This window comes from Chamaea fasciata, unplaced genomic scaffold, assembly GCF_029207755.1.
Source record: "Chamaea fasciata isolate MVZ Bird 193981 ecotype frontalis unplaced genomic scaffold, bChaFas1.0.hap1 SCAF_22, whole genome shotgun sequence".
NCBI lineage: Eukaryota > Metazoa > Chordata > Aves > Passeriformes > Sylviidae > Chamaea > Chamaea fasciata.
This window is the reverse complement of record NW_027094107.1, coordinates 1,345,031-1,632,615: the sequence shown is the minus strand read 5'-3', so window position 1 is coordinate 1,632,615 and position 287,585 is coordinate 1,345,031. Positions and strand designations below refer to the sequence as shown.

At 43.7% G+C, this 287,585-nt stretch overlaps 6 protein-coding genes, 3 long non-coding RNA genes and 1 other non-coding gene across 16 annotated transcripts in view; 5 read left to right on the top strand and 5 right to left on the bottom strand.

The window, feature by feature from the left end:
- Positions 1-41,330: 41,330 nt before the first annotated feature.
- LOC136300334 (uncharacterized) lies at positions 41,331-73,974 on the bottom strand. Of its 3 annotated transcripts, none has more exons than XR_010723671.1 (4): positions 73,785-73,974; positions 73,045-73,080; positions 68,675-68,904; positions 41,331-43,519 (listed from the first exon to the last, which is right to left on the bottom strand). It is a non-coding gene; the product is annotated as an uncharacterized lncRNA (long non-coding RNA). The 3 variants fall into 3 exon arrangements; XR_010723670.1 differs by lacking the exon at positions 41,331-43,519 and adding an exon at positions 55,722-56,628; XR_010723672.1 differs by lacking the exons at positions 41,331-43,519; positions 73,045-73,080 and adding an exon at positions 55,722-56,628.
- Positions 73,975-74,146: 172 nt separating this feature from the next.
- Positions 74,147-75,298, top strand: LOC136300328 (uncharacterized). Its single transcript, XR_010723666.1, has 2 exons — positions 74,147-74,226; positions 74,817-75,298. It is a non-coding gene; the product is annotated as an uncharacterized lncRNA (long non-coding RNA).
- A 3,481-nt stretch (positions 75,299-78,779) lies between these two features.
- LOC136300332 (uncharacterized) lies at positions 78,780-87,785 on the bottom strand. Of its 2 annotated transcripts, none has more exons than XR_010723669.1 (3): positions 87,246-87,781; positions 86,331-86,476; positions 78,780-79,620 (listed from the first exon to the last, which is right to left on the bottom strand). It is a non-coding gene; the product is annotated as an uncharacterized lncRNA (long non-coding RNA). The 2 variants fall into 2 exon arrangements; XR_010723668.1 differs by lacking the exon at positions 78,780-79,620 and having other exon boundaries at positions 85,480-86,476; positions 87,246-87,544; positions 87,703-87,785.
- Positions 87,786-138,694: 50,909 nt separating this feature from the next.
- On the top strand, positions 138,695-150,213 carry FGF16 (fibroblast growth factor 16). Of its 2 annotated transcripts, none has more exons than XM_066202433.1 (3): positions 138,695-139,049; positions 145,386-145,489; positions 149,194-150,213. In XM_066202433.1, exons 1-3 carry the CDS (start codon positions 138,773-138,775, stop codon positions 149,437-149,439), a joined length of 627 nt encoding a protein of 208 aa, XP_066058530.1. In that variant the 5' UTR covers positions 138,695-138,772; the 3' UTR covers positions 149,440-150,213. The 2 variants fall into 2 exon arrangements, with proteins under 2 accessions (XP_066058530.1, XP_066058531.1); XM_066202434.1 differs by having other exon boundaries at positions 138,792-139,010.
- A 6,153-nt stretch (positions 150,214-156,366) lies between these two features.
- ATRX (ATRX chromatin remodeler) lies at positions 156,367-222,969 on the bottom strand. 3 transcript variants are annotated; one of them, XM_066202297.1, is made up of 35 exons: positions 222,824-222,969; positions 212,552-212,664; positions 209,593-209,648; positions 208,720-208,772; positions 207,018-207,142; positions 205,706-205,825; positions 202,591-202,700; positions 200,480-200,547; positions 194,299-197,225; positions 191,727-191,805; positions 185,672-185,802; positions 184,950-185,162; positions 183,338-183,431; positions 182,727-182,835; positions 181,931-182,110; positions 181,416-181,557; positions 180,917-181,026; positions 179,052-179,198; positions 178,677-178,854; positions 174,903-175,040; positions 174,515-174,690; positions 173,444-173,561; positions 172,720-172,850; positions 172,339-172,427; positions 172,004-172,173; positions 170,971-171,124; positions 170,589-170,692; positions 168,995-169,103; positions 167,779-167,956; positions 165,817-166,011; positions 162,050-162,199; positions 159,832-159,954; positions 159,189-159,284; positions 158,583-158,711; positions 156,367-157,839 (listed from the first exon to the last, which is right to left on the bottom strand). In XM_066202297.1, exons 1-35 carry the CDS (start codon positions 222,841-222,843, stop codon positions 157,561-157,563), a joined length of 7,314 nt encoding a protein of 2,437 aa, XP_066058394.1. In that variant the 5' UTR covers positions 222,844-222,969; the 3' UTR covers positions 156,367-157,560. The 3 variants fall into 3 exon arrangements, with proteins under 3 accessions (XP_066058394.1, XP_066058395.1, XP_066058396.1); XM_066202298.1 differs by lacking the exon at positions 205,706-205,825 and having other exon boundaries at positions 222,824-222,968; XM_066202299.1 differs by lacking the exon at positions 212,552-212,664 and having other exon boundaries at positions 222,824-222,968.
- A 5,070-nt stretch (positions 222,970-228,039) lies between these two features.
- On the bottom strand, positions 228,040-239,795 carry MAGT1 (magnesium transporter 1). Its single transcript, XM_066202539.1, is given in 12 exon segments — positions 228,040-229,508; positions 230,472-230,562; positions 231,260-231,334; positions 232,939-233,002; positions 234,176-234,265; positions 234,598-234,738; positions 236,355-236,495; positions 237,461-237,578; positions 238,250-238,419; positions 239,563-239,680; positions 239,682-239,764; positions 239,766-239,795. Coding segments are annotated over 12 exon segments (1,137 nt in total). The 3' UTR covers positions 228,040-229,492.
- A 1,309-nt stretch (positions 239,796-241,104) lies between these two features.
- On the bottom strand, positions 241,105-241,221 carry TRNAL-CAA (transfer RNA leucine (anticodon CAA)). The gene is made up of 2 exons: positions 241,184-241,221; positions 241,105-241,150 (listed from the first exon to the last, which is right to left on the bottom strand). It is a non-coding gene; the product is annotated as a tRNA-Leu (tRNA).
- A 212-nt stretch (positions 241,222-241,433) lies between these two features.
- Positions 241,434-243,678, top strand: COX7B (cytochrome c oxidase subunit 7B). Its single transcript, XM_066202649.1, has 3 exons — positions 241,434-241,542; positions 242,809-242,933; positions 243,479-243,678. Exons 1-3 carry the CDS (start codon positions 241,506-241,508, stop codon positions 243,551-243,553), a joined length of 237 nt encoding a protein of 78 aa, XP_066058746.1. The 5' UTR covers positions 241,434-241,505; the 3' UTR covers positions 243,554-243,678.
- A 721-nt stretch (positions 243,679-244,399) lies between these two features.
- On the top strand, positions 244,400-271,014 carry ATP7A (ATPase copper transporting alpha). The gene is made up of 23 exons (XM_066202343.1): positions 244,400-244,456; positions 250,003-250,149; positions 252,693-253,182; positions 253,939-254,670; positions 255,419-255,625; positions 256,557-256,720; positions 257,345-257,506; positions 258,150-258,226; positions 258,396-258,621; positions 259,012-259,245; positions 259,522-259,613; positions 260,026-260,153; positions 260,311-260,465; positions 260,764-260,898; positions 262,261-262,455; positions 263,176-263,358; positions 263,655-263,868; positions 264,529-264,675; positions 265,133-265,275; positions 265,551-265,754; positions 266,269-266,386; positions 266,889-266,991; positions 267,653-271,014. The coding sequence occupies exons 2-23, from the start codon at positions 250,042-250,044 to the stop codon at positions 267,927-267,929; spliced, it is 4,494 nt and encodes a 1,497-aa protein (XP_066058440.1). The 5' UTR covers positions 244,400-244,456; positions 250,003-250,041; the 3' UTR covers positions 267,930-271,014.
- A 5,744-nt stretch (positions 271,015-276,758) lies between these two features.
- Positions 276,759-287,585, top strand: part of PGK1 (phosphoglycerate kinase 1) — an 11,752-nt gene continuing 925 nt past the window's right edge. The window contains exons 1-10 of the mRNA XM_066202517.1: positions 276,759-276,895; positions 279,459-279,509; positions 280,371-280,526; positions 280,643-280,787; positions 282,736-282,839; positions 283,512-283,631; positions 284,427-284,541; positions 284,835-285,014; positions 285,547-285,724; positions 285,896-285,994. Of these exons, the coding sequence (XP_066058614.1) occupies positions 276,831-276,895; positions 279,459-279,509; positions 280,371-280,526; positions 280,643-280,787; positions 282,736-282,839; positions 283,512-283,631; positions 284,427-284,541; positions 284,835-285,014; positions 285,547-285,724; positions 285,896-285,994 (1,213 nt within the window). The 5' untranslated portion in view covers positions 276,759-276,830. The remainder of the gene's footprint in view (positions 276,896-279,458; positions 279,510-280,370; positions 280,527-280,642; positions 280,788-282,735; positions 282,840-283,511; positions 283,632-284,426; positions 284,542-284,834; positions 285,015-285,546; positions 285,725-285,895; positions 285,995-287,585) is intronic.

Here is a 287,585-nt window from a genome sequence, read left to right as displayed (position 1 = left end):
TTGGAATTCTTGAAAGACTGTGGAATTTCCAGAGCACTAAAAGAAAGCTGGTGGTGTGCCAGTTATTTTAAAAAGGGTAGGTTGGACAGTCTGGTAAAGACAGCCTGGTCAGCCTCACTTCTCAGACAAGAAAATAAAGGGAGAACAGCAACTGTTCAACCCATGCAGCTCAAAGAGGACTGATAATTAATCCAAATCAATAGAGGTTTACAGAAAACCATTTTGGCTGAACATCAGCAAAAAGCTGTTTATTGAGAAGCGAGAAAGACAAAATCAACATGGTCGATACTAAGAGGATTTCAAACTGGTTAAATGACATCTGTCTGCATTTAAATGGGGAGTCAGAAATGTACCTGCCCACTGAATCCCAAAGAAATTGTGAGACTGCGTTAACACCTTCTGCTGTTAAATGGAACAAACAAACAATAAACATCGACCAAAGATGAGTGCAAAGAGCACGGGAGGAGAAAGTAGGAAGGGATTGGTCACTGATGGTGGTCTGCACCACAGCGGGGAGCTGAGCAACAGCAGCAGCCCCCGTGCTGCCAAATCCCGTGTCAGACACAGCCTCCAGCCCTCCTGCAGGCGCTTCCCTCTGCTCCACAGCCACTCCAGAGCCTCTGCAGGGATCCCACTGGATAACCCAGAAACCAAGAACTCCCAAAGCTGGGATACCCCAAATGGGAAGAGTGTTTACAACATCTCTGGGTATGGTACTGGTGCAGGTACGACCCCAAAATTTGGTATCGACAAAATCTGTCCAAATCTTAATTCAGTTTGATTCAGGATTAAAAACGAAATTTGTTCTGGGTAAAGAAGTCCAGGAGCAACACTGGTTTAACTTATTAAAGAGAGGATCCTGTGCTAACTTCGTAGGTACCTAAAAAAAATAGAAGAAATCCAAGAAGAGGAACATTTCAGTCTAGAGACAAGAATGCTTTCAAGTCCAGTGGGCACAAACACAGAGCAGGAGTTAAGGAGCAAATTTAGACACTCTGGTTACCAACTGCTGGAATAAGTGAAGACAGACTGTGATGAATCAGTGGAAACTGTAAGATCAGGATTCTTCCTGTTCAACGGGGACTAAGCCTTGTGATCCATAACTGCTGTACGTGACCACAGGAGTCCACTTTTGACTGCAATCTTTATGATCTCTAAGTCTCCAGATAAGATCACCTCCCCAAACCTAACAAATGGCAGACAGGCACAGTCCAGCCACGTCCGAGGAGCAGGGTAAACAGGGCAGAGGCATCAAGGCTGGCCTGGTCATACACATTTGTTACCGTGTAACCTGGCCTGCGCCTCCCTGTCCCTACATGGAACTGCTCTGTGCCATCAAAGCAAACCCAGTCAGAGCAGTTTTTATTGTCAACACTTGAGCAAAATAAAATTTGATATTACCTTCAAGAGAAAAAAAAAAACCAACATGACATGATTTAAATATTCATACTTTAGTAATACAGAATGTTTTTTATTACTAACACATGCAAAGAAAATACTGCAATGTTTATGCGAATATCACATGCTTTAATAAACAGTGATGGAAGTTCATATTTGTGTTCATTCCTGTCTCTAGAACAAACCTTCTGTGACCTTTCTGGGATGCAGAGCAATTTAGACCAGTGTTTATAAAGTTCATAGTTACCTAACAGCTTTGAGCTGGTATGAAGGCACATGGTGCAGAACAGGGACTTTATAAATTTTTATGAAAGATCAAAAGAAAAGAGGAAAACAGCCAGCACCAAGCAGGCACACACATAATAGCAAATAACAAGGCTGAAGCTGTTGTGACCAACACTAACCCAAGGGCTTGGATGTTGAACTCTTATTCTGAGTGCCCAGGGAGGATGGAGTGAGGACCCTAACTTGGAATTTCCTGGCTGTCGTCAGTTCTCTTACAACCATAACTTGTTTCAACATGTTTTCAGCTTTTAAATTTTTTCCCTCCTCCTTAATATAGTCTAAACTAGACATAAAATGGAAAAAATGTACTATTTCCACTGAGCACTGATGCCTTTGACATCTGCTTCCAAGTGTTATTCATCACTGCACAGCGCAACAATCTGAGAGCAAGTACAAGGTATCTTCTGGAAAAAGTGAGTCCCTGGGGTTGCTGCTCATGACAAAGCCTCCCTTTCCCCAAGGAACTGCAGCTCCTGGATGTCCACGAAAGAACAGCAGCACAGCCCACCTGCAGCCCCAGCCAGCAGCAGCATTAGCACTGCTGATTTGGGGGTCAGTCCTCCCCTGGCAGATGCCAGAGGGGATGTTCCTTACTCCCTCTGTTCAAGCATCGTTTCCCGTGTTTTTGGTTTTAATCTACTCCCATCTCACAGTGCCATAATCTTCTGCTCATGACAATTTTTACATGCAAAGGAAAACACTGAAGAGAATTCCTGAAAGGATGGAGGTCCTGATGAGCACGAACCAGGTGGCCTGGGGAAATCTGGAAGTCCACTTTGTGTGCTGGCAGCTGGCAGCAGCAAGGCTGCAAATACTACAGAAGACATCTACAATTGTGACTTTGGGTTCCATCCCTACGGAATGGGGTTACCAACCCCTGCAGCATCAAACTCTCTACATGGAAAGTACTGATGAAAATGCAGTGAGAAAAGAATTGGGGCAAATCTCACCAGCAAGTTCCCAGCTAAACCACAGGGATAACTGCCATGCTATTGCTATAACAAAAGGAAGGAAAAAGATGCCGGTTTTACTGGGAACGGAGGAACAATGGCTGAGCAAAATCATAATTACAAGTCATCCTTTTCTGTATCAAAAATTCTATGCAGAGTAAAATAGGATGGGTATTAATGGGTCCCTTTCCAGGTCTCTTCTGTTTTGCTAGATACATTGGGAATAACCAGCAGCTGGGATTGGCTCTGTTGACATTGGTCCATCACAGCTCCATCAAGAAGGAACTGTTTACAGCTAACACTATTCTCCCTTTGAAATCTCCTCTATTTTCATACAAACTGAATTGTCCTTTGTTGAGTGCAGGCAATTAAGGGTGATTCATATAAAAAAAAAAGAAAATCTGACTCTGCACAATTATTTTTTCTCTTGAAGATAATACTTGATTGCGTGCTAATTCTAAGCACCATTTTAAAGGGGTAAATGACAGGAAAATTAAGGTTGCAGTGATGTTTGTCATTGGTTTTACTCTCTGCACAGAGCTGTGATTTCATGAAGTTTCTGGCTTCATACACTGACAGCAAAAGCAGGGAAGTGCAGGAAGAGATGTGGATCTCCTTTGTCACAGGCAGCACGCTGAAACCAAGGACGTTCAGCGGGATTTTTAATTTATCTTTTAGATGCAAAGTATCACAAACAAAGCGATGGCAATTACCGCTGAGAATTTCATGGCTCTTCACTTGCTGATGTGCGCAGCAGCGAAATGAATTTGGACAATTTCTGGGACTAGTCATAAGTCAAGCCCCAGGCCTGCGAACAGCTCTGGTTTCACACTGGTCCTGTGCAGGACACTCACACAAACTGTGCTGCCAAGGGCTACAGAAATCCAACCAGTTATGCTCAATGTCACTCTTTTGAAAGAATCTGGGCTCTGACCTGGGGTGCAAATTAACTTCAGCATGCTCTCTACAAAGTGTTGACATGGAGACATTACTTAATTCTTGTACAGCAAGGGTGACTTGTATGGATCATTTAGGACTGTCAAAACAAACTGTTCTGTGACTAAGGGCTTGCTCCATGTGAGCAGTGCTTGCAAGATTAAGTTCTTGGGGAAGAAACCAGGAGCCTGTTGCTCATATGTCTGGGGAACAGGTCAATTTCAAATCCCCTAGTGCAAAAATAGTGTGTTTTTTTAATGAAGAAAATATTGCATAAACGTTTTAAAAGGAAAAAAGTGAGGGTGTTATAAAAAAATCATTATTGCTGCACTCTGAGGTGAACAGACCGGACAAAAAGAACAACAGCAACCAGCTATGCCAGTGCTCATTGTAGGGATCCATTCTCCTTTGTATTCATCTTGAAATGAAGCAGTTTGTTTATCTGTATTTGCTCTCCACTCAGGAATAACATTTCCCTGTGCTGACAAATCCAAGTGTATTCCCTTAGTCCTGGTGCTGCAGTGACAGTGAATTCAGAATCCACTGAATTCTGAATTCACTGAATTCTGAATTCTGAAATTCTGAATTAGTCCTGGTGCTGTAGTGACAGTGAATTCAGAATTCTGAATTCTGTTCTGAATTCAGAACAAGCTGCAGGGCAGGGACGGGTGCTTAAGGACAAGTACTGGAGTCAACACTGAAAACTGATATTTTTAAGGGAAGAAACAAGAGGATTTAATGTTTTGCAGTGAGCAGCAGCAGGTTTCTCCTCTCCTATTGCAGACACAACCCTTTTGCTGGCAGTTTCCAGGCTTTACCTATGAGTTAAGCTCATTCTGAAGTACTGATAAGATTTTTCTAGATGATTTTACCAGACTTGAATAGAAGAAAGAAGGTGCTTGGCAAGGTGCCTAAGCATAGCAGCACATATGACAGACTGGGAATTGGCATATTTAGTGAACATCAACAAAAAAATTTGGATCTAAACCCCCAAATAACTCGCTTTGGTCCAGGCCACACTTCAAGGAGTAGGGGGGAAATTCAAATAAATAAGCAAATAAGAAATTTGGACCAGACTAGCTGGTTGATGGGATGTATTGGTTTTTCTCCCAGGAGACCCAGGTTGATGATGACCCCTTGACAGTGGAAGCACCTCATCTCAAACACAGCTCTGCATTAAATCCTCCAAACAAGACATTGCAGTGGCTTGAAACGCCCCTTGGCACACGTGTGTGCATCACACCCTGGGCCAGCCTGCAGAGGCCAAAATTCCCCTCTAGCTGTAGACAAAGAGTAGAGAGACATTTGCTAGAAACAACTGTATTTGGCTTATTAAGTCAGGTGTCCTCCTGTTTTTGATACCTTTAAGATATCCACTGCTACTGCACAGTCTAAATTGTCCAGGTCAGTGACTTCCTGATGGATACGGCCCAGATCTAACAACAGTCTTTGGTTCCTGTCCTAAGACAAAGTGGACATCATTCTGGACTACTAAGTTGCCTATAAAGCACAGCTGGACAAAAATGAAAACTTTCTTCGTGTTGCCTTTTCATGGAAATGTGATGTTTCATTTCTGCACAGAATCATTACATATTATATTATAGTCATTATTATATATATATAGTCTACAGAAAATGGAGTTCACCCCCAGATGTGGTGCTAGAACAGCTCTAGACAATGTTAACAGGTGTTTATCCCAACAGGACTTTGAAATCCACAACAACAGACTCTCCTGAAAGAATCTCTCCCAGTGAACACTTATCAGCATTTTAACAAGTTTCAAAAATGTCTAAATCTGGAATTCTCTTACCCGCTGGTTTTTATTCTGTTTCTCTGCTTAGAACAGTGTGTTCACTGCCTTCCTCTTACATACAGCCCACGTTGCCTCCCCTTAGCCAGCACTCTCTAAACCACACATCCCACAGAGCTTCAGCAGCCCCTCAGACCCAGATTTCTGACCTGTGCTCTTCTCAGGTCACTTGCTGCTCCCTAATTTTTTTTTTTTTTTTGGTCACGGATATTTTTCATGTTTATGACAGTTCCTTGCCAGAGACAAATGTCAAACCAGCAGTAAACATTAAATGGCTCTGCTGTTGATAAATCCCCAGTTTAATCTGCTCCTTTCTTGCAATAGTCTAAAGATCATTTAACCTGCACAAATCAGTGTCTCACTATCATCCTTTCTATCTTTGTTTCATGCTCTGCTAGGGACCTGCAAGTTCTCCATCAGTCGCTCTTTTGAATTTGTTGGAAGTCCTTGTCTACCCCAGCAGCCCAGGGCTCAGCGATTCTCCAAACTGCATCCTCTTGTTACTCTGGAGTAAGGTGGCAAAAAGAGCCCCAGGACCAAAACTGCCCCTCACACGGAGCAGCTCTGCAGAGAGCAAGACCAAACCCAGGGTCTATTTTTCACACAGGCAATGGGAACTCTGCTGCTCGTGGCTCCCAAATACTCCCAAGTGCATCAGTACAGACTTGAGGGTGTTTGTGAACTTCAGCGTCAGGGACAGAGTTTCTATGCTTTTGAAAAGACCTGGGAAATTAGGAACAGGAGCACCACCATCTCCTTTAGCCATCTAAACCCTTTCCAAAGTTTTCTGAACAGTTTTGTTCTGTCTTTAAATAGACAAAGAAAAAAAAGAAAGAATTTCTCTGTTCTTTTGCCCAGTACATAGTGTGAGTGTTACTGTGTTTCTGTCCCCTTCCCCTGGAGTGGGCACAGCAACATTCCGGGATGCAAAAAGGGAAAACCAAGTGTGTCATTTCAGCTGTACCTATCCCCTGCTGCTAGGCACCAAAAAAGAGAGGAAAAGTGGAGGTTCTGCTTGGGATGACATTAGAGGGATAAACAAAAGGCAAACCACCCCCAAGTGCAGCTGAACAGCTCTCTTAAATTCATGGTGCAGCCATTTAATCAGAAAACAGCTGGGATGGAAAATCTGATATTTCTTGGCAGCCTGAGTAACATTTTCTTCTCACTGGTGAAAAGTATGACCCTGAGGGTTCATAATTAAGCAGTAATTAATCAGGCATACAAGCACCTCAGCAAATGACACAAAGCTTCAACATCTCTAGACGTTCCTCCACTTCTCTCTGCTTCATCCAAAATACACTGTGGAAATCAGACTCCAGAGTCAGAGATGGAGAGGCTGCCAGGTGAGCCAGGGAAGCGCACAGCACCAGTCAACAATAACACTGCCACATGTGAGCGTTGCTGCCCTCCAGCCCAGCCACGGGGGGAAGGCTCACACACACAAGGCCTTGGTAAGATTTTAAACGGTGAAGGAGGATTTGACAAGGACAATGACAAAGGGAGGTGCCCCAGAAAGCAAATTTGAGCCCAGTTTCAAACGGGACACCTTTGTTCAAACTTGAATTCAGTCTGCAGTGAAGGAAGAGCTGCCTGCACAGTCTGGAGCTGAACCTTCCCAGAACCTTTCCTTTCAAAAGGACCCAATATTCAGTTCTAGCTCTTGGAACAAGATACCAAACAAAAACCAAACCCCTTCAGCTTTTCACCCAGATTAACCATTGCTTTGGATGATAAAATATTCAAACCCTTCAAAATCCCTCCTCCGTTTCTTGGCACAGTATCCCCATCCCACTTAGAGCTGTGACAGTTGGAACTTTTCTGCAGCATTGTCTTTTCTCCCTTTTCCTGTAACATTTCCATGTTACCTTTTACAAGAGAGACCCGCATACAGAGAAGGAGAGTGCAGGTGCAGTTAAAGCCTCCATGGTTCTGTTGTGCAGGGAGTTTCCATTACCTGGAATTTCCATTGTTCTGCACTGAAAACAACCAGGCCCGGTTGGAATGGGCAGCCTGGGAGCTGCAGCCAGTGGCCTGAGATTGGATTGCTTTCAAGTACAAAGTCAGATCTTTTCCTGAAATTGCTGGTTTTAACTGTTAAGTGGCTTTTGCCACCTCTCAGAGGTTTTGGTGATCTCCTCTGGTGACAGGCAGGGGATTTGTTTATGATTTTGGTGCTTGCTTTTAGGAGGTGAGGACACACAGCCTGAAACGAATAGTTTTCATTCTTGAGTCCTGATGAGATTTGAAATCACAGAAAGACTGTGATATATAATCATCCAGATAATTATTTGGGTTTCAGCCTTTGTAAGGAAATTCTATATTGCCATTTGCATCCCAAGGGGAGCAGCTGGGAAACAGAAGTGACAGAGATTGTCCTTGCTCTGATTACCAGATTTTCTGGCTCCAACACAGCATGGGACAGGCTTTTAAAGTATCAGTTGGCATCCACTAAAAATGGTTTAAGAATTCTCTATTTTTCTGGCAGATTATCAGTGAAACACTGACAATCACAGAACTTCATCTTCAGCCTTTTTGTGTGTAAATACAAATTCTTCAGAGTCACCCACAGCAGGGTGGGCACCAACCTCCCTGTTAGATCCCAGGGAAAGCTCTGGCTACAAAAACCACTGCATGGAAAATCTTTTGGCTCATGTTCGCATGATAAATACCACCAGGCAAAGTGCACTGAAAAACATCTCTGGAGGCAGAAACACCTCCTGTAAATCCTGTGTCTGTACAACAGGCACCACACTGACAACTCTGGAACCTCTTGGATGATCATCTTCCAAACCAGACACGGATATCAGCTCTTGGGCTTGCCAGCTAAAGCTAAGGAGTTTGAAAATGAAACTCCGCCTTCACCCACAGGTGATACAGGACAATACAGCCAAAATAAAGGGACTTTGGCAAGATACCCCACCCTTCCAACTCATGTAAATGCTCAAACCACACCATTTCCTCACCAGAACTGCCTCGAGCAAGAAAAGGTGTGAGTAACACACAGAGCTTTCTACAAACTGCAACAGAGACAATTGCTATGGAGTATTTACAGAAAGCCTCCTCATTTTATGCAAGTCTGGTGGCATGAGAATATCTTTGCTAGAACTCAGATTATCCTTGTCAAAACAGCCAGAAAATTCCCAGTTCCATGCAGTCAGGACCAGCTCACGTGTTGCTTCACACCGGTGAAGTGTTGGGCACTACAGAGGCATTTTCTGCCTGCGCTGTGCCCTGAGTGAGCCGGCAATAACCACACTCCAAACGAGGGGGTGACGAATTTGACTTGGTGTCAAATCTTGTTTTTACACCCAGCATTTCATTCCAACACTCACAAATGACTCCAGTGCCACTGAAACAGAGCCACTCTCGTGGCAGACAGTGGCAACTGAAAACACGTCGTACAACGTCTGAGGGAAATGAAACCCTGGCAAAGATAATGTTGTCAAAACTCCATTTCTGCTCTGGGAACTTTCAAATGCATTTCAAGTACACACCAGTATTTTCAATTTATGTCGTTTCAGCTACATAAAGCAGAGACAAGACCTCAAGATTCAAGTTTAGAATTTCCTTCTTCGCTCCTCATCCTAACAAGCCCCACTTTCCTTGGAATAAAAGCAATAATATTCAATTTATACTTTGTCTTCCACAATTCAGTGTTGGGATCAGTTCTACATCAAGCTGGGGAGGAACTAATAGTATTTTCTAAGTATTTGATTAACTGCAGGTAGGATTTATCCCAGAGAAAGGTGGGAATAACCAAATTGTCTCCTGGACACTGATGGGAATGCATAGCAGGAGCACTGAAGATGTGTGCAATCACCCTTTTGGACAAAGCTCTGATATAAGGAACTGCACACACAGGCGCGTACAGGAATAAAAATATAACCTTGCCATCAAAAATTAATCAAAGTATATAATTATGCTACAGGCTGGATCTGGAGAGAGATTTAGGAACAAAAAGCAAATTGGCTGAAAGATGCATCATTAAAGGAAAAGAGGAGGGAGTGTCAGGAGAACAAAACAAAGTGTTTGGAGTTTTTACTGTCATACTTTTGCTTTGAGCTCGACATAAGGAGGATTAGGTCACTTAGGAATAGAACATTTATTGGGAGTTTATTGGAAAACAACTTGAGATGCCCAAGAATTCTTCAATTCTTCTGTTTGATCATCCCACCCACTGCACCCAGTGGAGTCAAATCTGGGTATCAGGGAGCACATCTGTGGTTAATAATTAGCCAATAATTCTCTTTTTAGTGAGGAAAAAACCTGCCGACAAAGCCTTTCGGAGAATATGGAAAAGGGGAATTAATTCTCATTGAGTAAAAATCTTCAGCTCTTTCCTATTGCACATTCTGTTGGAAGACGTAATGTTGAATTATTATCTCTACTTGGTCACAAAAGAGCATAAACAAAAAACCAAACAGACTCCAGGAAACAAGATCCCCCTTGTCCATGTGCTGGATGTGCTGGGATTGCACTGGGGCTGCTGCTCTGCACAGCTGGGAACACTTTGCAGGAGGGCTGAGACTTCTCACCCTCAGCTCGTCTTCCCCACAGCTCCGTGGTGATCAGGGCCAGAAAATGGCCAAAAATGGGTTGTTTTTTTTTTTTTTTGGGGGGGGGGTATCTGCTGAAGATATCAAATATAAACAACATTTGCAGCCATTACAATGAGCCTCTTGCAACTTCAGCCCTATCCAGTTTCCCCAAGTCGCCAAGAAATGCCATTAAAATTTGGCTGAGGCACTGAAGAGGCACTGTAGTGCCATGCCTTGTGTTCATGGCTCCTGGAGAGTGCTCCTCTGCGCTGCTTTGTGATGACAGAAATCCCCTGACAGCAGTGAAATTCCTCCTCGCTTGCAGTGAGTCAAAACAGACCTAAATTTACACCAAAAGCAAATTTCCCCCTTTCCTTGGTGGGATTAGTTAGAAGTTTTGTTGATTACTTGGAAGAAACATTAGAAGCAGAAAACTCAATTCCCTGATGCAAAATGGGGTGCTACCAGCAGTCCTTTTGTCTTTTTCTTCCTAAAATCAAGTATATATAAAAATTTTGGTGGGCCGTGTGCAGGTTTCAGCAGATCTTAGAGGCCTGGCCATTGTAAGCAGCCTGTTCTCATCCATCTGCAGCCTCTGCGATGACAGAGTTGTGGGGAGGGGATTTAAACACGAGCCCACACAGCAGCAATGAAAGTGGCACTTATGGAATAAGAATGAACTGAAATGCGTGACTAAAAACGAGAGGAAATTGTATCTCAGTACCTTTTCTAATCAGTCCAAGACTAGGAATTAAATGCTGCTGGTTGAAACGTGTGTTTTCTGCAGCTAAAATCAAGGAGTTTTCAATACAAATCAAGATATAGCCACTTATCTGTAGCAAGTAACTTCTGTAAAGCAAGATGTACAGATTAGAATGTGGCAAGGTGACACAATAAAATCCCAGAACTACAGAAAGACAGATCTAGGTTAAAATAGTGAAAAAGTAACCATAAACCATACGACATTTAATAGGAGATGGAGCTAGAATGGTTAAAAAGAAAAGATGATGAAGAGTTAATATTGGTGTAAGATGTAAAAGAACTGCAAAAGCGCATTTGAAATTCGGTCATTTGGATGGGCAGTAATATTATTCATGATAGATCACCTACCTGCTGGTTTGTTGAATGATGGGAGCTCAGTTAAAAAATAACCATATTCACGGTAACAATCCACATGTATTTGACTTGATTTAGATAAGGTCATTATTAAACTAGACAGACCTCATTAAAAACGTAGAAGTTAAAATTCTACAAGTAATAGAATCTATTTCTCCTGCTGAATTTCTCCTCTGTCCCTGCCAGGAGTTTGATGTTGTTTGTGACTAATCAAACAGATCTAACATACCCTATAAATATATTTCTTTACATGCAAATGCTAGCCAATTTCTGTGTCTTACAGAAATAAACTTATGGTGCCTTGAAAATGGTTTCATTCCTTACAAAGGAAGAATATGAGATGAGGACAAATCCAGACAAAAGGCTCAGAAAAGGTGAAACAACTCTGTTAAAGGTTGAATAATGGTATGACCTCAGAAAAAACATCTGTGATAGACATCGCTCTAGAAATAATGATTTAGCACCTGGTAATTAAAATGTTCTACTATTTCCCTTCCGACCCCTTTAGCCGGTAGGATTATCAGTCCTCTAATTCCCTCCACCTCCAATTTCCTTCTTCATACTATTTATTTAGTGACTTAAGCAGAACAACACTGAGGCTTTGTGTGCATTTTTATAAACCAGTGGGGCACATAATCAGACGTATCAGCAAAATTAACAGCAACATCTCCACCGGACAGAATCATTCGTAAAAGGTGTGTGAAGACACCGGTGCTCATGGTTCCACCTGTGTATGTCCTCAATGAAAACCAGGGATGTGCAACAAAAGAATGGAGCTCATTGTAATTCCAAATTCTGTCTGAGCTGGTCTTCCCTCAGAGATAACTGGGAACCAGTGGAAGACGTGAGCTGAACGCTCAGCTCCAAGGCCTTGGAGGAAACGTGGCTTTCTGGAAGATCCCCTCAGAAATGTTTTCCTTAAGTTAGTTAAAACAAGTGAGGCCTGCCCACCCCTCGTGCCTTGTTTGATTGGTTCCTCTCCAAGCATGACACCATCCCAGTGCATGTGGTTTGGATTAGGGTGAGGCGCTGCGCAAGGCTGTGACAACAGACAGTAAAGTCATAACAAGGCCAACCGAGTGCAGGAACATGTTCAGCAAGACCACAGTGAGGATTCCTTAATCCTGCAGAGCGGAGCCACGGGAAGTGCAGTCATGGGTCACACGCAGCAAGAGCTCTTCCTCCCCCGTCCCTGCACCATCCAGGAGATTCCTTTGCTTCTGTTGAAGGCATCATCTGCCTCCCCAGCCATTTAAATCTCAATTTGCACTCAAATTCAATGAACATCTTCCATGCCACCTCTTAGTCAAAGAAACTCCAAACGGTCTGGCAAAGCCAGAGGTGTTTGGTCACTTCTGTGATGTGATTAACCTCCAAACCACCTCAGCTTTCCTGGCTCAAGCTCTGAAATCATTCAGTTATGATACCTTTTACAAATGGCTCTAAGGTCACTTAAACTGGGATTAAGCAGGGTTACAACTCAGGCAGCCAGGCCCTGCAGAGCAGCAAAGAAATGACTTAATGAATATATGGAAATAAAGCAAATTAATTGAATGTTGTCGCAAGACAATAGCAAGAGCAGTTGCAGAATCATTTGAAAACTTGGTTAACAAAATAAGAGACACTCCCCCACTCAAGTATCCAAAGTCCCCAGCTCCCCAAATGCAACAGCCACAGGCTGAATTCTCACGGAAGGCCACAACAAACTCGAGCTCTGAGGGAACGGCAACATTCTCCAAAAGCACAACTTCTCCCCGTGTGGCTTTGGGGAAAGGCAGAAATCCCTCAGCTCTATCTACACTGTCATCAGTAAGTACCTGAGATGGACGGGAAGTGGGGACCAGATGGATTTGGGAGCTTTGCTCCTAACAGAGCACAGGCTGCCAGGATTTGTGCCAAGGGGAGCCCTCGGGAAGATGCCTGGTGTCGGGTTTGTACAATCCTCTGGACAATCTGCCAGCTGCCAACTTGCTCCCAGGCAACAAGGCCAGACTAGGCAGGAGCTACAGGCTGATCAGGGGCTGGACTTCTAGCTCAGTCCCTGAGAACACAAACCTAGCAGCTATTTACTGTGCATCCACCCCATTGGGGTAGCAGCTGTCCCTTGGCTGGTTTTCCAAACCTGCCTCCTGTCTCGCTCGCTTTCTGCTCTAAGGGACCAATCAAACTTACACCAGTTTCCCTCCATGTGCTGCTGTATCTGCTGATGGGATTTCCTGGTTTCCTAATCTCTGTGCAGCCACTCACGACACTCCTGGGAAACTGCACTTCAGTGCAAACATCAATATTTTGGTTCCCAGTGAGGATGGCTCCCTTTCCTTGGGTCATGTGCCCCCAGCCTGCCACCAGACATCCCATTTTTCAGTTTCATCCCCAAGCATTTCCAGGAGCCCGCTCTGCAGTAGCAGCATTTGTCGTGCCTCGACTGAGCAGAACAGAGGAACTGAACCCAGCACAGACACCTCACAGCAACTCCTCCATAGGTTCAACCACATCCCAGGCCCACAGCTGGATTTTGCACTGCCAGCAAAACTACGTGTGACTGCTCGGAGAGGCCGGACACCAGCTCTGGAACGGATCTTTACAGCTTGGCATTGCTGCTGCCCTCTGAGGAAGAACAGGATGATGAGGTGGGAGAACAGAGCCACAGCCTCTCTTGGACTAATGGGTAAAAAATGCAGGCAAACTATTTTTAGATGAAAGCATGAAAACATTCTGCTTGAATTAAACTCAGAACCAACTTGAAAAAGCAAGAACAGATGCAAAAATACTTTTAGCGGAAAAATATGTTTAAAATTCTCTAAAAAGAGCTTGGAAGATGCACTTCCTTAGACGAAGTTTAAAAAGGAACCAACAACCTCTACTCTCTAACCTTCAAACACTCTTTAAGGCTGTCTGCACTCCCACAGGAGTTTTGGGAATGCTTTGAGTGGGCACAGCAATGCCATGAAGTAGCATCCATGTAAAAGAAAATAGCAACCAGACATTTGGCAAACCAGAGTAAAAGAGCAAAGAGATTGCCACAGCAAGAACGGACATTTGTCAGCTACAATCCTTTCTTTCAGTGTATTTTCCTAGGCTTTATTCGGGATAAAGGTCTTCCAACCTGAAGCTGGGCAGCAGAGCAGAGAGGGGAGGACTGGCAGGGAGCCAGCCTGTGCTTTCTCACAAATGCTTTTAGCCCAAAACAATTGGCTGTGCAAAGATCCCCCTCCTGCCACCTTGGCTCTGTTCTGGTACCTACAGCTGAGTTTCACACTGACTTAGGAATAAAACTTTAATGTAAAATAAAAAAGGATGGCTACATGACACTCTGCAGAGACAAAGGATGACAAACTGGTGTGAAGTTAAAGCACTGAATAATTTCTAGGACTGAATGACTTCTCTACATGAACTTTGTTTAAATAATGCTACTTTTCAGCTCAGAAAATGTAACAGTGCTGCTGTTTCATCCTGTGCAGGATTCCCCATTAAAAACCCTGTAGACTTGTTTTCAGGAGAGAAAGCAGTGGCCGTCTGAACTTAGCAGGTTCATCTCCAGGTTATTCAAAGTTACACCAGCACCAACACCAGGTCATGCACTACCAGATCACCCCATGGCACAGTTTGATCCGGATCAGCTGTGGGCACGGGATCAGATGTTTCTAAAATTAGCCAGAACCCCCAAAGTGGAGTTTGTGCCAGCTTTCCATGGCTCCCTGCCAGCAGCAGACCAAGCATAAAAGCACAGCAGTACCACAGAGAAACCCTGAACCAGAATAAAGTCAATCAGTATGGATTTAACTTCCCCTGACACCCTGAACACATCTCAGTGATTTAAACTAGGAGAACACCGAATTCTTATCAGATACCAGGGATCTGAAAGCCACATTTGCTATATTTCTAAGCTATGGCCCAAGCGCAGAGCGGAAAGGCCAACCTGATAAACATCTATAAACATCTATAAACATCTATTTTGGTGTTTGGCACCAGCTGGAAACCCAGTCCACAGCAGGGATGGAAACGCAGCCTAGCAGAGAAAGCACTGACCAGAAAGCTACAATAAAGCAGAACTTCTACCACAAAGCACCGCTCCTCATCTCCACAAGATTCCTGGAAAGAGGATGATCCATGAAGCCAGAGGGAATTACACTCCATAGAAGGAGGCCAGTTGTGTTTATTTTACACACTGCTGAGTGGGTTCAGTTTAGTCTGAGTAAAGAAGTGTTAGCAGCATCGTTGGTTGGTTGGCAAATAAAGCTGATGCCAAAAGGTCGCACCTGGGACAGGCGGCTGCACTTGAGTCAGGGGCTGTTCACCTTCCCTTGCCCTGCACCTTTCACTCACAAACTCATTGGCAACGGCATAGGAGCTTCTTCCACTGAGGCAACCAACATCCATTGGGAAAGGGAGAAAAATTATATCCTTGTTTTTTTGAATCAAAAGGATTTTTTTTTTTTAATATAGTTGGAGCTTATTAATGAAAATACTGGGAAGAATGTAAGATGAAGCATCATTTCACTCCAATTTCTTCCCTGGGCATTGTATTTTGAGCCCTGGGCATAGTAAAGTCACTCCTGTTTTCTTCTTATACGTTTATATATTTATACACAGTCTCAGGATAAAAGAGATGTCCCAGAATCTCCACAGGCCGCAATGGACAGGAGTAGGTTATATGCAGGAATACCCTAAAGCTCAGCTCTGGCCGGGGAGCTCATGGAAATAGCCTGCATTTTCTTCTAGTGAGTTTTGAATTAAAGTTTTGCTTTCTTTTTTCTTTCCTTAAATCTGTTTTCAATAAGTGTGGAGCGAAAAAGTATGACGATAATTATAGCTGTCTGTGCAAAACAGAAATGTCAGACCTCACATTTCCCAACTGACCTTTCATCAGATGAAAATTCCCACAGCAATGTTCCCCAAGCACAGAGTTGGGAACTATGAAAATTTGCAAAACAGCTTTCTGTCCAATAACTTGGTTCATGTGGCAGATGCACAGGTGGGTGTTACTGTGATTTACATGGGAGGATTAGCTTTAAGGTAATAAAAAAGTAATCAAACCTTAAAAGCTGCTCTATGAGAAAGCTTGTGCTCAGCGACCAGGGCACAGCCATGCTGAGGGACTGCTGGTGAAATCTGGTGTGCTGCTGCTCTGACAAGAGGGAAAGTGAATGATGAGAAAGTCAGATAAAAATGAAAATGGAATATTTGGACAACAAGCCTTGTCTTGTCTGACTCCTTCCATTCATTCTCAAGTGCTGCACTGAATGTCTCCTACAGGGAGAACATCCCCAGGAAGGATGAGAGGGTTCTCACTCATCTCCAAAGGGATGGGAGAGTTGGCTTCAATCAACAAAAAATGAGAGAAAGTCACACAAAATCTCAGACCGGCTGGAAGCAGCCTAGCGCTGGATATCACAAAAACAATGCTTTTTGTTCCCCAAAGTGCTCCACTGGCGAGATGTGCAAATATCACATGGTCCATGTACTGCAGGAACAGAGCATGGATGAATGTCTGCCAATATTTTCAGTTGGCTTGGGAAGAGTTTCGGAGATTCCCAAGTTGTCTCATGCCTGACTATAACTCAGCCTGCAGCCACAGGGCTACCACCCCATTTTCCCCAGATAGGTGCACAGAACCCCAGAATTGTTTGGGTTGGGATGGACTTTAAAGGTCATCTCATTCCAGCCATGGGCAGGGACACCTTTCACTAGACAAGGTTGTTCCAAGCCTTGGTGAATTTGTCCTTGAACACTTCCAGGAATGGGGAATTCACACCTTCTCTGGGCAATAAGAGATTTCCCTCCATAAAATACTCCAGTCACAACTGCATCCTCTCTCCCTAGAGCACATTCAGCCTTCCAGAGCAGTTTGGGGAGCTGCCAGCTGTGCCCAGGTGTCCCTCACCCCTCTGTGCTGTCCCACAGCGCTGTCCTGGAGCTGACATCCCTCACAGCAGCACATCCCAAGCACCACCCTTGTTGCCTTCAGTTTGAGCTGTCCTGTTTTTCAGGTTCTGTGCTGCCCAGGGGTGCAGCTCTGAGCTCCCACTCAATGTCACTCAGCTCTGCACACAGCAGGGACACAAAACAAATCCTTCTCCTGCTGCACACCAAGGACAACTTTCAGGCCCAAAAGCACAAACAAGGGTGGGCTGAAGGGGGGAACAAGCAGGATGGGACCTCACAGCCTGGAGCTGGAATTGGACAATTAAACCCCAAAATGCAAATGGACCAAAACGTATCAAAGTGTGGGACCTTGTGACCAGTCGTCCATTTTGTGACCATTTTGGGTCCACCTTGGCTGTGACCTGGGCCAGGCTCTCGTCCTGCCCAAGGTGGATCCTAAAGCCCTTTCAATCAATCCCTCCTTTATTCTCCAGCTCTGCCCAGTCTCTGTTCCAGCTCAGCCTTCCAAGGCATCGCCCTCACCCATCCCACACCACAGCCCGAGCAGGAGCACTGGGGAGCACTTCAGACTCAGTTTCAGTCCTTCAGCCATTTCAGTATCTGTTACTCATTGCTTCTTTACGAGAGGACTGGGGCAGTTCCTAAGCCTTTCTCTTGTTGTACCAGATTCTCAGCTGTTGAGGACACAACTCCCCTGAGTGAAGGGCAGTAACTCTTTGCAGCTGAGCGCTGGGCCCACTTTGTAAGGAAAACATTCCCGGTTTCCTCTGGGAGCCAGCCTTCAGATCCAGAAGTCTTTTCCCTCTTCAGTGTGTAAGAAATGAAGTTCTGTTGGGCACTGTGTGACTACAGCGGTGCAGTCGGAAGGGCCACGTGTCCTCCCTCACCCTCAAACCCCACTTGTCCTGCAGTCCCCTGTCACTCCAACACAGCCAGGGCTCCATCACAGTCCTCCTTAGCACAGTTCCAGCAACAAACACAGGCAGGTGTGACCTTTGCACACACATTGACACCTTACTGATGCTCCTAATTGCTGAATTAAAAGCGTAAAGTGAACGTGTTTTCTTCCACCTCTAGAGCTGATCTCCAAAAAATTGCCATCTCTTTTACGGAAGTGTTTGGTTTTCATGGAGTCACTGGTTCTGACAGAAAAGTTATTGGTGAATTTGGCTAAAGTAGTTAGAAGGCAAGATATATTAAAAAAAAAAAAGCACCAGATCTAAGCAGAAGTGGATCAAGTATGAAAAAAATCAGGCAAGAAAATTAATGCCTCTCACTCTCTCTCTAGAGACAAGGACATGGTATAAGTGGGTTTTTTACTCATTTTAGATTCTGCACAAGCTTACCCAATCATTACACTTCTAAGGTAGCAAAACATATTTTAATTAATATTTTAATTATTTATTTTATTATTATTTTGAAATTATTTTACTCTTTATTTATGTTTTCATAGTGTTCAAAAAGTATTTTAATATCATCTATAAAGTCTTTACAACAGAGCAGGAAAATAAAGATAGGTAATGGAGTTTGAAAAAAGAAATACTGAAATATTAATTCATCGTTATCACTTTTGCCCACCACATTTTGTAACCCTCCCCAGGCCATTTTCAGGTGCACCACAAGCCTAGGAAGTTTCTGAAGCCAGAATTTAAAATCCAAGCTTCCAGTGAAACAACTGCAGCTGCACTTTGTATCCATACCTTCCTAATTTATTTTGGTTAATCCTGCTCCTAGAGCTAATCCACTGAAACCAGACGGAGCACTGGCCCAAACCTGCTGCCTGAAAACAACAAAACCAAAACGCAGCACTCACTCTCCACTTAGTAATCAAACTTCCCCCCTCCCCCCTCCCCATTTTCTTACAGAGCAATGTAATCCTCAATGCAAAAATTTTTCATTTTTTCAAACAAAATGTTGAGTTCTGGAAAGGTTTCATCGTTAAAGAAAAAGCCCTGCCAAATTGTTTTGGCTGACAGCTGGGGTTAAGGAAAACCAGGCTGGGGAATTTTTTTGCAGGACTCTGGCAAAATTTTTAAATTCCTGCCATTTTCTGATAATCTCAGTGAAAGCTTCCAGCACTTCCAGCAATCATTTTGCTAAGAGCCTTCTGTAACTCTCATGAGCATTTCCTGGAGAAGCTCCCAGTGGGAGCCAGCGATACTCTGGGTGCTGAGGATCACCCATCGCCACGGGTACAAATGTGCCATGGTGCTGCCACGCCCAGAGCACCCTTTTTCCTGGGTTATACTGGGATAAAGGCATCCCTGTCGGTTTTCCTAGCTCCACAAGCCACTTATGTGGCACTAAACACGGGCTCCATCAGAAATATTCACGGAATGGGGAATAATAATTAAAACCCCCCTGCACTTGCCCACTTGTGTAGTGCTGTTTGCATTAGACAAGGTACAAATCTGCTCAGAAGTATCAAAATAAGAGGTGATAGATGATGGAGATAAAAGCAAATGAGGTCCTTAACCTCTGAAAGGGGTTCCTAATGCTCCCTCATCCTTGCCAAAGTCCAAGTCTTAATAATCACATGGCTGTGATTTATTACCCGTGTATGGCCACATTCTGAAAGAAGTCCCAGGGGGTCTGTAAATTGCAGATGTAACCACAGATTAATGCTCATAATCCCTGGTAAAAACTCTGCAATAACACTGCTATAGCCTAAAGAAATTCTCCCACTAATATTCCTAATCCTTTCCCATTGGACTTTATGATCCTTCTGTGATTTTCAGGCAGTCCAGCAGTGACTAAACAATATTTATGATTTAATTCTGCTGGTTTTCATTTCCAGACTGGAGGACTTTTAAAAATTTTATTTTAAGTTACACCCACACACATAAATGCTCCCTCCCATAAATCCAGGAAATGACCAAAAGAAAAAATGATAAGAAACAAGAAGATGTTCTATGTCCTATACTGCCTCTCCTAATGCAGATACCATTGCACCCCTACTTGGAAATTTGTATTTCTTGTCAGGCAGTGGAAAACACACCTGGGAGCACCAGTGACCTTCCACTGCTGCTGCTGTAGCATCACACCTTCAACTCCAAACTCACAAACAGCAGGACAAGAAGAAGGAGGAGACTTCTATTTTCCCCCCTTTTATTACATCATACTTAGTCCTATTCTTTCTTCTGAGACTGAATAGCTGCCAGTTTTCAAGTGTCCCTCATTAACTTTTAAAACCTAAGCTCTGCTAAAGTCGAGTTATTAGTTTTTTCCTGGCACTGCCTGAAATTGCAGTACCCACATAAGAGCACTAAATCCTAATAGCTACTCAAGGCAAACCAGGAAACACTGCCCAGTGCGAGACGTGATATTAAATATTTGTACACAATAGGTTCTAACGGGCAGGAATTGGTGCTGGAGGTGATTATGGGTGTTTTTGGAAAGACAGTGATCAAGCTGTTTCAAAAGAAAATGACCTTTAAAAGTCAAAGTGTAAGAAAATATCTAGTAAATAAATAACATTTCTGTTCTTTGTGGACATGCGGATATCTTAGACAGATATACAGAATAGGTTTCATGCTAGAGAGAGGCTGAAGTGAGGGAATTCCAGGAATGAGGGTTGAATATGTCTTTAAGGTGAATCCTAAATAACAAAATAAACATAAACAGGATGCCACAAGCCAGATTCTGATCCTCCATAAACTACTAAAGGGCTCTGCAACACCATCAGCTTGACATCTGTACTCTCCTGCTCTATCAGGAACCTGGGATTTAATTAATAATTGTCTGCAGGAATCAGATTGAAAGATGCCAAGTCGAATATACTTAAGTCCCTCTTTGACAGAATGTAAGACCAAAATACTCTGAACAACTTCTACTGATTTTCTCTTCCTTTTACAGTGGAATTACTATAAAAGGAAGCTCAGACTTTTTGATAAGTACAGATCTGCAGTTTCAGTGTAACAAGAAAGAGTATGAAATTTAGTAAGCAGCTTGTTTTGAAAGTGTCTAAATGCAATGACACAGGAAGCAAGCAGCACAAACCAGCAGAAAAAAGCTCTGCTTTCAAATGAAAGGTCTGGTCACCAGCTTTTTAAGGAGCTGGACCTCATTAGAGTCATCCATCTCTACTCCTTGTGCTTGTAAATGCCACTATGCGGACACATCTCTCCAATAACTACTGTGCTAGTCTTGAAAATGATTCTGTGCTTCTCTTCAGTTGAATGTGGCTGTTAAAATGTGCAGCCAAAGAATGGTCACGCTGAAAGGTTCTTACCCACCTTCCACCCAGCCATGTGGAATATCACCAAGACAGACTTGCAAAGGATGTATTAAAAACAAACTATTATAAGTGCAAAATCCAGGAATTTATGATACTGCTGAATGAAGCCACGTTAAAAATTCAGTATTAATAGGACTTTAAACCTTTCTAGATGTACTGAACCTGACATAAAATGAACTTCAGCACCTGACTTCTACTTCCAGAAAAGTAACACATCTTTTTCCTTCCTTTCCTCTTGAAATTGATTCATTTTCCTTCCTTTTACAAAACTGGTGAACGCCCAAAATCCCCAGACTGGAGTCCTAATCAATATTCTACAACCACTTCCCTGGCAGTGAGGATGTCCTTAAGAAGAAGGAAGGATCTATAACTGCTTTCACAGGGCTTTCATTTCAAATATCCTGAAGCCTGCAGCAGACACCTTCTGACTAAGCCAGATCCAAGCACCTTCTCCTGAGATGAAGGCTGGACTTAGGTTCAGGAGAACACTGTGGATGTTTAAGAAAATAAAAGTTAAGCTGAACGTCTCAAAATGCCTCCTTCTACACCTGCAATTCTAACTTCTCCCTGCGACACCTGCTAAGTAAAGGAGGGAAAAAGATCCACGAGCACGCAGACAGAAGCTTGGAGTGGGAAGAAAATACATGACATTCTTGGAAAATTAACTTGGGTTTAGTTCTGTGGCACAGGCAGAACTATTAACTTGGGTTTAGTCCTGTGGCAGCACGAGACTGGATGAGGAGCTGCCCTTTCAAACACCGTCTGATGTACAAAAGGATCCCAAACAACCGCAGAACTTGCTACCCCTTAGAGCTTCACACACCCATGTACACGCACACTTTTTATGAACAGATTTTTATTTCTGGAAAGTTGCTAGAGAAGCCTGACGAGGTGTGCTGGCAGACCAAGACCCACAGGATCATCAGGCTTAGAAGGAATCCCAGATGGGTCGACACAATCCATCATTTTCCTTCAGAGCAGAAGGGAGCTCACCATCCCTAACCTCCCCCGAAAAGTGGGTGTCAATCTCACCTGCTGGAGCCGGTCACCTCCCCTGGAACCTCAGTGCACTGACCCTTCCCACATGATTTCTCCTCAGCCTTCTCTGGCCTTTTTGCCTAACCCAAAATAATTGGTCCCTGTCCTTTCCCTAACAGTCCTTAAACATGTTTGCAGACACTTGGAGTTTTCTTTTGGTCTAGACTGAACACGAGCCTTGAGTTTTCCACAGAGATCCAGAAGGTTGATGATCTCCCTGGGGCCTCGGCAGGGAACAGCTGCTGGGAGGACTCAGCCATGCCTTGGAATCAGCCACCAACATAACCCTGCCACTCACACAAACAGGTTCAAACATTCCTCACGTTAGGGGGAAATTTCAGTTTCTCCAGACCCACAACCATAACTTATTTATTGCTGCTTTGACTCCTGAAGCCGTCTGCTCTTAAGGGAAGTTCATTTGATTCTGCTGGAACATGTGGGTTAGAATGTGCATCCATACTGAAAAGGAGTTTGAACAAAGAGACAAACTTCAGGGAAATAGAGCTACTAAAGGACCTGAAAGATCCTGATCTATTCAGTTCATCAATTTTTAATAAAGTAAAACATTTGAACGCAGTCTTTCAGAATTACTTTATAAGGAAAGAGTAAGTCACCCTGAACTTAGCAAAGGTATAACAAGAGTAAGTGCTCAAGTCCCTGCATTCAAACTAGAAATGAGATGGAAATTTTTCATGGACAGGTTACCAAGGAATGTGTCAAGATCTCAATCACACAGGCTTCTTCAGTCTAGACCAAGGTCCTTCTAAAAGAGGCCACTTCAACCACATGTGCAACGTTAAGGACTGTTTATGCACGAGAGATCACGTTATTAATTTCTGGGAATTAAGTCCCTGTTATACAATTTGCAGGTTTCCTTATGGGAAATCAGCTACAGAATATTTGAAGACAGACTAGATTGCTGAGCCGTGAATTAGCTTAGAAGAAAACACCAAAGTGCAATTCTATAAAATTTTATGAAAGGTACTGCAATCTTTTCTTCTCCCATTGGTAACTGAATATCCTGCAGTTCTGGTAGGCAGACAGAAAAGGGAGGAGAGGAAATGGCTTTCTTAGTAAAATGTAGCCTGAAAGGAAAAAAAAGCCCGTGGCATATTTAGAAACTCTTCCCAGATCTTTTTGCTCTCTTTTTCTCCCATAATTTTTCTGTACTCCTTGAGGAAGGTCTGCTGGAACATCTGTTATTACCCTTTCCCTACCATCATAGGAGTGACGCACTAATTAGAACTTTCAATTGATTAAGTATAAGAGCTCCCACTTCCCTGCTGTTGTTGTGTCTCACTTGATCCTTTCTCTCCTTCCCCCATCCCATCCTCCCTGCAGTTTTCCTCTCTCAAAGTCCATTTCTTGGTTTTACAGGTTATTGGTTGGCAATCAGACATCTCTGTCATTAGAAAGGTTTTCCCAATTCTTGAATGAACACTTCAGGCAATGGAATTCTTTCCTTTACCTTATTAATATCAAATACTACAGTTGCTGTGGTGACCACAAGGCAAATTAAATCAGATTTTTTTGGGGAGCTAAAAGCGGGTTATAATCTAAGTACCTGTTAGCAGTGGATGGCAATAAATTAATAAATAATGCCCCACAGCTGGAGTAATTTACAAAACATAATAGGGAAAAATTGGCCTTGGCTGTTAGAAACCAGAGCATTAAAAGGGTGTCACGCAGCACAAGGTTAAGGCCTATTAAAACATTGTAATTTCGCAGCCTTTAATGCTATCAGTATTTTCCACTTGACGCTGCCAGATAATAACTAAGAGTGGACAACAAACATCGTGCCTTTACTGGAAGAGAATATCCCCAGCCTGAACAAAGAATCCATTCTCTCCATGTAGGTAAGGAGCAAGTGGTGACACCTCCATGCTGAGGTGACTCTTGCCATGCTCAGACAGGTGCTGTGGGTGCCCCCTGCCCACGCAGCCAGACACTGGGCAGACCCCAGAAACCTCCTCAGTTCGTGTCCGGGAGCCTTGCTGAGCAAAGAAACACCAGGATGGGTTTCAAAGTCAAACAACAATCCACAGGGTGACGTTTGGGAGTTGGGATTATTTTTTCTCCTTGATAAGATCTTGCATTTATCCTTATCCTCAACTGAATGCTGGCTTTGGGCTCCTGTTTAGTTCACACACTGCTCCATTGGCTGGGGAATGATTTTGGTGGATGTTTTCCTCCACAAGCTCAGAGAGCAGAGGTGCAGCAGACACCCGCACAGCCCGGGGAGCTGAGCAGCACCCTCTGCAGCAGCCCTCTGACTAAGCAGAAAAGCCAACCAAAGTTCCATGTTTTAAGGGGTTACTCCTTAGTGCTGGACAGTAACTTCAGCAGCCCTTGTGCTCAGAGCTGTAGGACAGCAAGGCACAACGTACAGAGTCATTGTCATGGCACAGCACCATACAAAAGAGACACGAAGCCACCAGGGAGTGTCACCAAAGGAGGCCACCAGGATGGGGAAGGGTCTGGAGGGGCCTTTTCAGGAACAGCTGAAAGCACTTGGTTTGTGCAGCTTAGAAAAGAGGAGACTGAGAGGAGACCTGACTGCGCCATTCAACATCCTCATGAGGGGAAGCAGAGGGGCAGGTACTGATCTCTTCTCTCATGGCCAGTGACAGGACTCAGAGAAGGAACCAGCATGAAGGAGACCTTCAGGCTGGGCATCAGGAAAGGTTCCTCACCCAGAGGGTGCTGGGCAGTGCCCAGGCTCCCCAGGGAATGCTCCCAGCCTGAGGCTGCCAGAGCTCCAGGACTGTTTGGACACCACTGCCAGGGATGTCATGGTGCGAGTGCTGAGGTGCAGGGCCAGGAGCTGGACTGGGTGATCCTGACTGGTCCCCTCCAACTCAGGATATGATTCTAGGATAGAGTCAACACTCTGCACAAGACCCAGCCACACTTGCCCAGCCTTCCCACAGCCTCGCCTGCTGGGGCTGGTATTTGGCTTTGAGATTTCTGGTCTCAGGGATCCCCACACAGCAGCTGGAGCTCCTGCAGGACCTGAGCGCTTTATTCACCCCCACAGCCCTTCCTGCTGGATGGCAGAATTAGTGAAACTTTTCCTGTTTCTGACATCAGTAAATAAGAATAGAGCAGCACTTCCCAAAGGAAGCAGGATACAAAAAGAAATCTATGGAAAGTTCTATGTTTAAACAAAAAATTTTGCCTTTATCTCTTTCCTCACAGTTCTGTGAATCACTTAAACTCTATAACACCATAGAAGACGGAAATATTTGTCATGAGAAAACTGATATAAGTTGTTAAACGGTATCAAGGACTAATAAGGAAAAGAAATATCAATAACGGGCCTGTGCTTTAAGCACCGGGCAAGGTTGCATCTGTATTAGATGGGTGAAGCTGCTGCAGCACTGCACAGGGAGGAGCTGCTCCTTGGCAGGGAAAGGCAGCAGAGGGTGTAATGCTCAGGAACTCCACTATCCCTTGCCCAGCACAACACCATAGTTAAGAAAAAAAAAAGATGGAAAAACAAGGCGAGAAAAGATGATCTTGGCTGAGCACGTAAAGGGTATCTTGAATAAGTGATATTTAAATCATGTTCTTGTTTATTCTTTTAAACATGCTTGTGGTGAGCAATCATTCACCTGCTATAAATTACAAGCAACTGATAAGTCTCCGTTTATGAGTCTCCAGTCAACAGCACTCATACTAAAAAACCCAAAAAAACAAATGCAAAAGCAAAGCCATCCAGAACCAACAGCTTTTTTCCAGAGCTGGACCACATAGAAAAGTTTCCAAAGCAGATATGTAGCAGATTTCTTTACAATTTAGTAGCTCAAAAGAATCCCAAAGGGTCAGGCAAATTTCACTCTCCAACCATTCTGTTGTAGTTCTTTGGTAGATGTAAGTTTAATACAAAAACCCAAAATTAATCTGTATGCTTGAAGCCTGTTCTTTTTAACCTTAATTAGTTATGATTTTAAACAGTGGAGAACCTTATCCAGAATAGCTTTAAAAATTGAAAGGACTAAGATCACAGGGCTGAGAATATGAAGTGGGGTTTTATCCAACATATGACTTGATGTTTCCAACTAGTATTCCGTGCTAAGAAGGGGAAAACGAGCCATTAAAGAAAAAAAAAAAAGTATTTTCGTAGGAGATCTTCACAAATATGTTACCTCTGCTGACCTTTAGATAAAGGTAAAAAGGTTAATGCAATAGTTTGGAAATTATTAGCCTGAAAAAGGACCAATGACCTTCTCAGGGTTGTTCCCAGATTTCTCAGCATAGCTTCTAATTCCTGGGAGATCATTTGAGCTGCGCAGAGATCTTACTTAGTCAGAGTCAAAATATTTTTTTGCCTTTGTAGTGGCTCTCCAAATCTATAAAACGTGGAGTTTCCTTTTGTTCCACCTCCACCCCTAGCTGGGGAGGGTGCCAGTGTAGGCTTTCATTCACGGCGCTGCAGGTTTTCCCACCCGACGCCGAACCGGAAAGAACAACAGAGTTTGGGATTGACTTCTCCCAAACACGTCCTCTCGCTTCTCAGGGCTTGTCCACTGAACCATCAGCTCCCTCAGTGCATCAAACAATGCAAATTCATTTCAGCCATTTACATCACTGCTCAGTTCGGCCAAGAGTTAGGAAACTCCTGATTTAAACCATGGCAGTGTTGATAATGGAGACCTAAACGAGGAGCGCAGAAGAAATGCAGAGTTGTGGGTTCCTTCCCAGCCCCTTCCATAACCTGAAATCCAGCTTGAGCAAACAATTAGAGATTCATTTATGCCACAATTTGCTTTTAAAGTTGATGTTGGAAAGTCAAATATCTCTGGGATGGATGCAAGTCTCAGACACTTTTATAAAAACCCCTTCTGAAGCCGGACTGGGCAGTGCCAACTGTAAAGAAACATGGAATGACACCTGAATGGGGCAAATTTCAAAGCAGGACCTTCAGAAAGGACCACAATACTATTTTGAAGCAGAAATTCCTCGCAATTCCAGCCCCTTAGTTTTTCAGATCTAGATTCCTCTCAACCCAAGTTCTGTCAATTTGTCATTCTGCAAAACACACAAGTATGAAGAGAGATCTCAGTTTTGACGCACCATGAAACGCTGTCATTTAGTCCTTCAGTCTTTCTGCCCAGCCCTAGAAACGGAAATTTCCTTTAAAATAAAAACTACTGCAAAGCAGTATTGCTACATACATCATCTACATCGTGCACCCTGTGCAAAAGAAAATGCTGAGACAACCTGCACGATCTCCTTTCAAGGGAGGGGCTTTTGTGAAGATTTATTTTTCAGTCTCATCACAGCAGAACCAGTACCTGGTCTCTACCACGCCGTGGTGGTGCCAGTAACCCAGCAAAGCCACAGAGTGCCAACAGCCTTTTTTAAAAGCTTTTCTTGCTGATGCTGTTCTTTCCCCAGGAGCGAGAGGAAGGCTGAGGGCAGGATTCAGCCCCAGTGCTCTGTCAAGGGAAATCAGGAGTCCCCACCAGGACAGGGCCAGTCTAGAAATGAGACACACCAATAATGGTGACACATACACACACACCAACTTTGAGGACCTCAGATGATGTCTTTGCTCTCCCCCTCGCCTGTGTGATTCCCAGTATCAACCACAGTTCACCGGTGTAATAGTGCAAACTCTTTTCCATCTGAGCTCTGTTCAAAAGGCAAATGGTATCTCAAGGAGCGAGTTGACCCCATTATCAGAGCCTTCGGGAGTTAAGAGAGCAGCCAGCAGTGGAGCCAGCCAAAATGCCTGAGCTGAGGCCAGCGAAGAAGCCAGCCAGGCAAATCCAGGGCTGCTGGAAAAATACATTCTGGAGCTCCGTGTCTGGGACCCCGAGCTACTACGCACACCCTGCCTTAGTGGATATGGGTGTTGGCTTGAACAGAGCAGCACAGAAGAGAGGGTGAACAGGAGAAGCAAATTAGACTGGAGTTACATAAAAGGCCAATTGACTTTTTAATGACTTTGTTACTTGGAAGTAGCAGGTATATTTACCAGAACATAATCTCCTCTTTTACAGTAAAAAGGTTTTTTACAGGGAAAAGATATGTAAAAAGGGATCTGACAATATATCCTTCCAGGAGTGTAGAGGGATACAATAGGCAGCATAAGAGAAGTGGGATGAACCTGTCCACTTACAGTCTTCCCAAACTTTGGAAAGTGTGTTTTTCAGACACTGTTGAGCCTAATTTGTCTATAAAGCCAACATCGAGAAGACCTTGGCCACCAAAAGCAGTAGAAAGCAAGAAGATTTATTAAGTTCACAAATTATTATTTACTCACTTCCAGATCTTTATTTTAATAATAAGGAAAATTATGTAAGATTTTTAAAATGCAGTGTAGATGGCAAGACAGAAGATAACTCAGAGACACAGGGTCTTGTCCTCCCACTAATTCCAGGAACTGCATTTTGAGGGACTTCTGTTGGTGGGATCCCTGCTTCCAGCTTAGCCAAACACCAGGATGGTGTCATGGCAATGTCCATGTCCGTGAGCACTGTGGAAAAAGTTGATATCCAACTGCAATCAGTGGATCAATCACTTATCTTGCTGTACTGAAATGCTGACCTGTCCTATGAATATAAGGCCACCTAATGCACAGAGCCTGACAAGAAATCATTGATGAAATTTAAAAAGTCACAGTCCTAGATCACAGCAAAGCTATTTCCAAAAACACTGCTCTGTTTTTACCTCTGCTGTCAGGTCTCAGCTCATCACTGGAAAGCTGTATTTCCATGAAATGATTAAAGGCTTGAAAAATGTTTGTTCCAGGGATCTCTGCTCCCTTGTCTGGGGAAGCATTTTGCTGAGGCACTGTGTAAGAGGGAAAAAAAAAAAAAATCCTATGCCCACAGCAGCTACAGAAATGAGAATCCCATAAGAATCTTGGGAAACTGAAAAGTAGATGGAAATATCTGATACAGCTTGGGACTAAACCACAGTGCTAAAAGTCCATGGCCACTTTTTAGAGCATATAGGTTTTCATTCCTGTGCCATCTGAAGCTCAGGCCGAACACCTGTCCAAGAGCTCAGGCTGAGGTTTGGACTCAGCTCCCCGCCTAAGGGAACAGAGGATGGTTAAGACACGTGACAGAGGGCCTCAAACAGAAAGAAAACTGCCTGAGTTAGAAGCCTACAGCAAAAAAAGAGGATAAGGTGCTCAGAAATGTTTCCAAAGATTGTCAGTGCTCGCAGTGCTTCAGGTTGGAGTGAATTAGCACAGATCAGGTGAAGGAGACTGCTACACAAAAATATCCTGTAACACAAAACTTTCCCGCTGTCAGAAATGCTCTTCTTAATCATTAGTACTTTAGCAAGAAAACACATGTGCACATACACACAAGTTTAACGTTTCTCTGAAAGTCTGATCTCTTGTACTTTAGACCAAATAGAAAACACAGAGCAGGCCAAATTCTGACCAGAATCTGCAGCAAAGTTCAGCTGATCTGTGGTGTTGAAAGCCCATTGCTGCTTAAAACAAGTATTTTACAAGGCAGTGAAATAAACTTTAGATAAACACAGGCAACTGTTGCTTTGGCATGGAGGAGACCGACACGCTTCAGAAATATTACTCCTGTTTGCTGCTCCCAAGACCAAGGAGAGAACACCACTGTGCAGAGGACACTGAGACTTCTGGCAGGAGAATCTACACATCCACAAATGTCAGAACACAGTTACAGCAGCCTCGAGTGAGCAGGAAGATGAGAGCCCACTGGAGAAATGGTCTTGTGTCAGCAAAAAGTCATCAAGATCGTTTGTCACGGGAGGCTGAATATTGCTGCTTTCCCCAGGGGATGGAGGATTTCCAGCAGAAAGGAAACGTGGGGATGTTTCATCTGGCACCTGCTGAAGTCCCATATAGGGCTGGAAGCCGTACAAGCCTGGAGGAGTGTCTGGGAATGTGGCAGTGCCATCAGGGAGCTCAGCACTGAATTATGCACACACAACACACATTGCTTGCACATTTTGCTACTAAAAAGGAAGGCTGTTAGCCCTGCCTCCGATTTCCAAGTTCCTCCTTCATGGTAACACTCAGGAGTGGAAGAATCTCCATAAAGATACCAAGTGAGCTGAAACATTGGAGCAATTCAAGGTGCAATCAATAATTTCCTTCTGCTGAAGCGACAACCTCTGCCCAAAAGGCAACCACGAGACCCAGGTACGATGACTTCAAATCCTTTGACAATCATTCCCTGTTACTTCTTTCGCTAAAGCCTTGAAGCTGCCTTTGAAATGGCCCTCAGGGGATTTATGGGAGGTTTCAGTGCTTGAAAGCACCCACTTTTAGCTTCAGTAGGAGAACAGATGTTTGGCATTGAACTTGCTCTTCCCATGTTGCCTGCGCCCCATGATCCATGTCAATGTGCGTGAGAAGCAAGGCAGGGCACTGGGTTTTCACTTAAACATTAATGACAAGGAAAAAATCAACCCGGCAAATGCTTCAAAATATAGGGCACGTTCATTCACAGGAAAAATCTGGTTGATCTTTGCAATGGTTACCTTGATAAAATTACTCATTTAGACTAAAAAGGCACGAAAGAAGGAAGTGAAGCCGTTTTTGTCAAGTGTGGCCATGCAATGCCAGAAGTCACAGATGATCACTACTCGTCTCCCATCTTTTTTATTTGGAGGTTACCATTAACAACAGACAGTTACATCAAGACCTGGACAAGTACTTTTCTAACTTTCAAACCAAACAAAATACACTCAAATGTAGTCACCTCCATATTACTGTGAGGAGCAAAACACAAGAGGTTTGCCAAGCAGAGGGCTGAGGCAACTGGACAGCAAAAAGGCATTTATCAGCACAACTTTCCAGGCTGATAACTTCAGAGCCAATCTAACACCTTTTTGGTAAAAAAATAATCAACTTGCATTTATTGATGTTATTTGTGATGGTGAATAAACAAGGTATGCACTTTTATAACTGTGTAATCTGTGTACTTAACCATGAACTGTCCCTTTTACTCATTTCATTTTTCTCAATGTGGCTGACCAAAAATTTAAAAGCAACATTATCATACATGATTTGATCTAATGGAATGGACACATTTTTGCCTTCCAGATAAATTTTTCAAATTTCTCTCTCTCTCTCTCTCTCTATATATATATATATCTGGAACAAACAAACACTCAACATTTTTCATGGAACCTCAAAGTAATGCATTTTTCTAACCAGCTGTATATTTTAAGTTGGAACTCTCTAGAACTAGAAAGGGCAGACTCAGATCTTTTTAAAAGGCCACATGAAGTTATGCTCAACACACATTTAAGAAAAAAGAGATCAGCCACTGAATCTGGGCCACAGAAAAGTGACCATGAACTTCTTAGGTAAGCATGTTCTAAAAAGAACTCCAAGGCCTCTCTGGACACGCTGGATCTAATTATCAAACATTTTACAGTTGCATGAGACATGAGTCAATATGAAAACACGGGTGTAAAAGCAGAGCAAAGGAGTTATTTATTATCATAGAATCCCAGAATGGTTTGGGTTGGAAGGAACCTTATAGCTCATCTCATTCCACTCTCCCTTCCCTGGGCAGGGACACCTTCCATTATCCCAGGTTGCTCCAAGCCCCGTCCAGCCTGGCCTTGGACACTTCCAGGGATCCAGGGGCAGCCACAGCGGCTCTGGGCACCCTGTGCCAGGGCCTGCCCGCCCTCCCAGGGAAGAATTTCCGTTCAATATCCCATCTAACCCTGCCCTCCGGCAGTTAAAAATGATTTCTCCTTGTTCTGTGACTACAGATCCCCGTGCCAAGGCCCTCTCCAGCTCTCTTGGAGCCCCTTTAGGTACCAAAAGGCTGCAATAAAGTCCCCTGGGGCCTTCTCCAGATGAACACCCCCAGCTCTCTCAGCCTTTGCTCACACGAGAGTTGTTCTAATCCCTCCTTAGAATGTTTCAGCTGGCTTTCCACTGCCCCTACCAATCCCTGAGTTTGGCAGAAAAGGGAACAGATTCTCCCATTTTACCCAGGTAATCAAACCCTACCCATCAGCACTGCTAGGAGCAGGACACCACCAGCTTTACCTTCCTTTCAAGGGGTTTTTGCACATTTCCATGCACATCCACTAACCCTGCTTCAACAACAACAGGCAGAATAAAACTTGGAAGGCTCCACTCCCTCGCAAGGAAGCTGCAGTTGTGTGTGGGGCCATCAGGACAGCCCTGGGTGTTCATCTGGCCCTCACATCCGCCCAGCTGGACAGAGGGGTCATGGAAAAGCAGAGATCCACCCGGACACGTACGCCCGCCCTCAATGGGCCCTGAAGGACTTGATGAATGAAAAATGCTCAGCGTTGTGAAGTTTCATTTGATTTCCACTGCTGAGGGAATAAGGTTGACCTTTTGGTTACCATGCAACCTTGGAAAGCGAGAGCTGGGAGAGCGTGTGTCACCCCAACCAAGGGCTTGAGTCAGCTCTTGCTCAGCATCTTATGGACCAGCTGCTGTCTGGACACATGTCCTCATTTAAAGCTGGTCCTCTGCCAAGGAAATAAAAGGCAGTCAGAGCTATTTCTTCCTGAAAATCAGATTAAGGAAGCTTGGAAGAAAGGAAAGATTGTATCATCTTGTACACTACAAAAGTCAGCTGAAACCCAAGAAATAACACTTAGATAACAAAGACAAATGAGCTGTTAAGTCCAAAGGGCCGCCAGAGAATTAGATTGTCCCACCTGTTTCTCCAGGGGACAAATTCCCATCAAAACTCAAGAATCAGAGCTTGATATAAAATGAAAAGTGTTGATGCTGCTTTATAACCCACTAAGATGAGAAAATCAGGCATTTCATCACCCAGAAGGGACAGCCATTGCATACAACATCAAACAATTTAGGTCTGATAGGAAAAAATAGTAAAAAATCTGATGCAACCTCAAGGTAGCCAATGTCCTCAGCTAGGAAAACATCACTCAGTATTAAAAAGCAGTTTTTAATAAAAAAGCCTCTCATTTTTAGTGTCTACTTCCCCTCAAAAGCCATTTGACATGCAAATGAGCACATAGGCAGTGAAAGACTTCAGGAGAATCTCCGATACTAATTGTCAACTCTTCCGCAATTCAGCTGAATTTCAGCATTTGATATCCTCAAACAGGAGAACAGAATTGCAGCCAGAAGCCTCTAAATAGTACAAACATTTGTGCACTTTTACAAGGCAGGTAAAAACCTAAATTACGTTGCTAATTAATTTTATATTTCCTTTGGGTAGCCAAAGAAACCTGGAGCTGCTCAGCAATCATCGAATGATGGGGTTTTGCCAAGTATTCAGGTATGTTATTAACAGAACAAGCCAGGAGAACTGAGATCATGCTTTTAGCAATACCTACAGGGGAAAAAAAAGTCAAATCCAAAGCAAGCTCGCACAAAGCAAATATCTACATGAGGCAGAAAGGGAGAAAGGAGCACCAAAGCACCCGAGACATTTAAATAGAAGTAAAAAAGCCCTTAAAAACATTTCTCCAAAACTAAGATGACAACGCCAAGACTATAATTCAATGGCAGTGAGTACCAACTATTGCAAAGAAAAATATTTACAAGAAATTGAGAACAAAATGCTAACTTGATCAACTTGCAGAAGGTACATGATTTGCACTATGCACACATTGTCCAAATAGGCTACATCAGACTTAATTGATTTTTGTAATTGAGCATGGCACCATAAGCCAAACTTTCCTACATACCTGCACCGTGTAGGTGTGATGCCCTGGAGAGAAATAGACAGGCAGGACATTAAATAGAACATTTTTACCTTCAAAGCTGCTTCCCTGTCTCCTTTTAACCTGCACAGTCTTTTTTGTTTTCTTTACAAAGATCTTGTAATTCAACTGAGGAACATCTGTGCTCATATCAGCTTTTGAGATACTTAAGCCCTGATTACCATACACAAATATTCACTTCCCTCTGCACCCACCAGTGTAAAGCAGCAGCCTCTCTTCTTCATTCTCAGGGCACAAATTAAAGCCAACTCTCTTTTCTTCTTAACAAGTTCATCTGTTCAGTTGATGTTAAAGGGTATCAACTATTAACCTCAATATGAGAGGTTAATAAATAACATTTTGAAAACAGATTTTAAAGAATATGTCAATAAATAATACTTTTTCTTCCCCGCACAGCCTTCAATCACCAGTCCTCTAGAATCTACTTCTGGACCTATTGCTTATAAAGGTATATCCTTACAAGATTTCCAGATTTCCCATCCTAAATCACTCCCCAGATGAATTCCAGAGTCTACACTCTCCTCATCAGCACAAGTGCTATAGTGGAATGTTTGGCTTTGTTCAGCCATCAAGCAAATCCTTACACAGGCAGATATAGAGATATAACAACTTTGTCTGTAATTCACAACCAGTTCCCCTTCCTCTGCTGGGAAGGGGATTAATATGGCACATCCACCTCACCACTTCATTCTGTTTCAAAAGGGCCAATATTTCAAGCTGCATTCTCTAAGGGAAATTTTAACAATTTATCCCAATTTCTGATGCAGCATATTTTCATAAATCCCTTTGTGATTTCCTTCAAAGGAAAGAAAAACATCCCCAACACCTTGCTCCACCTATTCTCCAACAGTTGAATTTCAAAGGTTTTGGCTCCTTCAACATCAGCAATTCAAGAATTAGCACCAGCCAAACATTTTGAGTCACTGTTTTAAGACTGGACCGATCACGATTGTATATTGACCGAAACTGTTTTTAACTGATATAATTCCATTCCACTGAAAGAACTTAATTCCTATTCCGGCTCCACCACCTTCATCTCCAGGTTTTACAAACTGGGAAATCTCTGTATCTGAGAGACTGCTGCAGGGATAAGGTTCTCTGCATCCTCTGCTCCAGCCTTGCAGCAGTCCCAGACTCTGGAGGAGAGGCCATCGTTAACGAGGTGCAATCCAGCTCCACGTGTTCAGAGACACCAGCTGAGACAAACGGCCTGGAAATGCTTTACGGGAAGAAGTGGAGCTGTGCATTAAACCCCAGCAGCTCCTGCTTTATGGGCCCTGAAGAAATGGATATAAACGTGCAAGTGCACAGAACATTTGCGGCGCTCTCCTGCCCGGGATCTGCCGCCCTGCAACGCACGTCTGGGCTTGAGGCAACTCTGTTCCCATGCCAAAACTGTATGGAATGCACTGAGAGGTCAGAGCTAGGAATTTATGTGTTTTGCAGTTATTTAGAAATTACGGGAAAGAGAACTTGGCTGCTGGTGCCACTGCACAGGTGTAGTTAACTCAGAGTGCTCGGCGGGTCAGGCTTTTTCAATCAAAATTCCACTTGGTCAGAAGCAATGGCTCCGTGCATGTGAAAAGATGGCTCAGTCAGGGGAGACAAACTGAGGGATCACCTTCAAAATTCTTTCCTTGAACCACCTTTCCATCTCACCAAAAGCCAAGTCTAGGCTTTACTTTAGAGGACAATTATCTCCAAGGTAGCATGTCAAAAAACCCCAAAAATATTACTCTAGCTTTTCATTTGGTTATGCTCTTCAGTGGATCAAACCCACTCAAAAATCATCAAAATGACAGGAAATGTCATTTGAGCTCTTAGCTGAATAATGAGTAAAATGTTTCAGAATGGAAGAGCTCACTGCCTGCTCTGTCCATAAGCAAACCCGCACTCCCAAACCTTTATGGTTTTGTGCATATACAAAGCGCCTTACTGATTTACTCTCGTGCTTACTGAAGAGAATAAAGGTAAATGTAGATTTGGGGGTTTTTTTGCAAAAAAGAAAAAAAGGACAGGAAGATAAAAATACAACAAGAAGCAAAATGGATGGAGGGAATGAAGGATATGTGAGAACATGCAGTAAGACAACAGAAAAGGTGCCACAGTAAAAACCAGCCCAGACAATTCTGCCAGGTTTGTGTTTAGGCGGCCCTGATCAGGTGTCACCTAAGTGGAACTGTCAATTTTTTGTGCTCTCAATATTGTTCCTGTGAAAAACTCTACTCCACATTACAGTTTCTCAGGAAATAAGCACAGTAACAAAAGCTATACCACTGAAATTCAGGAATTAATTTTTCCTTCTGAACATAAGAAACCCCTAAGAAAACCCTCTGGGTTGGTGGCAGCTCCTGAGGAGCGTCCCAAGGTGGCTTTCCAAAGCAGCACACAGCTTTGGTTTGTGGGCACAGCAGCAGTGTTTCCACAAGACAGAGTGTGCTACTCCAGTAGGAACCTGTCAGTGCATGGAAAGTTAAGAGTGTCTGGACAGCACAGTGGTGGGTAATGTGATACAGATGATTTCACCTTTAGGTCTCCAGTTCAAAAAAACTCAGCCCAAAAAGTGTCATCACCTGATAGTTTTTACTACTTCTATTTAGAGTACAAAATTTCCCAGAGGGCCAAACTGAGATCAAGACTCTCCTCCCTCCCTCCATGCTCTAGGGATTGTGTCTAAACTAAGGAACAGACCCTTCTCTGCAGATCCCATGGTGTAAACAGACTGCAGATACCAAGGGGAAAAAAGCACAGAAGACTGAAATGTGTTGTCAAAATTCAGTGAGTCAGACATAAAAGCGAGTCTGACTCCAGAGCTGCTGACATTTTTACTCTGCTTTTTGAGTCAGGAGAGTTTGTCTGCCCGGCCCCAAAGGCAAAAATGCACATGTGCAGCAAGATCTCAGCTCCAGGATGCTTCCAACTTCCTAGACAAGGACATATTTTTGTTTTATCCCATGTGGAGTAGGGCTGATACCTCCCAGGAGGGCTGGGCTCACTCCACACAGGCTGCAGAGGTGATCAGTGCGCAGAGGAGCACATCCAGGATTCCCAGACATCCAGCAAAATGGTCTGAGCCACCCCTCTGAGTGCCTGGGAATCCTCAGTAAAGGTTTGGAAAAAAAGCAACAAAAAACCCCACCTCAAAGTTCTTTTTTCCCAAAGTATCCATAACCAGGGTACAATAATCTGAGAAAGCAGTTTATCTTAATTTGAATAAAAGGAGCGGGAATCCCTGATCCTGCTTTGCTCCCTAAAAACAGGACCACCTTATGACCATAATTAAACAGGAGATCAAAAAAGCAACTTTTGCATGAGTTCTCTTCTAGCTCTAAAGATGGACTTTTCAGGTCAGGCTGGCAGAGTGGGCAGGAATCCTGCTGGAGCTTAGATCACAGTATTCATCAAACTCATGCATTTTCCAAAGTTACTCCCATTTCTCAGCAAAATAATTTCTTTAAAGTATTATAAAAAAAATATTAAAGCCTCAAAAATGAGGGAGCCCATTCAAAGTAAAGCACCAACAGCATCAAAGAGTTATCTCTCCAGAAAAATATATAAATATATCTCACCATATTATATCTCTATATAATCAACCAGCTCCTCTCACTATTCTGCAATAACGAGCAGTAATTCTATTTCCAGTGTAAATCATTGCAGTTCTGACATCTTCACTGGGGACTAAATAATATGTGACCTTATCTAACTTAAATCTGGTATTAATTTTAACAAGCAAAAAAATGCTTTATGAAATTCAGGAGCTTAAGGGTAACTGGGGGGATACAGGTCTGCCTCAAAGGGGAGCATATGGATTTCATTTTCCCCACATTTTTCACCAAATTCTAGGAACTACAGTCATGTTTTACTATAGGGTGCCACAAAACTAACCCTCAATCTTGCCCAGAAGAATCAGGCTCTGAATGCTGCACTGGGCAAGAGAAATTTGGAACATTTGAACAACAATTGCTAAAGCTTACATAGACTTGATTTTTTTTAAAGCTTTTTTCATGTAACTTGCAGAACCTTTAAAAAAATAATTGCCTTCTTTGAAAAGTAGGAGTATGACCCTATTATGAAATATAGATAAAGCCTGGTTCTGCTTCCAGTTATGTTGTAAGTGGGGAATGAAATTCAGGAAGTTAAACTGCTGTGATCATAAGTCTGAAAATTGATCCTTCAGGAGACCTTTGATATAATTTGCCAAAAAGCTTCCTGATTCTTCAACATCGACTTCCCGAACTTCAATGGGAAAGATTTCTCCATCCTGAAGACCTTTTCGTCTCTCTGTACATACAGGTTTCTCTCTTGTATTGCTTGTTTTCTCCTAAATACTTCCATGCCACCAAGAGAACCTGCTGTCTATCCATCCCTTCAAAAGCAGGGAAACCTTCACTTGATTTGGCACTGACACGTCTGGTGAGGACAACCTGGAAACCCACATGCTCTGCTACGTATTTCAGAGGTACTTGAATCAGAGATCTCATTATTCCATTGCTTTTACTTGTGTTATTGAAAAAAAAGTCTGCATTGTCTCATTTTAAAGTTTTCAAGTAAGTTGTCTAAAAAGCACTTAGTTTTGTTTTCCTCAACACCTCACCAATTAATTTTCTTGCATGTCCTCCAGCTCTTGTACTGGGAAAACCCCCCAGACAATAACCATGCACTGGGGCTCCTCCTTGCCCCCTCTCCAAACACCTTCCTCAATCCAGACTGAGGCTGCTCCAGCTCTGCTGCATTCTGCACCTCTCTGTATCATTTGCCCGTTTGCTAGGACAGAGGAAACTATTCTGGTAAAGACACGAGTGTACCTGGCACTTCCATAACAGACTGTGCTGCCTCCGTGCTTTGTTCTGATTCCTTCCACCACAATCCTCACCTGCCCTTTGTGGGTTTGATGACCAAAAGTAGGTTGTCCTTTTGTAGCTCGAATGGAAGACACAAAATAACACATTGATATGAGACAGAACTGATTATCATGACAGACAGTCACTGAGAATGCTGTGGGCAAGGGAGGAAGAACCTCAAAATAATAAAGGTTTGGTTTGCAGCCCTTTTCCTACACTTCTTTCTGTTCATCGTGTGCAACACCTGAGAAAGTCTCACTGTAGGACTTCAGAAGTGTTCAAGGTCTGGCTGGGGCTTGGAGCAACCTGGGATAGTTGAAGATGGCCCAGGGTGGGAGGAATGAGATGAGCTTTTAGGGACCTTCCAACTCAAGCCATTCTTTGATTCTGATAAATGTAGTGAGTGTTAAAAAATGATAATATTAATAAGAATAAAATACACAAAATTCATCAAAAACTGCAAGGTGAAACCTCTCAATAAAACAGTACAGAAGGGTTATTAACTTATTTATTAAATCTGGGAAGAAATGAGGTAGAGTTCACATCCTCCCTTCCCACTAGAAGGTCACACTTCACTTTGCAGCCCCATCAGCTGCCGTAGAACGGGCTGTGACAGCTTCCATCAGGAGCTGCACTGTCTCCAAGGTCATGGGTTCCTATAGGTAGGAAAAAGGATGAGACCTGGAGCACCTCACCTCCCACAGCAAACCCTGCAGCATGTCAAAGCCAAGACAAGCACCTTTTCCTACTGCAAGCAGATAGCTCCCCTTCGATTCATGATGCACCAAAAAACTAAGCCGAAAAGAGGACCAAACATAGGACTCTCTACACAGAATCTCTCCCCTGTGCCCACCAAAAAACCCCAAACAAGTTCAGGAAAGGCATCCTGCTGGACTATTAAAGAGCTTGGAGCCAACAGTCAACACATTAGGTAACCTCATTATCCGCTGCCTAGTGCCAAAGGCAAAACAGGTGTGAGGATACCAAAGCAAGAGGAAAGCACAGCCTGTTAAGAGAAATCTGCAATTTTAAGGGCATTAAAATATTTCCAAATGTTCAGAGAAAAGCCTCGCAGTGGAGCAGACATTCACTAATGGAAAATAAAAGAAAAATGTGAACTGCTGGAAAGGTGCATCACCTCTAAGACATAGTTTGGTTTTCCCCTTTTTCGGTTCAAAATAACCCTGAGACTTAAGGGCTTGAGTTCCCTTTTGTTCTCCAGAGCGTGGGACAGCGAAGACCAATCACTATCTTTGTGTCGCAATACTGAGTTTATCATTTCATGGGGATGGAACACTACGGCTTTTTTTGAGACTCAGTGAGTGAGACCGTTGCACAGGAGAGGTTGTATCACACTCACCACCTCGTGCCTTCATCTTCCACTAACCCACCATTCCCAGCTCAGACCTGGAAGTAACTGCTCTCAGAAACAGCTGCCGAGCAGTAGCAAGTTCTGGTGCAGTTAGTGGAACTACACGACTGCAGAGACAAAGTTGAGAATCAAACTTTTTTTCTTCAGCCACCACAAGAATCAGATTAGATCAGATACAGATCCTGGAATCGATATCTACTGTACGGAAATATCTGGGCAAGAAAATCAAGCCTAGCAGAGTTCCAGAGGTCAGAGTTTTACATCACTTTGATTCTCTGATGCATTTCCTGAGGCATTTAATGTCACAATTTAGCTGAATTTAGATTTGTCCATTCCCTCAATCTCCACACTCGAACTGCACAATTCCCTTCCCTTCACTACAAGGTACATAAATGCCTTAACTTGGTTCTGAAGGCCTCAGACCTTGTTATTAAGAGCCACCTTAATGAAAAAGACAGTAAGTTCTAGAATAATAATGTAAAAATACTCTTCTATTGCAGCTCTGTATTCAAAATACAGCTTATTTTCACCAAAATTTACTTCCACACTCCTCCTGTAGATGCTGCAGGATGCACTGATGAAATTTGAATTTCAAGGGATACCTGACGCTCAGAGCTTGCAGGTTGAAGACCACCTGGGGTTCATTTATGAATTTCACTTATTTATTTCAGTGAAGGCATAGGATTTGCAGAGGGGACTTAAGCTGGAGAGGATGATGCCTGGATGTGAGGGGAGCATTGCACCACCTGAGAGTTAAAATCCCATAAGAATTATTTACTAGCACTTCAGACACTTTTCACATTCAAGAGACAATAACAAGGTTTAATTAGTTTTAACAGCCATGATAAATTGGTTGGCAAGAATACGCATAGAGACTGTGAAGGACAGAAGGGAAAAAAAAGAGCTTTGACAGCATATTACTTGCAAGCTGTCTTCAAAGTGTGGTTTAGTGGCTAAAATGGAAAACTCAGCCCAGTTGAGCCTGGTCCCTGACCTCAGCCATGCCACGGTTGGGTTTTCTGGAACTGTTCACCAAAATAATTTAGCAACGCATTTTGTCCATTCTTTCCTTATCCTGTGAAAAACGTGACAAAAAGTTGGAAGTTTGTAAGAAACTCTTCGATGGGCCAGTGGAAGAGGCTGTGTTGGCAGGACATGGGTGTCCCTTGGTGCCACAAAATCCCCCAGGGCCAGGGGTTCTTACACAGCCACTCGGGAAAGAATTCACCTTGCACGGAAACTCCGGGCTTCAGCCTGCAGATCTCCTCGCAGAACTGCTTCCAGCAGGTACATCTGCTCTTTAACAGGCAAGCAACACGATTTCATTTACAATTTAACAAGAACAAAGTTTCCTACACTTTTTCCACCCTTCCACTATCAATCTGCTCCAGCACCAACCTCTGTGTCATTATTTCCACAGAGTCATGCAGACTGTTTTATTGAAAAAATCTTTCCAGAAGTTTTTGTTGAAACGCCGCTTTGAAGACAATCTATGTACAACTCAAATGCCACATTTGGGGTTTTTTTCAGCTGCCACTGTTTTTCTCCTGGTTTTTAAGTACTCATGAACATTCTTTTAATAGAATCTCTGGTCAACCCAAAAATGCGACAACTATAGAGTCTCAAGAAGCACCTGAAGCAAATTCTACGTTTCCAATCATGCTAACCTATACTTGTGTGCTTCAAAACAGCTCCTTCAGAAGCTGTAAAACCAGGAAATAAATAGTGAAAAAAAAATATATAAAAGCAGTACTGGGGAAAGAGGAATAATCTGTTATCGAGCATTCTCATGTGGATTTAATGCAATAATTCAACTCCTCCCTCTTATCCTGCTGGACAAAGGTGAAGGGATGGATTAAATGAGAACTTTGAAAGGGACCATCAGAAGATGGCACAACAACATTGTGGGAACATGACAGTGCCCGTGGCTGTTGACATGCTGGGAACCTGCACGCTAAATAATGCTCCCTAAACCTAAACTGGAGTAATTTCGGAGGAAATTCTCTCAAAGCAGAAAATGCAATGGAAATCACAGATGAACAAAATGACTGCAAGTAAATCCTGGCAGTGAGTCCCCCCTTCACACACACACTTCTCTAATGTTTCTCTTGACTGACTCTTGTGCTGAAATGAGTTCATATGACAAGTCTGATTTTTTCCTCTACAGATCACCACACTTTTCCAGCACAAATAACCCTGAGTATAAATCATATACTTGCTGAAATGCTTAGATTGGCATGTTATCTCATGTAAGAGCAAGGTACCAAGATCTCAGTTGCAGAGACGTGGTATTTTTTTGTTAGGCAAATTGCACTGGTTTTTTCTTTATATAATGCTTCTGTAGGATATTCAACATTTTTCCCTCCCCTGATAAAAGATATAGACTGATAACTCAGTATGTCTGTGCTGTTCTTCACTCATGTATTTCAAAATGCAGATAATTATCACCAATTTAATAATGAAAATCCTGATAAAAAGGTCTTTCTTCTCATTCCAGCAGTAAAACATGGAACAAAAATTGTGAGTCTGAACACTCAGTTCAATATGTTTTCCAAATAATTTACATCCCATTATAAAATAATTAGACTGGCTCAGACTACAAAATGACCTTAAGGAAAGTTCAGGAATTTTGGGTCCTAGGATGTGTACCAGACTCCTACGCCTGCTCAAAACAAGTCTTAACATCAACAGTTCAGCAAACATTGAAACTAAAATTTTCTGTGTTCAGTCCTATTCCCTCCAATCTCAGCATTTATTTTCTCCAAGACTGTCCTTGTTTCAGCATCCCCTTTCTTTCCTTCCTTCTCCCAGGCTCTCCAGCTCCCACCCTTTCCTATCTGTCTGCCATTGGCAGGATGATGCCTCAGAATGGGTAACATTTCAATTCTCGATATATGTCTCTTTGTAAGAGCACCAGTTCCCTCATCTTTCCTTTACTCAACTCCTCTTTTCCACAAAACTTGCAGAAACTTAACTCCTTGGAGATGCCAAGCTGGAAAAGAATTCATGATATCATTCTGTCTGGAGACAGGGGTGGAGGCAGATGGGTAACTGTCTTCAGACACATCCCTGGGCTGCTGCAAAAAGGATGAGTGTTCCATGAGTCGGACGAGAAGAAAGAAGGCTGAATTTCATCACAAAACATTCGGCTTAGGCGTGTAAGGAATTACCCAACAGTTGTAGTTTAATTAACTAAATTGCCGATAGAAGGTTGGAATGGCATCACTGGGGCTTTCAAGAACAGGTGAGTTGAAAGCGCTGGAAGGAAACCAGGTGTAGGTTGGTTGTACTCACTTGGTGGGCAAAACACCTTAAGAAGCCACCCATCCTTATGGGGCTGGGCCTCAGTTCAGAGCAGGAGAACAGGACAGACACAGGCAAGGCACAAATCAGCACCAGACGCAGCCTGAAAAGAGACACGGATCTGCTGGGGCAGGTGCAGAGGAGGCCACAGAAATACTCCATGGGCTGGAGCCAGGCTGGGACACCTGGGGGAATTCAGCCTGAACAGTCTGGGGACAACTTCTTGTGATCTTTCAGTACTTAAAGGTGGCCTACAAGAAACATGGGGACTGTAGCTCTGACACCAAATTAAAAATTTAAGCTCCTGAATCTGTGGGGAAGAAAAGAATCAATTATAATCAGCTTGATTCATGTCTTGCAGTCTTTATTCAGAACTGCCCACCTTATTCATCACTGTCCTCTCTCACTCAAAGTCACTGAATATTTAGCCAGGAGTTTCTTTTCTTACTTTACCAGTACTGGGCTTTTTCCTCCCCACTTGGTGTAAAATTATTAAATGAATCAGTTTCCCTTTAAGAGCTGGATGGCCCTGCCAGCTTAGCCAACATGAAGCATTTCCAAAGAAGTTTCTTGCTCATCGCAGTAAGGAAAAAAAATATTTTAAAACCCCAAACTCCAAAATCCCAGATGGTCTTGAAGCCCTTTTAAAACAAACTGTGTGAGTTTACAGTCAAATCTGCCCAAGAAAATCTTCTAATGGAGACTGAAAACTATAAATGCTCTCAGTTTATTAAAAAATGATTTGACACCAGCACAGACTATTTCAATTTTTTTCCTCACATTGCAGAGCTAGACACACTTCTCAAAATATTTGCTTTCAACAAAGTGACAGCAGCCCCTCAAGAAGTGTTATGTATGAGCCAGTATTCGATTTTTTTGTTATATTTCATATTACATTGTCTGTTGAATAAGATGTTTTAAAAACATTAATGTAATATAGAATTTCAGACTCTTAATCATTTTGACAGGTTTTCTGAAACTCTTCAGAGCAACATTTGAGTAACGACCCCGTGCAATACACGGCACTGAAACAGGCAGGACTGGGGGAAGGGGAGAGGAGCGCTGGAAAGGTCTCTGCTCTAAAACACATGCATTCATTAGAAGAGAAAAATGCCTAGAAATTTGGCACTAGGAAGAGTGTTTAAATGAAGTCTGCCTGAGGGGATAGCCCTGACTTGCACTCTTACCAACGGGATGGATATCATGTGAACGTTAACAAGAATTACGTACCAGGTTAAAAATCTCCCCGTAAGAAACCACAAGGCCGTGCCACGCTCTGCACCGCTGCAGAGACAATGCCTTCTGCAGGGAAATGATTCCAGACCCATGCACAGGCTACACACAGGCACATCCAGACAAAAATGGCAGCAAGTTAAACCAAAATTCACTCGATTCTGTACTTCTGGGATGTTTGCTAAGGGTGAGTTTGGATCCAAGCTTATTAACAAATAGTCAGGGTTTAAGCTCAGCTTATTTGGAATGCTGATTATTTTACATCCTAACTCCGGTTTTCAGTGTGTCTTCACCCCAACCTTTTAACTTTTAGACCAGCATTCAAGTCTTGCATTGTAGCTCTCTGAAAGGACTATTTAAATGCCAGAGTCCATGTGCCAGTCTATGTGCTCCCATCTAAAAAATCAAATCCTCAGCTGAAACACAGCAATGGAGTCAACATGTACTTGGTTTTCCAAACCACAATTATTCAAGAAATACCTGGGGACGAAAAAAAGCAACCTTCATTCACACTACAGAAAAATCCTGTATTGGCCTGCAGCTTTTGGTATTTATTTTCCCCCATAACTAATTTCAAATATCCATAAATAAAACGTATAGTCTCTCATACAGGGAACTATTATAGCTCAAACACCACAACAGGAGACATACATGGAGCTGTCAAATGGAAAGGATTTATAGTTTTTTGCTTTATATGCTTCCCCTTTTGGAGAAAGTTTGAATGAAAAGGATCTCATGCTTTGCTTTTCAAAACATTACAGTTAGCAAAACAAACTAAAAGTTTAACATGCATTTGTAGTGTACGTTGCAATCCAATGTCACATTCAGGGGGAGACAATTCCCTAACAAACTACAAGTCAGCCAGCCAGCCACCTTCACCCATTTTTAACTTATGATGGATATTAACATTCTGTATGAGCTGCTTCCCCAAGCAAACTCAGCTCCAATTCAGCATCTGGAGGCTGATGAAATTTTGCTTTTGCCCATTTTCACAGCTGCAGCAAAGCAGCCAGAGAGAAGGTCGAGTGATTAACCTGAGGTTGCCGAGTGAGTCAGTGCAGCAGGATTACAATCATTAGCACTCCTGCCTGCCAGGCTCAGCCCTGCTGCTTCTCCTACAGCCCTCGCCAGCTTTGGCACACAAAAATGATGCACTAGTCAGTGCCAGGCACTGAGAGAAAGGGCAACTTTCCCTGGACACAGCAGGGTCAGTCCACTCAGCCTTGGTCTGTGAACACCCTTCAGCCCCAGCGCTGCCAACACCTCTCCCTGCTGGCCTGTCAAACCCGGGGTTTGTGCCACGGGCCCCTGTTGGACAGGGACTGCCTGCTGAGCCAGGTGGAGAGGTGGCTGTGGAACCAGACAATTAATTGGAAAATTCAACACCAGCTTGCACCTGCGGCCAACAGTTCACTGACCCTGCAGAAAGCAGAGAGAGTATGAGCAAGCCAAGCCAGAAGTCGATAGTGTATTCACCTCCTGCCCACCGCAACACCTGACCTGTGGTGCAGCTAGAACCACAAACACACCTTCATAGAAGGGTTGCTTCCATGCTGGAGATGACGGCAGCTCCACATCAAGATTTGGGCCACCTTACTTTCTTAAATCAAAGCTTAGGTCACATACACAGCTCTGGCTGTCCCTTGCCCTGCAGCACGGAGCTTGAATGAGGTTGGTGCCATCATCCTGCAAACAGCAGGGCAGAGGCTTTGCTCACTGAGCACTGACAGTGCATCCACCCTGCTCAGGATTCAGGGCTCGTGGTGACCATGACCTGCAGGCTGGAGTTTGCTTAGTTGAGTCTCTGTGGCATCACAGGCAAGGGCTCGCAGTGAATCCAAAAATCTCATGGAAAAAAAAGTTCTCATAACCCAGTTTTGTACATCCAAGAACCTGGAGAGCCTCAGAACTGTCATCTTTTGTCAGATTTATGAGTGCTTTTCTGAAACAAAACTCCAAAGCCTCTGTGGGTCACCTACTGATGGTTTACAATATTAATCAATCACATCTAATACATTTGACTTCCTGCAAAAAAACCCCAGAATTGGTTTCATTGCATCGACTCACTGCCAAAATCCTGCAGCTGGTGTCACGGTGTGGTGGCATTTGTCACGTCACAGCACTGTGCAGGAGACAGATTTAACAGCCAATCTACTCGGCTCTTCAGCCAGTGGCACAGGACATAGGTGGAAGATGTGAGAACCACAAACAGACGGGAAACACATCTAACTCTAGAAAGGACAACATTTATCTTATACCAGGGTTTAACTTATTTCAGGTTTTACTGAGGATGCTACAGGTACAGCTCAGAACCACACAAACCTGCAGAGATGTGAACACAGCAATCCTAAGCACTGTCGGTGTTTTTAACTATCACCCCTGGGAATCCTGGACATCAGCAGCAAAGGGGAAGAGTCTGGTGAGGCCAAGGTAGCCAGAGTCACCTGATGCTATCCCCAAGGCCACTGTCCCTCTTCACCCTCACATTTACTGTCTCTTGAAGATGGGACTTTTCCAGAGTGATCTTCATTCCTGCTGCTGCTCCGAGGAATATTTCCAGAAAGTCCAGAAATCAAATGAGCCCCAAGACAGCCAAGCATGCACAAACCAAGGCAGAATAGCTGCACTTGTTTATCACATTTTATAATGGGATTCTTCAATAAAACTATTGAATAAACCAAATAATGCCTTTTATTTGAATACAAGTCCTTCAATCATTAAAAGAATAATAAAGAAAATGAGCACAGTGCATAGGCCATTATTTACAAGCCATATGTCCCCATTTCAGTCCTGGGTTGATCTTTCGAGCCACATAAATCTGCCACCAGCTGGCAAGTACTTTGAATTCCTTGGTTCCCAAGCATTCAGTAGTCCCTAGAGCTCTTAAAATTCAAACTACACACAGAGGGACATGATCACATCTACAAACTGTGCTCTTCCCTCAGCCATCTCCTTTGGAAGGCTCTGCATGGGCAACAGGACCAAGTACAGTCTATCAAGCAGAAGGATTTCTACAGCCAAGCAGAAACCTCCCACTCTTCACCAGCTCCAAATCGAACTCTCCCAAGAAGGGATCTCACTCCCAGCTAACAGAGCCTCCACAACAAAGCCCTTAGTCCTTAGTGAGTATTTGGATTAGGAAGACTCTGAATCAAGTGCTTAGATGGCAGTGAAAGTCAGGTGTGCATTTTTAATAACAGATTTTTACAGAGGCAGACCCAAAGGTTTTTCTCTAAGTGGCACAAGAGGTGGACGTTTCACCTGCTCCCAGGTGTCAGCAGAGACCCAACCCCAGCACATCCACACTCCCATCTGAGGGTCCTCAGGGACACAGAGCAGGGACCAACACCTTGCAGCCCCTGCTGGGACTGATCTGGACACACGGAAGGAGGCAGGGCTGCCTGGGTTCTTTTTGGCCTAGGAAATACCATCTGCAGCTGTGAAATTACTGAGTGGGTGAAGGAAACAGGTGGCAAACAGGAGAAAATGGTTAAAATGTTCCCTTCACTGCAACACATGTGAAATCCCTTATTCCAATGGGCTGCAATAAACCTACCACTGTCAGTGCACATAAAATGGGTTGAAGAATTTTTCTTCACAAGGAAGTAAATCTGATTTTTATCTAAGCTGGCAGTAAACAGGGTCAAATATTTAACTGTTTCTGTGGCAACTTCCTCACTCTTTTTCCATTTTTGATTTTTTTTTTAAAATAATGCCAACAAGGCCAGAACGCTGCACTGCTACAGATCACAAGGATGTGAACAAAGGTGGAGGGGGTCCATGGCAAACACCAAGTGCCAAATGAAGAAAGTAAATGCTGATTGCAAAGAGCAAACAGTGGTACCAGATAGAGGAACTCAGCTTCACCAACACTGGATTTATTGTGCATGGTTTAGTCAAGTGATTTATATGGATTACACCACATTTTCCCTTTTTGTAGCTTGCCTTGGTAATCAAAAAGTCTTTTTGTAATTTACATTAATAGCTTTGCAACATTGTGGAAAATATTAAAAAAGACCTTTATATTTTTGGCACCTCCTACTTCAGAGGACTGCACACAATCAAAGCTCCTTTGAACCGTTCCAAAGGGTTTGGCAAGAATTTGAGGTACACCCAAAATGTCATGAAAGACCCTGTACAGAATCCTCAGAAAAGCTGGTCAGTGGATGTCCAGGTCAATAGTTTTCTTAGGCCTGAGTCCGCAGCACATCCCTGCCAGCAAGAAAAAACATTACACATCCAAGGCACTTCCATTATCTTAAATTACCAGGTTTGAAGAATAATAATAATAAGACAAGTTATGGAAGTGTTATTTCCACAGTCAGCGCATCCCAAGTTGGGGAATACTTTCAGGCCATAAAAGGAGATCACCACAGAAGATTTCTGAATTAAATCAATTAAGAACTAGCACACGTTGCTGCCTCAACAGCAAAAGAAAACAAAGCACAGCCAAGTGTGGTGAAGTAACCCAAGGATGGAACTCAAAAACCCGAGGTTTTGATTGTATCTACTATTCTGGACAACCATGCTCTTATTTTCTTATCTATATTTTTTTACCCATAAAAAGAATTCTATCTCAGAACAGGGTTGAGAGAGTGAAAGGATAAAATGGAAGTTTTGAAAACACAAAGACATTAATAGTTGCTGAATTTGTGTCGATGCACCGAGCAGCGCTGGTAGTGATCTGTAACACACAGCTCAGCCTAGTGACAGCTGTCATAAAATTGCCATCAAGAATGCGATGCTGGAAGGAAAACAAGAAGAGTTTTGGTGCATCGTGCCTGTCAACTAATAAAATATTACTTAATTACTGCTCCTCCAAAGAAAAGCATAAAGTGCAGGACGAAATACACGGTAAGAAAGAACAGGAAGAATGTGAAGCTGAATTCATGGCCCCAGATTCCAGCTGAAGACAAAGTTTTTCCAAAACTTCCCATCAGGATTATGTGTTTCTATCACTTCTGTAAATGCAATTATCTTGCTTTTCTTCCACCTCTTCCCTGCTGTCTTTGTGAGCTTCAGGAAAATGTGAATCAGAACAGGATCGGTGCCAGTGCTGGGCACGAAGCAGAGACAATAAAAGGCATCTGCCCATACACTGCATATTTGGAACTGTTTAACAAACTGCAAAGATATTAAAAAATGGACTAAAATCTATTAGTCCAAGAGAAGGCAAATGTAACAATTAATGTAAAATGCACCAAGAAATTACCCAGCAAAACTCTGGTTCCCAGAAGACCTGGTGATTTCCCACGTGATTCCCAGACTAGTGAGGAGGCTTTGGAGCACCGCTTCAGTTTCCTAAAGAAGATGAACTGAGAAGAGCCACAAAGAAATCCCTTTCTGCTTTCCAAGCTGTCGATCCCCACACAGGGAGAAGAACAACATCTGACCTCAGAGCTCTTGCTCCTCCAGACTCTGCCAGGGCTGTCCACACCACAGGAGGATGAGGTAGAACTTGCAGCAAATATTTGCTATCACTAAGGTACCAGGCCTACACACAACCAGTGCCTGCATTTTCTGCTTTAAGAACATAATATGTGAGCTTTCATTGTTAAGCTAGAGCCAAATCTTGTTCCAAAGATATGCAAGACCTATAGCAGCTTCTCCCAGGGCCAGGATTCAGTAACTCTAGGAGAAAGCTAGGGACGTCTAGAATTTCCCCATATACATATTTCATTTTACACACAGTGAATCATCCTAGAAAAACGCTTTCCAAACACTTGGAGACAAGCTGGATATGTGGGATTTGGATAAAACAGTATTTGAACATCATGGAATAAGAGAAACAAAATGGTTTTTTTTACAGGCTGACCCAGAAGAACAGCTTTAAAAAAATCAAGCCCTTCATATCTTAAAGAGGGATCTCTTTCCCTTGCATTGCATATTAAGCAGAAATAAGCAGGAAAGAGAATAAACCTACATGTTTAAAAGTCAAGCCACAGACAGCAGTTCCCCTCCAGCAGGGTGACAGCGATCAGATCTGTAATTCCAGGCAGCAGATAAAAGCTGTGCTGAATTAGCACCACAGAACAAGGCACTGAATTTTCCCTGGTTCTCACTGTTCTGCATCACTGGATTCCAGGAGTTAGTTAAAATCTGACTACATATGAACAGGATTGACTTCCAGATTTTTGCAGCTATTAAGATACCAGTTACTGTTAACATCTGGATCAGCCCAGCTTCAGAATCCTGAGCGAATTCCATATTTAATCACGTTGATTCCAGCTTTAGCAGTGACAATATGTAAACCCTGTCCACATGCTGAACAAGAAAGTGAGGCAGGAATTTATCTCCTAAAATAAAATACCAGTGATTAATAAATCACATGTTTATATCTCTTTGGAGGAATACTTCTAAATACAAAGCAACTCCAGCCAGAGCATTCCATGCCAAACCAAATACTCATATGAAGAGACAATTTCTGCCAGTTCCTATGTCCAAAAACGCTTTAAAAATTGGAAAAATGAAAGCATTTGCCCTCTTTCCATGAAAACCCAGAGTGCTGGGCACCAGAAAACAATGTTCCCACCAACCTCCAGTAACTGAGGTGAATAATAATTCTGGAGTTATGAGAAGTAATTTGATGCATTCCACTCTGTGGAAAAAGCAAAAAACAACCAACCCAAAACAGCCAAAAAAAGAGACTACTCCTTTAGATGCCGTAAAAACTTCCATACAAAGATATCTGCAACGTGTAAACATGCAGATTTCTTTCCCCCTGTATTGTCCAGCTAAAGAGAAGATGCTTTCCCCTCCCAGGGGGTTTGGGAAAGTTGTCAGAGCCACAAGAAAAAGAAAGCATAAGCTGTTTGATTATTTATTTGTTTATTAAAACTAAGTATCATTTTCCCTTACTCTATAGGAAGCTTATAAAGACGAGCAACTTACAAAGTTCAGGCAAGAAGAGGAGCAAGCAGTTGCAGAAACCCTTTAGACAAAGCACCAAACAGAGCTAGAGGAAATTGTATCTTTCCTCCCAAGAAAACACACAAGTATTTTCCAGAAATACTAGAAAAACTTTGAGTCAATTTGAAATTTAAACAAAGCAAACCAAACAGCCAACAACCATTTAAAAAGCCCAACTAAACAAACCCACAAAGGCACGCAGAAACAAAAACAAGCAGTGGTGAAAATAAAACGTACCATAATTGACAAGCAGTGTTTTTAGTTCTATCTCCATTTATCACCAACCTTAGAAACTGCCAGCCCATAGAATTTCTCACATAAATACAGATAATACTGATAAGAACAGCCTTAATAAAGAATATGACATGTTTAGAGGGTTTTCAATGAGGAAGTCAGATTCAGCCCCACAGGCCAGTGAAGGAAAGGGCTCTGGAAATACACCCTAAGTTACTTAGAGTATCCCCATCTCAGGTACATAATTTATCTGAAATCTGATTTTTCCATTTAAAGCCCCTGGTTAGGCTCTCATGTCCATGCTTTATTTTACAGCAGCACCTGTATATAACATTTGGGGAGCCATTCCCAAATAACTCTTCTGATTTTGGGGAACTGGAAAGAGATGCTAACTCTTCCTTTTTTTTTTTTTTTTTTTTTTTTTTTTAACCAAAGAATATAATTCTCCTGAAAAAACATCTCCAAATCTGGTTCTCAGACAACTTCCACCAGTCATGGGCAACCTGAGGTATTGCAAAGTTTGCCTCTGCTCTCCAAGGATCTATCTGATAACACGGCCTCAGCTCCAGCCCATTCTTTGCCTGCTGGCTTGTCCCTGATTCTCAGTTTTTTTCTCTACCCATTTTTCCTCCACTATGGCAACTTCAAGGTTATAAACTCCATTTTGATATCAAAAGCAGATATCACGCTCAAAAACTAAATCCCAGACCGAGCACCCAATTAGTGAACATTAAGTTCCTGACAAAATTATCTCATTGAGACAAACTTGGACGTGTTAAGCCAAGCAACTCTGAACAGAGAACCTGGCAAAATATTCAACCGAGAAACATCAGAAGTCTCATCATTAAAAAAAAAAAAAATATTCTGTTGCCTGACTAACTTCAAACCCTCTAAAAAAACCTCCACCATGCCATCAGTTGCACTGTATGAAACACGAGTCATACTGAGTCAGTCCTGGCAAAATCTGCAGGAAATGCCAAGAATAAGTTTTGATGAAGACGTTGTTGAACAGAATTATTGAGAACACTGATGAGAACTCTCTAATGGCACAGAGCAAGGAGGCCAAACAGAGTTAAGAAAATGCTATTGTCTCCTCTCCATGGTAAGGCTTTAGAATCTGCTGCAGGTTGTATTCTCACTCTGTCAGTGTTTGCTTTTTTGGTACTACTACAGTTTATTTTTATTATTCCTAGTAAAGAACTGTTCTTCCTATTCCCAGACCTTTACCTGAAAGCCCTTTCATTTCAAAATTATAATAATTCAGAGGGAGGGGGTTTACATTCTCCATTCCAAGGGAGGCTCCAGCTTTCCCTGGCAGACACCTGTCTTTCCAAAGTGGGACAAGTGTCCGTCTCATGAGAGCCCAGAGACAGAACCAGAGCCTCAGGAACTCCACCTTTACATAACACAGGGAATTGTGAGCTTTTCTGCAAAGTGGTGCAGCTTCAGTAGGTGAGGAACTGTCCTCCTGCTTTTCCCATGTTCCATGTATAAGAGGGAGGAACAGATGCTTCTCGTGTTTTATTCACAAGGAAGACACCAGGGTTACTGCTATTGTTAACTTTTAAATGTTCTCTCAGCACAGATACAGGTCAAAACCAGAATCTCACACCACTTTTTTTCCTCAAGTTGCTAAAAAGGAATTTAGGCTTCTGTTGAAAATATTTGAACGCATCTGAATTTTACACAGCTCCTCAGTTACACAGTACAGAACCTGCAGGGGCTCACAGAGACTGTCTGTGCTGGAAGTTTACAGGGGTTCAAGGGAAGATCAAACAAGGTAATGAAATAAATTCAGAGGGGTTTAAGGCACAATCAGTCTGCAGCAGTTCTTGAGTTCAGAATTCTTGGGAGAAAGTTTGGGAAAATATCCCTAAAATAATACTGTAATATTTTTCCCTAGGCTTATCACTAGGTAAAATGAGGTCCTATTCTATAAGGTCTCACACCTTATCTAGAGTAATTAATCCCTGTCTCAGCAGCAAGGCAGATAAATAACATAGATAGATAAGTAAATAATCCTGTGCCATTTCCATCCCCAGTCACGCGACGCAGCCTGGAAGATAGTTTGGGGTTCAAGTCCTGCAGCTGACTGGTTGGACCGACCTGCCCTCAGGCGGCACAGTTATCTGCTGGTCATTACACAAAGGCCCTGCAAGGTCCAGGTTGTCCTCCCAGCCCATCCAACAGTTCTGTGTCTTACAGGACCAGTCAGTTCATTTGTTCATGCCTCATCTTCCCCACCGGGAATTAGCTTTTGCCTTTAAAGCAGCCATGCATTAAAATAAAAGAAGCTGCAATCTTAACACAGAATCCTTTTCCTGCAGCTATGAAAGGAGATGGATGGCTTTTCTCCCTGGGTTATTCTGGATTCTTCTTTACCAACTCTGAAAACTCAAAGCCATTTGAGCAGCTGTGCCACGATTGCCCACCTATGCTCGAGGTGAAGTGGGGAAAGTTCAGTAGGGATTGGACTGTAGGTGCCAGAACATCCCATTCATTCCAGAAATATCTCACAGATTTAGTATTTCCCCCCCATTTCCCCCTGAAGTGGTCTGTGCTTTACCCAGAACACAGACTAGAAGGACAAAGCAATTTCTGGTGCACACGGAGCCCTCGCTGCTGGGAGCACTGCAAGAGTTTCCATGGATCTCTGTTGATCCTGGAGCTGTGCTTGCAGGGCTCTATTGATTCAGGACAAAAATAGGTCTCTGGCTGGGCACCGTGGCTTTCCATGGATATCTGCTCATCAGCAAGCCAAAGCAAACTGTACTAACGGTGAAAAAACACCATGCTGAGGAATCAGACAACACCAAGCTTGGAAACGACTGCAGCCTCAGGGACAGTAGAGGCAAGTGCATTTAGAGAATACTCTCAGGATAGCAGCTCTGACTCTCTCCTTGTCTACTCATTACTTTAAATTCAATAAAATAAGAAAATTGTGTACGCAGGACACGCAAAGAAGAACCTGCCAACCTGCAGAAGAGCTCAGCACAGGACAAGTCATTAATGATTCTTTTTGTACAGCCCAGCATCACTTGACTGCTGGTGATTGCCTGGCTTTAGTTGCAATTGCAAGGACAGACTTTTCTGTAGTACTCTCCAGAGTTAAGCAGTCTGAAGTGTGGGATCTCCCCCAGACTTTCATCTTATTACACCAGTGCTACTTGCCATAATCTGGCACTGGCTTTAAATCACTGACGTGGTGGTTTGACTTCGATCCCTCCCCCAGGAAGCTCCCACCTTGTTCCCATCTCTTTGTCAAAGCAATGCCCTGCACTTTCTCCTCCAACTCAGTGCTCAGCCAGTGCCTGAGCTTGGTCCTAAGAATGCTGTGCTGTTAAAGACATTATCATTCAAATTAAAGATATCCCCCAAGCTATCTGCAGGTAATTACTTCTGACCCTACAGCATTCCCTGCTCCATCCATCTTTTCATCCCCAGAATCACCAGTAAGGCTCTGGAATCAGCCGCATCCTCTCAAATGGCAACATGCAGAAGCTGAGCAAAAACCCCAGGCATTTTTCTTTTCTTTTTTTAGGAATAGGACTATGAATGCTGAACCTTGCAACATTTCAAGTTAGGTAACTATTTTACCTCTAATAGTATTTTTGATTCTTGTACTTAATCATTGTATAGATTTCATGAGTGTTCCACAGCTGGACAAAGTGCTGTGGGATTTTTCAGTATTAAAACTGTGTGAGATACAATTTCCTTCTACACCCTTGTCTCTTTATTAATCCATCAAAATGAAGCAATGCAGTATCTGATCTAAGTTTAGCTGCTCTCAAAACCCTTCTCTAGAAGACATTAATCACACTTAGATGCCCTCTCTGTAAAATCCATGGGCTCTTCCCTTCTCTCCAGGAGTGGTAATGCATCACTTACAGGAGTGAAATAAAAAGCATTCCCTGATAAGACTTAAATAGGATGGAATTTTCCAGAAGTGGAAAAAAGCTTTCTTCCAAAAACCCCTCAATGTATAAATAAAAGCAATTTTTAATATCTAGAGCAGCTTTCAACAGAAAGTTGTGGAATACAGAATTCATAATTTCCACATTGTGCTTGAAAATCTTTCAGCAAAGCAACAGAATTTAGAAAGAGAGGTTAAGTATTTCTCATAATGAAATTTAAATCAAACAAGAGTCTTGGTTTTGGGCAAAGATGAAGAAAAGTAGAGTCTTCCTTGAGTGACAGAATGCACTGAATGAACTTCCCAGAAAATCAGATGGCACTGCCATTCCCTGTAAAGTGGAATATTCTATTATAGAATCACTCAATGGTTTGGGTTGGAAGGGACTTTAAAGATCATCTAGTTCCAAGCCCCTGCCATGGACAGGGACGCCATTCTCCAGATGACATTACTCAGGGCCCCATCCAACCCAGCCCTGAACACTTCCTGGGATGGGCAGTCTACAACCTCTCTGGGTAATAATTAAAAAATCCCCTCCTCAAATGAAAACTGCAAGGTTATAAATGCGTCTCATTATCTACAGAGGATCTCAGGCCAAACCCCAGTGTTCCACCCCCCTACCAAAGGCAGCTGGTTAAAATCCAAACCCAGACTCACAAGCTGAGCGGGTTTTAATGGCCAGTCTGGCACTTGACATCACCTTGGAACACAAGCATCCTCCAATTAATGCAAGCTCTTCTGCAGAAGGAGTTTAAAGCAGAACTATTTCATATGCATTATCTCATTCTGTCCCAATAATCCTGATGATGCTCCGTCATGTCATCCAAGTAAGGAATCCCGCAGCACTGCTGAGTCTCAGCGGTGACTGGGCTCTGGTAGCACTTTGAGACCGAGTCTAGAATTGCACCCCTGCTGTGCTACTCCTGTAGAATGGAACAAAAGACAGATTTGGGCCAAAGAAATTATCATCCAAGTACTCTAATTCCTATTTTGCATTTGTGGGAAGTGATTCACTTGTAATCACTCAGTAAGTTAACAACACAAAGTGGGATTCGGCCAAGAATGGTGCTTAATTCACCAGGGCTTGCAAGATATTGTGAGATCCTGTAATAAGGAATTTCTAAGGAGGACAAGAGATTAAAGCAGAAGCTTTGAGACTGTCAAAATGCAACAGTTGCCATTTGCTTCCACACAGCTCTACTTGGGAAACAGCTCCTGAGCCAGAGCTGAAATGGCTCACACAGTGCAGTTTTTTCAAAAGCCATTAGAGCCTTAGAAATCCCATCGTGGTTATTTCACATGACTGGAAAACTTCCATGCCAGAAAAACATTCTGCTCACCAGCCTGAGGTAGGGGAGGCTCCTCTGTAATTGGGCTGGTGACCAGTTCTTCTTAAGGAAAGACTTTTACTTTGTTATTTGAAATTGCTTCCTTGAGGGTGAGGAGAATATTTATCATGTGAGCAGCCCGGTCAGAAAGCAAATGCACAGCAATGCAGTAGCAGATCAGAGGGGAGTTTTCCATCCAGCTTTCACAGACCACTGATTGAATAGCTGTGGGGAAAGCAGCTATGGATTTTTTACTATTTTTAAAAGCTCTGTTAAAGAGAGATAAAAAATACATTGAAGAGGTGTCAGGGGTACCTACAGATTTTTCTTCCATTTTAATTTCCTTCCAAAAAGAATACAGTTATCTTCATGGTACAGAAAGAAAGGTTGTGCCCCTATTTATAAAGTTGTTTACAAGATTCTACTTTAAATGTACATTCGCTCCCACTTCCAACATCACCTACAGTCAAGGAAGTTTCAAGAAGTTCTATGTTCATTGAAATCGCTTATCATGGTGATATCACATCCAGATGCAGATCAAAATTGACACCTGTCATGATTCAGCTCTTATATTGTACACTTAAATCACGTTTAGCCATTCGTGCCCCCCTAAAAAAAAAAGGCAGCAAGAGTGTGAATAAAATTAAAGAGCTGCTAAGCTCCCACCAGCCTGCAATGTGCCCTAAGCTTAAAAGAAATAAACTAAATCTGCTCCTTTCCTTATTTTCTCAGTTCAGTAGGGTTCTTGCATGGAGCTCATGAATGAAAGAACCAAAACAGTGAAAAGAAGTTGCAAAACTTGGAAATCCAGATAATACTGAAGCCTCGAGAGATTCCTCTAAGTTTGGATTAGCTCCCAAACTCCTAGGTGCTTATTTTAATTCAAGCATGATGAGCTTATTCTTTTTTCTCACACTGCTCCCTCATCAGTAAATGTCTCTCAATCTCTTCATTTTCAAATGACGTTATGAGGTAAAGAATCAGATCCTTTAAGTTCAACCTGTTGTGATGTCTTGTGTGTGTGTGTGTATCTATATGCATATGTATACATAAATTACATATCCCTCGTGCAGCTCCAGCCCACAGTTTCTCAGCAATTCATTCAGATCATGTAAAGTTCGGGGGGAAATGGGTTCATCGTGCATTTCCAGTCAGCTCATTCATCCCCCGAGCCTGCCCCGGAGCAGAGGTGTGACAGGAGCTGAGGCTGCAGCCATCCCCGGGTCCTGCAGCACTAGATGGCACCCGAGCATTCAGCTCTTCAGAGCCTGTACAGCCTCTGCTCACCCTCTTCTCCAAACACAGGCACCTGAACTTCAGTCGGGTCAAGAACGGGGATTTTTAATTCTTTACGTGGGAGCGTGTCTTAGAAAACACCGTAACACAGTAGTAATATATAGTAATTTATATCACTATATATACTAATACTACTAGTACTAATATAGTAGTGCTACACTGCAAATACAAAAATTAAGATACTCTTCTGTTCTACACGGGCAAAGTATTAGTTATTTTACATTAAAAAAAAAAGAATTAGAAATGAGCAAGTAGTTTCATTCACTGCCAGCAATTTATAAACAGCCTTTAGTTTACAGGGAAAATATTATGCTGACATGTTTCTTTACTTGGTGCCACTAACCAGTCAAGAAAAAGTTGTGATTAATTTCTGAAAATCTGATTGCCTCTGTAAACACTGGACAAGTCAACAGAGTCGATGGCATGCAAAGATTTAGCTGCCCTGAATCAACAAGATCTTTGTGTGTTCTGCCAAACAAATTGGCATGTACCTATTTCCAGAGCTGCTGGGATGCAAGGAGGCTCTGTTATCTCTAGACAGCACACTGATAAGGAAATCCAGCCTTCAAGCAATTAAATGATATGGTCAAAACCACAGAGGAAATCTGTGTCAGAGCTAGGAAATGAAGTTATTCCAGGTCAGTGATTTACCCAGGAATTAAGAACTTGCCCAGAAGTCCTCACATCCAACTGGAAAGAGGCAAATTCCCTTCAGGACTCATACAGAGCATCCAAGGATTTGAATTACAGTAGCTGGTTCTGAACAGGATGCCATGATCCACCTGCAGACCATCCCATCCACCCAGTGCTCTCCTTTCCTGGAGCAATGACTAAACAGGGTGCTCTATCCACTCTCTGATTTATTGCCATGAACTTTATGAAGGTAAAGAAAAGGCAATACCGAGACAACAAACACATTTTAGGTACGTTCCATATCACTGAAAGAAGAAAGGATCACAGCAGACAAACAAAAAGCTCTTCTATGGCGGTATTTTGAAAAGCAAGACCAGTAGAAAAAGGATGGCTTAGGAAACTGAGAAAATTGAAGGAAAAGGTTATACAAGCAAAAAGCAAATGTGCTATGGTTTGATTTAAAATAATAAAGAGGTCTAGGCATAGCTAAAGTTTAAATCAAACAACTGAAACTGATTTTACAAACCCTTGTAAGTTACACCAGGGCACATGAGGTCAGAATTGGACCCAAAGTGCCCAATCTCTCACCATATCAACAAGTTAGCAGGTGGTCAAGACAGTCCAGCTGGAGAATGGGCTCAAATGTTCAGTGAGCTAATACACACTAATCTTTCACTTCTGCAGACCTGGATTCAAAACCTCAGATCATAAACTAAAATTAGTCTGCTGGTTTCATTCTGTTCCCCACTGGTTCCCAGCACAGAACCACCATAAAAAGTGTCATGACTGGCAATCCCTGAGACAGCCCCAGCTCTGGAAGAGCAGGAAATGTTGTAAGTTAGGACTGAAGCACATTGGCACAGCTGTGTTTGGAATTTTATACTCTCTACCCACACTATGCTTGCCAAAGCCAAATGGTTTTTTCTCCTTGATTTCTGCAAGTGTCACATTTATGCTAAAAAAAATAAAGCAAGGAAAGAAAAGAACTGCAGAATGAATCACTGCAATCACTGATTCACACTGTGCATCTGTGGTAAAGGCAGTGGTACTGCATGGGATATAAATCTGCACAGAGTTTGTTTACAATAAGTAGATGTGGTTTGGTTATTTTTGGTTGTTTTGGATTCTTTTGCTTTAGCATAGTAAATACCTTCTTTTTGTCCCATAATAACGGTGCAGACTGCTAGACTGGGTTTGTAACTTTTGAACTCAACTAAGTCAAACCACTGTAAAGACACAAGATGCTCCCCCACAAGTGACTGTCCCAGCTCAACTGACTAATGGCCCCACCTGGAAGCATGCTTCAATTAATTAACATGAAATATTCATAGTTACCCACGACTGTACGAACTCCAGCCTCACAAACCAAACATAATCAGCCACAGGTCAATAAGTCAAAAACACATCTACTCCTAGGTCCAAGATAACATCAGGTATTCACACTGGATCCCAGATTCAATAGTTGGAATCTGAAGGAAGGACTCCTGAACTATGCCCCATCCCTCTCAAACATTTTATTATTGAGAAAGGTTTTTTGTAGGTAAAATTTTCTTTCAAAAAGTTGAATCATGCAACTCCCAGCAAAGCTGGCAGTGAAAAACAAGGTCTTCAGTAACACAGGAGGATTACAGAAATATGAACAGCTTTGGACAGGAACAGTATCTTTGAGATGGCAATAAGGGAACACACTAGACTGAGTTAAACGGAAATAAGGACTCAAAAGATTTAGGATCCTAAGGACAATGAAAATTCTGTTTGACAACTGTGGGCCATAAACCACATGGCTTCACCAAGCACAGCATGAAATGGGACTGACTGGAATTAACCAAAGCAGAACCATCACTTGCCAGCAAAAAGCACCAACACCAGATAACAGAAGGAGCAGGAATTGCTGTTAATCCCAGGAAAGCCTTTTCCCTTTTTGCCAAAGCAGCCCTTCTTTCTCCCCAAGAGCAATTCTCGCTCCGAGGCCAAGGTGGTGCTCAAATATAGTAACAACCACCTCTCCTAGCAACCACCTGCTCCAACTCCACCCCTCCCCGCGTCCTCCAGAGGGGCAAGAACCAAGAAAAACTCCTCTTTACCTCTCCAGAGGAGGACTTTGACTTGGTACAAAGGAGCTCATCCACACAGCTACAAATGTAAAAATGTGCACAGGCAAATCCAGATTGAAAATTCCTCGTTCCATGAATTTATCCACTTACCCAGAGACCACATTTCTTAAACACTCATCAATCACCTTCTTTGTCTGAGCTGCACTTTGAGAATAGCTTCTATTTAAGATTTGTCAGCTTCTGGATTAACATGGCAACCACTCCAACTGCATTTTGGGTCCTCACACACCTGGTTTGGGTCTGTACATCCATCACCAGAGTTGGTTCCAAACACAACAATAAGGAACCTGAAATGTCCCTCCCTTTAGCGTGTGAATACACCGAGCAGTCCTTGCTAAGGGGATGGACTTCACTGGTTTTTCTATCTTGTAGGCTCAATGCCTCTAAAAACTCCTTCCTCAGGAAGGGGAAAGCTCAAGGCGGATAGCAAAACTGCAGAGCAGAAAGACAGTTCTATTTCCACAGCAACAAACCCCAAGGAATAAATAATTAATACAACCTGAAACCGGCCACAGAGTCAAGATGTTTCAGCTGTGCATTTGCAACAGGCTCACTCTGCTCCCATTGCTCATAGAAAACATGGAGATCAAAGTATGCTCTCTGTGGTTTGAGCAGCTTGGGCAGTGGAAGGTGATTCTCAGTGGCCCAATCTAAGTGGGCATGAGAACACTTGGGTTCTCAAATGTTTGCAAGGCAAAAGTCAAGAGATTTTTTTTTTTTTTTTTAATAAAACTTGCAATGACAAAAATGGTCAATCCCCTTCTCCAAAGTTCTGGTTTTTGTTTCACGTTCCCAGTTGCTACTGATGTTGGTACAACACACAAAAAAGCAACAAAGCCTCCAAGGGCAGAGGCCAGGGAGTCGAGCTGATTTCCTAAATAGACAATACAACAAAAACCTCACATAAAGAGCCCTGAATATACACAACACAGCCAAAGTCAAAAGCCAGAGACTCATATTTATAAAAATTATTTTAGTTTATATGGCAGGAAACCCTTCCTGGTAGCAGCTCCCTCCTCAGCCACCTCGGTGCAGAACAGTTTGAGCTGAGCAGTTTTTGGCTAATTCACACCGCTCCACCTCACGTGCTTACACAGGTGGGAGCTGCCAAACCTGGCGCTTTTGCAGGCAGCTGTGGCAGGGGGAAAAAAAAAATATCCTCAGACTACAGCCCAAAAGCAAAGTAAGGAAGAAAGGAAAAAATCAATTGACTTCTGCTACCAAGTAAAAACTTTACAGCTGTTTTAAAAGGTACTGAGCTACCAATTTGCGTTTCTATCACACCAGTTATTAGGCACTCCTGGCTTTCGTGACCATTTTCTGCTCCAACCATTTGTGTAATACAAAAGGAACACAGGGCAAGCACATGTTTAATTAGAAATGCTGTTTGCCCAGCATTCAGAGGAAGTTACAGAATGGTATGTTTCACCATAATGATATTTAATCTAATGAGATTTTAAAATGTCTTTAAAAGAGGCTTTGTCTCCTGTACATGATACAAACATGGTGTTCATGGCAATTACAGGTATTCACACAATAAAGCAGCCACCAAGAAACTAAAACAGAGACACACAAACAAATCAGCGCAGGGTGAATGAACCTGGGTTATGAACATTTAGGGTGCATCACCTGTGCTGTGGGAACATCATGTAAATGTTTTCATCCCATGGTAAATTACAAGTAGCTGACCCTTACTCGAAGAGCTGTTGAAAGAATTTCTGCTCCTTTGCCAGCACGTCCTGTGGCTTTGAGCAGATGTGGTCAGAGAGTGCATGAGACCGAGCCCTGGCAAGAACTACAAATCAAGATACAGCCATTAAATACTAAGCAAATACCAGCCCTGCTTAAAACACTGTAAATGCCATCACAGGCTTCAGTGAAAACACAATTTTGCTTGCTCTTTCTGGGTTTGTTTCTTAGAAACTACCTGTTCAAAACGCTCAAAGAAGCAACCTGGCCCTTGATTTAACATTTTGGTGGTAAGAACAGACATTTTAGCTCTGGTCTGACAGTGCTTCAACTCACATTGCTCCTTTACAAACATCTTTACACGTGGGGACATTATCTGGCAGCTCATGAGGACCTCTGGTCCATAGGATTTGCTTCTTTAACAGCAACAAACACACACATAGCTCAAAAGGGAAAGTCAGGAGCAGGTTGTGTGGACACAGAGGCATGGATGACTTCCCAGGAGGCTTCAGGGAATTTTGACATACAATATAAAGAACTATAACGAGCAAGAGAATTATCTGAATCTTCCCAGATTACCCAATAAAGGGTTTTCCCTCATACATGTAACATTTTGGATAATAGCAGTAGCACTTAAAAGAATGAAGAATTCCTTCTGTAAGCTTGGGATTGTGTCTAATAAACCCAAATACAAAGGATCAGGAACAATCCATCTCATTACTCAACCAGAATATTATTACCTACTACTGACCCAAGAACTGAGCTGAAATTTGGAAATTTGAGTTATTGCAGTTAGAATGGAAAACACTTGAACTTCCACATCTATGATTTCACATTTCAAAGTAAGTGTCAGATATTCCCTTTATCTTCTCAGGAGCAGGTTATGGCGACATTAGGCCTCGTGTCCTTCAAAACACAGCAATTTATCAAGAAATGCAACCCCCAAAAAACAAATCACCTATAAATCACCCCCTGATCTGAGCCACATCATTAAAGCCTTTAATGCCTGAATGTGTCTGGCATTTCTATAAAGATGTTAGCCATAATAGAATGCCAGTTCATTAATTCATTTGCATAGCTACAAAGGCTTTTTTAAAAAAAATTCCAGGAATTCATTTTTAAAAAACAGTTCAGGTTTTGGATGGGCACAAGTCTCCAGTTAGTGCCTGTATCTAATGCCAATCTGACAACTCAGATTTGGAACTTATCTTCTCACGTGTCATAAGCTGGGTAAGGATCAGTTGCTAAAAGACAAAATTGCACAAAAATAGTTTCCAAGTTTCATTCCCCTCGTTAAAGACAATTTCATTTAACTTCTCCAGTAAACGATTAGGAATCACTAATGAATTCAATGGCCTCCTGAGGGCACCTTTGGTCTCCCTTTCCTGATCTTGCTCTGGAAGTCCAAAGGACCTGGTGTGACTCTGTCCAGCCATTCAACTGAGATGTTATAAATCTGAATCAAATAAATGAAGTCACTTTTGCATTATTTGGACATGGTCACTTTGGCCTGTCCCCTTTGGAAATCCCTCCATTACCAAGAAGGTAACGTTACCCTTTGCCATGGCTGAGCTCTCTCTGAGGAGCCACAGGGAGACTGGAAGCTCAGATCACAAGGCACCCCCTGGAACTGAGTGAGCTGGGGCAGCCCCAGCACTGAAACTGTGTTAATTCTCCTGCCCCACACAAGAGTTCAACCACAGGCAGTGTCCTTCAACAACCTCGTGGATGTGTAGGTGACACCAGAAACGAGGGACGAGACACCTTCATCTAGGGAAAAACTGCTTTATCATTCTGTACAGCCCATGTCCTCCCATTCCATAGTAGGTCTTAATCCTCCAGGATTTGGACTTTCTGGGAGCCTTGTTTTAATTTCACAATGTAAAGAATTACAGGGGCAGAGACCATGTCTTATTTATTGCTTTTATGAGTCATTCAGTTCATTTCTGGATGCCTGACAGATAATAATGTGTTTGATTGCATCATGCGGTACACAGGTCTGGAGGACCTGGGGAAAGGCTGCCCTGCCCATCCATGACAGGTTGGGATCTCTGTTCCCAGGACATAACTTGATCAAATTTCCTTGGCTGGGCACATGCTCCAGAAGGAGGGCTGTCCTCAGCTACTGACCACTGCCACGTCCCTCAGGAGAAAAGGGGATCCAGAGCTCCTCCCCGGGCTGCTCAGCCTGAACACCATGTCCCCAGGCCTGGCCAAAAGCATCCCAGCCCTGCAGAACCCTCTGCACCCGACTCAGCTTCACTCCATGGAAAAATCAATAACGGAGAACAAAATTTTAGCAAAAGTATTATTTTTTTTAAGTGCTTGAGAAAGGGAGCATCTCTTTAGCTGTCAGCTCAATTATTCTCTTAAGAATTAATTTGTTGATGTTTCCACAGCTCCAGCTTTCCAAAGCCCACACAAGTGGGGTGGGAGAAAAAAAAAAAGGGGGGGAAAGGTTTTGTTTTGTTTTATTGAGAGATCAATTAGAGTAGGGCTCAACAACTGGGAAATATGGAGTGTATAAGGACTACTGCAAAGTGACAACCATTAACATGTTATTCTACAGAACCCTTAGATACTGGGAATATTTTCCAGCTGAAATCCATCCAAGTTTTCTTCTATCCAATGCTCCATGTTTAGTCCAGGAACATTAACGATGAAAATCTAGACAGCATTACACAGTGTGAACTATTAGATGCACACTGATGATACTTGGTTTTATATTGCCTTTGGCTGAGCCAGTCCATAGAATTTAAATGAGCTGAATTCTGGCCTGCATCTGCTGTTGAATGAGTAAACAGTAAATCAAACCTAAGACTTCATTACAGAGTTGAAAGTCTGTTTTCCTCCAGACCTGTGTACCACATGATGCAATCAAACACATTATTATCTGTCAGGCATCCAAAAATGAACTAAATGACTCATAAAAGTAATAAATAAGACATGGTCTCTGCCCCTGTAATTCTTTACATTGTAAAATTAAAACAAGGCTCCCAGAAAGTCCAAATCCTGGAGGATTAAGACCTACTATGGAATGGGAGGACATGGGCTGTACAGAATGATAAAGCAGTTTTTCCCTAGATGAAGGTGTCTCTCGTGCCTCATTTTTAGCGTCACCTACACATCCACGAGGTTGTTGTAGGACACTCCTGAGTGCAGGTGTGTCTGCTGGATTTGTCAGTCCAGAGGCACTGCCAGCAAATGGTGCTGAATCCCCCCCCGACTGCTGCTCGTTCACAAATGACTCAACACAGTCAAACTTCTAAAGCTTTAAAACACCAAAATCGCAGCTCAGTGCAGCAACAACCAAAAATCCCAGCCTCAGAGTGTACTCAGCAGGCGTCCACCCCTCTGAGTTACAAGCCAGCCTAATAAAATCTTGGCTCAGGAAGAAGGGGGAGAATCCTCCTGTACCCCAGCAAGCCCAGCCCAGGCAGCAGCTGCTCCCGAGAGCTTTTGCAGAGGCAGAGGGGTTTCAATGACACATTTACACATCCAACATGGCTGGACATGTCCAAGACCGTACACAGGATAAAAAAATTGAATAATTACAGAAATCTCCATCATACTTATTCACATTTTGCAATTAGATCCTAATTATATTTCAAATACCTATTATATTTCAAATATACATCAATTATTTCTCTTTATTAGAAACGTAGCGTAGTCATAACAAAAATGCTTCTGCATTTTGTTAATGAAGACTTGCTAAAATTACCTACTTTTAACTGTAATTAAAACTTTTACGTTATTTGGTCAACACCAGGCACAAAGCTCCAAATTTCTGCTTTGGTTATGACAGCCAAGGAGTCCTACAGTGACAGTGGAAACTGAGCCTGCTGGCAGTGACTTTTTTTTAATGAAATTAGACCTTCAGAACCTGACAAGTGTATTGAATGTTGAATGGCTCATGGTACCAATGAAGAGTATTGATAACGCCTTTGAAACAGAATCAGATAAAATTTTGCACTGCATTTTATGAACCCTGGAATTTTCACTGCTGCCAAATCATTTTTATATGGATAGGCATTTTTAAACATTGGTTCTCAGACAGCTTTAAACATTCTTCATCCAGGGCTCAAATGAGGAATGAGAACTGTTTGAATTTCTATCTTCCTTCTATTTTTCAAATGCTGCCACACCCTTCCCCTGCGGTAACCCACCTGAAACCTTTGCTTGGGACAAAAGCTGAGGTCCTGATGCATTTTCCACCATCATGCAGGTGTGCCTATAACAGGTGCTAGTCTTTTGTGATTCCACAGCCAGAGTTACTATAATCTATCCACAGGCATAAATTCTCCAAAATGCTGGGCTTGAATACACTTACCTTAAGAATACACAACATTATAAAAGGACAGTTTTAAAGTAAAAGGTGCCCACCAAGCTTAGAGCAAATAGATGCATTTTTTTAATGTCAAGAAGACTTGATAAAGCTTGAGTGGTTTTGATGGATTTTCTTTATCAAACAGATTTTCCTTAATGGATGTAGAAATTCCCCAAATCACAAAGTACCAAATCAACACTTTCAGACTAGCAAACAGAAATAAGGAATAAACTTTCTCATAAGACACTGGGATCTTGATTGATAGAACATTATTTCAATATATACCTAGTAACAAAAATTTTACTCGGACTGTTGCCAAGGTATTTGTCACTAGAAGTAAAACTCAGAAGGAAAAGTATGCAGCAGTTTTCCTTTCAGATCCAATAACCACAAGGCCAGTCTGCTCTGGGACAAGAGACACCTTATTCCATTAGCAGTCCACAAAACTTCTGCAGAATCAGGCCCTGAGTATTCTCTGTCACCAGGTGTCTTCTTCAAAATTTTTATTTTAAAGTACTATTCCACACTGCTGGGCCCAGTGGTTCAAACTGATGGAATAAAAGTAATCATATAAAATACAGCAAATACAAATATTCACTGTGTTTTCACCTAAGTGATCTACGTTCATTGGCCCATAGTGGGCCAATGCTTTAAGGCCCCCAAAGGTGACTGGATTTGTGCTCCCTCTTGGGTAACTTACACTGAATCCAACCACTCTAACACTGAATGAATCCAGAAGGCAAAGAACACCCAACACTGGCACTGAGCAGGTCCTCAGCCAAGAGACAAACCCACACAATGAAAAGCGTGCAGAGGATTTCAAGCACGTAAAGGCACGTGTAAGTGTGTTTACACATTATTTTAATCAAGCCTCTGAGTGCCCTGTTTAGGAGTGGGCATGGTTTATTACATGAGGTGGTGTAAAAATGCACAGACCTTGGCTGGCGGAGGTTGAGAGCAGCACTAAGTGCCCATAGACTCGGCCTGCCTTGAGAAATCAGTTCTTGCTGTAAAATACCAGACCTTAGCACATTCTGGAGAATGACATCACCCAAAGCAGCCTGCCAAAAATGTTCCTTTCACATTTCTCCAACGAGAAGATTTCCTTTCACCACTCTTTTTAATTTTTTTTTTTTAATTAGTCAATCGTTCTAAAACCTGAACGCTCTAAGTATTTCCAGGCCTATAGATGAGCAGCTTTTAACACAAGCAAGTGACTATGCCTCTTAAAAATGTTGTGTGTAAATGTATCTTTTCTCCTGGTTCTTTTCAGCAGATTTATATTTTCAACCATGCTGAGTTAAAATAATGCAAGTTGCTGCAATTACCATCCTGAAATGACATTTTTTGCTTTAGATTTATCCCTATTCCACTGAAGAATGAAATGACTCCTTATGAAATTATGTCTGCCTGCTTAGTGAGCTGTAGGCAACCCTACTGGAAACACTGAACGTGAACAATAAGATAAATCAGGCAAACCAGAATATTTCTGCATTTTCAAGAAAGCTTTTGAAAGGTGACAAGTGCAAATAATGCATTCCACTCCTCCAAATAGTGTAAAAAAACAACAAAAACCACTAACCTGCAGAAATGATGGTTCTTTACACTGAAATAGCCAAGATAAGCTCTTCCCTTTTGCAGTCCTGATGAAGGTTTTGCATTTTACCTTGGTGATATGCCACAGCTGAAGTACACAGGAGTTTTCATCCAGTGCTCATTAGTCTCAGGTGTTATTCCTTTTCCTGTCAGTGTTATCAAGTTGACATCCAGCTCCTCACTGCAGAAACTGAGTCTTCATTGCTGGGTTTGAACCTAAATAAGATAATTCCATTTTAGCTTGTGCTGTAAACATTGGGATCATTTCCCTTCTGACAAAAGGGGACAAACTGCAGCATGTTCAAGGTCGGTGTATAAATGAAAAGCTCTCTATACAACCCAAGGGCATTTCTTTGGTGCAAAGGAATGTTCTGTATTCATGTTTTGGAGCTCTTGTTATTAAACAAATGAAGAAAAATACTGCTGAAATTCAGATGCTTTTTTTTTTTTTTTTTACAGAAGCTGAACTAGTCCTAAATGTGAAGCACTTTGTCTGGTACAGAAAATAAAGCACATTTGAGACAAGAATCCAGTGTTATCAAGGGGGAAGACAGGAGGATTCAGCACAATTTTCTGATGTAATAAGAATGCTAGAATGTCTTCAAAATTTTGTCACCAAAATTGTCATACTTCACATAAACATTTATATGTTCTACAGGTACATGGTATCTTTTAAAGACACACCTGTGGAGGAAACGCTATTCTTTGGCTCTTTTTTTTTTTTTAGTGCTTCCACAACAATTTTTTAACTATAGATTGATAACTTTAGAAAAAAGTAGGGCAGACAATGAATGCAGGTGGTTTGATTTGCTTGTAAAGTTACTCATAGCTAATGTTCTCCAAGAGCAGGCTGCAGTGCTTATGTAAGAAACATTAAAATAAATTACTTCTTAGATCTTTTTTGTTAGTTAGTCTAGGCCATAGTAAATTAAGAATTTGTGCTGAACTGTCATCCATAACCACATTTTAATGTAAATTTCAAGAAGCTTCCAGAGTTATTTTGGATTATAAGTGAAGGAGAACGAGGTTTTAAGCCTAATTTCATGATTCACAGCTCTTCCTTCTGCACCCAGTTACAGTTCCTCTGGGGATGCTTTTTACTGCCTGGCCTCAGATGACTGAGAAAAGGCTGATACCATCCAAGTCATTCTGCTTCCTTGGGACAAGAAAAGACTGCATGAATTCTCATGTTCAAATACACTGATCTCAGGATGGCTCAGTGATGTGAATGGAGACCTAAACAGTAATAAAATGAACTCTTGTTTGCTCTGTTAGCTCAGCAATTCCGGGCATCAGAGGATCCATTTAGATTAAGTGTGTTTATACAATGAAAGGTATTTTTTAAATGCAGAAGGGGAGGAAAAAAAAACCACCCCGACACATGGCCCTGTTGCACAGAGAATGGGAGATTGATTCAGCTGTGTATGTGATAAAATATTCTTTTGAAGTTAAAGTACTTTTATTTACAGTGGCTTTACCTGCAGATTGTAGTCCCCTTTCTGCAGAGGGCATCACTGCAAAGTGAGATTGAAGACAAACTTTACAAATTCCCCATTTTGTGGCATTAAGAGTAGAAAACAGAAGAACTTTCCCCTTCAGTGCTTGTCAGGGCTGCGCTGGATGCTCGGGTTACACATAATCCCCCAGCTTCGAGGGACAATTAGCACCACAATCTCTAGAAAAGCTTTCAGCTCCAAACAGGTGCCTGGCCATTGTGTTCAGGTTTAAATCTAAATCTGGCAGAGGGAATGTCCCACCTCCTGCCACCCCTCCCCTCCGAAGCAACTCTTATTACAGTCCAGTCAGAGCAGCTCCACTCTCATTTTCTCCAAAAAAGACCAAACATGACTTTCACCCCTTTGTCTGAGTGCTTTTTTCCCTTTATCTTCCTTCATCTCTCTGACTGAGACATCTGAAGGCAGGAAGTGGAATTTATTGGTTGCATTCTCTGAGTCTACTACTTCCCTCCTGACTGGTGAAAATAGGAGCAAATCCTTTGAGAGCTATATAATTATATTGACAAAAATCAGAAAGTCCTTTCCTCTCTCTGGGCGGTTTCAGAAATTAGAGTCCAGAAAAATGCACCAGTACATCAGCCTAACACTAATATTGTACTTGCATTAAGGTGTGAATTATAGATATGAAGGGGGGGTTTTTTGTAATATTGTACATTATAAAATCTTCTTCCCAATCAAAAATCATATTCTTTATTTTTTTTTAATCTTTCAGAACATCTCCACAAGGCAGGAATGGCGAAGTGCCTCTCACAACTCCAACTTGTACAGTAAGTAAAACAACACTGAACGCTTCTCAGAAATATTCTCTTTTTTCCAATGTAGAGGCATGCTCTACCAAGAAGAAATATTTATTAGGAAGAATTCCCTCCTTAGTAGTCAGTCAAGCTTTTCTGATCCAGTAACAAATACTTTCTGGCAAAATAAGCAATCTAGAGCCCCGCATTACTCAAGGGAGGCCGACTGCCTCGTGAATTAATCACTTACAATGAATAAAAAGAAAATCGTTATGGGAGATATCAAAAGATGCGGTAAAACACAATGGCACTTAAAAGAATAAGAAATCTTGACATTTGATCTGACTTGTTTCCATATGGAGACAAGATTGATAATACAAACCAGATATTCCTTTGGCACAATTCAGATTATAAACTCAAGTCTCCACAACACAATGAGAAAACAGTGAGTGGATTAATCATGCACAATTTCCAGTTTGCTTTTTTCTCTGCCCCGTGTGGAGTCCTGTTGCCGTCACCTTTCTGGGCCATGCTCATGACTCTTCTGGTTCTTCTGCTCCTCCTGCGGGCAGACCCCAGGGGCTCACAGCCTGTACCTGGCAATCAGTCCCCAGGGAACTCAGCATCCTAAATGGTGTGTTGGACTTGCTAAGCCTTTAATAGCAGTTTTTATTTTTATTTTCCTCCATCGATCTAAATTTAGTAATGACTAATTCTTAATTATGCATCTCCCTCCTCCCTTGGATCTGAAGCCTCCCCTGGGTCAGAAGTGCTGAAGACCATGAAAAGGAAGGTCACAAATACCAATTTTCACATACAACTGAAGTCACACATCACCTATCCTAGCAGCCACTCTCTCATGGCCAGAACATGGAAACAGCTCCCAGTTATGCTGTAACATCCTTCCATTCTTTTAGGATGGCTACAGAAAGAATTCATCTCCTGAATTGAAGCTGGCAGCTAAAACAATGGCAACCCTGCAAGTCAGGACCTCTGAGTGGGACCTCACCCAAAACCAGAAGAGCAGAGAGGTCTGCTGGGCACAAGGGACAGCTTGAGTACAGCAGATTTGGAAAAGAGGTGCAGATGAGACAAAATGGTCTGAGAAAATTAAATCAAGGCAAGAACAGAGAAAAAAAAAATAATCAATGTTCCTAGCAGTTTGCCATTGGCACAATAAGCTCTGTATTGACATCAGAATATTCCTTTAACTGCAGCAAATCTAGTTTTTACAGCTCTGGCCAGTAGAACTCATAAGCTACAGTTCTGCTAAGTAGCAGAATTAAACTCTTATTAAAAAATTAGTCTCAATTTTAATATATTAAAATTGACTCAGACAGAAATGGCAAAACCACTGCAATGTAAAGAGCTCTTTCCCTTTAATTTCCCTTTAATTGACTCAGTGCAACTACCATGGCTTGCCAGAGGAAAGTCCAGAGTATTTTATTCTATCAATAACATTCTTACCTTTTTTACAAAGCAGCAAATAAGAACTCTCTCCTAAATGTTTCCAACCCACTTTCCCAGAGAGGGGTTTCATGAACAGATGTGGTTGCAGAATGACAAAAAGCTCATCTTGCTCATTCATTTCATTAGGCAGGTGATCAGCAGAACACACACACAGCCAAAACGACAGGATTTGGACTCCCAGCCACGCTGGATTTCATGCCAGTTACAAAGATACGTAGACAACTTGAGGCCATCAGTATGTTTCATGTTTCATTGGAAAATATTCATCATTTTTATGGATTCACAATGACTGTAGAAAATATCTTACACAGAAAGATGAATTTCGCTCTGCTGAATTATTTTATCAGCAGCTTAGGATTCACTGTGAGCCTTAAGGACAAGACAAAATTTAATTGTCCTACTTTACAATAATTGTAATAAAAAGAAAAGACCCTGATTCAATTTATTTACAATCTAAACAAGACTGAAAATAGCCAGGAAACACCAAAGAGGTATTGATAACAATAAAGCCAGAAACCCATTGCAGTTGATTTTTGTTCATGTGAAAACAGAAAGTTCGGTTTATTTTGGGGTGCTTCTAAGGAGCCTCTCCAAAATGTGAAGGAAGCAAAAGCAAGAACATAAGCTTAATTTACCTGGAATATCACTGAACAAATGACAGAGCCATATCTCTAAAAGAGGGACAAAAAAAATAAGGAAGAGACATTAGAAATCAAGACATCAGAAAGAAAAAAAAATAAAATTAGCAAGCACCTGTATGGGGAAAGAAGTGGACAAAGGAGAAAGGGAAGTTTAAGGAGGGAACTGGAAGTGGTGCAAGGATTGCTGGACTTCAGATGGGCAACTGTGCTCACTTCCAGAACTTCAGCTGTTCTGCTGAGGAGAGAGCAGGAGTGATGGATGCATCCCTGTGTGGGATAATTCTGAACTCAGAGAACATATGCTTTGAGTTTAATCCAACTGCAGAGTTCTGGCAAACATGCTGCATTTAGAGAGGCAAATACATCAACTTCAATTTTTTAGCAGCTGTGCTGCCCTTTAATTCCTCACACCCTGAAGTGTACACTTGTACCCCTCTCCCTCACCTCCAAAAAGCAGATCACTTAGAACGGCCCAGCCTTTCTATCTGAAGCCAACTAACAGCTCTTGCCCACTGGAATTTTCTCTGAGATATACTGCGATTTTCCACTTGTTCAGCCCATTTTCTTCTTAATTAAACACACATTGGAGTGTCTTCCTAGGAAGGCTGAGCCATACCAGCAGGAACCAAACCTCCCTAGTTCAGCTGGCAACATCCTCCCTAGAAATCCCAAATTATCCCAGATTCAGAGAGTCTTCTCTCTTTCACAAATTAAGGTTCTCCTCACGGACTCACCAGCTCTCCAAGCTCTGCTCCGTAACTCCAGGCATTTCAGCATTAACTGTACCCAGCGCATCAGATCCAATGAAGTCAGCAGCAGCATGAGACCACCTCAAACTCCACTTCTCCTTCCAGCTCTCAGTAAGGGCTGTACTCACACACCTCAGGTCACGTCCACAACCTCTCTCCAGCAAAGCCGAGCTGCCTTCCAGCACAGGTGAGGAGCAGGAGGCAACATCCAGACCTCTCCTCACAACCAATCAGGCTTTGGCACTCATCAAGCTCATTGCCACCAGGTTTTTTACATTCGCTCCTAATTACAGCAATCCCTCTCTTAAAGCTGCAAACCTTTTCAAGTCAGCAGGGCACCAGGTGCCCGGAGTTAAAGGGGTGATTGCAGTCGGGGCCGGGACAGTCCCCTTGAGGCCAAAGGGCAGAAGGGTGGTGCAAGACAGAGGTAGGAAAGGGAAAAAGTGTTAATTTTGTACCTGTTTTATCCTTCCCCTGGCACCTGGGGACAGGAGGAGCCACACAGAGGGGAGAGGTGCAGAAGGAGGGGGGATGCTTTGGTTTAAGGCCACTGAGGGAATGAGAGGAGCATTTGGCTGAGGCAGCAAATGCACAGGAAGGGTGAACGTGCTCCCCCCGTGGCCCATTGCTCCAGAGCCCCTCTGGGTGCTCACCCCCAGCCCTGCCTGTGCTGTAGGGGGTAGGGAGAAAGATCCCACAGGGAATGGGAAGGGACAATAGCCCAAAGTCTGGGCTCCCCACCACCACACACAACGAGGAGAGAGGCAACCCTGCCTGCTTCCCACTCCTCAGGTTTCCATTTAGCACTTGCCACCAGTTCATACCTTGCTGTGGCAAAGCCCTTCTGTCAGCATGAACTGGCAGTTGGTTATGGAGCGGTTTCCCAGGGCTGGCCTCTTGTATAAAAGCAGTTATTCCCTATATCACACTCAGACTCAGGACAGGAATGAACTGCTGTGCAGGCACCTGTGAATCTCACCTGCAGCCCTGGGGTTTTGTTGGTTTGTTTGTTCTTAGCTGCTGAACTCATCAGAGCCCCCTGGCCACGGCTGGGCGCAGGTCAGCACCGCCGGACTCTGAAGCACAGGTACAACTCATCACCTCCTCATTAGCTCAAAGCGCTCAGCAGTGTCCCACACACCCATCCCTGCCTGAGATGCCTTTGGAGCACAGAAGGATCTCAGCTGAGGCACATCTTGTGAACGCACCACGTTCCTGCACACCCCCAGTGCATGGAGGAAGCTGAGCTGGCACAGGGTGTCGGAAGCGGCCCCGGTGCAGCAGGACAAACAGGCTCCCAGCGCTGCCTCACTGAGACACAAATCCCAATCTTGTTTGTTCAGAAACGACTGCCGCCAAGAAAACCCAGCTCCCTGAAACACAGAAACTCTAATTGTTTATTAAGACCTCGTTTGGCTCCTCTCAAGCTTTGTATTTTGTTTTCATTTGTCAGATCGAGCACTGCTTGGCTGTATACTGAACTACACTATGACCCCTGATTCACTCTTCCACCAATTCTCTTCATATCTCTTAATTGTCTTGAAATAGCCAGACTTCTGCATGGTAATTAGTGTTACTGTGAACTCGGACACTGGAAATCTGAAAGTGATTAGATTTCTGGAGGGCTGAATGAACCAGTGTCTGCCAGTGTAAAGGTAGGTAGTGATCTGAGCACAGAACTGTGAACTGCTGACTCCAAAACCTGCGTCTACCTTGTGATTCCACCTCTGCCCTTCCATCTGCAGAAGGAGAATCTCTCTCTTTATTTACCTGCCTCCCAAGGTTGGGAATAAATTTGGAATATGACATAAATGCTAACACCGTAATTAGCAGGAAAAACTTTCCCTGTTCATCTCAACATATTCAACAACAGATGCCTATCAGAGACTAATCAAAATTTTAAAACATATATTCTGGGCAGAATATTTTTAAAATAGAAAGCATTCAAGATGGAATTGTCTTGACAGTGCCTGCTGTACACAGACTTAGGACAGCTCGTTTTTATTTAAAAAAAAATTAAATTGAAAGCTTCTGGGGCTTGCTTTAGTATTTTCCTGTTATAAATTTAAAAATGTGTTATAAACAAAGAGATAAAAAAGATTTTTTTCTTCGTGCTGGTAGATTAAGACATCATTTGTAATGCCCAGGAGGGGGAAACTTGGGATTTGCTGCTTTTGGATCCAAAGTGTCATGGAGCATTAAGAAGAATCCTGCAAAGCTGCCTGACCTCAGGCTTTGTGGAATTCCCTGTTCCACAGCACAGTGAGGCTACAGACCTGCTCTTCCTTGTAGCAGCATCCTGAAAATGGACCCCACGTGATTTTGGCCCACAGAGGGGGGAAAGGTGGCTGCTGTTTTGATCATCTAATCTTCAGTTATTGGACAGCAAAACACTAATTCACGCCGAGGAAATGAGGATGAACATTTTCTGTAATATACAGACAGGTCACATACAGAGAAGAACAAACCTGAAGCACTCACAAAACTTCCAAGGTGAATTCCAACAAACTTCTGGGGAAACAGAAAATAGCCCTTGATGTTCTCATAGTAAAGGTGAAATTGTCAGATTTAATCAGGATTTCTTTTCTCTGTGCTGTGAGACTGTAGATGCAGGCTGTGAGACAATAAATACTGTACAACAGGGAGAACAAATATTCCATAATGTCCTATTCCAAGAGAATGACATTTCAAGTTTCAGGCTTTTTAAAGTCTTACTTTAAAAATAAAATATCAAGAGAATCTGGGTATTCTATAAATACATATGCTGGAGTCAGGCTAAAAATGTTCTTCAGACTTCCAGTTTCAACCAAACAACCAAACAGCCCTTGCACATGCCCCTGGTGTCAGCCTGTCTCTCAAAGCTTAGCAATAATAGAGCTGGGCCTCACCCATCATTTCCCAGGAGATTATGTTCCTAAATCCCAGTATCACATTTTCTGGAGTTACTGATAGAATATAAACCCAACATTTTCCATCCATGAAGACATCAGCACACAGCTCTGCCAAAACAAGGACCCTCCTCAGCTGGGGAGTGTGAAATGACGCACGAGCACAGTTTTATACTCAGATACACGAAACAAAACTGTAAAACGTTTTAAGGTCATCCTAGGAAAATGATATGACTGGAAAGTCATGAGTGAGAAATTATGAACTAATTTCTAATCTTTTCTTGCACGTTATGGAAAGCTGAATGCAGAGATGTTCAAGATGACTTGGCACTCTGAGAACCTGTGTTGCTGTTTTGTGTTGCTATTCTGTGTTGTTACTGAACAGCAGACAGGCAAATCTGCAGGACCAAAACTTTTAAGACAACTGGTCTGTCAGCCACCCCTCTGATTATGAGGCAGTGACTTTGGAGAACTGAAAATCAGCAACTGCCATGTCAGCTCTCTGAGAAGGAGAAGAAAAAATTGTGATTTAGGTAAATTATTAGTCACACAATGAATATTTTAGATTTCATAACATGACTGCTTACATCAAGAGTAGGTAAGAGTAGAGATAGTGATTTAAATGTTTGATTTTTAGAGAATATTCAACGGTTCTAAGGTTTCACCTTTGCAGAGGTAACATCTCCTGGTTTGCAGAGCGTGGCCAGCGTGCGTGCGATTCCTGACCCACCTCAGATAGAAACACTCACATAAGTGCCAGCTCCGGAGGAAACAAATGAGTTACAGTCCTGGCCATTGGCCAGATCTCCAAGGTTCAAGCTCTGGGTGAAATGGGAACGTGAATATGTTGCAGTATAAATCTTGTGGTGGTGGATGTGAAATCACTTTAGTGTTCACAGAGCAGTTTCTGCGAACAAGCCCCTGCTGTACAACTACACTGCTGGCTCAGACTGTCCTTTTTTCGCTGACAGTCTTGGCAGAGCAAGCGAGGACTCACTGATAAGAAGGGACTCTTATCTCCAGAGGTGGTCCTCGGGTCAGAGTTGAGGAATGTTGGCTGGATAGCACTGGAGCATGTGCTGCTGCCGCTGCCTGCAGTGTGTTTATCTGTTCCTTCTATGAGCACCTAATGCTCCATGACATAATTAGGACCAAGAGTAAAAGCTATGTATGAAAAGAACCAGATATTTCATCAATGACAACAACACCAAGAGCTACGTTACTAAGAAATAAAATGTTTTTGAACCTCAGGAGAGAATTAGAATGGAAATAAACCCAAAGCCATTAATTTTTAATTACCAGATATCAGGAAAGAATGTTTTCTTTGGGGGACTTTTTCTGAAACTAGCAGCTGTCATATTCCTTGTGCCTTTATCCTGGCTTTGGAGGCACAGCACCAGCCTAGATGCACAAAGGCAACTCATGTGCCACTGAAAAACTCACCTGTAACCAGCTTATATCCGGAGATCATTTGGAAGTTTCTTACTGTCAAAGTTATTTGAGCAGCAGTAAAGATATACAGCAGAAAAAAAAAAATGTTTAGCAATTGCAAACACCATTTAATCCAGAAAGATGGAACAGGGAAACCCAAGTTGTTATGAAGCCAAGGCTGAACCATCCAGTGTAATCATGTGAGTGCCATGAAAATGAGAGGAGCTGGAAGGGTCAGAATCAAAACCTACACATGAAGTGTCCCCTACAGCAGGGACCGTGCTCATGGCAAAAAGGGATTGCCCAGGGTATCCTGATGTGAGGTCACTGAGACAAAATATGCTTAACTATAAAAATTTGCATGTCTTTTAAGTCATCTGTAGAAAATCTAAACTGAAATCTTCCCGATTTTTAAGTTCTTGGCAACGTTGCTTCTCCCTTTTTCTCCTTGACTGAGCACAAACTAACACACACTGTGTCAGTTAAGGTCAGGCTTATCTGAGCCGTCTCTGAACTACTAATTCTTCTCTCTCCCAAAAGTGAAATCCAAACCTGTTGAAACTGGCCTCTCTTTTCACAAAACAGGATGTGAAACGAGGGCTGATAGCCCTGAGAATAATGAAAAAAAAAAAATCAAAAGAAGTTTGCTTTTGTAATGGTGTTAACAGTCTCAATATCACAAGCTTTAATAAATCAAATAATCACAGAATATTACCAGATAATATTAATCAGGGACATAAAATTTTAGAAATTTATATTTGTGTCAAATGTTGTACTTATATATATATAATGTATATGTATATATACAGACAAACAAAGTGTGTTTGTGTATCAAGACCACTTCTAGCCACCTGCCCATAAGTGAATCAAGTATTCACTTTGTGCACAAAAATAACCAGACGATAGGTCCTTAGAAGAAATTGTCCCAAAAGGATATTATTTAACAAAATTATTCTTATCATAGAAACTTACAGCCTGTATCGGGTTATATACAAACAGTTATTAGCTTTGTGGTAGAACTTTGATGATTGCTTTTGGACTTGGACTGTAAAATTTAAACATGCTGGAATAGTTTGGTGGACCACACTTAGCATTGTCATTGAAATACAAAATTCAATATATTCTACAGATGTTTATATGAATGAAGAGGCTATTGGTGGCATAGTTATGATTTCCTATCCTTCTCCCCTTGTTTGTTCTTCGGTCCAGTCTTTGCTCTCTGATCTACACAACAAATGCTCTTCAAGGAGTCCATGAGTGCCCTGACAAGTGCAATGTTCAATTTGTAAACCACTTGCATCCAACTTTCTGCAAGTGTTCAGCTCTGGGTATATGGAAACACACCCAGGGATGGTTTCAGACACTCACATCACTCCCAGGACAGTTCATGCACACAGATAAAAAGTTCAGAACTAGCAGGTGCTGTCTGAAGGTGCAGCCTTCTACCCAACCTTGACACAATGCACGTATCTCCTGCGTGTTCCCAGGATGTTCCATGAATCCTATTGCAAATAAACAAACACAAAGAGCCAGAGCGGCCTTTAATATGTGATGAAAATATTTTTACCTATTTAAATATACATTATCCTGTGCTTCAGACAGCTCATATGTTAACGTGGGCATACCCTGGTGGTAGTTTGTGATGAACTTGCATAAAATAACTGTACTGACTTTTGTGTTGTGGATATCTGAGTTATGCAGGCTGTTTGCATCTGCCCAATCCCATTTTTCCTTCAGAGGGACAGTTGAGTGTCCCTGAAAAGGAATGCCTGTTGTCTTACTCAGGCATCACAGATAACAAAGACACAATTGTTTTGGACATGGAACATGAAGTGATGATTAAACCTTTCCCTGTGCATTCTTGTCAAGTGCTTACTTCACTTCCCACTTCAGTCAGTTCTCAAAAACCATCTGGCCTACAGTTCTTTTCTTTTTTGGTTGTTTTCCTTTTGTTTATTTTGTTTTGGTTTTGGAATATGTTGCCTAATTTTTGTTAGTCATGATGAAAAGCTGAAACCAACAGTGATGAGTCTGCACCAGGTGCCTGGTATTACATCATGCTGGACATTATCTTGCAAAACAGTCAAATACTTGTTTTGGTTGAAGGTTCTTTTTCCAGAGCAGGACTGGATATTCTTCCCACCCACAAGTATTATTCTCTATTCTACCACCCAGAGGGCCATGAAAGAGAATGCCACCTCATAAACAAATAGACAGTTGTGTTCTCCTGAAAATGTAAAGTTCATTCTTTCACTTGGACCTTCATGTACCAAAATCAGCTAAAGGATTCCCTAATTCTGTACAGAATACACTGAGCTGCAATTGACATTATCTTGTACAATGACAAGCACAAGCACGGTTCAAGGTGGAGAGGGATAAACCAGTAATGTTATGTTCCAACCTGTCACCCCAAACAAAACAGACAGGCTTGAGGCTCTTATGCACACTGAGCCATCCAGCCACAGCCAAGAAATTCTCCTTTCAGGAAAGGCAACACTTTGCTTTGATATATGAACTTGTCCCACAGCTAAAATGTTATTCATTACACAGATGTTGAGTTAAATCATTACAAATAAATAGGCCCATTTCCCTATGTGGGCATTCTTCTACCAAATAAAAAATGGTTTGCTTTGTTTCAGGTGAAATCCCCTCCAAAGTGACTTGCCCAGATAACGGTGTTTACTTGAATTATTTTACCATGCAATGATGTTTTCTAGCCACAGCTGAGATCCAAGATCCTTCTGTTGCCATTGGATTGTGATGTTGGACCGGCACTTGCAAAGGACATTTAATCCCACCAGGGCATGGTATCTCCAATATCTCAGCCATCTCTCTACAGTGTGATGGATCATCCCTGTCTTTCCTTTTTGGCTGCATAGGGAACCCTGACAAAGAGAAATCTAAATATTTTATCTGGAATTCTGGCTGATTGCCTGATCTCTTTTAAACTGGCTGCTGACACTAGGGAAAGCTGTCCTCCTCTGAAACAAAAAGACAGCTTTTTTTAAACCCGGCCACCAGGAGTTATCTTCAGTGTTAGGGACCTTTTATTTCCAAATAAAAGCTCCTGACTCTCTTTTTTGAGACCTCTGATGTTTGTGTGTTTGTGTTGCACGTTTTCATTAAATTCTTAGTTATTTGTTCTGCTCTGGGACTATATAGGAGTTGAAACATCGTTTTTGTTATTCCTTCTCCTTCCCAATAAACTGAATAAATTAGGCATGAGCCCACACATTTCTGTAAACCAACATTTTTGATCGCAAATTGCCCCAATAGGTACACTGCTGTTATAGCATTATTTTTATGTTTCTCTTGAAATTAAATATATCTTTTTAAAACATGAATGAAACTCTTTGCAGGAACAAACACCTTTACTGAAGGCAACTTTCAAAGGACAGTGCAGTGACAGTATTGAGTTTCACTGTGAAATTTGGGACTGTGGAGCCATGACAGACACAGTAGGTTAGTCCCTAGATGACAATCCCGGACAGATAAAAAGTAATCCTTCCTCTGTCTTTCTGCACCTTCTTTCCCCTCTTTTCCTTTTTTTTCCTATCTTTATAATGACCTGATCATACATAAACCCAGACTATCCCGTTTCCTCACAAACCTTGCTAGGTTTGTACTAAGCCATTATTTAAAAAGTGGCATTGATTTCAGGATTTTCAAACACTGTGTAAAATGAGAAAGTAGTCCAAAGTCAGAGAAACTGGTTCCCAAGCAAAAAATAAATGACTAAAAATAAAACACAGGTAGCAAAAATTACTATTACAAAAATTACAGATTTACAGCCTCAGTTTGCGATCAAAGGTCTCTAAGTTGCCATCACATAAAAGCTCTGCTCTGTCGTGGAGGAACATTACAGCTCCTCTATTGTTCTCAAACACAGCTCAGGTCAAAGAAGTAGCATAGCAAATCAATTAATGTCCTACCTGCCTTCCTCACTAATTAGAGACTCAGCCTCTCTCTCTGCTCTTGATATTTGAAACTTCTCAGAAGGTGAAGATTAAAGTAGCAGCTCTCAGACTTTTCCAGAGGGTTTCCTTTTTAAGCCTTACCTTCCCTGACAAGTATGGATTCAGTTGAGGTGAAAGAGCATTAGGAAATTTTCTGAATTTTACCATCTCTGCTGTTTTTATTTATTTTTGACCACTCCCATAAACACAGCCTGTTAAACACATCCACAAAGGAATATCTTTATTATCTTACCTCCAATTCTGGTTCTAAAAATATTCAGATAATCTAGAATATTGAACCTAACTGCTGTTAAACCTAATTATTCATGTTCCTCCCTGTTCCAGGAAATGTGGCCACAGTTCACCTACAGTGAAGGTCCCACAGCATCCCTGGTTTTGTAATCATCTTTCAGATATAAACCAGCATTGTCCTTTTTTTTTATCCATAAGAGAAATTCTTCAGTCCATGTGTCTGAATTCCCACTGGACCCTTTAGATACAGGTTTGCTACTCTTTCTCCTGGTCATTCTACTCTCAACACTGAGGACATGTACGTTCTGTCAGTGTTGTTTGGCTTTCTATATTTTTCATATCCAAAACTATAGTCTGGCAAAACTTTTAAATGCCTTTCCTTTTCCTCTCCCCTTTTTAGGCACGGGCATCATCCACCAGCACTAGGGATCTAATCCGATGTAATTATCAAATATGTAGGGTTTTGTTTCCAGTACACAACTTGTCTGTGTGTAATAGAAGAAATTGCTCAGCTTCTTGGACAAGCACATGATTTGCATATTCACACACAATTAAATGCAATTAAATAGACAGAACCCTGCACGTGCGTTTAAAACACACGAGTGAGGCTTGTGTGCACATGAAAACTGCTCTGGAGTGATCAGAGTATGCTGACACCAGGTAAATGCCTGGAAGTACAAACCCGAGATGAGAAAGCAGGAGTGTTTTTGCAGGAATTCTGGGTTTGGAAGGGTTAATCCAGGGTTTGAACACCGCATTTATGAACCACAGCACACACCAGACTGTGCACTTGCAGCATTCACCGAAGCCACTGGGAGTCATGGCTTCTTCCAGCAGCGAGCCATACACACATAAACCGAGTTAAAATATATTGTTTACATACTGCAAACGTAATAATTCACAGAACCCCTGGCACGGGACGGCGGGAGTTTCCCGCAGACACAGCCACTTCTCCAGAGCTGGTTTTTTCACGTCTTGCTAGCAGCTGACCCTCGAACCATTTTCAGACATCAGCGAGTGTTTTGTTAACCTGGCCGTGCCCTGCTGTAAGCGGGCCAGGGAGCAGCTGCGCTCCGAGCCGAGCCCCGGGAGGGAGGCGCGGGGATGCGGGCGCTGTCCGTGCACTGCTCCCTGCTGGGCTCCGCGGGCTCTGCCCGGCCCCAAAGAGTGCCCAGCACGGCCCAGCGAGGGGCACAGGTGCCTCTGCTCTATGTGCTCATCGCCTCAGGGTGTTCAGCAAGAAGCTGAGCAGGAATGGCAAGCAGAGCCCAGCAGGGTGAGGATTATTCCTGATAAGTCTCAAATGAGCTGCCTTATTTTCCTTTTTTCTCGGTTTGGATAATTTTTTATGTATTTTATCAATATAGGTTTCTTCATTCCTTCCTGATTTCCAACTGTCTAGAAGGTAAAAAATTTAAAAGTACATTAGATTGTGTCAATCCCCCACCCCCAATTTATATCAGCCTCAAACATCTTAACGGGTTCCAGTTACCATATTGGTTGACTGTTAGTTTTATTTTACCTGGACCCTTACTCATGGCAACCTTTAGGTTAGGAGGGAATTGTTCCCTGGGAGGGTGGGCAGGCCCTGGCACAGGTTCCCAGAGCAGCTGTGGCTGCCCCTGGATTCCTGGCAGTGCCCAAGGCCAGGCTGAACACTGGGGCTTGGAGTGACCTGGGATAGTGGGAGATGTCCCTGCCCATGGATGGAGTGGGACTGGATGGGCTTTGAGGTCCCGCTGTAGGAAGAGGGTAAAACACTGGCCTGTCATTTCTTCCAAAGTGCAGCTAACAAGCAATTTGTAAGTTCCCATATGAAGCTGTTTTGAGAATGAGAAGTTCCTTTAACACAACAATCCATTCTGAGGGTGAAAAACAAATGCACCTGTAACAACAAGGGATCTGTCCCATGAGAATCAGTAAAGAAAACATGTAAACAATCCAAGAATAGATAGATTTGATGGACAGGTAAAATACCTTTTACTAAGCAATAGAATAATTACCAAGAAAGCTATTAATCAATTAGAAGTTGCCCTCAAGATTTGTAGACCGTATAAAAGACAGCATGGGGCCATAATAAAGGAGAGCCTTCTGAAAACTTGATATCCTGTCATTCTGTATGTCATGACCATCTCTACAGCAACACCCCCCAACCCAAACCATTCCATGATTCTATGAAAGTCTCACTTAATGGTCCAAATTTAATTCAAGTCTATCAGCTCCAAGAAGGAATAACAGTTTTAAGAAAGTGGTAGGGGCTTCATCCATTAAACCACAGTTAGGGAACAGTTAGCAAAGGCTTCTATTACCCAATATTTAAGATGAATGATGTAAGTGCATCATAAGCTAATAAATAATTGATATCTAGAGGGAAATTCTGACATCATGCTCAGAAATGCAAGTCTGCCCAGCTATCTTTCTCTATGAGCAGTTTTTGGACAGAAAGGTGAATTTTAGTTCTAACTTTTCCTAAATCTTTCTTAGATGACACCTCGAAGAGTACAAAATGTTTTAATAGAAAACAAGTAACTCTAGCAAGATGATTGTATAATTATAAAATACTCTGATTTTCCAAAAGCAGATGGAAAAAGCTTATGCTGAAAGACATTTCTCAGGAAATGTTAGAAACATCTCTTCTATGGATTTCATGTTGATGGCAACACAAAATTATATAATGAAAAAGGACAGAACCCAATTATACTAATATTTTATTTCTGTCAGAGGCCAATTTTAGGCATTCCAGGGAAAGGCAGAAAACCATTTCTGAACAATACAGAGACTCAATGGAAGAAGTTAAAAACTAGAGCAGGTGTTGGAAAATTGTATCTGCCCTTTTTTTTCTGTTTGTTGTCCAAAAATGCAAATTGGTTTTTAGCAGAAACCTTCCAGCTACATTTTAGCTTGACAAAATTTAGCATCTATTCATGCTAGTGCTGAGAGAGAAAGCCATAGATGTCAGCACACAGCAGTCTGGATTTTGTAATCACATGTCTCTCAACATCCTTCTACAAAATGCCTAGACCAGGTAATTACAGCACAATTTTTAAAAGTCTAATTAAATAAAATTAGGATAGAAAAAACAGAGAAGGAAACTTACATACTGGAGCTGCCAAATACAGATGATTAGCCCCATTTTCTTTGGTAACTGAAGTATGTAAACATCAAAGCTATAAATAATCAGCAATTTACACTCATATGTAAAAGTCTTTAGAATGTATATTATCTCTGCTTTGTTAATGGCATAAATAGTCAGAGCTATGGAGTCTAGGAACCTTACATCAAATTTCTTATTTGCACAGTCCTGAACAGAATCCTTTCCATCTTAGAGACTCTCTCGCACAGTCCCCCAACTTAAACCAACGCAATTTTCTCAATACCTAAGTCCAGAAGAATGAAACTACAGAAGTCACATCCTTCAGTACCTTTCCAAAAATCCCTGTCCCACCCGACTTCCTCACTGGATGTTAACTGGCCTTTGTTTCATGCTGCTTTGGTGCATTTTAGGTACCTCAGGCAGGGCTCTGAAGTGCTCAAAGGAGTATCTGGTGTAGCTTTGTATCTAAATATCCAAGTGGAAGGAAACTGGGACTAGCAGAGTGGAAGGACTGGTATAAATCTAAAAGGACCAGCAAAATTCTTTCTTTTTTATTTCTATACCTATGAAATGAGTGGGACTCCTATAATCTGGCATTCACCTAAAGTTGTTGCACTGCATGCTTTGACAGATATTAATACAGCAGCTGGGCAGCATTCCAGAGTTACTAACTTTTCTACAGATTACCCAAGAATTTCAAAAGAAGGAAGAATATTCATTCTACCTTATATGAAGTTGAGGATTTTTCTTGAAAGAGTGTTAAATATACATTTTCCATTCTAGGGGTTTTATTTTATTTCTAGAGCTGGACAGTCTTGGTTATCCACAATATCTTGCATCCATTTGGGAATTGCTTGCACGAGATTCCCCTGCTGACAGTTCCCATTAGCACACATTCATTTACACATACCTTTTTTTTTTTTTCTTTTTGGCATTTGTGAAATTCCTTTCTTCTAGTGGATATGAAAGGTTATTCCTTTAATAGTCCCTTCCCCACAGGTAGATAAGTCTCATTCAAGGAAGCTGTCGCTCAGCACGACCACGAGATCAAAGGGGCTGCAGCAGAAAGACAGACTCTGAATCTGTGAGGGGGCATTTGTCCCCTAAGCCCTGGCTGATGTTCACATCAAATGATTGGCCAGGTCCCTCCCAACCATTCTGACATGGTGGCTGGAGGAGTGGGATTGCCAGGAATGTTGTCTCAGGTCAGCTTACATTCTAATCAGTCACTTCATAAATTAGTGCAAAATTTATTTGATCAGTGTAACCTCCTTCTCCTGGGCACCAAAACACACAGAAAACCTGGGCTGGTGCCCACAAGTAGGGTGAGATGATTAACTGCACATTCACCCAAAGATTGCTGTGTGACCACCGGCACATCTCAAACCAGAATTAATTCCTGGTTCCTCTGAGGACCAAGAGCTGACAGTGAACTGAAGGCAGATCCTTCTTGTAAAGGCTGAATTGCAGGACTTGTGGAGACCAAAGCTGGGTCTATAGGAGAGAGGAAGTTCTGATTCCTAATTTCTGTGAGAATGGATATCCCACCAAGGCGTTCATTTCAAACCTGTGCAAACCTCATTGAGAAGCAGGAGACCTTTTGTGAATGAGATCTGAACCTACTGACATACATGGAGTTCTGGCTGAGTGAAAACCAGCAGTTTTAGCCTCTTTCTGTATTATTTATATTAAAATGTAAAAACAAGAGGTATTGTAAAGGTGGCTCAGGGACAAAACTGTCTAAAAACTACTAATTCACAGATAACGGTAAAGAATACACTGAATTTATAAAATTTTTCAGTGTTAAAAAAAAAAAAATCCTTACCTGTATTATGGGGCACAGCAGCCTCTGTTCCAAATGAGAGGTGAGGCCCCTCATGAAATGCAAGATCCTGCCTCAGGAAGGAACAGTCTGGAAGCCGCAGTGCCAGGTGAACAGCCCTGGACTCTCTTGTCTTTCCTTAATCACTAGGCAGTGTCCCCCATTGACTTTGGACAGAGAAGATGATACTTGGAAGATCTTAAAAAGTCCTTGTCACGCAGCAGAATCAGGGCCAGTCAGACTCTGTGCCCTCAGTGTTTTGTGTTATCCCAATTTTAGAGGTCTCTCAAGCACCAGGCACCCTGAGGAGACAATTCAATTGCCCAATTTGCCTTCAATTTTCCTCTTTCTGTAGCTGAGCCTGAGCTGGGAGTTCAGCTGCAAGCATTTCAACATTGATGATTCACTGTTGGAAAGACCTCCAGGGAAGCCCTGCAGTACCCCCAGACAAAGTTCTCACCTCTGGCTTTTCTTGGCTTGCAGGTTTATTACCCACCGGGGAGTTGAGAGGTATAATACATCAAAACACAACCTAAATTCCAGGCTCCTACATGTGCTGATGGACCCTGGAGCTCCTAATTATAATTACATCTTCATATCAGCTGAATGAGATGCTAAATCAGCCTTGATCCCACTCTGTGCCTCTGCACAAAGGCACAGCTGATGCAGATTCTCAACAGGAAGAATGGGAGGGGGTACAGGAACATCCAGCTGTTGTGCATTTGACTCAAAAAATCATTTACTTTCTGATGTGCAAAATGATGAGAATAAAATAATGGGAGCGAAATAATATTCCCCACCCTGTGATTTACAAAAAAAAAAATTGCTAATGACCTCAAACCTAAGGCCTCTAACCTTTCTAATGAAAGGACAATAATGGCAATAATAATGGGAAATATCGTTTAAAAGCAAGCTTTTTTCAATTAATGCACATTTTTACACTTTGTTTCCTCCTTCAAAGTTTGGCCAAAACAAATCTTCCTAAAGTTAATTTGTCTCAGGAGTAAAAGGGTCGATGCAGCATTACATGTTCATGCTTTGGATTCCAATAAAAGAGTTGTTACCATAGCAAAAAGTATTGTTGCAAAGACAACACACACAACGTAAGATTAAAGAAAAAAAACCTCCAGAAATATTTATAATGCTCAACAACAACATAGGATATTCTGTCCTAATTACATAAAATGAGATTCTGCTACTGTGGTGATACTGGCTTCCTTAAAATCCATTTTTCAAAAAGCAAATCTCTAAATTATTTGGGTTTTTTCAAAATTATATAAACTGCTTTTAAATTTATGTACATCACAATGGCCTGAGGCTTGTCAAGGATTGGAAAAAAAGACATATTGTGTAAGATCTGTACATAGCTTGTAAAAAAAGGCACGTCATACCTTATACTCAGGGTTAATTTCAGGAAACAGAGGAATGAAGGGGAAAAAAGGCAGAGAAATATGAATGGAAAGACAAGGCAGCAGAAATCTGAACAGAGATGCTCAGGCAGCTTGGCATGCCAGCATTGTTCAGCAAGCATTTTGATAGGAGGCAGCATTGAAAGTTTCAAATAATAAACTGTGAGCTTTGTAGGCTTTCTGAGACACCTCAGATCGCAGGAGAAAGCATGGAAATGATTGCAGGAGCAGAGTCCCATGTGGGAAAAGCTCACACTGCTGGAAAGTGAAGACAGCTGTAAATGATGCAGCACCAGCTGAGACACAGAACAAGTGGAAGAGAGAAGAGCAAGACAGCAGAACGTGTGAACCAGGATGAAGAGCCAGGAAAATGATCTAAGGAGCAGAGTTTGAAGGGATTGTTGCGAGGGTGAGGCTGCCAAGAGCAAGGGCACAGGGGAGGGCTCTGCCTTGGTAAACCTGAGCCAAGAGGAGCCCAGAAACACCTCTGCAAATGGGGGCACCTGGTGATGGGCAGGGCAGAGGCTCTGCAGGGCCTGTTGAGGAGACAGAGGATTTTCTCAGAGCCAGCCTGTGCCAGGCTAGAGAAGAGACGGCCAGGCTGAAAAAGAAACCAAGATCCAGCCTTCAGCAACGGGAGAATGCTCTGTCTGCTCACGGGAGTGAGGGGAAAGGGGAACGCAATAGAAAGTGTAAATGTAGGGACTCTGATTTGAGGGGAATGGTCTGAAAAGGGGAACAAAAGAGTAATGGGAAAAAGCGGGGCTGTGAGGGGAGGAGAGTGGTGAAGGAGTTCACTGAAGAGGGCAGTGATGAGATGGGAATACAGCGTGGGAGGCACCGGGTGAAAGCTGTGGGTCAATGGCAAACGGACGTAAATGAACAGTTACACAGCCCAAGATATAAAAATAACATTTAAGTTCCTAATTAGCCATCATAAGACCTCTGACCTCACATTGTAAGGATTATTTTAATAGTTTGTAGAGAGAAGGGGGGTATTTATGGACTTGAATAAATCCTTTAAAAAGCTTACACTGCAAATCAAATGTCACGAGGCAGAATTCCACCCCTCCAGGTGGTCAGCCTGCCCAGGATACACAACACACTCTGCCTGATTTGCCACTGGAAAGAGATGGAGAAACAAACCTCCTCTCTGGGTTTCAAGTGCAGAGGTGTAATGATTATAAAGCACTTCTGTCCCTGGTTCTCTGCACCGTCTCCAGAGTATCCTTTCCAATTGTTCACTACTGGTTTTCCCACTGTTTTCATACTCTTGCCTTCTGAAATTTCTTTTGTTTCATTTACCACTCTGCTCTTGCCCTGCCATTCCTCCTCTCATCCCCTGCCCTTCAACTCTTGTACCTCAGCAAAGCAGAGCCCTCCTCTTCTCCAGTGCCTTAGCACAAGCCAGGAGGAGCACAGGGAGCTTAGGAGCACCAGCCATTCCTATTTTTCTCTGTTCAGAATTATTACAGCTACAGTGCAGCCAGGGGAGATGCAAATGTTTGCTAAGGCCTCTCCAGCCCATGCTCAGTTTGTCTGCCAAAGGGACCGCATGTGAGTTGATCCCATATCAGAGTGCTCTGGTGCCACCTCCCAAAAATACAGTTGAAAAATGCAAATCACTCCCCCTGAGCATGTCAAAATTGTCAGTTTTCAGATTCAAAAACAAAGTCCTCACCTCCTCACTGCAGGCCATGGAAGTCTAATATTTCTAATGTCTCTCAATATTTCTTGGGTTTCTGACATATACATACACATGGCCATAATTACCTTCATACCTACACACAGCCCTGTAAACATGGGTAAACAGTATCTCTTGTTTGTTTGTTTGTTTGTTTGTCCCGAATTCCAGTTGGAGGAATGGCTGAGGATTTTAGAGTAAACTCTCAAAAATATTTGCCCAAGGCAGACAGCATGGAAAATTTTGGCCAGAAAGATTTAAGTTTGGCAAAGTCATAAGCAATAGAAAGTTCTGGGCAGCCTTATGGCAGACACCACGATTTGTGCTGCTTGTAAGACTTCATTTTCGTTAATAGGAGCTGCATGGCAGGGCTGGAATACCCTGGGGCTTCCTGTCTTTAATTTCCTTTGAATATAATCTTGGTCTTAAGCCTTCCTTCCTAAATAACCTCTGTCTTTAATTTATTTTTTTTAAGCAAATTACAACTTAACGAGCACACATTCTCGTAAGGCAGAGCCTCTAATTATCAAAATGACAGTGCTGCTTAGAATCTGAATTTCACAGTCATTCAGTGACCAATTCTACAGGGCAGTAAATAATTATGCACCATCCCTGCCAAAAAATAATTAAATAGGATGTTATAATGCATCACTGTGTACACCTCCACCGTGCATCACTTGGTCACCTGGATGATTGTTGCAGAGGAGTTTTCATGGAGGGAGCAGCAGGGAGGTGCAGATGTGCAATCCCAAATGGCCACACAATTAATGAACATTTAGAAGGTGCTTAGAAGGGAATTTTCTCAGCCCTTATTGAGGCACAGCTGTCACAAGTGCATGTAAGAAACACCAGGATGTAGCTCACCACTCATGGATACATTTGGCAAAATTATTCTGGTAGAAATGATTTTATGTTACTTATCTTGCTAGGAATAACCTTTAGATCCTTAGAAAGGATGGTGTTCTTTTGCAGGATTGGTTTTGCAGGGTTTCTAGACTTGCAGTATTTACATGTTTCTTCATCCTCTGATGAGACATAGAACAATCACTGGTTATGAAGCCAAGGACTTTTAAATATAAACCAAGTTTGTTGCAGAGTCCTTAGCTCCTGAATCTCCCAGGGCAATACATGTTAAACTGGAATCTGGCATTTGGAACGCCTGCCAGTTGCTTTGGGCCTCCACTGCAGCATTAGCGCTCAGAAATTCCAGCCTAGTTTCTTTGTGCTGCTTAAAGAAATGTGCCCAGTGCTGACCCTAAATGCCCCCCGTTATTAATCCCTGCATTTCCATTATTGCACACATCCCATAGCTGAGGGGCTGAGATCCAAGCAGTGAACCAAGGAAACGTGGGCACTCCCTAAACTGCTGGGGAGTTCTGAGACCACCTCCTCTCCATGACCTACCCCCTCAACCCCCATTTTTCTCTTTGCTACCACATGTGCAAATCCGTATCACATTTAGATCTAAGAGGGAAAGAGCCGTTTTCATGGTGTTCCCCCTTTGCAGAGGCTGTCAAGAAGGTTTTAATTTCTTGTTCTGGTTGCACACTGCCTGGGGTGGCTGCAGGCTGCCTCACTAAACTCTCCTAACACACTTCTTAGTGGCCAGCAGCCTTCAGTAGTTACCAGCTTTGGACCAATGTTGAGTTAGAACAGAATATTTCTTCATTCCTATGCCAATTTCCTTAATTTAACTATACAACTCCTTTACAATGTATTTTTAAGATTATTTTTTGTGTGATTTTAGGAGTTTCTGTATATAAAAAACCCACATTGCTTTTCTTTAGTGACTAACAAAATTATACAGCAATATCCTTTGAAAAACAACTGCCAGTTGTTTCAAGTAGTTGTTCAGAGTGAAAATGAGTCTAAAAATCGTAAATCATTCCTATAATTAATCAGCAAAATTATACAACAAAGCTTTTAATCCCTGCTTTGAATGTGAATGAAAATTCCTGAAATACTTGAGTTGCCTTATTCAAGGTAAAGACCTGACTTGAGGAAAACTGATCCATCTTGAAAGCAAACTAGAAAATAAGGGCTACACACATCTTCATGTGAGTTAAGCTAGTTTAAGTAAAAAGATGACTAACATCACCCTAGATTCAACTTTCCACAGCAATTAGCTAAAGTATCTCAATTTATCTTTTCCTGACAGTTTATGATTTTAAGGAAATTTGAGATGTTTGGGTTGTTGGGTTTTTTTTCCTTTTAATGGACATTTTAGCACCATCTGCTGGTGTTAAAACTTGCTCTGGAAACTAAACACCAGCTTCCTCCTTCATTTTAACTTCCTTAAGGCCTACTTCTGGCTCTTATTAGGAGAGGTTAATTGCTTGCTTTTCTACTAGAGATCCCAGGATTGGATAAGTAATTCAGCTGAAAGAATCATCCAGATGGAGGATACCTTCCGAGGCCATAGATCAGTATGTAGTAGCAACACACTATTAAAGAAATACCTCATCTACAGCTACATGCAAGGGTTAAGTGCAATTGGTTTTCACTGTATAAAAATGACAACCCCCAGCCCTCATTCTTTAAGAAGTAATAGAAAGTTTTTTCCACTGATTTATTCTGGGTTCATACTGATATTTAGGCTACAGAATTATGCTGTGGTATTGGAGATTTAATGTCTGGGAGCACAGTCAAAAACTAACCTGCTAGAATTACCTCTGACTGTATCCAGTTATACAATTATATGGCTTATTCCATCTAATTCATCCAATTGCTTTTTTATGTCCTTAGACTGCTTCTGGCTCAAAGCCAGTTCCTCTTTCAGAACCTCTCATGGCACAGATAGTCTGAAAGCACTTCAGGAAATGGTCCCATTAGGTCTCAGCTGCCTTTGTGCAGCTCCTGTCCTGAATCCATGAAACACCTTCAGTACAAGTTTGATCTCTGCCTTGCTGAAGCCAAGCTCAGAGAATTGCTCTCTACAGGACTTGCCAAATTCCTGGGTCTGAGTGGCAACATCACAAAGCAACAAGAAACCTGCCATGCACTTCACGGTCTCTGCAGAGGAAAAGAGGATCGGCCCATTTGAGTTTAGGCAGGTCCAGCAGGTAAATGTGCCAGGGGAATTCAAGTTGTTCACGTCAAGGACTCCTGTGATGTGAAAAACTGGGAATGGACCTGGGGGTCGTTTCTTCAGTCTTCTCTTTCAAAACTCAAAAAAGCATGACTTTCAATGGCTGTACTTCAATCTCAGCCACCACCATCCCAGCCTGTCTGTTCATCTCTCACACCCCCTGCCCTGAGGAACACCCTCCCTCCCTCACCTCTCCTCTGCAGCCATCGGTTTCTCTTCTCAGTCGACCTTTCTTTGTGCTGGGAACTCCTCCTCACAGGATACCCATGGTTTAAAGCTGAATTTCAGTTGTCTAAACCTTAATAGGACATAGAGAAGCAATCTCTCAAAAAAGTGCATTCCAGATTGCTGTGAAAAACTGATGTGGAAGCAGCTGACAGGGTGAAGTGCCAGTTTACCAGCATGGGGTGTCAGCAACAGGGCTGGGAAATGAGTTCCCTGTCCAGCAGCAGGGCTATGGGCATCCCTTCCCCTACAGATATCAGGAGGCTCCAGTACAACTGGGCCTTGCCATGGTCAGCTTTGGCAGCCGTTGCCCCATGGAATCTAAATGGCCAGGAGACAATTAATTATCTTTTGCTTCCAGTCACACAGATCAAATGAATCAAAACTGGAACCTTGCTTGCCCATAAATTCTCTATCCCACAGAGTGACTGAAGACTTTTCAGATGGATGTTGTTGGGTAAGTTCTCAAAGTTGTGCTTAAAAGGGTGAAGTCAAAAGAGAAATCCAGTTATTTGTTATGCACCTTTGTTACTTGTATTTGTTATTTGTGTTAGCTGTATTTGTTATTTGTGTGTGCACCTCCCACAGCCACTGCTTTGAAATGGACCTCTTGATGTCTGTGGGGGATACCAAACCTACGGTTCTCCTAAGGTGTCAGAAGGAGGAAGAAGGCCGTGACCTTCAACAATTACTCTGCAGAAACGTGACTATTTCTCTTTGCATTATGTTTTACAAAACAACCTTGGGAACAGGTGCAGTGCTGTGAGCTGAAACAATTCCTTAAGAGCTGTAAAGAATCAAGGAGGGCCTTGAATGTATTAAATGTAATGATGGAAAAACTATGATGAAGAGATCCAGGCCAGAGATGGTTCCACTTGCAGCACCCAGCCTCTGTGGATTGCAAAATAAAGAGGCAAATTTGGTATAACTATCCAATTATCTGTGCCAACAGGGATGAATGGCAATTCAAACCCATTCCTGAATTTACTTTTTACACATGACTATCATTTATATCCAATTTCTGGCAATATCAGTGAGATTCAGAGGGAGGTTTATCAAGAAGAGCCTATTTGGGTGGGGAGGGACAAGAAGGCTCTCTGCTGTTCCAGCAAAACAGAAACTGTGGACGCAAATTAATTTGGGCAAATTTCCCATTAAAACAAAGCCAAAACCTTTTGAAACTGTCCTAATGTCCTTTCCAAAATATTTTGAACAAATGAGTTCCTTTGAATTGCAATCTACTTCTGCTTTTCGAATTTCAATGAACATACATTCAAATAAAAGGTCAAAGTTGAGAGGAAAACTTTCCAAATTCCATAGAAGGAATTGCCCTGATCTCCTAGATAGCATTAATGACAGGAAGCCACCACATGCCCTGGAACTCACTGTGCACTGAGACAGCAGAGATCTCCTGAGCTCCACCACACTCACACAAAATTTGCTTTTTGGGTTGTCAGACTACTTGAAGCAGCTCCATGTCACTCCCTGTACCCTCAGTGTCTGGTTTCATGTGTGGTCACTGTTAAAAACAAATGCCATACTTGCACATCTCCTGGATTCTTTCATGCATTGGAAAATAAGATTTTTTTTTTTTTACATGCATAAAATACTTTAATGAAACAACTTCTGGCTTAGTTACGATTTTTTCTACCTGAAGAAGTGCCAAGATGCAAGCCATCAGCCCCTCATCAGAACCTCAAACTGCAGCAAAGAATGTTTCTAAGTGTGACGGGCTCTCCCTCACCCAGGAGTGCTCCAGCCCTGTCCTTTGGGGCTTTGTGCCCTTCAGTCCCTTCATCCTCACATTAGGCTACACGAACAAAAAGGAGTTTAGGGCGATGAAACAGACAGTTTTCAGTCTTGCCAAGAAGAGGTTTCACTGGATGAACAGGGATAGCGCTGGATCAGCTGCCTAATCCAAATATCCCTTTTTGTGCTCATTCCGTGTCCAGGGCTGATAATCAGATAAATCAAGTAATTACCCATCTTCACCTCTAAGCTAACGTGGGCACTCTTCCTCCATGGCTGTGCTTGCTGCTGCTGGGAGAACACAAATAATCTCCTGTTCAAATTTGATATGATAAATTATATGTTTCCTTTCAGAACTAACTCAGCTTCCCAGCCTTTTTATTGTTGGAGGCAACAATTAAAAAAAAAATTAATAAATGATGAGAGCTTTTAACAAGTATTGCTCTGGAATTTTATTAGCTCACTTCCTAAGCAGCACTATTGTTCAGACAACTTCTGTTCCTCCAACCTCTCACAACCAAAGTGAGCCTGTAATTAGTTAGCAAGTTAGTTAGTTAGACAGATATTCTGACTAAGGTAACATCCAAATGTTCCATTCACTACAGCAACCCCCTGCTTCCAAACATGCTCCTTACCACAGAACTGTTTCTTAAGTTGCATTTAAATCAAAATGCAGTTGCAAAACTTAAACCTGTATTTCAAACTTTTTAGGTTTATGAAGAATCCATGCACTTTTCCTTCCAAAAGTCACCTTTTGTGACCAGAAGAGCTTTCCTCTTAAGCAGGGCAAAGCTGAAGTATTAGAAAAAGGAACTACAAGTACTTTGCAGTGAAGCCACGCTTAAGGTGACAATGAATTCAGCAGCCACAAAATATTACCTTCCTGAGGGTTTTTATTACCACAATATAACCTGATAGCAGAAAAAGTGGGCTCCCTCCTCCTACTCATCATTCTGGTGAAAAAAAAATAAAAATTAAAATCTTGAGCAGAAATCCCTTCAAACCATCATGAAAAGGTCTGTGCACAGCCTTGGTATAGTGCAGTGAAATTAAAAAAGATGTCATGTAGCCATGTCAGCCACATCTGTGACCCATATGGCGCATGTAACAAGAGCATATGTCTGCACCTAAAGAGAACATTATATGCTGGATAAGGCTGGGACAAATGTAAAAGTGAAGTAGAACACCTTCACATTACAAACACAGTTTGTTATTTGTGTCACATCAAAGAAAGAGTCTCTAAGAATTATTGGCCTCTGAAGTAATTTAATTATGATTAAGTGAACTAAGAACTAATGTAAATGGTATTTTATACCCCAGTGAATTAAAGTATGAGATCTAGTCAAGGTGAATAAGATTTACAGCCAAAACTCATGCAACCTTACAGTAATTTCAGGACACCTTTACTACTAGCCTAGATATTTTTGTTCTTGAAATAATTAAAAGTACACAAGCAAATTTTATTCTTTGGATGCTTAAAATTAACCAGAGAAAAGGGAATAGGTTGCTTCTCAAGTGACCCATGCACTTCTACTTTTATTATATAAGGAACAAAGATTATGCAGGACAAATACAAATTTCAGATTTTACTAAAAAAAAAAGGAAGGAAAAAGAAAAAGGAGCATAGTAGAATGCTCACGAATCTCTTCCATTTGGACTAAATCTGACACAGATTAAAGTCTCAAGACTCGTCTCTGGCTAATCCCAAGTACCTGCCTGCTAGAGAATACATTTTTTATGTTGAGACTCAATGCATAATAGGAGCAAGTCAAACCAGCCAACTCACTTTAAAGGTACTAATGGTCTTCTCACAGATTTTAAAGGAAAACTGTTCCCAGGTATTTGCCTTCAAATAGAATTAAGAGTGTCCAAGCAGAAATGCATAACATATAAATGAATGAATAGTTATATTTCACAGCTTTTCCAGCTGGAAGTAAACTCATTTTCCAGTGACAACTGTTAATCCACTCTCTTCAAGAGTGGCTGTTTGAAAGGCTCCAGGTAAGGAACAGAAACTTGGCTGACAGAAGAAAGTACCAGATGGCTGCTGTGATGGGAAAAAAAATGACGGGAAGAAAATGGTGAAATGTGAGTTGTAGAAATCAGGACTGAATCACAAACACAATGTAAGTAGAGAACCAGAGCCTCGGGTTTTAACAGGAGCCATGTTTGCAACGAAGCATCTCTCCAAGGCACAAACTGGGTGGCCTCGAGAGGCTCTTAAAATGCAACAGAGCATTAACAAATTGCATAAATTAAACAAATAAAGAGTGTTCTTTGAACAGTCTCTTTTGGCTCATGTGGCCATATGCTTTTGCACAAACTGATCCCCTCACCTTTTCAATCTTTTAACAAAACTTTAAAATTCCCAATAACATATTTAGGAATCAAAGGGATCAAAATCTACATGCTAAAAAAGTATTAATTTAAATGGCCATGCTGAGGTAGTAGACCTTTTCCTTGGTGGAAAATGGTGTGGAAGAAAAGGAACTGTGGGGCCAAAATTTAGCTCTAAAGATGAAGCATTTAACTGACTTAGGAGCACTAAGGAGACAGTCTGGGTTATAAAATAAAATCTTGACTCATTGATCACCTCCTGCTGGCTCTGGACACTAAAGTTAGTAACTTTAAATCTGTCTCATTTTAACTTTCCTTCAGAAATACTGTCCTAGAGGAAGCTACAAATACTCCACTAACATTCATAAGTATCCAGATCTGGATAAATTTTGGATATTTGTTGAGTAGGCACCAGCAGGGCACAAGCACAGTGATTGTGGGACATGATCCCCTTAAAGAACAGGGCCACCACTGTCAGCTGTGCTGGGTCACAATAGCTCAGGTCCCCATTTTATGACCATCCTGACAAGCTCTATTTCAGGGGCGTGTCTTTCAAATAGTTCCTGCTAAAGCTGTTTGGGAAAAAATGAGTTCTGCATTTCCCACAGCAAACTCAGCACAGCGTGGTTGTCCTGAGCTGGCTCAGATACCTGGACTCATCACAGCCATCCTTATGAGGCCTTAGGATTTTGGCTTTTATATTTTTCATGTATTTGTAATCCTGCAGTTCTTTAGTGGATAACTCTAAACTCCATATCCAGGGGTAGCTACTGTCTTCACGTTTTAGTCAGACACAACAATTCCTCTCTGGGCCTGGGAATCAAGGACACCTCACTGTCTCAGGCCCTGAGAAACGGAAACTAAAGTGAGTTGGGAGGGAGTAAACTTGGGGTAAATGACTTCATTACTTGAAGCAGTAATTGGAAGATTAACCCCCAAAATGCAAATGAACCAAATTTACCAAAGTGTGAAAACCTGTGACCTCTCATCCATTTTTGGGTGCAGACCCTGGGGGGCTTTGTCTGCCCTGAATGTACCTGCAGGCCCTTCAATAAATAGAAATGCTTTTTATTCCCTTAATTTTGTCTGGCCTCTGTTTTTAGGTGGCCCCAAAAGGCATCAGTCACACACTTCTCTCACCTCCTCCTAGACACAGCACTGCAAGCCAGCCTTCCAGAACATCCCCATTTTCCCTTGTCTTCCCTCCCATTAGATGATCCTCAGCCTGACTGGTATGAGAGACTTCATTAAAACATTCCAGCTGAACCAAACTAGCCGATTCTTCCTGCCAATGAAATGGCTTTTGAGAAGAAGTCTGTGTAAAAGACCAGCACCTGGAGACAGGAGATTGCTCAGGGGATTGCTAACAGGCCGTGGAATATTTAATCTCTAGGGCACTGGCTCCAATCCAGAGTCAGGACCAAACAAGAAGCATCAGTCTCTTAGGCAGGCTGCCACGCGACACCTTTAAAAATCATAGAGCCTCGCTCAGGAGAGCCCTCACCAGCCCTCTGCTGAGAAACATTCTCCTCTCTCCAGCCTGAACCTCACAGCTGAGACAAGTTGGAAGGCTTTAATTCAGAAATGTGCAAAATGTTATGCCAACACAAAATAAAAGTTTTAGTGGGACTGTCTGAGCAATGCCATGAACTAGATTTAGTGGTTTTTCAGAGGAGGGATGCGTAGGCTCATGATTTTTCTGTTCCAAAATAGTCCCACTGTAACACAAAAGACAAATGACAGCAGTTCTCTATACCCAGAGCAGTTATGCCAATAATCTTTAATTTCCTCCATACTGAATCTTTATGGATCAATAATCCAAGTAAAAATCCTTAATAATGGCTAAGTATAAAAAGGAAAAAATAATTTAATGAAAATTAAAACATAGGGACCATCAAAACTTTAAAAAATCACTTAAAGCCAAATGACACAATGGAAGTTGAGTCTGTTTTAAACAAAAGACATTCCCCTGCACCTTTCCCCATACACAGCAGCAGCAGCAGCTGTCTGCTCCTTCTCTGTGATGGCATTGGAAAGAGAATTCCTGTGCCACTCCCTTCCCTCCTCCTGTGTTTTCACTGTCCACAGTAGATTTCTTCACACCCTTCATTACTCCTGATCCCCTTTCTACTTGAGTAAAGACAAAATTATTTCCACTTGATGTTTGGTATCATTGATCATCTCAATAAAAATCCAGTAACTCCCTCTGTTAGTGACTGAGGAGGTCTGTGACTGTACAGTATCAGTGAAAGCACAGCTGGAGAAATAAAGCCCATGTAAATAGCTGAAAAGATAGGTAAAAGTCTGGGCAGGGATCCAAAAACACTAAACTACAGACTCCCAACATCTGGTTCAGGGTGGATTCCAAGAAAGACAGAAAGAGAGAAAAAGAAAGAAAGAAAAAAAAAAAAAGAAAAAAAGAACTGATTTATCTATAAAATTTTTACATAAGGTTTTCATTTAATTTTTTAATTCATCAAAATTTTTACTCAATTATTGTGGTTTAATTTTTTAACCTTACTGCATCCCATTGCTTCACTCACAAGGAAGTGGGCAGGAGCTGGACAGGAGTTATAAGCAGCCCTCAGTTCATACTTTCATATTTTATTGTAATAAAAGCAAATACGAGTAAAAACTTCTAAACCTTATTGTCCAGAGGTGTAAACCTCTCTCTGTTCAGCTAGGACTGGGTTTATGACACATGCATGAAAATCCTATTCTGATTACATTGCCTTTCAGACAAATCATTACAACACAGCTAAAACCCTGCCAGCTCCTCAGCCTGTCCTGAGCAAAACCCCCTGGCCATGCACCCACCTGGGCTCCACCCTGCTGTGTCAGGAGTATTTTCTGCTTTGAACACTTTTATTAGCCGAGAGCTTCTGCTGAGGACTTCAGAGACAACATAATTTTCAAAAGCTCATAGATGACTTAAAATCATAAAAGCCCCCTGTTTTACAGGGATGTTTCCACTCTTAACGCACCTGACCTCCTTCCAAACTCCTGCCTCCGCAAGATAAAAGAGCAGATCACCCATCTCACACAGGACTGCCTGTTCTGGCCACACAGAACGCCCCAGGCTATCAATGCTGTCACTGTGCCCTGCTGCAGGGAGGACTCTTCCCTCCAGCTCCTGCCAGTGGCATCCAAACCTCAAAAACTGTGCCCACAATAATCATTAAATGCACAAATGAGATAATGAGAAGCTCTGAAAAGTGTCCAAACTATTTCAAATTTGCCTACTTTGTGCTTCAGCACTGCCTCACTCAGAGCTGAGCCATGAGTGTTTGTGTGCTTTCCAAGGGTTATTACATGCATACAAACACAGAGAAATAAATTCACATGGGGTAACTGTGTGATTCTCCTGCCTGAGGACTAATTCTCCACTACGTTTAGCAAGGTGTGCATTTTCCTACTTTCTCCTCTCTCCAAACAGAAAGAAGGTTCAAGACAGAGTTCAGGACTTGGCAGTGAGCAAGTGCACAGCCAGGCTGGACACAACTCTCTTGTCTCTTCACCACTGCTGTGCCCTGGCCACGGGCACCCCAGGATATTTTTCCACCAGAAAACCTTTTATGCAACAAGGTGGTTCCAGGGAGTACGGACTGCAGGGATGATGGCAGTGGCCCTCTGAATCTGCGATGAGCTTTCCACTCAGGAAAGGAGGCAATGACATTACTGAAAGGGGAATCCCCTTAGGGCAGTGACAGGTAAGGAGGAGATGAATTCTGCCCCTCAGAAACAAAGTCCCTGAGAAATAAGAAAACTGCAGTCATTGAACATCAGTGCAATTTATTCTTTAAGTAGGGAGCCTAAGGGCAAAAATTACATATGCATATTCTTCAAACCTGAATTCTTTTCTTGAAACTCTCTTCTAATTGTGCCAGTTTACAGGACCATCTTTTCTACCTGGTCCCAGCTTGCTGTCACAGAAGATCAGCCTTGTCCCCCTACCTGCCCTTCTCCTGCCCACACAATCTCATTTCTCACTTCACCTCAGTCCTGGCTTGAAATGACCCTTAGGAAGCACACTGAGCCCTCCAGACCACCAGAAAACAACTGACTTTCACTCTGGAAATACTTGACTGATGCTCCACTGCCCCAGGCAGAAGAAGGAGAATAAAGCAGCTTGCTGCATAGTTGACAAAGCACGAGTGCTTTGAAAAATGACTGATGGGCCCTCCACCCCATACCTTTGTGCTACCCACATCAGTCTACATGTGAATTTTCACACCCAGGCACCCAGATCACACGCTGAATGAAAGGAACCATCCCAATTGAGAGAGGCAGTTTCAAATCAAACAGCATCTCCCTCCGGGATATACTAACACCACTTCATAATAGAAGTGACAGAGAAGTTGCATGAAATGCCCTGCTTCAATCCAACACCTTTTACCCCATTTCCTGCAGTTATTAGACTCTTCTGCAACCAAGTAATTTGGCAGAAAACTAACTCCAAAGCACGGGACAGGACAGAGAGTTTTCACCTGAAGTTGTTTGCAATGGGTTGGAAAGTTGGTTGGTTTGGAGATTGCAGACACCAGCTGATGCACAGCTTTGGGTTACAAATGGGGTGAAGGAGGAGGGGAAAAATGTCTAAATTCGGCCTTCATGGCTGGCCCTGTCAGGCAGAATTAATTAAAGCATTTCACAAGTAGTTACATTAGACTAGGTAAAAATCTAGCATCATACAGAATGCATTTTTGCAGCCTATGAGGCACTTGAAAAGATTATTCAAGACAGTCAAAAGCAGATTTATATCCTTCCTTTACAAGGTTGCTGCTTTATTGGCAGATCTCTACACAAACAGACCAAAACCCTCCCCGAGACAATCCAGCTTCAGCCCGTGCAATGAAGGCAACACACCAAGTGAGGCAAGTTGAAAGGAAGTCTCTTTTTTCATCTCAGCCCTTTGGCTTTCCACCACCTGGACACCACTTTTAAAACGATGACCTCATCATTTATCATTTTACCTTTCATTGCTTTACTTAATACATGACCTGCTCAGTAAAATATTTGCAGACTTGGTACTCTGGTGCTTTATCCCATTGCAAAGGCACGCATAACATTTCACATCTCTCTCCTGCAGGTGGTCCTCTGTTCTGACTCAAGGCCAAGCAGAATATAAAGTTAGGCCAGTTCAGCAGTGGAGGGGAAGGCATCTGAGCTGAGGGAGGGGAGTACAGTAACTAGAGATGCCAGTTGTGGCTATACATTTCAAAGATAGCGCTAATTTATTTATTTGGCTTACGGTGACCAAATCCATCTGTCCAGTACAGATGATCTACCACAAGATGTCTAAGAATCACTACAAATCAACATTTTTTTTTTATTCAAATCGTTCACATATGTACCAAGGAGCCACAGAAAGGTGTATTAATGGTCCAGTTCTTTCAGGCAATTCCACTCCATTAAATATTATGAGTACACATGTCTGGGAAGGAGAAGAACAGAGGAAAAGAGTTTCCCAGTTTATTTTTAGAGTGTTAAACAGTGCAAAACACTATGCATTTTTAGTCAATTTCTCAATCTTTCTCTTCATTCCAATAAAGTATTTCCTGTGCTAGATGGTGTCTCTCTCCTAATAGTTCTACACCAGATGATCTGTTTGCAAGTATCTTCAGACACAGTGATTTTGATTTACAACCAGCAAACAGAATGTATTGATGGAAGCACAGACGGAGGAGTTTCAGTGCAGGCAGGAGGCCTTTCTTTGCAGCTTATTGACAGAACACATTTGCCCAAGTGGTTTTGATTTCTATTTATATTCCTCACTAAAAACATAGATGTGAAATTTGGTACTTATGGCACCGAGAGGTCCTGGGACTGTTGCCACTCTCAAAGATGACACCGTGAACTGAGGACTCAAGTGGCATACAGGTCCCTCCCAGAGGGATTCTGACCTTTCCAAAAAGGAGCACAGCAAAGAGTCAGGAAGGAGATTCCTTCTGAAGTCCAGCTTTCAGAAACACGTCCCTTCAATTCTGGTACAGAACCTGCCTGAGCAAGGACTGGCACGAGAGCAAAAGGGCAGATGCGGAGACACACAGGTGACAATCGAAGAGTGAAAAGTGCCTTACAGAGCTCTGTATTATGAAAGGCTGCTAAGGGAATTGTTGGGTCCACAGTGACTGACTTCCCATTCTTTCCCTTTTTTCCAAAGCCTCAGCTATTCTGCTCTCAAATTAAGATCTGGCTTCAGCTTTTAGAAAGGCATGAATAATAATAAAACCATATTGCTGCACACATGACTTATGATTAAGCAGCTCTCTGGGTTATATACAGAGGAAATGTCTGAAAAGGCACTGGCTGACACTTATCAGAGAATTTGGAAATGGAAATTACAGCAAAAGAAAGTAAATTAGCCAAGAATTTAAAAGGAAACAGGATATAATGATCAAATAGATGACATCAAATTAAAAACCCAGATCAGGAACCAAAGCACCGACCTCAGGAAGACATGCTCTCAAGCTGGTGACATCATATTTATATATGTCCTATGTCATTCAGACATTTTCTGGTGGTTTCATTAAAGATACAAAGCACATGATTTTGAACTCCTGGGGTTTTTGTCTGCGTTGTATATCATCACCAGTTTCCCAGGGCTTTTTAGGTTACTGAAGTAAGTCCACATTCATAATTCTGTTGCTCAGATTCTAGTTCATGTCAGTCAGAAGGGAGAGCTTTCCAGCAGTTTGCTGATTGTGGAGAAAGAGTACAGCATTTTTCAAGACATGAGTTAATGAGTCACAGTGTTTGTGTTTCCCAAATAAATTAATAACAACAACTAACAATTCATTCCTAAAGTTCCTGCATGCCCACAACTGCAGTGGAAGCCAGAAATGCTCTGCAGCTCTGGAAATGAAAACTGTCCTGTGTCCTTTTCAGCAGAAATTCTTACAGATGAATCCAATGATGGTTAAAAGAGGACACTTAAAATCTTTGGAAACCAAATTTTAAAAATAAAAATCCTAAACCAGTAAAACACAATAAACTTGTTTATAGAACAGAGTCTTCTGAGACTATTACTCCCTTAGCATGTGCAACCTGCCATTGAGCAGGAACTTCTTTATCTATTAAGGGTATTGCCATTGACAACATTATCATTACAATTATTTGTTACCAATTGTTCCCAACAGAATATTGACAGCATTGGTAGAGCAATCCAAGTAGAAAAATGCTCACTTCTGTGGAATCACCATCACCCTGCAAGAAAAGCTGAGACCTGAACTCACATCCTGGATGAATATTTTAGACGTGTGATGGTATTTTTGGTATCTAAAGCATATCTGCATGCAAGGATCTCAGAGGTTTAGGGGGGCTGTTTGTTTGGAGAGTTGCTTTTTGGTTGGTTGTTTTGTTGTTGTTTTGTTCGGTCTTTGTAATAAACTGAGTCAGCATTCCCTTCTCTGTGAGAAGGGAAGAGGTGGCTCAGGACAGTGCCCAGGTTCGCTCAGCATGAGGCATTTCAATGCAAACAGCAGCAGCCCCGTGTGCTGGGCTCAGCCTTCCAGCACCCACACTGCCCCAACCTCCTGCGTGGGCAGCTTTGAGGAGTTCAGTTCAGGAATGTACAGTGACACAAAGCCACTGTGGCTCCTGCAGCTGCCACACAATTGACTTAACTCTGCCCTGACGGAGATGCCCCGAGCCTGGGACTCTGCCTGGCCACAGAACAATGGCCCGGAGCGCTGAGCCCGCAGGGCGGGAGCCGGAGCCCAGCGCAGCCGGCACTTCACCTGTGCGGGGAGAGGAAGGCAGGGCAGCCGGGGTTATGTAAGCAAATTCCCGCCAGGAATGTGCAGAATGTACACACAGGGTGTGCCGGGCAGGCCGGGAGCTGGGGGCCAGGGAAGAGCCTCCCAGCCCATGGGCAAGAGGTTCCCCGGTAAAAGGCGTTCCCAAAGCGCAGCTCGTGCTCTCTGCTCTGGCGGCTCTGTCTGCCCTGGCACTCAGAGACACAGAAGTCATCAGATACAAGCGTGGACGGCGCAGTGAGCTATTTCATGATACTAAGATAATCATGAATAAAACAGTCAGCATTTCTCCAGAGGCCTCATCTCCTTCCTGAAAGGCAAGACTTCTGCAATTGTTGGCAAAAATAGCGCAGGCAAGATATACAATCAAAGGTAAAGAAAAATTTCTCACCGTTTCCGGAGCAGTCTGGGTTTTAGGCTCTTGCTACTTTGGATTTTGTCCCATGACTAATTAACACATCCCTCCTTAAAATCTACTCAAAACCCCAAGCAACCAAGGGGGAAAAAAAAGAATATTTCAATATTCAATGAGTCTGCTCTAACCACTGAAATGCTCCTTTTGTTTTTCTCCTCAGGTGGCACTTGAAGCAATCAAACCCAACTGGTAAAGGTATTGAAAGTAAGTCTGCTTTAAATTTACAGATGTTTGTAAAGCAAGTGCTTATGAAATCATGGAATAAAACCTCATCCAGCTGAGAGAGAGATTTATCTAACTAAAAAAAAACAAGGGATCTGAGTAAATTTGTGTGTTGAATACATTTACTAAATACTTGACCACTGCTTTTGCAAACCTGCTGTGGGCATCTGAAGTGTGCCTGAATATCCTCTGACTTCAGTACAAAGCAAGTTAGGGGCAGAATTCTGCTACAGCACTGCATCCTGTGAGTGTTTTGTGACTGCCAACGAGAAATCCGAGGTAAACGATCTGCAGTGGTACTTGAGCTAGCTCTACTGATCAGAACTAATTATAAGAAAAGTTCACACATTGAATGTCAAAGATGAATCCACAGAGGAAATATAACACGTGAAACACATGTTCCAGACATGCTGTTCAAAACAAATCTGAAAAAAATAAGGTCAAGGGACCTGGGATATTTCTCACAGAGATTCTGCAAGCTAAGTAGTGAAATGGCGTTAAATAAATTACATGGTTTCAGATTACTCACTCTGCAGCTACAGACTACAGAAGAGTCTGGCTTTTTGGGGTACCTGCTAGAGCACAACAAAAGTGTCTGGAGAAACACACAAAGAAGAGCAGAAACTCTCAGTACTGTGTAACTCTTGGCCATGACTTACTTTCTGTTTCATAAACAGCAATTTCTTCTTCAGGAGTGGGATGTTGGGTGGACTCACTAAGCAGCTCTGTACTGAGAAATTGAGAAAAGAAGCGTGAGCAGGAACTGGACACAGACATGGAGGTTCACAGGCTTCTCTGAAGCCCTCTCACACAAGCTCTGGGCAGAACTCAGGGCAGGATTGGGCACTAAGGTAAATTTAATTTAGAACCAGATTCATTTCCCAGAATTTGGTTCTTTTTGCAGGTCCAAAGCTTCACACAATTGTGTGACCACTATTTCCTGAGGTAACAATGGCCTCTTTTCAAAAAGGGATTGTTCACCGTGCATTCAGCTTCTGTCAGAAAAGAGATCCCCAAATCTTCTGGAAATTTCATATTCTCAAGTGTCATTTTTCATAGAAATGGCCTCGTTTTTGAGTTCATAGACAGCGGAAAAAGCAATAAAACCTTTAGATGTGAGGTGATTTGTCATCTTGCTAGAAATACTTAACCACAATTCTAATTCACCACCATCCCAGGAAAGGCTGCCTATAACACACTGAGAGCCAGCTTGGGCTGGGAGCCAGCAAAGCACTCCAGCATGATTTCAGCTTTCACTGTACCACTGCCTGGAGTGAGATGACTTAAAAACCATTACAATTAGAAAGCCTAAATGGGTTGCTAATTTAGAGCCTTGGTGTGAACTTCCTAGAGTGAGTATCACAGCGCACAGCTACACCATTTTGAGTTTTTAAAGCCCTACCACATGGCCCAACCTGAGCAAGGCCCTACAGATGAGATCCAGGTGAAATTAGATGGGAATGGACAATACTTGCAAAAGGCCTTCAGCAGAGGCCTTTGTATTCAAGAGTCTTTTATCCCACTGTAGGTGAGAGTATACTTTATACATCCCAGGAGGAAAATAACTTAGTCAGAAAGCTCTCAAGGAAAGATGAAGAGTACAGACAGAAAAGCTATTGTGCATAGCCAGGTGGAATCATAAGTCTTTCTCAAAATGCTGAAAGAATAAATCCCCCTTCCACAAACTACAGGAAAAGATGTGGTTCCCATACACATCTGAGTGGCAAAGCAACTTCCCACATAGTCACATCTGCCTCTTTTTTCCTCTGTTCCATTGCTTAAAATCTGCCATGAGACTAAACACAAGAGGGGGCAAGGGGCTGCATAGGCACCTGGTCAGGGCAAGGAGAGAAGGAGGGAAGATTTGTACCTTAGGTATTTGCAGATGAATTTGGCTTCAGCCTTCACAGCATTTACATGCCTTTGAACACTTTCTGTTTCTTTCTGCATTCTTCACTGCTCCATTTTATTTATTTTCACTTTCTGCTTCTCAGATCTTCTGCCAGACTGCTTATTTAATTCTACTTGTAGCACTGAAAACACCATTGTTGTCATCCAAATTAATCCCTGAACATAATAAAAACCTCAAAATAGCTCAGACAACCAGTTTTCCATGCTTTGGTCTCACTTCAAGTACAGTATAAAAAGCCAGGACTTGGGAGCTCTGACAGTTTACACAGGGCCAGGCCTAGATACATGGCATTTTAGTAGGCACAGGAGGCTTTTCCTTCTCCACCCATCTTTTCCTTTCACCAGTTGAGACTCCTGGGAGTCCCCCACCATCTCCAGCCCAGTCATCCCCTCTACCCAGGTAATCCATTGCAAGACTTGATGGTTTTCAAATAAACCTGGTACTTTTGAAATATTGCCTTCTGTGACAGGTTTGTTGAGAAGCAAGATAAACTAAGATTACCTTTGCTTTTAGGGATGAGGGAAGGGAAGCATCTCCTAAGAGCCTGTGCTGAAGCTGCAGGACACTCTGGCTACAGATTGCCGGTCAGGTTTTTCTATGGTCCTCTCTGCTCAAACTGCACAGTGGAAAAAACAAAATAGGGAAAATAAGACCAGACGAAAAAAGGCAAGACAAGAAAAAAGAAAAGAAACAGGATAGGACCAGTATTTTCCCCATAGCTGTATTACCATTATCTGCCCTCAACCTTTTTTGCTTGCAGTCTTCCCAGAGATGAGAAGGGCTCTGAAAAGACTGAACACCCTTCTTCTTGCTGACTTTGTCCGGTCTCTCAGTCCTGTGTTTTTTCAAGGATAGCTCACTGATTACCCTTCAGTTTTTTTAGTTTCCTTGATTTGAACTAGATTGCAAATAAATATCATAATTATGTGAGCATAAACAACGCATCAGTGAGAAAAAAAATCACTTGAAATAAAAGCAGAACATTCACACTGAGAATTTAATAATTTTTGAAGCTGTTTCTAACTTCTAAAGGGCTAATTTAGACCTATTCCTACAGTCTCCACGACTCCCATTTGATTTTTTCACATAGAATTCACAATTATTCCTACCATTTATGTCATCCAGTAGCACTTCTAAATTAGAAAACCAGACTGGAACTTCAGCAGCCTGTCTGAGTATTAACCAATCTCAGCTCCTCTGCTCTGACAAAGCCCTGGCTGACAGATAAAAAAGAACCACATACCTTAACTTGCTAAGAGCTATTCATGCCAACTCTTCCTCTTGCTGCTCTGCACTAATCACAAATTAGAAAGCATTTTCATGTTGTCAACACAGAGACCTTAGGCGGATACAGATATGAGAAATAAATCAAAAAAGTAACAAAATCTTTGAACGTATGCTTACGTTAATTTAGCAAATAATTAACTGGCCAGAATTTATGCAGGCTGCTCTCCAGTCTGTGGATATGTAAGATGCTATTTTAGCAAACAGTGCATTTTTGAAAGAGAGTCTTTAACAACAAAAAGTGTGATTAAATTCAAAGCATTTTAAGCATCCACTTTTTACAATCTCTTGATTTTGCCATTCACTGATTTGGAGAAGCCAAACTGTAGTTTTCTGCTTCATTTTCCCTTCATACCAGGTTCCCTTTTTAGCTCTGACACTAAACACAGCAAGACTGCATTTAAATAAAAACATGCGGTTTCCAGGGGTATTGTGGACGTATTTTCCAGCTCACAGATATTCCCACTCATATCAGACTCTGTAAAAAAAAAAAAAAAAAAACAAAACAAAAAGCCAAGTCTAACCCACATTTTAATCCTAAAATATCTGCCAGTAGTCCTTTAATCCTGAAAGATAAAACCAGAATAAGATCATTACATTTATGCAGAACTAAAAGCCCTCCTAAAACAAAACCTTCTAACTGTGGGGAGTTTCCCTGAGTATTTTGCCACACACTGAAATAGCCAATTGCTTCCGGAGGACTGAGGCGTGAGCAAAAGTTCAACACTGACATTTCCAGCCTCAGCAGAAAAATTATTCTGTTGTTTGAAAAAGTATTTACCACCTTGTAGCTGCTCTTTCCCATGGCAGTGTTTCTATCCTCTCAGAACTGCTTAAGAGGGATACTCTTCCTTATTTTAACTTGGCTGCCATCAGTAAGGGCTAACTGATAGAGAAGAAAGTAATGTGCATAGCTGCCTCTCCACAGCTCTGGAATCCTTTGAACTAGGAGCCCCTCAAAGCTTTCACTGAAAGGCAGACTTTTGCACTTGGACTGGGGCTGATATCCTTGAAACCATAATATTTACATTCTTTCCCTTTTATATTGCTTTTCCTAAATGCTTCCACGAGACAGTTAAAAATAGAAGGTGAGACACTGGAGCCGCACGGAAGGCAATCTGTGCTCCCCGTGGTTTCTCTGTGCCTGTTCCTTTTTGATGAGCAGGGGAAATACCTCCTAGGTCAGTCCTGCATCTCCTGCAGCTCCTGCCAGGGAAGGTTCCTACGTGCAGCTCTCCACCCTGGTTCAGGCCCAAGAGGCTGCAGGATCTCCTGCCCAGGTTACGTAACAAAGGATGCTGAGAGCTTCGTGTGCTGACCTGGAAAACTCAACTGGCCCTTCCCTGAAGGATCCATTTGAGATCCTGCCTCAGTTTATCTGACTTCCACATCACCTCGTCTGCCATCCACGCCCCGTGCTGGAGGTTACCTGACATTGCAGCACTTCACCAAAATCTCAGGCATTTGCTCTTTCCTACTGCAGGCCGTCAATATATTTTATTGAGTTGTCTTTCCAATGTCACTTTCATAAGGTCTCCTCGTAGTAACTCATCTCTTGAATAGTGCAGTCTAATACAGAAAGAAGTTTCACCCTATCCTGGGCCCTTCCTTTCAGAAAGCTGTGATTTGCTTACCTTGGGGAATCTCCAAACTCGAACTAGTGTGGGAAGAGCAAGACCTGTCACTCACCTTGATGTGAGATGCAGCTGAAGAATAATACACAGAAGGAATGGTTCTGGAAGTCTCTAGTATCAGTCACCATTTCTTTATAAATAGTATTTTTATGGTTTACAAAGCAGCAATGTTCACATGCATCTGAATATTTTTCATTCCAAATGCATTTCTTTCTTATTAATAATGTTTAAATCTGTATTCAACTGTATTTCAGCTGTGAAAAGACAAATGTGACTAACTGATTTAACTAATTTTACTTCTGCTTTGCTTTATTTTGTGACTGATTTTTTGCTGTTCTTTATGCTTGGTTATTCTTTCATTTGGTCTGCCAAATGACCTCTCACTTTAGATTCCTCCTCAAATCCACTAATTTCTCAACCTCTACACTTTCCTTTAGATGCAACCAACGGCTTGTCTCTTTTAGGCTTTAAATCTTTTCACTAGACCTACACCTTCAGTGTTTATTTGTACAATATCTGATTAATTTGCAATCCTTTGAAGATTCTTACTAATATTTTAGTAGGTTTTTTTCCCCTCACACTTAGAAGATGATACAGTGTTTGTCTTTTCTGAAGCCAGAGAGATGAAACAGTGATCCATAACTCCATGAACAAAGCCGAGTGGAAAAAATAGGTGGTTTCAGCCAGAAAAACTAACAATCAAGAACCTTTTGGCAGGTCTGAATTTTAACTTAAAGCTGCAAAATACATCATTTGAGACAGTTTCAAGTCTTGACCAAATCTTTACTGGAAATTACAGTAGCAAAACAAAGCAGAGTCTCCTGAGACACCCTCACATCTCAGTTAACAGAGTTAATCACCTGGCAGCTAGCAAGCATTTATTTCACGTAAGAGGGAATGTTCCAGATGATTCTGGAATTTGATGGAAAAGATTGTTGAATTCAATAATATTCAAACTCTGGCAGCATTAGCCAGTGTCAAACTTGCTGGGTCCAAAATATGATTTCTCTTCAAATATTATTTCCTTCTCATCGAGTTTAAACTCCATGAGGCTCCAACTTACACTTGTTCTCTGCAAGACCAACTGGCAAGAAATTTTACAGACAAAACCCAAACAATTCACCCTGGGGCCTCACCATAAACAAAGTCATATATGAACGCTATTTTTATTACAAAAGCTGTAAAGATTTCCTGGAAGCTCATGAAGCTGCTGAATGCTGCATACCTAGCTGAGGTTTCCACCATACTGCCTCCAACTCCATGGACTTTCCAGGAGACAGAAAGATTTTGAAAATCCTATTCCAGAAGTGGGGCTTAGGTTGAAGGAGAGTATCATTAGCCGGAGTTCAATGAATTTCTTATTCTGATCAAGCATTAATTTCTTTCTTCTGGAGATGGCAGTAGCATCTGTCCACAGATCACTTAATTGCCTTTCTGCCTTTTCATTTGAGTGCCTGGAGAAAATAATTAATAAGTGGAAGATGTGACAAAGAGAGAGAGACACTTTTGTAACATGTGGGAAACTGGTTTCATTCTCTCTCCTCCCCATTTTACATCCTCAGCACAAGTCATGTCTCCATCTCTTCTCCAGTTTGTTTGGCAATCATGGCTGCTGTCAGACACCTGCACATGCAGCTCATGAGCTCTGAAAAGCAGTAGGTGCTCAGTCATGCACTTCTCATGAAGCTGACCTTTTTAAATAAATTGATTTGATTTTTCCAGATCAAGCTTGTATCAAGAATATCCCACCAGGTAAATATAGCTGAGGAAACAGAGCCCAAACACCATATGGGCAAGCTGCAACAATGCCATTAATCTGCTGCCTGTCCTGCCTCCTCCCACCCCAGCCCCACATCAACCCCAGATCTTTCAGATGTCTTTAATGTTTAGTTAAACAAAGAAGGTCTTTTCCTCTGTTCCAAGTCTTTCAGTTACTTGCCTAAATAAGTTCTAAGTGACATTTTTTTGCATGTAGATCTCTGCCTCCTTTCCAGCATAATGCAGACCACCCAACACTCAGCTCCTTTGCCCTCCCTTCTCCTCCTACAGCTCGTTGCATCTTGGGTTGAAATTTCTCAGAGGATCAACAACACCACACGTGTTCACGTGTAATAAATTCAGCATGTAACAGATGAAGCCCTGATCCTAACTGGTCCTTGGATGCTATCAGAATACAAAGTGACACCATATATTTTTGGTTTTAAAATAAGCTTCTGATTCATGCTCCCCCGGTATTGGCAATGCCACGTGAGTGTGACAGAAATAAACCGTGTGACCTCCATATCAGCGGGGGATCTGCTTCAGGTTGTGCTCACAGAGCAGAAATGGGAGAAGGGGGAGCCAAGCAGGCAGCACTGCAATACCTCTCCTCCCTCTCTCTGCTATGCCCTACCCTTCCAGGGCTATGCTTCCACCCTCCAGCCTTCCTTCTGGCCTAAACTTCTGTTTGCTTCACAGCGTCCTCTCAAAACAGTTCCAAATTCTACAAAATAAGCATCGTTAGTCTATTTTTCCTTAAAATCTGCAGATGAGTGTCAGAGAGCAAGCTACTGTCAAGCAGGCAAGCTCTAAATGTCTTTCCAAACAGAGATTACTTTGTTGAATAAAAAGCATTTCAGAGCCAAGGAGTGATCATGTTTATTTTCTTATCTCCTTGATGAAACAGAACTAATTTCTCTCACGTTCAAAGGGATTGTGTTCAGAGAGAGCTCCGTTTTTAGAAGTGCAACTCCTAAAATTCCCATAAGGTTCTCCTTGCAGTTTAAACTTTTGCCAGCAAAGTAGAGACAGATCTGTTGGGTGTGGTCTGATGCCCGTCCAGGAGGTCTCTCAAACCATATGTTTCTAATGGTTCTAACCTATGATTAAATCAACCTAAAAGAACAAGAGCTGAGCAAAAGGAGAAAAGAACTTTATCTAGGAATGAAGGAAAATTCAATCAAGTGTCATTTTCTGATATTTAAAAGGTGTTACATCTCCCAGCAGGTGCTAAAGCCAGGAAAGCCTCACTCAGTGATCAGTGCTTTCCCTCCTGTGTTCAGAGCAACGGGTTCTGCTCCTCATCCACAAACCACACGACCAGTGAGCAGCTCTTCTAGGAGAAAACACGAAAGAATTTGCCTTAAAAAAACCCCAAAGATAAAAAAAGACAAAATAGACCCTCTCACAAAAACCTCATTGTCCTTTGGAACCCTTTAGAAATCCACTTGTTACTCTTTTCTTCGTGTTCCCAATTGTAGAAATGTTGAGAATTACAGGGCAGGAGGCAGGTTTGAATTGTGTGTGTGACGTGAGGCACTCAGTTGTGCAGAGGTGCAGGTTTACTCACAAAAGAGGTACAGAATCTGTAATAATAGAGTCACAGCATTTTAGGGGAATACAATAACATGCAGCTGCTGTACCTCAAGTCCTTGAGATAAAAACTGTTCAAACCAGCAAATATGCTATTCAGAATAACCATGTTTCTAACCAAAAAATGAAGTACTTGATTGTTCTGTAGTGGCACCAAATTACAGCGTCCTCATATGGGGATCCCACATGAAATATCCTATACCAGGAGCTCATAAGGGAGTAAATTCACAGCTGAGCCATCTCTAATCCTCGCCTGATATCCTCACCCTCCCTTGGCCTGGGCAGCACTTCCATGACACCGCATGGCCTTTGTCTAGCTCTGCACTGGCTCTGCACCACGCCACGTACAGCACCTCTGGGCCCTTCTCTTGTAGCCTGTGGAAGGGTCCTGAGGACACGGCTGTGCCCTGAGCAGCCGGACAGGAGGACAGAGCCCGGACAGTGCACAGAGGCACCACTCGACACTTCAGGAGACGGGCAGCTCTGCCGGTGTCCCTGAGCTCTGAGCCTCGCCCCGCTGATCCCTGAGGAGCCAGGCTCAGCCTAACCAGGGAGGTGGATGAAAAGGATCATTGGCTTATTTTGCTCCATCACAGCACATTCCTCGGACCCCAGCCCTCAGGGGCTTTACTGAACTTGCTGTGTGCTACACACACTTGGCTGTCTCATTAAACACCACGTTTGGCAAATCCTACCTGCCTTAGGCCATGTCTACAGAGTAAAGCTTCGCCAAAGCTTTGCACACCCAAGGTCAGCTTGGGGCATGGAGAATACACATCCTATAGCTGACACTGTTACAGTGCTGGGACTCTGTATTACCTGTGCTAGCAGCAGAGTCCAGGTGAGTGCACCTTCTGCTGTTCAGGAAGGTGAAGTTCCTAAGCCATCAAAGAACCTGCTGTGCCTCCACGAGGTTGTCTGTCCTGCAGCCACAGCATAATAAATAGCTTTTACTGGGTGCACAAGACATACTGATTGCAAGCTCTACCTGTAGACTCCAATCTGGCATCTCTTTGTTCACTTTCTCTTCCTCATACACCATGGAGCGCCTCAGTCTTTACTTTGGAAAAGACTCACAGTTGCCTCAGGATGTAACAGAAATTCTCTGTGAATTTTTCATGTTGTGTTTACAAAATACACAGGTTAAAACATGCTTTTGGAGCTCAGTTTCTTGCAGATGTCAGTTATACGAAGGCTCTTTTTGTTAAAAATACTACCTACGTTTCACTGGGGGAGACACATTCAATACCAAGAATGCAAACTGATGGGAGCCAAGGGAGGGAGTGACAGGCAAAGAGGGCAACACCAGGTCTTTGGGATTGTCACTGACACATCATGACAAACATTCCCAAGCAGGTTCTGTGCAAAATAAACTGTGCCCTTTCTCCTTAAAATAAACATCCTTGATACACTTACTGAAACCAGGAATGCGCCATTATTAATGATAATGTAGTGCAGGAGACAGCTTCTCTTAAGGTTACCCAAAATACTTTTGCTGCTTCATCAGATGTATGGTTAGAGCTCACCAAACCCAGAGCTGTGGTGCACCTGTTTTCTCTCAGACACATCTTATTTTTCTTCCTTGGAAGTCCCAGCTGGCATCCAGGTTTTCTTAAATTGCTACCAGAGCTAATTGCTACCAGAGCAATGCCCCAGAAGGTGGGGAACTGCTTTCTGCAGTGAAAGGTGAACAAATGGCTGCACCAGAATGGCCAAGGTGAGGCAAAGAGCTGGTGCTAAGACCAGCGTGGGAAGGAAGAGGGGATGTGACAGCCAAGCAGGCGGCCACAACAGTTTCAGGGGCTTTGCTTTGGGGGTGCTCAAAGCAGGAACATTTTTGGGAAGCTTGGGGGAGAAAGGAGTAGCTTGGGGCTGGTAAGAAGCTGGCAAACAGGTGGTTCTGTTGGGAGTCGCTCAGCTATGAAGTCACAAACCCAGGGAAGATATTTACTGAAGGCCAGATTTGCTCCACCTGAAGGCACAGAAGGCAGTCTGTTTCCTTCGTTTGTTTTTTATTTCTTTTGCTTGTTTGGACGCTCTGTGATATTATTCCAGTATTATTTTTAGGTGGTTTCTCATTTAAGGAGACACTGTATTCAGCCTAACAGAATGGCTTCCCAGCCTCTGAGTGTTCTTCCCTCACAGAAAAATTAATCTCAAAGTAGTAACTGCAGCAACCCAGCAGTGGAAAGAGCTAATGGCCAAAGCTAAGAGTAGGCAATGGTTTTGAACTTGCATCCAGTTGGGGAAGAGAAACAGAATTCAACTCTGTCAACAAACTCACGACTTGGTAAAGGCTTTGTTGAAAGTCTTGCAGAGAAATTATTGACCACAAAATCGTGTATCATGTTAAAACCAACAATAACAACCACTAATAGCCTGTTCTGAGGGGGCTATAATGCTAAAATAATAGCAATAATTTAAAAATATAAGTAAATCTGGGCAATTGTACACATACACACAATGGAAAAGACTGCTTTCCTGTGATATTCATCTCAAGAGGCAGTATCAACATTTTCACTCTCTGGCTTCAGGAACCACATCAGGAAATCAAACAAATATTATCCTATGTGTGCAGAGAACTTCTTTCTTCTTGTAACAAGCAAACAAAAATTATTTTCTTAATAAACATTCAACAGACAAAAGCACTACTGAGAAAGATCATAAGAGAAAAAAAAAAAAAAAAACAACAAAAAAACCTGTGATATTGATGAAAACAAAAGCTTTCCTCCTCCCAGTCAGGAGTGTCTGGAATTGACACACATGGATTACTTATGGCTGGTGTTGCACAGAGGCAGCTTTGCAAGGTGCTCTGTGGATAGGACCGAGATGAGCGTGTCATGCTGCTGGGGACACCTTGGAAAATACCCACAAGTAATAAAAGCAAAGAAATAGACGATGCAACCAGACATGTGTGAGCTCAAAATGCCCAGTCAAGGCTAGATAAGGATTGTCTTTGGGGATGGGATCTCAAGAAGAAAAGGCTGTACAGGAGAAAACTCCCAGGCTGAGAAATTCCAAGACTTGTCGTTTTTCAGCAAATACACCACTCAAGGGATTGCAGGGAGTACCCCCAGAGAGCCTGGGATGTGCTCCCTGCGTGCAAACCTGCACAGCCTGTTAGGTTGTGATGGGTATTAGAGGGGACAACTGCATGAAAGCCTCAGTCCCATCACACTGGACATAGATTGTTATCTCTAAGAACCTGGGCATGGCCAAGTCAGGTTAAACTTTGTCTGCACCATGTTCCCATTGATTTTACACGTGAAAGAGAGGTTGGGCTTATTGCATTAGCAAGCAAGGAAAATAGCGTTAGAGATGGGCTTAAGGGTAATTCTAGGGTAGGTTCTTAAAAGTCTTCAATCCGAAGACCATTAGTTGCTACCAGAATAAACCACCCTGAAATCAGCACAGGGCAATTGTTGGGATTTTCTAAGCAGATCAGCATCTCTAGATTTGTATTTGCCAGGTTCCCCACCCTCATTATCTCCTTCATGTTAGGGAATGGAGTCCTTACCACGCAGGATTAGTCTCCTGTGAGGGTCATTACATTGCCAAAAATAATAAACAAGCAATAACCACTTTAAACTTAGGAAGATTTAAAACGAGATTCAGGGAAATGCTCGTTGCCTGCTTTCATTTTCAGGAAAAAAAGAGAAAAAAAGTCTTCAGGGGAATTAAGGGGGAGAGGGCAATTCTTCCCTAGAGGTTCAAATATATCTCCCAGGCAGCACAAAAAAAATGTTGGTATTCTGTACCACCCAGTGCCTGCCCACTTCTATGCTTGATTACCCCGATAAATCAGAAAACCTGTTTGTTACAGACTCTCCTTCCATTACAGCTGCTGCTCTGGTTAACATCTTCTGAATCATCCAATTCATCAGGATCACATACATGGGGCTTTAATCCTTTGATTTTTTAAGTTACTTTGTTCTGAATTTTTCGCTTCATCCCCTTACTGACAGAGGAACTGGATAAAGATAAATAAGTCAGAGTAGCATTGTTTTTCTGCCCTGCTTTTTATTCTGCAAGGGGAATGGGAAGGGGGGAGAGGGTAGCTCTGCATTTCACAGTTCTTTAGATATCAGTCAGTGTTGGTGGTGCAGTCTCAAATTTGAAGAGTCTGAAAACCAGCCCAGAACTTCTGAAGTACAGTCAGTTTCTTTGTGTACTCCCAAACATTAAAATGCTATTTAAAAAAAAAAAAAAAAAAAGGTAAATTAAATAGACAAATAATTTGGTGGTTATTCCAAGCCCTACATCCCTGCTATGGCTTTCAGTACTAATTTCTGTAAAGGGAACAAATCCGGGAATTGAGTTACAACTGAAGTGTAATAGCTACATAAATTATAGGGAGTGTCAGAGTGGGAAGGGAAATGGGGAACACAGCAGGTCAAACACTCGCTAATGGGCTCCTGAGTCATTCACCTGCTCAAATCAAAATCAGACATGAGTGCAACACTGGAAGGACACAGGAGACTTTACCCCAGAGCACTGTTTTTCTCAGCATGATTTTAGGATTAAAGCACACAAACACCCCCATGCTCATCCCCATGGCCCTGGCAGTCACTCCCAGCATGTATCTGCTCTAGCACACCTGGGCTGACTCCCTGGGCTTCTGCCAAGTGAAGATGATGCTTGAGAACAGTGACAACACAAACCTGCACCCCTGTAGAGGACTCCAGCAGCAAGGCCACCTCCTCCCCAGGGAGGGCTGAAGCAAGAACAAAGAGGTTCCTGAAGGATCCAGCCTTCTCCTCTGCCTGCCCAGCACTCAACACATGGGAATCCCAGCCCCTCAGCATTGCCACAATAAAAGAAATCATAATAACAGCTGTAACTAGGGGGAACACAAATCTCTAATGGTGTTAGTTCATTTTTACACAGCACATGTATAACATACACAAATGTGAGAAAATGAAAGTGATGACTGAACCTCAGATGGTTCCATGGTTTTACTATTGATCTGACACCCTTTGTTTTGAAAATAGGACTGAGCATTTCTTTGTGGAAGTGACCTCTACAGAGGGTCCTGAGACTGAGTTGTTCCAGTCTTAGCAACCTTCAGGTTAGATTTCAAAATCTAATACAGACTGTTTATGAAAACAAAAAATGAACTTTGATAGAGAAGGAACATCTCTAATATTTTACATATCTCGTGCTTGGAGAAGCCTCACATCAATGTTTACAAATTCTTTAAGAAGAAAACACCACAGGCTTCCTTTTGTATCTTCCTCATCTGCTTTTTTCCATCTATTTTTTCTCTCCTTTCAGTAATGGCAAAACCTTATGTCATTGCATGGAGGTATTTTATTGAGCAGAATAATGGACTCGAGAGCTGAATCCAAGAGTACCAAATGAAAAGTACCTGTCTAACCCATATTATGTCAGAATGAAACAATGAGAAATATGAAAATAAAAGCAATATTTCCACTCTCAAAATCCAAGAGTCTGACTGAGAAGACAATGTCGGTTTCAAGAGCAGAGAGCACAGTCCTTTTATGAGAAAATGCCACCTCTTTGCTAGTGTAGAAAAATTCCCTTTAGAGAACAGAAAGATCCAAACGGAGCAGCACCATGCAACATTCACCTCCGGCTGAGGTGCAAACACAGGCTAGGGCCAAATAACAAGTGTAAGGATAAAGAAACAAGACCCACACCAACAGGGACAGAAGCAGCACACGGAAAGGTGACATAAATAGTCCAGCAGGAACATTCACCAGACTGTGACAAAGCTTGGGCTGCAAACAGAAATGGCATTGTTCAGAAAATGGACTGGGGAAGATGACACCACTTTTTAGAATCATTTGTTGAAAGTAAAATAGAAGAAAAACCACAAACAGTAACATCTCTGAATATCTGAACTTCAAAAACAGAGATTGGACTTGGTAAAGGTCATTATTATTCTCTATAAAGCAGGGAAGACTTTTTACTTTTAAGTCTATAATTAGACTTCAATGGAAAGTTACACTGTAAGCACAAGAAAATTGCCAATATTTCAATATAATGTGAAGAATAGTACGATCTTTATTCAAGGCTGCTCTGGACATGTGTTGTATTTTAACAAGTACTTTGCACTGGAAAAGTTCTCAGTCACAGCAAATTTTTAGTACCATTGGAACCAGACATTTTAAAATATGTAGAGAAACAGATCATTGTAAAAGAGACATCAAAAGGTTTACCTTGAAGCTGTCCAAGGCATCCAAGTGGGGATAAGAATAACAGAGGCCTACTGCCTGCCCCATGACCCCCACCCCATGGGACTACTGATCTTGGAGTTCTCCATGAACGGCCCTGGCTGATGGAGGCCTCAGTGAACCTTGGGTCCTCATCACATCATCATCATCATCACTTTGTACACTTGGCACTCTGTCTTGCAAGGAAGTCAGAACACATTCAGCTCAGATATTGGATTTCCTTTCACCTCTCCAGAGTATGGTCTTTCCAACTCAGGGTTAAGCTTGTTTGCAGTTTCTGGGGAAAAGGATTGCTGCAATTGCTGCTGTCTGTGCTGTGCATGGCTTGTGAACAAAGAACTCTGGTTTCTAGGGCTCTTGCAACTCTTTCAATAGTCACTCCCTCAACGAAAATTTCCTGAAATCCAGCCCTCAAATGTAAACCTCTTGAAAATAGGGGATGAACAGCCTGGATTTAAACCCTCTGAATCAAGTACCATGCTTCTTTGGTTTTAATTTATCCAGACCTCGATTCAGAAGAAACACAGATCTGATTCCAGCATGACCAAACCAGAGCCTTGCCTTAGCAAATCTCATCCCAAGCTGACAGGATCCTCCATGACGGAGAAAGTTACTCCTGCAGGATTTCTGCCAACTTCTACTCAAACCATTCAAGGTCAAAGGCAGGATTTCAGCAGTCAGTAATCCAGATTCAGCCACATCAGTCTGAACAGGCAGACCCAAGCTAAACACCACCTCTTCAGAACCTCTGCAACTCCACAGGACTGGGGTCTGGACATTTCTGCAATCAACAAAGCCATAAGCACTTCATTAAAAATTGCAGTGTCTTTCCCCCCTGCTCAAGTGCAATTGCAGTAACGTTAAGATATTCTCTCATATCATGCACTAGTGCAGACATTCCATAAACACCTAATCCTGCTCAGAAAACCTTTATTAAAGTTTAAATTTAGCTGCCATTCTCTGCTACTTTCAAGCAAGCCAAGGGACTCTCTCCAGAGGCAGGTCTGATTTTCCAGACAGTCGGGGTCTACAGTGGTCAGACAAGAACCTGAACTTTGGGAGCTCTGCAGCATTCCCTCCAGTCATCATAAACCAGCTGTGATGGGTTCAAAAGGAAGTTGTCTCAGATGGGACTCATGGGAAGTTACATCAGACCTTCATTTGCCCAAAGAAGGTCAGCAAGTCAGAGTGTTCAGAGAGAGCATGCAAAACATGGCACACATTGCAGGGTGTGGATAAAGAGGAAGGATCTTTCATAAGAAAGAAAAATAATTGACATGGCATATTTCATCTGACTGCAATTTTTCCCCATTTCCTGGACAAACCAAAGCACAGAGAAAGATAACAGTTTGCACACATTTATGCACAGCAAGTGTATCAGAACACGCATCTCTTCCAGGACACATTATCCTCCCTGTTTCTCCACTGCCTGGAAAGGAGAGAGACTCTGTGCTCCTAAATCTCCTGCTTTATGTGTTACTGTGTTTATGTTTGTTACTCTATTGCCTGAAAACTGAAGTGTTTTTGACCGCTGGTCTTTCTAGTCACAAAACTGTTTGGTTCCAACTAGCTGGGAATTATTTCCACCCCAGAGGTGATTTGATGGTCAGAGATACACAGGAGACTGCAGTGTGAAGCAGCAAGGCCTCCTGGCTGACTTCCCAAAGAAGAGGTGGATCCTCTGTTCTGGCACACCCAACACCTGTTGAGGGACACTGATCTCACAGGGTAGGGGGTGCTGGCCCAGCTTCTCCTGACACTCCATAAGGAGGTGTCCTCATTACAGATTTGTAAGGGCTAGTAACTCCAACTAGATCTACTCCAGGTTCTTTGCAGAAACTCAGTCGTGAAGAGTACAAAGCCCTCCCCTGGATCAAGGCAACCACTGCTATCAGCACAGGCTGGGGTGTGCAGAGACTGGGAGCAGCCCTGCCAAGGACTCTGAGGGTGCTCATGGATGAAAAGCTGGATATTCCCTGGCCATGTGCACTGGGAGCCCAGAGAACAAACTGTGTCCTGGGCTGTACCACAGGCAGTGTGGGCAGCAGGTGAGGGTGGGATTCTGCCCTGTGCCCCGCTCTGGTGAGACCCCACCTGCAGAGCTGTGTCCAGCTCTGGGATCCCCAGAACAGGAAGGACATGGAGCTGTTGGAGAGAGGCCAGAGGAGGCCACAAAGATGTTCTGAGGGCTGGAGCCCCTCTGCTATCAGGTAGGAGAGCTGAGGATGTTCAGCCTGGAGAAAATTCCGAGGAAACCTTTCAGGACCTAAAGGCAGCCTATAAGAGAGATGGGGACACACTTTTAAACAGGGCCTGTGGAATAGGACAAGGTGCAATTGTTTCAAACTCAAAAAGGATGGATCTGGACTAGGAATAAGGAAGACATTTTTAATGACAAGGACAGTGAAACACTGGCACTGGTTGCCCAGAGAGGTGGTGGATATTCAAGTCAGGAATATTCAAATCAGGTTGGATGGGGCTCCATTAGAGTGAAAACACACACTGTTACTTAATAACCTCTCTAGGCTCTGAAAGTCCTCTTCTTTTCCTATCTCAGTATCTTTAAAATCCTCTACAATGTATGTAAGCCTGAATTCTCACAGCACTAGGAAAGCATGGCTGAGGTTTAGGGAGACCTATTTAAAATGAGAGATGAATGCACCAGAAATTCTATTCTGCTGTTGAAAGCACACTGACCTTGAGGCTCCCAATAATGTCCAGAATTAGCTTGTCAGCAGCCTGGAGATCCAATCTCAGTTTTCATGGAACTGTTCCCAGAGCAGGTAGATAATGCCCAGTCTTTAGAGTAGCTATGTCTCAAGTTTATCAAACCAGCAGAAAAAAAACCAAAAATGACACACCAAAGGGCCTATTCACTAAACAGTGGCTTACATGACTCAGCCAAGCATGTGAGGATGTATTTTTCTTGCTTGGGTGACATAAATGTTGCACTACAAAGGGCAAGGATGCAACTTGCCAGTAGATTAGATGGGTTCAGCACAGCCAGAATGAATTATTTCAGCCCAGTCACAGATCTACTTTGAACATCTTAATTTAGAATTTGATTCAAGTATTAAGTTTAGATTTGATTAGCAGAGACCAAGAAAAGGAAAACTACTGGGGAAAAAAAGAAAAAAATAATAATGAAAAATGTCCACTATCTCAGTAGCTCAAGAAAAGCAAATTCCCTTAAGCCAGTGGAACACATGCTGAACATTTGTAACCCATGAAAGAAAAACTAAACTTCAGGGTTTATTTAGACAAAATTTAAACCTCCTCAAAGAAACAAAAGCTACAGCATAGGCTTGGCTCATATGAAACAGGCATAAGGCCCCACCATAAGCGTGGATTGGGTCATGCTATTTCTTCCTGTTCCCACTTGGCATAATTAGAAATACCGTTACTGAGAGAAAAATTAAAACCACACAATTCACACCAGCAAATACCAATGCAAAATAGCAGCAGAAACAGACTGGTTCAAAACTGCAGCCTGAATGCATTTGTTTCTATCTGTAATAATAACTGCTATTATGGCAACACACTGTATTGAGGATATAACACACTGTATTGAGGATATAAAACCAAAATCCTCTCCCAAGAAATGACTCATTGTCTTCACTCCCAGCTATCTGTGAGATTCCTTGGAAAGAATTTGAGATACTCAATGCACAGGTCTCTTTCATCTCAAAAAGCTGTCAGACTCTGGAGAGCTGCAGGAGAGTGTTTCACCACAACCTCACACCTCTCCCTGCACCTTCTGAGAGCCCCTGCAGCTCTGTAGCAGAGAAAACACCTCTGAGCTTCAGGTTAGGCTTCCAGGATTTCTGAGCATCATGACAAAGGTGGAAATTTCTGAACATTAAAAGACAAGTCAAAGGAACTGTGGTTCTGAGCCAACGCCTATTTACTCCAGTGGAAAGCTCTGCATTAACTTTCTTCATGGTTCATCTTTTTGCACTCTTTTCCGGGATTATTACAGACGTACAGGACTAAGAGCTACCTTGTTTCATCACTATCTCTACAACAGTCATTTCTAATGGTGTCAGTGTTCCCAGTGCAGTTCCCAGGATACATCCCTAGAAATACAACGTTTTTTCTTAGGCTTGGCAGGTCTACTGATGTTTTATTTGCACAGACCCAGGGTTCACACCATGGCTCCAATCATGCCCATTTGGCCTCCATCATTCGACATTTCCTTCATTTAGTGCATGGCATCTACTAAACCCCTGGAGAAGTCACACTGAGAACAGTATTCAAAAAAAAAAAAAGTGTTTATCTCTCAATTTGGACATAAAGTGTAATCTTCAAGAGCCAAAGGAATTACCCTGCATGTGCACAAAAAGCAAATTAATATACCATCTGAATTTGCCTCTAGTTACAGCACCCAGAACACCTACTGCTTAAGACTGTCTTACACACTCAATCTTCTCAAGAATATAATTCCTTGAAGGTGGAAAATTATTCACATTTTAGCCTAGATGGACTTCAGTGACTTTCTGCAAGACAGGTATCTATCTTCCCAGGTTTGATATCAGTTCTAAGTAGTGTAAAATTAAGAGTATTCAAGTCTTGCTTAGTCTTGACATTCTCAAAAACAAAACTGAGGAAAAAAAAAAAAAGAAAAAAAGTCAAAGAGAAAACACCAGAATCAGCCATGTTTTTTATCCATTCCCTAATTTTTTTACTTGAATACATGGGCCAAATCCTGCAAACTATCTTTATGGCCATCTCTTCATTTTACAAAACCCCATGTCAGCTGCAGGAATTGAAAATGTGACTGAGGATAGAGCTGGTTTAAGGCCAGCCAAGTTGATATTTCATGTAATCTTTCACAGTGATGAGATCATATTCTACTACCAAGCTAACACTAGAATCAAGATAAGTCCCAGTTTTAGAGGGGCCATGACTGACACATTCCTTCCATCTGCCTTAAAGGAACAATCCTGCTTCTATAGCAATCAAGTGTCCCGTGTTTTTTCTATCATTTGTTGGATTTTACGGGGGAAAACCCCCTTATTTTGCCATTACACACAAAAATAGAAGAACTACCTAATCTAATAAATAGAATATTGTTGAAATCGCAGGTCAGGTTTTAACTTGTGCGAATTTAGCTAACTTCCATGGTGGCCCACAGTTTGCTTAACCCTGAGGATGTGGTTGCCTCAGTATCCAGGAAAGGATTTTTAAGAGCAGCTCCTTTGCTGTCTCCTGCAGGAGGCTCTGCTCAGACAACCCCTGAAGAACTGACACTGCAGACCTTTGTGCCTGGTTTGAGGCTGCTCTACTCTGCTTCACCCAAGCATATTTAGTTGTCAACCTGCAAACAGGCAAATGTGTTTGTAATTAACAGAGTCCTTCATTTACTGTATATAAATCAGGAAAAGGGAAAGATACTGTTAAATGAAGACAGCTATCAAAGGAATTACTTTGCTTCCAATTAGGTTCATAAGGCAAAAGCCTTTTCAATGACCAGTTTCCGTTGGATCTAACAAGATGCTCTCATTTGTTTTGCAGGGGTCCAAAGATTAGCCCTTCATTAGGGCAAAGTTAAGTGAAATGGCTAATTTAAAACTCATTCCCCTACTCCATAGATTTTTGTCTTCCTTTTAACTGAGAGGATTTGCTGGTAGGTCATTTATCTTCGCTGACAGATGCTGCCATTTAGCTCTGATCACTTTGGAAAGTGCACACACACACTCAAAAGCAAAAGATTTCAAGGAAATTCTATGTCATGGAAACAAGAAAAAAAAATGAGTTTCATAATGGTGGGTTTTTTCTAAGACATTATCCTGCCACAGTAATTAGCCAGCTATATTCTGCTTGTTACAAACTCTCCTTCGTTTTCCTTTTTCCCCCTGTCTGCTTTATATTTCAGACATAACACTTATAACTAAGCAATCACTCCAACAGGCACAGTCAGTATTTGACAGAGTAGATAGATTTCCAAAAAGCTCTTATGAAGCACTCTGGAAATTCAGGTAGGTAGACTTGACACACAACAAACTTTCCTTTCAAATACTACTAAATAAAATAATTTCAAGTGAAAAACAGTAACTCTTACCATTTGTGGCCCTTAGCAAAATACTTTTTCAGTTGAGAGGGGGTTTTTGGGGTTTTTTTGTTTGTTTGTTTGGGGGTTTTTGGGGTTTTTGTTGTTGTTTTGTTGGGTTTTTTGGGGTTTTTTGGGTTGGTTTTTTTTTTGGTGCAAACCATGTTTCAGAAGGCTTCAACAAGGAAGAAAACAACTACTTCCAAAATCATATATGAAGGAAAAGCTTCCCTGCCCTAACTGGGCACAAGAACAGCTTCCACCCTCCCAGACTTGTCCTACTTCATCTCCACTCCCTGGTTCCAATGGTTAAAACCTGGGTGCTCTGGGAAACCTCTGCAGAGGCAGCAGCCACACTCAGAGAGGTGAAAAAAAGAACAGACCTTTCTCTAGTTTTTGGGCATCCTTGCAGGTAAGCCCTGCTGTTCCTCACTGCATGAATGAGCACGGCCAGTGCCACTGGGTGACTCTCAGCACACAAAAGGCCCTCAATAGCACACAGTGATCACACATTGCCTCTCTTCTCTGAGCTTTGATACAGAGCATATCTCCCCGAGCCAAAGGAGAGGTGAGCAGGAAGACACTGGTGCTGGTTTCACAGCCATGTACTATGGGATTAAATCCCCATTTGTTGTGTTCCTTTGCCACCCCTTTTCTCAAGGCTGTATCTCTCACACAGCTGTTCCACATTGACTTGGGGAATTCATCTGGAGACTCAGGGAAGCAAGAGCTTGGCAATTCCAGCCCTGCAAAGGCAAAGCTGAAATGCCTTTACACAGCACCTGCTGAGGGGACCTTTTACTGCTTTCATAATATGGAACAGGAATTTGGCCCCAAGGGGAGGATCTCGCTATACACATGCAAAACCCCAGGTTCTGCCTCATTATAGTTATTGGCCTCCCAATTAACTTGCTTCCTGTGAGAGCTGGAAGGAAGGCATTTTTCTCACTGAGATTTCAGGCTCTACAGTTTGTGAAGCCTTTTGCCTTAAGGACTGTGTATATCCCTAATTGGTGTTTGTCACTAGCAATTCAAAATACTTTTCCTCGGCCACTTTCTACACACAGCATCACACCCGCTTTTTACAGCTAGGTAAACTGAGGCACGGGCCAGGACATCTCACCATGGTAGTGCAGCATGTCCATAATCTGGCCAAGATTCAAGGCACTGGGTGCAATCTGCCTCAACACAGCTTCTCTGATTAGTCAGGTATCAGATAACTATTTGTACATGGCTTTAACAGGAGTGTCAGAAACACCCATTCCTGGAAATGTTCTGTTTGAGAAATAACTGGGATGCCCAGCCCTCTGTGAGTTTAATCTAGGTCATCTAAAAATGTCTTTCTGGTACATCATTCAGAGTCATCCATTGGCAATAGCATCTGCAACAATAGGATATTTCACTTGTAATTACATTAACAAACCTAAAAATGCCTGAAATAAAAGTTATCCTCTAAATAAGCTGTGTAATGCTTGCAGACTACTTAATATAAGCAGCATCTGTGATGCAGCACATACCTACAAAGTGTTAAAACAGCGCTACTGTAGTAAAACTGTCAGCCTTGATTATTTAAAAGGTGTCTACCTGCAGGCTTTGCTTTCATTCCCTGTTGTTGTTAGTACATCCCACATGTCTGACCAGACTGGCCAATGCTCTGTTCATATTGCACTTGGCCCCTGTTCCTCATTTATCAGCCATAGAGACAAAAGCTTGGCTTCCCCTTTCTGAACAACAAAGATTTATTCTTGATGGCATACCTCTGCAGTCAAAGAAAATCCTTGTATGCATTTCTCAACAAATCCACACCAATGCCATAAGCTGACATGAGTGTTACAGCCAAGACAATGACTACTTGTTCTGATAAAAGATGGGGATCGAGCAAGTGCCGCAGTTGATTTTAACATATAATAGAGTTGACATTGCATGAGCCATAGTTTCCAAGCTCCCTTGCTCCCTCCTGTCCACCTCCTTCCTTCAAGTTTTTTCAGCTCTGTCTGCAGCCCCCATCTCATTCTGCACATCTGCAACTCCCATTTCACCTCATGTCTAGTCCATATTAATTCCTTGCATCACTGAAAACAGGAATACTACCTAGTCAACCTCTGCAGCAGTTTAACAGTTTATGCAGCCTTCACACCGTGGCAGAAAAAAAATGTTTATGCAATCTTTGTGTTTCTATAAAACATTAACATGCACGAAGTGACATGGGCTTATTATCGCTGGTGGACATGGGGAGCAAAATGCTCTTAAATGTTCCAGAATCTGTCCTTTCACAACCACTAAAATAACGGGAAAGTTTAAAGGGACCTCTGCCTGATTCAGCAGCTTTTAGCAAGAGTTTTTAAAAGCAAAACATTAAAATAAATACAATCTAGATTACATTTGATGTGAACCTATAGGTGAGATTTAAATTGCTTCTCCGTATGAATTAGACTAGCCAAAATTTTTAATACCATTTTGCATGCCTCGGAGAGACAGAAAGATAAAGATTTAATTTGCTCTGAATGGGCCATTACTAGCTGTGAAATTGCTCGCTGTTATCTACAGCAAAGCTCTTTGTGGTCTAGCTGTATTTGTTCTGCATAATGAACAGAATGCCAGTGGTTTCCATCTCCATACAGCTCCTCACTCCGGGCACTCCACAGACACGGCTGACTACCTTTGCTAGTTAAAAATGGAGTTACCAGAGGCAAAGAAGATTTAGCGGTCAAAACCCAAGTCTGCGGCAGAGTCAAGAATAGAATTTCAAGCTCCTAAACTATTCCCAAAGGCCTGTTTTAACCACTACACAGCACTGTGCTGGCAGGGTGCAACCACAGGTCGAGCTGTGCGCCAAAGGGAGAAGCCGCCTCTGGTGCCGCGAGCTCCACGCGAAATGGGCCGAAATGTGCACATTTCCTTCCCATCCCCCAAACCTGCACGGCGCTTTTCGTGTGTGTCACAAGAGAATAAATGCCTGAGACATTATCTGCCCATTCCAGGAGTTCAGAGAATGTGTATGACATCATGGGCATGACTCCCCCACTAATCACATTATATGCTGTTTAACTTAACACTGCTAAGCTTTGTCTGATAACATTGTAAATACCATTTTATTGCAAATTAGATTATACAAACCTCCTCAGCGTTTAGGTCAGTTCTTGCGTGAGGTCCTTGTTCCCCCTCCTCTCTACGACCCCAAATTGAATCATTTGGTGCCTAAACCAAGGCATTTCTACAGAAGGAAGCATGGGAAGGAACAATGGCTAAGTCGGCACTGCAGATTGCGCTAAGTGGACAGAAGACTCCACACATCTGTTCTTTTTCTCTCTCTTCCCTTGGAATAAAATCAATAGGTTTTGTTTTTCCCTTGAAGCTGGCTGGATTTCATTACAATATTCCTGTGAGGTAGCATATATCTGAAATCCATCATTTCCTTCTATCAAGTCTAAGCTGAGTTATACCAGTTGGTAGCCACAGTGCTCTTCTCCTGGCCTTAAGGTTTCACATTTTTTTACAAAGGAAGCTGCAGAAGTATTGTTTTGTTTTAATTTTTACATTTGATTTTGATCTCTCTAAAGACAGAACCAGACTCCAAAATTAAACCATAGCCCCAGCATGATCTTCGAAGTCATTGCGACACTGATGCTCTCAAGTTTTTGAGCAGGATACCTGAATTTTCATATTTTGACTCATTTAATGCTGAAGGAGATATCTGGGAAATTTCTAATCTTTTAGAAAACTTCAGCAACATAATTTCCCAACACTACTGCATGAGAAGATGCCCTTCGTCTTTCTTCCCTAATTTTATCAAAGCCATAAATATCCCATGCTATTAAAGCAGAGGCTTGAGAATCCAGACTTCTGCGTGTTGCTCAGGACCCTACACATCCTCAGGGTAACTTCCTTGCAGGACATGGAATGCTAAGGGAAGTAAACACAATCCAGGTGACTGCTCAGACCAAAGCACAGCTCACACGAGTGCCAGTAAGGCACCGCTTAACTGCACTCAAGACAGATCCTCATGCCCTTGAGCAAACCACCTGGCTTCTGCATTCCTGCATGTTCCCATCTGGAGAAAGGCAACAGCAACGCTGCACAAACACAGCAAAGGATGCTGTGAAATAAACATTTTGAGATCTCACATGAAACTCAACCTACCAGAACTGTGATTACTAAATACTGCATCTATGAAAGGTTAAGGCTATAGAAACTGGGTTCTGTTAACTCCTGATTTCTCAGGACAGATTTTAGGGAAGCTCACGTTATGAAACTCAAGTGGCTCTCCTGAAAACAAACATTTCTGTGGGTTTCAGTCTGATGCAAGCAGGAGTGTTCTGGCTTTACTGTGCCTACCCTATACTTTGGCTGTTTGCAGAACTCATCACAAGCACACCTTTACAGTGTTTTTCTCAGCCTAATCATTCCTCTCTCCATAGAGATCTAGCAATGAAGCATCATGATTTGTGGGGCAGTTGGTTGCTTGATTGTGGAATTATGGTTTCTCTAACCAAGTTTGCAAAGTACCTAGATGCTTTTTTGAAAACAGCAGAATAATGCTGCATTTCAATTACCTGATTCATTAGGGAAAAGAACAAACCTAGTAAGGCATACTGAATTAATATACAGAAAAGAATAACTATCAAATCAGGTTATTTATGTTTTTCAAGTTTTTATGTGTCTATTTATAAGCATGCTATACAAGTTAACCCAGTGCTGTACAAAGGAACGTGAGTAATGTTACTCACATGAACAGCAGTAAAGCTGAAAAGCTTCAGTCACCAAAAATGCATGAACTGGAGCCTTTCAGCATAAGTAGGAGAAAGTTTTTTTGGTTTTACTTTATTTTTCCCTTTTTTGGACCCTCTATTCTTTATTTTAGGATGTTCCATCTAATCATCCACTTCTAGAATAACTCTGAGTTCAGATTCCTAACTCCACCTCACACACCAATATATTTCAGTTTTAGTTTCCAGTGAGAGAACCAGTGTCATCCCTAAAGACAGATACAGAGATACTGGGCCAAAAGTCTCAAAGCAACTTGACCACAGAAAATTACAGACTCTATTCCACTGTGAAAATCCGTGCCTTGGTCTGAATAGTCACAGCACCAAGAGCTGCCTAAGGCATTGAAAAGACAGTCCCAGGTGAAAAGGTGATAGCAAGAAAACTGAATGAATCTTTGTACTGATGTTCAATACAGACACCTACAGCTATTTTGCAAGGAGAATGAGTTTGAGGCAGCAGCACAGATGAAAATAGCACAATGATATGAGGATTAACTGATGATCCCCACAGGTATCACATGGGAAATTGCCAGGCCATTAACTTTGGTATAAAATCCAGGTCCTGAACCAGCCTTACTGCAAGAAGGAGAGAATAAGTGACATAACTGGTGATCAGAACCAAGAGAAATAAATGTTTGACGTCAGGAATGTCGGAGCTCCTTACAGACTCAGAACAGGGTCTGTGATGTGTCTCCTGCTGCTTCGTAATCCGTAAATGATCTGGAAATGCTGTGGGTAGGTGGCTGATGATACAAAGCCAGTGGGTGTTAAAATAGTAAATTTAACTCAAAAGTCTATGGATAAAAAATAATGGATGAGGAAAAAGCCATTCTTGCCATACTTGAAATCCTCTATTACCAGTAATGAAAGAAATCTTGGAGAAGTGGATCATTCTCCAAAAGGACCAGCACAGTGTCAGCTGCAGCGTCTGGAGGAAACTATCCTGTTAAGAATTTTTAGAAGAATGAGAACAAAGCAGGAAATGGTATTATTCCTCTGAATAAACCCACAGTATGCCCATCTCTTCAACACTGAGCACTGTTCTAGTAATTGTGAAAATACAAAGCCACAGAAAGGGCAAGAAGCACGGGTGTAGCAAAGCTGCACACGAGGTGTTAGAAAGGTTTAGCACAAAAAAAACTTCAGCAAGCCAGAGCCTTTCAACCTGGAAAACAAGGATAATAACAATTAAGTTCTAGACAAGCTGTTAGAGCACAGAAAAGGTAAACAGCAATGATTATTTTAAAGTATTCTTAACAGAAAGAATAGGGCACCAACTCAAACTGGCAGGCAGCAAGCGGGTTCAAAAGCAAACAAAAGGAAGTTCATTTTCACACAATGCCTAATGATGTTGTGGAACTCATTGCCACGGGATGTTATGGCAGCCAAAAATACAAGTGGGTTTTTAAAAAAAACTATTAGACAATTTTATGGAAAAAGGTCCATCAAGGAATATCAAAAACAATGATACAGCTGCAGCCTCCAGCTCAGGAAGGTGTCTAAACCAGAAACCACTGGAAGCTGCGAGGGTTTACCAAAGGAAGTATCACTCTATACTCGTCCTGTTTTCCATACACAAGTTATTAGCCAGTATCAAGAGGCAGGATATGGGGCTAGACAGACCTTTGCTGTGACTCTAAACATTTTGTATTTGACTAATACTCACTGATGCAAATATAAACACACACCTCGCCATCGTCACGGATAATTCCATAAGCTGCTACAGTTAAAAGGTGCACAGTTAGGAGAGCAACATTATAAAGGATAGCATTTTTTGTTGCTCTTTTTGAGAAGGACTAGAGCCAGGTTTTGTATTTAATTTGATATGTTCTGTGTTTTCCAGAGAGGAGTTGCAGTGTTAACCTCCTTTTTATTCCCTAATTACAGCAAAAGAGGCAAGCTCCAATAGAGAACCAGCTCCAAATGTCAGCTATTAGGCCTAATTTCTCAGTGGCCCAAATTCCCAGAGGAAAAGTTACAAGTGGAGACAACAGTATTATGCACCACTTTGCCCCAGTAAAAGAGCCTTCCCCGTTCCTCAGTCAGCATCCAGCACTTGGAGATGTATTAACATGAATAATTTGAGTCAGGATTCAAACCTGTCCTTAGCCACACCAAGGAACCTGCAATGTTCAAATGGGACAGAACCATGGCAAAACAACATACCTGAGGGTCAGCAAAGCTCCCATGTCCATTTGCACATGATGTTCATTTGCACATGATGCTCATTTGCACATATTTGTTCCTGATTTGTTCCCTTAAAGACTGCAGAACTCAGTTACCACAGTCCTCTCCAAATGGGAGTTTTCATCAGTCAGAGTCAAGCCAGAACAATTCCGCTTTTTGCTGTTAATCCATACTGGGATAATTAAAACCAGCATACCCATGTTTGACACCAAACTGCCAATAACTGGAAGAGCTGGGTACTTCCTCATTTGAAAGCCACATCATTTATTTAGGCACCTCATTCCAAGACCCAAGTAGGCAAGTTCAGAGCTTTATCCTTTAGATCCTTACCTCCATTCTGCCACCCATTCTAAATATGTCAAAAAACCATACTTTTATACCTAATTCTATATCTTGATGGAGATTCTGTTGCCTTCCTGTAGAAATCCTTCCAGAAGCCAAAGCCATGAGACTCCTTAGGTCAAGCACTCAGGTTTGTTACTCACTTGTTAACGCAGTATCCAGCACAAACAGGGTCTACGGCCTGGAAGTGGCCCTACAAAAGATGATAATAATATTAGTAGTAGCTTAAGTAAAACCAATCAAAGATAAAAACCAATAAACCATCTTCTGCTCCCCTTAAGAAAATTTGTTTATCCACCCCCTCACAAAGGAGGCTGCCCTATTTATCTGCCCGGAGAGCTCAGACATTCCTTGCATGTGCAGCACAGATGGTCACCATACCACAAAAGGCAGAAAGGCTCACAGTGGACGTGTCTGGTTTCTGGATATACAGAAACCTGGTCAGAGCTTCTGCTCCAGCAGGGCTGCTATGCATCCAAAATCCCAAACAAATACAGAAAGGCATCAATATCCTTTGGACAACATCTCTTAGTGGAAAAGGAGACCATCCAGACAAAATGAGCTGCACAGTGACCTTGGTTGTGAGTCCTAATTAACTGGAGTACACAGATTGTCGTAAGATCCCAAGGTGGGAAGTGCTAAGGAAGCAGAAGTGTTATTTATTAAAGCTCAAGGCTCTGTTGTTTCTTTATCCTCAGATATTCTTCACGTCTGGTTTTGCATTCATGGCCATTGCTACTTCAAATTATTTCAGCTGTCTTGATCTTTTCTTTACCAAATGGAACAGCCCCAGGCAGAGGATATGCAGTATCTAGTAGCTCGGATGCTGGGTTGGCTCATTGCAGTTATTTATCTTATTCTTTTCTAATTTATTTACTGTTCTGATCCCAGTCCTGCTCTTCCTTTAATTTTATAGCCAGATACCAAACGTGGCTGCTCTCCATGGATAGAAATTACTCTGACAGTGAATGCCATTAATATTTTTACTACCCCACTAAATACACTTCTACAGCATGTGGAAGGGGTCTGCAAGGTCTGTTTTAACAAACTGGTATAAAAATCATTGCTAATTCTTCTGAAAACTGAAAGATAAAGCAGTTTGGCAATAACCACTTTAGTTCCCAAGGTAGGCAATACAAACTGTAATCAAAGAGTAAATTTGGGGGAACTAAAAATCAACTGAAACAAAGCAGAGCAGAAAGTTAATTTTGTAACACTCTATGTTATAATGTGACACAAACTGTACATAAGCTTTTGTCCTCCTTTAGGAAATTACTGAGTGTAGAACTATGTCATACATGAAAAAAATCGCTAAACTTGTTTCTGCTTTTGGAGGAGTCATTCTAGCTTTCAGTACTTAAAATACATCCCTCTTTTTCTTCAAAAACACAGGGTACAAATCTCTGCTTTTTTCCTCAGCTTAGTAAAAACATAAATAAACCAGGAAATTAAAGAGAAAAAAAAATGAGAAAGCTACCTTTTCCACATCTTGTTGTGCCTAAATAGAACATGTTGTACCAGCATGTACAATTTCTCAATAAAATGTATCAGGACACTTCAAAAGCTGACCATAATCAGGAGAGTTAAGTGAGGAATGTCAGCTTGGATGGGGGATTGTGCTGCTTTTGTTATACATTAGTTAAGCATGCAGGTTTGTGGATTTTTACTTTATCTTGGATTTTACTGTAGTGTAATTGAACTCTGTTACCTTTTTTCAGTTTCCTAAGTGTTCCACTAAGTGCTTGTGTGGATTTGGGTTTAAGGATATTGTAGACAGATCCAGACACAGAGGAGATTGAAGTCTGCAGCAGAGGCCTCTGCAGAGTTTAGCTAGTCCTCCACTGCAGAAACTAAGTCTTCCTCTCGCTTTTTAATCCCCCTGGGATCAGCCCTCAGATATGTGCAGAAATAAGGATTCAAAAACATGAATTTTTTATGGATCAACAGGCAAACTTCATGCTTACATCAGCAAAACCAGGTTTCACAGAAGAGTGTCTTTGATTGTAGAGGGATCATTCACTTTACATTAATTTTATGCATTAAATTCACAGCCTTTACAGGATCACATCCTTTACAGTAATTCCAGGTTTGGGGTGTCCTGTCAGCTGTGTCTGGCCCCTCCCCATCTTGGACCTCTGCAATTTTCACCAAAGCACAATTTCTTTCCTTCAGTTACCTCATCACACCTGAGTCTTCATATAGATACTGCAGCAATAAAACCATCATTTTTGCAGTGGGATGCTTGAACCCTTCAGACAGTGGCATCCCCATGAAACCAAACATGACAAACAAACAGTCAACCAACGCACTTCAGTAGATTTTACTACATCTGAAACAGCCTATGTTTCTATAAAAAACATGAGTTTAGGCTTCATAGGTCAAGTTCTGCATCAACACCCCTTTTATAGCCACAGCTCTGACAGGAAAAACCACCCCAAACCCCATTTAAAAACCAGACTCCTCACCCACTGCAGACACACGGCTGGGTGTTTCACATCACAGTATCACAGTTTCCTTCACGTCTTCACAAGAGAACACTGCCTAGGTGTGGGGGAAATGACCTGCAGGCAGGGACCATTTAAACCCTTTTTAACTGCTCCCTAAGGTGGGGTGCGGCACCTCACTGAGGGGGTGACCTGCTGAGGGGAGACCCACCATGGCGGGAACCCAGCTGAGGGGGAGAGACTTTCTTCACATGGCGGGAGCCCACCGTGAGGGAGACGCTGTCCAAGTTGAGAGACCTGCTGAGGGGGAATCTACTGTGGGAGAGACACACTCTGAGGAGACTCACCATGGGAGAGACTTGATGAGCAGGAGACCTGCTGAGGGCAGAGAGACTCCAAGGGGAGATCCACTGAGAGCATATCCACGGTGTGGGAGACACTCTCTGAGGGGAGAGACCCGCCATGGCGGGAACCCCCTGAGCAGGAATCCACTGCAAGGGAGACACGCTCAGTGTTGAGAGACCCACTGAGGGCAGACCCACCACGGGATAGACTTGCTGAGGGAAGAGATGCGCTGAGGGAGACTCACAATGGGGGGAACACACTGAGGTGGAGACACTTTCTGAGGGGAGAGACCTGCTGAGGGAAGACCCGCCATGGCAGGAACCCTCGGAGGGAGAATCCACAGTAGGGAAGATACTCTTTGAGGGGAGAGACCCACTATGGTGGGAAACCCACTGAGAGCGTATCCACAGTAGGGCAGACACTCTCCGAGAGGAAAGACTGCTGAGGGGTTAGATCTGCCACGTGGTTCTTTCTGAGGAAAGAGGCCTGACAAGGGGATAGACTCACTGAGGGAGTACCCACCAAGGCAGGAACTCACTAAAGGAAAATCCACAGGAAGAGAGAGATCAATTTCTTAGGTGAGAGACCTGCTAAGTTCTCTTCCACCATGTGTTAGACTTGCTGAGGAGAAACCTACTGAGAGAACTTCTGAGAGAAGTCTTGCTGGAGGAAGACACCCTCTAAGAGGAGAGACACACTGCAGAGAGATCTGCTGAAGTAAGAGAGCAGGTAAGGGGACAAACCCGCTGAGGGAATACCCGCCGAGGGGGGACGACCCGCTCAGGGCAGAGACCCTCTGAGAGGAAGAGACCCCACGGCGGGGGAGACCCGCTGGGGTGGACATCACCGATGCCTCAGCTCTGCACTCTGATGCCACCCGCAGGAGCCACTGCAGCAGAGCGGGCTGGTGGCTTGGGGGCAGTTTGGGGTGCTTGCGGCTGTTTGTTCGTGGGGTCTCTGTCCCCTGGCGGGGCACGGGCGACCCCCGCTCCAGGGACACGACAACCCGGCCCCAGGCCCGGGCCCACCCGGGCGCGCTCAGCACCCGCCATGGGCCCGGCGCCCCGGGGCGGCGCGGCGCGAGCGGCAGCGCCGCCTGCCGGGCAGGGCGGGCTCGCTCCCTGCCCTGGGTCGCTGCCGGCCCGGCTGTGCCCGCTCGGCCCCGGTTCCCCCGGTTCCCCCGGTTCCCCCGCTCCGCTCCGCTCCGCCCCGCCCGGCTCCGTCTGTCTGCAGCGCGGCCGCAGCTGCCGCCACAGATACGGTGTCGGCGGGCCGGGAGAGCGCGGAAACACCTGTTTCCAACATGGGGAAGGTGGGGAGGGAGAGCGAGCGGCGCTGCCCGGCCCCGCCGCGGGCTCCCTCCCCTCACGGCGGCTGTAACCCGGCCGTACAGCCCGCGGGATCGCCTTTCAGAAAGATCGCGTTCCGTTTTTACGCGTTCGGCTGAAAAACGCGTCTCGACCCTCTCCTCGCGTGTTGTTTTTTTTCCACCGTGTCCGTTCCGGGGGTGGGGGGCACGCTCGGGGCTGAGGCGGTGGCGGCACCGACGGACCTGGGGCTTCCCACAGCGCCGGGGCCACCGACCCACCCCGGGGCTCCGACGCACCCGGCCCGTGCGGGGTCTGGGGTCGCGGCTGCAGGGCCGGGAGCGGGGCCGGGGCTGCGGCGGTGCGGGAGCGGGTGCGTGCGGGGGCTCCATGATTTCATCGTCGGCTGGCGGGGACCTGCCAAGAGCTGTTATGCCTCACTGCGATGTGTAGCTTTTTCCTGCCATTTTTTTTTTTTTTTTCATAATAAAAGAGGGAGTGAAGCGGGACTTTTTTTTTTTTTTTTAAGGAAAAAAAAAAAGCCAAATGGATCAGAGAAGGGGGGGTGGGGGGGAGGGAAGCAATAGCCAAAGGGGATGCCAGTGAGGTGTGGCTTGCATTTAAATATCCAATATGTCAATGTAAGGGGAGTGTGTACGTATATAAAGTGCAGTTCGCATCCGACGGCCGGACACGGGATCCAGCGATGGGAGGCGCGGGCGGCGCGGGGCCGGGCCGGGGCCGGCAGCGCGGGGCCGGGCGGCCGCAGCCCGCGCTCTGAGCGGCCGCTCTGCCCGCGCCCCCGGGGCCGCTCCGCTCCGCGCCCATGGCCGAGGTGGGCGGCTTCCTGGGCGCGCTGGACCCCGACCTGCACGGCTTCCCCCCCGCGCTGGGCGCCGGGCTGCCCCTCGCCGACTCCCCCGGCTTCCTCAACGAGCGCCTGGGGCAGATCGAGGGGCGGCTGCAGCGGGGGTCCCCCACCGACTTCGCTCACCTCAAGGGCATCCTGCGGCGGCGGCAGCTCTACTGCCGCACCGGCTTCCACCTGGAGATCTTCCCCAACGGTACGGTGCAGGGCACCCGGCAGGACCACAGCCGCTTCGGTAAGGGGCCGGGGGGGTGCCCGGCCGGGCCGGGAGCAGGTGCCCCGCGCGCACAACTAATTACCCCGCTAATATAAATCATCCCGGGATGGATATAATTGGCCTCCTAAACAAATGCGCTCACTCCGCAGCAATGCGGGAGTTTTTATTTCCAATTTCCTACTCTCCCGGCTCTCAGCCTTTCTGCAGGTGCACTAAAACGTGCCTTCGCAAGGGGGGAAAAAAGAAAAAGTAAAAATAAATAAATAAATAAATAAAAGAGGATGGTGACCAGCTTTAGCTGTGCCTCTGAAGTTAGTGGTGAGGGAGGCAAAACAGAGACGTTCCTCGTTGGAATTTCTTGGAAATTCCTAGGTTGGAAAAAGAAAATCCTTGCTTCTTTTCTTTTCTTTTCTTTTCTTTTCTTTTCTTTTCTTTTCTTTTCTTTTCTTTTCTTTTCTTTTCTTTTCTTTTCTTTTCTTTTCTTTTCTTTTCTTTTCTTTTCTTTTCTTTTCTTTTCTTTTCTTTTCCTCCTTCTTTCTGGCATCTGCAGATATTTGTGAGCTGCCTTCTTTTACGTGCGTGATTAGAAGAGCGTCTCCCCAAAGCGGGCAGGGATCTGTTGGCTGGAGGGGTGTCAGGAGCTGGGTTTGGAAAGGTTGTTGGAAAGGAAAGGGAGATGCTGAAGAGAGAAAAGCACTTAGGGGACCCCGGACAGGAAGCAGATGGAACAATAGGCAGAGCACCGTGGATTTACCTTGCTGCCCAGGATACAGCTGCAAGACTGCAGTGCCTGTATCAGTGGCATACAAGAGCAGTGACCTCTAATGAGACTATATGTAATCTTCAAAAAATGCATCCCAAGCCACAGGAGAAAGAGTACAGTCAGTTTGAGCACAGTAAGAGAAATTGCCAGTACTCCAGCATGTAGTGCAGGTGTCTGTATTAGCTATCAACAAGTCCCATGCCAGTGATCTCAGCTATGTTGTCAACAGGTTGCAAGATGTGCTCGCACGACTTTTTATAGTTTTCAAGTGATTTAACTCCTCGGAGAAAGGAATTCTTTTTTTGCCTTTACTTGTTCGCAGTTCTGATACTCTGGGAAGTGCTGCTGCTGCTATTGTTGGAGGTGTAAGGCAGGTTTTTGGAACAATTGGGGAAGCTTATCTTTCCATAAACACCAGGTGTGTGCATGGCATGTCCCTGCCTAAATCAACAAGAAAGTCATAACCCGCGGGTCAGAGTCAGGTACTAATATGCTCATGGGGCAAGCGTTCTTTAATTACCTCCTGAAAACACCCATCTTTTAACCTTTCATGCTGCAATACGCAGTGGGTTTCCACGTTCAAAGAGTTGAAAGCAAACCCATTGCATCTGGTTGGTTTTAGTTCAAGCTGCCACGTAGTGTTTCTAGTCTATCTATTCTTTTTCCTTACCTTTGTAAAACTAAACAGCCAGTTTCAAACGGCAGCATTTGTCTCAGGTCCATTTTTTATAAAGATTGAGTCAAACAAGTATATTTTTAAACTTGGAAAAAACATGTTAGACATGCTAAAACTTTTCATGGATTTTGCACGCTGAAGCTTAAGTCACACAGTGCTTTCAATAAATCGAAACATTGGCATTCCCTAAGTGTTTTAGCAGTCCACATCCAGCTCCGTAAACTAGACCAGACTTCAGATATTATAGTTTTCTGCTTCAGGGTTTTCCCAGAGGCAGTGTAAAATAAATAGTTATTTGTTGTAATTGCAAGACAAAGCCCCAAAGGATTAGACTGGAATCCTTGCATTCAGATCAAGTTGGACTAAGCCTTGCTTCAGCAGAGACTCAAAGCAATAACATATTGGCACACAGTATTCACCATCTGCGTTCAGTAGCCATGAATATTTAAATTCCAATGTTACCGGTATGGTTCGTATTAGAATGTCATGTATCAATGCATTCCTAAATTTTGCATGCAACAGAAAGAAGTAACTTATAACAGGAGTAGGCAGCTTGGGCGATTCTGGGGACTCCAAAGCTATGGTGAGGGATGCAGAGGTAGATGATGGGCTCAGGGAAGCACTTTAAAGCTGCCTTAAATCTTGAGGCACCTGGAGAAATACTTAGAAGTCCAGGATCAAGCCCATGTGGCTGGAAGGTGCTCGATGATACCATGAGCAGATAATTAAGGTGCTCCATGACTGGCTGCAGTGCCAGAGCCCAGGCACGTGTCCAGCTGCAGGTGGGATGTAGGGTAGGACCAGATTTGGCATCCCTGTCTCTTAATTTGGAAGGGATTCAGGAATAGACAGGCAGTATCTGCACCCTCCCATGCACAGCCATCCCAAAAGCTACCAGATGTGCAAGACATCCACATCTACCAGAGAGGAAAATAGCCAAAGCCCTGCTGCTGCAGAACAGAGTCCCGAGGTCCCAACAGTGAGGGTTAAAAGAAGAGATTCTTTTATACCACAGCACTTGGGGGTGTGACTGTAGGACACAGGGGAGGTATTGGCATCATCCACCCACACTGCCTGAGCAATCACAGGAACTACTGCTGCTCATCTGTCAAGGACTGGAGCCTTCCTAAATCACACCTGTCTTCTGGAATGTGACATTTTATACTTGTAAAAACACAGATTCTTGAAAGAACAATGGAGTGCAGCTTATTTTTCCTACAGGAGCTTTAATGCAAAATGTGGAAAAGCCCTCTAAGTTTGCTGGAAGAAATCTCATTCTCATACTACAGAAGTGCCCAAATTCACTCTCTGAACTGGCAGCTCTGGCAAGGTCACCCCCAAAAGAATAAAGTGTTTCTAAAACATCTCTCTCTCTCACTGCATCTGCTCAGAACCTTCCTCTACAAAGAAATTAAGGACAACCAAAATCTGGAGGGGGTCTGGACTGACATTAGCACCTCTAAGGCAATCTTTGTCAGAATGAAACTGAGAGAAATTTGCCAGGAAAATCTCTGCCAGGAGGAACTGCGCCTTTTCTGCCTCACATCTCTTTTACAGCAGCATTAAACAAATGAACCCAATGGTGCCACTCACTGCAGTGGAGGAGAGAAAGAGGCCTTGAGGTTGCACTGCAGAAGAATAAAGGCAGAAAACAAAGCTCTTCTGGGGTACAGACCTGCTCATGGATCTGTTACAGACTCCTGGACAAGCTGCTGAGACCTCCAGAGAAAGTTTGGCTGTAATTTTGACATTCAGCCCATAGTGCACCTGTTGCTGAACAGTTGTCGAGGTTTTTAGCCGAAGCTTTAGGTTTGTAGCCATTAATACAACATCTGATGTTTCTGTACCTCGGCTCCTGAATACAGTCATGTAAGAAGGGACAGGTGCAGGGGGCTGAATTGTTCTTTGAGGGATGGTTTAGAGTAAGGCGAGAGTGTGTGGGTCTGGCCGTGGCAAAGCTCAGGAGATTATCCACTGCTTTGGTGGTAAATGAATCCAGTCAGAGTCTTAGTCAAATCTCTCCAAGTCTTATCTGGAAAGACTCAAGGAACAAAGAGAACAAATAATCAAAGTGAGGGGAAAAAAGAGGCGAGTCCTGGAGGAGAGAAAAAAAGAAAGCAAAAGAAAAAACAAAAGCATGTTCTACCACAAAAACACACCGCTACAATTGGAAAGAGAATTCTTGAGCTGGCCCCAGTGGCCACTCCCTGTGCTGCTGGAGATCAGATGTATGAAGCTGCAATTTTGTCTAGAATTGGAGTGAGTTAAGGACAGGATGGATATCCGCCCACATATTTTCAGCCTTCACTCTGTCTCCTGACTTTTGTGAGCTCAAGTTACGTTCTTAATGCTCTTTCAACGTAGTCATCCTCCATGCATGTCTCCAAGTGCCACTCAGAGATCAGAAAAGAGGAATACTACAAGGGATGTTGTCAGAAGAGATTGTCATGGGCACACCTTGGAAGTAATTTCATTTGCAAAACCCAAATCTACCCAACCTGCACCAGCTGAGGGATGTCTCATTCCTGCTCGGAGAGGGAAGATGTTGATGCTGCTCCTGACTTGGTCCTTCCTAGGTCTTTGGAGACCTGGATTCATGTGCCTCACACAGAGCATGCATGTGGGCATATTCAAGAAAAGATCTGGGTTCCCCTGCCTTAGACATCCCTCAGTTTCTCAACAGAACCAGCAATATTTTCCTGCTTCCCAGAAGTGACAGGAGACAAAAATAGTGCAGAAGCTGAGGACGGTGTCCATACTTCCATGAAGGTCCATCAACCATTCTCCAGTTACCTGATACGTTTCACTTGAATGTTCCCTTGTCTCCAGGCCGGGAAAGACTCCCCCATGCCTGGATGTATCTCTGTACTCCTGCTTTAGTTTTTACACTCCCTGTAGTTGTCCGTCTTCCCTCACCCCTCCTTTTCAAAGAGTGGCTCTGGTAATTTCTGGTCTGTGGATGGGAAAAAACACTCAGCAGTTCAGTTACTCCCTTGTGTCAGAACTGGCGGGTAGTGAAGGGAGGAAACCACCCCTCATCCTGCACCTCTCTCCTCCCTGTTTGGGATTCTTTTCAGCTAAGAAACCACAACAATTACCAAGAAGAGCAGAGCCAGGGTCTGTGTCTGTCTGCCCTGAAAAGGCTGCCTTCCCTGCCTGTGCTGCCTGTTCCTGATGTTTCTGCAGGCAGGATGTGTCCGTGGGCCAGGATGTGTAGCTGGGCATATTTCAGCCTGTAAAATGTCTGCTCTATAGTCTGTCACACTATAAACTGTGTTTTGTGGTGTTTGCTTCCCTGTTTGTCTCCAGACCTTGCCGCTCCCAAGTCCATATTTCACGTCCCCTAGCACTCACTGGTTTCAGGAAGGGCTGGATTAGATGCACAGGCCCCAGAGTAGGCAGGGGAAAAGGAGAACAGAAGGTCTGATGGAAGGCAGGAATTCCTGCAGCCTGCTTAGCTGCCAGCACCCGATGATGAGTGTGCGTTGCACCAAGTGGGTCAGGGGTGTCCGTCCCCATCTGGGCTGTCCTATATTTAGGGGGTGCTGTGGTGTCATCTGAGAGTTGTCACATCCATGCCTCAGGCTGTGGGGTGACCCAGAGCTGTGGCTGCCACTGAAGTCAGCTGGCTCAGGTGGCAGCTTGTCACGCGGTGGCTCTAAACCAAGGCAATACCTTAGGAGGAGCTCTGGGAGGTAACCTGATCAGAGCATCAATTGCCCAGGGCTGGAGCAATATTAGGGAGCTATATCAGGAGAGCTGGTGCCACGCTAAAGGTTAGAGCAACTTTCCCCTCCAGTCAATGGAGGCATGCAGTCATCAGATGAGATGAGGAAAACCCTCTTCCTTCTGCCTCCCAGCTAATTAATCCTTCACTGGACACTGGCAAAACTGCCTGTGACCTCTGCAAAGGTTGTGTGTGAAATCCATAATGGCACAGTCCCACGGCTGCCTTCAGGAAGTGTTCCTGGGAAGTTTGAATATCCCCACCACTTGTGGTGTGGGGTAGGGGCCGTTTGTTTTTAAGTGATTCACCAAAGGTTCTCCTGTTACAAGTCTTTCCCCCATTGAAACAGCTGTGGCTGTGGAGGTGCAGCAGCCAGACCCTGCTGTTTCTTTCCAGAGGAAATGAGGCTGCCCCTCATTTTTAAACTATCTGACACCATCAGAGCAGGCTGCAGCCCATGGGTAAAACATCTGCTCTTGCAGGGCTGGGGATGGCTGGGACAGATGCTGCTGGGCTGGGAAGAGGCTGGCAGGAGGCTGGGACAGACAGCAGGACATAGGGGGCAGGAGGGGTTCTGGCAGTAACAGTGGCAGGGGGTGATGGAGAAAGGACTGGCAGTGCCATGACTCCGAAGGCTGCAGAGGACGATGCATTTTTGCCTGTGTGCTTTGAAGCTGGAATTTTTCCCTATGGCTTGTGTATACATTTTGGGTTGGCAAGTGTGCCACTGGAGTGCCAGGATGAAGATGGTCCTCACAGACATCTCTTCTAGTGCTTTTCACTTCTTTTTACTGAATTTTAAACCTGTGGGACAATCATCTTATTTGAGAAGACAAAATCACACTCCTTTTGGTGAAGAATAAAACCCAGCATGGTAACAGCCTTCTGACATTGCTAGTGGCCAGGCACAAGTTTCTACATCTTCTTGGTGATAATTACGAAAAAAAAATCCAAACTCAAACCAACGAAACCTCGCAAAGCTTTTCTCATTAGCAAAGATAATCCCTCTTGGGTAACTCAGATTCACAATGCTGGGGAGAAGCCCAGACTGGAAATTAGAAGATTGCACGCAGATGGGACTATAGAGTTAAAAACTGTATTGTTACTGGGAATTGCTGGTTTATTTTTGTTGCTGGAGCCTGATTAGTTTTTTTCCTCTGTATGATTTGCAGTTCTTTTCTTTTTTAGGGATTTTGGAGTTTATTAGCCTGGCAGTGGGGCTGGTGAGCATCCGTGGGGTGGACTCCGGACTCTACCTCGGCATGAATGAGAGAGGCGAGCTCTATGGGTCGGTAAGTTCAGGATGGGCTGATTGCACCCTGTCCCACAGCCAGCACTGCAGCCTCAGCTGTGTCACAAGCTGCTGTCACAGGCCCCCCACATCCTTGGGGTGCCACTGATCTCCATCCTACCCTTGATGCCACTGCTGTTTTAACATAAATTATATGTAGGAAATTGGGTTTGAGGGAGGATTCACTCCCACTGTGAGAGCCCACAGTGTGGTGCTCAGTTCCCAGACATCACACTGAGGTTTTGCCTTTCAGAAATGGTCTGGCCAGGTAAAGGTAGGGGAACATTTAGCATGAAGCCAGGAAGTGTTTATGTGTTTTTACAGCCTGAGTAACACATCAGCTGTATTCTCCTTGTGATCAGGTCTGCACCTATCTGCAGGTCCTATCTTTGTATTATGGCTCTTTAACCAACAGAAGCTGAAATTGTGGCCTGACTGTTCTTGTAAAATTCCCTGTAACTCCTTTTAGGAGTTTAGGCCTGCTGCTTGTGATTTCCTAGAAGTGCCCTTTCCAGGCTAAAATTCTCCATGTTTTGACTAAAAACCCCAAGTGTAAACTCGTTAAGTGTTACGACTTACAGTCAAAATGCCAGGTCTTAACAGCTGGGCAGAGGTGCTTCCTCCAGGTTAATTTAACTCAATTCCTAATTATTTAGCTCAATTAAGGGCGGATCACAGTAAAAATAAAATGAAATAAAATAAACCAGTTTTAAGCCAAAGCAGAAGGCAGCACTTCCTCTCACCATCAGATAAGCCTCCGTGTACAAGTTAAAACTCATGTACTTTGCATACACAGAAGCTGTTAGAAAACCTTTGATTGGCAAATAGTTTAGCTCATTTTAGCTCATTTTTCCTTGTCCCACTTCCACCTGAGACTGCCACAGACCCTTCCACCATTTAAGACACAGTTGCTGATGTTTATACGAGATGGTTGCCCAGAGAAGCTGTGGCTGCCCCATCACTGCAAGCGTCAAAAGCCAGGTTGGATGGGGCTTGGAGTAACGTGGGATTGGGGGAGGTTTCTCTGCCAGGACAGGGATGAGCTTCAAGGTCCCTTCCAACCCAAACTACTCCATGATTCTCTGATCATCAAATACTGCATGCACCAATAACTTCTTTTCCCACCTCATTTCTGCAACAGCTTCTACCCTGCACAGCAGTTGAATGCAGAGACAGTGGTTAAATTAAAAATGTGCAAAACAGAAAAAAGAAAAATCAGCCGGATTCCATAAAACACAAAATCTCCTGAGGCACACTTCAGAAAGCAGGGCTGGAGCAGCACCTCTCCTATCAAACTCTTAAGGCTGCTCAGCAGCTCCGGGAGCTGCAGCTTTCACTTGTGCCTGCTGGAGAACATGAGCCCATGTATCCCCCCTCTTTGCCTTCAAACCCTGCAGCTCTGATTGTGAGTCGAGTTTCATGATGGGTTAATTCAATTCTAGAGCCCCTGTTCATGTTACAACACAGAAACAAGAACAGGGTAACATTTTACAGCACTGAATCTGGAAACAGAAGTGACCTGAAGACAGTTGTGGGAGCTGTCCCTGCCCATGGCAGGGGGTTGTAATGAGGTGATCTTCAAGGTTGTTTCCAACCCAAACCATTCTTGTGCACCAGGCAGGACACTGCAGGGACACAATCAAAAGGCTGCTCCAAACTGTGCCGGCGTCACGAGCCAGGTCCCCAAATAACCCTGGAGTTTTAAAATCTGGGACACGTGGGTTGTACAATGATGGCTTTTGGAACTCAAAAGCCACTACAGTATTCTTAATTAAAGGTCCATAAAACAGCGCCTGACAACAGCATTAGCATTACAATGGTATTTTGGGAGATCACAGTACAGCGGTATTTTTAAATTTTCAGCAAGTTTATTGTTTCCCTCTGTGCCAATTTTGCCTGATGCCTGTGTTGATGCAGCCAGAGCCAGCCATCCCCACAGCGACACGTGGAGTCCCCTCGGGACACAGAGCCTTTCCGCCTGTCCCTGTTGACCTCGTGCCAACATTTCTGTAAAGCTTCCCAAGGATTTCAGAAATGCCACTAATACTTACGGCAGCAAAAGTCGTGGGCAGCACCTTGCCTGCTGCCTGTGTGGTGTCAGGTTCAGTGGGGACAGCCCAGGGCTTGGAAGGGAATAAATCACACCCTGCAAAGTCACCCCAGACTCGCCAAACATTTTCCACAAACACTGTACTCCAAACTGCCCAGTGCAGCACGGGGGAATGGGGGCAAAGCAACAGCCAGAGTTCAGCCAGTCATCAGGTTCCAACATATTCCAAGTAGGTGGCATCTGAGAGGAGGGAAAAAACCCAGCCTGTATTTATTGGCAGATCTGGGAAGAGAAGCCCGCGGTTCCCTGGGTCTCAGATGGCCGAGGCTGTGGCCTAGGACTTTTGGAGGGCTCACAACTCACCTCAGGCTTTATTTAATTAGCAGCAAAACATTGAAAACAGGTTCTGAGCACAGGTGAGCTCCTGGATTGTGTTACAAAACACATCTACTGCAGGCAGTAACATTTACTGAGCACTCCGTGTGCCTCAGAGGGGACACATTCCCTGCCCGGATAGTTTACAGTGGAGGGACAGTGGCTGTAATATTAGAGCACTCTGCATTTGCAGGCTGCCCTTCAGCTGCAAGGGCTCCCAGTCACCCTTTGTGGGATGGGATGGGATGGGGTGGGATGGGATGGGATGGGATGGGATGGGATGGGATGGGATGGGATGGGATGGGATGGGATGGGATGGGATGGGATGGGATGGGATGGGATGGCTGGGCCCTCTGTGACAGCACAGCAGGGCTGGCAAAGCTGCCTGTGTCCTCGTGGGGCAGAGGGACAGCCTTGCTCCCCACTGCAGCCAGGCACATCCCTGTAGCTGGCACATGGAGATGGGAGGGAGAGGGAAGGAGCACTGGACATGAATGGAAAGTCCATCACCAAAGAGGCACTGCCAAGAGCCCCCAGCTGTCAGGGCTGGATGGGGAGGCTGGCTGTGGCTGTGGTGACACCAGTGCCATCTGTCCCCCCATGCCAGCATGGGACGCACCAGCTGCAAACCCTCATCACATCACCTATCACCACCCTAAATCTTTCCCGGGGTGTGACATCCCATGTCCCTCTGGGTCTTGTTACAGCCTCCCATGACAGCTCACTGGCACTCCAGGAGGTGAAACCCTGAGCAATGCTTTCATTCCCATCTCAGTGCATCCAACTGTGTGCCCTGAACTTCCAAAGCAGTGCTTGCTCCTGTTTTCCTCTTTACACCCTTCAGATGTGCTGCCTCTTCTCCCAGCCAAAAGAGCGGATTTGGGGTGTGTGGTACCTTGGAGGGGGCTGCTGCAGGGGGACGTGTCCCTGCCTGGTGGCACGACCACCCCAGCAAGCTCAAACGCAAACCTGGACAGGTTTGGAGCTTTGCTGTGTGCCTGTCTGATTTATTCATGCAGCACCTTTGCAAAACCCACACCCACCTTCTCCTGCTTTTGTCTCCTTCCTCCTCCAACTCCAGAGATCCTTGGGTCTTGACATGTGCCCTTTTCCAGCTCTCATCCAGGGAAAGCATGCCTACAATCCTCATCCTCAGGGGAGCCAGGAGAAGGCAGCTGGGAAAAAACACGCTAGAAAAGCAAAGTAAGGAAAGGGTGACAGTGTTTATTGTCTCCTAAGCGTTTGACACGGGTGTCTCTTTGTTCCCCTGCCCCCGGCAGAAGAAGCTGACCCGGGAGTGCGTTTTCCGCGAGCAGTTTGAGGAGAACTGGTACAACACGTACGCCTCGACGCTGTACAAGCACCCCGACTCCGAGCGCCAGTACTACGTGGCCCTCAACAAGGACGGCTCCCCCCGCGAGGGGTACAGGACTAAGAGACACCAGAAATTCACCCACTTCTTACCCCGGCCTGTGGACCCTGCCAAAATCCCTGCCATGTACAGAGACCTCTTCCACTACAGGTGATGGCTCCTGCGGTGTCAGTGTACATACTCGGGCTCCCAAGCTTTTTCCCAGAGCACTCTATTAATAGTCATTCCATCATTCCTGTAAGAGTAGATGACCTAGGGAAGCACTTACGTTGAATTCAGACACTGCTGTTCCTCCTTGTTTCCAGTGTATATCAAGCCTGGGTTATTTATGGGGCGGGGGTAGGGGAAGGGAGGGAACCCTACATTTAATCTTCCGTTTTCGTTCACTTTCCTTACCCGGTTGCTACAAGAGAGGCTGAATATTCAATGTTATGGTTGCCTAAAGGAGCGAGCAGGTGAGCAAACCTGATCACTGGGGAAAAGAAAGCCCCAAAACAACCTAAAAGTGAAGAGAAGAAAAGAAAACAAAGACCACAGAACTGCTGCAGATGCTGCTGCTGAGCTGGGATAGAGCTCCCTGCTAAGGAAAAGCCTTTGAGTGGTGCCCTGCTTAAGCAGCCCGGGAGTTTGCTACGTGGATGATGCTCCATGGACTGGTCCTGATTTGTGGGGTTCTTCCTGCTGTTGGGGTGGGAATGGGGTGAGGAACATTATTCAGATGTAAGCATGGATACTGTGCATAAGGACAAAACTATTTATAAAATGTATATGATATTTATTTTATATATTTATTTATTTCAAAATAATTTTATTTTTAATGAGAGATGCTATGACCGGATTTTCATCAGGAAGAATAAGGTCCTACTGAAACAGGAAAAAAAAATGAGTTTTAAGAGCTTATCGGCAATAAAATTGTCTTTATATTGTAGATTTCTTGCTAGCCCTTTTTTTTTGGCACTCTTCAACAACTAACCCAGTATTTCCCCAGCATTATGAACAATAAATCCACCTCTAAAAGGGCTTTGTGCAGTAAAGAGCAATTGCCTCAGGCCCAAACTCCTGCAGGAAGATGACATCAAATCACAGGTCTGGCAAGCACCGGCTCGGTCTCCCTGGAGCATGTGGCATCCCCGTGGATTTACTGTCCTGCTCAAAACCAAGAGGACAAACATTTGGAGCATCTGCTGTGTTTTGGATGGACCCGTCAGTCCTGCAATGAAACCAGCACATCCTGCACGAGATTTACCTGCAGCACCGTGAAAAATCCGTGGAGAGAGAGAACGCAACAACAGCAGTTCTAACCCCCTCACTTTTAGGCAATTACCGTGGATGAGGATCATCCCTGCAGGCAGTGCTTGGATGTTCGTGGCTGTGTGGCATTTTCCTCTGCAGAAGCTGCCTGGTCGCACAGTCCTGTCACCTTTCCTCTGCCTCCAGCTGGGCTCAGCAAACCTGATGACCTTTGGCAGCCCTGAGCCAGCCCCATATTCCCAGCTGGTGCCCAACAGTGCCAGGAAGCCGCAGCCCTCCTCCAGTCAGGGCAGGGACACTGGTGGGGGAGCCTTGGCGGTGCCAGCACAGGCCCTTCAGTGACACTTGTCCCGCAGCTGTGCCCTTGCTGCCTGCCTGGGATGTCCCAGACCCGCAGGGAGAGCTGCCAGCAATGATGTTTTGTCCCCTGTGAGCAGAGGGGGATTTCAGCACGCGGTGGGAGCAGGAGGGTGTGGTTGCAGAGGCACAGGCACCTTGCAGCTTGAGGAGAGGCCGACAGCAAACAGGGTTCTCTGCAGTGTGCAAAAACCTGAACGACGACAGCTGTGGTGGCTCTGGGTTTTCCTTATCACAACTGCTTTGTCCGCAGTGTGGTTTCTTAACCTCCTCCTTGTAAAACAGTCGTGGTAACACCTCAGCTGCTTCATCTTCAGCCTGTGAATTCCCAGGACGTTTTCACTGACCTACAGATGATCCACACCAGGTTCTTCATGAGCTACATCCCTAATGGAGCAGCGGCCCTAGAGCCCAGCTCTGCTCCCGGCTGTTTCTCGCCCTCTCTGCCACCTCCTCTGTCCCTGCCACGTCCCCTCGCTGTCCCAGCGGGTCCGGCAGCCACCAGACGACAGGCTGGGGTTGGCAGTGAGGAGATTACAGGAGCTTTACCTTCAATGATCCAGACATGAAGGAATTTAATCCCGTGTTCGAAATAAAAAGAGTTTATTTAGCTTCTTCCTCTGAGTCACTGCCGAAACATCTCATCCCCGGCTGCTGTGTCGGGAGCTCCGTCGCTCACGAGACGCGTCCTCAGGTGCACTTTTGACCTTCCCCTGCACGAAGGGGAAATCCCTCAGCCCTGGAGCCTCACTCTGCCCCCTGGGATGATCCTGCTCCTTCCAGCCAGGGCTTTCCGTTGTGCTTGAAGATAAATCTGCTGCTTAAGATCCTGCTCCTTTTCAAAATAAAGGTCAAAACCTGATCTCAGCAATGCCAAGCACGTTTTTTACCAACTCCAAAGGGAGATGATTTGGCCCATGGGGACAACACTGGACTTGTTCTTCTGATACCCAACTCAAAGGGCTGCTGCAGCAGAGCCTCCTGCCAGAGAGCGACACACAGGTACCGGAAATGCTGTGAAACACCTTTTCAGGATCTGGGTTCAAAAAACTCACACTTGCTAAAAGCAGAATCCGCAAAGAATTTGCGGGAAACTCCTTGGTAAAGGCGGGTGTCCTGTGCTGTGTGGGGCATTCATTAAATGGGGAATTCAGCTCTGCTAAATCCCACCCAAATGGTTCTTTCACAGGAATTTACTTTGTTGGGTTCTGCTTCAACAAAGCAGCTGAAGATGTGAGTGACCTGAGCGAGCTGGGAGCTGAACAGCAGCAGAGGGAACCAGCACAGCCATGGGGTGCATTTTGAGTGCCACAGGAGTGGGCTGTGATGCTCCGGGGGTTTGTGTGGACACTCACCTCTCCACCCCATCCCTTCCCCCTCGGTCCAGCTGTTACCCCACCTGAAGATGCCAACTGCACCTTCAGCTGGGAGGTGTTACAGGAAAGCTTGAGAGGAAAATATGTTTGGGTTGCTTCAAGCTAACAGAATCTTCCAAGCGAGCAAAAGGACTGACTTGGGGTCTCAGCTCATGTAGATTCCATGGGATTGAAAGTCAAAACAGCCAACTGGAAAACTTCTCTCAAAGGGGAGGCAAAGGCTGGTGCAGGGGGGGCTGTGATCCCCAGAAAGCCCCTGTGCCCCTGACCCCAGAGCTGTTCCACTCACAAGGCTGGGTCTGGAAACACCACAGCAAGCGGGACAAAAGGCATCTCTTCAAGCCTTCTCCTGCCCGAGAGGGGAGGGCCTGTCCTGTGGGAAACATTATCCTGGGACAGCTGTGCAGAGCAGGAGGGAGGAGGCTCCAGCAGAGAGGTGGGGACGTGCTGCAGTCTCACTATGGAGGGTGCAGAAACGGGAGCTGCCTGGGAGAGGCCAACCTGGAGCCAAGCACGGCAGCAAGTGCCCTTCTCCCTGGCTCTGGCTCATGAGCCAGGGCACAGGGATGGACTGCGTGGATTGTCTGGAGATTGACATACCAGTGGCAACATCCACGCACCCTCGGGGCCATCCCCGTGGAGACCCTGCTGCCTGTGGGGAGCTCTTCTGGGTGGAATGCGTGGCTTGGGGTGCCTTTCCCCAGGGGGAAAAAGGAGAGGAGGCCCCAAAGACTCACCTCCTGTGGAGAGAGCCATGGAGAGCCCAGAGCTGCAGAGGGAATCCAGAAACTCAGAAGAAATCCAGAAAATCCAGAAACTGGTGGAAGGCAATGAAGGTGTCCTGGTGTTGTCCCACCTGGCTGGACATCCAGAGAGATGTGCTGCCACTGCCAGACTGAGATGTTCCTGGAAGGGCACCCAGGGATGGAGCATTCCTGAAGGAGAAGGGCTGAAGCTCATGTCGATGTGGAGACAGAGACATCTGCATCCCTTGGGACGGCACTGATTATTCCTTTTTCCAAACCAACTGCCCCAGAGCTGCTGAATCCTCGTCACAGAGAACACCGAGGGTGTCACCTCCTACCTGCGCTGGGTTTGAGCAGGAGCCCTGGGAAGCGAATTCCAAGGATTCTCTGGCTCTTCCCTCGCTGTGCCAGGAGGTATCTGGCACCGAGATGCCACCGAGCAGGGCAGGTCACCACACCAGACGTGGCCAGGGCACGTGTCCTCCACTGCTGCTGCTCATGGGCGCGGGCAAGAACCCAGGGAAGTGAACAACACTCTGCACCTGAATCCCTAAAGCGGCTCTTGTGGCCGGACCGGGCTTTGCTATCAGTTACCGTCTCAGTTCCTGGGCACGCCAGAGGCCGGGGTGGTGTTTGAGATCAGACCTTGGAGGTGACTGAGCACAGACCCACGGGGTGACCCCACCTTCCCTGAGCCCCTGCCCTTCTCCAGGGCAGTGTCCCCACGCCAGCCACAGCCCCTTCCCACCCCTCTCCTCCAGGGACCCCCAAGCCATCTCCTCCCCGGGGGAAGCAGGGGCGGGAGCTGTGGCTGGATGAGAGTCACAGGACGAACTCATCCCAGCCACACACGGCGGGGCAGGAGCTTCTCCAGACCCTCCACAGCAGCAGCTCTGCCAGAGCCACATGTGGAGTTGTGCTGGTGCTGTGTCCCAGGCCTCATCCCCAGGGTGGGTTCCACAGCCCGGAGGGTGCACGGGGGGTTATTTGACACCTGAGCAGGTCTGGGAAGTTCAGACGCCACGTGATTACTGGTGCTCCTGCTGCAACACCAGCATTTTTCCAGACTCCTCCAGCTGGGAGCGTTTAGGACATTTGGCTTTCCATAAACATTGAAAATCTATCCAACTTCAAAACTCTTTTTTTGCTTGAACTGATGAATTTAGTTTTATTTACTGTGCGCAAAGTGGTTTCTGCTTTTAAGATAAAGGCAAAAGCTGCTCAGGCCGGGCACAGCTGGCACAGCAGCAGGGCTGGTCAGTGTTGGGACACCTCAGCACAACATTGTGGACATGGGACTCATCCCAGGCCACTTCCCAGCCCAACACAGCCACATCCAGCCCGAGCTCCCACTGCCCTCCATCAGTGTTCAGCCAAGTTAAGAGTCACAGGGATGTTTAAAACCACGCTGCCCACAGGGCCCCTTGGAGCACAACTCCAATATTTCCACCTCAGACACCATTTCCACCTCCCTGCGCTTTAGCAGGAACGGCTGTGCCCTGAGCACTGCCAGGGCACGAGCAAAGGGCACCGTTAAACACAACCGTCACACTTTTCTTTGCATAGGAAAGGGGGTGTTTTGCCCAACAGGTGGGATTTCATAACGAAGGAAGGGAGAAGTACAACTACGAGGTTAAAATACGGCAGCACCTTATTCTGATTTCACTAAGAACAACTTCACCTCACTTTTAACCATCTCACTGCTGGACAAGTCACTTCCTTTTTAACAGACAGACTGGCAGAAGCTGCTGTGAATAAAGCAATTGGCAAATCCGGAGCACAGCCGTTTTCCTGAAATGAAACCAATGGCTATTTCCACTGAAGTCACTGTAGAAAGCAGTAAGAGCTTCAGCTCACAGCACAGCTCTCCAAAGACATTCCCAGGCTGAATCCCTGGGGACTGAACGCAGGACTGCGAATGTAGCACAAGGCACGTTGATGTATTTTGGTCACTTTATTAAATGAGATATTAAATAGTTTAAGTTTCAACTACTAAAACAGCACTTTGAATGGTGAAAACACAGATAGTATATCGTCATACTTGAATGCTTCTTCTCTTTTAAAAACACATTTCCAGTCCTTATATATATTACAAAACAGCCTTATAGGAAGAGGGGACACCTTTTCTATAGTACTTAAGATATTTAATACAGAACTGAAAAGCCATCTAATAGAAACAAAGGCAAGTCTTCACAGCTGTATGATTTCAGCAGCCAAAGCTGGTTGATGGACTGAAACATTACTATACAACTGGGACAAAACATATACAATATCACAATACTAAGCAAAAACGCTTTACATCCAAAGGAATAAACAGGTTACAAAATGTGGATAATTTAGCAGGCAAAACTGTATTACAAGCAACATTTTTATTTGTCATCTTAAGCCGTTTTTATCTAGTTAAAACATCTAAAACAAATATAAAAAATGAGCCTTTTATTATCTTACTGATGTATGTTCTGTCTTTAAGTACTGGTTAAAGCCTGATGTTATACTCAAAGCACATTGTTATGCAGCTAAAATGTCGAGTGAGAAACGTAAGCAAAGTGGTCCAGGTTTTACTTCAATGCTTCTCTCAGATTCCTTCTTGTGCATTAGTCTTCTGTTATCCATAGGTTTGTCCAGGATGAAATAAAATGTGCCTTTCAATGTTGCCTAAAACTTCCACATTTAAGTCTTTGAGTTACTGTAAAACTCCACTTAACATTTCCAAGTTTGGTAGAACGTACTTCTCTTATTCACAACACGTAGGAATATCGGTGAGAGTCGCCCAGAGTACATTTGCCTTCAAATGTTTATCTCAACATCTCACTTTTGTCTCTTCTAGTGCCGACACGTCTGTCTTTGCTCCCTCCCCCAGATCAGAGTTAATTGCAGAGCACTAGAACACACTGAGGGTCTTTTGTGGTATCTTGTCATCAGAGAATCCAAGACAGCAACTTGTCAGCTGGGTTTGCAGCAGCCCAACCAACCTCTGTCCTCGTCACAAACCGAGTGTCAGTCACCCACTGAAACGCCATGGAACAGCTGCATGTTTAGGTGCAAAACTTGTCTGTTCAGGGCAAGAACTCGAACTCCTGCAAGAAACTTCCCAGAAACCAAAATGATTTTAGTTCATGCCAGCATCAGAACAGTCCAGCACGCTCTGGAGCCACCGCCTCCATCCGTCTCCAGAGCGCCGTGTTGTCCACACACCGCTGTGTCCATGTTCCTGCCACTTACTTGTGCCCCCAGATTATCAATGGGGTTTTTTGGAGGGGGGGGTAAGAATCAACCAAACTCTATGCAAAGAAAAGCCCTATTTGTACTTAATTAGAACTTCACAAGCACAACAAGTGTGGGCAAAGAGTGATAATGGTATAGAATAAACCCGAAATTCCTCTCTGGCCTACATTAAAAAAAAAAAAAAACAACCCAAAACAGAACAAAAGAAAAAAAAAAAAAAGACCAACCAAAATCAAGCTCTTTGTGTCCTAACCCATGTTTTCACACAACTGAAGGGAGGAGTGCATAACCACATCTCTATCAGTAAAGTCATTTCACGCTTCTGGCAGCTCTAGAAGTTGCTACAGCACTTTCTCTGTGTCGATTTACCATCAGCAATGGTTGTGCCACGTTAAAGGGGTTCTCTGACAGGTGCTTTGATCCCGGCCACCACCACCAATTTCCCCCCAGAGACAGGAATTGAATTGTGTTGGCCCGGCCCCCATTGCCGGCAATGGGAGGAGACAGTAGCACCAGCATGAAGGAGTTACCAGAAATGTGCTTTGTGCTGGACTCCAGAGCGAGGGATCAGCGTGTGAGGGAAAAGCATCTCCCACTCCCCCATCACCAGCGGTTATTCCATCACATACAACTGAAAATAACGAATGGCAGCAGACTGGGCAAGGCCCGGTCACGTTTAAGGCTGGACGCACAGTTCCCTGCGCCTCAGAAGGTTCTCAGAGCAGTAGTAGTTACGAATATTGCACTCAGTTCTGTTTCAGAGAGTCTTTCCAACTCCTGTTCCATTCAGCACAGATGACCCACGAAGGAAACTAGACTATTTCTGTTACAATGTTCCCACTAATAGAAAGAAATGGGTAAGCAGGAAAGTATCCCATAATTTGAGGAATCAACTCTAATCAAGAACTCAGCTGTTTACAATTCACATATGTCAGACTGAACATACAGACCTGCGGTCCTTCCTAAGCTTCCCAAAGCTTTGCAGCCACGAAAAGCAAGTGTAGGAGTTTAGACAGGAAACCTGCGGAGATGCTACTGTAACGGGAGGACTTGTTTTCACTGAAAACAACTTGTTATCTCCTGTACTCAACATATGTAAGAAGATTCTAGGCAACATCACTGACAACAGGGAAAACATCGTGTCCTATTTAAACAAAGCTGAAACACTAATATGGAACATGGTATTTAAGGGGAGCAACCAAACTATTCTTTTTAACTTTTTTCTTTTTTTTACAGTTGAGTTCTGTTAGGCCATTGATTCCTAAAAAAATAAAAGTTCTTTCTCTGATTTTAACAATCCTTTAGGCTTTTAGTGCAAAATCACATTGATTTCCCTTGGGAAGGCCCTGGATTTTTGCCTCTCATTGGGGGTGGTGCTCGTTGTAGGGGCGGTGGCTGCATCCCACCAGACACTGACTGATACATTCCTCTCACATCTATGGCTGGGTAGTTGGAAGGATTCATGATTAAATTTGGAGGCTTTGGCATCATGAGGTGGCCCATGGCTGCTTGCTGGTAGGACATCTGCTGCTGCTGCTGCTGGTTGTACTGGTGCTGGAGCCGCCTGTTCATCAGGATCCTCTGGACACAACCGATTAACTGCGGAGGGAAAGCAGAGCTGCCTGAGTGCACCACCCGGCCCCCTGCTCCCAGGATCAGGTTCAGAGCTGAAATCAATTTGTTAGGGACAGCATGGCTGGGGGAAAAAGGCCCATTGTTATCACCATCCCTAATGTGATGGCATTCAGCAGCCCGCTCCTGGAGAAGCCATTTGGTAACAGCCTTTAGGGCTGGGTTCTCACGAAGACTTGGCTATTGTGTTGCAGGCAGCATTTAGGTGAGTTGCCGTGGCAACACGTACTCTGCTGTGAAATTATTCCCAGGTATAAGTTACATCATCATTTGTCAGGTGCCATTCGTCTTCCCTTTGAAAGTCCCGCCTGTGGACTGTCAGTTTTTGTTTGCCTGAGAGAAAAACTCTTCCCTCTGACATCATCTGGGCAACTTTCAGATTCTGCAAAGTAATTTTAAGCTAAAACAACATTACCAACACTTTCTAAGATGTGTTTCTAAGTGGCTGGCTGAGCCCTGGGAATCAGATTTCTCTTTACGCCTCATGACCTCGCAGCAAAGCGCTTCAGCTCAAAAACCTGGCGAGTGGCTTTTTATGAACTTCTCCCATGCCTCCCTCACTGAGGCCAAGCAGTGAACTCCAGCACACTGCTGACCATTCTGTGAGGGATATTTCTGTGCCTAAACACACACTTGTAGCTCTGGAGTGAACACACAGAGGACCCTCATTCAAACCCTGACAGTGGATAAAGAAATGTAAGACATTTTACCATCTGCTGCTTCCCGAGGACGTCGTTGTAAATGGCTTCTCGGCGCTTCACGTCCAGCTCCTGGCTGGCCTGTCTGTTCAGGGCCAGGGCCTGCACCTGGCTCTCCGTCAGGGTTAAGTTTTCTTTCCACTGAAAAACAAAAAAACCCAAAACCTTCTTGGCACTGGTCGTTTGAACAAAAGCCTGACAGTAACGGAGGTCCCGTGTCACGTTCGCACTTACACCAAGAGTTAAACCAGCCCAACTTCCAGTCACCGCAAAACTGCTTCACCAGAACCAGGAGCTGTTAGTTCTTCTAACTGGCAATTAACAGTCCACAAAATGCAATTACTACTTGCCTGTAATTGCTATTCTGATTTCTAGAAAATCCAGCATTTTCAGAGCACGGCAAATAAGGATGTAAACTGCCACTCCTGAAAGGCTCTGTGCCAGCTAAACACCACCAGGGGTGACTGCAGGGATAAAGGTCACTGCCAAGTGGAAATGATGCTCATTAACAATGCAATTCATTAGCTGGATGACCACTTGCAGCAGCAATATCTTCGTCTGGTAACGTTTAATGCTTTGCACTCCTGATCGAAGCCCAGGGTTACCCATTGCACTCACTATGGCTGAAATGATGTCCTCGAGGGGCTGGATTCTTGCTGCAGCCACGCTGTTGGTCGCCTCCACCACCTTCTCTCTTCCTTGATTAATGAGGTCCTGAGAAAACACCACAACATCAGGTACAAAGCACAGAAACAACAAACGCATTTCTTCCCCCACTTTCTCAGTCTTTCTCTTGTACATACCTAGACTTCCATTTCCTTTCTGCTCTCAATTTGCACAAGTCAATGAGTCTAAGCTGCCACCCATCTGAATTTCAGCACAGAGCAGTGGAACAACATGTTTAAACCTGGCAATTTGTAGACAGCATTTGTAAAAACCTAGTTTTGTATCCACAGGTTTTCAGACCAGCACGAGAATGCTAAAAACCCAGGTAAATTTTCTACCATACAGACTTGAAGATGTTACAGTTTCCAAAGTGGTAATTAAAATCTGCAAAGAATGCAGGTGACGCTCCAGAATCCTGACAAATCTGCCCAGGTACAGGTTTATAGACATGCAAGTTAAACTCCAACAAAGCTACATGCAAAAATGACCCCCAAACCACCAAATCATTAAAAATATAACGATATTTCAGACCGACATTGTCCACAATCTGTATCAGAAAACCCCTGCAGCAACACAGGCACCTTGCGCTCCTTACCTCCAGCTGTTGGTTACTCATTGCTGACAGAGCACCCAAATTGTAAGGAATATATGTCTGAGAGTTGAAATTTGTGGGCATCGTGGCGGTCCCCGTTGGCATGTTGAAACGCATGGTGATGCCCTGAAAAACACAGAGTCGCTAACTGACAGTTCAGTAACAGCCACACAGCCAAAGCAGCCCCGAGAGAGAGCCACAGGCCCCTGAACGCGGATCATGGAGGTTTCCAAAGCTCAGAACCCCATTTCAGTCACACAGGAAGCCAAGCTCTGAATGATCTCCGAGTTTAGCTTGTCAGGATTTGATATATAAATGACCACAGCCTATTAGTACAGCTGAAGTTGGTACTAATACATTTTTTATATTGAAAACCCACTGCTTAATGTTGAGTTCGACCGGCCTGTAATGAAATTCTGAAGAAGTCAAATGCACAATTTATTAGCAGGAATGTAATGCTCATTCCCCATTTGGATTTCTCACAGGGCAACTTCAGATTTTACTCTTTATCTCCCTATTTCTTTTCTCCAAACCTTCTCATCAGTTCACTCAAGGTGGTCAGTGGCAATTTACACACCCACCTTTTGTACTTTTAGTGACAGGCCTTTGAGGGTGCCTGACCCACTGAAAGTCAAAAGGTAATTTGGGGTAACACCAACAAATCTGAAAGAGAATTTCGACCTTGGTGGCATCCCATTAACTCCCCTTATGACCCTGCCAAGGGTAAAGGCGCAGCTTTTGTTTCAGCAACACAAAGAGCTTTGGTGCCCCCCACACACCCACTTAGGGGGGATAAATCACCAGCAACTGCATCTGATGCAACAGAGGCACGGGCCAACAAAACGGGAACAGGGTTCCACCTTACTGCAATGTCACTGATTTCGGCTGTATTATTACGTATTGTTTTATATGTTAATGCGTATTAGCTAGGGAAGGTAACAGTGTCACACAGAGCCCCTCACAGGGACACCCTCAAATGGGAAAAGAGGAATTACACCGGACATCAGTTGAGTTTTTTATCATAAATTAGAAAAAGAAATGCTGGTGTAAAAGTAACTTGTAATTAAAGCAACAAAGCAAATGCACAGAAAGAACCAGCAACAAAGGAGCAAAAAACCCACACTGCAGTAGGATATGGGGTTATAACTGGTGAGGTTATTAAAGCTTCTGTTTACCAGAAAGCCCTGCAGGAGGGCACAGCTGCAGGCTCTGGATGGTTGGAAGCTGCCTGGGGGTGAGAGGCAGCTCTGAGTGTGGACAGTCCATGGAAGGGTGACTGGGACACATGGACAGCTCATGGAAGGGTGACTGGGACACATGGACAGCTCATGGAAGGGTGACTGGGACACATGGACAGCTCATGGAAGGGTGATTGGGACACATGGACAGCTCATGGAAGGGTGACTGGGTGCTGGACACAAGGACAGCTCATGGAAGGGTGACTGGGACACATGGACAGCTCATGGAAGGGTGACTGGGTGCTGGACACAAGGACAGCTCATGGAAGGGTGACTGGGACACAAGGACAGCTCATGGAAGGGCGACTGGGTGCTGGACACATGGACAGCTCATGGAAGGGTGGCTGGGTGCTGGACACAAGGACAGCTCATGGAAGGGCGACTGGGTGCTGGACACAAGGACAGCTCATGGAAGGGCGACTGGGTGCTGGACACATGGACAGCTCATGGAAGGGTGACTGGGTGCTGGACACATGGACAGCTCATGGAAGGGTGACTGGGTGCTGGACACAAGGACAGCTCATGGAAGGGTGACTGGGTGCTGGACACAAGGACAGCTCATGGAAGGGTGACTGGGTGCTGGACACAAGGACAGCTCATGGAAGGGTGACTGGGTGCTGGACACAAGGACAGCTCATGGAAGGAGGGCTCTGACTGGGTGCTGGACACATGGACTGCAGGCTGCAGCTGAGCAGCCAGTGGTGCCCTTCTGTTGAGTTTTGGTTCTGTCTGGTGGAAGTTGAAAGTATAAAAGGGGAATATTTACTACAATAAAGTGATTTCCTTTGCATGCACAAGGGGCTCTGTGTCTCTTTGTTCCCTCATTGCTACACACTATTTTTCCTATGTCAAAATTTGCTCTATATATTCATTTCTTGGTCTATAACAAAATTTAATTACCCTGAGACAAACTGAAAAGGTAATTGGGACTCTGCACCTGGAAAGGTTATTTTCATATGCATAAACCAATTAAATAGCTTTACCTTCTTTTCTGCTTCATATTCTGCCCAGGCTGCCTTCCTCTCCTCTTCAGTGAGTTCCTCTTCCTCCTTATGGTCCAGGAGTGAATCATGTTCGTGGTACCCAACGATGTACTCCTTGTTGATCTGGAGCAGCTCTGCCAGGATCGTGTCCTGTTCAAAGGAGGAGATCAAGGAGGAGTCACTCAGCAGCTCTGCCCTGTTTGCTCCCCTTGTCTCCCCTCCTGCTCCCTCCCCATTCCACACGCAGCAGCTCCCAGCACTCCACAGCACAATGAAACTTGGAAATCATTAAAAAATACAATTTTTCTCTGAGGGAGAGCGATGGTTTAACAATCTGTTGCAGAGATGACAGTCCAGTCACTTAACAAACCACAGGAATGCACTCAGATTCCACAACAATAAATGCACCTAAAAGAAATGGAATGTGCTCAGTGGCTTTTCCTTTGCTTAGGCTGGACAAGACACAGGACCCATCAATCAATCTGCATTTATTCTACACAAACAGCATCTCTACAGCTTTCACACACTCAGCAGTACTTTGGGTCCAACATCTCCGATTTTTTAAAGTCAAATCTTTTTGTCTGGAAGTCAAGGTAATGCTGCAAAAGATGAAGATCCCTAAAGGACTATGAAAAGCTGCTCCTGCTGCACCTCAGGAGCTCCTTTTCTAAGGTCATTATAGAAGAGGTTTTTACATAACTTGTGTGGCTGATGAGCTTCATGAATTAAGGAAGCTCCAACACACCTCAGGCTAAAATTCCTAATACAAAAACCTCATTGAACCACTCCTGAGGGGAATTACAGTGCAGGAGTTCCCTGAGCCCCTCCAAGTCCTGCCCTCATTGTGCCAGGGTTTGCACAAGCAGGAATTCAGCCCGTCCCACCCTGGCATTTTATAATCTCAGCTGAACAATGACTGAAAGAAGTACCCACAAACAAAGAGATTTTTGCAGCCACTCTGGGAACTGAGTGTGGAAGTCCTGACTAGGGGCTCTGTCACAGCAGCTACACAAAGCTGTTTGTTTCTGTGTGTTTGAAAAGTTAATGACATTAACCAATTATCAGTGAGCTGCTCTTTGTCCCACCCTTCTCCTATCTGGTGTGAATCGCTGTCTTCATCACCAGCTCCTCCCAGGATGTCCCGGGTGGGCTCTGCAGCACTGCCGGGCACAGGGAACAGAGGATGGGTTTGGGCGCGGGGAGGGGAGCAGAGACACCCCAGAGACGGGGGTGACACAAAGCCAGAGGCGCTGGCTGAGGAACCCAGGATGTGTCACTGGCTGTGGGGGCTCCTGGAGGGGCAGGAACTGCCCTGGGAACACAGGATCACCAGGTTGGAAGAGACCTTCAGGATCATCGAGTCCAACCCAGCCCCAACACCTCAACTAAACCCCAGCCCCGAGCGCCACATGCAGGCTTTCCTTAAACACACCCAGGGATGGTGACTCCACCACCTCCCCGGGCAGACCATTCCAGTGCTTTATCACTCTTTCTGTAAGGAACTTTATCCTGATATCCAGCCTGTATTTCCCTTGGTGCAGCCTGAGGCTGTGTCCTCTCATTGTGTCAGTGCTGCCTGGAGAAAGAGACCAGCCCCCGCTGAGCACAGCCACCTTTCAGGGAGCTGCAGAGAGATAAGGTCACCTCTCAGTCTCCTGTCCTCCAGGAGAAACAGCCCCAGTGTTCCTCACAGGGTTTGTGTTCCCAGCCCCTCACCAGCAGCACTCAAGGTCCTTCCTAAACTGAGACACCAGAGCTGGACACAGCCCTCAACGTCCTTCCTAACTGAGGGGCCAGAACAGCAGGGCTGCAAACAACCCTGGGAATAACAAACTTGCATTTAGTTCAATCTCAAAATAAAATAATAATAATAAATCCACCCTTCACATAAAAAACCATCAGAATAATTATTTCTTTATACTTGTTTCACTTGTTGATAAAAGAACGATTATCAGTTGGTTTGTAAGCTTTAGGATGAAATCCTGGTGATGAATGAGACTGAAAAAGGGGGTTGAATTCTAAAACAGACATTTGTCTTTTTAAAATCCTGATGAAAATTAAATGCTATGGAGAGATCAGTGTATTAGAAAGGAAATCTTCCATGAAGGAATGCAAGTTATGTTGTAATTCACGGGTTTTTCTCAACCAGCTGAACATTTAATACTAAAGATAAAAAAAAATTAAATAAGAAGCAAATTCTTCTAATCCTGCGATCAAAATTCACCAAGTTGTCCCTGAGAATGGAACCACAGCAAACCACATGTCTCTGTCCTGAGGTAGTATGAAACACTGATATACCATATCCTGCTGAATCTGAACTATGATTTTCATCTGTTTTTCCAATCTGCATTACATGACCTCGACTGAGCCAAGTTTTCATCTCACATAAATAAAAAAGTGACTTCAGCTCTAATTCCCTGAACGAGGAATGGGGAATGAGCCCAGGGCAGGGACACCCAGTGCCCCAACACTGCCTCTGTCCAGCTCGTGGACTGTACTTAACTCTTCTGTAAACTATAATGTCCTTATTCCTATACTTAAAAACAGCAAAGGTGACCAAGTGATCATTCAGCCTTAACACGCCTTTCCTGGACTGAAATTCCAGAGCAGCCCTTTCCAGCTGGGCAGGGACAGGGGATGAATGAAATCAAACAGTGGAAGCTAAGAGTAAATAATTCATGTGAACCACGTGGATATTACAAATATTCTGTTAACCCCAGGTATCTGCAGAGCTGAAGACCAGAAGCTGTTTTTGAGGGGTGAGGGCAGAGCCTGGAGCTCTGGAGTTGGGGCTGCAGCACCACAGGCACTTTTCCCCTGAGAATCTCCACACCTCGAGGTCTTGTTAGACCACAGAGGGCAGAAAACTGCTGCTCCAATTAGAACTGGACATGAAACTTGGAGAAACTTCCAGGAAAACAACAGACTGCACATCTGCACTGTCATTTTTATAGAAAATAAAAGCATTCAACAGCTTCTCCCCCCTTAAAGGCACTTTCGAAGAAAACTGGTCTTGGACTCAAAGCTGGATTGTTGTAAAGCCAAAATTCTCAAGGATCTAATTTAAAACCAAGCAGGACCTGTTTCTTCACTCACTGACTTTTAAAACAATAAAGAATGAATTCTCTTCTCCCATTTAAAACACAAGAATTAAATATTTGGTTTTTTCCTAGGAAGTTAAAAAGGAATTAATTCCAGGAAGTTAAAAAGGAGTTAGAAGAACCCCAACACTCAGCTCTGAATTATGCCTCCTCAACCCACATGAGTCCTGCCTGAAGGATTCTTGAAGACTCTGGGATGTCACTGGAGCCAGGCAGTTTCTGAGAAGAAAACAAATATTCCCCACAGGTTTTTCCACACCCATGCTTAGATGGTTGGAGGAAAGAAGAAACACGTTTCCCCTAATTCCTGTTCCCAATTCTCTCCAGTTCTAAAAGGTGCATTTTCAAACCTCCTTGTCCCCATGTTCTGAGGACTCTGCTCTCCCAAAGCCAAACTTCTATTCATTCAAAATGTGTGAAAAAGTGTCTTTGTCCTGACTTAAATGTTGGGTCTTTTAATGAGTATCTTTCTCTCATAGTGTCAATTACACTGAGGGGAACCTCCTCACCCGGCTCATTATAGCATTTGTTGTATTAATTATGGATTTTATTGTGTTTCCTGCTATCCACCTCCGCTCCAAGTGGCCGGCACTGCTCTCCACTAAAAACCCGCAATATGTTTGAACAGACTCAGGTTGTTTTCACAGCACAAAGCTCCCCACTCACTTTTGGCAGCATGGGGGTGTCCCTCTTCTTCTTCTTCTCGGAGTTGGGGTCGTCCAGCAGGTCTGGCTCGAAGGTGTAGAGCTCGGTGAGCTCGTTCATGGTGAAGTGCCGCTCCACCTGCTGCTGGTCCACCACCCTGAAGGACAGCGACTGCTTCGTCACCTGCCGGTCGTAGATCTTGTCCTCCATGGTTCCCTGAGCACAGACACACCCACTGCTCACCACCAGGAATACTGGCAGGTGTAAAAAAGCCAAAATAACAACCCAGCAGTTCTGTCTGCCTTGCTTCTGTTGATGCCTCAAGTTTTAGCTTTCATATTCTCCAGATTCTGCACTGCGTTAGTAACTCTGAACTTCCTACACAGTGTGAGCAAGTTCTCCTCACAGCTCAGTCAGACAGAACAATCCTTCTCCAGCCCCAGAACCACGGACACCGCTGCAGCTTCGGGCCCAAGGAGTGCAAACAGCAGTGAATTGAGGAGAGCAATCTGGGAGGAGGGACTTTGGTACCTGAAGGTGTAACTGGACAATTAACCCCAACATGGAAACGGACCAAAACTTATAAAAATGTGAAAACCCATCATCCATCTTGGGTGCAGCCACAGCCAAGCTCTTGTCCTGCCCAAGGTGGATGCTTTGCAGGCATTTTTAATAGATCCCTGCTTTATTCCTTTAAATAGCCTCTGTCTAGCCTCTGTTCCAGGTCAGCCTCTCTAGGTTTCACCATGACCAAGCTTCTACCACTTTCAAGCCCTTTGTTTGCTGAGCAATAAAAGAAAAAACCTGCTGGAAGCAGCACAGCAGGAATTGTGCATGGGACAGATGTCATGTAGCTGTTGACTAGAGGAAGAAAATTGGTCTTTTAGTGGTGTTTTTAAGAGATCCAGTTTTGCTTCAATTCCCCAAAGTAGGATTATGACCAAAAAAATGGCAATTTTCACAGCATGTACCTTATTTTGCTGCTTTGAGCAGCCTGTAAAAAGGAAAACAGATACCATATCACTGTGGTGGAGGGGAGAAGGGAAGAGAGGCAGTCAAGTCTAATTCACCACAGCTGTGTACAAAAAAATTAGATCTTTGATGAAAAAAAGGAAAATTACTTATTTTTTGGAAAAAAAAAAAAAAAAAAAAGATGACTGAGAAGGACAAGAACAGCACAGCCTGTTCTGAACAGCATGATTTAAAAAGGATATCAACAGTTCAAAAGTGCACAGGGAAAACTACAAAAACAAACTGAAGCCTGAAGAAAACCCCATTTCTGACAGTAATGTGTCCCAGAGAAGGATCTGCCTCCGCTGGGATGGAAAGAGTGACTGGTTAAGGGCTACAGGGAAAGGTCTCCAGGTTCCTCTGCCACACCTGAGGAAGGAGAAGCTGAAGCAAAGCACTCCCTACCAGAAATATTTGCCTTAAATAAAGCACAGATCAGTGTCCACCCCAGTTATGACCCATCTTTAACATCTGTAGGGTGTGACAGGAGTTTTCAAGCCAGGACTGGATACCTTTTTACAAAAATTAACTTGTCTCCCATGGTTGTGCTGCAGTTGGACCATGAGGGTCTGCAGGAGGAGCTGCCCTGGGCAGGGCCATTCCCTAACAACACCACCAGCATCCTCTGCAGGGACTGCTCCAGTCACAGCTTGCAGAGGTGTGCAAATTAAAAAGGCTGAGACTCCTGTTCTGAATCTGGGTCTGGACATGTGAATCACTGCTGGAATTCCAGAATTTGGGTTACACAAAGTGTCAGACAAGGGGGGACTTTACATTGATTTTACCTCTCTTTCCTTCATGAGCTGCTTCCATGACCAAATTGTGCTCCAGATCGGAGCTGGAATATGTCTGGATCGACCTGGGTCACTGCAGACTCCAACACCAGCCCAAACAGCTCCAGTCCCCAAAGCCCCCAGCTCCCAAATTTAACTGCAGGAGGAAACAGCACAGAAACTGCAGCCAGCATCTTACCTGAGCCAAAAACCTGTACACAAACACAGGCTTGTTCTGCCCAAAGCGATAAACCCTGAAGATGCTCTGGATGTCATAGGAGGGGTTCCAGGAGGCATCAAAGATGATGACTCTGTTAGCAGCCACCAGGTTGATTCCCAGGGAACCTGCTTTAGTGGAGATGATAAACAAGCGGCCTCTGGAACAGAGAAAAGTTGCAAAATTGGAGTATTTTGGAAAATAACTGCTGTTCCCGTGTTGCTGGGTTACTGTGGAGTTGTTCATACACTGAAATAACTCTAAAACTTCATTAAAATAATGTATTAAGCATAAAACAGATGTAGATTTTACAAGAACAACACTTTTAGCAAAACATACGCTCCCAAAACTACACATCAAGGCCTTTTGCAAATTAGCTGTTAGCAAAAACTGGCAGGGAAGAAAAAACTTTGGGGTTGGCATTTTCAAGCTCTAATGAAATTTGGTATATCAAATTAAACCATAATTTTAAACAGGCAGATTCCATGCCATTGAAACTCTTTCCTGGCCTGCAAACTTTCAGGGTAACTCTCCAATGACACTGTCTCTTTGACCTATTTGGGTTTTCTGAGGTTCAAAAAATTCACTCAGGTTTACCTTGGACCCAGTTCTTGACAGACACCTGACAGAATAGACTATTTCAAAGTATTAACACTGGATTAGTTCACTTGTTAACTTAAATATTTTTCCCCTGCATATTATAAATGACTGCACCATGATTACATACTTCAGTTTTTAAACAGACCTAGGAAGGTGAAGCTCCTTAACTTCATCCAAACACAAGTTTGTCCCTCTCTGTCTAAATCAAGACTTGAAAGTCCCATTTTGGAGGAGCAGTGGAGGGCTGGGAGCCAACTGTGGAGGCAGCTAAAAGAGTTCATTTGTTCCTGAGCGGCTCAGAGACTGCAGCCTCCTGGCCACACACTTTCTAGGTCCTTGTATCCTTTGAGTAATTGCAGTAACAACACTGTCTCTGATTTAAATTGGTTACAGTCTAAAGGACAATGAAAAGAGCAAGGAAACACTGCTAAGTACAATGGGATCAATCTGAAGTCAGTACCACATTGCTGCACGTTTTCTGGGGGAGTTCTGATCACCATTTGCCTGATCCCGAGGTCTAATAAAAGCAATAATAAATAGGGAACAAAAGAAAGAAAAAGGAGAAAATAAAGCATATATATCTCAGGAGAGAGCTCACCTCACATTAGTTTCATCATTGAACTCCTCAGCCCATTTCTTTCTGGACTGAGCTGTGGTTGAGCCGTCCAAGCGATAATAATCGATATTTCTGAACCATTTGCCTTCACCTGTAAATGCAACAGCCAAGTTATGAAAATGCTGATGGTGTAAATAACCAGACTGGTAACCAACTGGAACTGAAAGACAGAAATTTATAATCAAAACCATAGTTCTGAGGTTAAATTTATTTGAAAATATCTGAGCTTTTTTTAGCGGGGGGAAGTCCTCTTATTTTTCACACTTTCTAGCTGTATTTATAAATTTGCAGAGCTATGCCTCAACTTGGAGCCAAAGTTAATTTTAGAAGTCCCAAAGAAGTCGTTACATCTCCTCTTCAGGTGCTGTAGCACTAATTGCACTTTTCCAATTGATCCAGGTAGGTTCACGTTACAGCACCAGTGTCAGTCAGTCTCCCACACGACCAGCACTGACAAGTCAATGCTCCAAAGGAGATTTCAAAGGTCAAACTCATTTTGGAACTGAAATCCAGCAAAATCTTTGGGTTTAATTACTCTGTGAGTTACAGCAACTTCTTGTCAGATTGGGGGGAAAAAATAACTACAGGTGATGGAGGGTTTTCTTCTCTGCCCAGTTCACAGGAACCTTCCATTTTCTCTGGCCATCAAGGTGTTTGTACACAAAACTAATATCCCTGAGCCATCAATCATAAAGGAAACAAAGTTTTGGGGAGCAGCACTGCTCAGTTCAATCCACTGTGAGAGGCAGATTGGTGAGTTCTGCTAGGAACGGTGAATCTTACCATGATCTAATTTTGCTGGCCAGAATTACCACACACAAAAAACCCCAACCTCATTAAAATCTCAGAGTAAAGGCACAACTCTTCAAAAAGACACCTTGTAATGGCTGAGATGACAAAATTCAGAATGGGAAGCAACGGGGAGGAGCGATAAATCTGTGAGAGACAGATACTGGAGATCTACCTCCAATCACCATCACTGAGCCATTTTCCCTTATCTCTAAGTGCAAACACGTGGAAGAGTTGGATGAGATTGGAAAGCAAAGGCAGACTTGAAGGAGTGAGGAGGAACAGCAGCTCAGGAGCTCTGGGGACATCCCAGTGAGGAATTCCATGCCATTTCAGCATCACTAGGATAATACTTAACTCAATACTAGCTCCCTTATGAAATCCCATAGCCAACCTGCTGCTGTGGAAACAAGGCCTAAAATCAGATTTTCCATGTTTTAACGCTGGTTTAAAGCAGCCCCGTTTTCTTTCACTCTCTCTCTGCCAGGAGGAAGGATCAGGATTTGCCACACGCCAGAATTTAACATCATTTTTGTGCAGAATTTAACAAAATGCCTTCTCTCAGATATGAACATTTAATCTGCTTAGGCTACAAGGATGGATGAGAGAGTGAAATCAGAGAGTCCATAAAGGGACAGCAGAAACCTCCTGCAGGGGAGCCCTGCAAGCCTCAGGAACAGTCCACAGCATGCAATATCCTAATGAAAACACTGATTTCAAACCTGGGCACTGAATAGAGACTTGTGAGAGAGTTCTGAGCACTGCAGTTGTAGAAGGAGATGCTCACCCTTGTAGATAGGAGGCTTATCTCTCTCAGATTTCTCCCTGTTGGCCAGCTCCAGGAAATCTTCAATCAAATCCAGAGATATTAGGGACTGGCTGAACACTAGGCTGAAAAAAGAAACAGGGAAACCACAGAATTCATCTCTGGAGTTACTTTGATTATTGCACTGCTTCACTTTTGTTCCCTCCTCCCTCTGATACAATCACTGAGACAAACAGAGCAAGACTTCAGTGCAGCACATGGAGGTGTGGGAAGATCCCTGACAAAAATGAGTGTACCATGCTTGTCTGCTTCAGAAAACAGCCCCAGCAGAATGAAGGATAGATGGGGAACACTGTCAGACTAAAATGTCCCTAAAGCCTTTAAAAACAAGTGCAGAACTTACACTTTGTCCCCCAGCTCCTCTGCCATTCGAAGAATTTCGAAGAGCAGCACCATTTTCCCAGAATGTTCCAACACCTCAGCATCTGCATCAGTGACAAAATCTTTGTACCAGTCTGGAGCTGGGCTACCAGGATTGGAAGAGGATGTAGCTTTGCCTATTTAAAAAGAAAAAAAAAAGAAAGAAATTAAAAAAAAAAGATGAGAACATGGCCTTCATTTAAATGCTTTGAATGAATGAACTACAGAATTGTTCCCTCACTATGGGACTTAATTGGTATGGAAGGAGTTAAAGAGGCAAAGAAAAAACAGCCTCTGCATTATCAGCAGTTACAAGAATTAAATATTTAAGGGATGCAGAGACAGAAACTCACCCTGCCTATAAATGTAGTTCCTTTAACACATTTAATCCCTGTGTGTAAATATTTTACACACACACCCTCCGCCCCTTGCACATTTACAAGTGTTGCCATTGGGATGGGGGCAAAAAAAAGGATTCCTCACCTGAACTGTCCCAAAAATTTTAGATTACTTAGGGAAAGAGATTAGACACACATGAAATAGCAGAATCAGAAAATTCTCTGTGATCCCAGATACAAGACAAAAGATAGATTATTACAGAGAAAAGCACAAAAATTAAGTGTGCAGCTGTAAGAAGTTCGAATAACAGTTTTAAAAAGGTCTTGTATTCCTGCTGCACTGGATCTGTTTGCTCAGCATCCAATTCAAATTCCAGATGCAACAAATTATGACAGATCTATTTCCTAATCTTTCCATTAATCTTCCAAGTTATATAATTTTGTACTTCTGAATTAAAAAATTTCACTGTGCAGCTTCCCTGGCTCAAAATCCCCGAGTTCTAAGTTGATGCCTCTTATTTTTCCAGGATAAATATATAATTAGAAGTAGCAGGAGCTGTAACTGTTAAGGAATTTGCCATTGTGCCACAGAGCAGAATTCCTGAATTCCAGCCCTCTCAAATTGCCTTTTGCAAAATGGAGCTGCCTCACGTTTTCATCACCCTGTGTTGTCCTCACCTTCATCTGACTTTGTTGATGTAGGGTTGGTTGTAAGATCTTCTACATTTCCTTCCCCACCTCCACGAGATCTTGAATTCCAGACTTTAATGACTTCAACATCATTATCACTGCCACTTCCACTTGAGCTGCACTCTTTCTTCACCTTTTTCCCCTTGGACTTTTTTTTCCTAAGAAGCAACATTATACACCCCATTATTTTCTTTTTTTAATCCCACTGAAAGAAAACACATATTAACAGACACATAAAATACAAAATAAACATTCACTTTATAGAAATCACTTCAGTTCTGTAAGGGAAACAACACCAACAAACTAAATAAAAAGTCAATTACTTTGTATAATCGTCAGAACTTAAGCTCATAGAAGTTTCATCAGAATCTGAAGCTATGAAGTCATCCATGCTGTCTTCATCAAAATAGCCCTCAAAAGAGAAAAAACAGAAATTATTAACTCTGTTCACCCAGAAGCTTTTATTAAACCTTCAGCCATCTGCTTACCCTTCATTTAAACAATGCTAAGTTCTACAAAGGCCTGGCCTTGCAAAATGTTTGAAGAATGACAACATACCCAGCAAGAAAAATATGACAAAACCAGCAGCAAACTGACCCCACAGCAACAAAGATTTCCATTAATTTGACGAAACTTTACCTAGAGTTTGGCAGAGCTTATTTGGAAACTTCTCAAGTGAGAGTATTTTGATATATCTAATTTACCTTATTTTCTTTGCTAATATAGTCCAGCTGCAAACACCAAGGGTGAGTCCAGATTCTGCTCAACATCTGGAAATCCTGGAATAGTTTAGCTCCAGCTTTGCCTCTTCCACCTTCATTGCCACCACCTACACCTGACAATAAAGTTCAGGTTTTAGAGTGAGCCCTGAAGTGAGTTTGCCACACTCTGCTCCCCTTTGAAGAGCCCGGCAGGGCAGATCGGAGTGTTCTCTCCAGCTGCACATCATACTGCAACATCTCTTGTAAAAGGGCTCAAATTACTCACTCACAGCCATTCTTTCTCCTAGTTAAAGTTGTCAAAATTAGATTTTCTCCTTTTTCTTGATAATGAGACACATGATTTTTTTTTTTTTTTTTTTTTACATAAAAGCACATTGCTCCCCAGTACAGGAATGTACACAAATCCTCTTAAACAGACAGACATGTCTATAAGGTTTTGTAAAAGCAGCCCAAGGTGGAAAACACAAAATAACATTTGCATTTAGGTCTCAATGAATCTAACTAATCTGAGCTACCTTTAATGACCTGTAATGCTGCAGTATTCTACTACAAAAAAAAAAAAAAAACAACCCCTAAAAAACCCCAGCCTATTTGTTTATTGTCCAAGCACTTCAGTGCACAGGACAATGATCAGAAAGTTGATTTTCACCTACCAACTGTGGCAAAATGGCCCTTATTAAATGCCATCAGAGCTGCAGGCACATACCTGTCAAATGATCCAGGTAATACTGGTACAGCTTGCACTGGATCGGGGTCATCCGCACCTCGAGCACGTACTCGTATTTGGGGGGCAGGAACTTGGTTAAGGCTGTGTAATCCTTCCTCTGCAATTTTACAAACAGCGCTTCAGTCACACAAACAGGGCAACCACTCCTGAGAGCTCCAGGGCTTGTGGCAGCTCAAAGGACACAGCACCGTGGATCACTGCGGGTGATTCTGCTGCTTTCCAGCCCCAAAGGACGAAAATCAGCCCAGGAAACACAATTCACTCCAGGCCCTGCAGCAGGAACCCACCTGCCCCACTCAGGGCCTTCTCAGGCCAAAGCCTATGACCTGCTAAGCCCGTGCCCAGTTCCAAGTCCTTGCAAAGTTCACTGCAACTCCAAGAGCTGCTCTGGGAACTACTTTTGGGGTTTTTTTTTAGAATACCAAAAACCAGATTTGACTTCTGGTTTGGTTTTTTTGACTCTGGCACTACTCTGTGTCTCCACTCACCAATAACCACAAGAGAGAGCTGCTTTCTGTGGACAGGATCTGCTCTGCACAGGGCTGGGAGGAAATCCATGTGGGCTCCATCCAAAGCTTTTTTTTGTTTAAGGTCTATAAAGTAATGAGTTCTTCACCCTTTTGAACCTGAATAATTTTCCTTCTATTGTTTTCCGTTGTTCTGATTCTTGTAGATCAGAAAAAACTGACAAGCTATGGACCAGCAAGTTTCTGTGTAGACTTTAAGGCAGCTCTTAAATGTGCCTACGAAATTAAAATGGATTATTTCAGAGCAACTAATGTCCTATTCTACCATAAAATGTTCTTGTCTGTATCCTCTAATACTTGTATTTTAGGATACACTGACATTTGGAGAAAAACTATGAAGTTTTTCTAGTCACAAATAATGCAGGGATCTAACAACCAGTGAAAATATTTACGTGAAAAGATTTATGGAGCTCCCAAACCAGACCTTTACAGGTCTTTGTGTGATTTCATCAGAATGAGACAATAACTGCTCTCCTTCCCTGCAGTTCAATGAAGTGCTGAGTTAGGGACAAGCTGTTCCCACCTGAACACAGCCAGCCAACATCTCATAGAGGATGTGAGCACGTTTCTTCATCACCCTGACATCCACCAGGGTGGAGTCTGCACACTGCCCGTTCTGGATGGGATTGATGAATCGATTCCGGAATTCCTTAATTGAGCCAAGCAAGTTCTCCTTAATGAAGTTAACCATGCAGTGATCTAGGAGAAACGCATCACACTTGAGTGGTTCAAAATGGAAAGCACAGTACTGGGATTAATGCAAACAGAAAATAAATGTGTCACATCTAAATACAGAGAAACCCAGCAGGCAGCTGCACTGTTTCAAATCCTTCTCTTCCAATCAAACTAAATATATCTTCTACGGCTGACAGGCAAAATTGTGCTGAAGGAAATAAAAGACAACTACTCACATTCTATAAGATTATTCTGCAGTGGTGTTCCTGTCAGAATTATTCTTCTCCTAGATCTAATAGAATTCATTGCCTTAGAGACAGCAGATGCTTCATTTTTCAGTATGTGTCCTTCATCACACACCACGAAGTCAGGACCTGGAAAGAAACAACATTAAATCTCTCCAAAATATTTCATTGCCACAGAGAACTCGACAGCCTGAAGGTGTCCAAATTTTGTTCTACCAATGTTACTTAAGGTTTTTTTTCAACCTTTTTTGTGTGTTTTATGGTGAGATTTTTAGCACTGATTGGGGTCTCACTTGTGCCTTTGCACAAGCATTCAGAGTAGCCACTCTGGTAAAATCAAGGCTGTTCCTTGTAAAGCCTTCATGGCAAGGATTAAACCCAGTTTTGCAGCACATTCCTGTTAAAATTGTCTATTCCTGCTGCTGGCTGTGCATGGCTGCACCTCCATCGACCCTGTCAAAACTCAGTGAAACTTCCTTCTCTCCAGCTTTAGGCTGCCATCTACTGACACTTGGGCAATCCCAAAACACCCAAAAACCAGGTAACCTGAACTTTTTCATTAAGGCAAGAATATCCCTAAGGGGACAGAGTACAATCAGAAGTCTTAGATAATAGAAAACACAACCAGATTTGATCTGAATTACAGACAAGTGAATTGCCACCTTGCAGCTGAAAGTCACCTCAGGAATGTCCTCAGCTTTCTTCCAGGAGATAAAATATCAGTCTGGTTTAAGTGAGCTGCACAAGGAATGTCAAAACCACACCACAACACATTCCCACAGCATGCAAAGCAACTCTAATAATAAGATAAATAATACCCAACTTGGCAGAACAGGCTTACTCTTAATTGTTTTCAGACTTAGCACAATTTCTGGAGTTTCTTTCCTTGAAAATGAAGGAAAAGATATTCTAGGATCCAAGTAGTAACTCAGAGTAAATGTTTTACCAGCTCTAAACCTGACCTCAATTCCAGCACTCTCAACTCTGAAAGCATCTCATGACAAGTTGCTGCACCTTGGAGAAAAGCCACCAGTTGGGTTCACCAATTCAGCACTAAAAAGGCCAATATTTGAGGAGCAAAGGAGGATTTGTCAGCAAGGACAGTTTAATCCTTTATAATTTACTGAGAATATTTTGTCTCAGACTAAATTCAAACTGCCTTGTAAATAAAATTAATTCTAGGGCACTGATGAACAACAGAGAATCAGTTACACCTCTGACTACACACACACACACCAGTGCCACTCACCTTAATCATGTCATTTTAAGGTGATTTAAAAGTGATTTAAACCTTACACATGAAGAGAAAGGAATCAAGAAACATATTTCTTTCCAAGCAAAAGACCCAAACAAAACAAACCCCAAACTTTTGAAACAAGTCTAGAAGACAATTATGAAAATCCACATATGAATTCCAAATGCACTTAGGCTTGTCCAAGCCAATGTATTTCTGAATTTTCCCACCTGCCACAGAAACATTTCCCCAGATTATTTCATGACTTTTGCACCTTCCCAGTTTTGACAGAATGAAAAACACTGAGTGACTACACACAAAGACTTCCTTTAATTTTAATTAACCATCTCTAGCAGTGACAGATCCTTTCTCTAGTCCTCACTTCATTAAAGACTGTGATTCATTCACACGAAGTTGAAAGAAATTAAATTAAAAAACCACCTCAAAACCTGCTATTTAGAGTACATGAATGACACTAAAACTATGAAAAAACTCCTATCTCAGTACAATTATTCATGGTTTAGTTTGGCAGAAATGCAGCACTGCTATCTTGAACCAACATCTTGGCCACAGTTCAGCAGCAGGGATTTTCATCAGTTTGTGGGGTTTTTCTCCCTTGTTCTTCCAAAACACAAGTGCAAATCATTATGGACAGAACATTCCTGAAAATATGATAAAGGAACGTAAAGCTTCGAGGGACCTCAGGGGATCATTTAGATCATTTTCTCCATCTGAGATAAGGGTTATGAGAAAGGAGGAGACGTGACAGAAGTGGGAAACTCCACAGCCCCTCTCTTGCTAACACTGTGCAATACTGCCCAGTTTGCTACAAATCTGAATAAATTCTGCCCTTTCCTTTCTCCTCATCGTGTCAAAACCAACTGACAACACTCCTTTTATTAACCAGCTCTTAAATGGTGGAAAATTTGTCAGTTTAGTTGGATTTTTCCTAGGCTAAAAAGTCCTACTCATGCAATCCTTCCTCAAAGTCTTCATCCTCTCACCCTTCTTACTCTACGTGCACATGTTAATATATTGAAATACATAAAAGATAGAGATATTTACACACAGTTCTCTCTGTCTCTGAAGTCTGTAAGAACTCTATACAATTGCCAATTAAAGAGAAATCTATCTCCAAGTTAAACAGTACCAGACATTTTGTTAGTGGCAACAAGTGAAAAAAGAAAATAAAGTTATTGAAGTGCTTCGAGCAGAGCAGAGCAGTGATCAATAACCAACAGCTCTCCAGCAGTGGCACAAGGCAGCCTGGAAACCCTGCATGTGTACAAAATTCTGCCATTCTTCCACATAGCTGAGCTGGTTAATTAATGAAATCACTTCTCCACCCATAAACTTTGGCTAAACCTTCCCCCTCTGCTCCCCTTGACAGTGCAACACAAACTTCTCCTATATAATACCTTACCCCAGCAGTATTCACCAGACACATCTCATTAAATTAGCACTCAAATCCCAAATTTGGAGCTTTTTGAATGGGAAGTGCTCCCAGAGGCAAAGGTTTCCCAATTTCCAGTCTCAGCAGAAGCCAGCACATGATTTTCTCCTGTACTGGAATCTGCAACTGTCCATGCTGACCCACCAAGAAACAAAAGAGAATCTTGCAATGCATGTTGACCCCCAAATGGCTCCAACAATTAACGGGTAACAACATACAGGCACTTCTGTCTTTCTGCAATTAGTTAAAAATAGACAAAGGGATGAGGCAACGTGAAATGCCCTCAAGTTGTGCCAGGAGAGGTTCAGGCTGGATATCAGGAAATATTTCTTCACTGAAAGAGTGGTTGAGCATAGAAGGGGATGCCCAGGGAGGTGGTGGAGTCATCACCCCCGAAGGGTTCAAAAAATGAGCAGACATGAAAGATCCTGGCACAGTTTAATGGGCATGGTGAATCTGCACTCATGGTGAGGTCTTTTCCAAACTTAAAGCTTCCATGGTTGTACGAAAATAATTAAGGAGTTATTTCAAGATTGACTTTCCCAAAGTTGACATAAATTTTTTAAGTTCAGCTCAGCTCAAACCAGGCACCTGTTTCTCAAGACTGGAAAGATAATTAACTGCTTTATCTGCATTCCCTTAATTAGCACTTCATTAACACTTGTTTTTTCACACTTCTAAGGTAGGTTGTTCTATTTTCATGTGTAGTTGCCCCCTTAGTGGTAGACTTCCATCAAGGACCAAACAGCTTGTGGTTGTAACAAATTAACAGATTAAAACAGCCTTGAGTCCCCAACAGACACTTCCAATTACTTGGCAAAGGAAGCAAAGCCAGCAAATAAAAATACTTAATAGGAAAAGTTTCTAGAATATATTCCTTGTATTTGATTTAATAGAAAAGACTGTTACAAAAATCTATTTACAAAAGCAGACGGGGGAGATTCTGAACAAATTTCTGTAACTCGGCAAAAGCCAACAAGGAAAATGTGATGAATCTTACCAACACTATTTATTTTCTTTGCTCATAGACGTAAACCTGGAAGTCCAAACTATACAAGCTGTACAAATTTTCACTTACCTGGGTCGACTAAAGCTTTATTAAATATTTCTTTAAGTTTTCTACTCTTCACATTCCTGCCTTGTGCCAGGTTTCGATACATCTCGTAGCCAATGATCATCACACCTCCCTCATCCTGCCAGTGCTGCAGCATGTAGCTCCTCTCCTGAGGCCTTTTCACAGTTGCCAGCTCATAGACCTTCCAAAGGGGAAAAAAATCCCTTTAATTCCTCTTAAAATATTCAACAGTGCTCTAATTTTTAATGCTTCTGATGTATTAATGCAAGTAGATTTTTCATACAGTTAAAGCACTTTTCCTAGCCTTTAAGCGGTGGAGCTTCCCAATTATGCAAATGATCCAGTTATTTCATGAAGAACTCTTTTTAAGCCTCTCACCTCTAGTTTTTCCTCATCTTCTAAACCTTCTTGCCATTTTTCAAACTCATTCAGCCAGTTCAAGGCAGTGTTTAGTGGACACACGACCAGAGCTGTCCGAAAATCCAGCCTGTCACATAGCAAGACTGTGTGGAGAAAACTTACTACCTGCAAGAGAAAAAAACAGGCAGAACACCAAATAAACACCAGGAAAGAAAGATATTATCTCTTCAATTATTGTAATTAAATTACCAACAGTCTTGTTTAAATATGTTTTTTGGGTAAACAAATAGAATTTTAGGTTAGGTTTTCATACAGGTGTATTTGGAGTTCATACAGACCTTACTCTGAATGTTCCATGGCTGCACACATCCTTCACACACTGAGATACTTGTGAACTGCTGAAGGGTTTCATAGAGAACCCTCCCTTTACATTTCACCAATCATTTCCACAAATTAAACATTTCTATCAGGTCGTTTTTAAGCTTTCTCCCATCATTCGTCCCAAACATAAAATAAATTCACAGTCAAGTTTCTTAAAAGTGAACTTCAGCCTGAAAGCACTCTCTCACATGTTTTTCAAGGTATTTCAAGGCAAATCCTCTCAGCAGGGCTACTGCTGCCTCTTTTGAGCAGCAGCAAACAAAGGCAGGACTAGAGGAGAACCAGTGATCCCATGGCTGCTACAGCTCTCCCTTTGGATGTACAACAGAAGGTTTTTTTCTGCATCAAATCTTGGTGTCTGGCAGCTCCGATTTAACGGAGGAGTTTTAAACTGCATGACTGTGCTTGGAACACCGGGCAGCAAAGTGCTTTTCAAACAAAAGGATTTACTGGTGGTTCTGTGTAAGACAACACTGCCCAGGGAGTCTCATGACCTCTGTCCTGGCCAGCAAGTTCCCAATTCCCCGATATCCCTGATCTCTACTGACATCCCTTCCTGCAGCTGGCAAAGTCTGCTAGAACTTGTGGCTGGTTCAGCTCTTTTGAGAGCTAAACTACAAATGGCATCACAGAGCACAGCACTGACTGGCAAATGGACACAGATGGAAAAAACAACCACCTCAGCTTCAAATATCAGCCTTCAAAATGGTTTATACTGATATATGCTTCTAACTATGGCTTTCTTTGATTATCAAGGACTTACAGCTAAAATTACTGTCATTGACACATCTTGATCACTATAAAAATACCTTCTGCTGTAGGTATGTCATCAAACTACATGGTGTGCGAAGTGTAGGTGGAGGAAGTCCCCTACACAACAGTTCTGCAAAGCATTGCAAATCTCCACTAAAAGGTGTGATTAACTCCCCAAGAAGCACACCACCTAAGCCAGGATCAAGTCTGTAAAAATACACCTTTCAAAGGTGATTTTTGAAGTGTTCTGTAGAACTGCAGACCGTCAAAATACTGTGTCTGTCACCCTCATTTCCTTAAACAAAGCAAAATTTTAGATATGCTGGAGCTGGGGTTAAAATCCTGCTGGGGACCAGCACCAACCACAGCTGCAGCTTGGTTTGCCTGAACTGGTCATACTGTGAGTGACCTCAGTTCCTCTGATCATCCTCACATCCTCTGTGTCACTCAAAAAATCCCCACAAACCCACCAGCATCTGACTTTACACACAAGGTCTGGCATTAAAAAATAAAAACAACCAAATCTGATAAACTTGTACTTTATCAGCAATAAATTAATTTAAAAACAGTCAAGAAAATAAACCATTAAATGGGAAAAAACGAATGAGGAGGACAGAAAAAACATAACCTGCTTAAGATTATTTCAGTCTTAGAAATAGGTTCCTGGAGCCTCTCTCCTGCCAGCTGTATTTATTTTCTTGTTCTGAGTTGCAAGAAGCTATTTATTGGAAATAAATTTTGTTTCTTACCTGTAATGTTTTCCCCAGGCCCATACAGTGAGCAAGAATGCAGCCAGAGCCAGGAGATGTCTTGGTTTTTTTTACAGATTCACAACAGCAATCCCACATGAACTGAACACCTGAAGAAAATTATTGAAAGTTTTCTGATTAAGCATTCATTTTATTAAAGTTCACCCGAAAAGAGCACGCTGTGATCACTGAGATCATGGTAACTCTTAGGAAAGCAGTTGTCAGGATAATTGTTGATTCATTTCTGCCCTGTGGGTTGTATGTGGGATGATATTTGTCTTGAACTTGATGATATTCACAGCTTCATTGAAGATGTGGCAACTGGGTTGGAAAATACTCCTGTGAGGATGCAGATTGCCTGATTTTGGGGACAGGGAGAAGAGAAGACACGTCCTGGTTTTGGCAGTCAGGGAGTTTTTATTATTCTAATTCAGTCTGCATAAGGTGCTGCGCCCCTGGAAAGAAAAAAATTCTTTTTTTCTTTGAACTCTTTCCTTACCATCTACTTGGTGTGGCTTCAGTCTGGTCACTATACTCCTGTGAACCTGCACTAATGGTTCTTTGGTTTCTTCATCTTCATCTAAAACCAGCTTGGTTGTAATGGGACATTTCAGAGGTGAAGCATCTTCGATCTCTATCACCTGCAAACAGAAACATGGAATCAGAGGAATATTCTTATGAGTAACACCCAGTGTTTGAGACACTTCAGATTTACCAGAACTGGAAGTCACAATTTATTTAGTAAAGAGAAACTTTCAATTCCTTACTGCATCACAACTTACTCTGGCACTGAAGCAGCAGAGAACTGAAACAACTTTCTAAAGTCACAACAGTCAAATAAAACTTACCAAGGTCAACCTGCAGGAAACTGCAGACCAAACTTGTGGCTTGTAAGGCTGCATGTAAGGAGTTCTCAAAAATAACTCATCAAATTACACTGAGGTTGAAATTTATCATCTTAAACATCAGCAGGAATTCAAGTTCACAGAATTTTACACAGGAACCAGACCATACCTCTCTCAATTTCTCTCTCTCCCGCTCTCTCTCTGCTATACGTTTTCTTCTTTCTTCCTCTTCTTTTAGTGCATTTTGTGTTTCTGTTCTAAGCTTATCATCTTTAATAATTTTCCTGATTTTCTTCCTGCCTTTTCCAGGGGATTTTGAGTCATCATTGTCCTCATTCTCAGAGTTACTCTATTAGAAATTAAATAAAGTACACGTTAGCAAGAAAATCATGGCACAAACCATCAAACCCTTCTTTCCAAGCTCCCAGAAATTCTTACACACAGAGGTGAAGTTCAGCAAATAAGAAAAAAAATGCTTTTAAAAAATCTGACAAAAGAAGTGCCACCTTAACTGTAATGTATTCTGAGATACCAAAGATAAGCCCAGCTGTGCAAAGGCAGTACTGAAGGCACTGCTATAATTTGACAGTAACTAATGATTATTAATGGAACAATTTCTTCCTGTCATACTGGTGCTAAATCACATCAGCCCTTACCTACACCACACAGGAAAAGAAACTCCAACACTACCAAAAGCCTTAAGCTACAATTTATCTCATCTGCACTTAGATTAAAAATTCCATTTACTTCAACATCACAGATTTTTATCACGATCTAGACAGGAAAAGTTTTAGTTCAACATAATGTTTTACCTCCACAATGGTGGCATTTTACAAATTGTAGCCTGAACTGAGAGAAGTTTTAATTTTTTACTGTCTTTTGTACAGAGCTGTTTGAGATACCCTGAGCAGCTGGCAGAAGAGACAGGAAGTCCCTATTTATCACTTCAAAACATGATACAGCACCTTATTCTCATTTTCACTGGATGAATCCTCTTGAACCTTTATCCTCCTTCGTTTCTTTTTCTGTTTGTAGCTGCGCTGGTTTTCTTCGGCCTCGGCTTTTTTGGCAGATCTATTAAAAAAGCAAAAAGGCAATATTGCTGATTAATCATAAGGATCCTCTGCCTCACTGAAAAACAATGGTAAAGGGGTACTACATCATTAATTAATAACACAGGCACTCCTTTTGTGCAGTTAGGGCTGGCTTCCAAATTCCCTCCTGCGCAGCCCACAGAGCAATGAGAAAACCCAACAGAACTTCAGACCTATAAAAATATAGTTATATACTGCAATCCACCACTTGACAGTGATGTATTTGGCATTAAAATGTCCATTTTTTTGTTGATTTTTTTTTTTACTGGCTTATTAAATTGTTGTGTATCCCCTACTGTGGTACAGAATCAAAATTCCCACATTTGCTGAAAAATTAATGTTCTGTAATTCCTACAAAAATATCATCGAGGGTTTTAAGAACTGCTCCAAAGTGTTTTAACTTTTACCATCTCCCTGCATAAAGTGCACTATTAAAACCCCCAAACAAACACAGGGTAAGCACAGTTCAGGTCTCTCCATACCTTGTTCTTGGCCGTTGGTCATCCTCAGACTCACTGACCTCTTCACTCACTGCAGACTCCTGGAACTCGGAGTCATTCGAGTCATCACTGCTCACTTGGGAAAGAAAGCAGCATTTATTTATCACTGCAGAGCCAGCAGCTCCTCCCTGCACAACAAACTGCTCAAGAGCAGCAAGCACTGCCAAGCTTCATTTCAGACCCAGATTTATAAGAAGCAAGAGGGATAAAAGGGCTACAGAGGTTAAATTTAAGCATTAGCTGAGTCCTGGTGGATGGCTTGTTGTGCCACAAGCCTTGAGGTCCTTATGCATGAATATCTTCATTGACTTTACAAGCAAATGGAAGAGAGCATTAAACGATGGAGGAGAACTGTGGGGAACAGCATGGAGCTTCAGAAAACAAAAGGTGCTTTTCAGTTAAACAGAAGCTGTTGTTTCAAATGCTTTACATGTCATTTTATAACCATACTTGAGAAAAGGGCCCTCATTTACACACAAAATATAAAATTGCATTGCTACATTTATGGCTTGGCATTTCCTCAGGTAATACAAGCTCAAAACTGCCTCTAAAAGCAATTAAAAATACACCTAGAAGAGCAGCATTAGCAATACTCTCCCAAGCACCTTGAGGAGCTCTCACTGGCATTTTTAAGTAATGAAGACACCGACGTGGCATTTAGCACCTTTAATTTCAGCTTGACCCTGAACACAGTGGAAAGTTTAATTGTTTTATGAATGACAAGGCTTTAAACATGAATACATGGGGAAAAGTAACATTAATAACATAGGGCTAAAAAGGGCAAACTGAAATCAAATACACTGTTCTATTTGAGGGCAGTCAACTTCAACGGCTTGCACTAAAGAACCCTGAGCTGCCTCTTGTTTGCACATTAATTCAAAGGTGATTTACAGTTATTCCTCCTGCATGAAATGCTGTAGGTAGAGTTTTAATCCTGTAAGGGAGGAAAAACATGAATATGCAAACAGATACTGAGAGAGCATTTACGGAGGAAAATGCTACAAAAATCACATTGCATCTTTTATTCTGTGGATACACCACAAAAGCTGGCTGGCATTAGTGCAACACAGCCATCAGGGAAGCCCAGTGCACCTTTCCTGGGCAGGAAACACCCAGAGGTTCTTTGTTCCTGCCTGCAACAATGAAGGCCCAGCCCAGGCTCATTTCACAGTGCCATCTGGTGCTCAGCTCCAGCCTGCTGCATTCTGTCCATTCTGCAATTCCAGCATGGACACGTTCCTCAGGCACTGCTGCCAGGCCAAGAGACAAATTACAGAAAGGCCAAGACTGATTTCCCCACATTTAGACATCCTGGCCTTGCCTCTGCTGTTTAGGATGGATATTCTAAGACTCCACAGGATTAACCCAATTCAGAGGATACAGCGAGTGGAGAGAGCTGTACTTGTATTTGACATTTCAACTAAAACTATTCATCAAACTAAGATAAGGGAATGCTAGATCTCATACACAAGGAAGTTTATACAGGGATTTTAAAATCACAGAGGTTGAGATCTCCACTCTGACAAACTTTGGATTTATTTTACAGAAGCAAGCACTTTTGATGACCAAAAAAAGAGAGACGTGGATTATGTACCTTTCCTTCTATTTCTGCGCTTCCCCCCTTCTTTTTTGTCTTTTGGCTTCACCACCTTTTTTTCTTCTCCAGACTCCCCATCACTCACGGTGAGCTTCTGCCTCAGCAGTCTGTGTCTGTATCTGGGCTTCTTGGATGTTTCCTCTTCCTCTGAATCTGACTCAGAATTACCTTCTTCCTTTTCAGACTTCTTGTCTTCCTTTTCCTTCTCTCCTGTCACACAGAAGAGTCAGTACCACATGCATACCAGGCACTTTCTTATCTTACACAAATTGGGGCAAGAATTGAAATCTGAATTGATTTAGGCTAAATCCTGTGCTTTTCCAGGGAATTACAAGCAACAACATACCAGTTTCCTCAAATGTTTAGTATTTCCCACTGCCTGAATGCTTGGAATGCCTGTTCCAGTGAGTGTGTTAGCCAAATCTCTCCTGTGCACTTGCAAAACTTACTGTTTTGTAGAGATTAACCCTCATAAACCCCTAGGGCTTCTCAACTGTTTAAAAAACCAGACTATAACAGCAAAATAAACACACAGATGACTAAAAGAGATGATAATCCTCATGACCACGTACATTGGCCTCTACCATGTGGCAACCACATATCAAAATCAGTAATATTTTTTGCTGAAAGCTTTAACAACCATCCTTTTCCCATGTGACCCTTGAAATCATGACAGGTGCCACAGCACCACTTTTACCCAGATGCTCCTTGGTGCTTACCATTATCTCCTGTGTTCTCAGTTTGCTTTGCAGGTTTCTTCTTCCCTTCCTCCGGCTGCTCATCTGAAGACGTATCCTCATCAGAGGAAAGATTGGCTTTGATTTCTTCTAAAAGCATTTTCTTGGCAATTCTTTGAAGTAAAACAGAAAACACTATTTATTCCATTGTTCAAGTAAATCTATGAACGACAAGTGTAATCCTACACCATTCAGAACTTCAAAAAAAGGGCTGAAAGCTGAACAAAAAAAAAAAGACACGTGATGAAAAGTCATTGTGGCAAGACAGGATCTATCAGCAAAAAAGCTCACATTAAATGTAATGTGGTGACTTGCTTTTAGAAAGCAGGTTTGTGTAAAGCTTCTTTAAAAGAGAAGTTTCCTGCTTCACAGCAAACTTGAAATGGTTATAAAATGTACAGATTAAAAGATTTTATTTTATCCATGGTCTACCTGGATAACTAACCACAAGCACTTGCCTTACAAAAACCCTTACGTGTTTATTACCCAAAAAAAGTCTGACCAACACTACAGGACCTGAATTTCAGATAAAAATCATCATCTTATTTCCTGCTCCACAAACTGTCCACTCAGCTTCCCATGGTCTCACTGCAGAACAAGTTTCCAGCTAATGCACAAGTGACTACGGAGAAATTATTTCTTTACATGCACTTGCAACATAAAAATCTTGTCTGAGTCTATCTAAGGCAGGTATGTCAAAAGCACAGGAAAATAGTGGACTTAAAGTACTTGTACTTCCAGGGGAAAAAATATAAACCAGGTCTTCCTCATATAAATATCAGGAATAGTACAGTTTTCATTCTGAGGTCGTCCATTTTAAATGAAGTATGTGTTTTCTAGGTGAAAGCTCATCTGTCTTGCCTTTTGGGAGAATTAATGCATGATGTGTGTACACAGTTCAGGAGGGGAAAGCTCTCACAGCAGTCAAAACAACGGCTCAAAAGCCATGGAACTGAACCACAACCCAGGTTTCACTTGGGAATGGCAAAGGGATCTCTCGAGCAAAGCTTCCTGTACAACAGCAAACTGAGTTGTTGTTCTATGGAGCACCATAAAATAGGCTTTTAACAATCAGTATTTCATTTTCCAGCCTGCTGTGTGTCCCTAAAACAAAAATTTTCAAAGGGAATCTTCCCAAGCTATCTTTCCTCCACACAGTATTTTCTGTTTTTTGAGCAATAGTGTCGTTTTTAAAAACACTCTCACACTAGTTTATATTCAGTTATTATTAAAAGATGGAAGCAAAATAGTTTAATAAACATTTCGGATTGTTCAGTGAGTCAGACCATCCAGCAGCATCCAAAACACACCCTCCCCCTCTCTCTTGAGAAGAAAAAGCTGATTAAAACTTTACCAAGCAGTACCCTTGGAGAACTTCAGTTCCACATCTATCAAGAAATCACAGCATGAACCCAAAGAAAACTTACTAAAGTCCACAGATAAGTAACATCCTCTTCCAAATTCTTTTTGCATTAGGTCCTCCCAGAGGATATTTGGAAAAGGGATTTAGGGTTTGGTTGGTTGTTGATTTTTTTTTTTTAAACCCAGCATATCATATGTAACAGCAACAGAAATAAAGAGCTCCTCATATAAAATTCAGACTATATTTCTTCCATCTCTTAATGGTCAGAATTTCTTCTTCAAAATGAAACCGCTTGGAATATCACAAGTTGGCTTCCCTTTAACAGCTTTTAACATAAATTATTAACCTTGACTCCTACTCCAGAAAATGCAGAGAGCAGTGGTTACTCTTCTTGTCTAATAGGAAACCAAAGTTTTGGAAGAGAAAAAAACCCTAAACCACCTGAAAAAAAATTGAAATTGAATCCTGAAAGTCCTGCCTTTGACTTACTTTGGCAAGTGCATTAACAAAGCTTGTGGATGGCAATACTTACCTCTACACAAGTCACCTTTAAAAGGCTGACTTTGGTTCTTAGCAAAACAAGACCTTCGTTTTAATTTGTTCTTAAGTGAAGTACTTAATTTTTTTTAAGAGGAATAGGAAACAGCAAATGTATCTAACGCCTAAAAAGACCAAGCACAAAATCTACCATCTATCAAGAGAAGATGCTCTCATTTTCCTATTAATCACCTGCATAACCAACACTTGGGTATACTGATACGCACATTGGGTAAACTGATTAGTTTCTAATTATTTATAATATTGATTAAGAAGTTAAAGCTATGATAGAAAATTAGTCCTGGTTTTTTGTTTTTTTTTTTCATCTAGGATAAAGACTTAACCACTTGCAACCAGATTAAGATGGGACTTTGTCAGTGAGAACAGCTGCATTTTCTTCAATGATTTGCTGGTATGAATTTAGGCAAAAAAAGTGAGACATTATTAAGATGTTCAAGATTTAAAAGATGCCCATTTTTAATTAACCCCATATCTGATAGGAATGATAAGTGTAAACAACATCAGACCCAAAGAGATTAGGCCTTGTAAATGCATGTGACAAATGATTGATGTAACAAATGGCTTCCATGAATTATTATAAATTGAGTACTGGGTTCTGGGTTTAAATTAAACCACAATAGATGTTGACCAGGATAACACAACATGTTTCTATTTTATGACAAAACCCATTTAAAGTCACCAGGTTTCTAAGCTAAGAAACTTCACATGGTAGCTTTAACATTTTGGTATTTGCATTAATAGCAGCAAGAAAAACAAGCTATGAGAGTGTGAAAATTCCCTCACTCGTATTGTTCCAGAGAAAACCATGGAAATCAAAAGGGACTGTCATATTTCTCAGGTCAAGGACATAAAAGATTCTTGGCCATTCAGATGTAACAGTTGAACACCAGCAATGGATTTAATTAGGAGGCACAGAGAGCCATATGACCTCCAGCACAGGGTTTCAGGCAGTAAAAAATAAAGTAAAAAAGAAAATAATATTTATAAATCCCTGCATTTTACTCATTCCTGCACTGATCTGCTGTGACCTTGAGCATGTCACATTGCCCCACTCCATCTGATCTAAACTTACGGTGACATTTCTATGAAGGGCACTTTCCCACACACATTTATCCAGTGCCTCACAGAATGGGGCTGCAACCTCAAGCAGGACACACAAAACCAACTCCAGAATAAAATAACAGCACACATGCACATTTTTGTATCAACTGGGATTTAAAGCTATTTCCCCTTTGTAAGAACAACACCAGCAGAATACATCTCTAAACAATGAACTGATTACTATGGATTTTTAAGTCGTGCTAAAAGAGAAGAGTTTGCACAGGAGACAGACTGGAAATTACCCAGGGGTTGCTTGGTTACACTGCAGGACTACTTTAAAAGCTCCTTCAGACTTTGCAGCAGAGCTGGAACAGGAGGTGCAGCCTCTCATGATGTGGAGTTAAGCCCCCATGGTAATTTGCACCGTTCTCGTTCAAGAATTTTACAGTGCCAACACAATGAGATCGTTCAAAATCTTGGTGAAACTGTAAACATTTTTTTTACTTAAAAAACTTTAAGTTCATGATTGTGATGTTTTCTTACCAATTAGATTACATCAACTCACACTCAGTGTTCATAAATACCTACTAATTATATGTAGAAGTAAGGTTGCCTGAACAAAGCCCTTGGGTGGGGGAGGATGTTAGAGTGTGGCTAATAAAAGCCACCAGAATTCCAGCTATAGCACTACTGCCTTAAATGGGCCTTCAGGGTACTACTAGAAAATTCAGAACCCTTTAAAATAGATTTTAAGAAATTAATATTTGGATGAAATGTCATACATGTCCAAAAAAAATGAGTGAAAACTGCCAAACATCTTGTTCTAAACACTGTGCTGTCTTTGGTGGAAGAGGCTGATTTTCAAGCTGTCAGAGTTGGGTTAAATTAAATGCTTGGACAAGAAAAATGTTTTACAAAAATTTATTGTAACCATCAAATACTTAAAGGCATTCTGCATTAAATACACTATTGACTTCTTAATAAACAGAACTACTGCAAACATATCAAACAGTACCATTTAAAAGATCAGAAGGACCAATCATAGTTACACAACAGAAGATGAAAGCATACAGCACTGTATGGCATAGTATGACCCACTTGGATATTGCATTCTGGCAAAAAGATGATTTCAAGGCTATTAATATTCATATCATGCACATCCCCAGGTATGCAAATAACAGAACATCTAAACTAGAGACTTGCAAACAGGAGTTCCCACACTACAAACACCCAGCAGGTACTAGGTACCCTCTTTGGCCTGGAAGAAAATAGGCAACTTCTCTGAATCAGCAGGTAAACTACTTAAACACTTTGTGTTGAGGAAACAGAAGAACAGGTTTTTAACTTCTCGAAATTTGTTCCATCTTTTTTACAGTTTATAGCTCTGATTTTGGTGCCAAGTACAACATGTGATTAAGGTAAAGTCAGACTGCATTACCAGTTAACATGTCTGAAGGTTGACAACACTGTTTATTGACAAAATACCTCCCCAGCTCACAAATAGATGTTCAAAAGATCCCCTAAATAAAAACCGAACAAAGAGGCAGCTTCAAAACAAAGTACAGAAACTGATTTTTAAAGTCCGAATTTATATTACTGTTTGTTATCAATTAGCTTAATTCATTTCCCAATATAGCTCTTAAACTAAATCATGATTGAGCTCTGTCAGAAATGTTTGTGTGGTAAATACTGAACTTCTGACAAAAGTGTATTGGTTTAGTTATCAACCAGAAACTCGCAACAACAAAAAAACAAAAAAAAAGGGGAAAAAATGAATTAAAACAGGACTGAAATTAAAGCAGAATTTTAAAAAATCTTGATTTCCAAAGTTTACCATGTTCTGCTTATGACCCTGTGCTGTCAAGTCCCTAAAAAGCATCTTTCTTTAAAGAGCTGATTTACTGGGTTAAATTTGATGACTGAAAACACACAAGAACTAATTCAGCAGCAGCATTTTGATGCCCAACTGAGGTCAGTAAAGGATATAAAACAATGTTTTTAAAATTTACTTCAGCCACATATCAAAACATACAACTCTGTGAAACAAGGATTCCATATTCTAAACTAGTAAGGCTCAGAAGCAGAAAAAGACTCCACCAGCAACTGGTCCCACACATGCTATATGGCCAAAACAACAACAAAAAAATCAGTTTCTGAAACACTGTGTCAAAATTCATTGAGCAGCTCTTCAGTCTAACTACAGTAACTTCCAAAAAGAACCTGTGGCTCTGTGATTCATGTTGTGCATTTAGGAAATGAAGCTTTTACATTTCTAGCCAGGCTAATTTGGATGGCTACAATAGTATTGTAAAATATGACATGTCTTAGCTAACTGTATCTTACAGAGATTCTTTTTTATTGAATTCCAAACTGAAGCAATACATATAAGCCACAATTCTGAAAATATCTATGCAAAGACTTAAAATATATCATTAGTCTCGTTGATACCAGTTGAGCCTATGCACAGTGCTTGTAGAATCATGGCCTTAACTCACATTAAGATCACTTCAGATACTTTTTAGTGGATTAAATGTCAGTTGAATTAACAGCTGAAAAGATCTAATATGGTTCTCCCCACATTTGTGCTTTCTCTTTATTGAGAAAAGGCGTTTCAATTTTAAAAAAAAAGCATATTAAGTAACAGTAATAACCAAATTAATTCTGAAAATATTGCAGCACTGCACATTGCACAGATGCAAACTGTCACCTTCTATTCCCCACAACTAACTGAAATTCACATTTAGCAGCAGCAGCTTTTGACCTGCCTGCAAGATCCTTGTCACCAACCTCCCACGAGCACCGGGAGCCCCAGTGGGACAGCGCTGCAGTGCTTTAAGAACACCCCCTAGCCAGGTGTGTCAGCTACCACTTTTAAACACTTGCTTTGCATTCCTGGCTCTGGGGGGCCTCTGTTTTCTGGCCCCGAGTTCACACTTGCGGGCGGCCCGTGAGCGAGTCTTTACGGGGCAGGCAGCCGTGCTTTTTACCACCTGCTTGCTCCTCCGTTGCGCCGGTTTGCGCCCACGCCTAGGGTGTGTTATAATCGTTTTTAAGTCCTTATGGAGGGTATCATACCTATTCTCAGGGTCGTCATCATCATCATCTTCCTCCTCCTCCATTGGGATAGTCCTTGATAGAGCCTCTCCCTCATCTCCTGGAAAAAAAAAAGCCCAAGAGAAAACGCTAAATACACGTAAATCCAACAATAAACGATACATGATGGCACAATAAACAACACAACACATGAACTGCATCTCCATCAACAATGCCCATTTTAACACAGCTTGGTAATGCCACTTTTCTACCAGTTACCTGTCTTGAGAAATAAAAATACATCTAGTTTTTTCAGTTTTGCTCGCTACTACACACAACTTGCAGCTCATTCCCAATTACGTACTGTGAATTTGGGACTTTACACCAAAACGTAAGAGACTAAATACTCTACTCAGGAATCAGAAATAAGTTTCCTAAGAAGTTATTTACTCTGCCAGGAACTCCACTAGTGAGTTGGTGCAAACCGAAAAGAAGGCACAAACAAATACAGGACAGAACTGCTTCCCAAGCCCATGGGTTGCCCTGCTGCCAGGAGGGAAGTACTTGGGAACACAAATCCTTCCTATTTTTGCTTTCACACTAGGAGTGTGTGTAAAGAGTTGTATTTGGAGCATTCCACACGCTATCCTTACTGCAAATATCCAAACTCAGCTGCACTGCATGGCACTGTAGTACCATGTACAAAGGACATCAAGACCAACAGCACGGGACACGTGACTGAGAAGGAAAAGCACAGTGTGAATCCTGCCCTCGAGCTCCGCTGCACGCTCCTGGCTGGGCTGAGCAAATGGATTGCTTTGAGCACATTTCCCAGGCCTCTCCCCTTGCTTTTCTCTCTTCTTGGTCTTGCACGCAAATCAGATAAATCTGCTAGGTAGTGATATAAAGGGAAAGAAACCTCACAATCCTAATGAGCTGAGATTGCTCATTCATAATTTCTGTTTGTTTTCTATCTGTGGGGATTGGACTAAAACTAGGCTGAAAGGGGCACACTCTGAGGTGATGACAGAAAGACCCTCATGGAGATAAATAAAAGTATCCTGTTGGTTCAACCAGATCCTACATCTCACTCAATGATCAATCTACAAACCTTATTCAGACACAGAACAGACTGCTTTATTTTAGTTATTCACCTATTAAACCAAAAGCAAACCGCAGACAAAGGCCACATTCTCCTCCACTGAAAATGCTCTAACACAGGCAGAATTTCACAGAATCAAACAATAACTAAAGCTGAAAGAGACATCTGGACATGCTCTACTCCAAATCCATCCTCAAAGCAAGGCTAGCTCCAAAGTCAGGTCAGTTACTTCAGGGCCTTGGCCAGTCAAGTTTGAACCGTTTCCAAGGACAAAAATTCTGAAGTTCAAGAGGGCAACCAGTTCCAAGTTTGACCACGCTCAGTGTAAGAATACTCCTAGTATCTCTCAGTTTTCCTTGATAAATGCTGTATCCACTGCCTCTCATCCTTCGGGCACACATCCAGCTCAGCCTGCCCTAACACTGCCCATGGGGCAATTTGCAGACAGAAATGCAGACACCCCATTTTTAGCATTCTGTCTCCAGTCTAAACCAAGCCACCTCTCCCTCAGTCTAACTCTGCTGTCAATCATCCCACACCAGAGTCTTGCTCAGTTTGTACCCTGCTATCCATCTCTCCAGTAAAGACCCAATCTTTCCGCTGTGACCTGCCAATGAAACAACAGCTCCCAGTGCCTCAGAAACCTTCTGATACACTAAAACCAACTTTCTTCTCTTGGGCCATTTCAATACCAAGTCCATGAACTGTACATGAGCAATTCCATTTTGAAGGCATTTTTCACTGATGGTCCAGAGGTGCTGAGAACTGTCACTGAGTGCCATCAATTGTCTGTCTATAGGAGAGTTTGAATGGTTGTGGCAGCAACCACAGGGAAAAAACCAACTCATTACTACGCAAACTACAAATTAACTGCAATCTCCCCCAGCAGTGATATCACTGATAAGGTAGCACTCAAGGAAAAGCCCTGCAAGTCCCAGTATTATCTACACAGAGACAAACGTATGAAAACAATAAGCAATGGCAGATTTCTAAGTAGCTGTTCTAAGCCTACAAGGCTCTTGTGAGGCATAAAAATAATTTACTTGGTTTTTAAATGTGTATTACAGTGCCACAGGTCTCCAGAGTCACCTCCAGTGCACACACAGGAGGTGATAAATTCGAGTTCACCACATTATCTACTCCTTCCAAGCAGCTTTTGCTAAATAGAAGGTGGGCAGGTGAGGCAAGGGCCAGGCTTTGAAAGCTGGACTGCAAGGCAGTACCTGTTCTAAATACTGCCACGAGTTTCTAAACATCACTTTTTCCTCAGGGGACAAGCTGCACAAAGTGAAATCACTGACTCTTACAGCCACAGGACAGTTTGGCTGAAAAGGAACTTTACAACGTGTGCTTCCAAATCCGTATCAGAAAACCCAATGGGCTGCAAACACTGAACTGTATAATTGCCAACTGATGAGTGCTTTTTGCTTCCAGATTATTAAAAGTCACCCAAATCTCACAAAATTCCTCCGTTAGTATTTTAATTTGTGTACATGAACATCTTTTGCACACCTGATGACTGACAAAATCCTCCATCAGCAGAGAGCATCAAGCTTTCGGTCACCGGCCTGATCTTCTGCTCGTCGCTGCTTCCATCGCCCGTGGAGTTCTGATCGTCATTTTCTTCCTTATCAGATGAGGAAGAGGAAGTGACAACCACCTTCTTTTTTGCCACTTTCTTCTTTAAGTTGCTCTTTTTATTTTCTTTTACTGATCCTCTTTTAGTCTTTTTCTTAGTGTCTTCATAAGACTCCTCATCAGAAGAGGATGAGTCATTCTGTTCTTTCTTGGAAATTTTCTTTTTGTGGCTTATTTTTTTCTTTTCTTTCGTTTCAGTTTGTTTTTTACGCCTCACGGCGTCATCATCAGAACTCTCCTCTTTTTGGGGGGATTTCTCAGTATCAGAGGATAAATCAATGTGTACTCTTTTAGCTACTCTCTCTCTCAATTTCCTCTTCTCAGTAAACACGGGTTCCTTTTTAACTTTGTCGTTTTCAGAAGAATTGCTACTTCCTTTCTCTGCAGATGACTTCTCAAGATCAGAAGAGGAATCATCTTGCTCTTTCTTGTAACCTTTCTTTTTCAATTTTTCTGATTTCTTTGCTTTGCTTTCTGATCCTTTTTTGTTCTTGAGTCTGTCTTTTGAAGACTCCAACTTGTGCTCTTTCTTTGCCGATTTCTCAGTACTCTCAGAAGAAGAATCATCCTGTGCCTTCTTCTTTTTCAAATCCTTCTTTTTCTTAACTTCAGGGCTCTCCTCTTTCTCCAGTGAAGACTTCTCAGCATCAGAAGACTCATCACGTTTTCCCTTTGCAGATTTTTCTTTTGAGTCTCTTGTCCTGTCCTTAGCAGCTGACCTCTTACCCGTTTTTTTATCTTTAGAAGAGTGATTCGTTTCCTGCTCTGGAGAAGACTTCTCAGCATCATCATCTTCAGAAGATTTACCTCTCTTCTTCTTCAGATTTACCTTTCTCTTACTGCTTACCTTTTTCCTCTGCTCTTCTTCAGAGGAATCATAACTATCATCTTTTTGTGAGTATTTCTTTGATTTTTTTGCAGCCTCAATTTCACTCAACATTTTTATCTCTTTTTCCAACTCAGAATCGTAATTTGAAGAATCAGAGTAGTTTTGTCGTTTCTTTTTGGCAGCAGCAGCATTTTTAGCTGATTTGCCTCTTTTAGCATCTAAATCTGAACCGGAAGTGGAACTTTTCCTCTTTCGTTTCCCATTTTCATCCTTTACTGGTTGACTCTTTGGAAAATCCAAATTCTTCTGATTCTTTGCTGGTGTTTCACTGTTGCTCTCACTGTCTGAGGAGCTGTGACTCATCATCCCTGCTTCTTTAAGGACAGCTGGCAACTCATCAGAGTCTGAGCTGTGATCTAAGTCATATGGCTTTTTGGACTTGGAAAGTTTATTAGGACTGGGACCATCAGCAGCGCTATCAGAATTTCTTTTATCGTTTTTCCTCCTGGGTTGCTTGGATGCTTTCCTCTTCTGTTTTTCATTGCTCGTGTCATTGCTGTCCTCTTCTGAGTTGGATGTCAGGGGGCTGATGTCCGTGGGGCGCCTCAGCGGGGTGGTCTTGACGCGCGGCGACCTGCGGAGATCCGAGTCCTCCACGGGCACGGCGTCGTTCTCCGTGGAGGGCTCGCTGCCAGCACTGTGGTTTTGTTTCACAGAATCACAGCTGGCTGCCCCAGGTTGAGATTCATCAGTGTCCTTAGATGCATTGATGTCTTTAGATGCATCAACATCTTTATTGTCCTTTTCTAGGCTGCTGTCATGGCCTTCAGCTTTAACTGTGGACTCTGAAAGGGAAACCGGAGTCAATTTTACAATCAGTTCTTTTGTTCCTTTAGCCGACGATTTTAACTTGGTACCACCTTTGGTATCTTTCACAGGAGCGTTCACTTTTGTGTTTGAATTTAGAGCCTCATGATCTGCTGCTGTGTTTCCGCTGTCCTGCTCATCTGATGGCATCTGAATCTCCATAGCAGATTCCAGAGTCTCAAAAATATCTTCGGGAACGGAGGAGGGGATGGACACGATATCCATGTCTAACGCCTCTGTACTGTTGGGCTCGTACTGCGGTTCTTCATTCCTGCCAGACTTTTTCTCTTCCCCAGGAGCTGCCTTGTTATCTGTCTGTTCCACTGAGGGAACACTTTGATCCATGGGCTCATTGTCAGGCTGCTCCGACACAACTTTTTTCTGTGGCTGTGTGGCGTCATCCTCTTTTAATGCCACATGTTCCTTTCCTTCATCTTTTTTCACCTCATTTTTTTCTGATCTAACCTCAGTTTTTTTCTCTTTGGTATTTTTATCTTTGATTTTAACATTCAATGCTTGAATCTCTAGGTTCAGGCCTTCTTCTAGTGACAGATGAGCTTTTTTCATGTCACTCAGCACAGATTTAAAAGCTTTCAACTGGCACAGCTGCACAGTTGGGCTTATTTCTACGTTTTCTGCAGCGTTTTTCAAAAAGCTTACAAAGCTAGAATTCAGATTTGTTGTAGTTTCAATCAGTTTTTTTGTTTTCTTAAGCAAGTCTTTTGGCACCATTAGTGCTTTATAAGAATACGTTAGTGAACCTGAATATGAATTATCTAATTTTTTTTCTTCCCCGTTACAATTCGCATTATTTCTCTTTGGAGAAAACTTGACTGTGTGGTCATATATTTTACTTTTTTCATTTTCCACTTTCATCTTTTTTTTGTTCTGTTGAAGTAACTGTTCTAAATTTTCAAAGACACTGTCACACGCAGTGACCAAGTCCAACAAAGGCTCTGGATGGCAAACGTAGCAGTGCCACTGGGTATTTTCATCCAGGATAGTCGAGAGCTCCTTTCGGCCCAGGTTGCGCAAAATGCACTTTTTACAGAAGGCGTTATGGCAAAAGTCACAGCAAATCAAATTTCCACCTTCAGCACACCACCTGCAATGAGAAAGGTACAAGTTTTGTCTCCACGTCGACAAGGTGATATATTATTAAGTTCACATATTAAAAAATTCAGGTGATGAATTGTGATTTAAAAATTCAGGTGATCCATTACTCAAAACCGTTACTGAAAGCATGTCTGAAAACTCAATGGAGAGTTGCTAAGTCAGAAAATTCATGTATTGGATTAACAGCTCCCAAAGCTGAAATGGTCAGTAATTTTCAAGCACAATTTCAGAACTGATTTCTTTAAAGAAGATAAAAAGTTAATTAAATCATATTCTCCCTCTTTCTTCTGAAAATTTGTGATTTATTTTACAGCAAAATTAAAGCTCTGTTCTTTCTAGCCTTAACTCATATTACAACTGCAGTACATAAAGACTGAAAAGTGGTGCTCACAGAAACCACAGACTGCACAATTTTGACTGAATTACACATTTAGATATTTGACATAAGGACAGAGAAGTGCTTTGGTATTTCCAAAGTGGGAGATGCATCTGGAGAACTGAGCTTCTCTGGCTCATAAAGTTTAGAATGTCAGATTCTATCCCCATCTTTAAGATGTTAGGAACATGGCACGTTATTTAGTTAAAAATGTGGTATCTTACAAGTGTTTGTTATTAGATTTCTTTATAAAATCTTCTCCTGTTCATATACTAAAACAACAATCAAACAGTTCTAAAAACCCTGGGCTTGAGTACTTCTTTGTGACAAATAATTGTTGATCTAGCTCTTATGTACTTGTCTTTGACAGTAGTGTCACAACTGCAAGGAAAAAGATCCCCAAACCAGTAGAGCTGTGAGTGTTATTTCAGTCGCTGTACTCTCCCATTTTGCACACACTGCAGTCTTTGTGCACTTTCCCATTTTGCACAAATTACAGTCTTTGTGCACTCTCCCATTTTGCACACACTGCTGTCTGTACACTCTCCCATTTTGCACACACTGCAGTCTTTGTGCACTCTCCCATTTTGCACACACTGCTGTCTGTACACTCTCCCATTTTGCACACACTGCACTCCCTGTGCACTCTCCCATTTTGCACACACTGCACTCCCTGTGCACTCTCCCATTTTGCACACACTGCACTCCCTGTGCACTCTCCCATTTTGCACACACTGCAGTCCCTCTGCACTCTCCCATTTTGCACACACTGCTGTCTGTACACTCGCCCATTTTGCACACACTGCTGTCTGTACACTCTCCCATTTTGTACACACTGCAGTCCCTGTGCACTCTCCCATTTTGCACACACTGCACTCCCTGTGCACTCTCCCATTTTGCACAAACTGCAGTCCCCGTGCACTCTCCCATTTTGCACACACTGCTGTCTGTGCACTCTCCCATTTTGCACACACTGCACTCCCTGTGCACTCTCCCATTTTGCACACACTGCAGTCCCCGTGCACTCTCCCATTTTGCACACACTGCAGTCCCTCTGCACTCTCCCATTTTGCACACACTGCAGTCCCTGTGCACTCTCCCATTTTGCACACACTGCAGTCCCTGTGCACTCTCCCATTTTGCACACACTGCAGTCTTTGTGCACTTTCCCATTTTGCACACACTGCAGTCTTTGTGCACTCTCCCATTTTGCACACACTGCTGTCTGTGCACTCTCCCATTCTGCACACACTGCAGTCTGTACACTCTCCCATTTTGCACACACTGCTGTCTGTACACTCTCCCATTTTGTACACACTGCAGTCCCTGTGCACTCTCCCATTTTGCACACACTGCACTCCCTGTGCACTCTCCCATTTTGCACACACTGCACTCCCTGTGCACTCTCCCATTTTGCACACACTGCACTCCCTGTGCACTCTCCTATTTTGCACACACTGCAGTCCCTGTGCACTCTCCCATTTTGCACACACTGCACTCCCAGTGCACTCTCCCATTTTGCACACACTGCACTCCCTGTGCACTCTCCTATTTTGCACACACTGCAGTCCCTGTGCACTCTCCCATTTTGCACACACTGCACTCCCTGTGCACTCTCCCATTTTGCACACACTGCAGTCCCCGTGCACTCTCCCATTTTGCACACACTGCAGTCCCTGGACACTCTCCCATTTTGCACACAATGCAGTCCCTGGACACTCTCCCATTTTGCACACAATGCAGTCCCTGTGCACTCTCCCATTTTGCACACACTGCAGTCCCTGTGCACTCTCCCATTTTGCACACACTGCAGTCCCTGTGCACTCTCCCATTTTGCACACACTGCAGTCCCTGTGCACTCTCCCATTTTGCACACACTGCAGTCTTTGTGCACTTTCCCATTTTGCACACAATGCAGTCCCTGTGCACTCTCCCATTTTGCACACACTGCAGTCCCTGGACACTCTCCCATTTTGCACACAATGAAGTCCCTGGACACTCTCCCATTTTGCACACACTGCAGTCCCTGTGCACTCTCCCATTTTGCACACACTGCAGTCCCTGTGCACTCTCCCATTTTGCACACACTGCAGTCTTTGTGCACTTTCCCATTTTGCACACACTGCAGTCTTTGTGCACTTTCCCATTTTGCACATACTGCAGTCTTTGTGCACTTTCCCATTTTGCACACACTGCAGTCTTTGTGCACTCTCCCATTTTGCACACACTGCAGTCCCCGTGCACTCTCCCATTTTGCACACACTGCAGTCTTTGTGCACTTTCCCATTTTGCACACAATGCAGTCCCTGTGCACTCTCCCATTTTGCACACACTGCAGTCTTTGTGCACTTTCCCATTTTGCACACACTGCAGTCCCTGTGCACTCTCCCATTTTGCACACACTGCAGTCCCCGTGCACTCTCCCATTTTGCACACACTGCAGTCTTTGTGCACTTTCCCATTTTGCACACAATGCAGTCCCTGTGCACTCTCCCATTTTGCACACACTGCAGTCTTTGTGCACTTTCCCATTTTGCACACACTGCAGTCTTTGTGCACTCTCCCATTTTGCACACACTGCAGTCCCCGTGCACTCTCCCATTTTGCACACACTGCAGTCCCTGTGCACTCTCCCATTTTGCACACACTGCAGTCCCTGTGCACTCTCCCATTTTGCACACACTGCAGTCCCTGGACACTCTCCCATTTTGCACACACTGCAGTCCCTGGACACTCTCCCATTTTGCACACACTGCAATCCCTAGACACTCTCCCATTTTGCACACACTGCTGTCTGTGCACTCTCCCATTTTGCACACACTGCAGTCTTTGTACATTTTCGCACACTGCAGTCTTTGTACACTTACCTACACTGTTCATCCATCCCATCTGAATCACGACTGATATCATCACTCATGTAATACTTGTAGCAAGTCTGTAAAGAAAGAGAGAGGACAAGGAATTCTTTATTAAATCTCAACTGAGCCTCAGCAATTCATTAGATTTCAGCAAGCATTAGAAGCAAGCCAGTAAAAGCAGCAGCTGCAAGGTCTTCAGCATTCTAAGGCTTTTACATTTGTTTTAATCTAAAAAAACATCTTCCATGGTCCCAAACCATGACTTATTTAGATGGCTCAAGGTTTGTTTGAAATTTAAACAGGCTTTTGTTTTATGGCTGCATATTTGTGTATTTTAGGACATTGGCTAAATACTTCTCTCCAGTCTGAATGCTTCTTCCATCTATATCCTAGGTAAATCAACACCACATCCTCCTTGACACAATTAATCCCACATAAATTATGATTTTCAGCTGGATGCTCCTTATGCTAGCATGTGATGCCATAAGGCTTTAGATAAAACAACTTCAGCATTTATCATGATGTTAAGATCCAAGAATTCCATTTCCAGGTGCAAACAAAGCATCTTCATTTGAAAACTTGGGAACGGTAAGAAAAAAATACAAATGACTCAGCTAGAAGTACTGATGGCTTCAGGTGCTGAATTGTTGACACAAAATTTTGAAGGTTTGGTGTCATTTTTTTTCTCAGCTGTTACAGAAGAATGTTCTCCTAGACTTGAAGCTCTACTTTGAACAGGCAGTTATACAATTCAGAAAGCAGAAGTGGCTTCATCACCTGAGTTGACAATGAAGATGCCCCCTTAGGTGGAACAGACTTGCACATCTGTTCAACTAAACTATCCAAACAACCAAAATCAATATAAAAGCCCAGTAAAATCTGATGTTTAGACATTTGATGGAACATTCACAGTCAAAGGAGAACAGCTGCTCAGGTCTGGGACTTTAACCCAAGTAGGAGAAAAATAAGGGCAGAACTAGGCACAGAAATAATGGAAGAGATAGAGATGAGGGGCTTCCATTCCTCCCTCTCACATCCACATAAGGCCCTGTTCAATTAAGTAAAACCAGAGAAAATCAAGAGAAACAACCCTTGATGTAATTCATGTAGCAGAGCTCCCAGTCAAGAGTTGCTGTTGATCCCAACACCCTGAGCAGGTTACAAAAATGACCCAGGTCACTGGTGAGACTGCAGGAACACGGGTGTGGCAAGGACAGGAACGCGAGCTGGGACTCCAGTGGAGGTGGGAAAAGGTCACCTGGTGAACTGACTCTTGTAAAAGAAAACAAGCCAGAATGCAGAGAAGAGCCAGCACACCAGCCTAGACGGGCATGGCTGACTGTCAGCTGAGTATCTAACAATAAAGAGGAACTGGGAAGGAGGAGGAGGAAGAGCAGGGAAATGCTCCATGAACAGGATAACACAGAACTGTAGCTCTATCTTTAGCACTATCTTTATAAATACAAAATCTCCACCACTATAGAAATATGCAAGAGAGATCTCTGCAGCTCTTTGAAAATGAACACAGGTCTCCACAGCAGGAGCAGAGACATTTCCTTCCTGCCCTGTCCCACCTCTTCCCTCTGCAGCTGACTCAGGGCCTGTGTGGAGCCACCAGGAAGCCACACAGCTGAAAACTCAGATTTATGGACTAGACCAGCATTGCAAATCTGCCATAAATTAAAACAGTCCAGGAGCCGGCAGAAACTCCAGAGATGGCTTTGAAGCTGCTTTTCTGCTCCTTATTTCAGTGCTGTTTTACATGGAATGCTTTACCAGGAGATGCAGACTTGAATCTGTTCTTAAAATACATTATGAGTAGGCAGAAATTTCAGACAGATCATTTAACATTAAAAATTCACTAAGATTATACCCATAAAGCTGCAGAAGTAAATAACAAAGAAACCACCACCAGTTCAACTGGGATAGAAGAAAAAAAGAAATATAAATTCATAAGTATATTTGCCTTTTTCCCCCTCCTTTTAGTTTCCCTAACTGTAACAGTTAATGACTGAAAACTTTCTTGACTAATGAAATAGAATTACTCCCACAAAAATCCCACCCAAACCAACTAATATGACATTTTGAACCAAAACCAAACAGAAGTGTTTCCCACATACCTTACAAATGAGCACTTTCAGTGTAGGGTGTCTATAGATTGAATCCTTTTGGAAATGGTTCACCTGCTGCCCACAAGCTGTACAGCTCACAATTCCATGGAGTCCTTCTTCTATGGAGAGGATTACAAACCACACATTAATTGTTTGCATCCTTTTTTAAGAAACCTGTGTGTACTATTGCATTTTGTTACAATATTCTGGCCTGTCAGGGTTTTCACAGGCCTTTGTTTCTGCACCACTCAGCACCAGAGAAATCCTTCTGTAACCATTTGCCATTTTAAGACTGATTTTTCTCCTGATTTCTGTGCTTCACTTAGGGTCAAGATACAATTCGTTCCCTTTGAGAGGTTTAAGTTGGGTTAATTGGTCATCCCATGAAAACACACCTAAATTAGAGTCATCACTGAAATTCTTTCAGAGCAGCTCTGATATTCTGGACAATGCTCCCCATTTAATCTTTGCTCAACAAATACCACTGCAATTCATGTTTGGATTATGGCATTTCTTTCACACATAGTTTTAGTTTCTCAAAGAAAAACAGAAAACTCTTACAGAAAATGCAAGCAATCCTGGTAACAGTGACTGGAAAACCTTTTCTCACATTTTGTTCCCTTCTCAATGGTGGTTTTTGGGTTTTTCTGAAACTACAGTTCTGCTATAATCCACATGTTCTCCCCATGTTGCTGATTGCTCCCATGGTGTGTGCACCACTCTGCTGCTGCACCTACATTTGGTCAAAAAAGTTTCTTTTTTTATGCCAAGCCCCCAACTCACTTCAGAAGGGGAGGACTTGGGCCTGGCAGGCTCACTCCATGTCAGGCCCTTAATACTCTGAGACCTTTATGTTTTCAACAGCAGAAAAAAGGGAAATCATTTGTGAAAGTTCTGCACTTCCAAAAGCCCAGTTTGGCATCAAGCAGACCCAGGTTTGGTAAGAGATTACTGAACTGCTCCTTGCTGTCATGCTCAGTGATTAGACCAGTAAGGAAATCAACTCAAACAGATGAATTTAATGATTACAATCTGAGTACAGACTCTGTATTTTTTCTATTTTTAATTAAACAATCAGTACCCCAGAATCAGAACCAAGCTCCAACAGCAGCATGTTAAGGAACTGAATGAACATTGTGAAGACACAGCACAAGCTGCCAGCAATCTGCTGCTGAAGCACAGCCTCAGATGGCTCAGGGGGCAGTGAAACAGCTGATCCACACTCCCAATTCAGTGAAATTCTGAACAGAGGATGTGTTTGCCCCCTCCAGCCATTCCTTCCTGCATGTCCTGCAGAGCCTGTGGACCTGCAAGCCCCTCCCAGGAGCTCCAAACCAGCTCAAAGGCCGGCTCAAACGCTGCTGTGAGTGTGGATGGACACACCCATCCCACCACACTGCTCAGGAAAGAATCCCACACGCTGCAGCACACAATCCAAGCCTGGCACAGCCTTTAAACTGCTGCAGCAACCACTGAGGGGCCCAGCCAACCCAGGGAGAACATGATCTTCCCTGCCAAACCCTGAGCCACTTCCCTCTTTTCCACAACCAAGGGAAAGCACTACAGCCTCCTTCCTCAGACCTGCTAGCTGGCACCAGGAAAAGAGAGAATTTATGAGGCAAACCTTTGCAAACTATGTTACTACAACAAATGATGATGATCCAAAGAAATTAAACTACTACTAATTTGTTAATACTGAGAAACTACTTGGTTAAAAACATTCCTAACTGAATTTATTAGCAAAAATACAAGCACAACCATGCTGCAGACACAAAACTTGAAAATAATGACACAATGCCTCTTAGATCTTAGATAAGAGCATTTGGTTGCTAGAAAGGCAACAGTTCTCCTACCACTATTCCTAATACACACAGGACACATAATCCCTACTAGAAATGCAAATATTTAAAATACACATATATTTCTCAGGCATAGTACATGAGCAACCAGTCCAGATACACAAAGAAGAGCTGCAAATTCCCTAGGGAGGGAGATTAAAAAAGCTGGAAGGGCAGGTGATACAAACTGTCCTGGGGATGCCAGGACAGAGGCCACAAAGCCCAAGCACAAGTGTCCTATCTTCTTAACGCTGTACCCCTGAAGAGTTCTCTTGGACCATATATAGAATTGATATAAGCACAAGTGGAGAAAGCATTCTTATATGAACAGGACATCTTGCACGAATAAAACAGAACCAACTTGTGAAGTTCATCATTTAGAGAAAACGTCAACGCCCAAAATGTCACTGACACCACACGAGCCCAGGTCGTGCACAAGCACATTTCCACACAGTCACATTCACTCCCCTTCACCCACAGAAAGAGCACTCAATAAATTACTGGAAAAGAGAGCAAGGCTCTCAAATGATACAATGGATAAAGGATAAAGAGTGTGTGCACAAGCTGTTTGTATGAATTCCCTGGCTGCTGCTGGAGGTGTGTGAGCTAAGATACTGCCAGTAGGGTTAACACAAATATCCACCTCCTTATTGGCTACCTTATACATAATCCTCCCTCCTCTCCTTTGCTTTTGGGGAAAAAAGAGAGAGAAATTACTTTCCGTTAGTATTATAATCTACCTGACTTCTCAGTTTTAGCAGCAGCTATGGAAAAGCAGCTGACACAGTATCTTTTCAAAGGTAATCCTTACAAGAGCCCACTGGTAGGGAATTCCCCACAATTTCAAAGCAAAACAAAAAAGTCTTGATATTGTTTGAGGGTTTAGGAATTTTTCTTAGCTCTCTGGTGGATAATCTGCCCATACACGTCCCTGCTCAAACATGGCTGCTTTCCTGCTGAGTCAGTGAATGTTCCTGTATTGATGGTGTTCCAATTCCTTTAAAAAAGGAATACCTGCAACACCTGATTGCACCTAATGAAACATCCTTTACCGACCGAAAATAAGGAGTTTAATGGGAACTAATCTTAGCTTTCACTGCTGCATTGCAGGGGCAGCAGTGGAGGCTAATCTCTATCAGCTAAAATCCTTAATGAATAAAAAGCCAGAAGAGTGGAGGTATTTTTAGCATAATTTATCAGAAATATGAACAATTTTTAGATGTACCAAATGTGGTTGTAAGCAACAATTTAAACCCATTTCAACACATGTTTTAAATTGTATTTACCTCCACGCTTTTTGGGAGCTTCAGGTTTCATTTTAACGGTATTTCTGCTTCTAAATTCGGGCCCTTTAAAATCATCTTTGTCTTCATTCAGCACTGGCTCAGGCTGTACAACCACTGTACCTAGAATAATTTTATTTAGAAATTGGAAACCATTACACATCCAAGTGAAGTGCAAAAGTTCTGATTAATAAAGCCAACAAAAAAAAGAAAGTGCAATCTGTTGACTAAAACTCAACAAAGTTTTGAATGCACAGATGTTCACAGAAAAAAAAGAAAAAAAAACCCAAAACACCCAAAACCAACACCACACATTTCAAACTACATCTGTGTTGCAGCTGTAGGACAGAAGCCAAGGACTGAATGGGCTGAGGAGCAAAACCTGCTCTTCCTGCTGTGGCACGTGCAGGACAGGACTGTCATACTACTGCTGGGGGTGTAGGACAGGAACTTGTTACCAATAAAGGACATCACTTAAATCCCTCAAAACCCTGTGCTCTTCTCTCTTTGCCCCCTTCTATTCAGTTTCCTTCGTCTTCATTTATTTCAGTACGAAATAAACAAAAAAGCGATAGAATAAAACCTGCTTTATCTTTAACGAGATTCAAAATCTGACATTTTCATTTAGGCAAAGTGCTAATCAAAATTACATGAAGGAAAAAACCACATCTTTCCTCCTTAAGAGCCCAGTTTTGTTGTGAGGACACTGAAAATAATCTGATATTCAAAAAAAATCATTTTAGAGTTGCTGCTCTCGATACTGCTACTCATGCAGTGAACAGCAGCAATTTTTCCTGTAACTTTCATAGGTAGGAAATGGAGGAGATTAATCCAACTCACTGCAGCTAAGAGCAGAGGGATGTAGCCCTACAGTATTAACTGTTTCTAAAAGGTGTTTAAAAATAGATCCAAAAAAAGGCTTCCCCCCCCCCCGAGTTAGTTTTGCATTTGTTGATCTAATTGCTAATAACCTCAAAGGCAGTAAACAGTAAAATAAGATCTCCAAGTGACAGAGCTTGAGACTCCTGAAAAAACAGCAGAATAAATGATTTCCCCTGTTTTGTGATGGTTTTACACAGATGTCAGCAGGCATTTGAAATTAAGCCACCAGCACAACCCTGTGCACCCACAGATTAAAATCTGCTGGTTCCAAACTGAAAGTGCTCAGGCTCCTCCTTTTTGTGGACAGAAAACCAACAGCACCTTCAAGAGGCATTTTACTGACACCTGTGCATTCTAGTGAATCATTTATGCTGCATCATAATCTCGCCTAATTTGCTGAATTCAGAAACAAACAAACAAAGACACGACCTACCTTTAGGCAAGCTTTGCATATCTACATCATTCTCTGAGTTCTCATTTGAAATATCTTCATTTACAGTTTCATCTACAATTTGTTCATCGTCTGACCCAACATATTTTGTTACAACTGTAGGTTTCCTGCATAGACAGAAAAAAAACATGCTCTAACAAACAGTACAAACTGCAATTCAGGTAAGCTTTGCAGGCAAAACACCATATGAACTGTGAAAAACTATGCTCTTTTAAAATTAATTAAAGACATGATGAGCTGGGATGCTCCAAGTTATTACTATACAATTGTAGGGTAATTTTCTGGTTTGGAACAGGATTTCTCCCCTCCTACATGAATTAGAATTATATACTTATAAAATCTTTTTGTTGTAAAATGGAGGTTTGATGTATTTTTAAGAAAGTCACAATTCCAGGAAAGAAATCTCAGTGAAACTCAGGTGAAGGTCTGCTCATGAATTTTATCCATCATTCCAGGTTTACCAGGCAGCACAGAGAGAACACACGGATATTAGCAAATTACAAAAAGCATCTTGGCAGAAGAGATGCTTGCAAGAACATGAAGGAAATGCAGAAAGAAATGAAAAAGCCAACTAATGAACAAAAGAATCAGCTGACAGAATTCCACACAAACAATTTAAAACGGAAGCCATGAAAATGAATGAATTTACTATGTCAGGATGGGAAGAAAATAATACAGAATGTGGAGCAAATTTTTCAGTAGTCTGAAGGCAATGCAGGAACTACTGCAGGACACTGGTTTTTGTCAATACAAGGTACAGTATGATAAATAGATGAGTGAAAAACCCTTTAGTGATAAGACAGGAAGCAAAAAACAGGACTAAAAAAAGTATGTAAATTAAAAGAGTTCAGCAGGACTGGATCCAAAAGATGAGGGAGAAACTAAAGCCAAATATAAAACCACACTTGCAAATACAGCATCAAGACAAACATGAAAAGGAGACTGAAGAATATTAACTCCAGCAGGCATGATAAAATAAAGCAACCTGGATAGAAAGGGAAGTGAAAGGAGATCCAGACTTCTAAAGAGCAGCACTGAGGCATCTTCTGAAAGCTCAACTCCCTGCACAGTTCACTGGGATTTAATAGAAATCACAGAGGACAGAACTTGAGTGAGCATCAGCTGAGAGCAGATGAGGAGCACTTTGACTGGATTCAGTCTGCTCTTACTTGGGACACAAATCATTTGTCTCCTGTAGGTTCAGGAAGCTGGTAAACAATTCACTCCATACTTTTTAGATCAAAGAGGTTAAAAGGATTAAGCAGGGATACAGAAAATGGCAGTTTCTGCACAGGACAACTCAACAGCACAGTCTGATGCTGCACTCTCCCAACAGTCAGTCACATCAAACCTTTTTTTCTGCATGACCCAAATTACATCTTTGGAAGAATCCTACATGTACGAATAGAAGGACTGAAGGAACTTTTGTACAAACTCCTCTGTCCTGAAGATAGGGGATAATCTTGTCTTTGTAAATAATAATCAAGCTTTAGCATCTTAACCTTTCAATCCTGAGAAATGGTTTGAATTTTAAGTGTACCATGAGACATTTGTTTTACCAGCACTTCATAACTTCATGGATTTATACTGGTGTGGACCAGAAATATTAGACACAGTGCACCCACTTTTCTATAGCTTCCCACACCCAAAAAGTGATTCATTTGTTTTTATTTTCCAAACCAACCTTTTGGAACGGGATGATCCTAAGGATTTGTTTCTTTCTGAAGAACTACTTCCCTAGAAACAAGAAAAAAAATGTCAAAGTCAACACATTTATATCCAAGGGAACTGTTAAAAACCAGTTTCTTGCATTAACTAGAAACAACTCAGAAATCACCAGTGCCCTTATAAAAAGATAATTTTAAAAGAGCAGCAGGAAAAGCAGACATCACAACTGGCAATTTTAAGTTTATTTAAACTGAATCTCTGGAATTTCAGGTCAGAAGTCAGCGGCTCACAGAGGTCTGGGAATGCTCTTCTTGCTCCATGAAGAAAGCATCCCCTTTTCCAGGACACCCTTGCAGAGGCTCTGGCATCAGGAGTAGCAGCAGCCACAAACTGCAGCACAACAGACTCCTGGCATGTGGCTCCTGTGCCAGAAAGCACTGCCTGCCTTCAGAACTAAACTGATTTTTCAATGATTTTTGCACTCAGATCATAGCGAGGTCTGAGCAGTTGAAAATACCTGAATTTACAGCAGTAAAGGCAGGGCAGTGGCACTTGTGTTTTCACTACAATGTTAAGATCTTGTCCACTAGAATATTTCCAATAGGAGAATGGACAGAAGTAACAAACACCACACACACACACACACACAAAAAAATCTGCTCAGTTTAACATAGATCCAGTACATCCATTTTTACATTTTTTTAAAGGAAGCATATCTGCCTAAAGAGCAACTAAGTACCTACTGCAATCTGAGTAACAGGGTGAAAGGGGATGGCATTAATGGGTGCTTCTGACAGTACTATTGAAACATTTCTTGTAAAAGCAAGAGTGAACTCAGCCACTGTGCACTAGACTTGCAACCAGAATTCAAAAGCATCTTTATTCCTACCTCATCCCTGTTGTTCTCCATTGAAGCTGGGCTTCCTTTAGGTTCTCTACTTTTACCTGTGGAGAGAAATTAAAGGAGTCCATTGAGATGCAAGGAACATCAGAAGTTCTTCACATCACAGCACTGTTTGTGTTTTACCAGCCTGGATAGAGATAACTGTGACTTCCAGAGACAAATGGCTGCACAACAGAAAAGACATTTCACTGTGGGCATAAATTTTACAGAAATAATTCAGAAATCCCTTTCAGTTCAGTCCCTGGGACCCTTGCTGTTGGTGAAGAAATACTGAAGCACTGCAAGTGCAACTGCATGCAGAAATAATATCATTAGTGCATTGTTGCTGATCTCTAAGAATTCACTGTAAGTATTTTCTTTCACACATCTTGACATAAGAAACAAAGTATTAAATCTGGGATCACGGAACCACAGACAAAAATCCCATTTGATCCGAGTTCTAATGAGAATTCCTGTTTCTCAAGCTTGGGAACTGTGGAATATAAAGAGCTGCAACCTATTGGCACCTGCTCCAATCCAGCAGTCCTGGAAATGGAAGGGAAACTTTGGAGTTCAGTGACTGAATGATTCTTGTATGAAGTTGCTCCAAAAGTTTAGGAACAGCAGGATTTTAACAGATGCTACTGAGTAGGAAGCATAATTACAGGATACTTATCAAGATTATTTGTGATTTGAACAGAAGACTACTAGCACTGCAACTTCTTTATCCTTAACCTTCAGTTTTGGGGGAAACCAAACAATTTACTTCTATACTTCAGGAAAACCGAATCACTTAAAGAATTCATTGCTGGATATTTGACCTCTGCAGAGCTGAGTGAATTGCAGGGAAAATCATCCAGCCATTTCCACATCCGAAGGAGGAAACACAAAATGGAAGCAGACAATGTTTTTGGCCTTTTTAAGTTTCTTCTGTAAAATATTAAAGGCATTCCCTGTTGTGAGGGAGGAGCATGGAAGGAGAGTGATATTTCTGCTGGAGCTTGGATACTGCCCACCTTCTACTCTTGACCAACTCTGCCTGAGCGATAAAGCCATGGAAAATAGCAGCTTGGAGAGCCTGGCAGAGCTTCCCCTGCTCTGGCAGCCCCAGTGTGTGCAGGCTCTGCACTCACACTGGCAGCCTGGTGCACATGTGCTGTTCCAAAAGCAGCTGAACGTGCTGCAGTGCCAGTTTCTCCTGGTGCCCACCAAGGGACCCTGGGGGCTGCAGCCATCCCCTCCCCTGGCTGCCCCTGCCCAGCCACTCCAGGGCTATCAGGGAGCAGAGCTTCCCCTGGGATTGCTGCTCCAACCTTGGAACAAGAGCAGGCAGGCTGGTTCTCCTGAGCTCTCTGTGACTCTCCTGCTGGCAGCCATGCACTCAAAAAGAGGGAGACATCCAGTTCCAGTGCAGAGGGGATAAAGAACATTATCAAGGCTCTAAAGCAAGTACTGCTTCCTGTTTTAACTGATCTCTGTGTGTGGCAGAGACAAAAGTTTAGGATATGAAGTAATATCAGCTAATACCCAACTGATTTCTAACATCCAGCCTTCCTGGGCCACACTTAAAAGCACCTTCACCATCATCTCCCTCCTCACAACACTCTGCCCAATAGTTCACACATCCTCCAAATGCTGGAACAAAACAAGATCCATTACTAAATAAATCTGATTTGGCCCCAGTCACATCCATGACTTCTGCTGGTGTAATGAGCACCCTCTCATTAAGAAAAAAAAAAAGCAAGCACAGTTGCTACAGACATTTTCGTTATGAACATTGGGAAGGGAAGGAAATTTGCACAGTAAATTCTGGCATTTCCTAATATTTAAGTGTTTAAGCCTGACTCTTCAACTTTAGTATGTTCTTTTAGATCTCAAAACCAACACTAAAATATGCCTGCTATGAATTTGCAAGTGGATCCATTTCAAAGACAATCTGTGTTTTACAGCAAGGAACCAAATGCTAATTTTGAGCTACAGAGGATAAAGGGAGGCTTCTTTTTCCTCAGCAAAATTTCACTTTGAGATGCATCTACATTCCAGTTTATTTTACTGTTCTGCTGAAGCACCACATGAGTAGTTTCTTTTTCCTGTGCTAACAGCTCAGTTTGATGCTGACACGAGGAGGTGAATGCCACACGCAGCAGATTCTCTCTCTCTAAACAAAACATTAAAAGATAAAAACTACACACCAAAAAACCCATGGCAGATATGACTTCAGACAACAGGAGTTTGGAAATAAACTCTATAATACAGCCAGCACACTCTTCTCCTGCACTCCACCACATCAACACAACTTTTAGCTCATTAAGCAGCAGAGATTGAAAGGTTTCGCACCTGTATCCAAGTTAAACTAAGAAACAAATTTAACCAGTTACATTTGGAAACAGATTTTATTCAGTACTGACATGAAATAATTTCACTTTTCATCACTGTCATCAAAGTGTTTAAACTTCATTACCTGTTTCTAACTTAGAAGTAAAAATTTCCAGTATCAATTCTGACCTAGTGTAGCACTCTAGTTATTTTAGAAGTATTCTTCTCAAATGTTTCGAGATTATATGTAGAAATCTTTTCCAAATTGCTATGAAAGCATAATCTCCAGAACTTCTTCCACACCTACAAGGTCTGTAAAAGCATTACTAGAGCACAAAAACCAAGACACTGCATTTATAAATTCAGGAACACTGAACAGGGAATTCCTGGCATAGAAAATACCTGAGTATTTGGTTTCTTGTGCTTCAGAGAAGGGAAATTACCACAAGATGAAATTTTTTCACCTTTAGAAAGATCCAGAACTGAAATAACTATTGTATCAAAGGCCTGTTGTGTATTTATCAAGCTTAAATCACATTAAGACGTGGTATAATTACCCCAGTGAAGTGTGATACAATGAAATAACATCAACTTATTTGACTTTAGACTCACATATACATTAAAAATGAACATAAAAATGTCTTTTTACCTATACTTTTGTTTTTAGATAATGCTGGAGGAGAGTTTGCGTCCTCAGACTCTTCTGATGAGTGAGCCAAGAAGTCATGGAGTTTCTGTACCAATGTATTCAACTTGCTTTCGCTGTTAAAATACAAGTAACACTCAGAGTTACTTACGCACCTCACTCCAATTTATCAAGCTTGAAAGCTTATGTTTAATCTCAATTAATACACATCCACAAGAGATTTAAACATCTGTTTCTGTGTGAGTATATCGGAGCAAATAAAAAACACGTATTTTTACTAAATACTGAATGAAACAGTAGGTGCAGCCTTAGTGACAAGAAAGCATAAAAAGGCTATTTTAAGTCACTTTCACTGTTTACAATTATTGACAACATTCAAGAATGTCAAAGTGGTAATTCTGCTATGACATAAAGACAGCAAAAAATTAATATTCTACTTGTCAAAAGCCAGATAGGTAAGAATGGTAAAATCTTTATTTTATTACCAAAAATGTCACCTTTTTGAAACCATTAGAACTAACAGAAGAGTTTCACCTGCAAAGTTAGAAACAAACAGGTCCACTGGATATGAAAGTTTGCTGATGCAGAACTTGTATTAAATCTGCCATCTACATACATGTTGTGTGGTGGGGATTTTGTCAAGAAACAACCATGCAGGACCAGATCATTCCTCGATCGGTTTGAGTGCTGACGATTATTAATTCATAAAAAATAACCCCCTGGCAATTTTCACTAGCCACTTTCAGATCCCAGCAACAGCCCTGAGTACATTCACTGATTAAAATTTAAAAAAAAAAAGCAACACCTCGATCCCAGGCTTGCCTTAACAAGCTGCACCATTTCATAACCTCCATGTTACCCCACATTTCATGTGGTTTATTTCTCCCAAAACTCCTGCCGTTCCCCAGGCCAAGGCATTTCCAGCTGCCCTGACCCAGGCCAAGGGTGCTCAGCCCCTGGTCAGAAGGTGTCACTGAGCTGTTGCTGTCTGCTCCCTGCCCTCCTTATCAGCCCTGTGGAACCTGTCCTGACTCATCAGCCCTTATCTGCTGCTGCAGACTTTTCCCACTCCTGACCGACCCCATCCCCAGCAGGAGTGAGCCCAGATGGAGGATAAAGGCTTTCCACCCTCCCCACTGATTGTTTGTTTCCCCATTAATTTCAAAATAGTCTTCTAATAGCAAGAAGAAATTACATTCCCTGTGCCTGTTTTATTGGTCATGAGAACTTTTGACTATTCGACCTGATCATCCACCTTTACCATCACTACTGTTTCTCCGAACACATCAATTTATTAACTTCTGACTTTCAATTTGTTAGTGCTAAAAAAAAAAAAAAAAAAAAAATCTCATTTTATCAGAAGGAGTTGCAGGTGAATGCTCTCTTGAGCAGTGAGGGAATATCCTCACCCCAAAGCCAGTGACTATTCCAACCAGTGAAAATAACCACATAAAACAGCATATACCATCCATTAAAAAATCATCTGTAATTTCTTTAAATCTCAAAATTAAACAGAACAGCACCGTGCAGTGAAAAGGTTTTCTGCATAAGTGAAGGGCACTTTTCCTTTTGAGACTACATTTGTACCATCAATCACTGGAGCAAGTGTGAAAGGGCAGAACAAAGCTCTTGAACTCTCAAGAGTACCTTAAAATTTTTCTCTCAATCTGTCCAAAAGTCTTTCCCTCTAATTACTGGACTCATGCTGCTACACAACTGCCAGTTCCCTAATCTTGGGCTTCCCTTTTCCTCACGGATGGAAGGCACACTTGGAAAACATTACAGAAGATGATAATGGTACACTGCAGTCTTAACAGCTTGCATGCTCTCCTTTAGGAAGGAGATTTAATGACAATTTACTACCATTAAGTGAAAAAAAAAATTAGAGTTGTTCAGAATTATTCGATAATAAAAGCATATAAAGAGATTTTACATTCATTCCAGATGGTCTGAAGAAATAAAGCACATTTAGTAAGGCCACAAGAAAGTACATTTTTGGGAGTAAAAACAACAACAGCAAAAAAGCCACACATGTGGAATTCTGCTCATTTAGTTTATAAATAACTTGTTTTGGTAACAGCATTTTAGAAAGAAAATGGGAGCTCTAGGTGAGTTTAGTATTACTGTTGTCAATTCAGAATGAATTCAGAATAGCATGTGTCTTTGTGACTAATACTTGGAACATTATCTACTACTCTTCATTAACTCTTGTCCTAACTAATGTAAAATTATCATTTTCAGAGGAAAATGTTCTTGCTGACAACCAAAAGATGATCTAGAAACTAATACTAAAAAGCCTTCTCAACTTGCTTTTTCTCCTGATTATTCATCATTTTGTACCATAAGCCTTTGTTAAGGAATACCAGGTCAAGTCTAAGTGAAGGTGTTACACTTACCATACTTCACTAGAGAGAAATGTTAATTTAGGGCAACGCTTTATCCGGTTTCGTACAAAACTGATTTTATGTTGTTCATTTATACTGCAGAATAATAATTTATTATTTTTGTTTAAAGCTTCTACTGCAAAATGCCTATTCTTTGCAGTACAGACACAGTCACTATTAAACTGATCACAATCTACAAAAGTGTGGTTTTTAATAAACACAGGAGCCTGAAAATGTAGAATCACCTCTGAAGCACTACTGAGGCAAACAGGCTCCTCTACACTGACAGTCCCCAAGCTATTTATTAGTGTTTTCACACTGGAGTTTTCTGAGCAAATGGCTTTCCCACCACTGCAGAGCTATTTCAACACTGCTCAGCCTAATTAAGGCAGGACTGAAAGGGAAGGTGCCCTGCTATTACTGGTTTGGCCATGAACCTGATTTGTGACCTTGGGAGCTGCCTTGGAACTCACCATTCCTCACCTACATTCAGAGCAAGCGCTGTTAAAGCAAACAAGAAACGCCCGGCCCTTTACAAGCCATAATATCCATGATAACAAACAATAACCACGATAACAAACCATCCAGAGTAGGCAAATCACCTGTAAATGAGTCCACTAATAACCAGAATAAATAAGAGCCAGACAGATTGTGTCCCAATCTAGACACAACACACTTCATTCCCACTGGCTGCTGAGAGCCGTTCCCTGGGTGTTCTCAGCTGTACCACGTTTGGGTCCTGGGGGGCCACGGGGGTGACAAACTTCTCTGCAGAGATGCCAAAAGCTTCCCCCATGTCCAGCTGGGCCAACAGCAGCCTGCTCCAAGAGGAGCTGCGGGCCAAGGCTGAGCCCCTCAGCAGTGCCCGTAGTGCCTCTGGGTTCGTGTATTTGGGAAGGGAAAAAACCTGCTGCAAAACAGCAGCTGGAAGAGGGGAGCAAATGTGTGACAGCAACAACCCTGCAGACACCCAGGCCAGGGGGGAAGGAGGGGAGGGGGCACATCGGGGTCACAGGAAAGATGCCTCAAGTTTTAGCTTTCATATTCTCCAGATTCTGCACTGCGTTAGTAACTCTGAACTTCCTACACAGTGTGAGCAAGTTCTCCTCACAGCTCAGCCAGACAGAACAATCCTTCTCCAGCCCCAGAACCACGGACACCGCTGCAGCTTCGGGCCCAAAGAGTGCAAACAGCAGTGAATTGAGGAGAGCAATCTGGGAGGAGGGACTTTGGTACCTGAAGGTGTAACTGGACAATTAACCCCAACATGGAAACGGACCAAAACTTATAAAAGTGTGAAAACCCATCATCCATCTTGGGTGCAGCCACAGCCAGGCTCTTGTCCTGCCCAAGGTGGATGCTTTGCAGGCATTTTTAATAGATCCCTGCTTTATTCCTTTAACACTAAGTCAGCCTCTCCAGGCATCGGGAGGACCCAGCCCTGCCAGGGGATGCCCAAAGGAGGCTGTGAGCCCACGGGAACCCTCCCCCGGAGCAGTTCCCTCCTGAAGCCCGTGGGATGGGGAAGGACCACGCTGGAGCAGTTTGGGAAGAGCTGCAGCCCGTGGGAAGGACCCACATGGGAGGAGCCCATGGAGAAGCACGTCCCATGGGAGGGAGCCCACACTGGGGCAGGGAGGAGTGTGGTGAGCTGAACCACAGCCCCCACTCCCACCCCCTGCACCGCTCACCAGGAGGAGACAGAGAATCAAGGAAAGTTGAACCTGGGGAAAAGGAAGGGTTGGGGAGAAGGTATTTTAACCTCGGGGATTTATTTCTCATTACCCTACTCTGGTTTGATTGGCAATAAATGAAGCTGAATTCCCCAGGCAGAGTCTGTTTTGCCCACGGCGGCAAATGCTGGGTGATGTCCCTGTGCTTATCCCAACCTGAACTTGTCACTGTCCTGTCCCTGCCCAGCTGACTGTGCTCCCCCAGAGCAAATCACATCACCCTGGACAAATTCAGTTTTAATGAACACTTTTCATTTGGATCTAACGTGCCACACAATCACATGATGGTATTTCTTCTGAAGGCAGGTGAGGTGATGAAAATTCCTACCCAGGGCAGTGGAAGGAGCAGCACTGAGCACTCCAGCAGCAAACCCAGGACACACCGGACTGTCCTCTGAAACTGCACTGAAAACCTTGGGTTTGCACTCAACTTCTTTTTGTACTTTAAAAGTACAAGTGGGGAATAACCCAGTTATTGCCAACATCTGGAACAATAATTTGAAAGCTGCATTTTCTTTAAACAAACACCTAGCAACTATCACTCTAAACAAGTGTCTCTCATCTGCATTTCATGTGGCTCCTGAAAGTGGCACGGGAGTCCTTTCAGCTTTTATCTATCCCAATGCTGAAAAATATGCTTTTTTAAACCATAAGCCTTCCTTAAGTTCAGCACTTGTCTAAGATATTTTTGTGTTTAAACTTTTAAAATAGTTCAAGGCACAAGTTTTTTAAACGCATGTTTACAGTTGCTTCAAATTAAGTCTCCGTCTTTTTTTCACTTTTGAAACCAAAACACTGCAGAACAGCTATTAGGCAGACAAAATTAAACAATCCCGCGGAAAAATAATTCAAGAAAAATAAAACCAGACGTACTTTTAAACTGCTGGTCTGTAGACAACTGTCCTGTGCTTCAGACTGTGTTAACAGCAGAAATTCAACAACCCACAGCAAAACTCTCAATATTTATTTAGGATGGTGGGAAAAGAGGCTACTCCTAAGCCTTGATGTAATCAGGCCAGTGTTTTGTCACCTGCAAATATCCATTAAAGTTTTTGCTGATGAGAAGGAAAAGGGTTAGAATTAGCCCAGTTCAAAGGTTTCAGTTACGTTGTTGTTTCACATAAAATATGTCAATATGTCAACACATGAATGAAATAGTTTAAAGCTGTGGGAAAGAGTAAGAGGATAAAACCTCCAGTAGGAGTTGTTTTATTTTCTTATCCAATTTAAAAAAATGGAGTGAACACACCACACCTGCCATGTCCTAAGAAACTACTTCTATCAGAAAAAGTACAAAACCAGAAAATACAAGCAGCCTACCATTAGATTACTTGAACAGGTAAAACATGGTTTTAGAATGGTGGGGAAGCAGAGCACTTCATCCCAGTGTTTGTTTTTTAACTCACCAATGGTTTTCTGCAGGCAAAAGCAAGGTGACACTGTAAGTCCTAGAGCAGATTGAACTGACTGGATCAGACACATCAGAAAATAACTGAACACTAAAGCTCTGACTGAAAAGAGATGAAGGCACCCAGCACTTCCTCAGAGGTTCTGCACCTGACACTTTGTTAACACACACTCACTTCTTTACTTTGTTTAGAACTGACTTTTAATCCATGGGGGCTTAATCAAGTGATACCTGGTACAGCTGAAGACACTCAATGATGTGGGTGAAGTAATTTTGGAGCTTAGATACAGCATAACAGGTTCACACAAGTAAACAGAATTATCTTCCTCCAGACACTCAAGGGGAATAAGAAAGCAACAGTTCAAAGTCACTGAGAGACCCTTTATTCTGTTCAAAGAAGATTACACAATTTCTATCTGTTGACATGGTGTGAGTTATCACACTTCATTCACTAAAAAGTGGAAAAAAAACCCCCAACTTTGTTTTTAACCTGTTTCTTTAATGGCATCTTAAAAAAACCCAAACAAGCAACGTCATCACAAACCCACAAGGCAAAAGTAAGACAGACAATCTCATTGTTAGGTTGGTTCAATGCCACACCGAAGTGTAACTTCAATGGTAAAATACCCTGCAAGCTGAAAAAGACTGAAACTGTCACCTGAAAATCTAACCACAGCATTTCCACCTTTATGAGACAAAAACCACGTGAAGTGCACACCTCACCCTGTTGATTCAGGAAAGGAAGCTCCGTGTAGCACACAGAACACACAAAGCAAGCTGTGTTTCAAATGTTTAAACACACTCTGTGAGAAGGGAAGGAAGGGCCCCACGACCAAGGGACCCCTGACTGTAAAAGCGCCTTTTGCTCCATTTGCCTTCTGGAGCTCATTCTCCACAAAACCTCCTTCAGGACCAGCTCTGCTGAGAACCAAAGCCTGGCCCTTCAACTCTCCCACAAATCCCCAACCACAGCTGCCACAGCTTTGAGGGCTGCAGCTCATCCCAAAGCCAGATTTTCATTTTACAAGATAAAAGCCATCTCGGTCTCAAATTTATTGCCTATTTTTCAGTTTTGCTTGACATGACAGAGGCATTTGCCCAACAAAGCCTCTAGGATGAACCATTAAAACCTACAGTTGGACCCACTCAGACAGAAATTTCTACAACTATGCAGCTTTTGGACTTGCAAATAAACTGCTTCAATGGCACTACAGCTGACATTGGTCAGAAACCGGTGTCATCAAGTTCTTGATTTTTTTCAAGGTTTCACTCCTTTTCTAAAAAAAAAAATCCAACCCAAAACAAACCCAACACAAATCAATCCATCACCCATCCTAAGTGACAACTACATTTCAGCACAGGCCATGAAAGCTTTATGCTCCTCCTCTAGTAAATAAATCAGAACACCTCACCTCTTTTCAAATCAACATAAAACCTTCCATGATATTTGCCACTGAACTTCTACAGTTTCTTCTTTCTCCTGCTGCCACACCAAAGGAACAACCTGCCACTGACCCACCCATGAACTCATTTATGTTTCCAAATCACCTGCAGGCAGGAGCTGAGCTCCAGTGACACAAAATGTGATTTCACGAGGTTCAGCACTGTCCTCAGGCCTTCCCTTCATAAAAGACACTTCTGGTAATCCAGTTCAAAATGTACTTGGTCACAGGCTGCAGACATTTGTTTTTATGTTGAACACAGCACATTTTAGCATGATTTGGATATTTTCTTTTGGTGAGGCAGAGGCACATAAAAGGACTCTCTTTTCCACCCTTCAAGCAGAGGGTACAAGGAGTTAGTCTGTAACAGAACTGAGAATTTCAATTCCCACAATGTTCAAGTCACCCTGTTGCAGACTTTGTATTAAACACCCCTGCGACACACCAAATCGTTTCCTGCAAAAGACACCTTCAGCTGAGCCCTATGAAGAGCCTGACACAAAGTTCGCAAAGCCCTAACAGAAAGCATTGTACAAAAGCAGAAATAACAAAGTCTCTGCAGTGAGTTCCTGGCCCAGAGAAGTTCATTTAAGCCCTGCAGACGCTGGTTCTGGGCCACACCTGGCGCTGAGGATGACACAGTTTTGCTCTTCCTCAGGAAGAGCCGAAGGATCTGCCTGTGCCCATTCCAGAACAGTGTGGAAGACAGAGAACTTTCACTGTCCCTTCAGGGAATACAGGAGATTGGTGTTGACTTACTTCCAATTATATCATCGTGGCATCAAGTAACACACCTCAAACAGCCCTGCCATGTCCCTCAGAACAAAGACACTCATCTGACTCAAAAGAGCAGACAATTTCAGAAAAGCTTTAAAACCAAATGGCCAATATCACACTGAGAGGTGAAAAGTCTGGATTAAAAAAAAAAAACAAACTCAGGAATGAAGACTATTTTGCCAATTTTAAAAAAAAACCAAACCAAAACCCCTACATTTATTGACTACCAGATAGTTCAAGTGAGGAAGATTCAAAACTTGTTTTCCTATTGCTGTGCTTATTTTATACAATGCATAAACGGGTAGGAACAGGTTAGGTCACTATGACAAAGGCTCCTCCCTTAAATAGGAAAGGACAAGGAAAAAAAAAAAAAAAAAAGTAGCAGTTTTTTGGGGCAAAAGTTATTGAGGCATTTTTATAAATATTTATAGAGGCAGCACTTTTTAGAAGTTTCTTAGGAGGTTACTCCAGTTTTCATCATTCTAAATTTCTCATCTGGGACATGGGAGGCTCCCACGGATCTTAATATTTAATAAAAATATTCCTGCAACAAAAGTTGAAAACTTCTCCAGGAGCAGACTAGCATCGATTGATGATTTTCCTCTGAAACACTGTAAGTCAATCTTCCAGAAGCGCTGGGAATACATTTTCCATCCAAACTCAGGTTTTTTGCACATCTTCCCAAGAATTGTACCAGCAATCCCCCAGCACAGCTCTGCCATGGACACAAGTGCAGAGAGCAGAGGATGAAGTGGCAGAAGCACAGGCAGCTGACAGCCACCAGCACTTGTGGGAAATGGAAACAAGAAGAAGCCAGGGTGAGTTTTTCTCTTTCATTTCCTTCTCCCCAGCTCCAGAGTTCAGCAGAACTGGAGTGGAGGGCACTAAGGCCAGGCCTAGGCAGTGTCCAGGGCCGTGTGTCACTGCATGGCCATGCCCAGCTCCTGAACAGATCCTGGGAGGTACAAACTGCTCAAAGTGAGCTCTAGTATTGGAACAAACATTTAAACTGAGTGAGAACTGAGCTCAGGAACAGAAGGAAAGTTTGGAGCATCAAAACATTGTTATGTCTACTCAAAAGCAGTTGGTCACAGGGCTGCTTCCTCCTCCACCCAAAGGCTGCACACCATCTCAGACCTGCTCTGTCCCTGCTTTCTGATCCTTGAGGTCACAAATAATGTGAAATAACCCCATCCTCTCTGCACGGAAAATGTTTGAGCTTCTGTATCCTCTTCCTCCAAGGCAGCCCCTTGCTAGCAATGCTAATTGTGGCACTAATAACAACACAAGGAAAGGTACAAACCCTGCATGTTACTGACCACGAACAAGTGGTTCAAAAAAAGACAAACAAGATTAGGGACAACAGGGAACAAAATATGACAATCACAGTAAAACAAAAAGCCAAGTGGTCCAAACGGAAGAGTGTTTTTCAGAATATAAAATACTAATGAAGACTGCAAACCAGGCCATAAATATTAGTAACTCAGATGTTTTTGTTCTACAAAAATCCAACCCTGCACTTGATTTTCAAGGGCTGGAGAAGGAAATGGAGAAAGCTCCTTAATCAGCACTTCAGCAAAATAATCACTGCAACAAAAGAAGTTGTTTAAACTGTCAAAGTATTTCAACAACACAGAGGGAAGAAAGTGGGAGATAGAAGGCCAAAGGATGAGAGATGGACAATCCCTGTCCTGCAAAATAAGTAAGAAAACACACGCAGAAGAAAGTGCTAACTGCTGGGAAGTCATGCACCAAATAATGTGTATTAGCCACACTTATGACCTACATCAGCATGTGATCAGCACCAACAGTAACGATAATCATCAAAAACCTCTTTTTTCTAGATCCCTAACTGGAAACGTTAAGACTTCAAAAACAAGCAATATAAAAGAGGAGAAAAACCACTGTAACTCCTGTCTGAAATGACACAGGAGTTATGAACTACTCAAAATAAGGCGGGAGGTGAAGAGACACAAATACGCCTGCGGAAAAAACTTTACCCAAGGCTCAGCACTGAAGCCAGAGTGATGAGCACTAAAGACACAGTGATGTTCCCCTAGCACGGTCTAAAGATGTGCGAGGATTTGTGGGGGTCAGGACACACCACCTCATGCAGCGCCTCAGGCACGGTGGGTCCCTGCAGGTGATGGGCTGCGGGCGCAGCGCCCCGGGGATCCGCACAAAACCGAAAGCGCACAAAGACAACTATTTATGAACACTTTAACATGGCGCCTCTCTCAGCCCCGCTTCCCGGGCTGCTGTCGGCTGCCGCCGTTCTGCCCAGGGCCGGGCGGAGCGGCCCGAAGGCGGCGGCCACAGCCCGGAGCTCGCCCGCCGCGCCCGCACGTGGGGCGGGGGCCGCCCCCGGGGCCTCCCCGCGGCCCGGCGCGGTCCCTCCCGCCCGGGCCGAGCGCGGCGCTGCCCGCCCGCCGCCATCCCGCCTCCCGCCCGTCCCGCCAGGGCTGCGCCGGGCCCGGCCCCGCCCCGCACACCCCGCGCGGCCGCCGCCGAGCCGCCCGGCCCGGCCCTACCTCACGGGCTCTGCGGTCATGACTCCGCCGCCGCTGCTCGGAGCGGGGCGGCCGCCCGGGCCGGGGCCGCGCTCAGGCGCTGGGCGCAGACAAAGCCGCGGCCGCCGCCATCGCCAGCGCCGCCGCCATCTTATCGGAGGGAGCCTGAGGGGACCTGCCTCCCGCCGCCGTCCTCCTCCGCCGCCTCCCATTGGCTCACGGCCGCCCACAGCTATTTTCTGATTGGCCGGCGCCGCGCCGACTGTTGCTAGGGCAGTTTACGTCACCATCCCAACATCCCCCGCGCTGATTGGCTGGGGCGGGGCTGACGTCACGCTGGCGTCATGGGCCGAGGCCCGTGACATCATTTGGTAACAAAGTGCACTGACGCCTGTGCCCAGCAGGGGGCCCCAGCGCGCGGCCATGGCGGCGGGAGCCCAGCGCTGGCACAGCCCGGGGATGGACAGCGGGGACAGGAGCCGGTGTCACACCGGGGACACACCGTGTCCGTGCAGGAGAGCCGCGGCCTTGGGCGACTCCACAACCCCCATTCAGCCACGGCAGGTTAATCACAGCCTTTAGACACAGCACCCCTGTGAAGAGTAACACGGAGCAGGTGCTCAAACTCATAGTAACAGCACCACAGTGACCCTACTGCTCCACGGGCATCCCCAGAACAACTGATCTCCTCTGCAGGGATCCCCAGAACAACTCTCCTGCTCCACAGGGATCCCCAGAACAACTCTCCTGCTCCACAGGGATCCCCAGAACAACTCTTCTCCTCTGCAAGGATCACCACAACCACCCTCCTCCCTCAACAGGATCACCAGAGAGATCCTCCTGTTTTGTGGGCATCACCAGAATGGCCCTCAGCCTCTCCAAGGATCACCATCCTGACCCTCTCCTGCATGGGGATCACCAGCAGGACCCTCACCCTCTGCAGGAACCAGCCCTGGAACTCCAAGCCCACAAGCACACTTGGGAGCAGAGTTTCCCAAGCAGAGAGACAGCAAGGCAGGGATAACATAAACCACACACAGGTTGAAGGTGAGCAGCCCCAAGTTGCCCTGCCTGGGGCAGCTTCAGCCCGGCTTGCCTTTGTAATCAGACAATTCTCTAGATCAGGAAATGCATCATTGGCAGCTACACCTAAGAACACCAAGACAATTTTCCCTGCTGGTACTAGCAGCTTCTACACTCCTGTCAGATGTTAGAATGTTGTGAAAGGAGGAGGATTGGAAGGCAGCCCAAGGGAAAGTTGTTGCAGGCTTTTGTGAGAAGATGACTGAATTTGGTAGGGATTGTGTGTGAGCTTCCATCACCACACAGGACCAAAACAGAAGACCAAAGCCAAGCCCAATATGACACAAAATCTGAAACAGGTGACAAATATTATCCACGTACTGTAAAGAAAACCAGTTTTGAAAATTCACATCTTTCTCTGCAGAAACTAACGAAAAAACAAAATGTACCTACTCACCTGGTTTCATAAAGCAACATATAAACATGAGAAAATACCCAACCAAATCCCCCCTAACACCCAATTTCATTCTGTGACAATAGAATCAACAGCACTTCTCACACTTCAGCACATCCAAGCTTACACATCTCCCGGGGAAATTCTCCAAACAGATCTAAACACAATTTGCTTCACAATGTAACATTTTACCCAAGAGCTGCACCCTGTATCTGCTGAATTTAGTAATTAATAACAGCAGAGAGCAGATTTAGCAGCAGCTTTTAGAGTTTTACCAAACTCTGTCTCTTGTTGGAGACACCTGCCTTCTCACTCGATTTTAGAAGAAAAGAAATCCATCTTTCTCTCTCGATTTTAGGAGAAAAGAAATCTGAGTGTGACAGATTCCATTAAAAATTGCAAAGAGCCATTCTAGGTGTTCTGCCACCAGTGAGATGAAGGAAACAGGAAGCATTACCCAGTCTTAGCTCTGCATTAGGATCCCAACTGTGTGATTAAAATAAGAACACAAAACATTCATTTTCCTCCTCAAGGGATTTAGTCAGCATTACCAACTAATATCCCACTGATTTACAATAACATAGATTTATTACTATTGCTCTGTAATATTTTATTCTTTCACTGTTTCCTTGGGGAAGGTATTTGAAAGCAGTTTAAAAACCTAAATTTAATTGCCTCCAGTTCATAATTCCTATCTGAAGTCACACATGAAAAAGGAAACCTACTGTGAGAAAAGGTGGAGGTAAAGTAAAAATGGAAATGCTTCCCTCTCCCAGCAATTACTCCAGAAGACAAAATCTGACATCATCATGAGGTTGCCAAAAAAACCCAAAAACAGATTAGAGGAGCACAGAATCTTTTAGTACACTGAAATCTGTGTACAGGCAGATACTGAGTGCAGGGAGACACCTCACATCCACCAGACCTGCACCCAGCTAAGCTTCCCCAGCACACAGGAGCCCTTCCCCTGCTCCAACAGGCTTGGCAGAGCTCAGCTGGCAGGACAAACCACTGCAGAGTCTCATCACACCCACTGTTTCTCTCCATAATGAGAGCAATTAGTTTTCTTAAGTACATATTACCCTACTTTTAAGGAACATGGCTGAAAGACATGTATAGCTATCAATTGACAAGAAGATATTTTAATAACTTGATGTGCTCCTGACCTAGAAATACAAACTACATATACATCTCTTTCGTATTATTATCTGTGATAAAAGTAGCACAATTAATCCAGACCAACAAAAGGCTATGCTTAAAATAATTTTGTAGGAATGATCAAGATCTGAGCTGTTAATTGGAACACGTTATGTGCAATGAAACTCTCTATTCCTCGGGCAAAAAGCATGATGAAACTGAAAACAGATGATGCTCACCTCAAAGGCCTGGGTTTGTTCTTTATGTTGCTGTTGCTCTATTCCCCTTAGGAAAGTCCAAAGGAATGGTGTGGAGTCACTTGAGCAGTGGTTTGTAGTTGAGAATTAAACTTTTTCAGCATGGAAAAATAGCAAACACCAAGGTCCAACACAGAAACCAAGCTCCAGTACTTGCTCAAATCCTTTGTGAGAATTATTTCTCACAGCAGATGAAAGCACTTGGAAATTTTAACTTCTTAAATAATCAGATTTCAATTGAAGTATTTTTCTATTATAGAATGGCTATTTTTTAAAACAAACTACCACAAACACTGCCCATAGACCCTGGAGGAACACTACAGACCATTCTTGTCTCCCAACCAAGTCTGGCTACAAGGTGCCAGGATTTGGCATCATCTGATGTCACGGGCAGCATATTCAAACAAGCAGAAGCCATGACACATCTGATTTTCTTCAGATGTTCCAAATACTTTGAAGGTTAAGCTGACTTTCTTCAGTACTTCTAAAACTCCAACTTCAATTTGCTGGGAATCAAAAAATCCCTGCTATGCTTTCACACATTTTAAGCAGGACTCAGAACGAACTTTGTTGTACCATTTGCTTACCTCCCAGTGGTTGTGACCATAAAAGCATCCACATTTTCCTCATGAAGTCCCTAGCCAGCCATCATCTCATCATATTCCCCCTGCCTGCCAAGAGGCTGAACTTGTTCTTCCCCTCATGGCTGAATTTTACCCTCATGGCCATCACCAGTAGGGGTTTAATTAATTAACTATTTGCATGAGCACAAAGAACAGAGCAGATGCAGAGCTGAACACATCTTCCACTTTGCAGGAGGACTGGGCAGTTGTGGCCCTGAAGAGCAGGTGCTCATGGAGCAGCTGGAAAGGCTTGGCTGCAGGAATGACCACCAGGCACCACTGTCACAGAATTCCAGAATGGTTTGTGTTGGAAGGGACATGAAAACTCATCCCTGCCATGGGCAGGGACACCTTCCACCATCCCAGGCTGCTCCAAGCCCCATCCAGCCTGGCCTTAGACACTGCCAGGGATCCAGGGACAGTCACAGCTGCTCTAGGCACCCTGTGCCAGGGCCTCATGAAAATCACATTCTGTGCTGAACATTAGAATGGTTTGAAGGCAGGAGCATCCAGTAAATTGTACATAATGCAAACCATTACACAGATTAATCCATTTACATTTACTATCTTGCCTTGTGCTCAGTGCAGAAAGCTCCCTAAATTATTTCTAGCTGTTATTCCAAAATATCTCCTAAATATACCACAGCTCCTCCTCAAAAGCAGAAAAAAGCAGCATTCACTGAGGCCAGCCACATTAACAAAACCACCCAGTCCATTTTCAGCTGCAGAATACACCATTTCCTCCCTTTGTGGCAGGTGTTCTCTCAAGGTGAGCTTTTAGGGCACTCCTGAGCTATTTAATGATTCACTTTCCAAAGGAGATGTCCTCAGCAATTCCTGGTTTCCCCACAGCAGGTCTGGAATGCTTTGCCTTGTCCACCTTTGTTCTGCTGGCCCAGCTGTGCTACATTAACCAGTCAGGGAGCTGGCCCAAAGAATCACCCTGGCTCCCAATTAGAGCCAGCCATTACCTCTCAACTGCTGCACAAGCCAAACCTTGCCAGAATTCCTCCTCTCTAAACCTGCCACTGGTCCTTGCAAGCACTCCATCTTCTGCTCCACTACCACACCTGCTCCTCCTCCATGCACTTCAGTTTCAGCCCAGAGAGCAGAAAAACTGTTGGAAAAAAAGGAGCACAATTTTCATCCCAGCATGGGGGGAAAAAAAAAAAAAAAAGAGCAAAATCCCAAACTCTCAACATCGTGGCCACCTCAAGTGGAAGGCAAACATGACTCCAGCATCCACCTCCATGAGGTGTCACTGTTTAAACTCAGTCAATATGGAACTGGATGGTTTTAAGAGGACAGAATAAGTTATAACTGAAAGAGTTTATGGGAAGCATTTTACCAACTGAGCAGGAAAACAAGCCACAAGTACAGCAGTGCTGAGTTGTTCCAGGCAAATCTACAGTGCTAACAAGATTCCACCTCCAGAAACCCTGGGAGCTGATCTGTCTAGAACTCCAGGAATCCAAGATTTTCACTGCACGACAGCTGTCAAAGACAAGCCAAAATCATGTAATCTTTATGCTACCAGTTGGCTACATGAGCAGCTCTCTGGTGCTGACATTCTGGGCTGTAATTCCCCACATAAACACACACAGACTACTAATCCAGTCTACTCACCCATACTCAGGTTACTTACTCTGTACAGACAGGCTAGGATTAACACGTTGAAACAATAGCGGGAGAAAACAGGTTGGCTTGTTTTATGTCAAAGTTCAAAAGACACAGGAGCACGGATTAGACTAAAAGGTTTTATTGAAACTTGTCCAAAATCCAGTCAGGCACACAATTTATCTGTTCCACTAAGGCTTATCATTCTATATGGCATAGAAAAATGCATCTCAAAGAGTGGAAACATCAAACAACAAAATTAGTGAAGTTAAGGCACTTGAGATGTGTATTAATTTAGCAAAACTGCATAACAATAACATTCTCCTTGGAGTGATAGAATCCTTTCAGAGATTCAATTTCAAACATCCAGATTCTGTAACCCTTTGAGAGAGGGGAGAGGCAGAAGCAGGAGACAAAAGTCTCTGACTACCAACCTCTAAGGCCACCAGAGCCTACGGAAGGAAGTGTTACTGGATCAGGCTGCAAAGATTTCCTGTAGTACAACTGCTGAACTGCACAACAGTTTCTGCTGAGGCACAATGTCTTCCACTCACAAATTCTTAAGGCAAAGGATCTTTGTGAGGTGAGAGAACAGAAGGAGAGAGCAAGCAGCACATGCATTCAATTGTAAGGCTATCAAATGTGTCCTGGGGTAACAAGGTTTATCCTGGGAGCAGACATCTCTGCCCCAAGGATAAAAACGTGGAGAAAACAAGTGGAGAACGCAAGAACTTACATAGTGACCACAAATGTGGTATCTGTTGGTTTGCCAGGGCTCTAGGCAGCAACTTGAAAGCCAATTAGCAACTTTTGAATTCATGCAAGCATAGTTACCTTTGTACTTTTGATTTGTATTCTTGACAGTGTGAGTGCTGGACAGTCTAAGAATTTTTTTCCAGCTCTAAGTCAAACTTTACAACTTAAACATTGCAGTTTCAGCATTTGGCAAAGAAAGGTTTAATTAATTAATAACTCCATTCTATGTGTTGAAAACTCCCCCTTCATCTGTGAAACAACCTCTTGCATCATACATCAGTTAAGAATTCTTCTCAAAAATGAGACCCAGCTCTAGGATATGCACATTCCACACTGGAACCTGGAGCATGCTCCAAGGGTTGCACACAGGCTGAAGGAAAAATTTCCAGGTACATGGAGCTGTTTCCTCAACCACAAAAAGGCAAGACAGAGAAGCTGCTGTCACCTGCTATGCATAAACAAGAAACAAGGTGATAATTCAAGGGGAAAAGAAACATGGTAAACAGATTATCCAAGTGAATAGGAAGTACCGTGTCTAGTTAGTCCATGGAAATGCAGTTTTAAGCATTACATTCTGAATTTTGCTAGCAGGAGAGTTGCTTAAGAAGATGTAAAGCTTATGAAAGAAAGATTGCATCTTAACACTCTGTGTCTTTCAGAGCAAATTGCTTGCTGTCTTTAAGGCACTACATTGTCTTTGGTTCAGTGTTTAACTGTCTCAGTGTAAGCAGAGGTAGCACAAACCACACACGTTGAGCTCCTCATTCCACCACATCCAACTTCAGAGCCACCACCTTCCTCATGTTACAGACCCTGGAATTCGTTAGCTCATTAGGAAACTGCAAAGAGCAAAATAACAAACATTCTTATTAATTTTGAAAGAAACAAAGGTATGGAACATTCAACTTAGCTTTTATAAATGCCAAGAAAATCAGAGTGAGAAAATGGGCCCGATGCTGCTACACCAAAGCAGCTGTGAAATCACTAAAAAATGAGTTTCTAAAAACTCAAAACCAAAGACAACCACATCTTCCCAACAATAAAGTCAGCAGGAGTATCTAAGATCATTGCAGAGATCAGAATAAAAGCTGACCAGTTATCAAAAAGGAAGTAATTTCAACTGTCTTTTGCTCCTGAGAAAAGTCTTCATAAAATAACAAGTTTCATTATTTAGATATTTTTAAATAAGAACACATTTCTCATAGAGAGGGCACAGAATCTGTCTATGGGTTTAGCTTTATAGACAAATTCAGCTCACTGCACATGGGACAATCATTAGAAACTGGTCCTTCAACATGTACTTATTGCTTCAAAATGCATAAAAGCTAGCAACCACACCAAAGGTCTCTGTATCAGTCAGACATACACAGAAGTGGTCAGTTCACAGTATTAGACTCGTTACACAAGCAATCCCCAAATGGAGGCAGCTTTAGAGCATCAGGCATCCTCCCTGTCCTCACAAATAGGGATTAATAATGATGTATGAATATGGAAGAGAGAAAAATAGGGGGAAAGATACATTTGTTGGCAGTTTAAACTGGCTGAGATATCATTCTGAAAATAGAAGTATTTTATAACATGCAATGGTGTGAAAAGGAGAGTTCCACAATCTTTGCTTTGGTAAGATTGAAACATCACAATATCCATGAAACACTTCTTATTTCTGCTGACTTTATCACCCCATATTGCTACTCTGAGCAACCAGTGGAGCATTCCTAAAGGAGCATTTCCCAAATGAGCCAGCGGAGCTGCAGCGGGGTATAAGTTACAGCCACAGCCCAGGAGAGCAGGGGCTGCCATACCTGTAGGGGTAGCCGTGGTATTTGGATCTGAAGACAGACAGCAGCCAGCTGAAGAACAGCACCACCAGGCCAATGCCAGCAATGCACATAACTGCAAGAGATGCACAGGGAGAGGCTGTTGTGGCAATGGGACATGAAATAAAGGTGCTTGACTCCAGTCAGGAGGCAGCAGAAATCAGAACCTTCATTTACAATTCATTCAGCCCTTTTACAACATGCTGCACTAAAAACACACATTATTGTTCCACAGGGCTGACACCTCTCCCATTGGCTCAGTAACAGAAATAGCCAACAACACCTGTTGTCATGGGAAAGGAATATTGTTTACACAAGGTGGTTTTGGGAAAAAGAAAACTGTTGAAAAGTTTCCCTTGAGAAGGGCTAGCTCTTCTCAAGCTCAGAAAATATCGAGTCCACAGGCTGTGATGGGACAGCTGCCCCTGCAAACACCTCAGTGACTCAGGGTTTCAAAGCCTCCTGCAGATTTGGTCTATTCATGTCATTGAGAAGTACTTAATTAATATCAGTTTTATACAAATGCTGAGAAAAAGTCCCTTCTTCTCCCTCTTACTAGCAAAACACTGCAAAGCCTCTTTATCTGCCAAAAGGGTTTATCTTGCAGTTTGCTAAGCAACTCCAAAAACTGTCAAAAATCCAAATGATTATCTCAGCTTAGAGGTGGGAGGGGAGTGAATAAAACCCCCCAGTGCAAAAGCACTTCTGTTAACTGGTGTATCAAACACCTCACTGAATATGCCTTTGCTCAGACACAAAGGATCAGTACTTACTTTTTCTTTTCCCCACGTCCATGTCAGAGGTAGCAGCTTCGTGGAGAAGGACCATTCCTAAAGTAACTCCACCATCTACAAATGCTGTTTAAGGCTAAACCAACAAAGTACAACAGACTCAAAACAACATTTCTAGTCCCCTAAATTCAGCTCCCACACCATACCTGGGGCATTAAAACTCACTGGAAAAATCAAAGACTTCCCAGCCAAATCAGCAACTATGGGGGAACAAAAGAACAACTGAAAGACTTCATGTCAGCTTTTAAGAGAAAAATAAATGCAAAGCTTAAAATATAAACTGGAAAGTCTTCAGGCAAAATTAAAAACATGCATTTATTATCTCAGCTTGTAAAGTAGTAGCATTCCTTCCGAGAGAGCTTGGTCCACTCCTACTGCTGCTCTCCACTGGAAAATCCCCAAAGGAATTCAGCTTCTGCATTCACTCAGCCAACAGAACAAATAAAACACACACAGTTTTTAATCCAACAGGCTGTCTTTCAACTGGCAATATTTCTTTTCTAATTCTTCAAATTAAAACAAAAAAAGATCGTAAAAATAAAGAAACACAGACAACACAAAAGGCCTGATGTTTGCCAAGAATGAATCCCAGCAAAGCAAATTAGAGAATCCAGTGGAACAAAAGACAGAATTCCCAAAGATTGAATTCCATTTCACTACAAATGTCCAGTCCCAAGTCTCCTCCTGAAAGGCAAAATATTTATCATTGACTGCATCAGGACCATCAGGAATCTTTCCATTTCAGACACAGCTCACCTTCAGCACAGGAGGAAAGTGACATGAACCCACAGACTTCATCACATTTAATAATTTGAAATGTCTCCAGCAATGGGTGGGCTGGGTCCATTATGTGATGGACAGCAATAACACAGATAAACATCAACAAAAGGTTTCTACTTTGTGTTTGACCAAGTGGATCAAAAGTACAGTAACAGAAAATGATCAGAAGTTCTCCTCCAAGTACCTGTTTAAAGTTTAAAACATTATATACAAGAAAAGGCCCTGAATAAAAAATAAAGGAATGCTGATACAGGTGACAAGACACAGAAGAAAAGTTCCAGCCAGAAATGACTAAAGTTACAAATGATGGATCAAAAACATACACGTGGGAATAGAAAACCAGAACATTGAATTTAAAGGTATTCTTATGACCCCAAAGAAGTATTTTTTGTACAAATTAGAAACGTATAAGCTCTCAATCTGAAAGTTTCCACTTGCCTTTCTTGACAGCACAGCAAAATCCTGCATCATCAGTACAAACAAATGGCAAGATTATAAGAAGGTAAGCCAAGAAATAAAAGATTAGTGATAGAGGAATGACTTCAACACCAAAGCAAGAAATAAGTGACACTGAAAAGAGACATGCACAGAGGAAAGAGAGCATCATGAAGAATCTTCTGATTCCACAAAGTTCCACAATTTTAACGATGTATTCAGCTTGGTACTTACACAAGAAGGTGAAAAAGCAGTAAATATTTTTCTAGTCAATTTAAAGATCATAGGCACAGGAAAAGCACAGTTGTCAGTGCAGAAAGGTTTTACAAGCTTCTGCATCAGCATTAGCTGGCAATTACAGCCATGACAAAGCCCCACGGAAAAGGCAGCAGCATTTGCTGACCAGGAAACTGTCACCAACCACACGCTTCTGCCAGGAAGGATACTGAACAGCAGAACTATGTGTGTTTCTGCCACAAACTGGGCTTGGCTGCTCCCATGGATGTAATTCTGTAAAAGGCAAAGAGTAATTAAATTTAGAAAAGACTGGAGACAACTCTGACATGATTAACAACAGCTACAGAGCCTGGGACTGGGGTTTGCATTGTTTTTTTCAGGAGAGGGCAGAAGTTGGAGCGTGAACGATTTCAGCTGTTGATCACTGATTTTTGGGGGAGCTGATAGAAGATCCTTCTTCTATTATCATGCACAATCAGCCTCATTCAGATTACAGTAAGTCCAAGTGCAGCTACAACCTCTGTGATTCAGATTCTCAGTGCAGCTGAGCAAAATACCACAAGATTAAACCCTCCTGCATCCTAATGTGACCCAAATCTGATCCGTTCCCTGACTGAGATTCTTACCTAGGGGCAACCCCTTCAATCCTTGTGTGAACCAGACTCACTTGGCTCCAGACGCAAGCATAGAAATCTTTTTCATTCCTGGGTTAACAGGATTGAATTTGTGAAAAAAATACCATTTGTCAATCTCTATGGGATGCCCTATAATGGTTATGATGTCATATCTAAGTAGCAAAAAAAAAATTATCCACTTTGTACAGAAGAATACAGAGGGCCTGACCCATCTAAGCAGGCACAAAAGGACATTTCACCAAATGAATCCCCTGAGTAAAACCATGAGAAAAGGCAGTGTGTGATGTGTCAGCACCTGAGCAGATGCAATGATCTCAGAACACCGTAACTACTTCCACAGTGCACCTCATTCTATGTTATGAACAGAGCAGTATATTTCAAATTATTTAAAGATTTTTTTCCCAAGAATGAGACTTGATAAATCTGAGCTCACTGGATATTAATTTACCTCAAGAACTTTGAGGAAAGATGGTTTTATATGGAAGTCATTAGATGAGTGTATGAGTTAACAAGACCAGGTTGAAACATAATTGCCAGGCTCAGCAACAGGAATTTTAGCATGTAAGACTCAACCCATAAAAACCTTTATTGTGCTGTAAGCAATTTACAACTGTCACATCCCTTCACCACTGGAGATACACCATATGTGCAAGACATGCTGATTTGCCTTGCTCACTGCAGGAGAGGTTGGTCTCACTCACAGAGAGAGAAGCCAGAAGCAGAATTTGCACTCTGATTTGTCTCTCAGTATCAGTCTTACTCTCCAGAAACACAACAGAAATGCAGAAAAGGAAGTGAAGGCAACACTCACCACTTGTCCCGTATGGGGATTCTTATGAGCATAGGGGGGGCCTCTGATGTGGTTCCACATCTGGCCTGATGTCATTGCTAACACAAAACACTGAAAAGGAAGGAAAAAATTGCTATTTAATAAGGATTCTCTCTTATTTTTAATTTAACCTGATATCTTTTCACTTCAGACCAAAATGTACTGGTTTGGAACACAGGCTAAGAATTGTCCCACTTTATCTTCGTACAAAGGGCATCTTATCAAAAATTCAGTGAACTGAAGGGACTAAGATCATAACACGTTATCAATCTATGAAAAAGCAAAACTAACTGTACCTCATTTTCCTCTACCAGCTTTAAGCATCTTGAAACGCAGAAACTTTTGAAAACTCGAACTGCTACAAAACTCAGTGTAACAGGGAGACAGAAGAGAGGATTACTCACCAGAGCAGCAAAGGCCCAGCCAGTTTTGTTATAGAGAAAATCCAGATTGCTGCCCCGCAAATACACGAGGCCCCCGATGACAGCCAGCAGCAGCCCCAGCATGAGGGGTCCAGCATAGTTTGGTGGCCTTATCACACGGATCTGAAGAGAGGACAGGGAAATCATTTTCTCTCACTGGGATTAGACATCATACCTGCACTCCTGCTAAAAAAGCCCACAACATATTGAGCGGAAAAAATATCGTACACACGCGCCTTCTATGTAATAAATCTGACTTGGGAAGCAAGCAATGCTTCTTCCACCAATACTACAACTTCAGTTTCATACTACTTTAATCCTGTTCAATAAATTAGAGATTGTTTTTCTTCCACAGGAACAGAGAGCGAGAAGGAAGGAGATGAGTTTTACCATCTTCTCAAATACAGCATTACACAAAACACCAGCACAGAGACCGTAAGGAAATTGAAAGATGCAGTCGTGTGTCTGAACTAGATTTTGTAGAGGAGCTCTTTAGAGCAGCTCAGGAGGCGCAGAACACAACTGATGTTCCCCAGCTGGCTCTGCACAGCCCAGGGGGGCTCAGGAAAGCTGGGCTGGCCCTGCACAGCCCAGGGGGGCTCAGGGAAGCTGTCAGGTGGGCTCAGGGAAGCTGGGCTGGCCCTGCACACAGCCCAGGGGGGCTCAGGGAAGCTGGGCTGGCCCTGCACAGCCCAGGGGGGCTCAGGGAAGCTGGGCTGGCCCTGCACAGCCCAGGGGGGCTCAGGAAAGCTGTCAGGCGGGCTCAGGGAAGCTGGGCTGGCCCTGCACAGCCCAGGGGGGCTCAGGGAAGCTGTCAGGCGGGCTCAGGGAAGCTGGGCTGGCCCTGCACAGCCCAGGGGGGCTCAGGGAAGCTGGGCTGGCCCTGCACACAGCCCAGGGAGGCTCAGGGAAGCTGTCAGGGGGGCTCAGGGAAGCTGGGCTGGCCCTGCACAGCCCAGGGGGGCTCAGGGAAGCTGTCAGGGGTCTCAGGGAAGCTGGGCTGGCCCTGCACAGCCCAGGGGGGCTCAGGGAAGCTGTCAGGCAGGCTCAGGGAAGCTGGGCTGGCCCTGCACACAGCCCAGGGGGGCTCAGGGAAGCTGGGCTGGCCCTGCACAGCCCAGGGGGGCTCAGGGAAGCTGGGCTGGCCCTGCACACAGCCCAGGGGGGCTCAGGGAAGCTGGGCTGGCCCTGCACACAGCCCAGGGGGGCTCAGGGAAGCTGGGCTGGCCCTGCACAGCCCAGGGGGGCTCAGGGAAGCTGGGCTGGCCCTGCACACAGCCCAGGGGGGCTCAGGGAAGCTGGGCTGGCCCTGCACACAGCCCAGGGGGGCTCAGGGAAGCTGGGCTGGCCCTGCACAGCCCAGGGGGGCTCAGGGAAGCTGTCAGGCAGGCTCAGGGAAGCTGGGCTGGCCCTGCACACAGCCCAGGGGGGCTCAGGGAAGCTGGGCTGGCTCTGCACAGCCCAGGGGGGCTCAGGGAAGCTGTCAGGCAGGCTCAGGGAAGCTGGGCTGGCTCTGCACAGCCCAGGGGGGCTCAGGAAAGCCGTCAGGGGGGTTCAGGGAAGCTGGGCTGGCCCTGCACAGCCCAGGGGGGCTCGGGAAGCTGGGCTGGCCCTGCACACAGCCCAGGGGGGCTCAGGAAAGCTGTCAGGGGGGCTCAGTGAAGCTGGGCTGGCCCTGCACAGCCCAGGGGGGCTCAGGGAAGCTGTCAGGGGGGCTCAGGGAAGCTGTCAGCACTCACGTGCACGTCTGTCCTGTCGGCCACCCATCGCGCCAGCTGCTCGGCCGCGAAGCCGCGCACCTGCAGCTCGTAGGTGTCCCCCCGCTTGGGCTTCCCCTTGGCCGGGAAGTTGATGAAGGTGGGCGCAGAATTCATGTTCAGCTGCAGGGAGAGAGTTCACAGAGGATACAGCCTATGAAAGGACTATTTAGTAACACAGTTTTGCACTATTTCTGGCTTGCAATATTGTTGCTAAATCAGAAAAGTTGGCTCATTGATTTAACGGCCATGACTTTTTTAAAAAAAAGCAGTAGGTAGCACACAGCTTGCATTTCTGCATGGCATACACATTTTTTTGAATCTGTTTCCTCTCCAAATACTCCTTTTGATAAAGAAGTCTGCAAAATAGCAGTATTTGATTCTAACATCTAGGAAGGCCATAGCTTGATGAATGCATTTTTATGTAACATTAAGGAAAAAATTAACAAGAGTAATAAAAAGACATCTCTCTTCAACTCTCCAGTTCAAAAGCCTCCAGTTAATAAAGTACCACTGCCTAAACTGTGCAGCTGTTAAATAGAGATTAGTACCTCTTAAAAAAAATTAACATCTGCAAGACTGTAATGAACTATTAATGTGACCTACAATTGCAAGAGCACATGGAATGTTCTCACAGCTGGAGAAAAAGAAATGTGGTCACACAATGTTAATAGAAGAGAAAAATGGCTGGGTACTTGAAAAGGAATTAGTCAACCCATACCAAAAGCCTAATCTATCATTCTCTAGTAATCTAAAAATTGTAATAGCTCTTCCTAATGACATCAGTCCTTTCTATCTTGCCTCTTCACATACCACAGAAGAATTCCATTAAGAATTACACAATAAATTATTAGAGGAGACAATCTCAGGGAAAAAAAAAGTCAAAGAAACCAATTCACTCCTTGTACCTATCCCACACCTGTCAGTTCTGTTAATATTCCTACCAACATGCTCAGGCCATCTTTCTTCCAAGAATGACAGCTTTTAACTTCTCATTCAGTTGTTCACTCTAACACTAAATTATATAACATTACCATCATTCCTAAAACCCAAACTAAAAATAATGTTAGAAGAGCAAAAGACCTTACCATCTGAAACACGTCTGAGCCTTCGTCAAAATCTACCATAGCAAAGAAAATCTTGTTGGTAAATGCACTGGAATACCTCCAGGAGTTTGCCAGAATCTGGTATTCCTCATCAGCTTGCCTGGAAAACACACCAAGAGAGATTCCTTTTTTAAATAGAAGGGCAAGATTTGTTGGGTCCATGAACCCAAGCAGAGGTAATTTCTAACTGCAAGGTGAAATGGAACCCAGGTGCTCATAATTTGCCAGACCACAGAGCACCAAAATGTGGCCAGGTGTGCCCCTTCTTCCAGGTCAGAGGGTGGGAAACCAATAATTTCAACGGACTAGATATAAAAATCACCCTTACACACCTCTGCCACCTCCAGATTAATACAGGAAAGCTGTAATATGGTTAAGGAGCCAGGATACTGGAATTGTGAATAAGTCCCAAGCAACATACTAATTAAGAACAACACTTAAGCTCCATGGCCAGCAATAATTCTACAAACATTTCTTCAGCAGCTCATGCCAGGAAAGCTGAGCTTTCACTGGGTCTTTCTCCAGAGTAAGCACTGTTTCTGCAAAGCAGGAGTATTTTAGGAGAGAGGTAAAATTCAGGCTTATGTTGTTCCCTCACAAAGCCATCACACACATATCCCCACACACTAAACTGCAGAGACAATCCTGCTGTAACCTGCCCATGTATATTCCTCCCACGGGTGTCAAAGTTCAACCCTGCTCTTACATTTAGTTCCCTACAAAGCATCAGATGACTTTTAGGTCCTAATTTAGGACTGAAGGAGCTCATACTTGCATACAACACATTGTCTGTGGGGCTGGAGAGCAGTGAACATCACAACCACCGAGTAGTTCCTGGGAGGTGCCTTCACAAGGCGCCGGAATTTGTCCCCGTTCATTCGGATCACGGATCTCTTACTGGCCCACTCCATCAGCTGGGTCACCTTTTCTGATAACACCATCTGAAAATCAACACAGAGCAACACTGTTGGGGATTTGTTTGGGTTTTTTTTTTTTTTTCAGTCTCACAGTACAGTCTTAGAAGTTTTGAGATTTGATGCAACGAACACCTGCACTGCTTTTCATAACACCACCCAGGTGAGGTGATACTTCAGTGAGATTCTGCTTTTGACAGTCATGTTAACATAATTCATTAACTTCAACCACCCAGTAACACACACAGCTTTAAGCATTCAGCATGACCAGGCTGGTGAAGACCCTCAGCTGCAGGATTTCTTTCAGCTGTACCAACCACCTCCCTCCTCTCCACAGCCTTTATTCCATACTAAGCATCAAACTGTTTCAGCTTTCAAAAAACTGTGGCAGTGGAATCAACACCAGAGACGGAACCAACCTCAACATTTCGTTTTCAGTGCTGCCGGGGAAAAGAGAACCCTAATTCAGAATTTATTTGAAAAACTCAGGAGTGCTCAACACTAAAATAGTCCTTAAAAAGGAGACAACCAATTCTCTAACATTATAAGAAGAAGCATTAGTTTGATGAACTCATAAATGTTGCATTTATCATAAAGCACTTCACTGCTCATTAACACCCTTTTCCAGATAAATATGTTAGGAGGAAATGATCAGAATATATCCTGAATTGGAGGGGAGCCAGTAGGAGCACCAAAGTCCAACTCCTGACCCTGCACAGGGAAGCCCCAAGAACCTCGCCATGACAATAATAATAATAAATTATTCTTCTCTGACTTACAACTGACACAAGTACACGCTTATATACAATGTATATACTTATATATATACGTATATACTTATATAGAAGGATTTTTCCAAACCCTGCAGGTCAAGTGCGTGGAAGGAAGCTGCACCTCAGTGACCACAACCAAAGCCCACCCGTCCTCCCCACGCAAACCCCATGCACTAGGGAGACAACACTCGCACAGTGCTGCTAAGAAGAACTGAAGAACCTGGAAACAAAAACTGAAGAACCTGGAAACAAGGACCTTCCCTCCCTGCGGGCTCCCCTCAGGGCGAAGACCCGGGCTGAGGCCAGGCCAGCCCGCCGGGCCCCAGCCGGCCCTGCCCTCATCCCGCTCAGCGAGAACCCGGCCCAGCGCGGCGCGGGGGCTCCGGGCCAGTCTCACCTCCTTTCGCCTCTGCCCCGCGGCGCCGGGCCCGCCACATCCCGCCAGCAGCAGCAGCGCCAGCGCCAGCAGCGGCCCCGGCAGCGCCGCCATGGCCACCCCGCTTCGCCCGCCCCGCCGGCCCTGAGGCCCCGCCCGCCAGACGCTGATTGGCGGAGGCGCCGGCAGGAGCGCGCCTGCCGGCCTCCGATTGGCTGAGCCGGTGGGAGCGCGGCGAGCTGGAGCCGCGCCATTGGTGGAGCCCCGAAGGGAGGGCGGGGCGAGCCCTGAGGGGAGACGGGCCCTGAGGGGGAAGTGCGGCCGGACCCCAGGACATGGTGGCGGCTGTTGGGGTCTCTCAGCTCCGTCACAGAACCCTCACGGTTCGAAGGGACCTCTGGAGACCATCCGAGACAGGGTCTCCCGGAGCAGGTTGTCCACTAAGGTCGGATTCGTTAGCCGGTGTGCAATAAGCCGATAATTACACAGAGAGAGACTGATTTTTATATTAGAGTTGTGCTAGCCTTGGGTGCTCAGTGGTGTTCTACAAATCAAGCACGCCAACTCTCAAAACTTTTTACTGTTTATACGTTTTAACAAACAAAGGAATTTGTGTTCACTGGATACAAGTAATGTAGGTCTCTTATTAATTAGTATTCTATCTTCTATTGGTCAATGCTTCTCTTTGCTTCTCATACTAATTAGTGCACATGCTCTGACTTTGTCTTCCTTTTGGTCGGTGGCTTGGTGGTCGTGGTCTGCCCCTGCTGGAATTACTTTTCACCAGTTGGAACTGATTTCAGCCCAGTTGCTGAGTTGGCTTCGTTAGTGTCTTCCTTCCCGCGGGAGTTCTGCAAAATGGGCCGTAAATTCTGCACTCTTTGTGTCCGTTATCGGTGGTACATCCTCCTTACCAAGCTTTGTTAACCTCCCCCTAAGCCTGAGGTAATTGAAACATGTCAAGCTGTAAACCTTAACAAGGCAGTTAAAGCAAAAAGTAATGTTTTTTTTCCAGCATGTGGTCATCACTTAGAGCTTGATACCTGCTGTTTTCATGGATTGAATCTCCTTCCCGTTGATTAGGCTAGAAAGTATACAAAGCTCAGACATCAAAGAACATCCTTTCTTAAGAAAATTGTACATAATCCGCATTTTGAAACAACACAAATGCCTGCAGGTGGGTTTTGAGTATCTCCAAGGAGGAGGATTCCACATTTTGCCTAGGCGGCTGTTCCAGGGCTCTGCCACCTTCAGCGTTAACGAAGTTCTTCCTCTTGGTTCAGATACATGCTTCGTGTTCTACACGCACGCTATAAACTGCTGGGTCTTGTGTTACAAATACTGTTAAAATCCAAATGCACGGGGGAATTCCTCAGCAGGTGCGTGGTGGGTTAAGGCTCTGATGCAGAATATCGCCGGGGAGAGATGAGGATTTACGCACGCTTCAGGTTATTTTTTAAAAAATTATTTCTGATTTCTATTTTCACTAAAAACCCAGACTTTTTCAACTCGACGCTTTCGCAAATTGAAGGTTACCCGGACGGGGGGGGAAAAAAAAAGTGGTGTCAGAAGTGGGATTCGAACCCACGCCTCCATACGGAGACCAGAACACCCAAACCCGCCGCGGGAAGGCGCGGAACGCCTTGAGTCTGGCGCCTTAGACCACTCGGCCATCCTGACACTGCGACAGCAGCCGCGGCCGGGACATACTTAGCGCTGACATCACGGCTGTGCCCGCCTCTCCGCGTCCTTTTGCCCCTCACGGAGAGCTCGCCTGTGCCCGGGAGGTGCCGGAGAGCGGCCAGGGAACCGCCGGCTCGGCTCGGCCCGGCCCGGCGCGGCCGCGGAGCTCCGCCGCAGCGAGGAGGAGCCCCGCGTTACCCACAGGCCCCCGCCGCGCCGCCACTTCCGCCGCGACCATTTTGTTCTTCAGCGGCGTCAAGGGTACGCGCTCGGCTCTCATCATGTTCCCGCTGGCCAGGGCCGCGCAGAGCCTCGTCGGTAAGCACAGGGGCGGCCTCGGGGTCTGGGGGGCTCCTCACTGGGTCTCCCTGGGTTTGTGCCCTCCCCTGTGCGGATTGTCCCTCAGCCCGCTGGGCACCCGGGAAGGGTCGTGGGGGCACCTCAGGGGCTGCGCTCGGCTCTGGCGTTCTTCGCTTCCCGCTTTTTATTTCTTTCAGCCGTTTTTATATCCTAGTTGCCTTTTGATATAGGACTCCTTTCCTTGGTGCTTTCTTTCCCTAGTACCTAAAGGCACATTCTGGCCTGGTAACCTGCGGGTGACAAGGGGTAGTCCATGCCCAGCGCTTAAACTCAAGGTTAAAGTTACCCCTTCAGTGATACAAACCCCGCAGTGTCTGCTCCTCTGCTCCTGGGTCACGATGTGCTTATCCCGAGGTGCGGGCAGCTAAAATAAACGTATCTCGGTAGATACTCAGGCTTTTTTATGTTTAAAAGGACGCCTTGTGCAGCCTTACAGAGCGTGCGAGGGTTGTAGTAACATTATGGCTATCGCCATCATCTTCTTTAATCACAGTTGGGTAAAAATGCAAACCATTGACCTGAGACTGAAAGGTTGTATTTTGTAATATCTTAATGCACGCATCAGCCTCTCATCAAATGCTTTGTACACAATTAATGGGCAATCTGTCTTTTGTAGCTGTTGCTTTGATTCTTCACTGTTGCCTTCTCTTTAATAGTGTACATTTATAATGTACATCATCTGAAGATATCACTGTGTGTTTTTTCTCCATTATTTATCTCATGCCCACGGGATATATCAGTTTCCTTCCACCCCTCCCTTCAAAAAATCCTGAGGGAATGAGGCAGGTGTTACCCACACCCACTATCTTCAACCACAGAATTTGATGGTGAGCTTCATCCTGACATTGCTTGGGTACACGTACTGCCAGGATGGATATTTGCATCCAGAAATCTAAAAATGCTAAGCACTAAACAAAACAATTTTTTTGAGAAACAGTAACACTAAAGAAAACATATTAATGAAAAAGACAGAATTTTGTGGGTTTTTTTTTTTTACTGGAATTAGAGTTAAGGAATAAATTTCTCTAGAGAGAAATTGAGAGAGCTGAAACAAATGAAAATATTTGTGTATATCCTGTGTTTTGGATTCATTCCAGTCTTCTAAAAAAAGCATTTTTAATCTTTTTAACACCAACACTTTCCTCTTTGGTGGTGGGAGATGAAGATTGTAAGTGGTTTGAGCATATATTTGAGTTGATTTCTGTGCTTGTTAACACTCCTCAGCTCGTGGCATCCAGCACACTGCGGTCAGACGAGCCCACCGCAAGCACGAGCCGACCTTCCACGACAAATACGGAACCACGGCCCTCCTCGGGGGAGCTGCTCTGTTCTCTGCTGTCTGGGGCTATGTAAGTTGGCTTTGTCACCGCTCTCTTGTGATTCGAGCTGCAAACTTTAAAAAGCGTCAATCTGGCCTGTCTGAAATAAATTCAGTGGTCAGAATCGAGCTTCTTACATAAGCAGATAGTGATGTGATAGAGGTGAAAGGTCTTTTAATTCTCAGCTTGGTTTTGAGTTGTTACTCAAATTTCTGCAGCACTCTGTTGCCTGATTTGAAAATGTATCAGAAACACAAGTGTTCTCTATTTTCTTTGGCATTTCAAACCTCTACAGGGGCAGCTTTCAGCAGCAAAATTTCTAGAGGAAAATACCAATATGGTGATGGGGTTTTACATTTCAGGTTCCTTCTTCTACAGTTTAATATTTTGAAATAGAAGACTGAAACATTTAAATACTATTTGATAGAAATATATTCCACTTGTTTAATTAGAAAATTAATGAGATGTCGTGTTCTAGTGACAAGAAATCTGCACTGAAAACAATAAAAATAACCCTGTGTCAGAAGGTTTCTTTGATTTCAGAGTTAATAATCTTGGGTTTTATCCCTTTACAGGTGCTCACACAGCTTAAAATTGAGTGGGGCTTTTCACCTGTTGGCAGAATCACTCCAAGAGAATGGAGGGAGTAACAGCCTGTGCTTCTAATGAGCTGGTCTAAACTTTCACTGAGAAAATGGTTGTGTAATGGCATTTGTTCTCTGATTACTACTTGGACAGTGGCATTCCTGGTCTAATAAATATACCTAGAAACCTGTCTGGCTCTTCAAGGTTTCCTCTGTGCTCTTCTTCTGCTGAAGTATAAGAAATAGTGTAAAAACTCCAAGTAATTTTACACAGTCCCAGTTGTTGCTGTAAAGATCGCTGGTGGATAAAGGACAAGTCCAGAACTTCTTTGAGTTTTCATTTAGCCAGATGTGTGCGTGAATCAGCCTCACTGCAGAGCACACATCCCTTTACATCTGACTTGCAGTGACAAAGTCGAGATCTCTTTTTTTTTGTTTCCAGAAAAGGATTTTTATGGCTTGATTCCCTCTGCCAGTAAGCTGCTTCTCCCGTGACCCCTGAGAGCTGTGACGAAATTAAATTCGGTTCTGAGTTGGAGAGGCTGCACAGGAGCAGGCAGTATCTCAGGATCATTGGGACTTTCCGAATGATTTCTTAGGGAATCCGAGAATGATTTGGGGTGGAAGGGATCCAGATTTGGGGTGGTTCCAACGCTGTCTGCATTTAACTTCCGTTTACAGTAGAAGTAACCAGAGAAATGAGGTGGGAAGAGCACGGTTATCGGGCCCGCTGGTGTTTGCTATCAGAGCATCCCAGGCTGCTGTGGGTGGGAAGGGCCCTCGCAGTCCGCCCGGTTCCTATCGCCGCGCGGGGGGCGGGCTCCTGTCGCGATAGGGCGACAGCGGCCGCGGCCCCGCCCCTCCCGCCGCCGTCACGTGTCCGCCGCGTCAGCTGCTCACGTGGTACGGCGGGGACGGCAGAGCCCGGCGGTCCCGGGCCGGGAGCGGCCCTCCGAGCCCGCGGCCCCGGTGAGTGCGGACCTCGCCCGCGGCTCCCTTCCCTCCCTCGGCGCGCTCCCGCCCCGCGGCTGCCGCTCCCCCGTCCTGCGGGGCTGTGCCCGGCAGGGCGGACCCTCGGGGGGCTCCCGCTTCCCTCCGTGGCCGCGGGCCGGGGGCGCTCCCGCGGCCTCAGGGCGTGCGGACCCGCCTCGGGGGGCTCCCGCTTTCCCCCGGGCCCTTGTCACCGTGTCCCCGGCGGCGACGGGCTGCGCGGGCGGCTGCGGCGGTGCCGGGCTGCGGGCCCCGGCCGGGAGGGCAGGACCCGCTGCCGCGCCCCGGAGCACGCCCGGCTCGGCCGGGGTCTGTCCGGCCCCTTGGAGGGGCTGTCCGGTGCGTGAGGGTGCCCCGGGGCTTCACCCCCAAAGCGCCTCGGCGGCATCTCCGTGTCCCGGCGCAGCCCCGGGGGCAGAGCGGCTTTTCCTGCCCAGCCGCTGCCCCGCAGCCCCCGGGGCTTCGGAGCCCGGCTCCGCTCCGGGGCTGTGCGGGCCCCGCGGGCTCCGGCCGGCTCTGCTTGTCGGGGAGCATCCGCCTTTCGGCTCCTGGCACGCAGTCAGGCTGCAGACACTTGGAAAAGTCCCTCTTGTGCTCCTGTCAGTGGCCAGAGAAAGTCTCTGAGCGCCTGAGTCACTGAGCTCCTGTTCCAGTTCTGAGCTGCTCAGCTTGGCCCTCTGAAACACCTTACTTAGTGTTTATTCTTATGTCGCCTTACGCCACCTTATGATGGCAGCACCCTGTGCACAAGCACCTTTTTCTAATTAAAAGCATAGTGTGGAAATTCTAGAAAAGGGCTAATAGTTGTTGATGATGCTTTGGGGTGAAATCTCGCAATAATGAGCAAGAGCAACACAACTGTTGCCTCCCTGTGTTCATGTTCTGGAACTTGTATGTAAGTAGTGTAAAGCTAAAATCTTAGTGTCTTTCTTGCAGTCAGCAAAGCTTGAGTTTCTGTATTTAAATACTTGTTGAATTGTGTGGATGTAAATAGGCAAAGATTTGGTAGTGTGGGACTCTGTGTGTGTGACAATGCCCTGTGCGAGCACAAACACAGTTTAATTAGAAATTAATAATTATAATGTATTCTCTTAGTAGAGAAAAGACCTGAAGCTTTTTTTCCTTCCCAGGTGGCAAAGTAGAGAAGCAAAAGCTAACATTATATGTAGTTTGCTGTCTTACTCTTCTTCTTTTTGCTGTATAAAACCTTCCACATTGTTCTGCTGAGTACTTTGAGCCTAAGGCTGAGGAGCCCCCATTGACCTTGGTATGCTCATATAACAAGGGGTTATAAATTACATTCTACTCATAATATTTCCTATGATTCTTCCAAGGAAACGTTAATGTTTTCCAAAAATCTGACTTCAGGAGCTTGTGGAATGCCAAGAACGAGTTAAAGGATTTGCTAAGAATTTGTCTCAAGTACTGTAAAACTCATTAGAAGTGAAGCAGAATATTTTCAGTGTGTGCTTTTTTTTTTCCCTGTGCAGTTGGTATAGAAATAAATTCCCTGAGTGCAATTTCCACCCTCCGCTGACCAAGCAAAGCCTTGTTAAAGTCTTGAGCAACATGAATTACAACCCATTTAAAGCGTCACGTAGCTGTGACATTTATTGCAGATGCACAGTTTCTCTCTCAATGATTAAGCCTCATCTATCCATGGGCCTAGCCTACATATCTCCTGTCTAGTCACACTTTTCAGTGGCTCTGTTTGCACATGAACACTATAAAACCTCCTTCTTCCCTGTTGGACCCATCTCCTGTAGCACTTTCCAAGCCCGAGGGTGAGATGATGCAGCTTTTTCCCTTTCCTGCCCTTTGCTCTTTGCCATAGGTCCCTGCGGACACTGACAGACACCTTTTTTTTCCATTTAATGTAATAAGTAATTTAGCTTTCTGCTGCCATAAATAAAGTGAGCTAAGTAGCACTTGGTCACTTAGAAATTTAATAAAATCCAAAGGCTGTAATTAAACCTGGGAGATTCTGCTGCTGGCATTTGTGTGGTATTTGCCAAGCTGTGACCTCTTTTCATTTCAGCAGCTATACATTCAAGGTAATTATGAACTGGTGAAAACTGGAGCTGTACAGGTAACCAGAAGCATCTGTCTTTTCCAGCTGCATCCCTGCTAATCCCAAAACTGGCACAAAGTGTGTCTGTGGGGCACAGAGCTTTGCTGCTCTGTGGTGCTTGGCTGTGCTCAGATATTTGAAGCACCCAATGCCTTTTTTAGGGTTAAATGGGGCTCTTGAGTTTTTACTGGTGTTGCAACTTCCTCTTTGTATTGCTCTTTTGTTTTTAATTTTCTTTTTTTGATAGTGTGGGTTTATGAATTACTTAACTCTGACCTCATTGAGCCTTATTTCTTCAGATATTTTACTTACAGTGACATGTGTTAGCACATGAAAAAACCCTTTAGAGAGATGAATGAGTGTCTCAGTCACTTTGTGCTTGATTGCTTTTGAATTTTCCTTTCCATGGGGAGAAGTTTCTGTTGGAAGTAGAAATCGCCTCTTTCTATTGCTTCCTTTGCTTCACAGAAATACTGACTTCCTTCAAGAAAATGGAACAGAGCTGGTAACTTGTAAAAGGAACTGCCATTTCTTTGTGTTGTCCGATCCTGAAAGTCTTTATTAACTGATGGTAAAAGTGTTTCACAGATGGAGCAAAGCATTGGTTAAGAATAAAAGCATTTTTTTTTCTCTAAACCTTGTGCAATTCGTAACTTGGCACCTCAGGTCTTTTCAGGAGCTCAGCGTCAAGTCTTTTCTCTATAAGAAAATACACTATAATTAAAAGGATGCGTCCATGCTAACTTGCACAAGCCATTGATGTGGAATATATGGATTGCTGCAGATATTTTGACTTCTAAGTCTGTTTTCATGTAAACTTGGGAAGATGCTAACCCAAATGAGGAGAGCTAGGATTAAATTGTTAATATCTGTGTACCTTTTGTGTGCATCTAGTCCTAATTAATTAGTGTAACAGGTACTTTCAGTCTGCTTAGTCATGGACTTCCTTAATTTAAAGTTGTCAGGAGGAGGAAATACGACAAATATTTCATTCAAGTTTCAGCCACATTCTTTCTACCTTGAATGACTTGTAAGGGAGGCAGAGCATCAGAAATGAATATGACAAGGTAGAATACATCCTCAGATGTTTTTTAATTTTTAATTAAAAATTGATTTTTAATTTTTATTTCTTATGCCTTTATGGTTTTTGTTTGAATTACAGCCTCTTCCAGGAAAGGGTTTTCCCTGCTGTATTTATGAATGAACAGCAGAAGAGCAAGGAAACAGACTGAGAAAATGGAGGAAACACTTTGTCCATACAAGCTGTAATAATAATAGATGTGAAAAGAAGTGTAATGTTATTTTTACATGTTTAAACAGTGGGGGTTTTAATGCACTGGTGGGCAGTTGGTGGCAGTGCTCCTGGTTATGGTGATCAGTGCTAATTCGGTGTACTGCCAGTGTAGCTGCTGTTTGTTTGACTGAGAACCTTTAACATTGTATCCTGGTTTTGTAAAAAGGGATATTATTGCATTTGCAGCTCCTGTCTCTTAAAGCAAAGCGCAGGCAAGGCAGCCAGGAGCTCAGCGGGTTTTCCCAGCTGTACCCCAGCTCTCCTCCATGGCAGCATCTTGCCAATCTTTGATTATTTTAGACAGCAGCTCACAGCCAAAGTGTCCCCTTCCTTTATTTTTGTTTTCAAAGTACAATAACAGGGCACTTCAAGTTGGTCATGCACCTGCAATGCTTTTAAATCCCCATCTCTCCAAACCTCACCAGAGGGCTGATTGATTACAGAATCTGTAATCTGTGATGTCTGATTTCACTCCAGTGTGCCTGGTTGTGCTCGCAGAGCTCCCTGTGTGTCAAGTGCTCTTTGCAACTTGATTTGTATTTGAGGCTTGTGGTAATGTTGGTGTGTCCCAGACTGTGGAGTCGCAATACTGCCCTTGTGTGCTGGGTGTGGACTGAGCATTCCTTAGGGAAGAGCTGGGGGAAGCACACAGGGTCACATTTCAACACCATGACAGCAAAACAAGTGTTGTCTTAGGTGGTTAGTGGCTTTTATAGTGTTTTGTACCTCTGAGTGTGCAGATCAGCCTGAGAAAGGAGCTGCTGTATGAAATTTGCTTAAAATACACTTTCCTGTTGGTTGATAATTCTTGTGACAGTTCTACATTTCTGTAATTGTGGATATTCACACACAAATACTGAGCGTTTCCAATAACTCAGCTCTTATAAGAGCAGGGGAGAAGCGAGGTCTGTAATAACTCCTCAGGCAGAAGTTGTCTTATTTCTGTTCCTAGCAGGGGTGAGATGTATGTCATCTATTGGAAAAGTCAGTATTCCCAGATTTATACTTCTTTCACTGCTTGTTAGTTAAGTTCAGCATTTAGTTTTTGTGCGTCAGGGAGGTAAAGCTGTTTCTGTGATGAAACTTCCTTGTATTCTTACATGGTTTGTGGCACGTCTCAAAGTGAGAGCAGAGCCCTCAGGCCTTCTGGAACAGGGAACAGTCTGGAAATGTCACCATGGAGCAGGAAAAATTTATTTTACTAAGCATCAGTGTAATTGAGTTTTCCAAGATAAGTCCTTGGGGTAAGAAAACAAGTTAAGCTTGTGCTTCACTTCTGCTCATCAGATTTTACTGCTGCTTTCATTGCTGCCAAACATTAACTGTGATCATTTCCCTGGTCACTAACCTCTCTGTCAATGAAACCTTGCATTGCTTTTTTCAAAATATTAACAAAAACCTGGAGTTTTGCTTCTTTTGTCCTCTTTCCCCCTCAGTTACTTAGCAGTTTATGCATTGGGCAAAAGAAGTCCTTTTCATTAGCTGTTATTTCTACAAATTTCATTTATGGTCAGTATCTTTTTTTTTTTTTTTCTTGACTTGATTTTATGACCAAAAATAGTAATTAAACTCCTCAGAGGAGCAGAAATGAAACCTTTCTGAATGAGGTGTGGCAAAAAGCTTGATTTGCTTCCTGGGCTACTTTCAGGATCACTTGTTTTTGCAAACATGGTGCAATATATGAGAGAATTGTGGAAAAACAGAGTTATCAGCTGTGCCACTGTGGCTGACATGCCATCCTCTTGTTTCAGCATTCCAAGAGCTGCTCTCTCTCTCCTCTCCTGCTTCTCCCTATAATTTAATATCTCACACCAGTGAATCACAGCTTGCTGCATGTAATTAAATGATCTCCAGTGTAGCCCAAATCGAATAACAGGTGTCTGAACACTTTCCCTTTGCGAAAATTCATGGGAATAAGTAGGTGAAGTTTTCCATTCTGCTGATACCTGCTCAGATTTTGGGATCTACCAGATCCTTCTACGTGGTGAAGGAGCTCCTCTGTCAAATCCTAGAGTCCCGGAATAGTTTGGATTGGAAGGGACCTGGAAGCTCCTCTCATTCCAACCCCTGCCGTGGGGATTCCTTCCACTCCATCCCTGTTTTCATACCATGTCAACCTCTGTGCAGTTCTTTAGGAGCTGATGTCCTGCTTGTTTTTAGCCACCAGCAATGAGAAGAGCTGAGTAGAAGAAATCCACAATGGAGGCAAAATCCGTGGCCATCGGCGTGGAGGGGATGACCTGCAACTCCTGTGTCCAGAGCATTGAGCAGCACCTTGGCAAGATGGATGGCATCCATAACATCAAAGTAAGGGACTCCAGCACTGCTTCTAGCAAAGAATTTAAGTTAATCTAGAAATTAAAATAAGTCTAAGAAATTAGTTTAATCTAGCAATTTAGTTTGAATGAGAAACCACGATAAGTCGTGCTCTGAGAGAGGAAAATAATGTAGCAGGAGTTTATTCTCTGCATTTCTTGGCAGGCTGATGTTGGAGGTCCACTGGTGTTTTTCTGGTAAATAGGAGAAAAACAGGTGCTTGTTTCACTGCAGTGGGAGTTAAGTCATTGTTGCTCTTAATTAATTTTCTGCTTTACAATTAATTCAGTATTGTGAAGTAATGGGGAAAAAAAAAAGGCAAGAGCAGGGTTTGTCCTAATTCAGGCTTTCTTTGCCTGACTTAGTTTTAACTTTTTTCTTAACTCAAAGGAAATACCAGCATTGTTAATCTTTCTTCTGTCATGGGCAAAATATTGGACTGTACAATATTCCAGGGTGAGCTGATCATCCTTGAAGAATGCAGAATTTTACAGTAGTTTTAATGAGGGAAGTAATTTAAGAGCTGGGAGACTCCTATGAATTTGGTGACCCAGCCTGTGGTAGAAAGAACAGTTCTAACAACAGAAAATTGCAAAGTTTACTTCTTTAGTATCTGTGTCCTGAAAGTATCCTGTTACATTCTGTAATTGCAACATGTAGCTGTTGATTTTACTCCAAAGGAAATAATTTCTTTCTGGTTTTATCAACACTTAACTCCTGTTTTAGTGGGGATATCTTAGGTGAACACTTCCTTTCCCAGAACTGGCCACAATTTTAATTTTGGGATGTGTGTGATCATTGTCTGGAGTTGGTTTTGCAGGACCCGTTGTGGTGCACTTCCCCTGCAGAGCAGGTGCTGCACAGCTCAGAGCAGTTCCCTGTGGCCTGAAATAGGTGTTTGTGTACAGAAACTTCGGTGAAAAGCAGCAGAATTTACAAGACAGATCCATTTTCATCTTCCTTCAGCTGTAAAGGAGCTTTAATGTGAGTCTGTGCTGTGACAGCAGAGCCCTGGAGCTCTGAACAGCCCCTGTGCACGGCCAGATGAATCACTGGGTGTCTGCAAGCATGAACCCAGGTGCAGGCTAAAAGGAGCCTGTAAAATAATACCCCCAAACAACCTGATTTCAGAATCTTCTCTTTGTCCTCGTTCTAGCAAAATACGGCATTTTGTCAGCCTTGTGTTTTCTCAGGTGATTTCTGAGAACACACAGGTGACTTTGGATAGGACAGGGAGATTTTTACAATGTGCAGCCCCAGTGTCTTTCACATAAGGTTTTTAAAAGGACAGACTTTTGTATTTAGGTTTTTAGGTAAAAACTTTTCCCAAAGCTGAATGCTGTTTCAAAAGATACATTGAAATATCTTAGTCTGAGTAGAGCAGGACTCTTAAGAAACTTTTGAAAGTCATATTGAGTAATTATCCTTTTTACAGCATCAGAGCTTCAGTCTAGGCAGATCATTTGATTCAGAAAATTCTCTGGGAATAGTAAAACAGGGTTTTGTGTAGCGATTATGAATTAGGTCAGCAAGGGACATGAATGTTGGATGGCTCATACAGACAAACAGCTGCTTTTAGGTTATTCTGCAATGAAACCAATAAATGTCCATGTTGCCAATTCTGCTAAGGCCCATAATTGGGACAGAAATGAGGAAAGGTGGTTCTTAAAATGATTTAACTGATGTAATTTAATCGTGTTTGTGGTCTTTGGGTTGTACCTTTGCCCAGAGGAAAGATAGAATTGAATTGATAATGAGTTTGGCCTCTGGCAGGCATCGCTTTTTCCTTTTGGAAACTGCAGTTACCGTGTGTGATATATCCTCTGTTGGGAGCAAATTAAATTGAGGCTGTGTGTACCATCAGATGGGAAAGGTTATTACCAAATGAGGATGTCTCTGGATCACCCAAACGTACAGAGAGAGGAAAAACAGCTTCTTTAACGTTTGTCGTGTATCAGGTGTGTAAAGCGAGTTTTGGTGAAGTCTGATGCAGGTTCTTGCTCACAGCACGTTACCAGCCTGTGCCTCCATTGCCTGGAAGCGCTGGGCTCCTTTTGCTGCTGCTTAAAGCTGTGGGTTTTTTCAAAGAGTCTTTTTCTTCCATCCTTGTAGCCCGAGGGCTGTTACTCCTAACTGCATTAGAATTACTGCTAACTGATTGGAATTTCTTCTGTGGGCTGTTCTGCTCCAGGGATTGAATTGGGTTAGTCATCCTCATTTAAGTGACTTTGGCCCTGGAAGTTTCATTTAGTGAGTTGGTGCTGTCTGGATGTTGCAAGTAGAAGTGGCCAGACAGACTCCTGAAGGATTCTGGAGCTGGGAGTGGGCTGGGATCTGTTCTCTCCTGCCCTGTCCTTGCACAGGAGAGCAGGAGTTACTCAGTGGTGGCTTTGCTCTTTGAGGTGAGTAGTGAAAGTTACACTGGGCAAGTGTTGCTAATCTTTGCAAGTAAAAGCAGTTTCTAGTCTGGTGCAGTGTCAGTTGGCAGCTCTTGGTGTTGCAGTTTGCTCAGTTGCTTTGTTTATCCCCTCGAGGTCTCTCTGGAGGACAGGAACGCTGTCATCATCTACGACTCCAAGCTGCAAACCCCAGTGACTCTGCAGGAAGCCATCAGTGACATGGGATTTGATGCCTCCCTGGCTGATTCAAACCCACAACCTGTTCGACCTGACAGAGTTTTCCTCACCCTCCCTGCCCAGTCAGCGCTGACACCGCGGCAGATTTGTGCTGCTCTGCTGAGGAACAAAGGGATCGTGGATGTGAAAGTGTCCTCTGATCAAAGAACTGCAGTGGTGACTTTCATCCCTTCCATCACCAATGGCAAGCACATTACCCAGATGGTCCCAGGAGTAGATCTGAACATCTTTGCGCCAGAGGTAACGCCCGGGACTTGGGGAGACTGCAGCTGGTCCCAGGTGAGCAGCGCCGTGCTGCGCCTCAGAGTCGAGGGGATGACCTGTCACTCCTGCACCAGCACCATCGAGGGGAAGCTTAGCAAGCTGCAGGGAATGCAGAGGATTAAAGGTAAAACCTTAGTGTGTTTTTATGTAAATTGAAGCTGGCAAATTGCAAGGAGTTCAACAGATCCGGAGGTACAACCTTAGTGAGTCCTTATGTAAGTGGAGGTTGGCCATGCTGTTTGTGCTCTGATGGCCTTGCAGGTTTTAGACGACATAGCTGAGTGTGACAGTGACTCTTTGTGGGACTGGGCGTTCAATTATGTTTTTAATGTGGACTAGAAATGAAGAAAGGAGCCCACATTGTGGGAAGGATGTGGCTGTGACATGTGTGATGGTATTGAGTGGTGGTTTTGTATTCGGTAGGGAGCCTGGAGTAGTTGTGTTCCAAAATTTTATTACCAGTTACAGAAATCTCTAACAACAGATCTGTTTTAAAATTGTCATTAATAACAGTTCATCTTTTCTGTCCAATTAAAAGTCTAAAAGGTGAGACCAGCTTACTGATACAGTCAGCTTTGGGATAAGTGTATTGCCATAGACCCCAAAACAAGGATAAATTCAGTAAGAGGTAGTGATGCCATTTGTGAAAATCCTGGGGAAAGATCAAAAATTTGAGGAGGAGCTGAAAATTGTGTAGTACTAGACAAAAACTGATTGAAGAACTAAGTTGTTTGATCTTTAGCAAACCAATGGAATCTCCTTTCTGTTGCAGTTACATTTCTGACCATTTAAAGTGTTGCTGGAAAGCTTTGACAAGATCCTGTGATGTGCTTATTATGCTTAGGGCAGTGACACACTTATTTTATTGATCAATTTCCAGTGTCCCTGGACAATAAGGAAGCTGTTGTTGTCTACCAGCCTCCTCTAATCACAGCAGAAGAAATAAAACAGCAAATTGAAGAGGCAGGTTTCACAGTAGCCTTCAAAAAGCAGCCTAAACCCCTGAAGCTCAGTGGGATTGACCTGGAAAAGCTGAAGAATGCTCAGCCCAGAAGCTCTGAGGCATTACAGAGAGAAAACTCCGGTGAGCCTGTCACAAAGACAGTTGTGTTCAGAGTTGAGGGGATGCACTGCAAGTCCTGTGTCCTCAACATCCAGAACACCGTATCGGCACTCCCGGCTGTGACGGGCGTCGTGGTTTCTTTAGAGAACAAATCTGCTGCTATAAGCTACAACCCAGGCTTAATCAGCATAGAAATCCTGAGGAAAGCTGTGGAGAATGTGTCTCCAGAGAGGTTCAGAGTCAGCCTTCCTGAGGAGCATGAGAACCTGGCGCTTCTCCCCACGCTGGAGTCTCCACTGAAATCTCACCCTGCTCCCAAGGATCCCGGCCAGCCCCTCACTCAAGTTGTTGTGATCAATATTGAGGGCATGACTTGCAGCTCCTGTGTGCAGTCCATTGAAGGAGTGCTGTCCCAAAAGGCAGGTGTGACATCTGTTCAGGTCTCTCTCCCAAATGGGAATGGGACTATAGAATATGACCCACTGCAAACAAGCCCGGAAGACTTGAGGTCCTCAATAGAAGATATGGGATTTGATGCATCTTTTCCAGGTAATAACATCTGAAACAGTTTTAAATCTACAAGGATCGTGCAGTTTTAGGATTTGGTACAACCCAAGATGAAATTTAGCAGCTGACATACACTTTGTGCTTGCCAAGAAGCTTTGTATCTTCACTGCTGATGAGATCAATAAAGATAATGTGCACATCCTTTAATACATCAGATTGACTCAAATGGTTGAGGTGTCTGGCAATATAAATATGTCAGGTAAATGCTGGTTTATGTTATAACTGCAGAAGTGGTTGGGTGCTCACATTTAATCTTTTTCACCCTGTTCCTGCACAAACAAAGCATCCCCTGAACTGCTGTAAGGAGCCTGCAGTTCCAGACCCCCTCTCCAAGGGTAAAAACACCGATTTTGCTTATGAAACGTGCACTTGCTTACAAGTTCAGCTTTGTGCTCCAGGTAAAGGCAATAAAACTGTGTAAAACTAAGGCTGCAATGCAGAGGTTTTGCTTACAGCTAGAGGAGAGGACAAAGGATGTGCAACAGAACAAGGACAATGAGGAAAGGCAAAAGAAAGAATATTAACAAAGCAGTTAGGTTAATCAGTGGCCCACCTTTGTCTTGTTTTCTTTTGCTGGCTCTTAACTGACAGAGGGGTGGTGGATCAGACTGGCAAGGTGTGCACAATCGCCGTTTCTTTTTCAGTCTCAGTGAACAGCAGTGTGTCACAGCAGCTCATCCCTCCCCGCACTGGCTGTTCACAGGCTCACAAACTGCAATCTCCTTTCCAGCAAAGGCAGAGCTCCCTGCGGCCAAAGCTCAGCCCCACCCTGAAGCACAGCTGGACTCTCACAAGCCTGAGCCACCCTCCAAAGTGCCACCAGCCCACCTTGACAGGCAGGAGAGCAAGACCATCTCCAAGTGCTACGTGCAGGTCACAGGAATGACGTGTGCCTCGTGTGTGGCCAACATCGAGAGGAACCTGAGGAGGGAGGATGGTGAGATGTGTGCCACTGTGGGCTCTTACATTTCCAGGGATTTGTTTGGAGGATCCATCTGGCTTTTGCAGTGTTTTTAAGGGTTGGGTTGTCAGGACAGGTGTTTCTCCTCACCTCTGGCCCATAGGGTGGGAACAGGGACATCCTTGCTGCCTTGTGGACGTGCTGTTGCAAAAGCAGCAGCTGAGTGCTCCAAAGAATATTGGGATCGAATAGGGGATTCTTTGGAAGGTAAAACAGCTCCTTCCTACTGGAGGGAGGTTCCCAGGTGTGCGGCTGAAAGGCAGAGGCAGATGTGTGCTTCAGGGAGCTGTGAGAAGGGACAGTGTGAGTGGATTAAAGGGACACAGGTTAATTTTAGCTCTGCGAGTCAGGGCAGTGGTGTCTGATTATATCTGCAGGAACAAACACTGCATGACTGTGATGTAACAGAGTCATTAATGCGGACCGTGTTTAATTATTGGAATGAAGATGGATGGGTTTGGAGTCAGCCTGGATTTTAATTTTTTTCATCCTTGCAAACGGATGAATCGAAATCCTCTCAGTGCTCAGTAGGATTGCCCTGTTAGACCTGCCCTTTCTCATACAGGTTCTCCTGATAAAAGCCTTCCAGAAATGGTAAATGCACGTCAGAGTAATCTGCAGCACTGTGTTTTAGAAGAACTCCTTTAAGGAAAAAGAGATAATTTTTCATATAGCATGGAGAGAATGTTTGTAATTAGACTGTTAAAGGTGTGCTGCTCATGTGGAGTGATGCTTTCATCTGTCACGCCTGCACTGAGGTGCTGCTGTAGCTCCCAAACACGAGGATGTTTATCTTTATCTACCACACGGAAGCTTTCCCAGTTCCAATAAACTGTGCCCTCATGTTACAATAAATGCAGGATGTTTCCTAAGCCTGATCTGCCACTCGCTCGTTTTGTTATTTTAGGAATCCACTCGATCCTGGTTGCCCTGATGGCAGGGAAGGCAGAAGTGAGGTACAACCCTGCTGTCATCCACCCTGCAGCCATTGCAGAGCTCATCCGGGAGCTGGGCTTCGGAGCCACCGTCATGGAGAACTGCGGGGAAGGAGATGGGATTCTGGAACTTGTTGTAAGCTGATGATTAAACCCAGCCACCCTCAGCTTTTCATTCCTTTTATCTGTTGGATGTGCCTGTGTTAGTGTCCACTTCCTAGAGTTTAGTCGTGTAATGGAGGTTAATTTATAAAAAATGGAGTATAAGGGTACATCAGGTATGTATCACATACAAACCTTTATCTCGTCCTGCGAACTGTGCTGGCTCACTACTACTGCACTGAAAATGCGGAGAAATATTCCTGTATTTTTCTGTCTGGTCTTCCTGTTGCCAGAATTTACTTTGTTCTTTCTGAAGCTGAGTGTAGCTCAGTGTCCCCCAGCTCTGAGACTGAACATCCAGCAGAGCTTTAGCAGGGCTTAATAACCTTGTCCCTGTGCTGTGCTTCCTCTAGAAGGATTGGAGAGGGCCCTGAGCAACGTGATTTTGTGGGAGGCATCCCTGCCCATAGCAGGGGTTGGAACTGGATGGTCTTTAAGGTCCCTTCCAGCCCAAACTATTGTTTGATTCTACAGTGCTCACACCGCAAATCAAAGCAATAAATAATGCAGCATAGTCGCAAGCACTTTTCCTACTTGTTAAGATGCATTTACCAGGTAACCTGTGCTTTGCTAACAGGAAAGAACCTTTATTTTGCAGGTGAGAGGGATGACCTGCGCCTCCTGTGTGCACAAGATAGAATCCACCCTCATGAAGACCAACGGTGTTCTGTACTGCTCCGTAGCCCTTGCCACCAACAAAGCCCACATCAAATATGACCCTGAGGCCATTGGTCCTCGAGATGTCATACAAGTGATAAAGGTGAGTTTCGTGTAGGCACCAAGTCTCCTAAAATATCCAGTGGCCTTGGAAGAGTTACACACCCCAGAAGTAGAAGGAAAGGCTGTTAAAGAAAAAAATAGGTCTCTCTCCTTCCATCTTCTTTCTTCTTAGTGCAGGTTTCTGCAGCTAATTTGTGTGTTCTGGCTTAAAAATGCTCCGTTACAACTTTGCCCAAGCTTTTAAAAATAAATACTGTGAAAGCCCGGTCATGGTAGACTTGGAGATAGCAGCTATAGGTTTGTAGAAAAATAAAGCACATTTGTTTGAAAATAAATTAGTGTAGCAGGTGAGAGGTGAAATAAGTTTTTCAGCCTTCTCCTTCATTTTCTCACTTTCTGTGCTTTAGGAACAGCCATTTTGTGGAAAGCCACATTTTAGGATACTATTTTATTCCAGAAGGGTTAATTTCTACATCAGATTGCTTTTCTCTTTTTGAGAAGTAAGTAAACAGTAGTAAGAGATGAGAGTAACTAAATAATAATAGCATTTTATATCAGAAATTTTAATGAAGTTAATCAAAGGTAAGACTGGCACCATCAGTAATTTGGCAATAACTGAGCACAAAGTGCATTTTAGAACTGACTGGGGTTTTTTTGTTATTGTGCTTTTTTTTGCCCCTTAGGATTTAGGCTTTACTACTTCCTTAGTCAAAAAGGATAGATCTGCCAGTCATCTGGATCACAAACAGGAAATCAGGCAGTAAGTATTCCTGAACATACTAAGATTCCGTAAACATCTCTGATTCCTCTTTGTTACTCAACCACCAATTTATGTCTTTTTTTCTGTGACTGTGCAGACTTAAAGTATTCTTCAGCACTTGACTGCTATACAAATTTTTTTCCTTTTTTTTTCTCTTTTTAAATCTGAGGTGGAAAAGGTCTTTTGTGGTGAGCCTGGTCTTCTGTATCCCTGTGATGGGGCTGATGATTTACATGATGGTGATGGACAGCCAGCTCTCGGATGCTCACACACATCACAACATGAGCAGGGAGGAGATGGAGGCCCTCCACTCCTCCATGGTCCTGGAGTACCAGCTCCTACCAGGACTGTCTGTCATGAATCTCCTGTCATTTTTACTCTGTGTCCCTGTGCAGGTGAGTGGGATTATGGCAACTCCTGCTTTGTCAGGCTTAAATGCTCAAACTGGAAGGTGTTGAAGAAATTAAGTTTGAAAAGTGAATGCAATTATGGTGATGCAAAATGCTTTTGAGGTTTTTATGTGCTTCTGCTGTTGCCAAAATAATGGGTGCTGGGGACTCTCGGGGGGAGGGCAGGCTGTGGAGAGCCTGGGCAGCACAGAATCTGAAAAAACATGAGAGCTAAAACTTTAGGCATCAAGGCAGCTCCTGAGTCCCACTGGGAGGGCACTGGGAATACCTGAGAGTGCTGTGGGAAGACCACAGCCCTGGCCAGAGCTGAGATTTTGTTCGGGGAGAGGGGCAAACAGCACAAATGAATTAGAGATGTGTGAAATGCCTTTGCAGGTGTTCGGGGGCTGGCACTTCTACATCCAGGCCTCGCGAGCACTGAGACACAACACGGCCAACATGGACGTGCTCGTGGTGCTGGCAACGTCCATTGCCTTCCTCTACTCCTTCATCATCCTCCTGGTGGCGATGGCTGAGAGGGCCAAAGTGAACCCTGTCACCTTCTTCGACACGCCCCCGATGCTGTTTGTGTTCATCTCGCTGGGCCGCTGGCTGGAGCACGTGGCAAAGGTGAGCAAAGCAGGGACCGAGGCGCTGAGGGTCCCTGCAGAACCCCGGAGCCTTGTGAAAACACCCCCTGCAAAAGCTTTGCTGGGTTCTTTTAACCTTCTGTGTTGTAAAATCACCTTTAATAACGGAACTAATAAAAGTTTGACTTAATATGGGACTGTTTGCAGAAAGTGTTGTCTCGAAAGGGTAAATTGCAACACACGCAGTTGTCATTTACCCAGCTTTTTTTTTTTTTTCAATAGCATAGTCAGAAAAATATGAAAATTATTATTCTAGGGTAAAACCTCAGAAGCACTGGCAAGACTAATTTCATTACAAGCTACTGAAGCTACTATTGTTACCTTGGGCCCTGATAACGTTCTTTTAAGGTATCTTGCTTTATCATTTGCTTTTTCTGTTGTTCCTTTTTTTGTTGTTAATGTGCTTAATTCACGGACAAATTTTGCTGTTCTATAGAACTATGAAGCAAATAACTTCAGATTCGCTGGCAGATAAAAATATTAAAAGTGCAGAATTAACACTGCTCTGCTTTGGTTTATTGGTTTATTGCAGATTTTTTTTTTTTTTTGTCTGTGGTGAGACAATTAGTGGATTTTCTTAACTGGAAAGTAAATAAAATGCTGATAAAATAGGCCATTTCAAAGAGCACTGTGACTTCCATGTGATCATTTTTGTATGCACTAATGCCAGCCAGTGGGGTTGTGCTTTGTGTGTAGTGCCAGCTCCTTTGCTTGGGTCACTCCAGTTCCAGTCTCTTACAAAACGTTTGCACCATTCCAGCGAGGAGCAAGTGGATGTGGAGCTGGTTCAGCGAGGTGACATTGTCAAAGTGGTCCCAGGAGGCAAATTCCCAGTGGATGGCCGTGTTATTGAAGGACATTCCATGGTGGATGAGTCTCTCATCACAGGTCAGCATTTGCTTTCTCCGAGTGTAAAAATCTTTTCCTCTAAACAAATCTGCAGAGGGGAAGTCGAAGCTGATGTTCTGCCCCTCGTTAGGAGCTGGCAGGTGTCCCGAAGGTGCCTTTTTCAGCAGTGTTGTGTCTGTTGTTGCCCTTTTCTCAGGTGAGGCCATGCCTGTGACCAAGAAGCCTGGCAATACCGTTATTGCCGGCTCCATCAATCAGAACGGCTCCCTCCTCATCTCGGCCACCCACGTGGGAGCTGATACCACCCTGTCCCAGATTGTTAAACTCGTGGAGGAGGCCCAGACCTCTAAGGTAGCGCATCATCCAGTTTAACACTTGAGGTTTGCTGTCTCATGCAGGCACCAGCACACCCAATCCCTGCAGGGCTGCCTGCAACTGCTTGGATTTGAATTGCAGCTCCATAATGAAGTATCTTGGTGAATAAGGACTTTGATCCTGTCTACTGAGCCAAGTCTCATCCTGTTATTAAGTAAATCTGTAATTATGAAGTGCGGCAAGCCAAGTGTGCTGCAAGCAGCAGCTGTGATTCTTCTCTTCTGTGCCTTCAGACACAAACATGATGGTGCTGAGTGATGTTTCTCCTTCCCAGGCTCCCATCCAGCAATTTGCAGACAAACTTAGTGGCTACTTCGTTCCTTTTATTGTGGCTGTCTCTGTGGTTACCCTTTTTGCCTGGATTGTAATTGGGTTTGTGGATTTTGAAATAGTGGAAAAATACTTTCTGGTAAGTAAATCTCCTTAAACACCTTCTGAAATATTTAATAAACAACCTTACAATTCTATTAGTTTGCAGTGGTTCCCTTTCTGGATTACCCTTGCAGGCAGTTGCTGACTATTACTGCTCTTGTTATTACATTTTTTACATTATGTATTTTTTTTTTTATTCCTGCATTTATACTTAAAGAGAATCCACAGTAATTAATCAACTCTGGTAAGTTAGGATTAAAAAAAAGAGTTAATTAAAAGAAGTAAATATTAAACATCAAAAATTTCCCACCATAAATCCCTTCTCTGTGGGAAAAAGAAATCCCTCCTGTTACAAGCTCCAGTTATGTAGCTCCGTGTAAATTCATCTTGGCAATCAGTGGAATTCCTCTTCATTATAAATTCCAGAGGGGGGTCAGGATCCCAACTTGGGCTTAAGGGTTGCTTAGATCACGGGGTTTCTTGTTCCAAATCTGTTTCTGATTAGAATTTCTCAGTTTCCAGGAAAGCCATCTTCATAGCTGCTTGGTTTTTTTCTCCCTACTGTAAATCTCTTTGATAGAGTATCTTTTATTACAGTGCATCGTTAAAGAGTTGTAGCATATCATGTCTTTTTAGGAAAATGTCCTATAATTAAAACAGTTGAGGGTAGATGCAGTGTAGAACACAAGTTGGTTAATTAATCATTAATTTAGTCATTCATCTTGTGTTGGAACCCTGGAGGCTGAAAATTTCAGGCTTTCTGTGCTAAAAGGCCTTCAAGCAAGCACTGCATTTGACATGAGGCCGTGGAACAGGCTTCCAAAATTGAGTGACAGCACTGGGATTGTGGGTGTGGAGTTTGAATAGAATCGTGTAATATCACAGGGTGAAAAATTTAGAATTTACGGGTTTAGTAATATGTATGGGGCAGTATGGAGGGTTTAAGGTGTTGTCTAAGTCCTTCTTCACCTTCTTCTTAGTTTCAGGTGTATTTTTCTAATTGGGTGAAAAGGGTCTGTATTGCAGGCCTTGAGTGGTCAATTATTGGGTTAAAAATATAAATAATGTAAGTGTCATCTCATTATTGGATAGTTTATGCTTAAATAACCCTGGGAAGAGTTAAGAGACACCTCCATTTTCTACCTTGTTTGTTAGAGCTCATGACTTGTGAGACTGTGCTATAAACACTGAGTCCGAACACAAAAACTGCGATTCCCGTGCATTAATCCCAGCTCTAACACAAAGAAAAGAAGATAAAGCCCCTCACATCTTAGGTTTTGCATACTTTCCTTGTGGTTTACTTTAGCATTAATACCCAGCGGACGTTTCCAACCTCGTAGCCAAACGTGTTACTCCTACTGTTTGATTCCTTCCCTGACCCACTCCCCTGCGCTCCCAGGGCTACAACAAGAGCATTTCAGCGGCAGAGGTGATCATCCGCTTCGCCTTCCAGGCCTCCATCACGGTGCTGTGCATCGCCTGTCCCTGCTCCCTGGGGCTGGCCACCCCCACCGCCGTCATGGTGGGCACGGGCGTGGGCGCCCAGAACGGCATCCTCATCAAGGGCGGGGAGCCCCTGGAGATGGCACACAAGGTGAGCCCGAGGGCTGCCCAGCCTCAGGGTGCGGCTGTTTGGCTTTTGCCGGCCGTCTGGAGGAGGTGGTGGAATGTCCTGGTGGGTCCCGTCCAGCTCGGGATGTTCCGTGTTGGGTCAGCGCTCCGTGCTTGAGAGTTTGGTTAAAGTGGGTGTGGAAATGTGCTCCACACCCGAGCAGGTGTTTCCAAAGGAAAGGGGGGTTCAGATTTACCCGATTGTTATGGGAAAGCACCAGAACTTTCTGCTCTTGCTCACCGGCATTGGTCCAGCGCCAGCACAGGGGCACTGGTTGGGCTTTGGAGATGTTTCTCAAAACCTGTGGCTGTTTCTATTGGCAGTAAGGCAAAATTGTCCTTCCTCGATCATCCTCTGCTTAAGAACGAGCTCAGAGGTGCTCAGGGCTGTTTGAGGTGTCTTAGCAAGGTGTCAGGGACTTCTCTTGACACCTGTGCTAAGCTTTTGCTTTTTGTTTCTGTATTGTTTGCGATCTTCTTCTTTATTAAAACCTTTGCTTTACAAAACACACTTGAAGAGCCGTCTTGCAAATATTCTTAAGCCACTCTGAGAAGTTGCAGGTCAGCCCTCAGACTTGATACATCCTCAGGGAGCTTTTTACACTCTAGCCACATGTAAGACAGCATCCAAGTGGGTGCTTTTCCAAGGAATCTGCACCTCCCTGCTCGGTTCATCCATTGAAATCTTCCTGCTTCCCTGCAGGTGAAGGTGGTTGTGTTTGACAAGACGGGGACCATCACCCACGGCACTCCCGAGGTGATGCAGGTGAAGTTCCTGGTGGAGGGGAACGTCCTCCCCCGTCACAAGATGCTGGCCATCGTGGGGACGGCAGAGAGCAGCAGCGAGCACCCCCTGGGAGCTGCCATCACCAAGTTCTGCAGAAAGGTGAGGGGCTGCCTCACGCAGCCTGCTCCCCCCACTGGGACAACCTCTCCTGCAGGACTTCATCAGCACCATGAGACTCTCCATGCGGATTTAGTTGCTGTGTTAAACTGGGAGAGCTGAAGCTTGTGGAGCCACAGAAATCATTCTGTGTTAGAGGCACCATTCCAACCTAGATTTGGATGATTATTTCCCTCCTCCTCCTCTTTGTTCAACTGCACTTTATTTTGTGGGCTTTATAATTGCATTGTGCTTTTACATTTTTTAAAATGTCATCGCTTTCCTTCCTCTTTTTCTAGGAGCTGAAGTCAGAAACCCTTGGGACATGTACGGATTTTCAGGTGGTTCCAGGCTGTGGCATTAGTTGCAAAGTCACCAATATTGAAGCATTACTCTACAGAAAAAACAGAATGGTTGAAGAAAACAATGTTAAAAATGTGACACTTGTGAAAATCGAGGAGAATGCAGAGGAATCAGTGCAGCCTGCTTTGATCATTGATGCTGAACTGCCAGGTAAGTTAATTCTGGGTTAGAGAATAAAATGGACAGGTTTTGCTTCTGTGTCTTTAGGATCCTGAGGAATGAGAGCACTTTTTTCTGCCTCGGAGAACTGGGCTGACATCAAGGCACACATTAAATAGTTTTTCATGAATTTATTTCATACTCACACATCACTCAGAGCATTCAAGTTAAATACAATGTCAAGTTGCCTGTTGAATATGGGACTGGGAAATCAGACTGGAGTTGTCTGTCAGCCCCCTCTGGCTTTCCTTTGCTTCATCCCAAGTTGCCATTTGCTAGCCAAAATTATACGTTTGCATAACTGATTAGTTTCACTCAAGAACTGCTCATTGTTAGGTCTTTCAGCTCCACTGGGCTGTTCATAGAAATCAGAAGCACTGAGAAGGTCACTTGGTCTTTACTGTCCTCTGACCTGTGGGTTTTGCCCCTCTGACATGGGGTGGCTCCCCAGGACTGAGGGAATGTTGGTGTCTGTCTTGTGGAGGTCACGTGAAGGGATGGTAGAGCAGAAAGTATGGAGGAATTCTTTCTTTGTGTTTGGATTCCCTGCAGTGCTCTTCCAGTGCACGCTGGGGGAGCCCGGCTGCGGTGAGCTGCAGGGAAGCTCCCTGGTTATCCACATGATGGTAGCATTGTGTTTTCTTCCTTCAGCTGCTGTGACCTCTCAGAAGTACTCAGTTCTCATCGGGAACAGGGAGTGGATGACCAGGAATGGGCTCCTGGTGAGGAATGAGGTGGACAAAGCCATGATGGAACACGAGCGGAGAGGCCGCACGGCTGTTCTGGCGGCTGTGGATGGTGAGTTCAGGGCTGCTGCTCTGTTCAGTTTGGTTGCCACTAAAATGACGTAAAACATCACAGAAATAGAGATTAATAAGTAGTGATGTCATAGCAGCTACACCTGAAGCAGGGTAATGGGATGAAAAGAGATAATCAGTTTTACAGCACTTCCTTATGGGAAAGGCTCTTCCTGCCTTTCTTGGCTGACAGGACAGTTGGGTGTAATAATACAGTGCAAAGACTTCAAAGAAAGCAAAAGGGGAAAAAGGAGAAAGAAGGAATTTCTTTTTCATTATGGTTGTACAGTCCATGCTCTGTGTTGCTTTTAACCTTGCTGCACCAATACCTGTTCTCATCCCACTTCTTACTGTCAGTATGAACTGGTTCTGGAACTGGTCTCAGTCGGGGGAAAAGTTACTTTATTTTCTGAAATTAACAAAGGTCTTTATTACAAACACTTTCTTTCTGTTTTCAGGAGTGCTCTGTGGCTTGATAGCTATTGCAGATACTGTGAAGCCAGAGGCTGAGCTGGCAGTGTACACTTTGAAGAGCATGGGGTTAGAAGTTGTCCTCATGACCGGTGACAACAGCAAAACAGCCCGGTCCATTGCCTCCCAGGTGGGCTGCTGTCCTGTGCCTGGGGCTGGTTTCAGCAGGAAGGGTGGCGTGGCATGTTCATGCTGCTAGTGGCTGGTGGTCTGCTGTGAAAGATGGTAGTTCTAAAAAATTTGGAATAAAGGATGCAAGAAGTTTTTGAGTGGCAGTAACATCAGCTGTGAATTCGGAGCTGTTTTCATACCATCAGCTCTTTAGTGATGGAATGAGTTGCGCTCTTCCTGGCCACATCATTCCAGGCAGCTGCTGGAAAAGCTGTGTCCTCTCTCTCTGCTCAGGTTGGCATCACCAAAGTATTTGCAGAGGTTCTCCCCTCGCACAAGGTGGCCAAAGTGAAGCAGCTGCAGGACGAGGGGAAGCGCGTGGCCATGGTTGGAGACGGCATCAACGACTCCCCAGCCCTGGCCATGGCCAACGTGGGCATCGCCATCGGCACGGGCACCGATGTGGCCATCGAGGCAGCCGATGTGGTTCTCATCAAGGTAAGAAATCGGTTAAAGGGAGCTGCACGAGGGGTCAGGAGGCCCAGGGTGTTTCGGGTGATGCAGGGGTGCACAGTCTCCATCAGCTAGAGAAGTGGAGCAGATTGTCTTCCCTGTGTTTAGTGCCGTGATTATCCCATGGAGGAAACTCCCATGTTTCCTGCGCACTGCACATTTTGGGGTAATCAAAGTTTGAGAGTGGCAGAGGAAGGCAAGGTGACCTGTCCTTTGACAAGCATAAATTACGTTTTGGTAACTCACCATGGCACCTCCAGGCACTTCTTCCTACACGTCAGCAACTCCGTGGCAGACTGAGGTCAGTGTTTGGAGCTGTCCTGGGAGGGGCTGTGGACATCCCTTGGGTTATGATGGATTGGCACTGAGCAGCCTCCCGAGGGCTTACTGTGATTGCCTGATCCATCCAGTGCACTGTAGTGAGCTGTAAAACACGACTGTGGGGACACCACCTGTGTGCTTTCTGTCTGACTGCTCCAATAAACATTTTATCTTGCAGGATGACCTGATGGATGTGGTAGCAAGCATAGATTTATCCAGGAAAACTGTGAAGAGGATCCGGATCAACTTTGTCTTTGCTCTGATTTATAATCTCATTGGAGTTCCCATAGCTGCAGGTGTGTGAGTGCTGCCTGCACTAATTGGATTGGGCTCAGTGAGAAGAAGATTGCAGTGATTTGCTCTTGTTGGGAGAGTTTCCATTGTCTTTATTTCTGGCTGTCAATAAGGGCAGAGTTCTCTGCCTGGGGATGTTGCAGTGGGATATTTGTGAGCTGTCCTCTTCCCCACACTATGGCTACTATGGATGTGCTCAGCACATCAAAATAGCTTCAAGATAAAAGGTTTATTCAAAGAGCCTGATCCTCTGAACAAGCAGTTTTATTGCAGGGTGGGCAGGACATACCACCTCTGAGTTTCAGACTGAGGTTCTAGTTGAGATAAACCACAAATCTTTATGTATCAAATATTGGTCGTTTAAACTAAAGTCCCATTTACTAAAAATTAAAAAAAAAAAAAAAAAAAAACAACTAAAACTACAGAGTCTGTGTGAAATTGTCTATTAATATATGAATAATGCAGTGTTCCTGCTCTGAACTTATTTCTGGTGTAATTTTGTAGGTGTCTTCCTGCCCATTGGTTTGGTTCTGCAGCCCTGGATGGGATCTGCAGCCATGGCTGCCTCCTCAGTCTCTGTTGTGCTTTCTTCTTTGCTCTTAAAGATGTGAGTAGGAACAGTCTTGTGGTTTGTAACTTGGATTCGAAGCTCGGGTCTTTTACTTTGAGTGACAGAAAATAAATGTGGGACTGTGGGAGATTTTGAAGGCTTTTGAAGAACAGTTCAGGCAAGTCTGTGTTAAGCAGACAGTAGTGTTGAAAAATGTAATTTGTAATGTGAAAGAGATCAGAAGTGTTCAGAATGGGAAATCCTTAGTGGCCTTTGTGTGTTTGGGACACTGTTTTACACCACAACGACACAGACTCCGAGCTTCAGAAGGCTGAAATGACTCCTTTATTGTTGGCACGTGTCTCCTTTTAAACTGTTCTACACAGACCAATCTGATGGTGACACAAAGGCAAAACCTCTTCACTCACATAGGTCAGAGCAGAGGGACATCAAGAAGTCCCTCCTAGGAAAAGGAATGAAAACACAGGTGTGGTTTACAAAAACGTCTCTCCTGTTGACAGAAAACTCCCTGGGAAAAGAATTTCAGAAAACCAAAACATCTCAGGCACAAAACCAGGGCTACACGTTTGTGAGAAACCTTGTTGGTCAAATTATAAATCTATAAACGCCTCTGACTTGTGCATGATCAGTTTCTATCCATATGTTGGTGTACTTCAGCTTCAGAGGTGTGGATCCATTTTGGTTTTTCCTTCCTTAGGTACCAGAAACCACGATCAGAGAAGCTGGAGTTCCGTGCCCGTGGTCAGCTGAGGCACAAGAGCCCCTCAGAGATCAGTGTCCACGTGGGGATTGATGAGAGAGGGGCTGGCTCCCCCAAACTGAGCCTGATGGATCGCATCATCACCTACAGCAGAGCCTCCATCAACTCCCTGCTCTCAGACAAGCGCTCCGTGAACAGCGTCGTCCTCAGCGAGCCAGACAAGCACTCCCTGCTGGTGGGGGATTTTGGAGAAGAGGATGACACAGCCTTGTGAAACACTCGCTCCTCCCACCCCCACTGAGGTGAAACAAGAAAACCCCCGAAGCAAAAAAACACAACCAAAACAGCTGTGGTGAGGTCTGTGCATGGCCTGGGCCTTGTGGAGGTCTGCTGGCTGCATTTCGTCTTCAGTGTAGAGGTAGTTCTTGCAGTGACTTTCCAGGGTCTTTTGTGGTTTTTTTTGTTTTTTTTTTTTTTTAATCTAGACTTACCAAAAATATCTGGTGTGGGGCTGTTGATGCTCACAGACAGGGCTCCCATTCCATGGAGCTTGCAGTAGAGCATTTATTTTGGCAAATTGTCAAAATGCAGTTAAGGAAACTAAGGAAGCAGAAGCTGGTTTCCCAGCCTTATACCAGGCTATTTTACGCATAGTGGAGTTCAGTACTGTGTTGAAAAATTGTGAATTTGCTTCTGCAGAATCCTGAAGGTTCTGTTTGCAGAGAGATGTGCCTTACTTCAGAACCCTCTCACTCCCACAGCCTGCCTTCTGACTCCTCTCAAATGCCTTTTCTTGTTGTCAACATCTGGTTCCAGCTCTTCACACTCCAGGCTTCCAATCATCTCCGTGGGATCCGGATTCCTGTGTGGCAGAAAACGGGGAGGTTTGGGGCTGTGCCCACACTGAGCTCTGCACATCCTGCCCCAGGACTCTGCCCTGAGACTGCCTGAAGCTCCTCTGGGTCGGGAGGTTTGCTCATTCCCAGCCTCTCCTAAGCCAAAAACTCCTGCAACACCTGAATGCAATATCAGTGTGAGGTGGTTTTAGCCAAAGTGTTCAGCTTTAGGAAGGAGCAGTGCTCACCACCAGGATCTACTGGCACTCCTTCACTGAACCTGGGGAGTTTGTCACAGACTGCCTTTAAAATCTTTACAGTTCAGACTTTCCCCGTAAAGTGTCTGTGTTGTAAGAATGGCCCAGCATCACTGCAATGGCTGATCCAAACTCCCTCTGCTTGGTCTGTGCAGATCCAGGCATCGCGAATTCAGTTGTCATTTGTTGCTGAACTGCAATATCAACGTGCAGCTTTTGTTCTTGAAATCATTCATGTCAAAAATACCCTCAGTGAGAAAGAGATGCTCATCAGCAGTCGCTGCCACTCACTGAACCTTCCTCTCCCCATCCACTGCTGAGGCAGTTGTTGGCAGCAACTGCTGGGTTCAATAATGTTGAATTTTATAATGAACTGCAGTCCACGATGTAAACGTGTGCCAGTTGTGCTTGTAGAGGAGAAATACTCAGTTTGGTGAAGACAAAAGAGATTCTCTTTAATGTTCTGCTTTTTAACTCAAAGCCTGATGTCAGGCCATAGATTGTGTGTGTAAAAAGTCCTGAGTAAACAGCTCTTGCATTTTCTCTGAGAACCACCAGAAAGATCCCGTTGTGTGAGAGCAGAAGAGCTGTGCTGGGGGATGTGTTGTTAGGAAATCAGGGTACCTGTATGGCAGTGAGGAGAGCAGTATCACGTGCTGCTGGTTCAAGAAGCAAAATATTTCTGTAGCAGGATTTGGGTTCTTAATATCTTTACATGGATGCAGAGTATTTTTATAAATGAGATTACAGCTGTATGGAGTATGTGGTGGTGTTTCATGCTGAGATCCATCACTGCACAGCCATTCCATGGGGTTCGGTTCTCAGTTTGCAGCAGCAGAGCTGTTCTTCCAAAGCAGATCATCACCCAGTGCTGTTCGATGCTGTTAGGATGGGTTTTAGTGCTTCACAATCATGCAGAGAGTTCAGTTGTCTTGTTTATCCGCCCTCCTCAGTGTTCTTGGCACGGTTGTGCAGGTGAAAGGGAGGTATTTACATATTTCTGTCTGTGCTGTGGGTGGTCTCAGCCACTCCTTCAGGTGGGAGTGGATGGCATGGAAATGCCACCTCACCCTCCCACTGCAGGGAACAGGGAGGTAATTCAGCTTTGAATTCCTGGTCAGTGAATACAGCAGCATTATAAACTTGTTAAACAATTTCCAAATATATTTTTAGAGCACTTTGTCTTCAACCTTTCATTGTCCAAATGCTGTGTAGGTTGAATGTTCACGGCTTTACCTCCAACTTTTTCCCAACACGGGTTTTTTCTAGGCTTTATAATTTTCTGTGAAACTCAATGTTTGATCCAGGTACAGCAAAACAAGGCTTTTTCCAAACCAGGACACTTACAGAGTTTCAGGATGATTATCAGGGAATAAGGAACAGCAACTGCTGCCTGGGAGGGGTGTGAGAACAGCTTGGAGGGACAGCCAGAGGATCTCTGGGGAGAGGAAATAACTGAGCCCAAGGGGGGTGGGGGCAAGGTGGTTGTGATAAACTCAGATTTTTGAAAGCAGATTCTCTGTCCAGCACTCCCCAAGGGTGAGGTGATGACTTCTAGGATGTTTGTCTTGTGATTAAAATATTACAAAAGGTGCTTTACACTGAAGAACCAAAATCCCTTTCAGTTTGAATGTACAGTGCAAGTGGAATCATGTGTGGGAGCTCAATGTTTTCCCAAATGTAAATGTTTTAATATGTAAATAGATTGCTTCTGTTGGAGAATTCAGAAATTTAAAGTGTCATTTGGAAACAGTCAGCTACAAACAATATTGTATTACTCCTTTGTCTATTTTATTGTTTTCTGTGTCTAGCTATTTATAAACCTGTCCTCTATTTAATTAAAAAGTACATATGCTCCAGGCTTTAAAAGTTACTCGTTGAATCTTACCAAACTTACTTTTAAAAGAGTTTAAAACACTTGAAATTTTATACAAAAAAAAAAAAAAGAATGTGAATTTGCCAGAACACAGTGGAAGCAAGAAAACACTTTTATTTATTAAAAACTACACTTACTGTTTTTGCTTAGAACTTTCAACATTTTTTGCTTAGCGTTTTCATTTAAAATGTTTTAAACTGGAGAACTTTTGTCATTCAGTTTTAAGGATGAAGAATGGAGAAGTGAATGCTGGTCGCAATGTTAACATAGGGCTGTTACAGTTCTTCGCATCTCAAAACATGTTGTCTCACGTTTCCTATTCTTTTAAGTCTGTGCCTCCATCATTCTAATGGCAATTATAAGCTCTGTAATAAAAATGTAGCATCCAAAGGCTGTTTTAAATCATGTTCTTTCATGTCCTTTAAATATTTCTAGCTGTCTCAGCAAAAGGCCAAGGATTGGGGTTTAGGGGTAGTTCCAGCTCTGTTCAACACAGACACTGGAGCAAACACTGAGCCTGTGGGGCTGGTCAGAGTTGGGAAATTGTGGAATAATCTCGTGTAGGAGCATCCCTGTGTTTGCAGATGGGGGCAGAGCAGAGGCTGCTGGAGGTCACACGGTCCAACCCTGTCCCAGCAGAGGCAGAGCTGCTCCCCCAGACTGAGGTTTGTAACATCTGCACACCCTTTGGGCAGGTGTTCCCAGGGGTCACTCGCCCTCTCAGTAAAAAAGGAGTTTCTTGCGTTAGGATGAAATTTCCCCTATTTTAGTTTGTGCCTGTTGACCCTTGTTGTGTCGCTGGGTGTTTCTGAGCACAGTCAGGTTCAAGTTGTCTCCGAGTGTTTCCAAGATGAAGGATTTTGCTTTTCCTTGAGATACAACCCTGTAATTTCATCCTGTTAGACTGTGTGCCCCATCAGGTGTGGAAACCTGCAGTTTTAGCACTTGTGGTTTGGAAAATGCAGGTTTGTTGCACAAAAATAGTAACCAAAATATTTGGGACTGTTTCATTTAGGCCTTGAGTTATTTTGGGTTAAGGCAGTGCGTGAAGCTTCTCCTTTCAAATAGAACTGTTTTGTTTTAGCTCTGACTGAATTAAATAAATAAAAAACCAAACCAAAACCACATTAAATAGCCAGGAGCCCCCAAATCCCATGGACTAAGCTATGATAGAAAAATCTCTGCATCCCTTCATTGTACTTCAAGAAACACCAACTTTAATATAGAATTAAAAGTTGTTAAGACTCTCCTGGAATTTTAAAATGTCTCTCCTTTCCTGAAACCTGACAAGTCAATGATGTTTCCTGAGTGAAAACATGAGCTGGCCCAGAGTAAATTCTGTTTCAAGCCCTTGATTTCCGTTTTTCTTGAGCTGAGTTTAGCAGAGCAGCCTCGCCTCCCTTGGTGCCAGTGAGCTCGTGTGAGGGGTGAGCAGAGCTCTCAATTTCCATAGCACTCTTCTGTTGGGGAAAAATGGGTAAATTATGTGATCAAATTGAGGGTCATTCTACCTTGTAAAAATCGGTGGAACAAATACCACCCTTAAGGGCTCTGATAGAAAGTGATACTGTAGATATTGGTAGGATTCATGTTAATTGAAAACTTACTGTGTGTGGCACTAGAGAGACAGCAATGCTGTGTTCCTGCAGCTGCCACAGCCAGGGCTAACACTGGAGCCTCAGCAGCTGCTGCCTCAAACATCACCTCAACCATCATCCATTTTCCATTTCACCAGTGTGCAGTTCTTGCATGGATTTTGGAACCACTCCCCAGATGCTTTCAGTTCAGCGTGGCTACATCATCTTTTCAGATGCTCTTTCTCTTTTTTTTTTCCCTTTTAAAGTAACATTTTTAGACCACATCTCTGCAGAGCAGCATGACAAGCCCTAAAGGTCAGACTCTCTTTACAAATTCAGCATCTGCCTTGATAGCAGAGCTGTGCCATGGGCAGTGTGAGGGTTTTTGGTTTTTTTTTCCTTCCAGTTGACTGGACAATTTAAGTAGTAGCTGTGAATTTGTACCATGTCTGCTTGGTCATGAAGGAAAACTGCTGACCTGGTAAGATTGGGTTGTTTGTATCCCATTAAACACATCTCTAACATAAATTTCTAAAGGAGAATTGGAGAGCTGTACACACACACTCAGGTGCAGGAAGAAGAGACACAGAGGATTCTTCAGCATTTTTTAATTAACCCCTCATTCAATTCCATGCAGGGCCAGCCTGACGCCCTTTGTCCCTGCAGGTGTTGGCGATGACCAGGTGAGGGAGCAGCCAGGCCATGTCTGCCTTTATTCTCTCAGCACTGTGCCTTTTTCAGGCAGCTTTTCCCACAGCTCCAGACTGGATTGGATCCTGATCTTTCCCACACGATCCATGCTTGAATATTGGCCGTCTCCCACTGCAAGGAGAACAGAGCACTCAGACCTTGTGCTGCAGCCTGTTTTTAAGGGGAGGCTTAAACTGCAGAGGGTTGGTTCTAAAAGCAGGAAGTTTCTGCAGCCTGGGTCACACGACACAGATGGCGATGCAGATCGTTGGTCTCACAAACACACCCCAGTGCACCAAAGCCTGTGCTCTGCCTACACTTGCCCAGTCCTGTTCCTGTTGGATAAATGAAGCAGGATCATGCAGGAGAGGGCTGTGCCAGTCTAAAGTACAGCTGCTGCTTCATATTCCTAGGAATGACTTCCCAGGCTGGTCACAGGCCTAACCCCAGCTCCTTGGGTTTGTCATTACCAGCCCTTTGCCCTCCTGGCTTTGCTGACCTGGTTAATTTAAAAGTGCAGGGGTTGAACTGTTTGCATGGGCTTTTTTTTTTCTTTAAATATTTGCAGTATATTCTAAATATTTCACAACAGGAGGGAAGGACAGAGAGGTGACTCAAGCGTGGAAGTGAGCTCTGAATGCGTGTCTGTATTCCCCTTTCTTTGTAACTCGATTTATAAGACACAAATTCTCGTGCCTGGGCCATTTCCCATCATTAATTGTGTTCTGCCACCTCAAGCTCTCAGGTGACATCCTTCCTATTCCTCTATCTCATGTTCTTCACACAAAAAAATGCAGGAAAAGCAAACAAGGATAAAACCAGACAACACTGAGCTATGGCTGCACTTCTGCCACAACAATGATCTTTGTAAGTGCACCAAGATTGCTCCAGACTTCTTATCCAACACTCTCCTAACCCGTGGGATATCGTGGAGTTGGTCCTATTGCATGGAGTACTCTTGGCCATTTTTATTTATGGCTGGCTCAGTCCTTTATTGCTGAATGTCCTGTCTACCTGGGGATTCACCAGTGTCCTGCTGTCTCTTTTCCCTCAGCTGTGGCACACAGCTGTCCTGAATAGCTGTGGGTGCTCAGGTTACTGTGTTCGTGCCATCACACACTGTGACTTCCCTGCTCCACACTTCTTTACTCCTAGAAGGTGACAGGCGAGCTTTTGAAATTAAAGCCTTGTCCTAATGAATGAAGCCATCTCCCAGGGAAAGCAGAGGTGCTGCAAGGGCTGGGTTGTGGGCTGCAGCTGGGAAGAGCTTTCCTTTCTGAGTCAGCGTCGAGGAATTTAACCTTTGCCTGCGGAGAAAGCAGCACAGCATGAAGTCGTGCAGGAAGAAGGAAAGGGATTAATGAGAACAGTTAGTTACAGCTCCTGTGGATCCAGAGAGCCCCTTCCTTATCTCCTCACCAGAGTCCCTCGAAGGTTTGTTCACCTGCTGTCACCTGTGTTTCTGGCTTGGCAGGTAGAAGTGGCTCTGGCCAGCTGTGCCTCGAGCAGGCGACCCCAGCTCCTGAGGGGAGGCTGCATTCAGGACCAGCTTAGGATTTGACTCTCAGGCCTCGGTGAAGGCTGGATTCACACTGACACTTCCAGATGTCCCTGCCCCCAGGGGACTCTGCGAGGACTGTCCAGGGGCTCTGGGTTACGAGGACCCACCCGGTGACTGCAAGGTTGGGTCTGATTTGCTACGTGACAGGAGGGACCCCTGGGCACCCTCCTGATTTTGAACATTGAGACCATTGCTGGACTTAATTTAATTCGAACCTTGATTGTAGGATTTACAGCAATACAAGATAAACTACAGTGGCACACACTGACAAATGAAAGGGATGTTTCCTCATCTCCCCCATCCTGATTGGTAACCACCTCACAGGAGACTTCATGTCACCTGTCAGTTTGTTCCCACTTGGGAATTTCAGGGTTTGTTGCTGCTGGGACTGACACCTTTAACACGTCTTGGAGGCCCATCCAGGTTTTCCTGAGCTTTCTGACAAGTCTTGCAGCAGGAAGACCACCCTTCTGTCTCAGGCTGGGTGTTTTCACCCATGTGTGAGCAGTGCATTAGGCTCTCCAGGTAGCTTTGTGTTTCATTTCTTGTCCGTGCATGCTCATTCGAATCAGAGAATCATTTAAGTTGGAAAAGACCACTGAGACCATTGGATCTGATCTTTGACTGATCACCGCCTTATCAATGAGACCAGAGTGCTGAGTGCCACATCCAGTCCTTCCTTGAACACCTCCAGGGATGGTGACTCTACACCTCCCTGGGCAGCCCATTGCAATGTTTAACAACCTTTTCCATGAGAAATTCTTCCTGATGTCCAGCCTGACCCTACCATGGCACAACTGGAGGCCGTTCCCTCTCCTCCTGTCCCTGTTCCCTGGAGCAGAGCCCGACCCCCCCGGCTGTCCCCTCCTGTCAGGGAGCTGTGCAGAGCCACAAGGTCTCTCCTGAGCCTCCTTTTCTCCAGGCTGAGCCCCTTCCCCAGCTCCCTCAGCTGCTCCTCATAGGACTGACTCTCCAGACCCTTCCCCAGCTCTGTTGCCCTTCTCTGGACTCTCTCCAGCACCATTCTGTCAGCAGAGAACTGATTTTGTCCCGACCACTTTCTCAGCGGTGTCTGTACATTTTTGTGAGCGTGGCAAAAAAAAATAACCCCGTCAGCACCAGAAAGGCCTACCCTATGGGCAAACGACAAAAGACCATGAGCTCCTTTTTCACCCAGCACAGTGCATCGCCCTGTGCTATTGTCCCCCCACGCCCTGCGCTGCGTTAGAGGCCGCACGTATGTTGGGGCAGGTGATTTTTGACTGCCAACACCAACCTGTCACAAAGGCATGGAGTGACAGGACAACAGGGAATGGCTTTGAGCTGACGCTGGGCAGGGTTAGGATTGCTCCAGCTCTGGGGTTCCCTGCACAGGGAGGACATGGAGCAAGTCCAGAGGAGAGGCATGAGGGATGGATTATTACTCCTTATGAGGAAAGGCTGAGAGAACTGGGATTGTTCCGCCGGGAAAAGAGAAAGCTTTGTGACCTTCCAGTACCTGAAGGGAACCAGCTAGAAAGAAGGAGAAACACTATTTAACAAGGGCCTGGAGTGACGGGACGAGGGGGAATGGATTCAAACTGAAAGAGAGTAGGTTGAGATTAGGTATTAGGAAAAAAATCTTCCCTGTGTGAGCGGGGAGGCCCTGGCACAGGGTGCCCAGAGCAGCTGTGGCTGCCCCGGGATCCCTGGAGCGTCCAAGGCCAGGCTGGACGCTGGGGCTGGGAGAATCCTGGGATAGCGGAAGGTGTCCCGCCCATGGCAGAGGGTGGAATGAAATTATATTAAAAATCCCTCCCAACCCAAACCACTCCGTGATTCTATTAAACCATGCTGCTGCAAGGTGTATCCCTTCAAACAGTTGTTTTGTCCTCAGTTGTCTTGAGAAGTATTTATGTAGGTCACGTAAAAATATCCGGAGTCTTGTCTCGTCCTTTACGGGCGACGCTTGGCCTGCCCCAGGCCTATGGCTCAGCCGCGAAGGGTCTGCCCTTCATCTGAAGGATTCCCACCAGCCGGCACACGTTTAGACACCATTTCTGGGTGATTTTCCCTCAGATAAGGTGCGGACCCGTTAATTTGGTGCTCAGACACAGAGCCCCGCGCACTCCCGGCGCCCTCAGGGAGCGGCGGCTGCGTGTGGGACGTGACCGGGGCCGGCGCCGCTGGCCCCGCCCCCGGGAGGCGGGCTCTACGCTGACGGACAGGAGACTCGGCCAATAGAAATGCAGCGGGCACAGCGTGGACCAATCGCTGACGAGAGGGGCGGGGCGAGGCGCGCTGGGTGGTGGCGGCGCGGGCGGTGCTGCGGCAGAACGCGGAGGCGGCGAAGCGGAGCGGATTGAGCGGGAGTGGGGTGATTCCGGCCGGTAGCAAACATGTCTCTCTCCAACAAACTCACCCTGGACAAGGTGGACGTGAAGGGCAAGCGCGTCGTCATGAGGTGAGGCGTTGCGGGGGGAATGTGCGTCCCCTGAGGGCCGCCCTGCTCCATCCTCCGCGCTGAGGCCGGGCCGATGCCCCCCGGCGAGCAGCCCCTTGCTCGAGCCCGGCACGTGTCGATGTGTGCGGTTTTAGTTTATCTTCGCTCGCTGGGTGTTGGAGAGGCTCCTGCATCATCGCGGAGCTGGCCCGGCTCCCCTGCCGGGGACGTGGCGGCCGGGCAGGGTGTAAATCCCGGCCCGGCTCTGCCGCCCTGGATCACCCCGCCCGCACGTGTGTCGGTCACAGGCGGCTTGAGGGGAAATCCAGCCAGCCTGCCGTGCGTTTATTCCAGAGAGCTACCCCCCAAAATGCTTATTTCCCGGTTGTTTTTTTCCTTAATGAAAATTCAAAAACCTTTGCAATTAAAAAAAGGTGAAGATATGGCTCTGCCCATCTATCCAAATACCAATAATAATTCAGCATTTCGCAGCAGGAATCAAATCATAGAATCACAGACTGGCCTGGGTTGGGAGGGACCTTAAAGCTCATCTCTTTCCAGCCCCGTGCCAAGGGCACGAACACCTTTTGCTCGACCAGGTTGCTCCAAACCCCTTCTGGCCGGGCCTTGGACACTTCCAGGGATGGAGCAGGTTTTCAGCATATCCTGCTCTGAAACCCTAAAATAGCCATTCATAGCTTATTTATAAAGCATCAGTGCCTGAAAGCCTCATGTTAAGATTGTTGCCAAATGCTGGGAGATAAGGGCAGCAGGTGCATCGTGATGTGTCCTGCTCGAAATCCTTTTATTGTGGGGTGGTTTGTTCAAGGTCACTAGAACGTGACTACTACGTGTGTGTTACCTACTCTGAGTAGGCAGGGACAGCAGAAGTATAGCTCATCTTACTCGCAGTCTGACAGACAACTTGCTCTTTTTACCCCTTGTCTCTTCAACCTTGTTTTGAACTAGTTCCCTAAAAATTTGATTAACAGAAACCAGCCCGTGTAGCAAGTACTGAGGAAGCTTGCTCAGTATTTCCGTGCACTTTCTAAGTCTGGTACAACAAAAGATCTATCTCTGTAGAAGTCTGTACCTGACTATTTTTTTTTGGCCATCTGACTGTTTTTTTTTCCATTTCTGAGTCATGTTACAGAGAGTAGCTGTGCATAGGCAGGCGGTTTGTAACAGGGATGGCTTTCCCTGCTCAAAATCTCCGTTAATTGATGGTAATTAATTAATCTTGCTGTTCTCTGAGGGGCTACCCCAACACAGCAGGTGAGCTGCCAGGCTCCGTGTCTCCTGCCTGCATCTCACCTCCCTGTAACGAGTCGCCACGTGCTCTCAGTAGCACCAAAATCGATTGCTCTTCTTTTTCTCCTCGTGTGCGTGGTAATTTGGGCGTACTCACATCCTGAGTGAGCCCTAATTTCCTTCCGGTCCTATTGCCGAAGCTTCAGGAGAAGTTGAGAATGGGGAGGGGAGAGGGCTCAGGGGAGCTCAGGTTTCAATGGTCTGCAGGGGGGAAGAAGGCTGAGCTGGGCCTTTCTTTTGTAGTTTGGATGGCTCTGTAAAGCAAACTGTTCTTTTATTCTCTCCTTTTAGGATAATGGTGCTTTTCTTTGCCCCTTCTAGAACTCGGCCGCTGTGCTGTGTGGGGCTGCCAGTTCAATTTCTTTCTGCTCAGCTACTCCTGTTTTGCTGGCAGCTTTTGTCCTCCTCCTCGTTTGTTTCACGTGCTGAGTGGGCTGCGGGGGGATTCATTGCCGCAGTTTGCTGAACTGGGATGTTCTTTAATGTACGGAAGGATGAAGGATGCACGCTCTGCTCTCTGTTCTGGCCATGGGTGTTCCCTCCCGGAGCTCAGGGAGCGATTCCTGCCTCCGCGGTTACGCAACGCGGCTTCCTGCACATGGGCACGAGGGGTGCCAGGAAAACGGGCTGGTGAAACTCCTCCCTGCCAGCCCTTCAGCTGGCACGAGTCAGGAAGTCACCTCAAGATCCAAGTCAGGTCTTCCAGGGAGAATGTGATAAGCCACAGCGCTTGCTGCAGGGAGATTAGAGCTGCAGAGGACAGAAATGAAAGCTTCCTTGAACTGCCTGCTGGCCACAGTAGTCCAGCCAAGTATTTCAGAAACCTCATTACAGTAACAACAAGCTCACTAGTCATTGTTCATTCCCTTTCCTTTGGATGTTCCTCGTTGGGGATCTGAAATCATGTTGTTTAAAAATAAAAATTTGTGTCTGGGTTTATTCCTGCTCAGCATTACTGCTGCTCTGGTCCTGAGCATTGGGATGTCTTGGTGGGCCAGCTTTCCTGAGTTATTCTGGCAGTGGTTGCTCTCCGTTTGTGGTGTTATCACAAGCAGAAAAGGCTGATAACACCTTGATTTCAGAATGGAACTTGGTGACAAGGGCAGAGGTGAACATCTCACTCTAATTGTAACACTCGTTTTCTAACCAGCACCTTTACTGGCAGGTTCCCTCACTCACTTGTTGAATATTTAAAATGAAATAAAACAATAAGTAATAAATAAATAAATTTGTTGAATATTTAATTTTACTTCTGGTTTTTCTTTGTTTTTAGGGTTGACTTCAATGTTCCAATGAAGGATCACAAAATAACCAACAATCAGAGGTGAGCTGCAATTTCCATCCCAACTGGAGGCCCCAAAGTTTGCTGTGTCTCTGACTTCACCCCAGTACCTGCAACATTACCATGATTAGGCTGTCTTTGCTCATACCAGAATATTAAAGGTGTCAGGGGAAGTCCAGCAATTCTTAATTAAACCCCCTGCAGCTGTTGGCAAACTACACTTAATTACAAGGCTGATACTCACTGTGGCTGCTATGGGAAGCAAATGGAAAAAATCTCTTATTTTAGAGATCCTAAATTCCCCAAGTTTGCCATGACCATTTCACGGCCACGTCCCTTAGGCTGTGCGTGAAAGTTGTCTCTGTTTGTTACTATCCAGAAGTCTCTGTGGCTCCTGCTTACCCTGGGGCTGTGTCATTTGTTGTCTTTGTTAGAATAATTGTTGCAGTGCAGCACACAAAACCCTGGGGTTTAGAAACAGTGAGGCCAGATGTCTTGCCCTGCCTGTCTGCCACTTTTGGCAGGTGTCACTTTTGTTCACCACAGTGTTCTCAGTGCTCATCATTTCTCTGTTGGATCCCAGAGTAACCAGGAAGCCTGGTAGTGTTCAGGTGTGTCTTGGCATTTCTTAGCTGAGCAATCAGCAGAATTTCGATTGCAAAATGCATTTTAATTCTATATCCTACATTGCTTGGGAGATAACAGTGAAATGTATGAAAACAGGCTGGGATGGAGAATTCTGTTGTTGATTTCCTAAGGAATCATTCTGTCCAGCTCTTGCGCTGTTTCTTTTGTCATTTTTGGGGGACAACTCCCGGGGCTCTCGTGTGAGTGGTACTAATCTGCTTCCCTGGTTAAACTCTAATTGAGTCCTTATTAATTAGCTGTTGTGTGCTATTACAGAATCAAGGCAGCTGTTCCTACCATCAAGCACTGCTTGGACCATGGGGCCAAGTCCGTGGTTCTCATGAGTCACCTGGGTCGCCCCGATGGTGTCCCCATGCCCGACAAGTTCTCCTTGGCCCCAGTAGCTGTGGAGCTGAAGGCACTCCTGGGCAGGTAAAGTGGAAAGGCAGCCTGCTGTGCATCAAGCCCTCCCTGCCAGGGCACCTGGATGGTTTTCTTTCCCCCAGGAAGTCACAGGTGAGGTTACAGTGCGTGTCTGGTGTTTGCAGGGAGGTGTTGTTCCTGAAGGACTGTGTTGGTGCTGAGGTGGAGCAGGCCTGTGCCAACCCTGCTGCTGGCTCAGTCATCCTGCTGGAGAACCTCCGGTTCCACGTTGAAGAGGAAGGGAAAGGCAAGGATGCTTCAGGGAACAAGGTGAGACTTCAGATCTGGCTTTCATGTCTGCCTGCTCTGGTCTTACCTGCTCTTTGCTGCAGATTGACGAGGAGCCTCTCTAAAGGACTGATTGTGAACCTGCTCTTAACAGGATGCTGGAGATCTTTAGTTCAGTGTGTCCCACTCTTGTGCAAAAGTTTTGAGTGGAATACAGTGAATTTTCAAAATGAGACAGCTCAAGTGAAAGACTATAGATGACCCTGTCAGAAAAGGATAAAGAAACAAAAAAGAGCTGTGCAAGAAACTGCTGCTTGTTTGGCTGCAGTTTTGGATGTCTAAAATGAAAACCAGTTTGGATACTGTTGCCACCAGGCCCGTAAGAATGATGCTTTTTGGGTTATATGGCTAATATTTCTGCAGCACAGGGATTATCAAACCCTCCTCTAAGCCTGTCTGCTCTTCAGAGTAGTTCTCTAGAACCAGGCTGCCTTGCACCTCTGACATTTTGTTGAAGGTCAGCAGAGTGCTTGCTCCAGACAGCTGCTTTTCTTAGCGATGGTGACCCCGCTGCCTCTACAGAGGCCTTGGCTCTCTTCACACCCAGTGCTTGGAGGGAATGCTGACATGGAGTGCTGCCCTTTATGGGCTGACACAGGACTCCTGCAGCTTGGGAGCACGGCACAGAGTTGGTGAGCCTGTGCAGATGGCGGGGGGAAATGGAGCAAATCTGGAATTATTCACTGCTAGGATTGTGTGCCACTGCAAGTCTAATGGCAGGGAGAAGAGTGGGGCAAGACTTTCACTTTCTCTGGGAGACAATCCCTTGGTTTTGTGTGTTTCTGTAATTCCCAGGTGATTTAGCTGGGTGTGTGCATCTGGAAGCTCACACTGCACTGGGCACAGCAGGAGAGGTGCCAGTGACAGAGCTGCCTCTCAAGGGAGCAGTGATGCAGTACAGAATTGCAGGTTGCTGGCTGGTGCTTGGATCGTGTTTTTCCAAAGCAGATGCAGTGGTTCCTGCTGTCAGAGCCCCTTGTGTTCTGCTCACGGATGGTCCTGGTTCTAACTGGAGCACTTAGTCTCTGCACAGCCAGGCAGTTTGCTGAGTGAGGGAGCAGTTGGCAGCACTGTTCTACAGTCTGTGTGGTCCTGCTCAGGCTCTGCTGAAAAGGGCCCCCAAAGCTGTGCTGAGCCCTGCTGCCATCTCCTGGAGTGCCCCCCTGCCACTGTCCCTGTGGTGTCACATCTCGGGGCTGGCAGAGCCTGTGGGGGGTTGAGCTGAGCCCCTTGGAGAGGGGCTGGCCTGGCTCCAGTCTGGCTGTCAGCTGCCTCTGGGCAGTCACCTGCTGTCCCCTCGTGGTGGGAAGGAAAGCTGAACTGCAGAAACCATCCTGTGAGGATCTGGTAGGATGCCTGGAGGAGTCTTTTAACAGAAATACACCTGATCTTTACCCAGTACATACACTTACCTCCACATTTCCAGCATTGGCTACTTGCACTGTGGCCTGTTGTAGTGAGCAGGTCTTTTACCAGTTAATCCTCAGTGCTGTGGCTAAATCAGTCCTTCAGCAGCTCAGCCTTTTACCTGTGTCTCTTGGAGACTGTGCTTGCTTTGTTCAGTGAGTGAGCATGAATTTGTTCAGCCTGATTTCAGCATTGCCTTGTCTCTCCACACCCTTCCTGTGCTACCTGCGTTCACCACACAGCACTGGAAATCTGTTGGAGAGAGACTGAAAGGTTTGTGGTGCTGCAGTTCAGAAGTGGGAACAGTCTTCAACAACAGCAGCCTAGGGGAGCTTAAAGTGGAATTTAAACATTTTTGTTGCTCCTGGTGGACTGGGAAGAAGCAAATGAAAAGAGTGACCCACCAGATTAACTGATGAGTTCCTCAGACAGACCTTTGCTTTGGGTTTGTGAGTCAAATAGCTGACTTTGAGTTTAGATTCAAAGTCTCAGGGTACAAACTTGTCCTTCTTTCTCTTTTTAGATCAAGGCTGAGCCTGCAAAAGTGGAGGCTTTCAGAGCCTCTCTTTCGAAACTGGGAGATGTCTATGTCAATGATGCTTTTGGCACCGCACACCGAGCTCACAGGTGGGTACCTGTTCCCTTCCACAGGCAGACCTGCAGAACAATAACTGCAAATATTGCCCCTGAGGAGTTTTAACTTCCTTTTGGGCTTATCCCACTATCACTGTGCTGTGTTTGTTCTCAGTAGTGGATTTACTGGAAGCAGTTGTCATCAGTGTATGCTCTTTCAGGTTTGTTTCTGGGCTCAGGAGAAAGCTGAAACAAGATCTTAAGACTTCCACTGACTTTTATTAGACTTTGAAGATGTAAAAATTACTTGCTTAGGGCTTGTATAAATTGTCCTGCAGTCACAACAGCCCTCTTTTCCAAATGATTAATTGCTCCAGAGTGATTATTTTCATAGAGTATGTTCGGATATGTGTTCTTGCAGACTGCTGTGGTCCTCTTGGAAGAAGAAATCCCTGCTCTTGGCTATTCTTATTTGACCCCCAGTGTCTTGGATCACTAGTTGAGATGATAAATGTCTTGCAAATCAATATTTCTGTGCAAAACCAATGTCAGAAATGAAGCACTATCAAACTAGGAAAACAAAGCCCCTGTGTGTGTTTTCCTGCAGGTGGTAGCTGTTCTCATTGCTGCAGCTGACTAAAGGGCTGGCTTTGTAATGCTGTGAGGCATGGGGGTGTTTCTACATGTAAATTTTTCCTTTCCTCACCTTTTACTTTAATTCTGCAGCTCCATGGTAGGTGTCAATCTGCCTCAGAAGGCTGCTGGCTTCCTGATGAAGAAGGAACTGGATTATTTTGCCAAGGCCCTAGAGAGTCCAGAGAGACCCTTCCTGGCAATTCTTGGAGGGTGAGACTCAAGAGCATTGTGACTGTATTTCTCTAACTCCCCTAACAAATGACATATTGTTCTTGCTTGGTTTAAGCAAGTGCTTTCCTTTCACATGTCCCCGCAGTTCAGATTTGTAGCTGACTCCTGAGATGTGAGATGTGGATTAGAGAGGAGCCAGCTGACACATCTGCTCCTGTGATGGTACAGTCTGGCTGCTCACTGTCTCTCCTGGCCTCTGATGTTCCCCAAATGGAGACAGTCCCCAGCAGTTTTTCACCCAGGAGAGCAGTTAGAGCCACGTGATGGCCCAGACATTGCCAGTGACCTTTCCCCCCAGTTCAGGGTACAGGAGGCTCAGGCTCAGCACTCTGCAAACTGACATGACCTCTCATTATGCAATGGGGCCATGCTGGGGCTGCATGGGCTCTGCCCTGCCCCAGCACCTGCTGTGCAAAGGGACTGCAAGATGCACAACCAAGTGGCTTTAATTGCAGGCAGTTTCCATCACGTGTGTGCCCGGTCCAGCACTGCAGCTCTGCGAGGTGCATTTCATCAGGTGAATTAACTTGGCTGGGCAGATGGGGGAAATCAGGCTCTGAAGGGTCAAATGAGGTTTATATTTAAACAGAAAAAAAGAAATGAAGGGCTGAATAATGCTCTAGTAAGTTGAATTTTAATGCTGGCCTGCTAACTTGCAAAATTCTTTTTGCCCATTCCCAACAATTCTTTTGTTGGATCGTTCTCCAGAACTGCCTTGACATACCATAGTCACAATATTCATCATTTATTCTTTTTCCTTTCCTCTCTCACCAGAGCCAAAGTTCAGGATAAGATCCAGCTGATCAATAACATGCTGGATAAGGTCAATGAGATGATCATTGGTGGTGGAATGGCGTTCACCTTCCTCAAAGTGCTCAACAACATGGAGGTATGAGGAGAACAATTCTGTGTCTGCTCCTAGTGAAGGATGTGGTCTGAGTGCCCCTTACATGTTCTGGGATTGAGCACTGGCTATCTTGGCCCTCTGCAAGAGCAGGGAGCACTGAGAAATTACTTGACAATCCCTTTGCAAAACTCAGATTGCTGCTCAGATGTCTCTCCATGTGCTTTAAGAAAATCTTTCCAGAATTGCTGTCTGAGCAGTTTGGGTGCTGATGTTCTCTTTTGTCACGACCAGCAGCTAAACAAACGCTCCTTACTTTTCCCAAACGTTTCCTTTAGATTGGTAACTCCCTGTTTGATGAAGAGGGATCAAAAATTGTCAAGGACCTGATGGCCAAGGCAGAGAAGAATGGTGTGAAGATCACTCTGCCTGTTGACTTCATCACTGCTGACAAATTTGATGAGAATGCACAGACTGGGGAGGCCACCGTGGCTTCAGGCATTCCTGCTGGCTGGATGGTAGGTTTGAATGGGAAAGGAACTGTCAGGAGGAGCAGTAAGGAACAGAGTGGGTAGGACAACTCTTAAAGGAGTAAAAAGATTAACTGTGAGCCTTGGCAAATGTTTCTGAGGGCAGTCAAGCTGTGTAGAGGTTGTTGGTTTAATGAAATTGAAGCCCTGTTGTTCGTTCTGAATTTTTAAGTCTAAAGTAGCTTTTGAGAGATTTGGATTAAAACAGCAAAATTCCTTTCCCAGCTTGCAGATCTGAATGCAGTGGAAATTGCTTTTATTTGACTGGAATTTAAGTAAGGTTGGCAAAGTTTTCTAACTAAGGCTTCAAGAATCTGATATTGATTTAAAATTGACTTACTGGTGTTAGGAAGATAAATACTACTCCAGACTCCACCCTCCTGCAGCAGCTGCTGGCAAATCTATCTGTGAATACAGAGAGAGTTTTGTTTCATGTCTGGGGTGAAGGGGAAGCTTCAGGCTGGGCATCAGTGATTTGAGCTGGGGGTCAGCAGTGAGTGACTTCTCTCCTTTCCCTTAGGGCCTGGACTGTGGCCCTGAGAGTGTGAAGAAGTTTGTTGAAGTTGTGGGAAGGGCCAAGCAAATCGTGTGGAACGGTCCAGTTGGGGTCTTTGAGTGGGACAAGTTTGCCAAAGGAACCAAAGCCCTGATGGACAAAGTGGTAGAAGTAACTGGAAAAGGCTGCATCACCATTATTGGTAAGCAGTTGTGTTTGTTCACCATTTTCTAAATGCATAAAGGAAATTTCTGCTGGTCAGCACTGTGTTAAAAATACTGGTCAAATTGTTTTCCTTTCCCCACATTCTCTTCCTCTGTTCTGTAATGTGGGCCTTCAGTTGGACAAAATCTGAATTCTGTTTGTGCTACAGGTGGTGGAGATACAGCTACTTGCTGTGCCAAGTGGAACACTGAGGATAAAGTCAGCCATGTCAGCACAGGAGGTGGTGCCAGCCTGGAGCTGCTAGAGGGTAAATCCTCTTTTATCTTCATTTGTTTTGAGTAAATGTGGAGTTCTGGGTGCTTTACCATGTGTTGGTAGTCAGGAAAGCACAAAAACAGAGGAATGGCTTTTCTGTCCCACCATGCGGAGTCAGTTACGTGTAGCTTTGGAGCCACAAGCTCCTCTTGCTGTTCTGTAGTCCTCACAGAGGAAGGAGAATGGAATATTCCTGCAAACAGCACAGCATGCTTCTCTCAGAAAGCAGAAATACTGGGATAGAAAACAAGAGTGGGCTGGATTTTGTCACTGATCCCTCAGGACATGCCCACCAGCCTGTTTAAAATGCCCGGTTTAAAATGCCCGGTTTCTGTTAGGGAAGCTTCATCAGAGCAGTCTGGAATTCTTGCCAGGAGCCTCCTCTTCCTGGTTGGAATTCCCTTGGTTTTGGGGAGCCCTCTAGTGCTCACCGACAAACCTGCACCAGGGTACTTGGAATTCAAAATGGTGAGGATTGAGGGGATTCTTGTAACGAGTTCCATTGTTCTCTAAACGACTTTTCATTTCCTCTGGTAATTTGCCGTTTCCCAGTGTGTGTAAATTATCCAATGCTGTCAGCTCCTCTGGAGAGGAGAAACTTCAATAAACTGCCTTGCAGCTGCTATTTCCAGGAGTAAGATGGGAGACAGCTTTTGTTTCTGTTGCCTAGGGAGTGATGGGGAAGGGAAAGAATGCAGATGGCTCGAAGGAAACGCTGTGCATTCAAAAGCACAAACTTGCCTAAGCTTTGGCCCAAAATCTGGGTTTGTGTGTGTGATCTTTTAAATGTAACGGAAGTCTGGCTAATTAGAAAAGCTTCTGAAGATGAAAAAAGGGGGGAAAAAGTCCCTGAAAACTCAGCAAACTAGTGAGATGTGAACAGTGTTGCAATTCAGTCCTGCTGCACAGCTTGAGCATCAGAAAGTTGTTTTTCTGAGGAAAGGCAAAACCAGAGTGGTGTCTGTTCATTAATAAAGTAGGACAAAGGTAAAAATGCTTTAGAAAGCATTGTACTTCATTAATCTAGGCTTTTGTAGTCAAAGATGAGCAAATGCTTTGATTCCATCAGTTGGAAAGAGACACGTAAATGTCTCAACCTGGGTGTTTTAGTAACAGTAAAGACTTGAGGTTGTAGGAGGCTTTTCCTCTTAATTCCTAAAACTTCTGCCACACTCCCCAGAATTCTATTTACATGCCACTAGGGATTTAAGGAAATATGCAGCAACTCCCTAAATCCAATCAAACAATCTGTTTGCCGTCAAATTGAATGGAAAAGGATGTTAGGTGTTTGGATCTGGCCCTAGCTGAGACTTGGACAGAAATGTGCCATTACTGTTAATTTTGGATCGATGGCTGGGCTGTGTTAGGAATGTCCCTGCTGACATCTGAGTGCAGCTGTGCCCTTGATGCCTTGGGAAGGCTGAGCTGGAACAGAGACTGCACAGAGCTAGACAACAAAGTAGGGATTTATTGAAAGGGCTTTAAGGATCCACCTTGGGCAGGACAAGAGCCTGACCAGGGTTATACTCAAGGTGGAATAAGAATGGTCACAAAAATGGCTGACCTGTCATGAAGTCTTATAT

Bases quoted from the DNA above. Each gene is read 5' to 3' on its own strand.
- ATP7A (XM_066202343.1), top strand. From the start codon at position 250,042: ATGGAGGCAAAATCCGTGGCCATCGGCGTGGAGGGGATGACCTGCAAC. The intron at 250,150-252,692 runs GTAAGGGACTCC...TATCCCCTCGAG, and splicing joins ATGGCATCCATAACATCAAA to GTCTCTCTGGAGGACAGGAA. The intron at 265,276-265,550 runs GTGGGCTGCTGT...CTCTCTGCTCAG, and splicing joins CCCGGTCCATTGCCTCCCAG to GTTGGCATCACCAAAGTATT.
- ATRX (XM_066202297.1), bottom strand. From the start codon at position 222,843: ATGACCGCAGAGCCCGTGAG. The intron at 181,027-181,415 runs GTAAGGAAAGAG...AATTTTCTTCAG, and splicing joins GAAGCCACACCAAGTAGATG to GTGTTCAGTTCATGTGGGAT. The intron at 167,957-168,994 runs GTGAGCTCTCTC...TCTCTGTTCCAG, and splicing joins AATGATGAAACTAATGTGAG to AGGCCGCTTGTTTATCATCT.
- FGF16 (XM_066202433.1), top strand. From the start codon at position 138,773: ATGGCCGAGGTGGGCGGCTTCCTGGGCGCGCTGGACCCCGACCTGCAC. The intron at 139,050-145,385 runs GTAAGGGGCCGG...TTTCTTTTTTAG, and splicing joins GCAGGACCACAGCCGCTTCG to GGATTTTGGAGTTTATTAGC. The intron at 145,490-149,193 runs GTAAGTTCAGGA...TGCCCCCGGCAG, and splicing joins GAGGCGAGCTCTATGGGTCG to AAGAAGCTGACCCGGGAGTG.
- COX7B (XM_066202649.1), top strand. From the start codon at position 241,506: ATGTTCCCGCTGGCCAGGGCCGCGCAGAGCCTCGTCG. The intron at 241,543-242,808 runs GTAAGCACAGGG...AACACTCCTCAG, and splicing joins GGCCGCGCAGAGCCTCGTCG to CTCGTGGCATCCAGCACACT. The intron at 242,934-243,478 runs GTAAGTTGGCTT...ATCCCTTTACAG, and splicing joins TCTCTGCTGTCTGGGGCTAT to GTGCTCACACAGCTTAAAAT.